General features: G+C 42.1%; 2 protein-coding genes and 1 non-coding gene across 6 annotated transcripts in view; 1 reads left to right on the top strand and 2 right to left on the bottom strand.

The window, feature by feature from the left end:
* The window catches only part of HEBP2 (heme binding protein 2), a 7,077-nt gene extending 4,589 nt beyond the window's left edge, over positions 1 to 2,488 (top strand). Inside the window, exon 4 of the mRNA XM_053664731.1 lies at positions 1,571 to 2,488. Within this exon, the coding sequence (XP_053520706.1) occupies positions 1,571 to 1,769 (199 nt within the window). The 3' untranslated portion in view covers positions 1,770 to 2,488. The remainder of the gene's footprint in view (positions 1 to 1,570) is intronic.
* Positions 2,489 to 11,944: 9,456 nt separating this feature from the next.
* NHSL1 (NHS like 1) lies at positions 11,945 to 135,363 on the bottom strand. 4 transcript variants are annotated; one of them, XM_053664853.1, is made up of 9 exons: positions 133,489 to 135,363; positions 101,849 to 101,896; positions 68,596 to 68,748; positions 48,580 to 48,707; positions 33,046 to 33,238; positions 28,399 to 28,530; positions 19,313 to 22,507; positions 18,679 to 18,805; positions 11,945 to 14,615 (listed from the first exon to the last, which is right to left on the bottom strand). In XM_053664853.1, the coding sequence occupies exons 1-9, from the start codon at positions 133,688 to 133,690 to the stop codon at positions 13,895 to 13,897; spliced, it is 4,899 nt and encodes a 1,632-aa protein (XP_053520828.1). In that variant the 5' UTR covers positions 133,691 to 135,363; the 3' UTR covers positions 11,945 to 13,894. The 4 variants fall into 4 exon arrangements, with proteins under 4 accessions (XP_053520828.1, XP_053520829.1, XP_037004702.2 ...); XM_053664854.1 differs by lacking the exon at positions 101,849 to 101,896; XM_037148807.2 differs by lacking the exons at positions 101,849 to 101,896; positions 133,489 to 135,363 and adding an exon at positions 71,499 to 72,005.
* Positions 135,364 to 193,721: 58,358 nt separating this feature from the next.
* LOC119043652 (U1 spliceosomal RNA) lies at positions 193,722 to 193,883 on the bottom strand. The gene has a single exon (XR_005081465.2). It is a non-coding gene; the product is annotated as a U1 spliceosomal RNA (small nuclear RNA).
* Positions 193,884 to 255,146: the final 61,263 nt, after the last annotated feature.

Raw genomic sequence — 255,146 nt, 5'->3', positions numbered from 1 at the left:
ATAAATTGAGGAGACAAAGTATTTCTTAACATGTAGTTCACAATTGATATCAGTCAACTTGCTGAAAATTACAGAGCTAGTCCTACACTTACTCAACGACAAGACTACATGCCAAGAATGATTCTAGATGCTCGACAGACTGTGGAATACAATAGATGTGGTCTGGTCTGGACCCTTGAGAGCTTATATCTTTATCTGAAGGGTGGGACTGATCCTTCTTGATAATTAAACTTAGGCTAAAGAAGGCACACTGGGAATATTTTTGGTTCTCAGTGTTTCTTATTCTTAACCTTCAAAGTCAAATCTAGCACATTTACATGTCAGCAACTCAGCTAAGTCTGTGCCCTGTTATGATTTAATGTCAGGATATTTTAATTTCTATACTTTAAAATTTATGCTTAAATTTTTATTCTTTTCCCCCACTTTTAATTTAAATCTTTTTAAAAATAGATTTTATTTATTTATTTTTAGAGAGAGTGGAGGGGAGGGAGAAAACATCAGTTGGCTGCCTCAACCCAGGCATGTGCCCTGACCAGGGATTGAAGGAGTAACCTTTGAATTTGCAGGCTGACACCCAACCCACTGAGTACACCAGTCATGGCTGATATGAAACTACTGACTGTCTTTCTTTCCCCATCTCCAGAGCTTCCGTGTATCTCACCAAGCTCTGACCAAGTTACTTTTCTGCTCAACATTTTTTGGAGATACTTAGAGAAGAGTCCCCAAAGGTCGTAGGATGATGCTATACAACGTTCGTCCCTCTGACCCTGACCCCTCCCTGCACTCACTTTGTGCCTCACTGTGAAAATGCGTTGTGTTTTTGGAATTCTGTTCTTTTTCTTAGCCCTCCCCTTTCTCTGCCCAGCAAAACCACCCTCCATCCACACCGGACTGAGGCCACACTCCTGCTTTTGATTTAATCATACCCTGAGCATTCCTAAGCACTTCCATCCTGTCTCTGTTAAATCTCTTCTAGGGTTATAGAGAGAGCTGCCAAGATGTTTGACTCTTGCTTTAGACTGTAAATTCATAGGGTCAAAACTACATTAATTTTCATCCATAAATCAGTGCCTATCCTTTGCTCAAGGAAGGGAAAAAAGAGAAAATGTTTGATAGAAAATTGGAACCCTGGGAGGGAGGCTTTGAAGTAGGTTTCAGTGTGGTCCTCTGACCAGCAGCATTGGCGTTATTGGGAGCTTGTCAGAAATGCAGACTTTCAGGCTCCACCCCAGACTTCCTGAACCTGCGCACAAGCAGGATCCGTAGGCACATTAAAGTCTGAGAAGCACAGAGTTAGAGGACAAGATGGTGTAAATTCTAAATCTACCTGCCAACAGCTGGGCCCTTGGTGTTCTGAGGTCACACGGAGGGAGACTGGGTACCAGAGGAAGGCGGTGCTCGGCTCAGGGCTGAGCGGGTTCAGGGGCGGAGTGGGTTTGGGGGCTGAGCAGGTGGAGCTCTGAAACTGAGCTTTCTCCAGCTTCACTGTGTCAGCTCCAGCTTTTCTTTTCAGACTGACATTGGCGTTGGCACTAATATCATTCATGGCTATTTACATTCTCCTTTGTAGGTCTTTCAATGGATTTTCCAGTGCCCAAAAGAATCAAGAACAACTTTTGACGTTAGCAAGCATTTTGAGGGAAGAAGGAAAAGTTTTCGATGAAAAGGTGTACTACACTGCAGGCTACAACAGCCCTTTCAATTTGCTTGATAGAAATAATGAAGTGTGGTTGATTCAGAAAAATGAGCCATCCCAAGAAAATGAATGAGAAAATGAAGCAAAGTAGCATCCCTAGGGGCTAACCTGTTTAATACAAACAGCAGCACACCTATAAGTAAAACGTAGGCCTAGAATCTTCTCCCCGAGAGTGCTAATATGAATGGAGCTTATTTCCAATGTGCCTTTTTAATGCTTGAAGCTGTATTGAGATACACAGATAAGAGGGGACCATCTTTTGTAAACATGTACGTTGGTCATGACCTTGGTGGTCTTTGGTTCTATGAGGCTCCAGGGGAATGTCAAGTTACTGCCCCTTTTTCCTTGTATCACAATCATGTTGCCTTTTTCTACTTGGGTTTGTGTCAGTTGGGCATTGTCCCCTCCGGATGTTATCAATAAAACACTAGAGGTTTCCCCGTGTGGAACTGCTAGGCTGTCGGGCCTGGAGGGGTGGGGCCAAATGCCTTTAGCAGCCACAGTTACAGCCTGTCGAGTCCTCTTCCCCATCTGCCTGCTGCCCCCACAAAAAGAGCTCTCACGGTACCCAAAAGTGTCAATAATATTTTTTGACAAAGAATAAATTTATATAAGTAGGAAATTCCCATCCTATTTTGATATTCAGTAAAGGTGTGTTTTCCCTGAACATGTATAAAATATAAAAATACATACATTTTTATATTTTAAAAATGTATAAATAAGTGAATTTTTAAGTAATTTCATGTGGTATTTCTGGAGGTTGTATAAAAATGACTGACTAATAAAAGAGCAGGTAGCACAAAATCGAGGAGGTTGAGATTTTCATCTCTGCTGGAAAACGCTCTACCAGAGAAGACGGTCACTTTCTGATACTAGAACCCTGCCGCGGGGACGGGCATCGGCTTTGCTGTGGGCTCCGAGAGGGTGATGGTTGTAGGAGTCGCGGAGAAAAGCAGGTTGGGGCTCAGTCACTTTCCAATGCTTAGAGCTGCCCATGAAGACACTTCTTCCAGTTTCCAGCATTCTGTGGTTGAAGCGGGAGCACGTGATCTCTTAGGTGATCTGAGAATCCCATGAACGAGAAGATGGGGCCAGAGGGTGCTTATGATCCCTTCACCCCAACATCATTTAATAGCTCTTGAAATTAACCTCCCTAACCTGGACCCAATGGACTAACATTCCTATGGTTAATGGTTTCCAAAGTTAACAATTACGGATAGCCTCCCAGGTGTGCCGCCCCAAGGGCTTCACCTGAATTGCCACATTGAGCCCTCAGAACAACTCCCTGTGCCATGCTGAGTCACCTCCGTTTTACCGATGAGGACACTGGGCACAGACACGCTGGGTCACCAGCCCCAGGCGAAGTGAAGGAGAGAGGCTAATTTGAGCCCCAGCAGTCAGACTCTTTGGCCCACGCTGTTCCCCACGACAGCCCCCTGGCAAATGGCTATCCAGAGTGGGCCAGGGCGTCTGGGGCTGTTCTCGAATAGCACAGGCACATAATCAACATGATTATAACCCCAGAAGTACCTTTAGACTGTAATTTTTTATGGAAAACAAGCTAGATTTCTGGTTCTGAAATTATTATGGACATAAATTTTAAAATCCCAGGTAATTATTTCCCAAAATGATCTGCTTGCATTGACTATTCACTGATTCTTCACCTTTCGATGTTTGCCAAAGACAGTGCCTTTCTTTTCTAGCTCATTCACCACCCAGGCTGAAGTACACCCCCAGCTCTCCCGATAACTGTCCAGAGTGCCAGCCTCTCCTGGCAGGAGGTTAATATTTCCAACCTCCTGCGCCATCCTATATCAAATAGGATCTCTTATGCAATAAATCCCACTTTAAGCAAGAAAAGCATATTTCTGATTACCAAGATTTAGCTGGAATCTGAAACGCGCAATAAAAAAAATCAATTGTGTGCTAGTCAAGTGCAGGGTGTCCCTTTCCCCTCCACTCCCATAATTCACAAACTAAAACATTTTTTCGGCTCTGAATTGATCAGCCCAGAGAGTTATTTTTCATGGTAGAGATCAGTTGTTTTTAATTGTGAGGCTGGCACCAATTATAAAATATCCCTTATGTCAACGTTTCTCTTGAGATTTTCCTTCTTTAATCTATAGGATATTCATGCCTAGACTTTTTCTTAGGCTACACCTTCCACCTTCGTTGTTGGTCTAATTCTTGCCCACCCATCAGCCCCTTGCCTGTCCTCTCAAGCTCTCCCTCTCCACAGGCTTCCATCAACTCTGCCTGACCACGTCTGTAAGGCCCCAGTCGCCCCTAGACTCATCTACGGGACAGTAATGCCCCCTCTCCCTTGTGGCGGCTTTCTAGTTTCACTGGAAAGAGTTGTCTAAGGGCTTCCTTGCAGCCCTAGATGTGAGGAGACACCCAAGGACTATGACAGAGGATTCAGGTGTCCCCCACCTCTGTGCTTCCCCACAGGGGCCATCTGTGTGTCAATTTTTCATAAGATCATATGTGTCTGTCTGAAAACAATTCATTTAAACTCAGTGCATTCATATATTTCTTTCTAGTCATTACTTAACTTCCCCCAAATCTCATTTCCCCCCTTAACATTTCACTTGAAATGTCATTTAACTTTAAATTGATTCTTAAATATGTCATTAGGGAGTGCTCTCTGTGTTCCAGGAGCTGGAATGTGGTGGTCAGCAGAAGTGTCTGTCCCTCCTCAGTGACTTTGAACCCATCAAGTCCAAAGTCTTCCACTCTTCTGTTTAGTCCACCTTCCACTGAGGATATGGCAGTGAGCGGGACTGACAAGGCCCTTGTTTCCATGGTGTTTCCACCCTAGAGAGAGTTCAGATGTTGATTCAAGTGAGATGGGGCCATGGGATGGGTGTGGCTGGGTGGAGCATGGTGGAGGTCACATGCAGGGGTCGGGCAGGGCCCCAAGGAGGATTTTGAAAGGTGAGTGCTGAGAGGGAGCCAGCCAGACGAGAGCCTGGGGGACTGGAGCCAGCATCTTGGGCCGAGGTGACCATGTCAGAGGAAAAGGCCATGGTCAGCACCCAGAACAAAAACCTGCATGTACCGCTTGCTGAGCAAGAGAGAACTGTGCTGGCAGAACACTCTCTTCCTGGACAAAGAAAACTGCTGACCTAGTACAGGGTTTAGGAAGCACCGAGTTCAAGGATTAGTGGACTTTTGGAAGCACGTAGGGATAGATTTTGAGCTATAGTTGTGGAGGTTCAGTTACCAGAGTGTGGCTTCTGTGCATTAGTGTGATTTAGGAGGCTAATCATTGATTGTTTCTGGTATTTATTTGTTTTGTGGCCAGAGAATGGTCGTTTCTTTTCTGGGATTTGAAGTTGTGACAGACAAACATACGGAGGTGCACCAGTCACATCCACTTTCAAAAAATGACCCACTGACCCGCTGCAAGGGGCGGGGCTAGCTGGTGTCTCCTGCTACTACTTTTTTCAGGGTCCACAGCAGACTTCAAGATAAGAGCACACTGTTCTCAGGGGGTGCCTATGACGGAGCGAGGCAGTGAGAGCTGACAGCTGTGCTTTTCTTTCTCCTGCCATCTTCTAGCCCAAGACCGAGCAAGGCAGTGGTAGAAGGACCCAGCTATTTCAGCCCAACTCAGAACCCATCTAACAAAGGGTCTTCTCTGGAGCAGACACATTATTAGGTCCACATTGCAGATCTAGTGGGAGAAGCCCAATCCTGCTTTTCCCCTCCCTTTCAGAGGTACACCGTTGCCACATGACCTTCGTGCTTCTGAGCCCACCCCAGCATCAGACCAGAACTGGTGTGGCCGGAGATCACAGGCAGTGAGACCTCATTCTGAGCCTGGGGCACACTCACTGCCTGGCCAGGTAGGAGGCCCCCATCCCTGGTGGGTAGATGGGGCCTAGACGGCTCCTAGCACGATGAGGCCATCTAGTTATTGAAACTTTAGATGAATGGTGTACTGGTGGAGGGCAGTGCACTGCCAGCTGTGATGACAAAACAGGAACCAGATACTGAAGAGGAAAAAAAGGGAGTTCAAGTACTGTTCAAGTTCATGGCTTGGAGCCAGTTTCCAGGCAGCAAAGTGCAGACAGGGCGGTGGGGGAGCCAAACAGGGAGTGGTGGTCTTACTGAGTGAAAGAGACGGAGATCAATGTTCAGGAGGTCCAGGTGGGTAGAATTTGCTGGGCAGAGTAAAGGAGAGGAAAAAGAAACATCACAGTGCGCGTCCTGTAGATCTTCAGCGGGTCCCCTGCTGTCCTTGGCTGAGCCCAGATCCCTGAAGGTGTGAAGAGGAACCACCCAAGCCAAGAGATGAACAATTGGGAAGCAGCAGAACAAGTGATTCACGGATTACATTTGGGACTGGGAGAAGTTTTTGTTCCCACTGGCAAGGGTAGAAATAACTCATAGTGTGTGGGGTACCAGGCAGGTTCCTCTAGAGGGTGTTGCCTCCAAAGTAGTGAGGCTGGACTATCTCTAAACCAAAGGCTTCTCTGGACCTCCCCAGATAAAGGTTAAAAGTAAGTCTTGACCAAACGAATTCCGAGAAACCTGTCTGTGTACCAGAGTAGAGCCCAACACTATTTAGAGAAATATAACAAAATCCAGCAACAAACAACCTAACATTCACAATTCCCAACATTCAATAAAAAGTTACTAGAAAAAAATGTAAAGAAACAAAAATATGACCCATAAAGATGAGGAAAAACCAGTCACTACACACAGAACCAGGTGTGACAATATGAAGGAATTAGCAACTTGGACCATGAGATCTGGCAGCCCCTGTGGTACTGGAAGTGGAAGTGTCGGTGGTGGAAAAGAATGCAGTGTGCATTTTCCGACAAGACTCAGTGGGAGAACCACAATGCAGGTCTCTGAGAGCTTGATGTGAGGCTCTATTAACTGCAGGAGATTATTACATGCTTTTTGAAAAATAGCTTCAGGTACGCTATCAGGCCCTAGCAGAAATGGAGCCATGAGACACCAAGTGATGATATACCTAGAACTGTCCATCCTGGCCAGGGCCATCAAGTCATAAAGGCGGTGGGACCAGCAGCAGTCCATCCTGAGATGGAAACGACACCTCCAGTAGCAATCACAAGCAGGACCAGAGCACAAAAGCAAGCTGCGTGAGCAGGCAGCCCATGCCCCATGGCCTGGTGGTTGCATCCACACCCCATACCCACCCCCTGAGACTGTGCGGAGGACCCGTATGATCAGCTGAAGGAAGATGGAAAAGCTTGGCTTACCCGTGAGGGGGCTTATTCTGTGGGTGCAAGCTGAAACTGGACAGCATCGCCATCACACCCTCACTCAGGAAGACATGGAGAGACAGCTGCAAGCAAAAAACTTCCACCTTCCCACAAAAAGGGAGCAGAATTTTGGGTGAGGGACTGATGATTCAGTTTGTGAGGGTGGGAAGGTAAAATATACAGGGTCCGGCAGAAGTAAGGCCTGCTTGAGTGTGGTTGGTGGGGGAATAATATGGGTGTAATAATTTAGTTTTAATTTGAACATTTCACCTAAAATGTCATATGGGGTGCTAAGTGTAATATTGTTATGTTACAGAATCACACACTTGTGACTTTGTAATAAAAAGGGGCATTATTTGTGCCTGACCCCAGCATATGGAATTTCGGCACCGCCACATGGCCTGGCTGACTGGCCAGGTGTTGGGAACGAACTGAGAAGAGGCAAAGAATGGAGGATTGAGACAAGAAGGTCTTGGGTGAGAGGCCTGTGGACGGATATAGGGGAGCAGACATAGAGCCTGAAAAACCTTGTATCACGTGTTAATGTGCCCCAGAAAGCACCAACCAGCAGGAACACTAAACAACCACGTGGACAAAATGACTTCGCCAGTTGGTGTTAGCCTTTGTGGTCCCCACCCAGGGCTGGTACAGTGTGCACACAAATCTGGCGGCAGTGCGTTGTGCATGGTCCCCCCAAAACATGGACTCCCACTTGCTAAGGCCAACCTACACACTGCTAACTCCAAACGTCCAACCTACAATAGATACTAATGCTGAAACCCTGGTGAGGCTGTAAGAAGACCTAGTAGTCATTTGATACCAAATTGACTATGTTAGGTCCATTCTGTCCTGTCTTGTTGCACAAGGAGAGACATGCAGTTTTTTCTCCTGCTTACTGGGCCTTGACCAGCACCACAGTCTAGAGACAAAATCTGTGACCCGCTGGTGTGGGTTCACTGCATGTATGATCTACACATCATAACATCCAATCAGAAGGAGTTAGCTCACAGCCCTGGGATCCACTGGTCCTCTCACTTTCTGTACCACCTAGAAGCTGCTGGCCCGACAGAGCATTGAAATGACCTGCTTTAGTGCCTCCTTGGAGACAATACTGTGTCAAGATTCAGCGCCCTCTAGTGGACACAGTATACCTACTAAATCAGAGACCCTATATAGTGTTGTGTCCACAATGGGAAGGACACACGGATCTGGGAAACAAGGGGTAGAAGGAGGAGGAACTCCATTTACCATCACTCCCAGTGAACCACTAAGGGATGTAAGACCTTCCACCCCACAACTCTGGGCTCTGCAGAGCCAGTGGCCCTTGTTTTTAGAGGCATACACCCTCTAGGCCACATAGCAAAGTTCCATTGCACTTCAGCCTACTGCTGTCACTTGGGCACTTTGGTCTCCTGGTGTCCAGGGACCAGCAGGCAAGAAGATTCACCATAACATTGGGGATAATCAACCCTGAACTGAGAGAGGGGTGAGCCTGCTGTTACATGATGTGAGGAGTCAGGGGGCCCCCTTGGGGCACCCCTTACCTAACTGTAACTATAAATGGACAAGAGCTGCAACCCCAGTCTGAGAAAGGTTTGTTTTGACCTCCGGAATTTCTGAAGCCCTGGGAATGAGTTTGGTTCACACCATCAGAAAAGCCTCCAAGACCAGCAGAAGCGACAATTTAGGGTAAAAGGTAGTTAGAGTGAGGGAGGGGGATGATGAGTACCAGCTGTGGCCTGGAGCGCATCAGCAAGTGGCAGGAAGGTACCACAGATAGTCCCGCCAAACTGTTCTTTATAAATGTAATCTCAGGGACAGAGGTCCACCAGAACCCTGGAAGCGTTTACAGAGGAAGTGAATCTACATGGTAGAAGGGGTGGCCTGGGACAGGCTCTGAGATGTGCCCCTTAGCTCCCCTTTCAAGTAAAGACTTGCCATCCAGCAAAGGTGGATGCAGTTGCTTCATCGGGGCCCACCTTAGGGTTCAAGACAAGCTCATGCTATTCTTAAGGAAGGAAGGGCTGGTAGCCAATGGTTTCACTAAGCTGTGGAAATTGGAGGGCACATTTTTCTCTGGGTAACCTCTTGACAGAGCCCAAGCAAGGCAGTGGTGAAGGACCCGGCTGCTCCTGTTCAACGCAGGGCTCCTCAATGAGGGGTCCTCCCCCCGGGTCCCAGTCTCACCGGCAGCCTGACAAGCTCAGGACCGCAGTCTGATAGCTCTCCCGCCTCCTCCTCCCCTTCCTCTCAGAGGTGTCACATCCCCACAAAACCTTTGACAGTCCTGTCTGTGTCTACTTCCCGAGATGAAACGGGAGAATACAGGACCTTTTCTGTTTTAAAATAAAGGCTCTGACGCAGGAAGTAGCTTCTATGGAAGGATGGAAAAGAGAATGAGGCCCAGTCTTTTGAGGGAGGGGCCCGGTGGGAGGTCTTAAAGGCTTTGCGAGCCAGTTTAGAATCCCATTCCAAAGGACGCAGTAGGGGAGTGCTAGGAGCCGGTTTTTCAAAGCTTATTTTGGGGGGTGAATTGAGAGTGGTTGGAGGCTCACTGTACAGAGAAGAATGCCAGTTGGGAGGCTTTGGTGACCGTCTGGTCAGACAACAGTTCAGACCTGATGGGAAGTGAAACCGGTGGGACGCGATCGGATCTGTGAAATATTTTGGCGATATCGTTGAAATGACTTGCTTATGGTTTAGGTAAAGGGTAAGAGTGGAGTGTAGATTCTGGGCCGGAGCCACTTATGAGTGGTAAAGCCATTGACTGGTAATACCAAGACTTGGGGAGAAATAGGGTTTAAATATACTAAGATTAAAACACCACTAAAGGCCGGCTCACGGCCGAGGTCAGGGGAGGAGATACTCAGGAGTTACCAGTATCTACCATATTTATTTAATGCTGTAGGATTTGACGGAGTCACCAAGGGAGAGTGCAGCTTGGAAAGAAGGCGAGAGCCCCGCCAAGTCACACCATCCCCCTTCTTCGACACCTCCGTGATTTCCCAGCACTACAAAACCAAACCCGTTTTCAGAACGACATCCCAGGCAGGCCCTCTCCATCCCTGCTCCAGAGATCATTCCAGCCTCACGCCCACTGTGTTTTACTAGAAACTTCTTTTAGCTACTTGGCTTCCTCTAACCACTCTGCCTCTGTGCTGTAGCTCATGCCATTCCCTCCTCCTGGAACAACTTTCTTCGGCCAGCTGCCTGTGCTTGGTGAAACCCTCCTCACTGTAAAGTCTTAGCTCAGGCTCCCCAGAGCCACGGCCTCCCCCATCGACCGGCAGAGGCAGCGCCGTCTTCCTGTGAGAGCTGTACCACGCAGCTGTGGAAGCGGCTCACCCAGGGAGCCGGGAGGACAGCCCCTGGCGGGGCAGTGCCCCGAGGATTCTCCCTGGACTGGGCCCCTTTCTCCTCTGCTTTCCACGCCACGGGGCTTCCAGCCTTCTTGGTGCTTCAAAGGTTACAAGAGCACTGCCCCACCTCCAACCTCCCACATTCTGGGGAGAAAAGGGGGCAGGAAGCCACAGTGGAGCAGGGGCACCCACCGGAGGAAAGCGACTTTCCCGGGCGAGGTCTAGTGTCCAGTTTGGGTGCGTCGCTGGCCTGAACCTGTTCCGGGTGCTCTGCTGGCACAGAAAACACATCGGGTGGGGCCCCAGCCCAGCAGCGTTGGTCTGGAATGTTCTTCCTTTTCCTCTTCTCTGACACTGGTAGGTTTTACTGGGTAAGTCACTGTCTGTGTGTCTTTCCACGAGGTGTGAAGTGCCTTAATGATATCTCATCCCGTATCCCAACCTAGGCCACGAGAAGTATTTAACGAAGAGGGTTTTTTTCATTGCTGATCTAATGACTACGGACTGCTCCTGTCCTGGTTCTGTGAATCAAGGCCGGCCTGTGTGGAAGGCAGTTCAAGCAACCACACACTGAACGAGGCTGCATCACAGTAAGTGAGCCACTTATTCTGGAGAAACAGACCTCAAGAATCAGGACCACGTTTCATTTCAAACCACTCCCCCCCAAAATATCCTAATACCTGCCAAAGGAAATTATCCTGTTGCGCTCATTTCATGACAGAATCTCAGCATATAAATAATTACTCACATTCATTTACTGCACTGAAGGCACATTGAGACAGAACCAGTGAGGCCAGTTCCAAGCTTCGCCTGTCCTCTCAGATGCCCACCAGAGCCGTGTGTGCTGCTGGGGTGAGACAAAGACACAGAAACACCAGCCTTTCCTTCCTTGTCATCGAGACTCTGCAAACATGCATACTCTTCCTCACACCAGAAGCCATGGTTTCAGTCAACATTCTTCAGAAACAGGGCAGAAATCAGACCAAAGCTGAGGCTGCTTCCAATGGAGAGACCAAATGGGCTTGTTTCTCTCCCAACTTCTAGAAAAAAATCAAGTGTAAATCGCTCAGGCCTGGGGCTTCTGTCAGTGACTGCCTAGCACTGCTAGGCTCCGGGTATAAGGACGGGTCACAAATCTGCCCTCACTTAGGTTTTAAATACTGTATGATGTTAACAGTGGCTGGCCCCACCCAGGGGACTAGAGCAACAGAACTAAAGATGCCACGTGGTTCAGGAATGAGTCTACACTCTGGTTTCCCAGTACTCCACCCATGCCTGGGAAAAGTTCCTGCACCTTTCCAAGTGACGTCATTTAAACTATTGGTCAATACTTATTTGTATTTTATTTGGAAGTCTGTAAGGGCATTAGAGTTGTTTTCCCATACGTCCTCTTAGACGGTGCCACCCTCAGCGCCTGTAATGGGCTGGCTCCCCTGGGGGCCCACCTCCCACAGACCTTCTGGCCTCCACCGCTGTGCTTTTTACACCTGGCAACACACTGAACGGTCCTGTGCCAGGAGACCTATCTCATTATTCAACAGTGCACGTACAAACGAAAAGAAATAACACTCAAACATTTACTTTACAATTGTTTTTATTCAAAGCAAATTGAAAAACCTAATATATTTTTTCTTTAAAAATTTTTTTTTAAAAAATAGTTTTATCATTAGTTTTGATGTTCCTTATTTTACCTTCAACATATATAATTTGTACATTATGTTAAAGTTTTCTGACAGCCATGTACATTCTAGTATTTTCTAGGTAGCTATAAGATTTCATATTGAAAAGCCAACACCACTTTTCTAAAATTTAGACGAAAAAATCCTTGTTCCCAATGTAGTAGACAATTGCTCCAAGAAAGTAAAAACGGCCCTTTGCTTTTGGCCAAATGTCAGGTCTGGATTCCTGGTTGCGTGAAAAGAAGGGTTTTGTCTTCTTCAGAGAACAGAAGGAGCCTTAGTTCTTTAGATTTGTTTTTTGTCCTCAAGACGTGCCTGAAATGGGTCTCTGAAGTTTTACTGTACAAACCTTATAGTGATACGGCCTGTGCAGTCCAACTTCTAGGTGAGATTTTCATACCAGAACAGATGGCGACAGGCAGCTGCCTTGTACATAACCCAAGAACCTCGGAACTGCCACCTGAGGTCCTCCCGATGAAGACGACTTGGGTTTTATTCACCAGTAAATCAAGGACATGGCAATTGGGAGGGAGTCGGGGAAGGGGTCGCCAGCATAGGACATAAAAATAAATACTTTACACACTTTTCCCCATGTCTAAAAAGTGGTAACATTCTAACCAAAGAAGATTAGAAGGTAATTACCTAACTTAATTATATTTATAAAAAATATAAAAACGCACAAACCAAATGATGCAAAAAAGTCTTTTTTAATCTAAAAACTCATTTCCCAGGGCTGATTTGTAGTCAAGCCCTGCCAATTTCTACCAGTTTATGAAACTAAAGAGCTATTCTGCATTTTCGTCAAAGTCAGATAATATCCGACAGATTTGATAAACCCTTTCTGAATGAAGACATGATCCTGCAGGCAGTTCAAGGAAAAATAGCCATACCTTTTTCTTTGGTGTAACCAAAAGGATATCCAAAAGTTAGCAAATGTGGACATTTCAAGTGGTAAGAAATTGCCAAATGGAAGTTTAATCTCTGGTATAAAAAAAAAGAAAAAGTTATAAAAGGAAACGCTCCACCCACAGTTCTATAGTGCAAGTTTTCAAATTTAATTCTGAAAAAGAGTTTCATTTACTAAGCAGGAAACAAATCGCAGCAGTGTTCCGCCTTCTCCTCCGCCTTCTCCTCTCCCGCCCCCTCGGAACGCGCACACGTGCAACCCAGGTCTCAGAGGCCCCTCCACTCAAGGAGGACACCCACGTTTCCAAAATTCGGGCTAAAGCTACATGTCTGCGGCTGCACAGCAGCAAGTTCCAGGTCACAGCGTCGCCACATCCACATGTCATTTTTACAAAAAAGAAACAAAGCCTTTTTCCCCGGAAAAAAGTACCTGAACCAGTTAGTCACTCGGCCCTTTCCCAGCCTTCCCGGCTCGCCACGAAAGCACACCGGCGCGTGTGCCCGCGTGTTCTGTGTACTCAGACCAGCAAATCTACCTCCTCTTCTCAGAAGTAATGGTCTCCTTCCTTCTGGAACATACTCATTTCCATAAACAGATGTTTAAAGCCACCACCTCCTAGTCCAGAAGCCTCCATTACTCGACCTAGCTTAACTGTTTTTTTTTCTCTCATATATCTGTTATTTGTGTGTATTTTTTCACAAAAAGTATTCAAAATGCACACACACACACCTGTTCACCGCCCCCCATCCCCCAGCATTTAGGAAAAAAAATCTTCCCCAGGAAGCACTTTCAGAAGTTAATCTCCTACTTGCTCTTAAGCCACAGGGCAAGTGCCAAGTGCGTCCTAAGTAACCCTCACCCATTATTGGCACGGCAGTGGCCGGGCCCATAGCACGAACACGGAGCGGGAGCCTGGGGAAGGCGGTGAAGGGCCCCCTCCCGCCTCCTAGAGCGATGTGTTGTGCACACCCCCCAGCACCTGGGAGACTGTGCGTGTCCCTAACTCTCTTCCCTCAGGGGACCTCCCGCGGTCCCGACGGATGCCTGCCTTCTACACTGGCCGTTCCATCCGCAGGGCCGGAAGCCTGTGCCCGCAGCAAGGTGGTCGGCTCCACGCCGCAGAGCAGGCTGCCCTCGTCCATTTCATCCCCCTCCAGCCCACCCAGCGAACAGCCCCTGGCAGCACCGAGGGCGTGGCGCGCCCTGCTGTCCCCAGGCTCCGAGGCCTCCCCTTCGCCTTCCGAGATGACGGTCATGGGGCTGCTCTGGATGCGGTTCCGCATGCTGTACCTGCTGCTGGCGGCAGAGGGCGGCGTTCGACTGCGGCCGTACCTGGGGCCCGAAAAGGACAGACTCCGAGGCATCAAGCCTTCGTTCTTGGCCCATTCCTCCTGGGCCCTTCTGTTCTTGTTTGGGGAGCAACTGGAAGGGCTGTCAGGAGTGTCTGGAGAAGGCTCCGACCTTGACCTCTGGAATCTAGGGTCTGTGTTCCTAAGCATCTCCGCGGCGGACATGCGGGCACTGGCGTCAGAGCGACTGCCCTTTTTCAGCAGCAGAGCTTTGAAGTTGTCGCTGCTGGTGCTGCTCTTACGGACGCTTCTCTGGATTGATCCCACTTGCTTTGGGGAGGCCAGGCTGGGGGCAGCACTGGTGGGCGTCACTGGTGGGGAGGGAGAGTGGTTTCGGGCGTGGTCATCATCCGAATCTTTGCGGCCAAGGACTTTCCTCTTGGATCTGAGATTTAGTAACATTAAGATAAAGGTTAATTCCCGTGGGCCACTGGATTTCAGCCACAGTCACCCTGCTTATCTTACCACCCACTCAGGTCCCCATGGATTATTTTTACTGTGTGAACCTCTGAACATTCATGCAAAAGCAGGTCATTGGGTTGCCCCGTGTCCCCAGGGCCCACCTGCAATTATTACCCACGGCCACTTTTCTTTAAGTTCTGCCCTGCCCGGATTATTTTGAAACAAATCTCAGATATCATATTAACTTTTCTGGGTAGGACCATCTCTTAAGTTTTTAGTAACTGCCATTTTTATTAACTCTGCGATAGTGGGCGGATCCTGAGTGGACTGCACAGGGCTGGCCCTCCTTCCCTTCTACGTCTCCCCTTCCTTTGGTGCTGGCACTGACAGGCCTGATAGACAAGCCAGAGGCCCTTCTGCTGAGAGGGGCCCCACCCAGGTTCTAGAACAGTTCCACAAGAGTGTGACACAAATCCGGTCTTCCTTGGCTCTTGCTGGGCCGTGGGTCAACTCCCAGCAGTCGCAGTCCCACAGTGCGGAAGACAAAGGTGAGCCCCCCACGCCAGGCCTCGTTCCTGACATGGGAGACCTTCTAGCTGATCATGTAAACGTGAGGGACGTGGCTGAAAGAGGGGGGCCTTCGCGGAAGCGAAATGCTTCCTGGGGGTGTTTCTCGGTCCCAGACTCTGAGAACCTCCCTGTTCTGTGTGGCTGCTGCTGAGCATGAACCAGAGGCAACGAAGCAGATGGGCCGAGTGGCCCCTCGCTGGTCTTCTCATACCGGCCACGCCATGTTCGAGGAACCCCTTGGCGAAGTGCAGGTGGCCTTGCTCTACAAACCCAGGGCATCTGACAACATAAAGCTGTGGCATCTCTCTTTTTCTGCTGTACGATTCTAGAACACGCAGCAGGGAAAGACTGGGAGGATGCTATCTGCATGCACAGCAGAAGTGTCGAGTCTGAGCACTGCCAACTTCGAGCTGAGCGCCCTTGGAGCAGTCTGCATCTCTACCACGGCTTGCATTCCATGCTTGTAAAATGGGGGTGGGGAGATGAGCCTCCCAGGTTTGAGGATTCAGTGTGATAAAGAGCCCCAGGAGCTGCGCCATGTGGACCCAGGTTCCACCCCACTGCTGCGGTGTCCTTGCTCTGTCAGACACAGAGTAGGTGCTGAGTAACCCTTTGAGTGCCATTTAGGAAAATATAATTCCCTCTTCTTGCTACCAGGCCAGGCTTCAGCGCACTTTTTACATGCCTGCACAGCAAGGCGCAGGGAAGGGTGGGCCGTTGATGGCTATCCTGAGCTTGGTGTTCCCAGGGACCTCTCCATGCTGCTGGCCAAAAAGAAGCCACCAAAGCCAAAGACAGAAAGGACAGATCCAATTCAGAGGCTGAAGGGCAGCCAGACCTGATGCAGCAGCAGCCCCTTTGGGAGTACAGAGCCTGGCCTAGGACAGTCTGGTCCCATGGTCCTGCCCAGCTGTCAGTAACTGCGACACTGCAGAGTAGCTAACAAGTGACAGCCAGAAACCAGAGAAATAATAACACTGTCGACTTCTGAGCTGGAAAAGACTCCAGTCGGGTGGGTCTGACCAGAGAAGGAACCTGCGTGGACAGTGAAGTCACACAGCTGAACACGAGAACGAGGACCAAGGGGGCATTTCCCCACTCACGGCACAGGGCCTCACAGTTCATGCAGGCTGCTCATCTTACTTCTGCAGCTCGTTTGTGACATCGTTTCTGTCCGGGTTCTCAATGAGAAGGCATGCTGACGTCACATAGCAAGCCACAGCTCTGCCTGATCAGAGCTACGGCCTTTTATTGTAGATTTAGAATGAGGAGGAGGGGTGGAAATTTATAAAATTATTGTTTCTCAAGAGCAGCTGCCCCTAAAGTGAGAATTAAATCTAAACATTTGAATTCTTTGCATGCATGTCTGTTTGTATGTATGTGCACACCCACACACATGCATCGTGTGTGTGTTTAAAGGAGACGGCCGTAAAAAGGGCTTAAACAGTTAACTCTGGCTTGAAAACTAATTACTTCAATAAATATAAAACTTCACACCTCAACTGGTGTTCTACATTTTCCATCTGGCTTTGATTCTGAAGTGAATTAATTTGCATTATAAAATTTGAAAGCTCTGTTTCAATTTAGATATTCTTTATTTTAAAGTATTAGCTTAGGTACAGAAGGGGATATAAAACAAAGCCCTAGAAATCCTAAACTTCAGGCGGGTTTTTATTATGTCTGCTAATGGTATCAGTGCTAAAATTAACACCCGCACGTGTCCTCGTGCTCTCTCTGCAGCCCGGTCCCGTTCAGCCCGTGCTCCTACAGGGCGCACACAGACAGACGGGCCCATTTCCGCATCTGCTGTAGATGCCATTGTAACGAGGCTCCAGATAGAATTCTCTAGTAGAAGAAACCACAAATTTCTCAGTGCCTTAAGAGGGATGCTAAAATAAACTATAGAAGCGACCTCAGGCACATTTTAGGAAAAGCACATAGTAATTTGGGCCCCAACAGTTGGGTTTCTCGCTGAGACCAAGTGTCCAGAACGCAGGGCGACTGGGCAGCACACCCTCTGTGGCGACTGTCGCGCACGTGTACGTGCCTGCGTGTTTGGCCGTCCAGTGCGTGCCATGCCACGTGGAAGATGGCGAGACTTGAAAGAATTTCCAAACAGTTAAGTACCAATTGCTTTCATTCAATTCGGAAAATATTTATTGAGTGCTTGCCTGTCTACAATGTTTAGACTTAGAAGCAGCTGTATAAACCTGTTGAGATGCCGCTGAAGTTGGTTTCAAAGGATACACAGCATTTTTTGTTTCCCTGTTTGGAGATGTAATTTGATTAAATAGCTACCTGTTCATTCCTAATGAGATCAAGTAAAACAGTCAGGCAATGTTAAAGGGGCAGTGTTTTGCGTCTTTTGGGATATTATACCAATACTAGAGCTAAGAGGTAAGAAATACCATTCTTCACAAACACCTTAACCTGCCAGCTTGGTTTTTTCCTCCCAAGACACATTTGTAGGTTGTGTGAGGAATTCCAGGAGGGGAGAGAGCATGCTTTTCATGTCACGTAATGAACAGTTTTTGTTATATTCCAAAAATTCAGAAAACATTCATGACACAAGGTTATTTACACAATCAAATGATTTTACAGGGTTTTTTGTCTCAGAAGGGGAGAAGGGGAACTTTGATTCAGGGCAATAGAAGACTTTGGAAGCATAAGGACATCTGTAAGAATTATCTGACAATACTGTGCTAAAGACGTCCAGAAGGAAGCGAAGGTTTGTATAGAAAGCACTTTCACACAGTCTGATCAGTTCTCACAATGTCACTGTTGTGAGCATACCAGAAAAATTCACAATCAGAAAAAATGAGACAATAAATGAAATTTTAGCGTTAAATCCTATTCCCTCAAGGTGACCACAAGTAAAAAGTGCATCAGTTCACTGGCAGTTACTCTGAAATTTTTTTACTCTTTGTTGCTGTACACCAATAACCTCTGCGGCCACTAGATGGCACTAGCAGCATACAGTAATAAGCCAATTTAACTCCTTTCGTTCCTGCTTCAAAAAGATTTATTGAAAACACTGAAGTAGCCAAAGAAATTGCACTATAGAACCCTGGTTTTTCTGTAAAGTGATAATACACCTTTCGGAAAAGTCCTCTCCTGTAGAGCTTGTCTGCCGCCACAGATCACAGCATCCTCGCCCTGGACCAGGGCTGCTCTGACTTCAAACCCCCTGTTACAGCATGGACACATGGCATCTCTCCCCAGCCAGAGCGGGGCCAACCAGGAGGCATCGCACGGAGCCTCTGCTCCCCACATCCTCATAAAAATCAGTGGAACAAAGTAAAACAGAAATTGGGAATCAGAGGAAATAAGAATATAGGAACCCTCTAAAACAGATCGATAATCAAGTTCATGAACCCTAACTGGGTACCAAAGAAACCTCAAGAGAGAAAAAAAAATTGAGGAACCACTTGGAAAGGGGGACACATACAGCAGATGAAAACATGAGTTCTAGATACCTGTGAATAGCGGCGAAGAGGTCTTCCGTGGTCCGGGGTCTGCTGGGGGTCATCGCCTCATCACTCCCTTCTTCCTTAAGGACGTCCTCTGAGGAGGAGAGGGCTGAGTCGGTCTCGGGAGCCCCAGCTACGGAGAATTGCAAGCAAGCAAACACACGATTTCACAAGCGACTTGAATTTCAGCCTTTAGCCCAGCTCCCAAGTCCTTGCTGTCATCCTGACAACGTGACACCCACAGGGACAGGTGGTGGGGTCTGTAGTTTGATATTTTATGCAGATGGGGGAGCATGATAGCCAAAGCTCATTCTTTTCTGTTCAGGTCTGGAACTCCTAAGGATGCCCTTAAATTGTGTTCTAACATTTGTCTGCAGGTCTCCAGAAGGGAGGTTATTCATGGCTACTCAACACCCAGCCTGCTGCAGACCCCACCCCCACCCCTCTATTTTCTACCCTCCTATAAGCTCTACCCTTAGATCTAGATTTTAAAAATTTTCACAAAATGCTAAGTTGGTAGCCTAGGAGGCAGCGCAGGAAACCCACAGTCTGCTGGCTTTCCCGTGAACGCGCACCTGCCCTGTTTGCCTCAGCTGCATAGATGGGGTTGTAGGGGAACAAGAGAGCAAGCCAGACTCACGCCCTGGGTCCTGCAGAGTCCGACAGCTCTCCACACTGTCCCCACTGGGCTCAGTGCCTGGCTCCTCCTGCTCGGGGGCTGGCGAGGCGTCAGGCTGCACCATGGGGACATTGGCATCCACTCTGCCTGGGGACGTGGTTCCTGCAGCTCCTCCCTCAAGAACCGAGCTGCCGGATTCGGTCTCATCAGAACCGGCCGCGGCTGCACAACTCTCTCTGGCCTCTCCCTTTGTGGGGCTGGGCGCTGCTTTGCTCACGTTCTCTGCTGGCTCCGCTGTGAATTCTCTCTGCGGAGGTGGCACCACCAGGAACAGTTTGGGCTTCTTGGAAATGGGGGGCGGCTTCCTGCTGGGTGAAGGTCCAGGGGCCATCTGCTGTGGGGAGGGCCCGGGGGCAGCTTTGGCCGCCCTAGGGCTGCCTGGGCTGCAGCCATGCTCTGCCGCTCTGTCCTGGTGACCCTGACTCATGGTCTTGGCGGGAGTCGGCAGCAAGCTTGTTACGGAGGCAGACTGGCTTTCACTCTCCATTTCATTTATGCTATTTCGGGATTTCAGGAGAGCAGATGGCTTTAAATGATACTGGGGCACCACTGGAGTTCGTTTTTCCTGAGACGCTTGTTCATGAAACAGTGCTCCCTCGGTTCCCAAGTTCTTCTTCACCGGCCTCAACTGCACCATCTGCAATGCTTCTGTGGTTATCAGGGGCCCGGGGGGTCTGCTGCCCTGCTTGGTCCCAGGCTGTCTCAAGGCCTCCTGGGAGGAGTCTGGTTGGCTAGACTTTTTGAAAGAAGGCCTAGCATCTTTCATCAGGCTAGGGTCAAGGGGAGGGGCAGGTGGGGGCACCAAGGAGGGTAAAGACTGTGGAGGGGACAGCACAGGGGCATGGCCCAGAGGGGGGCTACAGGCTGTGGGGGGAGGAGAAAAGCATGCGTCAGTAGGACAGAAAGGAATAAGAACTTCTGGTGGTGGAGGGGGGAAAAGGGGAGACTGAGGTAGAGGAGAGCCCTCGGGGGAATCTGCTAAAGGTGGCGGAGGAGGGAGAGAAGGAGACGTGTTGGTAGGAGACGGAAGAGATGGGAGAGGAGGAATGGCAGGGAGAGAGGCTGGCACCGAGTCCAGCTTCTTCACGGTTCCACTTCCTTCCGTGGACGTATTGGAAGAAAGGGATGTGGACGACGAGGAGATGGATACAGAAGACACCAGGGAGGACTTCCTTTCTGGTACCTTGGGCTTGGTCTTTCCCTTCCCATTGGCTGGTGACATTGATTTCAAAAACACAGGCACAGGGGTGAGAGTTGTGGGTGTATTTGACTGGCTAGAATACCCACTGGATGGAGAAGTGACTCGATGTGACTTCTCCGGCGATATGATCTTTGGTTTGACTGAGCCTCCGGGCCCTGGGGGCACGGTGGCCCTGGAGCCCTCTTGGACGTGGCGGACTGGCCCGTTGCCAGCTGGTGCCCCACTGCAGGCGGACCAGCCCCCGCTGGGGTTCCCAGGGTCTTCTTGCAGGCCCGTGCAGTCAATGTAGTAACCCCAAGGGTCCGTGTACTCGGACTTGACACTGCTTGTGTCACTCGGTGACGGGGTGACCCCGCACAGGGAGTAGACGTTGGGCGTGGTGGCAGAAGTCATGCTGCTGCCCGCACTCACTGTGCTCTGGCTGCGGGAGCGGGGCAGCCAGGGCTCCTCCAGGTCACTGCAGGGGCTCTGGGAGGGTGACAGCCCACCCTTGCCTGGGAGGTTCAGCTGCAGCGAGTGCTGGAGTGAGGCAATCAGGCTCTCGTTGAGCACCTGCCCGTTGGTCTGGGCGTTCTTCTTGGGGATCCTGCGCAGGGAGTCCGTCCGAGAGGGCGGCAGCGGAGGCTTCTTTGCTTTCTTCAAAGAGATGTTTCGAGAAAGAGATCTGTCATGGCAATTTGCCCGGTCCCCTTGGTTCTTCTGAGTTCCTCCTTCAAAAACATTGACCACGCTGTGCCTGGGGTTCCCGAAGCCATTGCTGCCGCCGCCCAGACTCCCGGCCCCATGCGCGGCACCACTGTGCACAGACGTGTAGTAGCCATCGTGGTCCTCCGAGTACAGGGACCTGGCGTCGTCTCTGTTGGACGTCTGGTCCAAACTGCAGCTGCTCATGTTACTCACAGGAGTGCAGTCACCCGGAGTGGCCAGGTGAGGCTTCAGCGGGGAGGCCCGCCCACTCCCCGAGGCGCTGTCTTCCCAGGGCTCCGCGCCGCGCCCCCTGCCTCCTGAATAACTGGACTCGCTCTTGCCGTCCACATCCTGGGGCGGTGCTGGGAAGCTCAGGTTCTTCCTACAGTTATAGGCCATGGCTTGGGGCCCATTCTCCTGATTCGCTGGGGTGTTCAGAGAGACTGCAGAATCACAGAGGGACAACGGTGTGGTTCTCCTGGGGGAATGGGGACCCAGGGCCTGTGAAACAATGGCGGAGTGACCTTCATTCCAGTGGCCACTGGGAGACCGCCAGTCATCTGAACCGGAGTGCCTCGGGAGGAGGCGGTCCCTGGATTTCATCTTCGTGTATGACGGGGAGCCGCTCATTTTGCCGTCCAGCTGCCCCGAACTCTGAGCGGTGTGGATAACGATCACCTCCGACGAGGAGGAGAGGGTGGCATTGGGGATGACGCTGGTGGAGCAGGTCCCATGAGGGGACACCACACAGGCTGGGCCTGTCCTGCTTTCACTCTCGAAGTGTCTCAGCTCCTGGGACTTGGGCCTCAAAAGGGTTCCAGTCCTAGAGGCACCTGCTGACCATCCTAGGTTTTCATCTGCTTGGAGGTTAGCCCTCCGGTAGGGGAAAATGCCGTCCAGGCCGTCTGCGAACTGGGGCTCCAGGGACTGCAGGGGGGCCCTGGCGCCGGAGCGCGGGAGGCTGTGGAAGCCGGCGTCGCTGCCGAGGCGGGGGGAGCACACGATGCCTGCAGGATCGCTCAGCACGGACATGTTCCCCGAGGAGCCCGAGAGGTGGCTCATCTGCGCAGCAATGCCTTGGCCCCTCTGGGCCCTGATTCTCCTCATCGAAGGTGGCACCACTCTGACTTCCTCGGTCTGACAGCTGCAGTCCCTGGTTTCGGAGCGCTGCCCGGCAGACCGGTGGCTGTCGAGTCTTCCTAGTGTCGAGTAGTGGTCTGGAGTGTACACTGAGTGACCACCACCATCATCCTGGCCAGTGCCCGAGGCTGGAGATAAAGCAGAAAGAGGCCTGTTACCTAGAAATCAGTACCTTAGTCGATCACCTGTGCCCTTACCTCCTCCTGGCTCTGCTGGGCTTAAAATCAAATCAAAACAAAAAACACTTCTCTATTTGAACTAGTTTTTTTCCTCCTATAGGCACCTAAGTAAGAGTTTAAATAGCTACCTATGGCCCCTAAAGTAAAAACCCTTATTATGAATTTTATGTACTTCTCTTAACTGGTCTTCTAATCCTCCTATAGATTCAGTGCTGTGTATGAAATTCTCAGGCACTCCCTCTGAGATCAGGCCGAGTGCTCTGTGGAAGGTTTACTTTCATGTAACCTCCTTTTGGTAAAGATTTCCAGGTGGCCTGTCACCTACCAGGTGCCTGCAGAGAGAATCTGTCAAGCAGGGACGGTCTTTCCCAAAGACAGATGAATATAAGTAGTTCAATAACAGGGCCACAGAGATATCATTTATGAAGGGTGTTGGTATGACACAGTGCTCATTACATTAATTTCTATGTCAGAAGGAAATCCTAAGAAAAGTGATTTACAGGCCCATCTGTGTCTCAAACATTTCATTATCCATCTCAAGCCATCGTCATCTGTCTGTCAGTGACATTCAAACTTCAACAGCAATCTGTCGTGTTCTGGTAGAGAAAAGCAGCGGGGACTGATCCAGTGAACGTTTTCTCAAATTAGGGTAATCCACTTCTTAGAGCTTTACAGCTGAACCGAGAATACTATGTTTAAAACAGAATGAAGCACAAGGAAAGCCAAACAGTGAAGGCAGTTGGTAAGAAAACACCTTAAGTGTCGACAGCAGCTTTCAAGCTCACCTGAGAAAGAACAGAAGCTTTAAACAAAATCATGACAGCAAGGACCTCCTCGAAATGTACAGAGGAAAAAAACAGTTCATGCGTAGCAATCATCAGGACAAATTAAGTCTTGAAAACTAGTAGTGAAACCACAGCACGAGCGTGGCTGGGCGACCCACCAGCATCCCTGGGCACCTGCCCAGGACCCTGGGGCACTGGTGGGGGGCGGGTTCTAGAGAACTCCCTCCACACCCCACGCAATTCCGGGCTGGATCTAAAGCCTCGTGCTCATCCAAATAGCGAAAATGTTTAGGGTATAAACCGCAAGGAGATGTCACCCTGGGGCGGGGGCCCCCCAGCGAGCCCTTTCCTTCACTGTGCTTGCATCCCTCTCCAACAAAACCTATTTCCTCCCCCTTCCCCTCAGCCAAGGAGCCACTCACTAAAGACACCGCCCCTACACACACATACACACGAATTCTCCCTCAGAGAGAGGGGTGGTAGGCAAAAGCAAGATAGAAGAAAAATCCACTCTGAGGAAGGAAAACACAAGACGTACACATCTTGCCGTTTGGCAGTTTAGAGGGCGGGAGGCTGACTTTGTGGTTGTGTCAGTTTGTACCACTTTGATTCCAAACATTCAAGACGCATCATTCCACTCAACACTGGGTTTTATCTTTTTCTTTCAGAATTGTGGTACTTCTTGCACAGGGCCCATGGTAGATTTCTAACTGTCTCTGAGGGCTGTAAACAATGTCCTGGTTCTTACAGGTAACAATTTTGAATGTGGAACCATCCCGGGCTTCTGAAAATGGGAATATAGCCGTTTTCCCACCATCTACAGACCAGCACAAATTTCTTATTAAAATACCAGTATTTTTTCTAAAGACTTTTTAAAAAATTGGTAATGTTTTATGGTTTTTAAAAAGATTTTATTTATTTATTTGTTTTTAGAGGGGGGAGAAACATCAATGTGTGGTTGCCTCCTGCACGCCCCCTACTGGGGGCCTGGCCCGAAACCCAGGCATGTGCCCTGACGGTGAATTGAAACAGCTGCCCTCTGGTTCACAAGCTGGCGCTCAGTCCACTGAGCCACACCACCCAGGGCTAAAAACCTTTAAAAATGGGGAAACTCATATGTTTAACACAGGGACCACCAAAATTCTATTCCCAAAACAGATCCTCCAATGTTTTCACAGTACAAAAAGTGTCACAATATTACAGATACTATATTGATTAGAATTGAAGAACAAAAACAGACTATAAAAAGAGCACTATATAAACAAATATAAACCACCCAGACGCTGCTAAAAATTTTGATGGTATTTATCTGACTTTAAAATCTAATGTAAAGAAATAATTATACATATATTTCTTTCACAAGGGATTTTCAGTTTTTAAAGAACACATAATCAAAGATAGAAATCGAGCCCTGGCCGAGTGGCTCGGTTGGAGCATCATCCCAAAACTAAAAGGCTGCAGGTTCGATCCCAGGTCAGGGCACATACATACTATATTTTTGGACCATAAGACACACCTAGGTTTTAGAAGAGGAAAATAGGAAAAAAAATTTTTGAAGTAAAAAATGTGGTAAAATATTTAATAACATAAATAACATAATATCTCACCAATGTAAATGTATACAGAACTCAACAGCAGCATTAACAACCATTATTCCTCCCAAATTGGGGGGAGGGTGCATCTTATAGTCCAAAAAATACAGTAGGTTGTGGGTTCAATCCCCAGTCAGAGCACTTACAGGAGGCACTCAATCAATGTTTTTTCTATCTCTCAAATTAATAAATATATCCTCAGGTAAGGATTTTTTAAAAATACGCACAAAAAATAGATAGAAATCTACAAGTTAATTTATTTAAGGTTTATATAGGATTTTCTAAAAGTCTTAACAATACTTGTAACTAATATATTATTGTATATCAATTATAATTAAAAAATAAATTTAAAAAAGTAATTCAGGTCTTTGTACAAACTATCAAAATTATTCAGAAGGGGGTTCCTTTAAATGAGGCTTTTCTGCTTGGGACACACACACACCGAGGAAAGTTCCGGATGCAGCCACATGTAATTACACCAGTGGAATAACCCATCTGAGTCTAAAAAAGGGAACTGCACACTAGGGCAGCAGGGTGTTCAAATAGGTTCCTATGTATGCTAAAGATAACAGGATTAAAAACAAAAATCTTGTCTGACTCATTTCAATGGAGGGAAACAAGTTATCAGCCATCAAATATACTTCGGAAGTAAACAGAAAATATCCTAACCTTGATTTTAAAGTGTTGTATGTTAGCTAGTCTCTCTAGAGTCTACGATTGAGGGGTTTTGAAGTAAAAGCTGCATATAATTAAGCATAATATAACACTAATTCTGGAAACACATCTGGTTAGATTTTTCAAAGCCCAAAGCCCTAGCAATGTGGACAGTGTTAGTGGGCAGGGCGCATCCAGAGAATGTTTTTTCCTTTAGCTAATCATTTCCTCTTTAAAATCTAATTTATTTGACTCAGCCATAAAACCCTATGCTTTGTATCTAGAGAAGACTTCTTTTTGCAGATAATATGACACATTTTTATTTTTGGCCCTCGATTTTCAGGTAGCACAAAGTTTCCAGACTACATAACTTACAAGCACAAAATACTGGGAGAAAAGTCAACCTGAAGTCCTAAAATGAATGAAGGAAAATGATGATCAATTTTTTTCCCCTAAATGTTTCAGTATTTTAATGTTATTTTCCCTTATTCTCTCCAACAATCCTTCCAACTAGTCTATCCATAGAACTAGAGTGGCTATTGAACTGTCCTTTCTTCCCCAGCAGAGCTGGGGCTTTGACGCCGCTGTCTCAGCTGACCTCCAGCTACAACCCACGCCCTGTCACTACACAATGACATCAACTGCCTCACATCTGGCAATGATCACAATGCAGATGATATGGGAAAAGCTCTTTTCTTTCCTCAAGCCTTAGTAGTGGTTCCATGTCACGTGCCAAGGAGAAATAAACATGAGCTTAGGGGCTCAAACACTCATTAAAAAAACATTAAAATTACAGGAGATATGATTTACCAGGCTGGACAGATCATTCCAGAAAAGTCAAGGAGGCAGCTGAGTGATTGGCTCTCTACTGCCTGGCTCTGTGGTAAGTGATAAAAGTTCAGAATTCAGAGGTTCTAGAACTCCTATTATACACATATGTAGATAATTCATGTTGAATACTTATGTGTATCTTTATCAGGCCAAACAATTCTTACACTGTTTGCATAAAGCCATCCCAAACCTACCTATTTTGGTCAGAAAGCCACTTAAAGTGCAGCTTACTTTGAAACATCAACCTTGCTGTCTGACAAAGGGCCTATCTTTAAAGTCACTCCTTTTGATTAAGGCCATCTCCTAAAAGATCAGTTCAAATACAAATGTCACCTGAGTGCCAGAAGAGACTAGCCCATTAAGCATCTATTGAACATACATGTTCATATTAGTTCCTCAAATTAGTCAGCTGTTGCCTAAAGGAGGGGGGGAAAGGGTCTGAAAGAATGGGATCCAGGACTGGCCCACTACAAAAGCAACAGGTGGGGGCATGAACAAAGGACAGGCTTCCCAAATCCTGTGGGTGGAATCTTGCCTGTGTTTGTGATGAGCCCTTCTATTGGGGGATAAGACGAGCACCTGCATGCCATCTGGGTCACTGGAGCTACCTAGAGCAGAAGCAGAGCATTGCTCCTCTGGTCTCACGTCGATACAGTTGAGAAGGCAGAGCATATGCACTGCAGAACTGAATGGCAGTTAGAGAGGAAACGCAAGGTAAAAAAGAGTGAGCAGAGGTGTTGAAAAAACACACATAGGAACGGTGTCTGCAGCACCTGGAAGCTGAAATGTGACCTCAAAGTGCTGTAATAGACTTATCACTATTGCTAGGATAAACTCATTTTAACTAAAAGACTAACAGATAAGTTCAGAAATAAGGATTCTGAGTTTCTAGAGTATAACCTTTAACAGTAAATGAAAGTATAAACATCAGGTGAAAGTAAATACTGTCAAAGAAGTCCATGGGTTAGCTGAAGAGAAAGACACATTTCAAGAAAGGGAGTATTAAGTTTCCTCCAATAATTATAATGGCAGCATTATGTTCACAGTAGTCCCAGACACCAAGTGCTTCACCTGTATTAGTTCATTAAATGCGAAACAGCCCTCCTGTAAACGAGGAAGTGGACTTGGGTGAAGTAACCAGCTGGCGGTCACCCAGAAAGTTAGTGGCAGAGCTAAGATGTGAATCCAAGCTGCCTGGCCCCAGAGCCCGGCTCCTGACCCGGTTTGCTATGCTGCCTCTGCAGACATTGCTGATGGACCCATTAAAACCCAGAGGGAGGGAGTGAGGGCATGAAGAGGAGAATGAAGAGATTATTCACAGTTTATATAAAGATAAGCAGAAACAAATGGGTATGTGAGTAATGAAGCAAACAACCCTTTCTCCTAACCAAAAAAAAAAAAAAAATCTTTTTTTGTTTTCTGTTTTTATCACAGGTTGAAAACTACTAATTCAAAAAGCTCTGAAGTTGTTGCACTGGAAGTACATAAATGCACTATCCAACATAAAGACTATTTTCTATCAGGCTTGTATTTTACTAATTATACCAGACTTTTTGATGGCAAAGGCCATCGATATTGTCAACATAACTAATGAAGTCCATAACCATAACCTGAAGCTCCAGAATAAGTTTTCAGTTTTACGAAAACTTAAAATCTAACTGAAAAGTCAATTTAATTGTGGAAATTCCCCACGGTTCAAAGTACATAGTGATAATGACCTAACTGTGAATTTCTATCGTCCCACTTAGTAGTTTTCACAGAAACTTCTCCTCTTATCTTCTCACCAAAATTTAATGCATCATCTGCTTGGAGTATTAAGATTCACGCCCAGTGCCTCATTCAGAAAGGAAGGTAGGCCTCGGGGGCACCAAATGGCTATCAGAATGTATCGACTGCATAGGCACCACGGATGAGGTTAGCACAGGAATGCTGAACGGCAACGAGGGGCAAAACAGAATACAGTTCTGATGAGCCGTACCTAACTCCTTCTGTATGTTGTCAGGGACTCCTGTAATAGTCTTTCTCCTTCTGACTTTCTTCGGTCGTCTTACCAGAGTGTCTGTGTAAATGAGAGACCGCCGCAGGCTGGCCTGGCGATCGAAATTCTCCCCTAATGTAGAGCAGTAGAACAAGCAAAGCCATGTTATTTTCAAGCAAGCTGACACCATGCACTTTCTTCCAGAAGCTGGTCGTAAAATGATAAGAAGGTATTAATAATGATGTTAGCCAGTCATATGATGATGAATGAATGCTTAAGGGCAAAAAGGGAAGGAAAGCGCATTATCGTCATAAGGCTCTTTTCCAATTTCTGTGTGTGTGTCCTTCCAAAGGAAGCACCTGGATCTCATTTTCAAATGAGCTGGAGTGGAAAATGCAAATTTGCTCATAACACACCAGAAGAGTGATTCTGCATTATTTTAAAAATGAGTCATTTGGAAGCATTTCGAGTAGGTCCTCTGGTCACCAAAATCATTCTTGACATCAGTGTGCGTGTGGGGGGGAGGGGAGGCGATAAATGTCTCTTGGTCATCTGGTCAGCACCAGAGGCCACTGAAATGTCTTGTTCTACAGGATGGAACAAGTGACCAAGAAGTTTTAGATGAAGAGCTTTTTCTTCCGATCAAGGAGGCCAACGATTTGCACAGACAGTGGAAATTGCTGTGGTGTGAGATTAAAGAGCCTTATGATGATAAAGTACTTTCATCACAATGAGACCCGGGAGCATGGCTGCTGTTAAAGCTCAACTGCTTCTTTATTTCATAACCACTTGGAAAAGTTGATCCGGATGCAGGCCCTTCAGGTCAAGCTGCAATCAAGCCCCAAAGGGCAGACCCAGAGGACTTTTTTTCATTCTAGCGTATCAGCTTGTGTGATTGGCATACAATGAAAAAATGCTGAAAAATAAAATATCAGCTTTTGATTGATCTGCTTTAAATTGCTTGCCAGTTTTATTAAAGAGAGTTTTATAGCACTGACCTTGTCAAATGGTTATCTCCTCAAAGAGAAGTTAAAAATACATATATACACACAAATTATATACTTCTGTCATTCTTACGTTGTAAGGAAAGGGAAAAAATCACTCTTTTTAGCAATATTGACACACATTTGAAGTGAGTATTTTGTGAACAATATACTTTCTATTTTAATAGCAATTAGTTGTAAACAGAACCTTACCTAATCAAAACAGGATAAAAGATCTGAATGATCAAAATACATTTCACAAACTTAAATGCTCACAACTTGAAAATGCTTGCAACCTTGTTCCCAATGGAAGAAAACAGACATAATGGAGTGAGACCCTGAACCCCTAATGGCACCCTCCCTGTAATGAAGGGGCCACCACGTGCAATCGTATCATCTGTGCACGGTGTTTGTAGGCAGCAGGCCCCGACTTCAGTGGTCCATGAGTCCCCTGAAGCAGGAGGAAAAAGTCTCCTTGTATCAAGGCACTAAGAGTGAATGAAACATTAATAGATAGCTGCTTTTAGTCTCCAGTTTTGTTTCCTAAACAAAACAAGATAAACCCTTCAAGCTCCAAGGAAATTAAGAAGCAAACTACAAGGAAGGACATCACCATTAAAGGGGCCAAACTTCCCTACTTGCACTGTGACCTAAAAGGACTGTGTCCCCTGGACTTAGTATCCCCTGTGGCATCCAGCTTGATGCCTGACACAAAGCAGCTATTCAGTAAGTGTCTGTGGAATTGAAAGGAATTGAATCCTTCTCTTTCATTGAAAAATGGCATTAGTCAGTCACGGTTACTACTCAGAAATAAATGTAGCTGGCTCAAACATCAACACAAAGCCAGTTTGTAAAAATTGTTTAAGTATGTTTACCCATGCTTGTCTTCCAGGGGGAAGACTTGTTATCCTACATTGCAGACTGTGGAACATACCATATACATGTTTTATTTTAAACATTTTTTTCTCTCTAACATTTTGAACATGTTGAGTCCCCATAGAACTATGACTGAACAGATTAAATTGATTTTCAAACTTGCAGCTCACAGTGCTAATGTTCTATTTCTATGCCAGGTGGGCTGCACTTTGGATGTGAAATAATATATTTGTCGGCACTTTTCTCTCAGCTGAAACTCACTGAAAATCAAACTAGAGGGGCAATGTTTACCCCAATAAATGAGCATGTAACCATTCCCTGCAGGAGCTACATTTTAATCTTAGAAGTCTTCTAGGTTTTAGGAAATGTCATTTAAATAGCAGGAAGCTGTCTAACCTATGTCAATTCAGCCACTAAATGTGAAAATTTTTAATTTAATGCTTTCTTATACCAGAATATTAGATAAACTACTTCCTTTATGAAATATATGTAAACACATCTGTCCAGAAAATGGATCAATAAATATGTAATTAGGTAGTATATTTAATTTCTACATTTCTAAAAATATTAATCACTCAATTAAACATCAATTGCACTTGGATACAACTCATATTGCTCATTTCTTTATTGTCATTCACCTTTCCTGAGTGGCATTTTGAAGGTCTCCTTTTAAACTTTATGTAATTCATGTTCACTTACTCATCAAACAGGAGAGAACTGAAGCTCAAAAAAGGACACTATGTTTTTGACAATGTACTTCATTGCAAATAATTCATTACTCCTAAAATTCTAGTTACTCTGTTTTAAATTTACTAATCTCATAATAATGCATTTAATCCTAATTACATTAAGGATTGTCACGTTTCATATCACAATGTTCTTGTATTATTCCTGAGGCATTTAATCATATATAATTACATTTCTGCTGCATTTGAGCCGTCAATTAATGTAATACATTTTCTTATAGAAAATATGCACCTATGTATTTCATTTAGCAATAAACATTATACTTTGTTTTGAAACATAGCTACTTATAAAAATAATTTTTAAAAAATCAAGATCTAGGTGAACAAGAATCACATTTGAGAGATCAATGATGGTATCCACAAAGGAAATGGATTAAAATGGCGTGACTGTCCTCTCTTAGGGCATAAGCACAATAAATGTGGAAAAATGCACATGGAATTTAAAGTAATCCATGCACTTATTTATTAAACTTCTCTGGAACTCAAAATAGAGTTCTAAATGTAGTTTTTAAATGTTCTGTAAGGTTTTCAAAACTTCTCCAAAAAGTATCAAAATATCATTAGCCCCTTACAAGTTAACCAAGGCCACAGCAAAACGGTGTCTAGCAGCAGTCACCAGCAGCAGCCTCCGAAGCACAGCAAGTGGGCTGTGGGTGCTCTTTTTTTTAAAGACAAGTAGCTTGTCTTTGCTGTTTTATTTTATTATTTAAATTTTATTTAATCTGTGTTGTCTGTTTTTTTCCATGAACACTCGTCCTTACTGGTCACCTGATCTCTTAGGTTCCAGCCCCGTAGGCCAGGCTTTGTACTGACTGATTACCAATGGGGACGATCAATAATCTGTCTCTTTCACACACACAGTCCAGTGGCTGAAGCTGGTAACTTCTAATACATCTGCTCTGCACTGTGTACCTGTCCCAAAGCACAGAGCTGTCCTATTTGCAGGCTACCACAGTGACAAAACAGGAACATTCTGGTATTTTTTGACAGCCCATCTAAGTTTGTGAAATTCTGCCTTTGAGCCTTGTGTACCTCGTCATTTGTCACCTGTAATTAGCACAGGTGATTACAACTTGAGTATGATATTCGGACAAGACTGGGAGTTTATACCTGGCTTCTAATGTTCGTATTCTAAAATTTTATATTAAGGAGAAATGAACTTTTATTTGAATATTGTAGAATTCAAATTATAGAGATCAAAACATAACTTTACCATCCTATTGAGTTTTCTTAAAAATAAATTTTACAGTTATTATTGTTAATTCACTTGATATTCTTATTTCAAGTATTTTTTTTCTTTTTTCACCTGAGAAAATAAGAAGATAAAATCTGTCATTAAGAAATACCACAAAATTGTTATTTTTTTACTTATATAAATATTACTTAAAATAGCCCTTTAGAAAATCTATCATTAAGAGATATCACAAAATTGTTATTTCTTACTTAAAACAGCCCTTTAGAACATAAACATAATTTTTTTCTTTACCAAGATCACATTTAAAAGATGTCCCCATATAATCAAAATATTTTCAAAAAGCAAAATTGAATAAAAAAGCCACACTTTAGCCCTGGCTGGTGTGGTTCAGTCAACTGGGTGCTGACCTGTGAAGCAAAGGGTCACAGGTTCAATTCCCAGTCAGCTCACGTGCTTGGTTGCAGGCCAGCTCCCCAGTGGGGGGTGTGAGAAGCAACCAAATGGTGATGTTCCTCTCCCTCTCTTTCTCCCTCCTTTCCCCTTTCTCTAAAAATAAATAAATAACTCTTAAAAATAAAAGTAAAAAGACACAATTTAAATGAATGGCTGGCCAGACCACTGAGTTCTTTGACATGAACCTTTGGGGACATAATCTTTTAATTTAAAAACAAGAGCCATTTTACACGTACACGCGCATGTATGTTTAGCATTCTCTTCATTAAACCAAGACCAGACGCCAGACCACAGCCATCGCCTCCACTGTGTAAATGAAACCACCACCAGCGCCACCAGCCACGGTCCCTCTCCCTGAGGACATGCTGACCCTTGTCTGCAGAGCAAAGCGTACCGGTCACGTTAATCGGGACCACGTCAGCCTGCACTGCTTGAGCATGCTGGCGCATCTTCTCCTCCGGCGTCGGCAAGGGAAGCGACTTGGCCCAGTTCGTTTGAGTGTTAAGGTCAGGGAAGTCGCTTGAGGTTGGCGGTTTAGGTCTCCTGATGACAACAAGTCTTTCTTCTTCCGACGAAGAGATGGAACACTGCAGGGGAAATAAGGAAGAAAAAACTATAGTGTGTAAACCACCGACAGAAACACTTAAAAATATAATGTTTTAAAATTTAAACTGATTTAAAGCAAGCTCCCCCCACAAAACAAAACAAAAAGCTAATCACATGAGGGACAGAAGCAGTGGTTTGCACAAAAACTGCCCCTCATCCTGGGCATGACCCGTAATATCCATGACTCGCAGAGTCTGAGTCGCTAAGCCAGGACTGCAAAGGTTTTGCTGACCCACAGAATCTTAAGTCCTTCCTGTTAACTGTGGTCAGAAAGCTTGTGGATTTAGTTTAACATCAGAAGCCCAGAGAAACATCATGGCTGTGACCATCAGTTTCCATTTTTATTAAAATTTAGTTTGGCTCAAAATAATTTCTAGCTTCCATCCCATTTCCTTTAGGTCCTGACGTCAAGGAACATTTCAAAAATGACAGAGCTATTGTTGTTCAACTATGTGTGCTCTTCTCAAGCCATTTATACGGGAAAAATCAGTGTGAAATTATTAAATTATAAGCAGCTGACTAAAGCTCTGCTTTGAGCCTTATCAGAATTCCATGAAAACATTTCTAGCAGTGTCTGTTTTGATACAGATTAACATCCTAACTGGGGACCTTCTTTAATACCTTTCCTCCCATAAGATCTTTAAAAATGTAAGCAAGAGAGTTGTTTTAGAAAGCATCTATTTTTAAAAACCCTCATTTGAGGACATGCTTATTGATTTTAAAGGGACAGACTGGAGAGAGAAAGGGAGAGAGAAAGAACAGGTTGCCTCCTGTATACAACCCAATGAGGGGACCAAACCTGCAACCTAGGCCATGTGCCGGGACTGGGATGCTCCAATCAACTGAGCTACACTGGCCGGGGCACGTTCTGGCAATCATCTTACGATTTCATGACAAGGAAGCCCCAGGAACTCAAAAGAAATGCACCGTGCTCAGGAACAACAACAAAAAGGGCTGACTTTTGTTGGGAAATGGCAGCTTACAACTAGAATAAACATGTAAGAACTGTTAATTACATCGAAGGCATTTAAATGAACTACCACCTATGAAACTAGGCATTTAAAAGAGTTTTGCTTAAGAATAAAATATCAAATGACCTTCCCAGGGGAATACCTGTATAACAGGACCCAGGTCAGTTGAACACTCCCCCATACCCCTCAGAGAGGGAAACTGCTGCCCTGACTTCTAACATCATAGCTTCGTCGGCCTGTACTGGAACTTTCTGTATTGGAGGGAACCATACTGCAGGTCTCTATTGTGACTTTCTTCATTGAACATTACATTTGTGTTGATGCCTTTTTGAGTTTAAAGCAAGTTTCTACGAGGACAGCGGTAGGAACCCAAATCTGCAGAAACGCATTATTTAGAAATCTCAAACACAGAGTAACACTGTTACTGCTATTCACTGCTCCTGAGTTAGTCTTTCTGCAATATATTTATTCATTCTGCAAGTACCAGTACTCCACAGGTCTGAAAAAGGCTACACAAAGAAGATGAAAATGATGTAGTGTGAGGGACGGGGTCCTAGAACAAGAATCCAAAGACCAGAGTCTACTCAACTTTATACCTTATAATCAAGTGACCTTGAGGCAGTTCCTAAGTGTTGAAGTCCCTTGCTGTAAAATGGGAGTATCCTGCCTTCCTTATCCCACTGGGGGTCCCTCTTAGAACCTAAGGAGGTGGAAAGGTCTACAACTGGTAAGTGCCACAGACATAAAGGTGGTGGTCATACAAACGCGACTTTACAAAAACAAAATCATGAATTGACAAGTACCCATTTTTCTTTCATTGAAAAGAGGTTATTAATAATAAAGGCATTGCAGGAGTAAAAATATAATAAATTATGTAACTAGACAGCTCAGTCCTTTGGAGTTTATCTTTTTAATATATAAAACATGTAAAATGATACTCTAGTTTCTTTTTTCACCTAAGGAACATATAAAAAGTTTGTAATTAAACTGACATACTCAATTTGAGCATATGTTACTGACATCTTAATTATGATAATAAATTACACCATATCCATTCACATGTGATCTGATACTGGTCATAACTGCTGCAGATCCTTGAAAGGCAAAGGGATTTCTGAGTCAGCTGCAGCAGCTAAGCCAGGCTGACATAAATCGATTATTTCTGCCCCTTATGCGGTTGTGACACTCATGATAGGTTTGATTTATAATATTGTACAAATTCTCTACTTTTACAGTGCAGATGCGCGCACACACACACACACACATGTAAATTAAACCTAATTTCATTTGAGAATTTCACGACAATTTGTGTAAAGGTCACATGTTTGAAGTTGAATCTTAATCCAGTAAATTAAAAGGTCACTCCAATTTCCTGTTATATTCACAAAGAAATATTTTTTCAGGCAATCATTTCAAAGGCCTTAAGAAGCAAATCCTAACCAAAAAGATTTAAACGAAAGAAAAGTACAGCTTCAGCTGGCAGGAGAGTAAACAGCATGGTGACATCCTGCAGAGAGGGCGCCCGTTTGCGCATGGCGTCTGCCGGGGGAGGCGGAGGAGCTCTGTTCTGTGGTCTGCGTGCGTCTCCGAGGTGCTCGTCAGCCCTAGTAACCTAGTTTCCTTTCAGATGTCAGAATCCATAAGTACGACCATGAAACGGTACTTCAGTTAGCCTCGTTGCCATGGGGTGATCACCAGGGACAGCTCCACTATGACAACTGACAAAGATCACGTAGTTTACAAAGTGTTCCCTTCATCTGCAAGAAAATTTCCCAGGCAGGCAGGGCATGGATAAAGTTATAAGTAAAGTGGCATTTATACAGTGCCACTATCTGCTAAAGGAAATTTAAAAACCAGGATGGTATGATTTCCAGTCCGTGCTGGTATTTATGAACACAGCACAAACACAGGAAAAGCCTCCTGCATCCTGGTGGCAGAACACATCGTGGGTACTCTATGAAGATGGACACTGCGACGCTCTGGATCATTACGTCAGCCTCTTTGCTGGTCTCCATGCTTCTGTCCTTGCTGACTACCTCCCTTACTCCTCCCCCTCCCACAGTGCATTTCTCAAAAGAGCAGCCAGAGAGGTCCTTTAAAAATGTAAGTCAGACCATGTTACTCCTCTTCTCAAACCCTCCAACATTTTTCCTGTGACCTACAAAACCCTACATGATCTGCGAACTGGCCCACTGCTAACAATGACCTCATCTCCAACTATTCTGTCCCTTGTTTATTCTACTCCAGCCATACCACCCTCCATGAAGTTCTTTATACCTACCATGCACTCTACTGCCTCAGGGCCTTTGCACTTGCTTCTCTCACCACCTGAAATTCAATTACACAGCCACACAAGTAGAACCTTCTTATTCTTCAGGTGCTTAGCTTAGTCAACAGTCCCCTTCCTGCTGTCTCAGGTCTTCACCCTACCTAAAATTTTAACTTCTTTCCAAGATTTTATATCCCCCATCTCTGCTTTCTATTTTCTCCTTAGTACGTATTACTATCACACATGTTACTATCACGCACATTTTAGTTGTTTATCTTGTTTGTTTCTCCCATGAGAATGTGAGCTCCAGGAGGCTTAAAATCAATTATATAGAGAGCTATTTCAGAATTTTGGCTAAAAAAGGGGTCACCGTGTAGTGATTTCTACATGCCTTTCCCTGGGTGACAGGCTTTAAAGGAACTGGTAGCTCATTTAATTTTCATAGCATTAGCCTTACTTCATACACAAGAAAACAGATTAAAGTAACTTCACTTTTGGAAACTTCACAAGTGGGCAGCTGGAATTAGAATCCAGACCTGACTCCGAAGTCTCTCTGTTAAATAGTGTAAAATCACACCTTGACATATTTGCAATAAATTGGGTTTTATGATCTAAAAAACCTTCATTTATATCTCTAAATAAGAACAAAACCTGCACCTGAAACTAATATAGTCTTGTACTTATACATCAACCGTAATTGAGAAATAAAAAAGAGAGAGAGAGAGAAAAAACCTCTTGAAAACCAGCGAATGCCAGCAGCACTGTGGTGAGGTGGATGGACGCTCTAATCTGGAGGAAAGACCTCAAGGACCAGCATCCTGTCCCTGTCACTCACTAGTGGCTGTAGGTTCTGAGAAACCCAGGCTCCACTTGTTGACAACAAAGTAACTCCAACGGCGTAGTCATGCTTCATGTTCATGGGAACCCTTGTGATAAGGTAGATATTTTTTTTAAACATTCAGTTTAAGGCTTCCTTGTCTTCAGAACTGAACTGCAGTTTTTAAAGTTGTTATTTGGCCAACAGTGTTCATCAATAGCCCATACTCTGCTCCTAGAAGGAACACAGAGTCACAAACGAAACCTAAGGAACCGCAATGCCTTGTGTCGAATTACTTAATTTAGACAGGGAGATCACCTGCTACACCAGTAGTCCCTTTCCGACGTGGACGTCGCAAGACCTGCCTTTCGGAGACTACCAGGTCCTGTCTGAAAAACAAGTCGGCCTCCCACCAGATGGGCAGTGGGGCCCGAGACACAGTCTCTTTGCCAAAGGGCCAAGTGACCAAAAGGTGGGCTTAACTGTGAAATACAGATTAGTTCAGGCTTAAAAAGATCTGCCAAGCTTTCGAAAATTGGAAAATATAATTACAGACAGCTAAATTTAGAATTCGTTTAGCAAGTATTACATAAAGATGGACATGGACCGGATGAAACTACGTAGAGCACGATTTAAGAAGATGCCAACACACATTCTAGTCCTTTCTGCAGGTCACTCGGTAACACAGTCTTTGGTGATTTTTCTCCCAGAAAAACTCAATCTCTTTTGAGTTGACTCTTGGTTTTCAAGATTCTGGAGAGTTTTATTGGGTGTCAAAACTACTGCAGTCTTCCTTACTGCAGCCCAGCTCTTGGTCCATCCAGCACCTCCACGAGGAAGGCTGGGAGGTGGTTTTCATAGCTACATTATTAAGTAACTAATTGTTCCTTCTCTCCTATTTAGTTTATTACTTTATCACAAAACCTAGACCCTTTATCAAGGGCCCTAAACTTTCTTACCATGTATTGAATTAAAATAGTTTGGATCCGAACTATCCCATAGTAAGTGATCTTTTCCTTATGAAAATGTAAGAAACTGATTAGTAATTTCTCATTTTTGATGTGAGTGCAGATGTATTAGAACATAATGGCTATGTAAGAACTCACTACACAACTCATGTTTAAAATACCACCAATAACTACGTCGACCTTCATGCTGCCCCCACTTTCCGCAGGGACCCACATGCCTAAATTAACTGGTAGTTATTCCCCTACTTTTATTACAAGTGTGTATAAATATGCCTAAATTACAGGTTTCCATTTATTTTGACTTTTGTAGAAATGGTGCCATGCTCTTCACAGTGGTACTTACTTACTCATTATGTTTCTAAGACACACTCGCTGTCGTGTGGTCCTGTTAAGTCCTTGGTTTCACTGCGGTGTAGCACACTCCACTCCAACACCACACTTACTCATCCATTCTTTTACTGACGGACAATTTAGGTTGTAAAAGTTTTTTTTTTTTTAATATTATCTAGCTTCCCATAAGAGAGCAGTTCCCCATACTCTGATTGCTGCAGGGAAAACAGGGAGTCAGCTCTGGATTTAAATCCTGGCTCATTTTGGGGTGATGGATGGTTCACTATCTTGATTGTGGTATGGGATGCTGTGTGAAACATATGACGAAAATCATTAAATTATAAAATTTACATATGTGGAGTTTACTTCATGTATATTATACCTGAAGAACAAACACTGTTTTAAAGCAGAGAAAGATCTCAATTGCAGTATTTAAAAGCTGCGTGATACTACTTGTTTAAGTGATACACCCTCTCTAAGACAGTTTCCTCACCTATGATATAAGCACAACCCAGCCTACCCTGCACGGTTGCAAGAAGCATCACATAGATTCACATGCAGCACCGAGCCCAGACTTCGGCTCCTGCACTTTCCCAAGCGCCAGGTGCTTGTCTCCATGAGGGAATATAAAGATCAATAAGACAGGAAAGCTGTCGCCCCATTTAGAAGGGAAGGCAGGCACGAGTGGAGCCTTACTCCATGTAATGGGATGTCTGAGACAAGAAGAAGTGGAACAAGTTATCAGTACTTGAGGCACGCGGTGGCCTGGATGCATAAAGGCCTGGAAGTGACAGGCCCCAGTTTTCTCATCTTTGCCTGCCATCATACAGAGCAGTTTTGACTGTTTCCACTGGTCCTGAAATTACTTAGACCCAGTGACAGAGACTCCATCTAGAGTCATCACAAATGTCTTCTGGACAATCAGCGATGCTATGCCAGGGACTGTGTCTGTGTAACGAAGCCATGAAAAAACAGCATGAAAGAATGAGTACCAGACAAGTCAAAGATGCAATGAAAATGACAACAGCAGGCACAATGAGAAAGAATTTGGATAATCTGGCAATCTCGCTCTTTTATTTAACCAACATGGAGTGATGAAATGAAATGAAATATAAAGTGAGAAGCCCTGTGTCCACATCCTACCCGATGCATTCTAGCCGTGTGATCTTTGGCAAGCAATTTCTTAATTCTGATGTTCAGTTTCCAGATCATTAAAATGATAGTAATAATATCATCTCACTTATTTCATGGGAGTTCTAGTGGAAAATGAGATATAGTTTGTAAAAACATTCCAAAAATACTCTTAAGAGTCCTACTGTTATAGAGTTAGTACTAGTATAACTGCTTGTATGTAGTTCTACATGTACATAACCTATGAAAACACAACATTCAGGAAAATTTTTAGTAGTTGCTAAAACCTCTCAAATTCATTGCTTTAGGCAGGAAATTCTATGGGGGTGGAATAAAAGACTTAAATGATTGGAAGAGAGGCCAAATTTCTCTTAAAAAATAGAAACTGCCCATCAAGTCATCTTCCTTGAAGTCTAGTTTGAAAAACCAAGCATTTTAATGATACTATTCATCATTATTTGAGCTTATACCATGTGCCAGGCACCAGGCTAAGGGCTTTACAAACATTAATTCACTTCAATTCACAACATCCCTCCAAGGAAGGTAATGTAGTCATGCGATTTATTAGCAAAACCAGAATGTCTTTGAGAGTGGAGGGGCGCTATTAATAATTCCACAGGAGAGCAGCTGTAAACCGGGCTGTCCTGAACAAACCAGAACATGTGGTTTCTAGCTCTTTACAGTTGAGGAAACTGAAGCTCTCAGAGGGAAGCGATCTACCCAGGGCCACCGCAGGCAGCGACAGGTGGGCAAGCTGTCCCCAGACTGGTGTTTTCAAGCACTCTGTTATATAAGCCCTCGCCATTTGCAGTTTACTGAGCAAGGCTGCTATCCTTTTGTCTTCTTCAAAGTGTCTTCTTCAAAGTCCTCCTTTGATTTAAATATCTCTAAGCAACGAAGACCAAAACAGAACCCGAGATGCCAGTTCAAAGAAAAACAGAAAACAGGAAAGAAAATTTCGGTTTCTATCAATACCATTAAAGCCAACCATTTTATTGCCATAATCCCAGTCTCATTAGCCTGTTTGGGGTGAATTTACACTAGAGAGTGAGTCTGCTGAGACAATGGGGCCTCTATGAATGCTTCTGTGATTCAGTGAACATATCATCAAATGTAACCTCCCACAATGGCAGCTGGAGAAATGCCCTGTCAACTCGCAGGATGTATTTTGCCATCTATAACTGAACTTCCTTCAAATACCTGAATAACCGCTTTGGTAGTATCTGGTACACAATGAAAACTAAAAGAACAAAAACAAAATGTCAAGACTGGAACAATACTAAAGCAATGACTTGCTCTTTGATTTTGCAGATGAATGAAAAAGTATTTTGTGGATTTCTAAATCCCTTTGCAGACAGCATTTCTCATGAAGCATGTTTAATATCTAGATGATGTACAAAACATATAGTTGGAAATACTTCAAACAATGTTTTTTCTTGTCATACTACATCACCACTCTGGAAGATATGTGTGGGTATCATTAGCAAAATACTTTTCTTCATACCATAAACTTGAGTTTTACCTAGTAAGTGTTTAGCACTTATTGTAGAGTAATTATGCAGAATAAATAACCAGAACAGATAATCCCTGGGTTCTCTGTTCTATTTATATGTCCTTAACCTTTGCCTTATTTGCAACTCTTGTTTTAGGGGAGTGCTTCTATCCTGGGCACATAATAGACACAACATTTGTTGAATGCAAATAATGCTTTTCTCTAACGCCGCTTTTGATATCAGAGCCGTTGTAGCCGGAACGTTCAGCTCCGGTGTCCCTTCTACACAGTCCACTGGTCTCCCCACCATTCACCTCCACCCCCACCCCCGCCCCGACCTAGGAAATACATAGAGAAGGGTAGGGTCTGGCCAATGGAATTTTCTCTTGACTCTGCCTTGTACAGCCCTGTGTTTAAAATGACCCCAAGTTGTGAGGGCAACTATTAAGAACATGGATTGTAGCTAGAGGGCTTAGACCGGACATGGAGACCGTCAACTGCTGGCTGGGAGCCCTTGAGAGTTACTGGATTCCCACCTGACTTCAAGTGTCAACTGGATCACATACTAAATCCCACAAAGATGGAGGTCTAGTTCTGAACTTTATTTATGGTTTTTATTTATTTTTAATTTATTTTACTTTACTTATTGATTTTTAGAGAGAAGAGAAGGAAGAGAGAAAGAGAGGGAGAGGAACATTGATGAGTGGGTGCATCTTGCACACCCCCAGGTGGGGACCAGGCCCACAACCCAGGCATGTGTCCTGACTGGGAATCGAACTGGCGACCTTTTGGTTCGCAGGCCAGCATTCAATCCACTGAGCCACAGAGGCCAGGGCCACTTACGGTTTTTAATGTTAAGTCGACTCATCTGTACATTTGGGTGCCACACTGGAGTAGTTTCTGACTCTGTTTTGGCACCCGGCCACTTGGTGCTCCCTGCTGCTCTGTTATGTCAGGGCTTGCCCAGGCGGGAACCTCAGCTTCTCCAGATGGCTCCCTCCTCCTCCCATCCCCTGATCAACTCCAAACCAGAACAAAACAGCTGCCAGTTTTTATTTGTATTGTGTTAATTTTATAAGCTAACTTGGGCAGAATTGAGAGCTTTTTGATTCTGAGTCCTCTAACCTCAGAGCACATGTTTTTTCAATTTATTCAAATCTTACTTGTGGTTTTCTATAATATTTAAATTTTTTCACATACATCTTGCACTTTCCTTATTAAATTTATGCCTAGTTACTTTGTCAACTATAGATATTTTAAAAACATTTTTCTATTATATCTTCTAACTTGCCTTTGTAGATATGAAAATTATTGATTTTTCTATTGTAATTTTATACCTTACTATATCATTGACTTCCACTATTGATGGTAGTTTTACATTTTTATTTTCCTGGATTCACCATGTACATAAGCTTATCACGTACACAGAATGATAATATAATCTCAATCTTTGCTATTTTTGAACCTCTTATTCTGCAACTTTTCTAACTCTGCCAACTAGCTCTTCCCATAAATATAGTAATAGTAACAGTGAATGTCCCTGTTTTACGCCTCATTCTGATGAGAATGCCCCTTAAAAATTATGTCAGATTTGGTGACAAGAAATAAATTTTGTTAAGTTATGAGGATCTACTTGTTCCTATATGATTGGGTGTTAGTGTCAGGAGAGACTGTTGAAGACTCACAGACACGGAGAACAGACTGAGGGCTGCCGGACAAGAGGGAGGATGGGGACTGGGAGAAAAAGGTGAAGGGACTGAGAAGTACAGACTGACAGTTACAAAACAGTCAAGAGAATGTAAAGAACAACACAGGAAACAGTCAATAATATTGTAATAACTGTGTATGGTGCCAGGTGGGTACTGGAAATATCAAGGGAAACACGGTTTAAAGTATGTGATCGTCTAACCACTATGCTGTAAACCTGAAACTAATATAAAATACTGAATGCAAACTAATTGAAGAAAAAATTGGTACCTTCTGGGCCAAGAAAGAAAAGAATGACTTAAATTGTATCAAATATCTTTTCAATATCTATGGTTTTGATCTGATTTTTCTCCTTAAAAGAATTAACACGGCCAGTGTGGTTGGAGCTTCGCCTGGTAGAAGGAGGGTTGTGGGTTGGATTCCCAGTCGGGCACACGCCCAGGCTGCAGGTTCAATCCCTGGTTGGGGTGTGTATGAGAAGGCAACTGATACATGTTTCTCTCCTTCTCCCCTTCTCTCTCCCTTCCTCTCTCCCAAAAACAGCAATGAAAAAATGTCCTTGGGTGATGATGAAAAAAAATTTAACAGGATCGAAGGTGACTGAATTACTTAAAACTGAACATCCTTTCATTACTGCTGGAATAAATCCAGGTGGATGTGGAGTATTCATCGTGGAATGAGCTGCTAGACTATGTTTCCTAATGTTCCATTTATGACTTCTAATGCCAATATTCATGAGTGAGATTGATCTGTTTTGTGCAGTCTTGTCAAGTTTTGGCATCAGCGTTAAGCTAATTTAATAGAAATCACACCTTTTCCTTCCCCCCCCCCCTGCCCCGCTCCAGGAATTAGGCATTGGATCAACCTACTCTTTAAAAGCTTTAGTAAAATCCCCTCTCTCTACGAAACCATCTGGGGTTGCTATTTTTTTTCAATTTGGCTCAATGTATATTTTTTAATGTTCTACTCCCCCCCCCAGCTTTACTGAGATATAATTGACATACATGTGTAAGTTTAAGGCGCACAGTGTGATGATTTGATACATGTGAACACTGTGAAATGATTAGCACAATAAGGTTAGTTAACACATGCATCGCCTCACATAGTTACCATTTAAAAAATCTATTTGGTATAATTTTTGATAAGATTTCTCCATTTGCTTAAATAGAATTCTAACAGTCTGTTAAAATATTCCCTTGCTAAAAGTTCCAGAGTCAAGTTTGACATGTTATGCAATTTAGAAAATCAGTTTTAACATTATCTGTGTATCTTCATCTAACAAAAGATAATATATTCAGTACTTATTCCTAATCATAAAATCCTCTACTTAAAAAATGTGTTGGTGACTTCCAGTTAGCTGTGCAATAAAAGCTAACTCCTTCCCTTAGACCCACTGTGATCCTACTGGGGCGACCCTTCACCTCGACTGCTGTTAAACGCACTCGGAGAACTCAACAGCCGCGGAGGTGTTCCATCCAGCACCTGCTCCGCCCCCTCGCACTTCCAGCCTGCCACCACCACGCACTCTCAGGGACCTACTGGGACCTTAATCATTATATGTCTGAATGGAGGTTTTAGAATTGGTTCAGTCATGAGTAACCCTACAGAATTTGCTGAAGGTTTGATAAAAAGGAAGGGATCGAGAATGCACCCAAGTTTTTGACTTAAGCATCTGGTAGAATGAAGTTGTGGTGTACTGAGGTGGAGAAAAATATAAAGAAGCAGATATATATACCATTTTTTGAAGAAGGATGCCACGTATTTTGGTTTAAACGACTTTAAGATACCTTTAAGACATTTAAGTAGAGATGGATAGCAAACAGGTAAGTGCATGGGTCTGGGTCAGAGACAGAAATTCAGGAAACTTCAATATGTGGAATTTAAAACCATGAGACTCAATGAAATCATGCAAGGAGTGAGTCTGTTCTAGAGGAGCAGAGGCGCAATGTTACGCTGGTGTCTGAGACTTGGAAGGACAGCCACCAGCAAATGACAGAAAAGCACATGACTACTGGCCAGTGAGGAATGAAGAAGGGGGAAACCCAAAGTGTGTGGTCTCATGAAAGCCAAGTAAAGAAAGAATTTTAAGCAGAAAAGAATAATAAACTATGTCAAACACTGCTGAGAGGGAGTGTAACAAGAGGCCTGAGAATTAACTATTAGGTTTGGCGAGGTAGAGGTGATGGGTGAACTTAACAAGAGTAGTTTCAGTAGCACTCTGGGGATAAAAGTGTGTTAAAGTGTGTTTGAAGGGGGTTCAGAGGAGACTGTGAGGAAAGGCAGTGTTGACAGCAAGTCTAGAGAGTTCTTTGGAGAGGTTCTATTAAAAAAAGGAATTGAAAAATGTGGCAGAATTTGGGGGGATAAAAGGTCAAAGGAGGGTCTCTTCAAGCTGAGGGAAAATACAGCCTGTTTGTATAATGATGGTTAGGATACAACAAAGACAGAAAACTGATTGGGCAAAAGAGACAGAGAGGTAAATTGTAGGTATGAAGTTGTTGAGAGGTTGGCCTTAATCACTCCACTGAAAAAATATTGAGGGCCTACTATGTGCTAGGTCCTCGTCTAGGCACTTGAGATACAACGGGACAGAAAATAAGTGAGGATTGTTCACCCATTGCAGTGGCAGGAAAAGGTGAGTAGACACTGAGACAGATGCAAGCAGTTTAATAGGTTTGTTGTGAAAGAATGACTTCTGATTGTTCCCCCACCCCCACCCAGTGTAATATCTAACACAGTATCTGAGAGGGAAGCAAAGTAGTGGTGTTTGAAGGCTAAGGAAGAAGGTGCAAAACTAATTTGGGAAAGTAGAAGAGTAAATTGACGAGTTAATAGAGTAGGATCCACAGGCAGCAGTTCAGGTTTGAGGTTCAAGATTTATAGTGAAACTAGCTAACATGACCTGGTGTTTTTCTCTAGGCTTGTTTAGTTAGTAAAACTTTCAGGCAGAGCAGGGGGAGAGTTGGATCAAACTGGGGTTGGGATTTCTCCAGGAAAATGGCAGGAGAGAGGGGCCAGCAGAGGCGACTGTGTGTAAAGAAGGGAACGACAAAAGGTGGGCCGTGGAGCATACGCTGGGGGAGAAGAGTGTGGGCATGGAGAGGGTGGAGTCAGTGGGTCTGAATCCTCATGGGGTCAAACGATTTCTGTAATGGGATTCTAGAGGGATCAAGCTGGAAAGATCGATGAAATCATCCTTGACTCAGCTTTTTTTCTCATAACTTGGGAAGTTCTGCAGAACGTACTATTAAAAGAAAGCTAGACTCTCCATGACTGCTTGCTGCCTGGGTCCCAGCCCCTACCATCCATATCCTGCCTGGACTACTGCCATAACCTGTGCACCTGCCTTAGCTTCCACCTTCAACTCTCTACAGTCTCGTCTCCATCCACTGCATTCTAAGGCAGACTAAGTGCATCCAGGGGTAAATCAGATCAAGCCACTTCCATCCCAAGTCCTCTAGGCCCTCCCCATCTCATCCAGGAACAATGAATCTAGTCTTTACTGTGACTGATTAGGTTCCATGGATCTGGCCCTTGGTTATCTATCCCCCAAAGTCATGATCGCCTCTCTTCCCCTTGTTCACCGCCTGCCTCTCAGGTCCCTGGCTGTTCCTCCCACAGGGTAGCCATACTGCTGTCTCCAGGCCTTGGCACTTACTATCTTTCCTTCCAAGAAAACTCTTCCCAGACATACTCATGTGTGGTTTCCTACCCTTCCTTCTGAGGTGTGCCCAGATGGCACCCCCATGGGGTCCTTCCCCAGTGCTCAGTCTAAAAGAGCAGCCTTGTCACTCTCGAACTCTCCTTTTCCTCCGCAACACGCATCACCCCTTGGTGTTACAGTACACTTGTCTGTTTACCATCATTTTTCCTCTGGTGGCAGGGACTTTGTTTTTTCAATTGACGGGTTCTCAGGACTTACAATAACGCTTGGCATACTGGAGATGCTAAATAAATATTTATTGAGTAAATGAATGAATTAACAGCCTGTTCAAAAGATCTCAGAGAGAGATCTTATTCCACTCCCCTCTTTCTAGATAAGGAGATGAATGCCTTGAGGGGCCAAGTGATACAGCCAAAGAAAGCAGCAAGTGGCAAGCTAAGACTCGAAATTTGTCTCCAAACTGCAAAAATGCCGCCACCATCATCTCTCAACACCAGCCCCCCTGCCATTCACACAGCCACTCTTTTGGCCTAGGTTCTCATTGTGTCTTGCCTGTTGCAACAGCCCTATAGCCGCTTGTCTTAAATACCCTGCCCTCTTTCAAACCTCTCTCCATTTCCTGACTGCTCAAGTCAGAAGAATTTCTTTTCCACACGTCATTCTATGACGACTCCTTGTTGGTGCATGCAACACACAGTCCTATCTCAGAGATGGACAGGGTTCGGTTCCAGACCACAAAAATAAAGTGAATGCCACAATAAAAAAAGTCACACAATTTTTTGCTTTCCTAGTACAAATAAAGGTTATGTTTACACTCTATTACAGTCTATGGAGTGTGCAATAGCATTATTTCTATAAAAAACAATGTATTTACCTTAATTTAAAAATACTTTCTGCTAAAAAATGCTAGCCATCATCTGAACCTTCAGTGAGTTGTGATCTTTTTGCTGGTAGAGGGTCTTGCCCTGGTAACATCCAAGACCACTGATAACGAGTCACACAGTAATAATGAGAAAGTTTGCAATATTGCAACCATTGCCAAAATGAGACACAAAGTAAGCAAATGCTGCTGAAAAAAATGGTGCTAACAGATTTGCTTGAGGCAGGGTTGCCACAAACCTTTAATTTAAAAAGTAAAAAGAAAAAAAAGCATATCTGCAAGGCACATAGAAACTTTTTATTCTCGTCAGTTGTCCCTACACAAGAGCTGTAAGTTCCTTGAGGCAACTACAGACATCAATGTTTGCATGTTGCAGAATCCGATACTTAGCGTAATCCTTAAGAAACATTTATTGCACTGACTGCTTTTTCACCTTGGAATGTTCTTCTCCAAGATTTCTGCATGGCTCACCCTTTTAATCCCAATCACCTCTTTGCTCAGGAAGGCCTACCCTCTTCATTTAAAGTTGCAGCCTCCCCTCTGTCTTATTCTGCTTGTTTTTACTACAGAGCAATGTCATTTTCTAATGCTTCTAATAAGGAAGCAAAGATGCTTCTTTATTGCTTAAAAGCAATAAAGTACCTCCTGTATGCTTAAAGAAGCATCATTGCTTCTTTATTCTTGGTGTCTCACCAAACACCTTGAATAGTTCCTGGCATACAGGAGGTGCTTAATGAATACTTGTTTTAAAAATGAATTACACTACTGGGCTTAAAGGAGCTCTGTTGAAGAACACACTGAGGAAGGATAAAGGGACATGCCTGGTCCCACACAATGACCGCTGATGGCTGCCCATCCGGAAGCCTCAGTGTCACATTGCGACATAGTGAATGGTGGTGACGGTCACTTGTGTACCCTTCACCCAGTTCCCCCTGGTGGCAGCATGTTGCACCATCATGGGACACTTGTCAAAACTAAGAAATAAAAAAAACCAAAAATGGGCTTTGTTCTGATTTTGCAAGTTTCCCCAGTTACATCCTTTTTCTGTCCTAGGAGCCAATCCAGGATCCCGTGTTGAGCTGAGAAGCCTTACCTTCTGATCTGCTTCTTCATCCTCATCGTGGTCCTCATTGCAGAGTGGACTAGAGGGGGCGGCGAAGGTGGGTCCCTGGGAGTAGTACTGGGAGCTCCGGCAGCCATCCCGCCGCAGTTTGTCACATTCTGCAGAGGGGACAGGACAGGGGTGGAGAAAGGGCATTAGAAGCCAGAATTTCTTTACTCCTCCTTATTTAACCTTATCTGGTCATATTCCCTAGGCATAGTAAGACTTCAAAATAATAGTAATATTAAAAATGAGAACGATAAAAACGACTAAGCACCCACTACACACCACATGCCATGGTAACACACTTTGAAGGGGTTACCTTCACACCTCCCAGCAACCTTCAGAGTCAAGCTTAGGGTAATGAATTAATTCAGTCTCTCCATAGTGTTGAGCAAGCAAGCAGCAGGCTCACAATCTGAACGCAGGTCTTATTTACTAGAATTTTTCATGCGACAACTGCTTATGTAATTCCACATCAAAACCCACAAGCAATCCTCATGATGCACTTGTCTCCCAGACTCATCAGCTGGAAGCGGCATGAGAAACTCACAGGCGAGTGTGCTCCCATTTTTAGTTCTCAATTTAACTTTGGTGCCAAACAGCCTCTAATCACTGCAGGGAATTTAATACGAAGCCGGTGGCACTCCGAGAGGCCTGCCGGTCCACAGAGGAATACCTGGCACCACCAAGTGGAAGGTAATTAGGGCGCAGGGTGCCCTGGGTCACAGGGCGGCCGGGGCCACTGGCTCTGCAGAGGCTGGGATTGTCTTCAAGGAGGACCCGTTCCGCTGATCACTCTCCTCAGTGTGGGGAGTGCAGCCGACTTCTTAAGGCTTTTTAAAGCTCCAAGAGCTTTCCTTTTACCCAGATGCCATCTTAGAGGTGCATTTGCCGCAAAGTGTTTGCCACAGGGTTCCTTTAAATATCCAGCTTGCTAAAGCAGTGCAAAATACATTTGTTTCTGTAAAAGTTTCCTCTTTGACAGCTTTACAAAACCATGCCTGTAAAGGCACAGAAGTAGGGCATCTTCAGATTCCCTTTCTAACACTGGAACCTATGATTCTTTTTCAAAGAGGAGTTGCTTTTGTGCAGGGATAAAAATTCTCCAACCAAGGAATAAACATCTCTCACTCTCTTTGCTACTACACAGTGGGTCTGGAGAGAAAGCTTCCAACCCAACGCAGCACATCAGATATTTTTTAACAGATTTTTTTAGAAGGGGTTCAGGGGGAAAGAGATGGAAACTTCAATTGGTTGTTCCACCTCTCTCTGCATTCATTGGTTGATTCTTGGATGTGCCCTGACCAGGGATCAAACCCGCAACCTTGGCATATCTGGACAATGCTCTAACCAACTACTGTATTTTGCTGGGTATAATCTACACTTTTGCCCAAACTTCTGAGGAAAAGATAAAGATGTGCATTATACATAGGTGGTACTAATTCCATATGTATATAAATGTTTTTAATTCTTTTATTTATGCTTATGTGTTAAAGGTATAACTCTAGAAAGCAACACTGACACTTGTATGCAAAATAATGCCAGGGAATACAATAATCACTATTGTTTCTAAATACAAATAAATAAATGAGTCCAAAAATTACAACAAAAGATTTTTTTCCTGAAAGTTTGGGGCCAAAACATGGATGTATATTATACAAAGGAGTACCCAGCCAAAGCTGCACATCAGATTTTTAAAAATCCTATGGAAACTGCCATGAGAATCTTCTAGAATGCCACCTGACTTAAAAGCACATACATAAGAAAGACAGCTAAATATTACTACCTCGGTCCCTTATGGGCTAGATGATTTGTGGGCTGGGCTGGCGACCACTCCATATCATGTAAAGTGGAAATTTAAGAAATTCTGAAACTTCCGAAACCTATTTTTTGATGAGGATTTACTCGCACTAACCTAACCCTTTTCAGCGAGAGCTCTTTTCACATTTCCTACCATATTTGACAATTTCTTTAAAAAAATAGTACAAACAGAAACTACACTGTCACTCCACGGAGCTATCGTTACATAAAGCATAATTAGTAGTTTTCAAGTGCTGTTCTGTGTGGCTGTGGGATTCGGTACATTTTTTATTTGATTTCTTTAATTACCTTAAAGCTGGATTTAAAAAAAAATAACAGTCAAGCTCAACAGCTTTACATTTCATTAACTTGTGCTGCTACGTTAACTTTTCTGTGGTCCCGTAAACCTGAAGTCCCCCAAGGATTCGGAGTGAACCCTGTAAAACAGACTAATAAAAACTGTTACCACTCACAGCTACTTACCATGTAATTCAGTATTTTCAAATACTTGCCAAATGAAACAAAGTACTTCTAAAGTAAAGGCCAAGGCCCTTTGAAATGAAGTCTTTATGTTGTTCAAAACAGTATTTCCCCCTCACTAACTGACCCTATAATAAGTGTGTTTGAAACCATACAATTTTGTAATGTTAAGAATCTTCATTATGTATTGGATACCATGTCAGATAATGTTTGGAAAAGTTTCCTCTCCAAGAACCTAAGGCTTCCTGAACTAGATCATCTCTAAAGGTGATATGAGTTTTGATGTTCTTTTTGTTTTAAGATTTTATTTATTTATTTTTAGAGAGGAGAAGGGAAGGAAAAAGAGAGGGAGAGAAACACCAGTGTGTGGTCGTCTCTCATGTGCCTCCCACCAGGACCTGACCCACAGCCCAGGCATGTGCCCTGACTGGGAATCGAGCCAGCAACCCTTTGGTCCATAGTCCAGCGCTCAATCCACTGAGGCACATCAGCGAAGGCGGTTTTGATATTCTTTTTTTTTAATTATTTATTTTTTTTTAGAAACAGGAGAAGGGAGCGAGAAAGAGAGGGAGAGAAACATCAAGAGATATATTGATGACTTGCCTCTTATACACCTTCAACTGGGGGAACTAGCCTGCAACTCAGGCATGTGCCCTGACTGGGAATCGAACCAGCAACCTTTCCATTCGCAGGCCCATACTAAATCCACTGAGTCACACCAGCCAGGGCAATTTTGCTATTCCTGATACATGACTCAAGACATGTTAAATCCTAAAAGACTGAAATATTAGAAAATTACTATTCATATATTAAAAGCATAAAAGTCTTGCAATATTTAGAACTTCTAGTAATAAACGGTGTATCACCATTTGAACCTCACTTAAAAAGAAAATGCCTCTTCTTTCCTCAATGAAGCTTATGTCACAGAAATGTTTAAACAGTAACATAACACAGAGTAGCATATCAAATGAAAGACGACGCCGCATCTCAGATGAAATGAGGAAGTATAAATTTATGGCAGATGACCAATTCTTTTTGACTCTTACAAATATTCTGAAATCTCATCAACTCCTCAATATCCACTGTCGTTTATCTGATTCCAGCTTGAGGGGAATGGAGGAAGTTTTCTCTTGTCAGCTACAAGGGCTCTCAGCTTCTAAACCGTGGCTTTGTTTGTCCCACTGAGTGGACCCTCCGTAGAGCAAGACGGGAGTGCAAGCCATCACGAATAAACAAAGACTTCAGACACCGCACTGAGTAACTAACTGCAAGGCAAAGCAGAGTTTAGAGCCAGGTGAGGCCAGCAACTACAGGCTCGAAACAAGATCCTAAATGTAACAGAAGATCTGTCTTTAACACACGGTCCTCTTGCAACAGAAATTAAGAGTGAAACCCCGCTATTGTTCCCACAGTGCTGCCCGGATAAAGGTGACACTGTTCGTGTGTCCTCTGGTTTCCCCGCCACCAATTTCGTCCTCCTTCCTTACATGTCAAGCTGTTTTCTTTAGCGCAAGAACAATGAACAAACATTTGTTGGCAGACAAAAGTTTTAAATATAGTAGAAAAAAAATAATGCCATAGTACTAGATGGTTATCTAATCATCTTGTGAATTTAATACTGCTTTGGCCTCATGCATTAAAAGTTATTCCTTAAGCTTTCCATATTAATATCTGAGACATGTTAAGAGAGTGTCCTGCAAGAATCTTTAAAGAGTTATTTGCAAAATAATTTTCTCTACTGGAAATTTAGGGTGAATTTCTACTTTCTACGTTTGTTCTTAAAGGTGTTGAATCAGTCACAGTGAGCTAGAATACACAGCAGTTACAAGGAGCTCCAGAATCTCAGTGGCTTAACACAACCGGATGGTCCTTCGCTGCACATCTTCCTCATCCGCGCTGAGCCAGCAGGGGCTCTGCTCCCCACAGTCACTCGGGGAAGGGGACCAGACAGCAGGGCGGTCCACCTGGACATGTGCTTGGACAATGTGCGTCAGAATGTGGTGCATTTCACACCGGTGCTTGAAACTTCGGCCTGTGGTTACTTCCGTTACTATTTCATTACAGAACAAGCCACAGGGCCCTACCTAACTTCAGAGAGGATGAGAAAGGGCAATCCTACCTCATAAGCAAGGGAGAAAATGAGAATATCCAAAAACAGCTCTAATGACTGCCAAACAGAGGGATAACACTGAACCTAAGATTTTCCAGACTCCTGTTACCTTTCTCCCAACACTTACTTAATGTTTATCTCCAACCCCCGAATGAGGTTGAGAGGCTTTTGATGTGAACACTGCAACAGCAATGAAAAGCTCCCCCTCTGCCTTTCAGGAACGGGAGTTGACCTCGGGAGGGATGTTGCATGGAGGAGCGGCTGACTGTCTGGGATCCAGACAGATCTGGCACCACTTACTACCTGTGAGACCACAGGGACAGCGTTTCAACCTCCTGGAAACCCAGGGTCCACCTCTGCAACTCCTTCCGGGGAAGCTTTCGTGAGAGTCACTCAGCAGACGTGTCCAGCACTCAGTGCTCCGCGGGGAGAGGAGAAGGTAGGGCTGCGCCAGAACTGTGCGTGGAACCCTCCCCGCGGCGGCTGCTCACAAATCGGCCTTCGCTGGGAGAACTGACCACGGAAACCACAACTACCTCACACTCTGCCACTTTGAAAAGCCATTACGCAATTGCGCAAGGTTGGCTTGGAGGCACAATTCTTTGCGATACTTCCATTTTACACATCTGCTGGTTCCATCCTTACCAAAACATCACGAGGCTGTATTTTTCTTCCTGTGTATGTGCCATGCATCACACTGAGATTCTCTTATTGTCAGTGGTCTGAAAATTTACTTTTAACTCCCCTCCACCCGAAATACAGCTAAAATATTTTCACTGATGTAACTGCAGAATTTATAGTCATTACTTAATTGGCTTTACCTAACTCGAAGCCTCCTACATAGGGACATTTTACACTGGAAGAGAACTAGCCAGGTGCTTGGTCCATATGTTTATTATATTAATGTACCATAACTGCAAAAGCAAGGAAAAGGCAGGTTCTTTGATCTGAAAGTACATGTCCGGAGCTGAAAGATACATTGAAGTCCTGACCCCTGGGGTCTGCAAATGTGACCTCATTTGGAAACAGGGTCTTCCCGGATGGAATCCTGGGACAGTGAGGCCATGAAGATGGGCCCTACTCCCATGAGGCTGATGTCCTTGAGAAGAGGAAACAGACATGGGGACAACGTGAAGACCCCGCTCCCTAGCTGCTGTCTTCCTTTGCCACTCTGGGCTCTTCTCTTTGAAGAGAGGGTCACTTTCCTCACCCTCTTTGCCAGGGGAGGCTCGGTGGGGGTCACCTATCTGTCTCTGAGGCTTCGACCCCAGGCCACGCCCGGCGCTCAAGTGTGCTAAGCTTTGCCATTATACACAACGTTTCTCTGCACCACCCTCCAAAGCAACAGAGACGCACGGACACGAAGGAAGTGGGCCATGAGAAGATGGCGGTGGGGGCTGGAGTTAGGTCGTCACACACCGAAGAGGGCGCAGGACCATCGGAAGCTGGAAGAGGCGAGGAGAGATTCTCCCCTTGAGGCTGGAGGGGCCTGGGCCTGCCAACACCTTGATTTGGGACTTCTGGCCTCCGAAACTGTGAGACAATAAATTTCTGTTGTGTTAAGCCACCCAGTTTGTGGAATTTTGTCCTGAGCCATAGAGACTAACAAAGTATAAACTCAGAAGATGCTAAGCTGTAGAAAAATTTCATAAGGATCTTTGATTCCCACAGAAATATTTTTAATTATATGGAATATATACAGCTTGATATAAAGCTTGATAGAAGATTGATATATAAAAATCTAATGTATTTTTACATTACATCAATGAACAATTGGAAATTAAAAGTTAAAAGTAATATCATTTACAATAGTATCAAAAATATGAAATACTTAGGGATGTATCTGACAAAGGATATATAAGATTTGTACATTCAAAACCTCAGAACAAAGTTTTAAAAGATCTGAATAAATCAAGAGATAGCCTACGTTCAAGGATCAGAATACATAATACCAGTAACACATCCATTCTATATTTGAGTAGCTGAGCTGAGTCCTAGCACCTTGGGGAAGCAGGTGAACAGGAACACAGTGAGAAACAGAACTGAGATTGTGTCACTTTTCTGGTCAAAGTCGCCAGAAGCTATTCCCCCTCTCCCAGCCTCCTGGCGAACACCAGAGTCCCTTCGGTAACCCATCAGACCCTAACGGATTGGCCCCCCTTTGCCTGTCTAACCACATCTCCTCCTGTTCTCCCCTTCGCTCTGCCCAAACCACACTCCCCTGTCTCTCTCAGATGCCACCACTCCAAGAGGCCTGTGACACCACCACTCCCTAGTCCCTTCCCTGCTCTGTTTTTCTCTCAGCACTTAGGTCCTTCTAACATGTATGCACTTAACTACTTTTTCTGCTTGTTGACTGTGCTCTCTTTAAGGCATAAGCTCTATGGAGACGGGCATTTCTGTCTGTTCCATTCACTGTGTCATCTCCTGTGCCTCTAACAGGACCTGGCAGGGAGCAGACACTTCGCACGTGGTTGTGACTAATGGGTAAGTGTGGGATGGGAAGCATTGCTCCGGAGTCACAACGTGTGAGCAGCTGAGGAAAGAGAAGTGTCTTAGGGGCTAATGACTTCTTGTGACTATGTTCCTGCCTCTCTGGCAGCAGCCGCTACTGTACCTCCTCACTACTTTAGTTTGCAAGTCTTCCCTTAAATACATCCACCGAACCCCTTCACTGTGAGAGGCACAGAAGAGGATCTAAGGGAAAAGTGTGTGATGTGGTTTCTAATACTGAAGAGTTCGGGCAGCATGGAAGGTTGGAGTGGCTAGGGAAGGCTTTTTAGAAGAGAGGATTCGAGGTAAACCTTAAAGGAGGGTGGCATTTTGATTAAGCTGTCTCGAAACAGCAGCGAGGTGGGTTCCCGGCTAGCACAGTGGCGGCCGCAGTGCCCAAGGGCCAGTGGAGCCTGCACTGCCATCACTGTGAGAGCACCTGGGAACTGGTGATGGCAATACACACATCATCATGTATAATTAGTGTGAATTTGAGAATCTATGAGATAATTTCCAGGAGGGATCAAAGGATTTTCTTTTCCATGTTAAAATGCTGTCTACTTTCATTACCCCATATTGAGAGATGAGTCCTTCTCTAATCTGAATTTCAACAGTTAAGTGATGGCTTGGCGCTGCCCGGTAGAAACAAGGTGCCGGCCGATAGAACAAGGTGGAGGGTCGGATCGGCCTGTGGGCCTTGTGTTCGCCGCCTGTGCAATGAGACCTTAAATACCAATATTCCTTAAGGTGAACCTTCACTCAATTATTTCATTTTGTATTAGCATATTTTTGGTTATAAAAATGTAAATGTAGGAAAAAACTATAATAGAACTAAGGTTAATATCTTTTCTTTCTAGGAAAGAGTTCAAGGGCAGTAAAACCCCCAGCTGAATGTATCGATTTGCTCGATAAAGGCTGGTGTTTAATCAGAGACATTGGTAAGTGTGGTACAGAGAGAGGAGCTAGGGCGGCGGGTAGCTTTTCATGGGAAGCACTGTAATTGTCTGCAATTTACCCTCAGGAAAGAACACCAGCTCTGGGGCCAAAACACCTGGATTCTAATTTTGCCTCCACCACTAGGAGCAAGTTTCTTTTTGTGTCTCAGGGTTTTCGTATGTAAAATGTGGATAATCATAATCCCCAATTCTTCGAGTCAAGTCATAGTGAAGAGTAAATAATTTTCTGCACGCAGGTACTTAGAACAGTGGCTTATTTGTGGGGGACCCTCAATCAAAGTTATTGAGGGCTCCCCTCAATATTATTAATATGCAGTAGTCACTGTCATGTCCACAAGAGTCGTTGCCACATCTCATCTTTCCCCACGACACAGGGTAACTTTTCCCAGGACCTCAGAGATTCATCTCTGAGGCTGAAGGATGTGTGTCTGTCTTGTCCGGGGTCGCACAGCTTTCCAGTAGCCACACGGGCATCACTTGATGCCCAATTCTTGTAGCAGTTTCTCTCCACAATGTTCTAACCTCTGGCCATGGGAAAGCACATCTATACTTGTCTATGGATTATGAAACCCAGGTGTCAAGTTTCTTGTAGATCCAGGTTTCCAAACTTCTATCCCAGTTATTTATTCATCAGATTATCAAGAACAGTTGAAGACCAGTTCTATTATATATCTTTATCCAGGATCAGAGGGCTCAGAGCACATAAGACTACAATCGTACATGTTTGGAAGAGAATCAATTCTTGTTCAACAGCTGTATCGGCTATCACACAGCTAAAGAATCTAGTTTAAGCTCTCGAGTAAGCACATGGGAAAAATTTACTGCACTCAAATACTATGCTTCACAAATATTAGAGAACTTATTTTCTTAAGGAAAATCAAACCAAAATGCACTTTAAAATAGAAGAGTTTTTTACCTTCTGATTCATTACTTTACTGAGCTTGGCAGTACTAAAAGAGAAAAAGAAACCATACTGATACTGTAGTTAAGATTCTGCCTTGCTAGTTACACAATGAATTTTCTAAAATTACATCTGTATTTTTCCTATATTCTTCATAACAGTTGAACGTCAATGTACTTAAATTGTCTTTAAGAATCAACAAATCAGAACATAATTAAGAGACTATAAATGGTTAAATGTTTAAGTAACTTAGTTATTTGTAGCATATCAAGTGAGGTGAAAAGCTATGTTAAATCTTAAAGATGCCATGGATTTAATATAGATCTTTTCAGGGAATATTTTTCTAGATAATTTGATAACAATTTTAAATGACAGATTCCAAATAAATATGCCATTAATTGAGTATGACATGAATGATTCATTCTATTCTCCCCCTCTCCCCTTTAGGGTAAGAGTTTATATATAGTTATATAGGAATACTTACAATGACATAAAAGAACATTATTATATATGAAGTATTAAATCCAAATTTATCTCCCAATAAATGCATATTTGAGTCCATAAAACCACTTCTTCATCAATCATCATTTCAATGACACATAATACCCAAAGCACCACAAAACATAAAAGGATGAGGAGAAAATGTATGGCTTTAATGATTAAGCCCAAGTCTCTCTAAAAGTTCTGAAAGTAAATATCTCCTCTCTTAATGATGCATATAAAACAAAATGTTCCAGTTGCTAGAGTATAATTTGCTTAACTGTGGGGAAGAAAAAGAGGGCCAGTCAGGGCCAACTATCACCCAAGTGTCGAGGAAAGGGGTTCCTCCAAGGATAAGGAGTCTCAATTTGCTCAAGAAACCCAGTAACAGCCAGGTAATGAACAGCAGCCATTGAGAGCTCAAACTCTGAAAGTTGATAGCTGCGTGTTCAAATACTCGCTTGTATTGAGCTACCCGTGCTTAACGGATGCATTCCAACCTTCAAGGAGCTTATAGTTCAGATGATGGATAAAGAAGCTCAGGTGACAATTTATGGAGCCGTGGTCCTCCAAATCATACTAGCCATGTCATCAGTGGTGATAAGCAAAACTGGAGAGCAGGGGTTGGGTCCAGCATCAACACAGAATTTAATGGGAGAGGGGCCCCAATCAAGAAATAAGAGGATGAAGGGAGAGCAGGTGGGAGAGGATGCAATAAGGAAGATAATGATTAGTGCTCCACCGGGGTTATGTATCCAAGGAAGTTTACTCTTGGTAGAATTTTAGGAAAACTGATCAAACCCAGCATGGAAAGACAAACTACAGGATAGGCTACTCCCAGAAGATTTCTGTTCAGTAGAACAGATGTCACAGGAAGGCTTCAGTTACAGAGAAACCTCCCAGAAAAGTTTTGGGGAGGAGTAAGGCAGAAAAGTGGAGATGGTGATGGAATGCCACCTTTGACATAAATGAGTTTCTTTGCCAAAAGAGGAAAAAAGAACAAAAAGGAGACTGCCAAATTCACGTGCCCGAAAGTTATTTAACACAATTCCGATGACTTCTCATTCAGTTTACACAGTGCACTTGGCAAAATGAAGTAATTGGGATGGAGAAGGCAGAGTATTAGAGGAAAAAAATACACACTAATTGTGCCATTGGCTCAATAAACAGGAAATGAATTTGCTGACTAATGTCTTAATGCACTGGAAAGAGTTGCCCCCAGGCCCCCATAGCCTGAGACCAGTGACATCAGCATTAAACACTGTACGGCAATCTCATTTTATGTAGAATAGTAAAAAATAGTAATTTTGATTAATAGTCTCCCTCTATGGCTAATTCCTTAATAGAGTGGAATAAAAACCTCTCCCAAAAGTTAAGAATTAAATATTAAAACTTAAGGGGCTGGATAAAACTGTTAGCTTTATTTTTCATTGCAAACGATGGAAAGAATGACTCTTAAAATGTTATTTGCCATGCACTAAACTGAAGTTGAACAGTTCTTCTCTTCACATACACAAATTAATTTAAGGAGACGTGCAGAAGTAAATGGGATTGAAATTAAGCTGAGAGCTGTCCGATGCACTGACGGTGTGCAAGTCCTGGCTGGGCACATCCCAGGGAAGCCAAATTGGAGGTGCTCTCATTTCACTTCTGAATGAAAGAGCCCTATCACTGGCGGTGGTGGAGCATCACCAAGGTTACTCAATATCAAATAGCCTGCAGAGATTCTAAACCAACACTAGAGACTTCAGTTGTACAGTGAATGATAGCAAACCTTATCCACAGTACCTTCAATGTACCATTTTTATGCTGCACTGAGTGAAATATAGAGGCCACTCAAGTTACTCCCTTTATCAGGAATTAAAATAGAATTGCTGAAACAGCAGACTGGCTACAGGCACACACACACACAAAACAAAACAAAAGCCTTTTGTTTAAACAATCCAGAGTGCTTTGTTAAGGCCTGGATCATTTAAATGACTGTCCTTGCTATTCTATCTTTTCTGTGTTGCTTACCATTAGAAAAAGACAAGATGTCTCTTTACCTCCTGTAAAAGCAATGAGTGTCCCTTTTTCCTTTGCTCCTACATCTGACTTCCTCTCATAGGCTATTAACTACCTTTGCAGGGTTACCATGCTCAGTAGTGAGTATTACAAAAAAACTGGTGAGCCATCAAGTCCGACATTCGAAGTTAAACTGCCTGCTGTGTGTGGCATTCCCAATCTGTCAGGGCCTCATTTTTGTCTTTGTTCTTCTCTTTTCTCAATAGAGAATTTAATCCATTATTTCCCTAAGGACATAAATTCCAAAAGAAATCCCTATATTTCTTGTATAAAGTCTCTGAAAGCATTATCATTTGTCTTTGAAAAGCATTATCATTTGTCTTTGAAAAGTCAACCTAATTAAATTCACAAGCACTGAACAAGAGAGCACCAAATGAAGTCATCCTTTTTACCAAAGGTTTAGTAAAATCCAGTGGGGGCCCCATTTCCACCAAGCCTCCAATGCCGCCTAGTGAACAACTTCAACATTCTTTTGCTCCTTCTCAAAAAGTGTTTTCTCGAATTCTCCGTTTAGGAGACAGAAGTTGAAACCCACCCTGTGGGACACTGTGCCCCAGCACCCACTGCCTGACACCTCCTCAGGGAACATCATCCCATTCTCTCTCTATCCAAAATCCTTGCCCCTCTGATGGCTCCCTTTGATTACAACTGTATTGTAATTGGCTCTAGTTTTTTAACCAAGCAATAATATTATCTGTACCCTGCCACCACCTCAAAATACTGTCCCCCTTTTCTTTGTTTGACAGTTTTTGTTTCAGTTCTTAAAAATGATTTGTATTATTTTTCTGCTTATAAAAATAATCATTATCTCATAAAATCTGACTTCTTAAACTGAAAGACTTCCTTGAAACTGCTCCAATGAACAATCCATTCAGGAGCCTTCCTTCAGGCTGTCCCTGTCCACGACACCACGATGTCCTCATTTACTGTCTCTTCCCAGCTCCTTTTGCCAACTTCGTCCCAACCCCCTCAGGTAAAGCTTTCCTGATGCAGCCCCACGCTCCCTCCATCCCTAATCTCACTCCTGCATTTTCACCAGCTGTTCTGTGGCTTCGGCTCCTATCTCTCTCCTAAATTCTGCATGACCTTTCCAGGACCTACACAAACCCAGCAGTACTGACAGTGCCACACACCGGGCTCTGTGTTGGGTCACACAAATGACAAGCAAAGGTCCTGCTCCCAAGGATCTTGCTATCATCACAAGGGGAAATGAACATGAAAATACAATTATGTAACTTGGTATAAGCAGTTTAATGGAGGGGTACAAGGTTCCATGGAAATGTGTGAAAAAGTGTAGAAGCAATGCCACGGTCTGCCCAGGGGAGTCCAGGAAAGCTCTGTGGGGACCCAGGCACCCACAGGCTTCTTAAAGGAGCAACAGGAGTTGGCCGGGAGTGAGCAGCTATGGTTCAGAAGGGAGGAGGAACAGACTGTGATATGCCGTGGAGAGAAAGGGTGGACAGGACAAGCTAGCATTCCAACTGGACCTTATCTTTACACTCAAAGACACGGGGTACAGAACTTGGCTGAAGGGGTTGAGAAGCATGGGGAGAAAGGGGAATTGGCAGATGGAGGTGGGGTCAGATCATAAAGGCTATCAGATGCCGAGGAAGTTATGAAAGAGAGGCTGGTAAAGAATTTTTAACAGAGGAGAGGCATGATCAGACTTAGGTTTTAAGGACAACACCCAGGGACAAGGGTGAGGCTCAGGGATACAACTTCCTCAGCCACACAGTGAGTAACTCATCCACGTATCTTATCTCCCTAGCCCGCTGTAAGCCTCTGGCAGAAAGCAGCAACATCCTCCATCTTTGACTCACCTACAACACCCAGCCCAGCGCCTCACTCGCAGGAACCACTTAAGAATTTTTTATGCAAACACATTTGTCAGAACTGACGCCCAGCAGTAAATTGTATCTTTGTGTCAATAAATGCCACATATAGCACCCTTAAGCAGTTAATAAGCACTGGGGCCAATCGGAAATGTTAGTGCTTAGGCGGAAACTTAGAGATCATAAATTGTTTTCCAAAAGAGGAAGGGAGTACAAAAGTTGGGCATGGTTTCCCAGTAACCCACAGGCAGCCCTGGAATCGCATCCTCGTGACAGGTAGTGACAAAGGGACAAGGTGTCGGTGCTGCGGTTGTTTAGGAAGGATAACACACTGTATTTCCTCACTCATTCAGTGGCTTTTTTAATAACAAACCCCTACCCCAACTCAATTCTAGGCCTACCTTTGTTTAAAATAAAAAATAACTCAAGTTCACCTTCTCCTTTTATAAATCAATTTTATGGAAGGATTCTTCAGGAAGAACACAAGTAATGAACTAGACAAAGAATAAACTCAGCCGTAAGAACTAAGTCATTGGGTGAATTTACTATTTCCAAACCCTCATCTTTCTTTTAGTTACCCCTTCTATAACTGGTGGCCTTCTGTTTTTAATCCATGGATTTACTAATGACCTATTGTAACCCTAATAATAAGCACTAAATGTCATTAAACTGAAACATGGTTATAGATTATTAGTAAGGCATGATGTCTCATGACGAAGCTTCCTTTCTTTATTTCTCTTAAACTTAATTGAATGTTAATGAAATCCAGAGAGAGTAAGCCACCACCTTTAGGCAACCAGGAGCTATTCTGCGTTCCCTAAATTAATTGCCTGAAGAAACTAAATCGGCCTTGGGCCTTTCCATTCCGAGAGTGAGCCCTGTGCCTGTGACCTTTTGGAAAGCTGAGGGCACTGAAGAGGCATCAAAGGGACAGGTCCTCAGGGCCTGAGACCACAACAGGTCAGCATGGGGCGAGGCCAGAACCCTGATGTCATCCCGGCACAGTCATCTATGAACTGCACAGTAGCCATAAACTAATCCGGTAACTCTGATAAGCCTTGTTTACTCACCCTCAAAATGAAAAGGGGATTTACTCATCAGAGGGCCTGGAAAGTCCCTTCCTGCACCACATTGCAGGCACCTTCCAGAGGTGGACAGTGAGTGGGGAGGAAGACACCTTGCTCATGTGGTGGAAATGAGTCTCAGTGTCACCCGTCTGTGGCTGTCCCTGCCATCTGATGATGTGCCTTGTCTTCCTCTATCCCTCTGCCCCCCACACACATCTCTGCGGCATGTGGGGTAGGAGGGGAAGCATCAGCTAAAGCATGACAGCCACTTGGGAAGGAGGGTGGAGACCAATAAAAAATTTCTTCTTTATTCCATTGCACTTCCTCCTTCCCTCCACAAAGTGCTTCCACTTTGAGATACTGTACATAAAAGGTCATTTTATTCCTATGTAAACAGATATTCTGATCTTTATTTTACAGATGAGAAAAGCTCAGATAGTGGAAAGAGCAAACTCAAGAGTAAGCTCAAATCACGTATCCTGGCACAGAACCGAGTCGGGACTTGAAACTACATGTGCCTTTTCCTATGATAGAGTGGACAGCAGGAGGTTGCTGGAGTTTAGGTCACAGTCTGTTTTTTCAAATTTATTTTCCAACTGCAGTTGACACACAATATTGCATTAGTTTCAGGTATACATCACGGTAATCAGATATTGATATACCTTGTGAAGCGATCACCACGGTCACATTCTACTTTCTGACCTGTAATGGTAATGGTTACATAGATGTTTGCTTTATAATTGTTTGTTAAACTGTACCTGCTTTACGTATTTGTCTGTGTTATATGTCCTGTTTTTATAAAGGAACCCAGATGAAGAATTCAGTGTTGTTAGCACAAGGTGGGCCACGCAGTCACTCATCTAGAGTCTGTGTGAAGGGGTGAACAGACGCATCCGTCCAGGACAGAGAGCTCTCGGTCAGCAGCCACAGGCCACACACAGAAAGGCGTCTCCCAGACGGTCCTATGAGAAGTGCCACAGGGCCCCCAAGAGGGGAGCAGCCAAAACCACAGGGCATCCGGGACCCCCAGGGACCCAGGGACCCAGGGAAGGGGTAAGACACCCAAGGCTCCTCACCAAATCCAGAAGACAAGGGAGTTAGCAGGCTGCTTCTTCTTTTTAAATGAATTAACTCATATTTATTAGTAACATTTATTTTGTATCAAGTGTGTTGTGGTGATTATTTTAGTTAATAGCATGTTATCTATCTACACCAGGGGACTAAAATTGACTTTCCAAAAAAAAAAAAAAAAAAGACAGAAGTGAAGAAATGGGAAACGAGGAGGCCTCTCCACAGTGCAGGGCAGAGGCAGGGAGCCTTCGACACAGTCCGCGTGTCAGAAACTGTCGGGGGTCTGGCGATCCTGCCTGGAGATCTTGCCCAGTTTTAAGAAAGGTGTATCGTTCTCTAATGTGGAGCGGGTTGGTGCACACGCGCGCGCGCACACACACACACACTGTTTTTAATCGGTTGGAACAAACAGTCATCTTTTCACACTGTAAAGCCTCAACTCCTGTATCTGCAGATATAATCTATGTAAGGCTCTGACTGTGCCTTACTGCAGGCCAGGCTCAGCACTCCTCCCCCATCTCACACTTTCTGTTCCAGAACCGCAGAGCAGACTGACCTGCTAAAACGGATTTCTTCGGGAAAGGGAGCTGTGACTAAAGAACATTTCTGATACCAGCAACAGATGTTCTGGGAACTAATTCAGGCACCAGTGTACACAGACACTGTAACTAAATTGCCTGTTAAACATACTGAGAAAGAATGTTTATCTCTCTCCCAAGTTGGGCTTTTGTGGGGTGGAGCCTGAGAAAAGAGCATGGCTTTATTTCAGCCTTTAACATGCTCTTAGTTTTCAGACGAGGTCTCTGGGTTGTAAGACATAAAATCTGAACCTCTCACGGAGCCTGGGCATGCCCACCCCGCCCCTCAACTCCCCATTTCCAGCTTAATAAAGCTAAAAGTCACCCAGAGGTTACTCATCATCACAACTTGGATGAAGTTCATGAGGGCTTCAACAACTATGGAGATTAAAAGGATAGAATTCTTCTGGAAATTCAGTAAAAAGCTAAGTGGATTTAGTGGGACCCACTTTCAGAAATTCTCTCCCCATTGCCAGCCGGATGTCCTGCTGAGCCAACACGAAAATACTATTTTTATACCAAGGTACCTCAGGTCGCCCAGTAGCATTGCTTCATTCAACAGTGTTTCACTACAGTGTGTATAAAATACTGTAGACAAGTAACTCTCGTTTCTATCAATTAGCCTGTATTGGCATCATTATATGCCATTATGCTGTAGTTGCAAGTGAGAAGTTACTGTACCTGTTTATCTCTAGTAACAAATCAACAAAACCAAATCATTTGATCTAAGAACATGGCCACCAAATTCTATCAAATTCTCCAGAGACTAGCCAATAATAAGAAATACTAAAGACTTCTGCTCTATTCGAACCAGAAGAGGGGAAAACTTCACATGGAAGACCCCTACTCTGAGTATTTCACATGCCATTTTCAATGCCATGGAAACCCAGTTCCTCTCCCATGGGAGTGGAGGGGCCCCCAATGCCTCATCTCTGCCAGTGGATGGATCTCTCCCTGTGTGGCCAGAGCACCCCACACACAGCCCCAGAACACCGCTATCCACTTCCTTTAGTCCTGACACAAGGCAGCAAGAGCGGCCCCTTAAAGACCCACAGGCTTTAATCATTCATTAGAAAACTCCTGTCATGGTAAAGAGTCGAAGCTCAAATATGTATTAAATTGCATTTATGTCTGTCGCAACTCAAACTTAGTTTTTTAATAACATTTTTGGTAAACGTAGTGCCTTCATCACTCGTTCTACTGACCACTAAGCATTTCTGCATTACTGTAATAAGCACATGTTTACAGTGCTTAGTGATTAGCTGACATTACCCACTTTATCACTTCCCTCCATATTTTATGATCCTCAAGAGGAGAGCTGACCTGCCCATAAAAACGGACACAGCAGTTCATTCAATGAGCATTTAATGACTATGAAAACGCGCCAACCCGTTTAACTGTAAAGAGTATTCCTTTCTTGAAATTAGGGTCAAGGTCTTAGTAAGAACAGAAGGAAGAAAATAGATTTCCCATTGTGAATAACTAGCTACACTTCTACAATAGACTTTTAAGCAAAGAACGTGGAGGTCAAATTAACTTAGACTGATAACCTTACACACCATCGTACCGTAATAATGCCACATATTCTGAAGCTGAGTTTCTTCTTTTTAATCTTCATTGGAAATGAGGCAGTAAGAACCCTTCACTTACCCTCTGTTTCCCTCAGCTGCTAACATGGTGTAGGGAAAATGGAAGGTGAAGTCCTGTACATGTGATGGAAAGTAAATAAATGACGAAAAAAAGAGTTCAGATGCACTTTCTGACTTTATCTTTGCCAACCACTGTTCTCAAAGTTAGTATCTACAATCTCTTAAGGAGTATTTCATTTAAATCCAGACCTTAAAAGTTGAGCTCCAAGAATTTTCCAAAGTTACTAATTTTGGTAATGACAAATCCCTTCAGTGAACTATTTTAGGGCATTAAGGCAATTACTAAAGCACTTATCTTTTCAAAATTAAATCCAAGTAAAGGCAAAATCAATGGTGATCATATTTTATATGGACCTAATGAGTAGTAAAAAAAGAAAATAAAACCAGAAAAATCTACATGCAAATGTTTAATTTTCTGAGGGGTGCAAAGAGAAGCTCTGATCTGGTCCTTGAACACACATAAAGGGCGTAGGGAAGCATGGGTTCCTGGAGAGTGATCAAAACAAGCTGGACCTGAGTATTCAAATGCACACACACCTTTCTGAAAGCGCCCTCTACCAGCCAGGCCAGGCGGTGCAATGCTCTGAGAAATGCTACCAACGGCCCTGCCTTGGGGCTTTGTCCTGGGAATGGTGCCATTTAAAACTCTTACTTGGGGGAGGAAGGTGACCTACGAGTAGAGAAACTCCTTGTCAAAATTTACTAAAGATAATCACTAGGAACTGAAGAGATCTAAAAGACACTGTGGGTGGATTTAGGTGCATTATGTGACCAACAACAGGGAAGCAAAGGTCAAAGTGCAACTCCAAAGCCATACAAAAGAGCCCTACTAATGACATTCTTCTCATTTAAGCTTCCAGTCACTAAGTATCTAGGTTCCTCTGGTTAATGAGAAAGAGACCCAAATAATGTCCTTATTTCTGGACAGTTAAATGTCCAGACTGTAAGATACAAGACAGAGTATAAGACACACGTGAGACACTCTAAGTATCATAAAAGATTCAAGGAACAGAAAAGAGCTTTATGACCTATGGTCTGTACAGTTCTGTTCAGAATACCACATCTATTGTGAGTCCTTTGAGAACTATTATTCCTTCTCTCTCTAAGCAGAAATTATCTGCTTTCTCTAACTCCTATACAGCACTTTTAGCCCATCTTGAGAATTTTTCACATTGTGATTTGCACTGTAAATAAAAGTATAAATTCCTGAGAGCCAAGGCCCTGCCTTTGTATTCTGCACTTCTGCCAGGATAACAGATTTCCAACAAATGGTCAGGAAAGGCAATATAGTACAGCAGTTAAGAATATGAGCTCTGCAGCCTGAGACTGCCCAAGTTCAAGTCCTGGTCCCACCACTAACTTGAGATGGAAGAAGAGTTTCTAATTTCTGCGTCTCCATTTTTTTCATATGTAAAACCACCACAGTAATAGTAAGCAGTAGAATTCTTATGAGGATTAAATGAGACGATTCCTGCCATGGGCTTAGAATGGTGCTTGGCATATAGTTAAGTGTTTAATGAATGTTCACTAGTAATCAGTAGTCGTCGTAACAGCACATTAGTGAATGAATTACTGAATAAATGGCTGATACGCAAGTAAAAACTATCATAAAAATTAGGGGGGGCCTCATGCTGGGTTTTGACAGGATATCTCTCAGATTTAAATCTTTTAAAAATACAGGACACTCAGTTAGAGTAAATTTTAGATAAACCAAAAGTACTCTTTTAGTATAAACATGTCCCAGTATTGTATGGTAGGAGGGAACTGGTAAAGCAGCATCTAGGAGAACAAGAACATTGGTTTGCTGTTTTAAGAAAAAGTCTCTTTGTCTTAAAAGTCACTCCGTTCTCTTTTAAAGAACCTCGTCCCTTCTTTACCTCTTCTAGGAAGCCCTCCTCATCATACATATGTGCCCTTTAACAACAACGATCAGTCGAAGTAAAAACAAGGATCTTTAACTAGAGGGCACCCTCCTGTATTTGCTGCTGACCACAGTGTACCCTGCTCACCAGCTGACAGAGCTACGCTTACTGGGGCCCAGTGGGTGCTGCCCAAGTCCTGATAAATCCGAACAATCTGCAGTTCTTCAAAGTCTTGAAGGCCCCCTCTCCTCCCAACTTGAACTACACAGAACAAACTTGTAGAAAGTTTAGCTTTAACAAATGTGCTTTGAATACTTAACAGTGGTTTCAAAAAGGCAGGGGCCAAATTTCCCACATTAGCAGGGGTTGAATGGGATTAAGTTAGTGCTGGTGGTTTAAACTCACTAAACGGTTCCTAGACTGGTTGGGGTTCTCTGAGGACATACCTGTTTCTACAGAACCAGAGCATATTAGAGTGTTACGGTGTCTCAGAAAGGCCTTCCCAAGCCTTACGGTATTGGTAAGGCTTCTGGTCAAAAAGACACCACATACTCTGTGTTCATTATAAACAAGTGTTCTTTTATAACTGACAATCAGATTTATGCTTTCCATTCTAATGGCCAGTCATCCAGAGCAACAAGCTTGCAGGTCGCCATCTTACCCCTCAGGACTGTTTTGAGGTTGAGCTTGGCTTGGCGGTGCAGGTCCTCCACGCAGGGGGGTCTTGTGCTGGGAAGGAACACGTTCTCCTGCTGGTGCCATGGAGCGGTGTAGTGGACTGTCCATCTGCTCTCCTCATCTAGGTTGGAAACCGCTGTAGAAAGAGACAGAATCAATTCAGCTGTCAGATTAAGTTGCACTACCTCCAAATGGATTACATCGAGGTGGATTCTCGGTGTCTAATGCCTTCCTAGGTAAGGGCCAGCAAGAGGGAAATAGTGCAAATTTTGAGTGAGCTTTAACCTTAGACTCCAGGGCTCCTTCCCACAATGCCTTTAGAGTCTGTCTCTACAGGAACTGGTGAAACTGTCCACCATGTTTTGGTAGAAGTGTTTACTCAGTTAATCGCTTCCTAGCATTTTAGGCCCTCTTTCTACATCAGTGTTAGGAAATGACTGACAAAACCTATAGAGACCTCAAACTCCTACTGAAGTCCACCAGGAAAGGTATCTGTTTTCTATTATAAAATGCCATTGCATCAGTAAATGTCAGATTGTCCAAACAGAAACAAATTTCCTACTGAGAGTTTGAGACCAAATATTTCCTCCCTAAAGCATTATTTTAAAACATCACTGTTATAAACTCAAAGCTAAAAAATTATGCATAAACATTCAAGATAATAATACATTTAAACAGCATATCAGTACAAATCAATTTGTGCTATAAAATTTTCTATTTCTTACTTTCATGAAATACTTTTATACTGAATTTTTTTCCAATTCCAATCTCATTTACTTTCCCAACAAAATCCAGTTCAACTGAGTTTTCCCAGCACAAAAAAATGATGAAATCATTAGGGGGGAGGGAATGATAGGTAATCACAAGAGAATGCGAAATCTCTCCAATCATTTTCCCTTATTCCCTGAAGGGCTTGAGACTTCCTTTCTATTTCACTTTCCCTGACAACACAACCTAAACTGGCGTACCACTGGAGCACCAAATGAATTCATCAACAATTATGCATCTGCCACAGTAAGCCAAGCATAGGACAGACTAGATAAATATAAGGAAAAGACCCCATGCGGAGTCATTTACAGGAGATGACAAGTATAACACCTGCAAAATCAGTAAGTACTAGAATAGGAAGTGAGGGGCGAGGCTTCCCTAACTCTGACCTACACTACAGAGGGCACACTGGGCAAACCCATTTCTACAAATAATGTGTCTCTGCTAGGTAACTAGACCTAGACCATAAAACAGATTCTCAAAATAAAATGGACAAGCATGCGTGAACTAGTGAACTATCTGAACACATTTAAAATCAACACAGTGGACCCCATAGCACAGCTACTAGAACTATTACAAAGATCAAGTGAACTAACATGTACAAAGTCTTAGCTCACAAAATGACTCACATAAAGCTCAGCTGTGGCAGGAGCAGTCAATTGACTCCAGAGGAGCCCTGACCTTAGAACCATCATGGAGGAGGAAGTGGGCCTTTCGCGGCACCCAGGGAACCTGACTCGCAAGTTAGCTCTCACCCCACAAGCCACCTTTTGTACAGCTAGTAAATTCTACGAGCCTTGCCCCCAAATAACTCATTTCATAAATGATCCTGCCTTCTCCACCAATTGCTAAAGGGAAAAATAAACACTGAGAACTAGATGTCAAGTTAAAAATTAAAATGTCCTGTGTGCTTTCTGCTTTGAATGTTTGACAAAGAAGTATGTAAATTAGGCACCTGGTATTTCATGTATCCTCCTGTTGAACAAATGTTTTGCATGGTGCATGTAGCTATCAATCTTCACACACAACATCCACAAAGATCTGACTTAGTCTCACTCACACAACTGCAATTCTTGCCCAGTGCGGAACACACCATATGTCCCCCAAAGAGGAGCCCTAAATAATTACAATGTTTTGTGCTGATGGCCACTTTTTTGAAAAACTGAATTACCATCCTTACTAGCTGAAAAATATTGAAAACTGAAACTCTTCCTATTTGCAATTACAAATCAAATCCAAGTAATGGTATTTGAATCTATGTAATCACAGCATTAGCGCGATTCTAAGCTACCAACTGACTCCTATGAAAGAGCAGTTGTCTCTTCCCTGGTGTAGCTCACTGTCTCTCGAGAGAAGATTCTAATCATTTCATCCACAGGCAGCCTTCTGAGTGAAAGAGCTGCAGAGAGCAATCCCAGGGTGCAGTTCTTTGTTGCTCTCTCCCAAGTGTCTCTTCCCAATGGCTCCTACCCATGCACATTTATCCAGTTTAAATCATTGTTCCCCAAACTAAACTAAAACTAACAAAACAATAACTATGTAAAAGTAAACCACGTATTTGTAAAAATTATACTTTTCCAGGGAATGAAGAAACACCTAGATAAAAGAAATTTAAACCAATGATAAGTACACAATGAAGCCACCACCACAAAAGCTGTGTACTTTACAATGACGGATCAGTCCAGACAGAATATGTCCTCCAGCCATAAAATACAAAACAGAGAGTGCCAGGGCGGTTTAGAGGATCATCTCCATTGAAAATATGTGACACAGTGCACAGACGTTCCCCGCACAGTAAGTCAAAGAATCAAAACACCATACATCAGGGTGGACGTAAAGTAAATACAAGGCTCCCCCTCCCATTTCTTCAAAGGGCTTTTTTTGAGAAGCACAAAAGGAGTAAATTCACCTGAAATCTGAACCATAAATAAACAAGACATGCTGAGATCACATAATTCTGCCCTCAAGTTACAAAAGTCGGACGTATTTGAACAACCTGGTGGAGAATGGAGTTTAACTTGTGTTAATTATGCTGTTTCACACTCTCATCCTGGCACTCAAAAGGATGAACTAGCACATAAACACACACACACAGTGGGGAGAAAAGAAACTACTTACTTTTCTTCTTAAAAAGTTTAATTAAAGACTTGAGCTTTGCATTAATGAAGACCACCATTTCCAGGATGCCTACACAGGGTTTAGAAATTTAAATCACATTCAAAGCTCAGTCCAGCAGGCAGGTGGCAAGCTGCATCCTTCTGCTCCAGATTCTAACTTCTTCTCTGTTCTCCAATCATTAGACATCTGCCCAGGCTGATGTAACTTGGAGGTTGAGCTTATTGTCAGGCAGTTACAAACCATTAACAGTCCTTGAACCTGAAAATCTCCCACTGAAACCTAATCTTTAAGGCCCAGAGCCGCCGGTGACAACGTGTGCAGAAAGAGAAAGCCAATCGCTGTTCTTATTTGCATGATAGCCACCTCAGTCTTTCTGCCTCGGGCTCATTTGTTCAGTTTTCTCTCCAACAGATCAGAAGTGTCTCCGCTCTGCAGTCCACAAACTACAGCAGGTTTCCTCTGTGGAGGTCAAGGTGAAGCAAATGTGCTCCCCATTTTCAGTAGGTCACGATGAACGTCCAGATCTTTTTCCTGGAGCCGACAAGTCTTAGAGCAAGTCTGTGTTGATTCTTCAACTCTCCAGTTAATTCAGGCATTGGAACTGATTTAGGGGGAAAAGGAGCCCAACTTTTGTTTCCCTGACCACGCCCCCAGGCTCTGCCTCCCGCACCAAAGGAGCATTTACAAGCAGTAAAACTTTACAATAGAATCTCCACAGAGCTGTAAGTGATGACTTGGTTGCATTTTCGTGCAAATGAGTACACCCAGACTTCTCACCCAGTTTTTTTCTTTAGCCGGTGATTGAGAATCAGCATTGTAATTGCTCCAAAGTTTGATCTTATTTGCACCTAGCTGTTGCAACTCTCTCCCCCAAGCAGAACCCCCCAACTTACCCACTCCAAAGGAGAAATTAGATAAAGCATCCTAATCATTTAAATTGGTATTTTAAATTTAATTATCATCTAAGCACCTGGCTAAATAAATCACACACACACACACACACACACCCTCCCTCCCTGATGAGGATGAAGAGGAGTAATTTCAAACATTATTTGGGTTCCTCTTTAATGTGAGTATAATACTGTACTGGTTCTTTTGTCCATTAGTAGTTACCCTCAGAGAACTGAGGGAACACAAACAGACAGAAGAATCAGAAATGGGTATAAGCAGGCACTAGAAAAATATATTCTTGGGTAAAGGAACAGGAACAAAAAGGAAAAAGGATACAGATCAGGAAATGTTACAAAAACAAAGGAAAATAATGCTCCTCACTTCTTCCCCCAATTCTACTTTACAGCAAAACAGTTTCTGAAACACGTTAGACAACCTCTTATTTCATAGCTTTGGGCCAGACTTATAACTGAATGGAAAAATGTAATAATCCACTAACTCAAAACGTTTCGTTTATAACAAAAGCTCTTAGTCAAAGAATAAAATTTATATAAGGGGCTCCCTCTAGGGAAAGTTTTGGAATGATTCCTCCTCTCCCCTTAATCTTAAATTTTGAATAACAAAAGCAAAGCAAACAAAAAACCCCCACATATTATCATATTACCATACATATTATTACAGATTTCCAATTTGTATTCTTTCATTCTATACGTAGCTTTACTTAAAAGTAATCAGATGGTCAGATGGCAAATAAGAAACCGAGACTACGAGTTAAATTATATAGCTGCTTAAATTAGTGAGCAAAGTTCCCCTTAGGAAAACAAATTTATAAGCAACAGTGACCTCACTCTGCTTCCAGAGCTGCCCCCAACCCTCACCGCGCTGGAGGCAGCAGCGTGTTCTGGACAGAAGCACTCCTGCTCACATCCACAGGCTTCATGTCCCCACCAGGCACACTTGCAACTGAAAACGGCATGTAGCTTGTTTTTTTTATTATATATTTTTTCCATCACCATTTAGTCCCCTTATACCCTCTCCCCGTCCAGCAATTCCCATGCTATTGTCCATGTCCATGAGTCCTTTTTCCTTTTTCCTCAACCCCTGTACCTCCATAACTGCCTCCCCACAGTTAGCAGTAGTTTTTCACGTGGGTAACAATGGCATCTGAACACTGACTCAGTCATGAAAAAGGTAAATGCTGAGCACGTACTAAGTGCCACTCATCTGGGACACATCAGAGAGGTAGGTCCCTGTCCTCATGTAGCTTACATTATTTGACCAAAGACTACATTACGTGGTATATTGGTAAGTGCAATGGACAAAAGAAAAAAGTTGAACAGGATGAAAGGAGTTCTGGGGACGAGCAGGTGGCCAGGCTGCAGTGTTAAATAGGCGCCAGGTAGACCTCCCTGAAAAGGCGAGGTTTGGGTAAAAAGTTTAAGGAGCGATGGAAGCAGAACACAGATCTATTCACTGGGTAGTGAGGCTTTTCTGGTCCACCAGGACTAGTGGGAGAAGCGTTCTTAGAAGATGAACAGCAGTCGTAGGCACGCACGGAGCACTCTCCCTTCCCACTCCACACTAAGCTTGACATTCAGGGGCCACAGTTCTATAAAGATAACACGGCTATGTGGCTAAGCACCGGTCGGCAGTGAGCCTAGGGGTCACAAGCAGGCTTCCGTCCCTGCATCCCAGGCTCTTCGTCCTCCGGGCATTATTCCAGCTCCCTCAGTCCAGATCTTCAGGCAGCAACCAAATACATTAGGATTTGGGTTGTGTTACATACTAGGCTGTGTTTTCAAAGAGCTTATTAATCATAAAAATTTCCCCAATAATTTTATCATCTCTTCCTGTCTTGCATACAAGCACGAGAACAGGGAAGTGCTTTTATCTTATAATTTGCATTGCCTTGATGTCCTGGTTTAGTGAAGAGCCACATTTTTATGGAAATGCCTAGTAATTTTTAATTGCTCAATTTATACTTTCGGCAGAAAACATTTACATCCACGGTGCTTCCTATTCCAATGCTAGCCTTGGAACAGCAGGCACAGTTAAGTTCTAATGTCACACGCGTGGAGACACGACGGCTCAGCACGGGAGTGCACGGCCGGCCCCGGAGCCGCCTGCCCGCGTGCCCTCTCCATTCCTTGGCTTTCTCATCTGTAAAATGGAGGTAAATGACAGTGTTTATACTAGAAGGTTATTAGGCAAACTGAAGTTATCATTGCTAAAGTCAACAGAACTGCACCTGGTATGTGGTAGGCACATACAAGTATTTATGAGATGAATGAAGTCTTAAGAGACAGCTAAGTGGCCCTCGGCTTCATAAAGGGTCAGCTGTGCTTTACCAGACAGAAGGCCATCAAACAGACCTCAGCTGTCCTTCGACTTGTCTCCCAGTCACACTGCCAGCTCCACCAAGGGCAGCTCCAAACCTGCCACTTCGCCGTTCATGCTCAGATGTTTCAACAGCGTTGTTTCAACAGCCTAAAATTCTCTCTCTAATGATTATCAAAAAACAAAACAAAAAAACCCTCAGTGGTCACCAGTAAACTAACTAGTACCGGTGGTCTCTTCCCTCTCCTCCTCTTCTATCTTTTCATTCGCACACTGTGGATGACCCAGGGCTCGGGCTCTTCCTTCTCTCCCCCGAAACACACGCCAGTGGCCCTGGAACGGCGTGGTTTAAGCCCCACAGGGCTGCGTATTTACGCAGGTTTTTTATGATAAGTACTGTTTAAATGTATTTTCTCTTCCCTTTCCTTTTCTTACTAATGTTTTCTTTTCTCTAGGTTACTTTGTTGGAAGAATACAGCATATACTATATAGAACATAAAAATCTGTGTTTATCAACTGTTTGTGTTACTGGTAAGGCTTCTGGTCAACAGGCTCTTGGTAGGTAGTTAACTTTTGGGGGGGTCAAAAGTGGATTTTTGACTGCCCAGGGCTCAGTACCCCTATGCCCAGGTCAACTGTAGTTCCTTTCCTACATTTCATTGCTCCTTCTCTGGATTCTGACAAACTATTAACAACTTAAAAGAGTCGGTCCTTAAAACTGTGTCCTATGCTATTTACTTATTACCCCTTGAAACCTCAATGCCTTTGCTGCTGTAAGTCAGGAGTCTGCAAATCACAGCCCTTGGGCCCAACCCAGCTGGTCTACCCGTAAATGCTGAGGTCACAGATTAAAGGAGAAGAACATTTCATTACTCAGATGTTGTGTGAAATCCAGGCTTCAGTGTCCAACAGTGCAGTTGTAATGCGGGGCTGTGCACCCGCTTGTTTGTCTAAGGTCTAGGGCAGCTCTCGGAATGCAACAGAGAGCTGAGACGGTCTGGCCTTTAAAGCGAGAAACAGTGACTATCTGGACAGGCAATTTTTCTAACAGTGTGCCACAAGAATTTTTAAAACATGCAATACCTGACTATTTAGTCGGGGCACTGATCTCTTTTCCCTGAGACTATCAATTGAAAAACGACAACAGCTAACACAACAATAGCCGCCTGGTGTAAATGAATTCAAAATTATACCTGTTTTTTGTCAGATAGGCAAAAGCTGTATTTTTGGTGTGCGGCAACATGTTAGCAATTAGTGCATGTGTGCCATGAGATAAACAAGGCCGAAAATTGCTGATCGGGGCCTTTACAGGAAAAGACTGCTGCTCCGTGAATGACACTTCTGCCGTTCGACTCCCCTGCTCAACCCTCCCTTTCCCCTACTGCCTTTCATGGTCTGTCGCTCCGTTCCACATTGCCAGGCTCTACTCATATTCACATGATCTCAAACTGTATGTCCAGTTTAAACCCATCCGCCTCCCCTCAAACCCTACCTGCTTATCAAGAACGTCCTCATTTCTATTAAGGGTGATAGTCAATTTCTCAGTGAACCAGACAGGTACGTTTACTCTCCAGTTCAAAACTGGAAAACTGGGATCTCCAGCTAAGATGAGAACTGGGTGTCCTGCCCTCCCTTTCATGAGCGCCAAGTATTGAAAAGATATCTTTAGTTAGCACATGCAGGGTAGTATATCTTACACAAAAGCCCTTTTAAAACACACAGGTACCATAATAAAAATATTTAAAGTAAGTCATATTTCTCTAAATATTACAAAGAAAAATATGCTCTGGTCCAGGATTTTGAAATTCTATTACCACTACTACTGTATAAATATTGGCATCTTTATTCAAAAAGTTCCAACATTTTGACTTAATCTTTCCCTAAATCTTATTTCTAACCAAATTCTATTTTTTTCTTCTAGGAATCAGCTGGTTATTTCTACAGTTATCTGATAACTTGCCAGGAGTAAGTATATAATATACCAGGAAAGAGGCATAGGAATATTTTGCAAAGTCATACATATTAAAAAAAGTTGGACTGAACTATGCATTTATGTTCAACCATTCAGCAACTTTACATTGAGCATTTATTAGCTGGCTTGTGTTAGGCATCTGGGTTAAAAGTAAATCCAACCCAATCTCTGACCTTGGGAAGGTTCCACAGTCCAGTGGGGATGACACACCCCAACGGACAAATACAATAAAATAATGAACAAGCATAGGAAGAGAGATAAGACCAGGCTCTGAAAGGGGAGGATGACAAAGGCCACGCACCTCATTTAGAAAGCAAACAGCTGTTAGAGAGCAGAAGAGAAGAGGGGGCTCAGGTAAAGCGTGGTTGCAGGACACACAGAAGTGGAAGCCTGCAGAATCTCCTGGGGAAGCTCACAGGGAGTGGGTGGTGTGGGGAAAGGGTGGCGCTGGAGGTAGAGAGAGAAGCAGGGGCCAGACCCTGGAGGCCCGCTTGATGAGGGGGTGGATTTTAGTTGGTGAGCTAGGGAGTCACCAAAGGAGGTTAAGAAGGAAAGCTGTAGGGCCAGTGTGGTATTTAAAAACAAAAATCAAAAAACAGTGCTGGCTTGCTATGCATGTGCATTTGAATGGCTTGACTAGGGCTAGGGAGAGAAACTGGGGAATGGGCCCAGCAATCCATACTACCAGTGAGGAGGTCAAAACCAATTCTCATTTAGGGTTATTTTTTACAACTCCTTTGGTCTTATCAGCCTGCATTGAACAGTCTGCAGTTCAGGAGTCATTATATACCTAAAGTATTACCGTCTAAAAAGTAAAACCCCACCAACTTATAAATGACTGTTACCATTCAGGGTTCATCTATTATATAAACTTAAAATATATTCGGTGTTGTTATTATTAGAAACAAAAGATTAATGTTTAGACCTAAAACCTTTGTAAGAGCAAAGCTGTCTAGGGCTGCCAGGACTCCTGGATGAGGGTTCCATCCTCCTGTGACCTTCCCCATGATCCTGGTCTTCCTAGGTGCATTAAATGCAGCTAGGGTATTAAAATTTTTTATTTTGAGTCCCAAAATCTTCACAAACTTTGCTAAACAGTGTTTACTAAAAAGGAACATTTCCAAATACTGTACACAGATTTATAAGCAGAAAGAAAGCATATAATATATATAGACATTTGACCTACACAAAATCAAACCCTTGCTCAACTGAAAATGGAATATATAATCAATAAAGGTGATGTGGTCTTCTAAGTTGGAAGAGGAGGAAAGGAAAATAACAATCAGACATAATGGAGTTCTTTTCTGGTCCCTATGATAATTTTAAGCACTTTTCAAAGGACTTTTAATCCAAACTTATCTATAAATAGTATTTAACATCTGAAATAGAAGGTTGTATGTGGCTAAGTTAATTTACGTATACTCATTTTTATGCATGGTTAAAATATTTGAAATATAATTTTTAATTCCACAATTACCCATTGTTTCTTGTGCTTTTCAGGCTCACTGGGGCTTTGGGAAACAACATAGCACAAAGTATCCAATACAAGCCCCTGGCCATATGAAAGACACACACTTAGCAGTAAGTAGAAATGTCTAAAAATTAACTAGCAATTTAATCTACTTAATAAAAACTTGTAATAATGCTTCAGTAATAGATAAACTTATAATTTAGGCTTATCCTCTGCTTATTAAGGACCAAAATCTTTCTATAACTAACTTTCAGAGGAAAAGTTTATGTTTCATATTTTTTAAACATTTTCACATTGAGAGCAATGATATATAGTCTATAATAGCTATCAAAATAACAACCATTATTGAAGCTACAAAGCAAATCAATAATATAAGCAGATGAATTAATATAATCCATAAGTGTGTAAATAAGAGAGTAAATTTTTACAACAGGGATGCCAGATAAAATACAGGATGCCAAAATAAAGCTGAACTTCAGATAAAATTTCATGATTAAGAAAATTTTTAAAAATCTATAGTCGCCCTGGCCAGTGGTTGAGGGCCGGCCTGCGAATCAAAGGGTTGCCAGTTGGATTCCTGGTCTAGGCACATGCTCAGGGTTGCAGACCAGGTCCCCAGTAGGGGGTGTGTGAGAAGGAACCACACATTGATGTTTCCCTCCCTTCCCACCTCTAGAAATAAATAAATAAAATCTTTTTTTAATTAAAAAAAAAACTACAGTAAAATTAATTTGTTAATACAATTGTAATTTACGGTATTAAAAAACAGCCTTAACAATTTGATATAACATATGAAAAATATATACTTCATATTACTCAAGGCAAATGGAATTGACTATAGGTTATTGCTGTTTGGCATTTAATTGATTAGAAACAAACCAAAAGATGAGTTGGTCACTTATGACTAAAGAATCAATCTCATTTTTCACATCAGACATTTTTCTAGCAAATTACTACAATTCATCTCTCAGCTAAAATCCTAAGCATTTAAAACTTCTTCTTCTCTTTGATTTACTTCCTAGTTAGCTGGAAAGGAATGAATATAAAAGGAATGAACATTAGAGCGACAGCTAAGTGGAAGGACCAGCCTGCCCTTCCCTAACCCAACAGACAAAACCAGGACAATCAGTATAATGAGCCCCTGATATGATGGAATACCAAGTATAAATATCACCTACGGTAAATTCAAGTTAAATGTTCTTGAGACGTTAAAATTTTCTAGTTTATGGAGAATTCAAGAGGTAGAGAGGGAAAAAACAAAAACAACCAGTCAAACTAAAAGTGAAACATTTTGCTGGTCTGCCCTCTGCAATAAGTCTAATAATAATAATAATAATAATAATAGAAATGTGCCAAATTAAAAGAGATTTACAGATGCACAATTGTGGATAGGATCCTCGTTGTGAATAAACCAGATAGAAAGAAAAGCCTTTTGTAGACAAGTGGAAAAATCTGAATGCATAGGTGTCACCTCACTCTTTTTACAACTGCATCATGAAGTTCGAAATCACACACAGGGTTTTAATGAATGAAAACATGTCTGTCAACACATGCTCAAGAAGAATTACTTGCACTGTCCCATGAATCATGTTATTTCACAAAAGTTCATTGAAAATCACCAGTAGTTCTAGAAGTTCATCGGTATAATGGTCTTTCTTTTTCTTCTGAATTAATATTTAATGATGAATCATATGGCCTATTGAAAACAAGTGATATGGAAGTCGCTCTCTTCAACATCTAGTGGGGGAGTGGGGGTAGAAAGGGAAGCCTTAAGAGATGATCATGCGCATCAATTCTTCAGAAGAAACTCGATCTGACACCCACTCTGCCAGTTAATTCTGATGCTAGGAAACACCCGTAACTCTGCATGTGTTGACGCTAAAGGCTTCTGCTGTGGATCCTAGTTAATAATTTATTCGAAAACCATTGCTACCATCTGCTCTGGTCAATTTCAAAACGTCTGCTATCGCCATAGTGGGTCAAGTCACAATATTCGTGTGACCCGTGTTGGACGAATGAAAGGTGAGGCAGTCAGAAAACATGCTGTGAAAAAGAGAAACCCCAGCCAAAAGTGCAAACACAATGGAGGCCTGCTGACGCAGCGTTCCACCCTGCCTCCAGGTTTGGAGGGATGCACTGTCCCAAATGCAGGGACACCCCAGAAGACTCTCCAGAGATAATGGACACGAGGTGGGCCAGACAGGGGAGAGCTCTGTGAAAGTGTGCCCCAAGGTTGGACATAATGGTGCGTAGGGATACAGTAAGGACAAGTTGGAAAGGGGAGATTTCACAGGTTCCTAAAAGTTAGAGCTGAAAAAGAGTAGTAAGGAGTGCCAAATCCACTCCTTTTATTTTACAAAATAAAGTGACATGCAAATAGATCACAGAGTTCCCCAACATCTGAGCTAATTTATTCTGTGCTGAAGTTTTTAATACACAATGCTACCTCTGCCTTCACTGTGAAAGGGTTGGTGGGGTGAGGGTTCCAACTGCCCACACTCATTCCTGCCTCCAAGCCTTTGCACTTGATCCCTGACAGCCACTTGGCACGCCTCTACTCGTTTTTCAAGTGGTAAGTCAAACGTTAAACTTCCTTTAGCAGCATTCCTTGACAGAGATGCAGTAACCCCCCCTTTTTTTTAATTCCCGAAAGTACATGTCATTTTTACTGCAAGGACAACTTCCTCAAAAGTGAACTATATCAGCTTTGCAGAAAGAGAATGAATTTCATTAACTGTCAGCCTCTTACACTTGAACTTGTTACTCTTCATAGTATGTTGTAGAGCCCTACTCCATCTACCTAAGTAGTACTGATTCATCTACTCCATTCCATTTAGCCTTTATTAGGTATATAAAAGCTCACTTCAGGAGAGAAATAAGGTATATGAGTAGAGCTACATATCAATTAGTTCAGTTGTAAAGTTAACCCACTTTACCTTTCCCAATTCAATTGGTATTCAAAACACATTTTCTGAATGCATGTTAAGAATCTAGCACATCGTGCAGAAGAGAATAACGTTCAATCACTTGAAAAATATATTTTCTGTGCCATTTAAATTTAACACAATCATATCCTTTTACAATAAAAATAATTTAAAGGGAAATGAAACTTAAAATTTGAAAAAAAAATTAATGCAACCTGTCTTCTAAAATCTTCAGGGAAGAAGAAAAAAAAATCTCACTGTAAAATGAAAAGCCAAAGTATAATGTGATGATCTTAGAAATCTAATTTAAGAGTCTTGTGATTAGCTAAAGTGCTTTATATTCTGGGCTCTCTTGTACTTTTTAAATTGGACAATATTAAAAACCTGCTTGATTGATTGTGTTACAAAACCTACATGGAATCCATACTTGAGGAGAATTTTTTACTTAGGGAAAAAAAAAGGAGAGCAAAGGATACTTCCTAATCTAGATGACCAGGGGAAAACTGAGAAAATAAAGTAGAAGGGCGCCACCTACAGGAAGCTGCCGCTGGACGCTCAAAGAAACACTGGCTTGGTAGAATGATTCCTGCTGAGGTCTTCAGACAGAAGGGCATGGAAGAAAGGGCTCTGGTTTAACACACTGCCATTCATGGTCTTGCCTCAAAAGAATGTCCTCATCTTGCTCCACCAAAGAAAGGCTCTATAACCTCTGTGCCCTCTTTGAGCCACAATTTACATAAAGTTGCTCTCATACCTTCAGAAAAATGTATAAATATTCATACACTACCTAGTATCTGCAACCAAGCTCAGATTAAGGAAGTACCCCCTAAATTATAAAAATATTTTGAACCAATAAGAAGGCAGCTACATGTATCTGAATACGCTAAAAAAGAGAGAGAGAGGTTCCCATCAACTTACAACCAAAAGGTAAAATCTTTCAATAAAGGAATCCAAAGGAAAGTGTTTTTCATTTGGACAGAAGATGATTCTGAAACTACTCTGTCCATAAATATGAAAAATACTTTAAGTGACAGAAGGGAAATCAGATGTATTATCACCTAAGTTCTCTCCAAATAATAATCCATGAGTATAAGGATTTGAAGAAAAGGATCATTTGAGCTAATTATTTTGTAAGCTACAGAACAAGCTCATGAACTGTTTAGCTGCTTCTTTTCTCTTTCCTGTGATGTCTTATATTGTTTCACATATGGCTAACACAAACGCTAGTTAATAAGCTGGTGTGAGCCCTTGCTTTTGTCAAGAGGCCAGCTGGTTCTCATGCAAAATGATAATGAGAGAAATTAAGACAGACTGCTTTGGTTTGCTGATGCACTGACAGCAACACTCCTAGTTAAATGTCTCCAAATGTATTTGGTTTTCTAGGAATGGTAAAGATTGATGTAGGCAAGGATCATATTTATTTGATTAGTGCTATTTTTTTTATTGCACATTGCCTTAAATGGCTGAATAAACAGCAGCCACGTTCTCCAGAGGACCCTAGCAGAGAACCCTACCTCCTCATCAGGAGGAGGGCTGCACAGGCTTTGTCATCCTGCTGGAGGTGCCACAGCAGGAGCCTGGGAAGGTCAGCCTGGCCCAAAACGATGTTCAGAATTAGTCCAGAGAGGACGCAACTTCCTTTAAACTCAGGCCATTGGAGACTTCTGAAATTAATAAAACCTTCCTGTAAACTCAGTCTCATATTCTTTCACCAATTTTTCTTCTTCAATTCAGAAAGATAAGGGGATTTTTAACTAGTAAACAAGTAACAAGAACAAGCAACAAGAACAAAAACATCAATTACTGTATGGAGACATACTGTGCACTATCGCTCAATTCCAGAAACCCAGTATTTCTAGAGCAAGGATGTCACAGTGTGGACTTCTGAACTGACAGGGCAGAAGTGGTACTAAGGGCAACACAACCAGGGCACAGCTGGCAGGGAAGGCAGGCATGGTAATCGCAGAGCCCATAATTAGGCTCACAGATTCGGAGAAAAATCAAACGGTAATCAAAACAACAATGCCAATCCTAGGTAATGGCTGGCCACTGAGTAAAGCTGATATGCTTAGCTCCTCCCCATCTGCATCATGGGGGTTTGAAGCAGAACAAAGAAATAATAATGGAATTCTTCACATCTTAGCGAAAAATAAAATAAAATTGAGATCAGCCGTACTCTTCACATACCTGACAATATTTTTAACATTCAGCCAAAAAACATGAAGCTTGGAATTGTAAAGACAGGTGTGGATATTTCATTATTTGTTAAATTTTGGTTTTCACTAAAGGAAAAAGGAAAAAGGAAAAAGGGGGAAGGGGGAAGAATTCAGTAGAGGAATTTTACTGACAGTGAAGACATAGGCAATCAATGCTTTCCTGACACAGAATAAAAAGAAAAGTAAAATATTTGAGGACAAAAAGAAAACCAAGAGGTTCCTACAGAATCAAATAATTTTTTCAAAACTCTCAAATTTTACAAGACTTAAGATAGTCAGCTAGATCCATTTTTAGCTCCTTATCTGAAACACTGATCTCTTCCTGAGTGGCACTCCATATACTCTTTACAGATAAAACAAGTTCACACGAAGCTGCTGCAATCAATGTTCATTAGCAAACTGAAGTATACATTGAGGCTATTAAGAGCAGTCCTAAAAGATTTACATTTTTCCATACTTCTTATGTTCATGCACAATCAGCTTTAATCTGACTAGAACTTAATTATTACAACTGTTTTCTAAAGAGAAATACTCACCAACTGCATCCCACCAGAGAGAGGAATCAGCCACAGAGTCCAGACAATATATTACATTCATTTCAGAATAACTCCAAGAGCATCAATGGAGAGCTCATTTCAGCCCATGCTGAAGGAGGGGAAAACTCCCTTCCTCATTCAGTAACCTCACTCTTCCTCTTGTCAATACTCATGACTGCCCATCAACAGCAAAGACTAACTCTATATTCTGAACTTTCTAGCTTCACTTAAATTGTGTTTAACACCAACACCCTCTTTCCCCCAAACAGCCTCTTCTCTCTGCAGCTGCTGAATGCCACAAACAGCTTCTTGTATAATTTGACTTAAAATGCACCCCCAACTAGACATGTTGAATGGCAATGTGAATGCTTCATTCAGAGAGAAGTAAAATGTGTAGCATGTCCTAAAACTACCACAGTGGCAAAGAGCATCATTTGGAAGCCCTAGGGTGGAGAAGTGCTTTCTGCAGTGGCCTGTAAATTCTTCTCAGGTCCATGCGAATGGCGACAGGCCGGTCTCAGAAGATTCCCACTGTGATCAAAGCAGGGTCAGCTAACTCCCCTCGGCCTACCCTGTCTACAGGGCATGCCCCTAAAGGCACCTCCACTCTCCACAAGAAATTTATTTTCTTCCTGCTTTCCCAATACAATGTATGCATCCACAATCTATTAGTGTTCTACCATCGACTATCCACTCTTAGGTTAATTTAAATGTCTTTTTGGAATTGTTTGGCTTCATGCTTTGTGTCTTTTACACATGACTAGCCCCCCCTCGATATTTTTGTAAGTACCTGAAGGACCAGAGTCAAATCCCTGCATTGACTTTGCACAGTGCCAACCTTGGGGCCACAGATACAGCGGGGACATCGTGTAACAGTGACAGGCACTTTCAGAGAAAAGTGATTAGCACCCACCTTTATGAAATGGATGAGGGAGGGAAAGACCAGAGAATTTAAAAGCATTTATCTTATGATGACACAATTGTCTAATCTCAACGAAAATTTTCCTTAGGACACACAAATACTAAACAAAAATTTCCACACAGATAATGGCTATTTCAATCTCACGAATGCAAGTCATTTTTTGAAAAGCTTCCCTGTATGTTGAAATTGAGTTTATTTTCTTGAATATAAGTGTATTGCCAATCAAATGATTACGGGAGCTGGTGGACAACGGGGGAAGTACCAGCTGGAGGAAAAAACCTTTGGTTATTACATTAAGGGGGGGGACAGGAGAAGCTGCAGACCGCTCCCCACCTGCTCCCTTCCCAGCACTGCCCCGTCTTCAGGCCTCCTGGCCCCTCCTACTTCTCTCATTGAAACCTGCACTTTTCCTCCGCAGGCTACCACTTGTGTTTGTGTAGCTATTTGTTTAGTGTTTATCTCCCACTAGAAACACAATGTGGACCACAGCACTGAGGCCTTGGCTCACTGGATCCACAGGGTCTAGGGGCTAAGCACCAGATCGGATACTCAGTAAGCATGCAATTAATATTATTAAAAGGATGAGTTACAGGAAGAAAAGAAACAGTTTAAACAAAATGAGCGCTACAGAAATTAGCTTTGTTCAATGGTATTAAAAACTAAGTCATGTTAAAGCATTACAGTACTGGCAGAGAGCTTTTAACCACAGAAAAAAGTTCATTCAAAAAAATCACTTCCAGCCTTGACTTGCTGGTGAAAGACACTACTCACCAAGTACTACTCTAGGCACTGAAGATGCTGAGTCGAAGACAACCTTCTCTTGGAAACCCTTCCCTGACCTTTTCATCTTCCATGCCCTCTCCAGCTGAGTGTGCTATCCACTCCTTGTGGCTCATCCACCCCATAATTGTGTTTATCTGTTTCCCCTACTAGGACCTTCACTCCTCTAGGACAGGAACCCAGCCTTCATTGGCTTTGGAATCGCCAGTAAGCTTTGGAATCGCCTGTAAGCTTGCTGGTTGAATGACAAAATGAATAAATAAATAATCTACTCTTGCTTGTAAGGAATGCCATTGGATGGAAGAAGACAGATACAATCAACTGATGATAAAACACATTTTAAAATAGAGGGTACTCTCTAATGGGGGCTGGAAGGAAATATCAGAGAAAACATGAAGAAGGAGGTGACATGTGAGCTGGACCCTAACGGGTGAAAAAGCCTTTGCTGGATGGAGAAGGATATGAAACACATTCCAACTAGATAAAAGAGCAAGAGCAATGGCATAAAAAAGAGAATGAGTCCTCTGTGTGCTGCGAATACTGGGTCACATGTGTAACAGACGATTCATGTTGCCTCTCACAGCCCCAGTCAAACAGCCTTGTAGAGTGAACCGCGTGCAGGTGGCTCTTAGCTAGAAACCACATTTCCCAGACTCCCTTACCCCTGGGCTTTCTGATTTGCAAGTTGGTGCACCTGGTGAACTTGGCCAAGGACTTGAGTCCACACTCTGCTGCTGTGTCTAAGTGATGAGGTATTTCAGTAGAAGTGGCAACTGAAGTCTGTGTCCAGGCCCTGCTCTTGTGGGGTGAGATGCAGGGTAGGTGGCTGTCATTTTGCTGGTACGGTACACATCTGAAGCAGTGTGGTCTTGGAGTCAAAAACCAGGAGGCAGCCTGCTGACCGAAACATTGATAACAGCTCCTTTCATGAGCTAGTCCTGAGGGGCTGCTGTGTGAGTCATTCCTGGGAGTTCAGTTTGACCTATCTCCCAAGCTTTCCCGAAGATCTTGTAAGTCCCACACACCCTGTGTTAAACCCCCTTCTGCTTAGATCACTGCCTGCAGCTGAACCTGCCTGAGACCATCCGCTGTCCCAACAGGGTGACAGCGTGGGGTGTACAGGGCTGGTGCTGGGAGATGGGAGTCAGTCAGGACTGGTTGTGAGGAACCTTGCCTATCAAGTCCAAAGGGTGAGACCTCACTCAGTTACCAGTGATTAAACACCAAAAGTAGGCAACTTCTACAAATCCGAGGTAAACTAATGTTGAAAGAAGGAATGAAGACAGTTTGTCCTTACATGAACAATTACTCCCATGCCTAACCTCCTTCTCTCTTTACACGCTTCGTCTGTGTCAGGTAAGACAGCAGCTGTCCAGGGGATAGGGTGCAGTCAGTCACCTGCCAACTCAGGTTAGCCTCTAGTCTCACCAGTTGTTTAATTTCATGTTGTTGGGCAATTCTGAGCGAATATTTTAGCTCCCAATTATTTCCTACTTTGACAGACTGATTTTTCTTCTAAGACTGGGGTCTGCATGAACTGTGTGGCCATGATCAAAGCCCACACATGAAAAAACAACATGTTCTCTGTATTTATTTTTCAAAAGCTGACTCTCCCCCAATCTTTATTACATATGATTCTGAAGTAGTACATAAATTTTGATAAAGAACACACAAGAACATCTAACCACCGTGCATTAATCAGTGAACCTCAGGTAACTGAAACAAGTCGACCAATGCCTTATTAAAGCAGTTGTGAAAACAATACCAGAACACTTAGATGCAAACAACAGGATCTACTCATTATATTATTGGGCAAAGAGGATTTATTAAGGAGCTTCCATAATCTTCAGGAGTTGCCAGAGTATTTTCACAATCCACAAAGCCAAGCTGTCACAGTGAAACGTTGCTGTTGCTGCCACCTGTTGGTCACCACTGATCTTGTGCAAGTCTGGATGCCAAGTGTCTAAAGGAGCCAATGACAGATAAGCAAGAGGCTGGTGCTACAGGGCTTAGCAGTAGGTCCAAACAACCTATGAGCTACTGCCTAACATTCCTCAGGTTTGGAATCCAAATTCAACAAGTAGGTTTGGGCAACAGAGCCTAGGTCACGTACTTGAACTCTAGCTGCAAGGGAGTCTGAGAAGTGAAGGCATTAGCTTAGCTAAGAGGAAGTCAGGCCAGACAGGGAGTAGGTGGGAGTTTAGTAAGCCAATGACAGAACTTGCTGCAGGATTCGCAGCCAAGTTCTTCAGGAAGAACAATCACTAATATGGTCCAAAATCAACTGGGATTTGTATAGCATCTTATCTTTTTTGATTCAAATCCAGAAATACATCTGAACTTCTTGAATTAGAAGCTGAGAAAGAGAATTATTTTATTCAAATTGCATCACTGGGCCACAGGAACTCACCAAGTAATATTCAACACTGTCACCTACTAAGTGTTTCAACTCAACACAGTCCAGGAGTGGCTTCCTTCCATGGACGGGGATCCCCTTCTTGAGAACTCAAAAATTTATAGCAAGTTTTTAAAAAAGACACGCTCAAATTCACATAAGAAAAATAATGGCAGTAAAAGTAAGGTTCACAGGAATGATTTTCAGGAAACCAGAATACTCCAACCTGACTTAAAAATTAGAATAACACATTCGGTAAGTTTACTTTTCCAATTATTTTATGTAACTAGAATTGGGGAAAAAAAAACTAGAAGAGTTTATGTCTGACCTTAATTCTCTATTATATAATATGTTCTCATGAAGAAGACAGTGAATAATCTAGGCAATGCCATAGTAACTCTAATACTTAAACATTCCAAAATGCCACTGAGGAATGAAACATCCCACAGGTAAGCATCTATTGAGAAAATACAATTTTTCTCAGCACAACTGCACAAACAAGCCTTCTCTGAATAAGGCAGGAAAAGAATGCTTTACTATGAATATATTATGCTCAGAGTATCTCTTCAAAGTATAATTTGTAGTAATAGTTCAATAAAAACTGAACCTTCAAAAATTCTATTCTGCTAATTTTTCTTTGATAAAGCAAAGGCCTTTAAAAAGCTTTATCAAGAAACAAATGCAATCAAATGGAATTTCTATGTATCTCATTACTTAAAAATATTTATTTCTTCATAAACATCCAGATATCGTAATAAAAGCATGAATATTAATGTTCCTAGCCAGTTAAAAAAACAGAGAGCTATCCTTTTGGGTAAAGAAAGTAATTTGCTGCCATCTCTATACGTAAATAATTTAATTTTACAAGGTAAATATGACATTTATACAAGATTCTTTCCTATTGTCCATGATAAATAAACCCTATCAGAAGATCAGCAGGGGTACAGGAGAAAACTTCTTAAGCAGTCTTTGAAAACAAGCACAGTGTCTCTAGGCTGTAATCTGGTGCTAGTTTTTCCTTGTGCATCAGAAAGGAGACGCCTCCACATACAGTTAGGGGCCCCTGGCAGCAAAGTTGGGTAAGAGATCTGGATACTTCCACTGGCCTACTTCCTATGCCCTCCATTTCAGGATTCAGAGAGTGCTGGTTTGCAATTCTGTGCTTCAAATTTATACTACTGAGATGGTCTATCCTTAAAAAAGATCCATGTCAGAGCTACCTCTGTCTATGACACAGCCTGAGTGAAGAGTTGGCCATTTCCACCTTGAGTTCAACTTCTTGAAATAAATACATGAGCTTCAACCAGATCTCTCTGAACACTGTGTAAAGACCAGACTGTGTATGAGCAGACAGGAAGTAGGAAGCTATTATCATGAACTTGCACGGTAGTGCACTTGCACTTGAAGTGATGGGTGCTTGAACTAGTGTGGAAAAAGAGAAATAGGAAGATTTTGGATATATTTTGGAGACAGAACAGAAGATTAAATGTGAGATGAAAAGAAAGGGAGGAATCAGAGATAACTCTAGTTTTTTTTCCATCGGGTGCCTGGATGGATGCTGGTGACGCCATCTATTGAGGTGGGAAACCCTGGAGGAGGAGTGGTTGGAGGGGAAAAAACCAGGACTTGTTACATGGGGGCCATCTGTTGGGTGTGCAAAAGAAAATTGTACAAGGGTGGTTGCAGGTGAGTCTGCAGCTCAAAGGAGGGGCCAGAGCTGGAGATTAAATACAACTTGGAAATAAGCATATTGAAAGTTCAAAGCCACTGCATGAGAGCATTTAGAGAAAGAAGGCAGGTAGAGAAGAGAATAGAGGAATAAAGCTTAAGGCTCTGGGTTAGGAAGACAAAGAGCAACTGAGGAAACATTGCTGAGGAAACACTGAGTTGGCCAGAAAGTTGATTTAGTTTTTCTGAAAAGACAACTAAGGCTCAAGCGGTGCTTAGTTATCATTAACTTCATTCAGAACAATTTTGTTAGACTGTATTGTCACAGCTGTCATTATCAGTGTGCATTTAAAAAAAAACATCAAAATTGGTGAATTTTTGTGTAGCCATTTTAATATTGAAGATGTAAGAAAATATGTAACATTTTCAGCATATTATGCTTTATTATTTCATGAAAGGTAAAACCACAACTGAAACACAAAAATAAGATCTGTGCAGTGTACAGAGAAGATGCTGTGACTGATCGAATGTGTCAAAAGAGGTTGCGAAGTTTCATGCTGGAGAGTTCTTGCTGGACAATGCTCCATGGTCAGGCAGACCAGTTGAAATTGATAGCAATCAAATCAAGACATTAATTGAGAGCCATCAACATTATACCATGCAGGAGATAGCTGGCATACTCAAAATATCCAAATCAATAAGGTGAATGGTGAAAATGAAAAATGTATCTCTTTTTATATGACTTTATGGCCAACCCAATATCTGGGGGTGGGGAATAGTGTTCAACTCCATGGAATAGGCTTGTAAATTAAAGGAGGAGAAGACAGAAGCTGTTATTGTCCCTGAGGAGAACACACGACTTGGTGGAGGATGGCAGGAGGATGGGAAACCCGACTCAGAGATGAAAAAGTGAAGAGGAGGAGGGCAGGCGGGGAGATGGGACAGAGACCACCTGCTTGACTAACACGTTTTACCCTAAAGATAAACAGAAAAATGGGTGGGCACTGAAGGATATGTGAGGTCAAGAAAGTAATTTCAAAAACTGAAATAAGTCATTATAACTTCCTTTTTCAAAAAAATGTTTGGTTCAAGCCCTCTTAATTTGTTTCTGAGTGCACAGGTTACTGAAAAGCCTTTTTTTTGGATTCACATTACAAAACAAGATTCAACAATCTGGGTTAATGAATAACAATAATCTTCAGGCAGAAAGGCTGGGAATTGTTTCCTAAATTAATGAGTTTCATTAATCAAAAAAAGCCCCCACCCTATCTTCACCCTTTCATAATCTCTCTGTACAACTGTCACAATCATCATCTTCCCACCAATGCACAATGACTAGATACGGATTCCAGAACATTCCTGAGAAGAATCACTCATTTGGGCGCACCAAAGACAGGCCCACAGAGTCTGCAGAGCACCCAGCATTTTTTTTATATTTATGAAGGAAAAAAAATCAAGGGGGGGGGGGTAGGAGAGGCAATGGATTAATGAGAACGGTTCAAGATTTTAAAAAAGGCTAGAACAAATAGCTCCAGGAATAGGAGACAGTGGACTGAGACAGGGGAATTCTTCACTGTTGCTGATATGGAGTCGTCATGACTAGGAAGTCCTGGAAGAGATAACTAACTGAGACTATGAAGACTTCTCTAAGGATTTAAAACAGGAAGCCCAAATCGTGTCTATGCTGTAGGTCCAGCCTGGTGCCAAATGGCAAGACTGCTTTGCATTTTATAAGCACAGAACCATCTTTATGGAAATAAAATAAAAATAATAACTAGCGGTCATAGTGTTTACTGTGAACTGAGCATTTCATGTCCACTATCTTATTTAACTCACATCACAGCCCTGAGGTGTTTGAGCTGTTCTTATACCCATTTTTCCCATTGAGGAAATGGGATCAAGATGAATCTAAGTAATTTTCAAAGGCTATATTAGCTTCCAAGTGGTAAAGTGTGAATTCAAACCCTGTCTAGGATGTGGGAGGCTCCTTCCTAACTACCCAGCATTCCATAGGACCTCTGGGAACAGCTGTGGTGGGACTGAGCACCTAGTGAAGCAGACAGAGAGCTCAGCCTCATATACACTCATAGGAAGCAAGAGAACTAAAAGCTAAGATTAAGTCTGGATTTTTGGTACCCAAAAAGTACACCTTTTATTGGGTACAGAAAAGTGCACAAATTATAAGTGTGCAGTTCAGTGAAATGCGAGCACCCATATAACCAGTAGCCAGATCAAGATACGGATGGTTACTGGCTCCCAGAAACCCCCACGTACCCCGACACAACCACCAGACATTAGTCTTGCCTGGTTTTTAGTTTTATGACTGGAATCCCACTCTGCTGCATTTGGCTTATTTCACTCCACATGATGTTTGTGAGGGTGTCTATGTGGTTGTATGTAGCAGCAGTATTTGTTTACTATTGCCGTATGGTAATATAATTACTCACCCATTGCATTTTTAATGTACATTCATTTTTTTCCCTAATTTGAGGCCTTTCTGAAGAGTGCAGGAACAAATAGTCTCATCCACGCCATTTGGTGCACAGATTTATACCTTCAATTGGGTATCTTCCTAGCTGAGGAACTTGCTGGTTCTCAAGGCCTGTGTGGATTTAGCTTTAGTAGATACATCAAGCAGTTTTCCAAAGAGAAAAGACTAGCAGAATGACTGAAAGGTTTTCTCCTACAGCGAATGGGCATTCAGGTAAAAACAGAATTTTAAAATACTGAAGGATATATCAAAAAATTATCACAAAAACAAGAAACACAGTTTATTTCTTCAATAATAAGAAATACACTAAAAAGTTAGTCGTTGTCTTGGAAAATCATCTGAATAACAGGAGTCAGGCTTGTCAAACTTCGTGGACTGAGAACTAAAGAGAAAATGGATTGAAAGGGTCTGGAAAGGCTCAGTGCACACAGTAGGTAACCGGGCAGGCTACAAACCAAAGTGGAGGCAGAGGAGCCGCCAGTCGCACCTGCTATTGCTAGTCCTCACCTTGCCGTGCGAGACCCGCAACCGCAACCGTAGTGTCTCTGGGGCTCTGCTTTTCCCACTGGTAACGACAGACTCGCACCCGTCCAGCTCTAAGTTCTGTTTTGCGTACAGAATTATGTGACGGAGATAAAAGAATGCTGCTGGGCTTTCAAAACAGCAAGAATTCAGTCCTAGTCACTTATATTTAATGCACCCAAACTGAGAAGATAGAAGACCACAGCCATACTTTTGCTACAACACAAAAAATAAGTAAAAATGGAGGTTTGCTGGGCTGCTGGGTGAGGGAAGGCAGGGGAGCTCTAAGGGCAACTGGTGTCGGAGAATATTGTGGGACATGATCCAAAAATAGTTGGCCAAAATGATTCCAAGATTAAAAATAAAATTTAAAATGTTCTCCTGGGTTCACAATAATAAAACACCCTGTTTGGCTGTGCACAGCCCCCAGCTGACTTTCTTCTGCTGTGTGCCCTTCCCACCCTCCCTGTTAGCCAGGACACCTGTAATGTGTGAAACACGTTCCAGTGAGGGCGTCTTTTTCCTATGTGTATTATGTTTCTCAATAACTATGTTCCTCTAACTATAGTTTTCTTGAGTCAGAGCTTGATCTTTATTCTTTTCTTGCTTAAAAATAAAAATACGTAAGTTTACTAATTTTCCTCTTCATGCAGTTTTGGCTACATCCCATCAGTTTTGAAACTTAACTTTCTCTGTGTTATTATTTTCCAAAGAGTCTGCTTTTGTATGATTTCCTTCTATTTTTTTTTTTTTGCTGCAATACTAATTAATTAAGTTTAAAATCAACTGACACATGGTCTTAAGTTGAATAAAACCCATAAAGTCTGTCATGCTTGGTACATATTTGAAAAATTTTCAGAATCTATCCTGTTCTTTGCACCTGGATATGCTTTAAAAAGGGAACACATCCTGTCACATGGGTAACATTGGCTTGTCTTTGCTTTGCCGTATCGAGACATAAAGGCAAACCAAGCCAGCTGTATAAGCAGCCCACAAATCATGTCATTTCTCTTCATCCTCACCGACATCTGAGGCCAAGCCAGTGCAGTGAGGCTGCCCTGAATTTTGTACAGATAACGATTTCTTTTGTAAACATGTATTTTGGAAATTGAAATTAAGTGTGCAGAAAAAAAATTAGGGGACCCCAAAGACCATATAGAACTTAAGAGGATTATTCTGATTTTGCACACAAAAAGCACTCTGAGATACTGCCACAGAAAAGGCAAAATAGAAGTTCCTTTCCTTTCTTTAAATCTTAATCTGAAGTGACAAAAGAGTAATAAGGCTTATCAGGCTTGTGACACCATGGACACAAATCCCCTCACTTACATACATGAACAGCAGCTGAACTTACTGTTTGGGGAGAACTGGCAGGTCAGAGGAGTGCAGGACCAGCAGTGGGCAGGCACGGGGTGCTTCCTCACACGTGGAAGGGTGGACGGAGTGGGCACCCACAACAGCCCTTCCCCCCCACTCAGGGAACTGGAATCCAAAGTGAGAAGACCCTCTTGGATGCTGCCTTATGACAAATGCCCTTCAGAGGTACAGAGCCTAAGGAGCATTTAACACATGCCAATGACAGCGAGAAACCTGGCAGTTCACAGTTATCAGGTCTAGCCAGGTTCCAGTCCAGATTTACACTCATTATCCCACTGAAAGTTCATGAAAATCTTGTAATTAGAGATGACAGAACTGAGACCCAGGGAAGGTAAGTGACTTGCCCCATATCACAGAGTTGCACCAGTCAGCAGACCAAGTCATCAGTGATTTGAAAGCCCCATACAAGAGCTGTGAACTGGAAGCCAAACCTCCCTTCTTATTTATTCCTCTTCTATCCCTCCTCTGAGGTACATGGACCGTTTTCCGATTCATATTTTGTAATTTACTGGGAACCAACTGGTAAAGAGCATATGTAAGAAGCAGATGATAAGATTATGAAGAAAAAACAAGTTATTTGGCATAATTTAAGGCTTTTAAGTAAATATAACTTCAGATGATTACATGATAAGCTTAAAATATCAAGATTTTGTTTCTTGTATTACTTGAAAAATAGTCTTAATACTCAGAGAAGTGGAATAATAGAGACGTAAAGTGGTAAAACATAAAGAGCCAGTTTCTGTTCAGAAGGAAGAGATGAGAACACATCTTTTAGCAGGAAAAAACCAACAAAGCAGAGCTGAATGAACAATTGTGCCAGGTGTTAGAAGGAAGAAAGGAAGGGACAGTGAAGATTCAGCAGCCACCCTGGCCATCAAACACCATGGTAGGTTTGCTCATCCTAAGTAAATGTTTCTTCTGAGAAAATAAATATGCTGAAACAAAGAAAAGAGATTGGCTATGAAAAAAAAAAGCAAGAAAATGTAAACAATACCTGGATGATGAAATGAGTGTACAGTGGATCAAATAAAACTCTCATTTCCAAAATAAAGATTATATCTCAAATTCATTACACATATAAAATAACCAAAGCAAGCCAAAAAAAAAAAAGCATCAGGTTTTTAAATTTTCATGGCAGTGGTGATGGTGCACCAAGTCAGTAGCCTGTCTAATTTTCATTCTTTGTCTAGTCACTCAAAAAGTTACCTATAAGCTTGTTACTTTGTGTGTTGAGAAAAAAATAATGTTGTAATTCATGATTTGTCCTCCAAAAAGATGTCGGCAATAGTCAATTTCCACAAAGGTAAGTGATTAAGTATGTTACCAACTCCATTAATTTCTGACTCTGCTATTATCAATCACCTTATGCAGACACAACTGATACTAAGTCAACTGTTTTAATATTTAATATGGCCAAATTCACCACATTGACAAAGCACAGCTCTGACTTTAGTCCTTGTCCTGTACATCACAACTAAAATAAATTACTTTAAAACTACAATGAGTACAGTACTTCTTAAATGAAACCAACAGCAAATCCTCCTTTCATTAACAAAAGATTAGTGTATTTCAAGCATTTGCGGTTTGAGGAGGCCTTTGACAAAGAGAATGGCTCTCACAAAGGTAACATTAGAAAAACAGTGCTAAAAAGAAGTCAGCACCTCAAATGTCCTGCTTTTACACAACACTTGGAAAAACCAAGAATGAGCCTTTGATATTCTACTACCAAAAACGATCTTCATTTCTCCAATTTATTATTGTTAATATTTCCTGAACAAAGTCAGCATATAAGAATGAAAGATCCCTTGGTTGATTTTTCCACTGGAGCCCCAAGAAGTCTGAGACACACTCAGAGGCATGCCTTAGGTCAACTATGACGTTCCAGAGGTCAGGGAAAGATCATGGACCTGCCAGAAATAAAGACCTCTTACAGTTGCTGGAAAGGGCACTCAACCTGAGTGTTTGTCAGACACAGTGCATCCAATATTAAGGTACTGGAAACTAAGTCTTCCTAAGAAAAAGGTTCCCAAACCCAAAGATTCCTGTATTCCAATTCCATTTTTTCATTTTGTTGTGTTGGTGCAATAGCTTTCTGCTGCTTCTGTAACAAATTACCATGAAGTAAGAAACTTAAAACAGTGCCCATTTATCACCTCACAGTTCATTGGGCCCCCAGGCCAGCCAGCAGCTTTGGCTGGGTTCTCTGCTTAGGGTCTTGCAGGCCTCAGTCAAGGTGTTGGCTGGCCTGAGCTCTTATCCAGAGGCAAAATTTGCTTCCACAATTACTCAGATTTTTGACAGAACTCCGTTCCTCCTTAGTTTCCTAGTGGCTCCCTCCACCTTTAAGAGGCAGTGATGAATCCTTCTCACACTTAGAATCTCTCCAACTTCCCCTTTGCCATCTGCTAGGAGAAAGCTTAGCTCTTAAAGACCTGTGTAATCACATTAAACCTACCTGGGTAAGCCAGGCTAATCCCGTTATTACAGTCACTGGGAAGTAACCTTAAGTACATACCTCTGCAAAGCCCTATAGTGTAACATATTGACAGGTGCGGTGATGGGCTGAAAGTCACAGGAGCCAAAATTTTGACTATCATAGTTGGTAGAATGGAGACGTTATTTTCCACTATTTGGATTCCTCAGTTCAGCAAACACCATTATTCCTCAAAATGATAAAAATTCCTCAAAAAGACCATTTTGGCTTGATAATCATGAAATAATCATTGAATTGTTTGCCTGTGCTTTTCTTGAGTGGATTGTTTTTTTCTGGTGTGCACCACCATTCCAGGCAATAAATACTACAGCCCTCGTCCTGAATACCTGGCTTTGGTTGACAATATCCACGTCATTTACTCCTATAGAATGTTGTGGCACTGCATCCCAAAGTTTCCCAGATAAAATTGAATTATCATAGGATTTCTTGGCATAGTTACTTTTTCCAAGGCAAATAATGTTACTTGAAATTCATTGTGCATTTCAACTATTTAGAAATTTCTTGGTGATAATAGCTGGCATGAGTCAAAGAATTTCCAGGTGTGAACAGTTTTTAAAACTTTATGCAAGGGAAGGGTAACACTGAATACTTTTTCTTTTGTCTCCAAAACTAAGCTGAGTGATACACCTGAATGTGTCCTCATATTTTTTCAAATATTAATGAAAAATTCAACCAACGTTTATGTGATTCGTGGCAGCATAAGGAAGAACACACACTGCCTGCTTTCTAGGTTCTTAGTGCCTAGTGCAAGAGAAAACAGACAGCTGTGTGGCCCTGTGAGGGGCACAGAGGAGGGGTGTGACACCAGCTTTTAAATATCTGGAAGCCCTCCATTGGTATGGAGGGCTTCCAAAAGGAGGGAACATCCGAATCGAGTCATGTTGGTCAAATCTAAATGTTTGGTAGAAGAGAAGAGAAACAAATATTCAGTCTAAGCTGAGGGTCCTGGCACATGCAAAGAAGGGCAAACAGCAGTGAATGCACATGGGGAAGAGGCTGGTGAAAACAGGGGATGAAGAGGAAGATAGGGAGGCATGCTTTCAAGAAGGGCTCCTCTGTGTTATGTTAAAGGGGTTAACTCCATCCTAAAGGTAAAGGGATGGTGGGGGCTGAGGGTGCGGAATGAAGAGTGTTAACCTGGGAAGAAACACGATGAGGTCGGTTACTCACATTCTGGATAGAGTTTGGAGAAGGGATTAGAGAGCAATTAGCCCAGATTCAGGGAGTTAGGAGGCTGATGAGCCAATAAAAGTATAAAATGCTACTAGTCCCCATATCAAGGCAGTGCTGGCCTGGAGGATGGAGAGGAAAGACAGGTTGCTAAACTTGTTAAAGAGGTGGAATTGACAGGAAGTGTAAAAGAATGGGAGAGACGGCAGCAGAGAGGATCGACAGCTTCCTGCCACATTCGGGGCACCTTACCTCATTGATTCCCACAAAAATCACGACATCTAGTAGGCAGGGCAGTCTCTTATATTTATTAGATGGGGAAATGGCTCAGAGTGGTCCAGGGGCTTCCTCCAACTTAGTAAATGATAGACCCAGGAGCGGAAACTCTCTCTGATTCCTAGGTGCAGGGCCTTTCTGCTTCTCATGCAGAAATTTCACTCACAGTTAACCACGTCATGAAGATTTCAGGCTCATCACCCTGAATGTGCATTTTAGTAAGAACTCAACTGGGCACTAAATGATGGGCCCATCATTTGCATTTTTTGAGTTGAAAAGACAACCTATAGGTCAAAGTGCCTATAACTTTTAATAACTATAACAGTTCAGAGAGATAAAGGAGACAGAATAAAGTCCCTAGTGTTGCTAAGCATGCAATCACTCACCAGGTATTAATAGAGCACCTCCAGGCATACTCTGACATAAGGTCCTGAATAATGACCAGTTTGTTCCCTAGGGCCTACTATGGACAGAAGAACATAGTGACCACATTGAAAGCATATTTAAAGAGAAAATGGGGAACAAGAGTTGCAATGGAAATAGAATGAAATGAATACAGGAGAACCTTAGAAAATAATCCATTGGATCTGAAATTTTAGAACCCGGGATGGGAGGATCAAATGGAATAAAATTTCTAAAAAAATAAAAAAAACCCTCACATGTTTAAATAATGGTTTGCTAGGAGAAAATAATCCCATATTTCTATAGATAATCTTATCAATTTTATTATTATTATATTTTTGTCTGTGCTCAATTGCCCATTCATCAGACTATGCATTGGAGGGTATGTGTGTATGTGTGTGTGTGTTTAATTGAAAACCCAAGAGGGGAAAAAAGTGCATAAAGAGTGTGTTTCTCCTGGGTGAGTAAATCCTCAGTCCTTTAGTCAAGAGAAATAAAACTACTCCAGCCAGGTGCTGAGAGGAGCCAATGGGTACCTGGCCATCCCCCTGGTGGTGACCTGCCACTTCAGAGACTAAGAAGGTACCTGAGAAGTGCATGTCCCTCCTGTCACCACTAAGCCTAGATTAGCTTGTTCTGAATGTTTGGAGTTCTGAAAGCACATCCACCTTCCTCTCCTTTTCGATCAACCTCCCCCTCTCACAAGGCATTAAGGATTGAAGTTGTTGCATTACATTTTTCTATCTGGTTGTTATAGAAAATAGAACTTCAAAAGTTAAAAATCTCTCTTGTTCTGCTTACTGCCTGCATATTTTCACTCCCATTGAAAGTAAAAAACTACTTTTATATTTTAAGCTATCCTCAAAAAAGTCTATTTATTTTCACAGAGACGGATAGCTAAAGTCATTTTCACCTGAACTAGGCTAAATATTACATTTCAGTCCCTCAATCCACAAATATTAAAGAATTCCTTCTTGGTGGCATCAATGAGCCATGCCCTCAAGGACCTTAGAATCTAGAACTCATCACTACCACACACAACAGGAGGTACGTGGAGAACATTCGAGTCCCACTCACTGAGGGGTGAGGGTGGGGTCAGGTCCTGCCATCCATTTGATTAATTCCATGAAAGAAAACGTTGGGGTACTATGAAAAAGTAAAATATCCTGCACTTTTCAGGGGAGAACTGTTTGCTATTCCTCATAACACAGCAAAGCTCAGCAAAATCTATGTATGCATAAGAATAAAAACTGAGCTGCTTATTAAACATGTAAGTTAGCTTTCTAATTTGAATAGGCTCCCTACTGTTTTGCCCTATCATAAAAGCCATGGGAATCAATTTCCTAAAATTCCGACAGAAACTCTCTTATCAAAATTATTTAATAAAGACTAAAGGTACAGCACAGTAGCTAGTTAAGTATGCAGATTGCTACCTTTAATGGCAAAATGACATAGGATAGGACGGTCTTCATTCCCACGGCACAAAAGATAGAGGAGTCTCATTAAAGACCATACCTTCTATGCGCATTGAATGAGAACACGGCTCATGTGGGACTGGAGTTTCACAGGGAAGCCTTTTACTTTCTGCCAGACCCAAGGATTTGACAAAGCTCTGAGTTCTGTGGCATAGACAACAATCCCTTCTCCTCTGTGGTTTAGCTTTGGCCTGTGAAAGGCACCCCCAAATAAAAGATACATTGCCAAGACTTGAGATATTACTCTGAGTAAAATAAAGTTTTGAGCAAAATTGGGGCATGATCTCCCTTGTGTTTGTACAGGTTCACTCTGGCTGCTGGGCTGAAAGCCGCTATGCAAGTAAACTATGAGAGCAGTGCAGGTAAGACCCAGGCAAGAAGGCGGCAGGGGCGGTGGTTAGAGGGAGTCATATCCTGGGGAAGATTTAAAAAATGAGTTGATAGAATTTTTTAACACATTGAAAAGGGGTTGTTGTGAGAGGAAAATGAGTCATATCACTGCAAGATTTTTGGTCCAAGCAACTGGAAAGATGGGTTTGCCACCTCCTGGAATGAGGAAGACCGCAGTGAGACAGGACATGGGGCGAAGGAGTTATGAAATGCTCATAAACTCTGTTAGACATCCAGTTGGAAATGTGGAGTAGGCAGCTGGACATTTATATTTAAACTTTAGGGGAAAGGTCTCTGTTGGAGAGAGAAATTCAAGAATTATCAGTACATCACAAAAATTAGATTCAGCTAAGGACTCTTGATACCGAGGAGAATTTTCTTAGCATGAGACCGACAATTCTCAGCGTTGGTGAGGGAAGCGCTGCTTTGGCAGAGAGGAGCCTGTTCTCTCACCTCCCTCCAGGACCATCCACACAGTCTGCCCTAACTGTAGACCTCACACAGAGCGGGGACAGAGACAGGTAGCTGCTCCTCACCTGCAGAGCATGAAGGTCACTTTCCCATGGTGAAATGAGGGAAAGGGGAATAAAGAAAAGCTGGTCAAACACAGTCCAAAGCAGGTGTCTGGGAGAGCCCTTTGGTATGTCGGGTGTCCAGGGAATCTCATGTATTTTGGGGGCTCCTCTTTTCCCCTCCATTTTGCAGATACGTTATCTTTTGCAGATAACACCAACAATGGATCTATTCATCAATCTCATGAAGGTAAGAGAGGGGTGAGGGGCAACTAAGGCAAAACTCATTTTTGGCCAAATTTATCATGAGCCAAAAAGCATATAAATAAAGAGTTAGAATATTTGCCTTACCAACACTAATATCCTGTGGGAAGCAAAAAAGGCACCAGATGCTTAAGCTTTTTAGATGTTCTAAGTGGGTGACTAAAAAGAAGCAGTCTCTACAGAAAGAGTCTTGTAAACCCAAGCCTAAAAGTGAAGGTAAATATCAAACTAATGTTTCATATTTAAATCATGCTTATAGCTATGAAAAAAATCACTCATCTGCATTTAAGTCCTTCCAGCATTTATAGACTCTGTATTTTTGGAGATGAACATACAACATCATCTTCTGAGCGTACCACTTTTTTAAAAGCTTCCATTGTAATTTACCTACAATTCAGTTGGACAGCTCAACTCACCAGCCAGTTCTCTCTGAAGTGACAAATGGGCTGCCAGTTACTGACAGAAGAAGGAATGTAGCTGAGACAGGACAGAGAAGAAAAGAGCCCAGTGATTCAAGGAGAGCTCAGTACCAGTTTCTCAGCAATCAACTTAAAATAAGGACTTTTCCACATCTGTAAGGATAAAACTGCCCATTTATCCATTCCTAGATAGGGGTAGATTTCGTGAAAATAAAACAATTTTATAAAAGGCACCATGTGTGAAGTCCAAATCTTGTTTTAAATTTCTATCCAGCATTTGTTCTGCCAGGAACATTTCCAAAAAGGACCGTTTTTGCCGCAATTGCTGTGGCAACAAACACTTCCGCTGGAGCAGGCGGAACCTGTCAGGGTTCTCTCACTGGCTCCCAGGGCTTTCAAACTGTCTGTGTGGCTGCAATGCTCACGTGCAGGTCTACGTGACTTACCGCACCTTCCATTCACCCGGGTGTGGTCATCCAACTGGGATAAATATGCTGCGGTGAAAAAAACAAGAAGTCTATCTACCTTTCTCACTGTATAGTCACACCATAGTTACAAATTATGGTCCACACTAATCTTTACTTTCACAAGCCTGAGGTAAGTCAAATTAGTAACTTTACGAAGCACCTAGGTCAAACTGAGTTAGTATTACACAGACACAGAGAACAGACTGAGGCGTACCAGAGGGGAGAGGAGGGGGAACGGGTGACAAAGGGGAAGGGATTGAGAAGTACAGGTTTGTAGCAACACAACAGTCACAGAGATGAAAAGTACAGCATAGGGAATATGGTCAATAATATTGTAATAACTGTGTGTGGGGCAGGCGGGCCCTGGAAACATCAGAGGGACCACTTTGTAAAGTAGATGCTTGTCTAACCACTATGCCGCGCTCCTGAAACTAATACCAAAAAATAATTAATGTAAACTGTAACTGAAAAATACAATTTAATAAAGAACTACATAGCATGACTACATACTTGTAGGAAAATGCCAGGAAGCTTACAAAAGTTGATAAAATGCTCAGTTATTTTATCAGGTAGATTTTCTTCTCACCCCTAAGGAAGTCTTTACTCAAGTTTATATGAACAGACAGAGTTGCATTTTACTAAATCTTCTTCACTTCACTAACCTGTCAATTATTTTTGTTGTTGGGGGTCATGATTAGTAGAGAAACCTTTAAAAAGTCTTTGGCTTTGCTTTATTCTCAAACTGGATCTTGGGGAAGGAGAACCCCACAGAAGTGGACACAAGTGGCCGGGAAAGCAGCGGAGGTCCTGGGAGCACAAGGGCCCCAGGCCCCAGGGGAAGGGCAGGGGCAGCAGCCCGGGGATGTGTCCCTAGGGTCAGGACCGGACCTGGAACATGGTAGGTGTCCACCAATACCTGGCGAATTAATACTTGCATGCAAAATTTGCCCAAAACATTTTGGTCAGATTTCATGAACTTCCGAAGTATTTGGTAATATCAACAAATTTTGCATGAGTCTAGACGTATAAATTCAGGATAATATTGGCCTTTTCTTTGCATAAACGTGGGTATTCTCTTACAGCAACACTTTTCCAGGAAAAAAAGACTAGAGCGCCCTTTGCCCTCTTAAAACCAGGAAATGATATGGATAAAGCAAAACCCCCAATCTGCAGGAGACAGCTAAGGGAGGACAGATGGAATACCCGGGGGGGGCCAGGTGTGCCAACCTGCTTCATTTTCTTTTGCCACCTCATCTCATCTCAAAGCCTTTTCTGAGGCCCCTTTTTTATTCACCAAGGAACCTCTTCTGTCTGAAAACAGAAAAGTCACTCCTCTTAACTTCTGGTGTGAATCAGTTTCCCCTGAGGATCTTCCAGCAACTCTGGAATCTCCTGGGCTCCTGCCAGCCTCTCCCAGGAAACTGCCCTAAACTGAAACCTGAAAGCCCTCTGCCCCCCTGTCCTAAGAACACCCCTCAGACGGCATGGTCCACCCTCCCCTCATCCCTGCTCTGAACAGCAGCTCCCTCGGGAGAGCGGAAGCATCTGTCCCAACCTTCCCTCTGAAAGTTTCAGTGACAACGAACCTTGCACAGTTTCACCCAGTGAAATAAAACAATAAAGAACACATATGTCCTCTTCTGGTCCTCGAAAGAGAGACTTTTCTCCTTAGCTGTCAGATGCTGTCTTGCAAAATTTCTCAAGAACAAACATAATATAGAATACGACCTTTGAAAAACATTCTCCACTTAAACAGAAATTCACTTAAATCACATTTCAACCCATGGTTCCTATAGCTCACTTGATGCTACTTACACCTTTTTGTTACACAACATTCAGAAGAGAGGATGGCTATGAGTGCTCACATTTCTCTTATGATGCACCCAGCCCCCCAACAAATTAAACCCAAGTTCAAGTTAGCATGGTTATCTGTCTCAATGGTTCTCAGTATTAGCCACATTTTGATAATAACAATAAAAATTCTAAACCCAATCTAAGTTAACAAAACCTGATAAATGCCATGTAATTAGCAGATGAAGGATGAATCCTGTCAACATCAGACCAAATAGTTTGTCATTATATTGCCTGTCAAATTAAATCTTCTGATTTCAAACTCAAGCGCTATGTATGCTTTTATAAAATAATTGACTTTTTTTTTTTAATTTAAGACTATTCGTCTCCCTACCCAGAGTCCCTATACAAAATCTTGCCAAGCTGTTTAGTCATGCAAAAACAGTTAATTGCTTCAAGCCCCTGGGGTGGTTTTCAGCAGTATTTTCTTCTGAGATTTCAAAGAGAAAGATACATACCGGAGCACACCTTTGTGCCTGGTTGACGGTGGTGACAGGACGTCCTGAGTGGTGAGCTGCCTCGATCACCCTGATCCATCTGCCTTTGCCTATTAACCACCACGTTTACTGACGCGTGTGCAGACTACTGATCACACCTTTGTAACTAGAGGGAGTTCAATCCGGTTTAGGTATAACACAGCTCCCCCAACGGGCAACCAGTGGGTAGGAAGGAGAAGGAAAGAAAAAAACTAAAAAAGGGAGACACGAAAATCAGCAAATCAAAGGAAGCAAAAATGGGTAAAATATAGGACAGGATATATGAAAATGAAGAATTTAACTGAACCTTTTGCCAGTGCTTTGGTAATTCATTTGATTCAGACCCGCCAAATAACCCAGGGCACTACCCTTGCATGGAGCATGCTCCAGAAACAAGCAGACCTCCAGCTCCGTGCGCTTCAGGCAGCTGGGCTCTGCTAACTGCTCTTTCGTTCCTTAAGGATAGCATCTCCTAGTGTATATTAAATCATCTATTCAACAAGGTGATCTGGCTTTTACTGCAACATATTTAAAAGCAAGCTTTTGATTAGCGGTGGAAGAAAGAAAGGGAACTAGAAGGCATGACAAAGTTTTCAAGGGAAAGACAAAGGAAATAAAGGGCTAGCTTTGTTTGGTTTATTAAATTTCAAGGGCTTTGCCTGCCAGTTTGAAAAATGCATGATATCACCAGTGTGTTTATTAAAAGTGCTACTTTAAATTGCAGATTGAGCAAGTCTGAATTCCCCTTGGTAGCGGTAAGTTATTGACTAACAATTGTATGCAATTTTTAAATGAAAGGAGGGGAAAGAAATAGGGAAGTCTTGCAGGACTGCAGTTCTAAAGGCTGCTGCTAGTTTAAGTAAAACTCAAAATCTAAACGTATAGTAGTAAAATGTCCAGATTTACACAAATGCAACATTTTCAGGGTCACTTGCATTTTAGTTGTTAAAGTCTTTTCAAATGATGTGCAGATCAAAGACGAAAATAGCATAAATTTTGCTCAGTGCTTACTTGACAGTTTATTACTGGATTTAAGAAGGGGTGGGGAACCTGCCAGAGCAAATGGTTGCTTGCTAGCTAACTTGAAAAATGCACTTGTTTCAGCACAGAAATAACAAATCTGTTTCTGATTCCAGACATTATTTTCCAAATGCTGCCAAGAAAAGAATCTAAGGAATTCTTTTACATACACAACATACACGAGACAACTGGAAAGAGGCCTGTGACGGGCTCCAGGGTTCACAAAGAGGAAGGAGAGTTGAGTTTTTTAGTATGAACTCCCCTCTTGGGAGCAGAAGCACATGCCTGAGATAGTTCTGGGCTGTAATCTCAAACATAACTCTGCTATTATTAGACAACCTAAAGGCTTTCCTTTAACTCTGTAGCTTGTGAAACAGAAAAGGATGGAGACAGGACCCTACCATGCTGAGCATGCAGGCAGCTGGGCTACACCCGCTCCACACAATTCATCACTTTTCCAATCCATGAAACTACATTTCTAGATCTTGGACAACACACAAAGAGGGAAAGGGCAAGACTCTAGCCCAACACCAAGGCCAGGTTTAAATCTCAGGGGTCAATGCTGTCCAGGTAAAATCCAATATTAAATTCAGAAACTTAAGGTCCATGATAATCATAAAACATGCTACAATTATTCTTAGAACATAAAAGAATTTATTCATTAATCCTTTTGTAAGAGCAATGATTTTAAACTCAACTACACAGAGGTATTCTGTTTTATAATTTTTTAACTATGTCATGATCAAGCAATGACTCAAAAGGATGTAATTTAGCATGTGTCACTTCTGTTTTATTAATAAGGGGAAAACTGAGCAATAGAATCTACTTTGAAGAGAAGGATCACAGGAGAATTCTGAAAGACTGAGTCATCCAGTAGACTGAGCTATCTAATGCAACTGTTTAAATTTTTGGCTCACACTGAGTTGACCGCAGTGAACTGAATTCAATTTTGTTTTTGTTTTCCCCTTCTCAGCAGGATAAGAGTTCATGAGGGAAACTGGATTGTTTATAGGAAATAAAAAGGCAACAATTTCCCCCTGCCTGGATAGCTCAGTTGGTTAGAGCATCGTTCTGATATGCTACAATTGCAGGTTTGTCCCCAGTCAGAGCACATGCAAGAATCAACCAATGAACGCATAAATGGGTGGAACAACAAATTGATGACTCTCTCTCTTTCTCAAATCAATATAAAAAATTGGTGGTGGGAGGGGGTAAGCCAACATTTTCTATTTTTGCATGACTGACCATAGTGAGTGTATTTTCAACCCTGTACCTACACATATAAACTTGGCTTACACTTGTATTGCCATAAGTTTCAAATGCATCATCAAAGCGGCTATGTGAATAGTCAGTCTTACAGCTGCCCATTAAATACACCTGCTATTCTACTACTTCAGTCAGTGAGTTTACATATGACCCATTCCAGTGAGGCAAAGTGTTCCCTCCAAATCCATGTCCACCAGGAACCCCAGAATGTGACTTTATTTGGAAATACAGTCTTTGCAGATGTAATCACTTAACATGAGATCATACACTAGATTAGGGTGGGCCCTAAATCCAATGCTGTCCTTATAAGCAAACCAATGACACCCAACGGAGAGACACGCAGGGAAGAAAGCCATGTAAAGACAAAGCCAGAGATGTTGCCACAAGCCAAGAAACATCTGAGGCCACAAAAACTGGAAGAGCAAGGACAGCTTCTCCTCTAAAGACCTCAGAGGGAGCACGACCTGTCCAACACCGTGATTTTGGACTTCAGCCTCTAGAACTATGAAAGAAGAAATTACTGTGTTAAGCTACTCACTTTGTGGCAATTTGTTACAGCAGCTCTGGGAAACTAATACAGGTTTATCTGTTCACCAGTGCCAGCGGGCCAATGCTTTGCTTACTAGTCTACAAGATTACTAATGCAAATGAGGTTAAATGTTTCAGAATTTTTATAGCTGTTTGACACTGTGGTGATACCCCACAGCACATAATTTTATGTCTTACAATATATCTGTCTGTGCTGGATTAGAAACGAAAAGAAGAAAAGTCTTTAGTTGGACATGAACTACAAAGATAATTAGTATTTATGGCGACGAACTGATATACTGCAATTAAGAAATTCACATTCTGAATTGTCTCAAAGAAACTTAAATAGGTTCCATGCAGCTTTAGTGGCAAAAACATTTCATTCTCATCTTTTGAACAACGTAATCCATGAATGGTATGCGATATAGGCTTGGCAGTTTGCCGTTAAACATATTATTTGATGAGCCAGGAACCCACTTCCCAGACCATGTTGGAATACTGAGTACGCAGTGAAGGAACACACCGTGGCTCTGTTGACCACAGGGGCCTTGGCAGGACTTGAGAGAACATCTTCCCAGAGACCGGAGCGCGGACGCTGCTCAAACGAAATGAACTTGGGTGGAGTGGGCGTCTCTGGGCCACTTCCATGACCACAGTAGAGAGTGACGGTAACTATATGAGCTACTACTGACAAGAATGACAAAGATGACATCTCTCTTACAAGAAGGCATTTCTTTTTCTAGCACCAAACCAACCAAAAGCTGCGGAGACATTGCTTCAGAAAAAATTGCCTACACGGAGAAAAGAAAACCCTGCGTCCATGTGGGAGGCTTCCTGGAGTGTGTTCTTTGAACAGTTAAAAGAAATAACAGGAACATGATTCAAGCCAAAGGTAGGGCAACCATGTTTCCTTTAAAGTCCGTGCAAATCCCAAGCACAGACCCCAGAGCTCCTAGAACCCCAGCCGGCCACAGAAAACAGGCCAGGTAGTAAAGCCTCAAAACACCTCCCAGAGGGGAGCGGAGCGCAAACACGGTAAGGACACAAGGAGCCGTACAGCCCTTGCTGTACCTCATTCGCCGTTACTTATCGTGGGGCTTGCCTCATAGGCAGCACAAAGGGCAACCTAAAAATCACTACTGTAAATCAAGAGGCTATAAATCACAGGAAAAGAGCAAAATGTCAACTGTTTGTCCTGGCCGCTGGGAGATCAGAAGTGGGCTTTAAAAGGGATTGTGGATCCCCGATTAAAACACACACTTCAGCATAAAAGCGCTCAGTTGTCATCACATGCCATTCACTTGACTTTCTGAAATGTCCTAAGTTACCACGGAAACTAAGAGTCCATGAAATTGATAGACTCTTTAATAAAGTGAAATTGCTGTTATGGGAATGGGTGGAGACAAATATGTTGAAGCTGCAAAAGTCATACCCTGCAACTACTCCACACCTGCATTCAATTAAAAACCCTAAACCTCCAGCTATCCTTAGATCACAGTGATTTGCACCACACTGTGGAGACCGCACTAGGTTAGCACGCACCCCATCCAACAGCACTGGACCTTGGCTCATCGAGCTACCTTCTTCTGTGAGGCAACAACTTTTTTAAGAAACAGCAACATGAGAGCTCACCACTCATTTCATCTAAAATTAATTTTTGGAAATATTCAAGTCATTTCAGCCTCATGTGTTCCTTAGAATCCACTACATCCTAGATGATCTCTTCAGTAGAAATTAATTGAATTCTTAGGGAGGAAAAGATGGGATGTTCTTTTTTGTTCTTGCCCTCTCATTTCATCAGAGCTGAGCCAACTGTATAAACAAATATGTGGAGTTCAGCACGCTATTCAAGTCTTAGGCGGAGTCTAAGGTGTCAAACCAGGGCTGACACTGCAAAGGTTAAGACCAGAGACTCTGTCTAGTCCTCATGAACAGACTGAGGACAAAGAAGCAATCAACAAAGCAAGCCAGGACCACTTTTTTCCCCAAAATTGAAAAGCTGTCAAGAATTTCACATCAGCAGAATGACATACACTGAAAGAAATGAACAAAATAATCTATTTCAGTTCCAAGGAAATTCATTTTAACTCCCTCATTCCAGCAATCTCACAAACACACTCTCAAATGCCTAAATTAATTACATTATGACAAAAGTTGGAAGAAAAACCGAGTTGAAGAAAAAATAACTGCCTAAAACGAAAAAAGACTCCACGTGGAAATTACTACGTGTATTCATATATTCACCACCTTCGAGTACTTGAGAAGTACTATAACCCATACACACCTAGAACAGGAACTGTGTCCATAGCAAAACTGATTTCATCCCTCAGTTCACACATTAAAGCTTATAGCAAGAGAACGGTTCCTCCTGGTCCTTCCCATGAGCAACCCATCACACAATAACTTCTCTAACAGGACTCACACTACCGCTGCACACTATTCCTACTTTTATTAAGTTCCCTTTAACTCTAAACTTTTAACTACTTTTGCCTATGACAAAACACAGAGGGAACACATCCAAAGGGAGAACTATCCTTTCCATCAAAAAGAAAATTCCATCTCCCCAGCAGGAGGTCTTTCTTCCTGTTTGCAACAAAAAAAGAACAATGACTTTTTCACTTTCATACTTGACAAAACTCCCTCAAACTTTGATTTTAATAGAACTAGCCATGTGATTTAGACTCTGATGCAAAATGGCCATTTTTTGTCACTAGAACTTCACCACCCAAGCGGACCCAAAGCCCCCTCACCTTTCAGACAGAACATGCTGAAGCAGGCCCATGGAGGGGCTGGTGCTCTGCCGCCGACGCAGCCCGTAGTGCTAGGCACAGCTGTCTCCCAGCCCACCTCCCCGGCGCGCACTGCCAGAGAGCGGGGCAGCCGGCCAGGCCTGCGATTACAGGAAGCCACTGCCCAATCCCAGCTTTCGGGGCTGAGCTGCTGACACCTCCCTATCTCTCACGGGGTGTTTCACACCACAGGATCAGCCAGGATCAGCTTGGAAAGTGAGGGGCGCAGGGGTGAGCCGTCACTGTTCACAGAGTCCTGTGGAGAACAGTGCAAGGGCAAGTCCATTTGTCTGTCTAGCTATCAGCATTTTCCACTGCAGCAGATGGAACAGCTCATGTGATCAACAACACTCACACCCACACCCACACCCACAAAATCACTGGATTCAGTTGAACTGTTTGCTATTAATTATGACTATTCTTTGACTTCATTATTCCTTTGCTACTCACATTGTAACTTTTTTCCTTGGTTATGGGACAACTCTCATACTGGCACATAACTAGCACTAAACATCAAGAGACTAAACTCTGCGCACAGCTGTCTGGGGCTCCATAAGTGGGTGAATGTGTGCGAAGTGCTCATAGCAATGCGGACACAGAGTAAGCGTTGACAATCGTTACTATTATTACTACTGTTACTGAACTTGAGCATTAGGATAAAAATGTGAAGCATGTTAACCTTACTTCTATGGCCCTGCCAGTTTTCAGATGAGGGAACAAAAATACACATCCTTCAGTTGGCACTAGAGCGCGTGAATTTCTCACTCTACTGCAGCCACAAGCAGATCATGACATTTCTCCTCCTCCCCTGGAAAGCTAAATTCACTCTGGCAAGTTAAGGGCTACTTTACTTATAAACTCTTTAACAAGGTTAAAAAGCAAAAAAAGAAAATTTTTTGCAGATTTGAAGAGAAAGAGTCTCCAATTGTGGCCACAGGAGCACCCTGCTCGGAAGTGCAGTCGGACAGCGAATGGCCCCACAGCCCTGGGCCTCTGGAGTCTCCTGGTCACAGGAAGTGGCCATTGTTCCCAGGGCCCCTTGCTGTGAGCAGATCTTCCTTTTGACTCCACAGGATGCAGGAAACTGACTCACAGAACCCATCTATCTGTCTGTCTGTGTCCTGGGGGGCTGGCTGCAGCCCTTGCCACATAGTATGGATGTTCTTTCTCTGTGTTTGGATTTCAACATACAGTGCAGCAGACCCTCGCTGGTGTCTGCTCCTCATCTCCCAGTTTCCCCAGCAGTGCTCTGTACATTTCTTATCACGAGAAAATCATTGTCCTACTTGCTGTGATCACAAAGAAATACCAGAGACCTCTAGCCAGCAGGTCACTGAGATGAAAAAAAAAACCAACAAAACACCTTATGTGTGGAATGAATATAAGTGATACTAACTCTTAGAAAAGAACTGGAAGGAAACTTATAGCTCATCTCATTTGGTAGACTGGTTCAGAGATGAGACAATTTGCCCAACCAGCGAGTGGCTGCATCAAGACCAAAGATGAACTCAGCCTTTTCCATCTCCCCACGTGACCCTTCCGCGGACGGCTGGAGTCATACCTTGTGCATTCCTGTCTTGGGTGGTCTTCCATGCAATGTTATGAACTGCAAAGGTATTCCTGAAAGTATTCTTATGCATTAAGTATAACTTTTGAAATTGTACACACAGAGAGAAACTTCAACTTGGAAAGTTAAGATTTCTGAACACAGGTTAGTACGCAAGGTTTGGTGGTTGTATGCTTCTCTCTGTTTACTCACAGTTGAACCTTTTCATGTAGAGACAACTTTAGATGCTGGAGAGAACACCGAGCTGGGAAGTGAAGAGAAAGTGACTGCAGCTGTATCCGTAGAATTACGTAGCTGGCCTCACGACCTGTAAATGTGGGAACTGAGTATGGGGGCTAAATGAACTCTCAGACTCTTTCCCTCCAGCTGACTCCATTAACTTTTTGCTTTGACACATATAGATGTACATATTAATGATATATATAACCATTTTGTTAGGTGCATTATTATATCAGGAAAAAAGACAATCCTTGCCTTCTCACAGCTTAGTGCAAGAGGTAGGTGGGTGAATATACAATGTAATAACATATAATAGAAAGCACAAAATTAATTATGATCAACAATAGCTTTTTGCCTGTTACCACCTAATTAAGCTGCTCTTCCTAACTAGGGGAACATCTGTAATTTAATATAATAGGTTGTATAGTTCCCCCCAAATCCATGTCTACCCCAAACCTCAGGATGTGACCTTATTCGGCAACAGGGTCTTTGCAGATGCACTTAAGGCAGATCAAAGTGAGGTGGCCCTGGATCAGGGGAGTGGTCAGGAAAATGAGATGTCCTTACACAAGACAGAAAAGGACACAGAGAGAGAAGGCCGTGTGGAGATGGACACGAAGACTACATGCAGTTCTGTGGCTGCAAAGTGAGGAACCCCTGGGTCCATGGGAAGCAGCGAGAGGCCAGGAAGGGTTCTCCCCCAGGGCCTTGGGAGCGAGCATAGCCCTGCCGACACCTTGATTCAGACTTCCGGCCTCCTGAACTGTGGGAGAGTAATGTGTTGTTGTTTAAGCTGCCCCAGTTGTGGGAATTTGTTACAGCAGCCCAAGGAAACTAATACATTTAGCAAGGTAACAATTATAGGAAAGGGAGCATGATTTTTTTCTTTTTAAACCAACTTCAAATCAGGCTTAAAACCTGTATTTTCCCTACTGCTATACTTACTCTGGCTAAATTTTCAATGGGAAAAAAAATCTTCCCAGAACACTCATTAAAAAAAAACACATATCATCTTCTAGTAAGTTAGTGAAACTATATAGGTATCACCATCTGAAAGGTTCACAGCATTAAACTCAGGCAATTAGAAATAGAATAGGTTTTTACTAATATCAAATATAAGATTATCATTTTTTAAAATCCCTCATTTGTACTATCAAACAAGTGTGAAGAAATAAACCCTGAAAAAGGCACACTATAATAAATTTTTTCAAACTAGAAAAAAATTATCCATTAAAATTATTATTATCTGCCACCATTGATCATTGCTACTGAGTTTGAAAAACAACAAAAAAAACCTAGGAAGCCTGGGAGCACGCCCAGGATGATGAACGCTCCCAGAACACACACCCCCATGGACAGGACCAAGGTCCTGTCTTTGCCAACCATGACCTTAGAGCAGCAACCACTTTCTCCCTTGTAGGATTACAACACCCAGCACCATGTGAAAACTGAACTTATTATCTCAGCCAGAGGGAGTGGTAGCCACACAACTAGCCAGAAGTTTTTAGACACTAAGTCCTCCAAACCACCCCAGTGCTGTGTGAGACTTACGTACTGAGAAATTTGGGGGGGGGGGGGGGGTTCAATAAAATTGTGGGAATGTGGGTAAATTAGGAATTAATTTGCATAATGCATAGAATTAGTGAGTCTAGGGAGCTCAAAAGTCTACTTTGTTCCTGGCAAACCACAAAAGAAAACTACACAAAGAAAATACGAAAACTATAGTTTCTCTGCACACATCCTGATTCTTACCACCAAAGTAAGGCAAAGATGGAAAGACCCTTCTCCATATCAGGCAAGAATATGTTTCACATTAAGGAGGAAAGTATTCCACCAGGCACGGCCTCCTTGCAAAGTCAGAGGAGACTGAAGGCATATTCCCAATCACCACTTTCCATTTTCCCTGTACTGACTGCAGGAGACTGACGGTGCCAAACCCCCACCCTCCCGATACTTTTAGGACTAGAAGGACCAAGTTAAGCCAGTTCCCCAGAAAAGAAGCCACCTTGGTGGTGGCCAGGGCTGAATTGCACCTGTGACTTTCATGCCTGACACCATCTGAACACCTTACCCAAGTTTTGGAATACTTCAGTTTTCTAAACTGTTATAGAAAACCTGTTTTCAACAATATTCTGAATTTCTCAGGAAAGAGCGTGACTGTCTGGGTTTTCCTATTTATATTTTTATTACTACAGAAAAAGAAGAAATAAAGTTCAGCACTATAACTTCACATCGGCTAATTACACGTTCTCCCTGGCTGCTTTAAAACCAACCGGTCCTGGTTCTAGTGCCCCCCTCTGGCCACCGAGTAGACAGCATTAGTTCATCACAGGAAAATCTGGAATCCAGGCCTTTGTTCTAGACACCTCTCCCTCCTGTCATCATTTGCCCCTGTATCCTGATTGATTTTTCTGCACTCTGAGCCCAAGGGCTGCCTTCATCCTCTTCACAGTTACTTCAGTTGTAAATGTCTGAGTCCTGGCTTGTTAAAAGGACAGTTTATTTTGTGCTGCACACAAGCCAACTGTGGAGCTCCCAAGCAACTGGCAAATATTTCACTGCGATTCTTCACTGGCTCCTGGCTCCAGGCAGCCTCATTCATATCACTGTATTTCCTCCCAGAATCAGGGGAGCTCTGCCCTAACTGGCCACTTTGGAATATGCTCGCCTGAGCCTTCCATTTTAGTTTTTCCCTTTACAGCCAAGTCTGGACTTCTTGACATCACATCCAAGAAAGCAACCCTAGTGTGGCCCCTTATCACAAAATCGCCCCTAATCTCATCCACAGCACCCTCGTTCTCCCACTGCCTAAATGAGTTGATTTTTCTTTTTAAAGAGCCTTTGAGCCACCCTGGCTCCAGTTCTCAGGGAATATAACGATGACTGTCCAAGGCTACCTCAGCTTAGATCATCTCCCAGACTCTTCCAGCTCCCACAGCTGGGCCTTGACTTCACTGCTGTCCTCTGGGCTCCAGCGCTGCTCCCACAGGCAGGTCTGCAGCCTTGCTCCATTCAGCCCGCCCTGATGTAGCTTCAGGAGGTAGTGCCTGTGGCTGAGAGGCTCCTGTCAGCCACAATACTCCTTTATACATTTGTAGTTGTTAATTTTTTTCTTCCCAAGGCTGACTGACCTCTTAATCTATCTTCATACATTCTATAGCTTTTCCAAAAAAAAACCCTCCAATTGCTACATTCTCTCCCTTAAGAAAAAAAAAATCATGTTTCCAACTTATGTAAAAACACAAGGTCAGAATAAATCCCCAAATCCCCATCGAGCAATAAAGGCCTTTCTGGATTTGGACTCAGCTCCTTTCCCAACATTTTCTGGCCACATCCCCTGTTAAGTGGCCCCACCAGGAGGCTCTGTGCCATATTCCTTCCATATGGTCTCATACCTCCACTGTCCTTGATGAGGCTCTTATTTCCTTGTCAGGAATGCAGCCTCCGCCCCATAGGCCGGTCTTTTGTTGTTTTTGTTTTTCTTACTTCTCTTAAGCCTCCTTTGACCTTGCTCCCCCCCCCCCACAGAATCGTTCTTTCCTTGCCCTATGTCACCATGGCACTTTATAGATGCAACGATCACTGTCACAATTCTGTCTGCCTGCCTACAGTGGGAGTTCTGCAAAGAAGGGACTTGCTCATTCAATGCCCTGCAGGGTGCCTGGAACATAACAGATGACAACATTCTCAGCATGAACCAGAATTATTATCACTTTAATATTTCATCCAAAGGCAAATAGTTAAAAGAATATGCATAAAACCTGGATGAGATATCTATCCAATAGCATAATGACTCCTATGGAAAGTCATAAAAATTTCTAACATATTACTTACAATTAAATAGATACTAGTTTTTCCTACATAAAACGATACTGAAACTCATTATTAGATTATAGTTACTGACAATTAATAGTTAAACTTATGATGGAATGTTTACAAATCATAATTTCTATAAATATTAATAGTCTATCACAATATATACAAATATTGAATTATTATGCTGTTTTTCTGAAACTAATATAATGTTACGTGTCAATTATTTCTCAATAAATGCATTATTAAAACAATTAATACTCTAGCCCTCGCTGGTGTGGCTCAGTGGATTGAGTGCCGGCCTGTGACCCAAAGGGTCACCGGTTCAATTCCCAGTCAGGGCACAGAGAAAGAAGAAATAAAGGGTTGTGGGCCAGGTCCCCAGTGGGGGGTGTTTGAGAGGGAACCACATATTGATGTTTCTCTCCCTCTCTTTCTCCCTCCCTTCCCTACTCTCTAAAGATAAATAAATAAAATCTTAAAAAAAAACAACTGTCTAAAGGGGCACCATTTTCAAACCCACAAACATCGGTACCATTCTCTCTCATGGCAAGTTAGCCACAGCAAACACGGAAAGTAGTTTTCCTAAGGAGGAAGAAAGACTTTTTCTGGAAGCATCCATCTAATGATGTTGACACCAGTGAGTCCAGCTGGAGGGAGAATACCAAAGATGTCATAGTAATGACCCTAAATCCCCTCTGGTGGTTTTGTTTTTCCCTTATAAAACTGCTAGAGTCTGTATTTAATTCTCCCAAAGCTCTGCCACTGTCTGTAGGCCTACTTAATACACAGGGTCCGGCACAAATAACACCCCCTTTTTATTATAAAATCTTTTACAAAATCATAAGCATGTAATTCTGTAACATAACATCATTACTCTCAAGGACACCATATAACATTTTAGGTGAAATGTTCGAATTGAAACTATGAATTACTACACCCATGGTATTATCCTACCAACCACACTCAGGAAGACCCAGTGTGTGTGTATGTATGTGTATATATATTTATATAATATCTTTTGGAAAAGTCAAGGTTAAAACACATCAAAATAACCTCATTTCCATTACTATTTTAACAACATTGAGTTTTTCTACTCTTGGAATGATATATATATATATATATATAGATATATAGATATATATACACACACACACACACATACACACACACATACACATTTATTTGGGTCTTGTATAATTTCCTTTTGTAATATCTTGTAGTTGCCACATTGTTCATTACTGAACAAAATGAACAATGTTTATTGCTAAGTATGTTTTTCCTGTGTGAATGGAGTTATCCAAATTTCATTTTCTAAGTATCTGTTGTTAATATAGAGAAATTCAATTGATTTTTATACACTGATCTCATATCCTGCACCCCTACTTTTTAGGGGGACTTATCTTCAATATACGCCATCACATTGTCTATGGATAAAGTTTTACATCTTAAAAAAAAAAACACCTCCTATCCTTTTATGCTGTATCTTTCATCCATGTGTTCCTTGAGGAACAGACTCCTAATATACCAGATCGACAGCAATCCTCTCCAACAGAAAAAAGGCAACTAAACTAAAGAGGTCATTTGTATCATTTTCTCCTAAACATCTGAATAATCTAAGGAACTTCAACACTAACCAACCTTCAGCTATAGAAACAGGTACAACTGTTCTACCCACCAAATCCCCCTCCTAAACCATTCTGAAGAGAAGTCGGTCTACAGGTCAGAATTATCCAAGATCATGAACCGGCCAACCAGGAGCAATACAAATTGTCCCACAATTTACTTGGTAACGAAACATAAGCTCATAACCAGAGAGAGTAACTGAACTATAATTACTTTGAATCATCAAGCTAAAAGATAGGGTAAAAGGAAGACATACGAGAAGTGCCCAAGCTGATGATTGTTTATTATTCTATTATTTCACTTACATTACATTTACACATTTAAAATATGTTATGCTTAAGCCAACTCTATATTTGAAAAATACAAAGCTCTGTAAAGACCTAGAGAATTTCCACAAAAAGGTAGTTTATTTCTGATATCACCACATTCTCCAACTTTTGACCCACTTCAACCTTGGTGACAATGCGAAAAGGAAGGAGCCGATCATTTCCCTTTCAACTGCCAAGGCTTCTTTCTGAGCAGCCAGGCAGTTTGAAGCTTCCCAGGCACACGAGTTATTTCAGGACCCGTAGGATTTACAACAATAATGGTTTGAGGAAACCACAGCACTTAGGCTCATTCGGTCTTTTTCCCTGTTCTTAGCAGTTTAAAAATAAGCAAGAAAATGATTCTTCAATTTGGCAGACCAATTTCAGGGAGGCGTCTTGCCACGGCGCATGCTAATCACAGAGTTGCACGGGCCGCAGGGAACAGCGCTCTCCACCCTAACAGCTCTTTTCTGATCCTCTGCTTTGATGCCAAACAGATCTGAGCCTGTTCCTTTTTCCTTTTTGTTTCACCTCTTCCTGTCTTCCACCTTCCTTCCCTTTCCCCCTCACCCTCTCTCCTCTCTCTCACACATACACACCCTTACTTCACATCAATTAAGTTCTAATAAAAGTCTACAATTCTGTTGATGGTAATGGTTGGCTTTTTTGTTCAATTTTTATTTAATGCATCTATGCAAATTCAGATATTATTGTCCATAAATCTACAGCCCCTCAAAAGAAAAAAAATGCTACATGTCAAAAACAGAACACTAAGTTTAAACCTCGAAAATGCACTTACTGCTTTTGAGGCAGGTGCGCTTTTGAGAGCTCTGTTAAGTTATTCTACTGTCTCTAAGGGCTTCAGTTCCTACAAAAGAAAGGCTGCAGCTTGGGGCCCTTGGGATTTTCTGTTTGTTTTGGGGGGTTTCTTTTTTTTCCCTTCAATTCTTTGACAGTGGAATGAATTTTGCTTTGTGAGTGGAATCAAAGTGACGCCAGAGAGCCCATTTTCAGGGCTGATGTCCCTCTTTGCCTTTGCTCTCATTAGTAAGTTGCTTGTCCTGGGTGCATCTATTGAGAAAACGTCTGTGTGACACAAAGTGAATGAAAAGCTTCCCAAACCTGCTCTGAAAGGTCAGCAAAGGAATCTGTCACTTGACCATCACAGGGCAGTCAGGAATGTCCAAATTAAAGGAGCAAATAAAAATGAACACAATCTCAACACCAGATAAGAGAGGAGAAAGGAACGTCAGGGCACAGTCTAACTGGGCCACCGTGGGCTGGGAGGCCTTAGGCAGGTTAACTCACCTCCCTGGACCTCCGCTTCCCACCTGTCACACAGGGCATCAGACAGGGCTCTGTCTGAGGTTCCCTCCAGCCCTAACAAGTCAGCCTTGTTCTGTTGAGGAAACTCGACTTGGGTCCCTTTATAGCTCCCATTTAGGGAAAATATCCAAGTATTTACTCAAGTGCTCTCTAAGGGCACCAAGAGAGAAAAATATGTGGTCATTGTATTCAACAAGCTCTCTCTCTACATAACTGCTAAAGTTGGTGTCTCTGATGAGGAATACACAAAACAGAATTCTTTGAAATGTGCTTCATCTGAAGAGAAAGGCATCTTTACAACTGTCATTCCTGTGATTTTACATCCAAAACAGAAAGTAAACATTTGGTATCAAAAGCTTTTGATACCAGGACTGAGCATCTTTTATCAATTCTCTCATGTTTGGAGAAGGAGAGAAAGGGTAACAGTGCTTTTCGAAATTGTTGCTTTTCTTTGAGCCTCATTTCTTGAGTCACATAAAAAAATATTTGTGAAAGAGAGCAAGATGGCCACTATGGGGGTGGGGAGGCCACTGGAGCAAAAAGGAGAAAGGGCTCATGGAAAAGGACAATAATGTGGGGATAGGGGCGGGGGGGGGATAAGGGGGCTAAATGGGAATGGAAAATACAGTAAGAAAAAATTTTAAATATTTTTAATGTCGACTTTCAATTTATTCAAATTGCATGCAAACATTTTTGCAGCTCTCTTATGTGTAAATCAAAGTATTCACTGAGCAACTACTATAAGCCTAGGATACAAATGGGGACTGCGGCATTTCAGCACAGACTATTAAAAGATCGTGCTAATTCTGAATTTTGAGATAACAGTGGCTGATTAAAAAAATTGCCCCCCAAAAAGCAGAAAGTCCAATTGGCTTTTTCAGTCACATTTTATATAATTCCAATTTGTGTCAATGAGGATGGAAAGTCACTTAAAGTATCTGGCCCAAAATATTTAGTGTGTAGAATTGGTTTCAGATAATATAAATTATTCAGAGAAATATGCCTTGTCTTCACAATTTTTTGACTTTTCTATAAGCAGATAATGTGAAGGAAATATGAAGATATGAGGAGGCAATTTCACCCACATGAAAAACAAGAAAATATATTTGGTATCCAAATATCAGATGGAGAGAAGGAGGGAGAAGAGAGTGAGAACGGAACAAGTTATTAGAGAACGTGCTCGGTGAGACCAAACCTTGAAAGCTATCTATGCTTCATCAGTGAAACAATGCAGTAGTCCTGCTTGGAAACCCCAAGTGTTACAAGTGTTAAAAGTTAAGATTTACAAAAAGAACTGGGATGCCCAAATATAGTCACAATTCTATAACATTAATGCTAACATGTCCTTTGTTTAACTGTACAACAGAGAAAAGCCAACAGTGGATTAAAAAAAAAACAACACACCTGCACAGTGCAGTATCATCCCACTTACCGAGAGACCACTTTTCTGACAAACCAGCCATTGAAAATACGGCCAATAAGTCACAGTGGCCTCTGACCAGATGGCATCGCTCCCAGGGCTCAGGGTCTCCATCTAATCTTCCCATCAACACTGTGGTCACAAATGGGGTGGCCCAGGGCTTCCACACAAGCTAACAAATTAGAAACACCAAACCAGAGCGTGGTGGGCACTAGAGGAGGCACGCAGTTACCCAGGTGAAAAGAAAAAGCTCCCACCCTGCCGAACCCACAAGCAGAAGAACCGTGGAGACCCGCTCCGTACCGAAGCGGAGAGCCTTACGAACCTCGGCAGCCACCAGGCCATCGCTAGGTGAACACAAGGTTCAATGACTGTTTGTGGTGACACCATGGCAACAAGACAAGATTTAGCTGTGCTCGGAGGACTGAGCAGAGATGCTGCAGTGTCTTACAGAGAGTGTGGGACTCAGTTCCAAAAAGTGCATTCAAATCCAATCTGTACTGTTACTATCGATACGGCTTTAGGCAAGTCACTTAACCTCTCTGAGACTGCTTTCTCACCATAAAATAAGGTAAGGCCACCTGTCCTGCCCATCTCACAGGACTGTCATAACAATGACATGAGACCATGCATGTGTGACTACAGGCTAAAGCAAGAACGTAAAGAAAGATCTGCAAGCAAGACTCTATCTGCAGAGTATACTTTAGAAAGGTTTTTGTAAATAGAAAAAAATTTGAAATTTTCAAAATTTTTGAAAGATGAACAAGGCAAGCTTCTATTATATGGGAAATGCAATAAAAGGCATATTCCTCTACCATTTTCTATAAACTAATATGATCACAATTTAGAAAAGTATCCCTGACCAATCACCATGTTTTCAAATAACTTTTTGTTTAAAAAGCAACAACATACACACAGCTTTTCTTCCAGTTCAGACCGGATCTGTGATATACACAGGCTGGAGTCCAACGACGTGAAAGCCAAGTTAAACGGACTGAACTTCTCGACTAATGCTTCTCCTTTGGGGAATAAACAGTAGATTAGTAAGCAAAATGACAGAGAAACCTCCAGAATTAGGCAGACACTCAACAGACAGTGCTATCCATTCACAAGCTCTCACTCGGGCCGGTCAGCAGGTGCAAGCTGTCCTCCCGAGTGCATTAGCGAGGCGGGCACCACTGTGCTCCAGCAGGGAGCGAGGTGCGCGCTGCAAACAGCTCAGTCCCGCTGCTGGTTTCCTGGCATCCCCTCTAGCCATGGCCAAGGTCCTGGGCTAGGAGTGCAGGGAGAAACCGGGATGAGGACTGACACGGTGAATGAGCGCTTAGGCACTCGGTGTCCTTCGTTCTCAGACCAGATGACCTCAGACGCACCACTAATCCGCACTGCCTCTCAAGATATTCCTGGTGTGTGAGACCTTCCCGCTGCACTGCTGCGACAGGGGACTATCCACAGAGAGGCCCTCAGTTTTGTACCTTCTGACACCGTGAAGGAGCCGTCTGGTACCGAGCATAGTAAAACGCTACCGAAGGAAGTGAAGTCTACGGAAAGCACCATTTTGCCCACTGAGGCTGTGACCTACCAGGTTTTACCTGTAAAACCACTTTGGGTCAGAACTGACCTTTTCTATCTAATAAAATTAAAAAGGAGAAAAAATTAAGAGTATCACATGTACACGTTCAGTAAAGGGAAGTATTTTCACAAAGCTTTTGTTTTGTGTTATACACAGCAGGTCCTCAAATGACCTCGTTTCACTCAATGTCATTTCATTACAATGTTGATGAGGAGAAAAAAAAAATCCAAACCAGGACCGCTGTGTGTGAAGTTCGCACGTTCTCCCCGGTCCTCCCCGTATCTGTGCGGGTTTTCTCTTGCACCCCAGTTTCCTCCCACACCCCACCGCTGTGCAGCTCCTGCAGTGAGCTGGACGGAGTGCCAGCCTTATCCCGGTCTGAGTGAGGGAGTGTGTGTGTGAGAGAGAGAGAAAAAACAACTTATGAATGGGCTTTTCTTAGAGAAAGATAAATATATATGAAACCCAAATCTGAGGACGCAAGGGGGCGTCCCGCCTGGGCTGAGCTGCTGAGACTCCCTCCAACCACCACGACCCTGTCCTGGATCAGCGGGTTAGAAAATCATTCTCTTCCTTGTTTTTATCCATACTTCTTACATGTATGTAGCGCTCACATGTCAATGCTTAATATTAGAAGAGTTTGGGGTCTTTATTAAAAGTTCAGTGATATATTTTTATAAACAGAAATACGGCATCAGTACTGAACTCTTGTTTATAGCAATTAGCCTCTGGTAAAATCAGTCCTCTTATACATCATTTTGCTTAAAGTCACAGTTTCTGAGAATCTATTAATGATGTAAAATGATATGTATGTGTATATATAAGTGTGTGTGCATTGTGTGTAGGGACAAATGTGGTATATTTATTAATCTGGACCCAAGCAACTTTTCAAAGTCACTGACTTAAACAAACCAAATACAATTAAACTTCTTGCACACTGTAAAACCCAAAACATTCACACCATCAATTTGCTCCAAGAAATTCTTTCTCCCATTCCAAACAAGCATTTGTTGTAGAGAAACCTATCTCAACTTCCTCATAAACTAAAGAAAAATTTACTAATGGGATTTTTGTTCAATCTTCATTAGAGTTGAAACATAATCTCTGAAAGTCAGTTACATAATCTTTCCCCAGCCACGGTGACATAAGCATCCAGATGACTGCATCAGCTCACACACACCCCAGTGGAGGACGGACTCAAGGCCTGAGGACCCACAGGGATGTTGCAGAAGAGACACCCAACCTCTCCAGCTTTCTAAAGCGTCCACAGCCCACAAGAACAGCATGAATGCAACCAAGTGTCTCAACAGAACGACAAGCAGGCGTTCATACTTAAGGACAAAAAATCAGGCTTGGAAAATTAGCAAGGGGAAAAAAGTAGTTAAAAGATCTTTTACAGTAGGGAGAGAGTGTGTTGATTAACTCTGCAGCAAAATTAACTTAAAGTAACAATCAAAGTTCTTTTTCCAGGAAGTCAAAGCACTCTATGTACTTTCTATGGGCAAAAAATTATGTAAATAAATAACTACCAGTCAAGATAACCACAGCAACCATGCCAAGTGCCAGCCACAACCACCCACGAAGAGAAATTCACAAATGTCTTTTGTGTGCTTTGTAAAAGAATCTCAAACCAATCCAGACTTAAGCAATACACACCTGTTCAGGTAAGAATTCTGGTTTATCTCCAAATGTAATCCTGAAACACCAGATACCCAGTTTCTACTTTAGCTGAGGCGTTTAGAATTACAAAGTGAAACAGAACCTTCGGGAATAGTGGCAAGGGAACTGTACCAACAATAAATATGTTTATTCTCACTCTCTCTTTTAAATTTTACTCAAGAGACAAAAATCAAGTGATACGCAGTGCATTAAAATCTCAACTGCTTGTGGCTTTCACTTATAAATGGGCTTTTCTTGGAGAAAGATAAATATATATGGAACCCAGATCTGACAAGTTATTCGTGCCACTAAAATTATTGGAACCAGTTAATAAACTAGTTTTTATCCTTACCCCATGCCTTTTCCAACCATGTACAGAAACTTTATTTAGCTATTTCTTAAAAACAAACAGACCTAAATTATTACAAGTGCACCATTAGTTGTACAAGCAGCGTATTCAGAAGCTTGCCTCTCAGGAGACCACCATAACTTTACTGAGTTAGGAGCCAGAATCCGAACACTGTTAGCGAAGGGAAGGCAGACTGGAGAGGCGCGGAGACTCATGATCTCTTCTCCCCTTAGGACTTACCCCCTCCTCTTCCTCCAGTTGATTGCCGCCTTCATCCATTATCTTCCATTCATTGCTGCCTGTAACATAGCGTTTTTCTAAAACAGGAGGCCATGAAAATGGCAGGGTGGTCACCCTCCAATCCACCGCCCTTAATGAGCGCCCCCTCTAGGGAAGGGTCTCTGTGCTGGGTCACTCCTAGTTCAAGCCATTTTTATCTCACATCAGAGAGAGGCTTGCTCCTCCCGGTGGCTTTCTCAAGGTGTGGCTTTTTATGAAGTCTACTGACCATTAGGGGCTCACAGAACACAAGAACCCGCAACATGCGCCCAGATCCTGGGAACGAATGTAGTAAATGGAGTTACCAGCAAGGGGAGCGACAGCCGGGACCCCAGCTAACAAGCCCCGCCCCTGGGGAGACAGCTGCAGGCCACTGCTCAGCTAGACAAGCACTCGCCATGTATCCTATGTGTTTAAATAGTCTCGATTATGAGGCTTCCAGCAGAGTGATGGGTTCTAGCAAAAACTAGGTAAGTGGCTGTTGGTTTAATTTCTCTGATGACTAGTCCTCCATAAATGGCAGAGCACACCCTGCGATGCTGAGTTTAAAGGCACAGAGAAGAGGTTCTGAAAGGGCTGAAGAGGGGCAGGTGGCAGAGACATCAATGCTGCCAGGGTGTGGCTCCCCCAGCCTCATACCACGCATCTCGTGAATACACAATACATATGTTGATCGTACAAAAGTTCTCCAGTCGCGTTAAGACAGCGATCACCATAAATATCATCTTTAATTAGGGAGATTAGAAATGCCAGGTGAAGGCTACTCACATTGCATAAAGCTAGAAAAAATATAATTATATCTTTGAAAGTTAAGATGCTGTTGCTACAGGAATAAGTACTTATCGAAACCTGTTACTTCCCTTAATAAAGACAGTTTAACGTGAAAATGTGTTATGAAAATTTCATAACTGCTTTTCCAGGTGCCTAGGTAATCGCTTCGCCCAGCCCTTGGTCTCTTTTCCACAACCACGGCCCAGCAGGGTCCTGGTCCCTGACGCTCCAACTCGTTCAGCTGCACCCAGAGCAACCTTCCTCAACGTCGCCTCGGCGCATTCACGCAGCAAATACAAGTGCGAGACACTGGGATGACACAAGCTACATGTCAAAAAACTGAAGTGAGGTGTGACATGAAGCACGTCCCCACACAGCCGCATGGCCGAACATCTGCCCTTGAACCAGAAGTTGCTGAGCCCAAGACCCTAAAATGCCCAAAGTGCTTTCAATGTCGCCATCTCTTCCTGGAGCATGACACTGGCTTCCCTGTCTCACCCCACCTCAGTGTCCCTGCCCAGTTTGTAGTTCTCCCTGATGATCTAGCTCTTCCTTGCTCATCACACCAACTACTGTTTTTACTGAATAATGGTGGTACCCAGACAGTATGTGTTAAATGAGTTAATTCATGTCATGTGTCATTAAGAGTGTCTAGCCATGGCAAGTGCTCGTTAAGTGTTAGCTACTGTTAATGCTCATGGGTGCATTGACCGGCTTAGACATGACTTTCCGTTTATTCTAATCATTTCAAGACTTCACATAAAAAAGTGAAGTGGAAACTATGTAAAGGAAGTGATAGCTTCCACTTGGGTTGCCTGAATGCACTTACTTCTACACTGAAAATTCTACAGAATAGTATATTCTGTATTACAATAAAGACATCGCTCACTCCACTGATTACTGATCGTGAAGAGACTGCCATCCCACAGACAGTTCCATCAAAAATAACATACAATGTGTAGGCTGACAGAGTATCTATAAAACACGTATGCATTTATTCAATAAATAAACTGTACCTTCTACCCACATGTGTGACGAATAGGTATTATCCCATTTAACAAATTTAAAACTAGACCTGTTCCAGGTCACACAATTAACAAGTGACAGAAGCACAACTTCCAGATTTCCTGGCCCAGTGCTCTTTGTGGCTTTCATTCTCTCTTTCAACTAAAATTTGCTGGATATCTACTATGCTGCAGGCTAGGTCAATATCAGGTATCAAAGCATACAAAGAATCTCTCCTGTCTTAGATGTGAAATTCAACTTTGAGGAGATGGGCAGTACCAAAAGTAAATACATACTGTGTACAGTACATGAAGTATATACCACCACATACATATTTAGATAGCACCGTGCTTTGGAGAAAAATAGAGATGGGACAGGAAGTCAGGCTGAGGGTGAGATGTGACCATTTTAAATAGGGTCACTGAGATGGCTTTTGAGCAAAGGTCTGAAAGAAGGGAGACAGGGAGGGAGCATGTGCACAGCTGGGATTCTAGGTGGAGGGAAGGTCAAGGGGCCAGGCATATTCTAGAAGCAGCGAAGAGACTGAGAGGACAGTGAGAAGAAAGCAAAGGTGATAAGGTGAGGGAAGCAATGGGGCGACAGAGGCAGCTCAGGTAGGGCCTTACACGTCGTAGTAAAGACTGCGGTATTTAAACTGTCTGAAAAGGAAAGCCAGTGAAGGGTTTTAGGCAATGAAGTTACACAACAGGGCTTACGTTTGATGTTTTACTGATGTTTTATGTTTACTGTTTTACGGGATGACTGAGGCTCCTGTGTTGAGTTTAGCCTGATGTGCAGTAGGCCTGGGGTGGGGGTGGGGAAGGGTGGAGCGGGGCACAGGATAAAGCCGGGAAGCTGGTTAAGAGGAGACTGCAGTAGCACTGAGCTGCCTCTCCGCATCAGGCCTAGCATCACCCACCCCATCCTTATCTCTGTTCACTTAGCTTTACTAGTGGTCGAAACAGTCACAGTCAAATATTTCTACAAAGTCCTTGCTGCATGCACAGTTTAAGTGGAGCAACAGGAAATAACACACGGCCACCAAAATTATGTGCCTGCCCTGGCTGCTGTGGCTCAGTTGGTTGGAGCGTCAATTCCCAGTCAGGGCACACACCTAGGTTGTGGGTTTGTCCCCCGTCGGGGCAAGTATGAGAAGGCAACCAATTGATGTTTCTCTCTCTCCCCCTCCCTTCTGCTCTCTCTAAAAGCAATGAAAAAAAAATGTCCTTGGGTGAGGATAAAAAAAAATTATGTGCCCACTGAACTCTCTTTTGCTACACTCAAAAAAGTTCAGACTTTTGCTACACTCAAAAAAGTTCAGAGTGAGGAGCACTGGTAAGATTACATTCATCAGTGTAACTGACAGCGTAAGCACATGGCACTACCTAGAACCCACAGGCTTTTAGCAAATTCAGAGAGTATTTGTTTGGGCCACTGGCCTGTGCAAACAGCACCATTAAACAGTGTCCCGGATGAGTTGTGTTCACCCAGTCAGCAACCATTTACTGAGCACTTAGCCTGGGGGATAAAAAAGATAAATAAGACTTGGTCTCTATCCTAGAAGAGGTCACAGTCTAGCTAAAGACACAGACAAGTAAACAAGTAAGTATAATCCAGTGTATGATAAAAGCAATTACTGAGGTATGTAGAAGGTAGAGAAATAACACAGCGCAGGGAGTAACCAGCTCAGCCCTTAGGGGTTAGGGATGACTTCAGAGCTTTGCAGGGAGTCCAGAAGGTTAAACAGGAAGCCAGCAGGCGGAGGAGGGGACTGGAGTATCCTGTCACAGGGAATGCGAAAGGCAGGGGATGGGAAATGGAAAGTTCTGGAGTTGTGAAAGAGCAATGGGTCTGTTTGTTATTTCTAGAGTTAAAAAGGAGAGGGGATAGGAGTCTGATGGGGCAGGGTTTCATGCTATGTGATAAGGGCTTCATTCTGTAGGCAACAGGGCCCCCCAGAAGAGTGACCCAATTACAGGATTTGTATTTTAGGAAGACGTCTCTGACTGCAGTGCAGACTCAAGGATGGCTCCAAGAAGGACAAGAGGGAAGATAACAAGAAAGAGAGAAGAGTATCTGGAGAGAAGAATCTGAGGAGGGCCTGAACTACAGTTCCATGGACAAGCCTGTGCAGACACAACAGTCCTTGTGCAGATGAAACTGACAAAACTAAAGTTAAGTGAAGTATTTCACAGAAAATATTGTAGTTGATGCCCTGGCTGGTGTGGCTCAGTGGGTTGGGTACCATCCAGCAAACAAAGGTGGCTGGTTTGATTCCCAGTCAGGGCTCATGTCTGGGGGTTCAGGCCAGGCTACGGTTGGGGGCATGCAAGAGGTGACCAATGGATGTTTCTCTCCCTGTCTTTCTCCCAACATTCCCCTCTCTCTAAAAATAAATAAAATTTTTAAAGAAAATATTGCACTTTAAAAAACTTTAATTTGATAGAAAATATTATAGTCAAACCAAAAACCCTTGAAATTACATGTTAGTGTAACATATGAAACAGCTTGCAAGAGATTTATGAAAATCAATACTAATGAATATACAGGGATTTAAAAAATATTTTTAAATAGAACAATTTCAAAAATGTTTCCCACACCCAGCACGGACACTGCCATAGAAAAGAGCACAGGTGCCTCACGTCTAAAACTAAGCTCTGACATAAGTTACTTCTTTTACCACTCTATGACATTTTAGTAATCTATGTCTAATTCTCAAAATAAACCCACAAACTTTTAAAATAAGTAAAAGTATTACATGAAACATCATTTGAACAGAACTTCAATTTAATAACAAATGAAATCAATCTTTGCAACGAAACCAGGCAGTGAGATAAGAGATTCCCAACTTCAACAGAGAAAACACTCAGAGGTCAGAAGAGCCCTCTCGATGAGCCAGGTGAACCACTGCGCGCCCCTCCCTCCCTCACTGCAGGTCTCTTTCGGAGTGTCGGCTGTGTGTGTGTGTGTGGGGGGGGAGGGAAGAATGCAGGAGAACATTACCTTCACTGCATGAGAATACTCTTTTTTACCTCTTCTATGAAGACACTGGGATGAACTCCATGTAGCTATTTTTCCAACGTACATAGTAATTCTCAAAATAAATATTACTTATTTCTCTACTTTTACTCTCAAATTTGGTGTGCTGCCTTGACATGATTTACCAATATTTGTTAGGTTTCTTTAATGCTGGGAACAAAGTGTTCTTAATCTCCATAATTTTAAAGACTTTTGTGGTAAAAAGAAATCCCAGCTATTTACAAAGGAGCAGGATGCTGACCTTGCTGTGTGGGGTCTTCCACGCCATTTTTCTCCATTGTAATATCTGAAGTCATTGCCAATCTAATTATGCACATGGATCCTGTTTTCTGCAACAATTTTATTTAGGAGGACATTGGAATGAAGTTACTTTAAACATAACCAAATCCCACCTTCAGTAGTTGATTATCTCATGTATGGATTATCCATTACCCTTGATCCCTATTAAGGCCATTCTGGCTGTTTCTGTAGTCTGTGGGAAGGGAAGGAACTGAAATTCAAATGACTCAAATTTGGTAATGTGATAAACATATATGACAAAGTCCAGAAGAAGAGAGTGAAAGCACTGTTTAAACTGAGGCTTTGCATGTCAATTACCCTCTCTATCTGCTGACCTGTCAATACTGCCACCATCAATCACGCCTCCGCCCAGCTGAACACAGGGCTGAGAACACAACAGAACATGCTCTGTGCAATGGGAGGATGCTCCATTATTATTCCACCTCTTCTGGTTTTAGTTAACAAGAGAGGGGAAGTGAGAAAGATAGGGGGAGCACAGAATAAATACTATTAGTCACCAGTTTCCCTCGAAAACCTCCCTCAATGTTAAAACAGAGCAGGAGCTCCTTAAATATTGTTTAAACCAATGCGAACAGCCAAAAGACCATGCAAAACATGAAAATGCTCCAGCTGGTCTATCTTTATCTCAACCTGCTCATCTTAAGCCATTCATTTTTGCTGTTCTCCTCAATTATCCTGCATTTTTCTTTAATTCCCCCTTAAATGTCTTCTCCATTACAGTATGGACTCATTTATTTCAGAGTCTCTATGCTCTATTTCTGTGTGTCCCACACATAATTCTCAGGACTCTGCTCTCACAACTTCACATGGAAAGCTGCCATTGTCTCATCTACAACTGACCTCTGCTTTTTTACTACACAGGCACCTAACAAAATAGCTCATGATTCTCCAAATGTAATACCCAAGAGGACACATACTCACACCTTTGATTTTTATGGCTAATTAAGTCAAAACACCATTTGCTATTATAGTGGGTCATGTCACACTAACAATGGAAGAACTGATCATTGCCGTTTACCCAATTCGTTTTTACCTTCTTGAGCACAAATGTCAATGGAAGAGAGTTCTGAAACTTGCCATGTGCTGGAATGAAAGCAAGTATTTGCTTGTAATTGCTTGGATGTATCAGTATGTATCTCCTAGTATTTTGCTGGGTATAACGCACACCCACATTTTCAGTGCTACCCAAGTATAATGCACACCCTTAGTACTACCCATGTGTAATACGCATCCTTACTTTTCCCTCGAAAATTTGGGCAAAAAGTATGCATTATTTATGGCAAAATATGGTACTTTTGAAGCTCAGGAAAACTAGTATAATTGGCCCTGGCTGATAAAGCTCAGTGGACTGAGCACAGGCCTGTGAAGCAAAGGGTTGCTGGTTCAATTCCCACTCAGGGCACATGCCTAGGTTGTAGACCAGGTCCCCGGTGGGGGACACACCAGAGGCAACCACACATTGATGTTTCTCTCCCACTCTTTCTCCTTCCCTTCCCCTCTCTCTAAAAATAAATAAATATTTTTTAAAAAGAAAAAAAGTAGTATAATTGGAAAGATGCATATGAGTAGCATGCTAGTCTTATAAGAAGTTTCTCCAAAGTAGTCTTGAGAACTGTAATTTTATCTTTAGCTTCTTGAGTACAAGTGACACGTTAAACTGTAAAGCTATAGGTGTGTGTACTGATAACTATTCATAAGGGTAATCCACTGAACACTTTATGTTGAGGTTTCTAATGAGCAATCCAGCATGGAGAGTCACTATAAAAAGAACTTCTTTGGTTTTGACAAAACTTGGCAGAACCGTTTCATAAAATGACTGTAAATCTTACACAACATACCACCCACACTGAGAGCAGAGATTCCGTGGGCTAATTGTGCAAAGCAATGTGACCTGGACCCAGTGGGAGAGAGCAGGCAAGCGCTCTGGCCTTGCAGCAGCTGCTGGACAGGAAGGGGGGGGGGAAAGAACCCATTGCTGCAGGGGTGGGAGAGGGGGGGTGGGGGACACAACACATGGACAGACCAACTGCTGCAGGGAGGTTGACTCGTTAAGCTACACTGTCCTTCCTCTAGCTGTCACTGCTTGATGGCAGTGTATGGGGGGAGGGTAGGAGGGAAAGCAGGTTTTCAGAAACCTATGTGAATCGAACAATGTTCCTATGAGGCACAGGGGTGGCAAGTAGGCAGAAAGGAAAGTGGATTCAGATGCACGTGGTCTGTGCAGATACAAAAGAAAGAAAGGATACTACACATCAGATTGATGTGTCTTCAATGCACATTTATTTGCAACCAAACGCTAATATGGCCATTGGGCATTCTGAGTCCTGGCTGCTAGTCCTTGATAGAGTTTTAGCTCATTTGATGCTAAGACAAAACTCCAATCCTGCATAATGTCTCTGAAAGATTTTTCCTCTTTTGATCTGCAAGTATAAACAAATGTCATTTCTGTATTTCTCCAAAGGAAAGAATTATGTGGAATAAAGATCAACTGTTATAACATTCCTCTGAGGTGATATGTCAAAGTTGGAAGTCAATTTTCTTTTGGTAGACAAACAGGAAAATAGAATATAGTATCATGAATGTTGATCTATAGGCAGTTTGTAAACAGTTTCCCCCAAATCCATACGTCAAAAATGATAATATGATCTGCCCAGTAATTTCTAAGAACCTCATAAATTTCCACACTGTATTATGCTCCAATTTCTCCTCATGAGGCTGCTGTGTCTGTCCCCTGTTACACCAAGGGAGAAAAGGAACAATCTTTTGTATTATTGCATAAACAAGTCCTCCCTTCCCTTTACAAGTCACCCCTGTTCTTTACAATGACTTCTTTATTTTTCACAAGTCGAGTGTACAATATTTGTTTCGTTTCCCAACTAAAATGAACACATGCAAATTCACAGTCTCTGCCCCCATTAATGTTAACTGAGATAAAGCATCTATGATAGAAATCCCAAAGCCACATACTAATGTATTCAATCTTAAACAAACCCTTGACAGCAGCTGATTTAAAACAAAACAAGTAATAGAAAAAAAAAACACCTTTGGCAATGTCCAAAGGAATCAAAACTATACCCTCTTGCAACCACAGCACTACTGTATCCGCCCTGCAAACATGTTTGCTTCAAACAGTGTAACCCACCCATTTACCAAAACCACAACTTATGCCTGATTTAGAAAAGTCAAGTTCATGGACTTACTAAACTACACAACTCCAGATGGAAGGCACAAATGTCTTGTCTACGCCTGGCAATTACACAGCATCTGAACTGAGAACCCGTACTTTTAGGCTCAGGACCAGTGGCCCACGGTTGACCACCTCCTTGACACGATACACAACTGTCATCTTCAAAGAACATTAACTAGTTGCCCTTGTACCACAGTTGAGCAGACAAGAACAAATGACTTAGCACACATGGTCCAGGAAGAAGGGAAGGGCTTGAGTCTCAGTCCACGGAGTATAATTACTGTACATATTTAACTCGGCTTATTCTCTCATATTCCAGCAGTTTTGTTTTCCCAAAGAAGGGAAACAGCAGGTCCCTGGAAGATTCCAGCGCGGTTTCTTTAGGCAAGGGAAAAACATGATGAACACAGAAAACACGATCACGCGGAATGTCTGGACTAGGTTCCTTTGTGATACTTAAATAGCGCCCCCCTACTGGGCTTTGCCACAGCACTGAATGCTGAAACCATTTTAGAGTTTAACAATCCAGCCTATGGCAAACATTCTAAGAGGAAGAACTCCAATTCTACATACAAAATAGGGGTGTGTTAAGAAATACTAAAACATTTCCCTCTCTCCCACCAGGAGAGATATTTTTCTTCACTTGGAGGAAGGCAAAACATGCTAAACTTGAAAAAAGAGACCAACGTTGGTCTGAAAAGGAACTTGAAAGAAATCCAAAAACTCCTTTTGGCCAAACCCTTCCTACGTGTGTTAATCTTCCTTGCTGCCAGCCCAACGCCTGTTTAATTTAAGCACCCATCTAATTCATCAGTCTTCTATGAAGAGATGCAAGGGGACTGTCCATGACTGCCAAAGTTTTCTCAGTGCACTGTTTCAAAAAACAGCTCCGTGTCCTAACCTCAAATGGTTTTAAGGGCAGAATATTCGTGGTTTACCACTGAACTTTTCACCAGTAACAGGAGTGTGCAGATCTGGGGGGGGGGGGGGGTAGGGGGGGCAGAGTGTGCTGAGGACGAATAAGAGCTACTTTAACCTTCTCCGAGGACACAACCTCAAGCTGAATCTAGTTGGAAGAGCCCTTTTATTTTAGATATATAAACATATGGATGACAGTGAATCCCAATACAAAAACAACCAAAAACTCCTAATGAGGCCAAAGATCGCAAGGGAAAATCAGTGCTAAAAACAAAGAATTCTACATGGCAAACTTCTAAAAATGCTTAAATTCAAAAAGAGTCAAGTCACCTTTTCTGGGCTGGGTTCTGTAAATCCAGTTTTCATCATCCACTTCCACCTGCCGCCCACAAACCGAGAGCTCTCCGTCACTGCGAAACAGCCTCTTTGTCTGCCTGGACAAGGAGGAGAAATTTATCCAACTTACGGCACGTGAGAGAGAACCCGAATTTGACTTGAGTCTGAAGGAACCTGAAGAGCCTTCCTTTTTCATCTTCTTTCACATCAAAATCCACTACAGACAAAGGACAGCCCAGCAAACAAAAAGCTTGTGTTTTTAAATTGGTCCAGGTCCTTCTAACGAGCCTGCTCCTTCCCACTTATTCAGACAATGTTGAGAGTCAGGCACAGCTTAATGCACCCAATTTCAAAGAAAAGAAAAATGAGGGGTTAAAAAAACAATAAAAATTTTTTTTTTTACTCCAGCGACACTGTGGTACTTGGTTTCTAGATCAGGGGTAGCCACGGCCCTCCCCCAAATAAAATAAAAATAAATAAAAGTGCAATTTTAAAAATCAAGCAGGGTGTTCCTTTCAGGAACACTTGTCAGGACTTTGCGAAGAACAGAGCCAAGGCACTCCGACTCTCTGGTGTGCACCTCGCATCCCAACCTGTAATCCTACTCCTCTCCCAGGCATCTTTCCCTGCAAGGGCGGAGAGCCAGCCGTCTGTGGCAGACAGAAGGAACTCCTCAGCCTGGATAAAGAGATGCGGCGTCAACGCAGGTGCCCAGTTTCGAGTTCACCCAAACAGGTGACTTAGGAGAAATCAGAGTTCAGCTCACTTGCTGCGGCAGCCCAGCGCGGAACCCTAAACCGCCTACTTGCCCTCTTTCCCTCTTTCCCAGCTGGGAGCCGCTCGGGATCCACAGGACTCCACAAACAATAAATCGGGCTGCGTGGCTATTGCTTGGATTACAGAGCCAGCACTCCCTGTGAAAGATGATAGGCTTTCCGGGGACTGAAGGCGCCTCATTGGAGACGGAAAACCCCGCCTCTGCACAGCCAATACTTCAGTGGCAGCTCAAACTTCTGAACTCCAGCAAACCTACTGAAATGCAAGTCTGCACAGACTACAGACTTCGGGATAAAAACAACCTGACTGTTATCAGACCACGCTTCTGAAAGTGGGATTCTGAGAAGGGGTTTTCAAAGGATATATAGTGATAGGTGCATCCAGCCTTCCTAGGCGGATTTAGGAAAGTCACGATCTAAGGAAACATGCTTCCAAATCTGAAGCAGTCTTACTTCACTCCGAGCTTTCAGCAAAGGTGGAACACGGCCATTCTTGCACCTGTTACGGCCTCTCCCATCTTCCACCAGCAGCCAGGGTAGGGCTGACAGTCCCTTAGGCTTGCCCCCTGGCAGGTCTCACCCCCGAGTCATTCCTCTCCACCTCTTAACAGACCATCTTATCAGAGAGAACCATCATCTGAGAGCCGGGCTAGTAGCAATTAGCTACAGGCTCTGTCCCCAGACTCCTGTGTAAACCCTTAATCTTGACATTCAAAATATCTACAGCCACAGGCTGGGCCACATCTGGGTGCAGCATTTCATCCATGGCCAACAAAATTTCATGGCTTGAGGAATGTTAAAAGTCCCTGCAACTTTCCATCATAGACACTTGAATTAGCATCCTCCCTGCAAAATGTTCTTCTGGCCCTAGCAGGGTAGCTCAGTTGGTTAGAGCATTGTCCCACAATACCAAGTTGCAGGTTCAATCCCCAGGCAGGGCACATACAAGAATCAACCAATGAAAGCATAAATAAGGGGAACAACAAATCCATGTCTGTCTCTCCCCCAAATCACTAACTACATTTTTTAAATGTTATTCAGAGTAAGGCTAATAAGCAACAAGTAGACAAACTGGGTCTATCTCACTTTTCTTAACTCAGAATTGAGCAAATATACTAAAACAAATTGCAATTAAAAAGAAACTTTGATATAAAATCACGAACGCAGGATTTTGCGTCATACATCTAGAATTCATTGAGCTTTTATAAGAAAAGGGCTCTACAAGCTGACCAGGGTTGGAGCACTTGTAGAAAAACACAGAGCTGCTGCAAAGTGCTCCCGGGATGGACAGCACCCACCAGCACAGGAACCACGACAGAGGACAGGCACCAGGACGGAAGTGAGAGGCCACAAAACAGTCCAGGTGGCGCAGATAGGGATCCGGTTAAAAGCTAAAAGGGCCCTCAAGAGATGATGTTGTGTAAACCCCTCAATTTACAGATGAGGAAATTCGGGCTCAGAGAAAGTGTGTGACATGCCCGATGTCACATCTCGGAGGAGTCAGTAATGGAACCAAGTCACGTCAGACACCACTGGGTCAAAAGTTTCGCCACTTGCCAGCAATGCTGCCTATATCACCAAACACTCTGGACCTGCTCCAGCTATTAAACTGGGATGATCTCTCTACTTCGATCACTATTATAAGGGCAAAAACAGTATAAATTATATACAGCACCAGTGGCTAACATCAAAGTTCAAGCATCCAATGTTCTTTCTGAGCCAAAGACATATTTGAGAATCAAAACATAAAATGCAAAGAAGGACCGTCATACCAGGAAATACTCCTCTCCAATGCTGCGCACCACTTCAGAGGTTATGGCACCCTGGCGTCCATGTTTACGTTCGGTAAGGATGTAAAACCAGACCCCACGGACTCCAAACCAGAAACACTGCTGTCTCCCCCTTGAGTCTCCATGCTGCAGCTCCATTTTTAACTTAGAAACATCTAAGCTGAAATAAACCTTGTGCTGTTCTTTGCACACAGTAAGTGCTGCGGAATGCTCTTCCCAGCTCAGACACATCGAAGTACACTCACGATCACATACAATGGCAGAGATGAACTGGCGTCATTAGTGACCGATGTGCTTTCCTCTGGTACCTCCTGTTCCTACACACATCTGGGAAAGAGCTGAAGGACAGGCCAGAAAAAGATGCTGTCAATTCAGGGACTAGGCTCCTGACTCTCTCTCAAAGTAGGTACACACTGATGCTGGGCTTCTGAAAAACTTCCTGGATTTCCCATCATTCATTCACAAGACCCCTGGATGCATCTGCACAATAACCACTTCTCCATCTACTAACTCTCCCACGTTTCTGTTATACCAGGCCATGATTATTAATACCTTCGCTTATATAAAAGAAGGTCAGATAAATCAACCACTGTTCCAACGGGACCGAGTTCCTGCGTGACCAGACAGACTACAGGGGTTTAAATCAGCTTTAGAGGAAACGGAGATTTTAACTACCCATGTTAGAGCATATTCCAATTAGTTTAGAAAATCATTAAGTGGGCTTCACGAAAAGCTATTACATTCATTCAAACTATATTTATTTGGCAACTAGAATGAACCACACATTTTAATTATCTGGACTGCCAACCTGGGAGGCCCTCCCAGCAGCCAGGTCACAGCTAACTTGTGCTGTGCGTTTCGTGTATTTCGTTACAGCTTATGTTCACAACAGCACTGCAGTGGAAAATCCTCATTTTTAGAATAAAATCTGTTTTTTTCAAATAGCTTCAGCTGTAATCTTCGATGTAATGCAACATCTGAATTTAACCATGCTTCCCGTGGAAATCTACCCTACAGTGCATTTTCCCCAGACCTTCTGAACAGGCCGCCAGAGCAGATTTTACCCTTGTCCCTCACTGTGCAGTGCCTTCCCTCGCCCCTCTCACTGTCAGGCCGTCAAACCGGAACTTCTACTGTTACCTTACGGGCCAGAAACCGCTCCCTTCCTACCCTCTGCCACGTGGGAGCTTCGGGCACTGGGGAATCAGACAAATAACCTTGCGTACGTGACATGTTCAGTGGGAGCCGAGAGGGCTTACAGAATGAAAGGCACAGCTTTAGCAGCCAAGCTCGTTGCAGCTGCCTCCTGGCCGGCACCCCTGTCCTTTCCTTGCGGGATGAAGCCCAAGGGCTGAAATGGCTGCAGGATCTATACACCAGGTTATGATTAAGTTATTAGCACTTGAGGGTGGTGAGAAGCCTACGCATCCTATAGGATAAGAAATGGACCCATATTATTTCAGGAATGATTTAAGTAACATGTTAAAGAAAAGTTAACACTAAGAACTGGGAGGCACCAGAACGTATTACTAAGGGAAGTTCTAGAATCACCTTCTTTGGGAATTACTGAGTCAAATACCCATTAATGAAAAGATTTACTTATGCTTCTACTAAGAGTCAAAGGGATAGATTGAATTCATTTGGAGGGTCTTTGCCAAAAGACACAATATTTCATGTTTTGATATATACCCATCCTTAAAAAAGGAGTTTAGCTGAAATGGAAGTTTTAGATTTAATAAAAACTGTTAAACATGACAGGACAGAGGACCAGACAAACCCTTCAGCCCACTCAGGCACGTAATTGGCCCACCTGCCATCTGTGTAAAATGCCAGCCAAGAGTGGGAACCAATTTCAAGTGCCATCAGTTTTTTGGCCTCAAAGGCCACAAATGAACACTGCGGCTTTTAATTTCCATGCGTGCCTTTTCTGCCCGGACCCTCCCCTTCAGATCTGGAAGGGAGAATAGGAGAAGCAAGGCCCTGAAGTTAGAAACCAACGAAGAACAGTGCTATATATACACTTCGGAACTGCTGCGGCTGGCCGGCATGCCTGGGAGTGGGGCCCACAGACAGAACGCTTATGAACAGAGACAAACGTGGAAAAAGATTTTAAAAAACCATGTAACTACTATATATGGTTAGAGGAGAGTCCCTCTAAATTGCGTCCTGTCCTAAGGCGGCCCTGCCTGGGCCGCAGCAGTGAAGTGTGCACCCTATCAGGTTACGCTGTGAATCACCCAGACGACTCACAGGGACCTTCAGCTTCTAGGACAGGGAGCAGTAGGTTTTCCACCAACTGTCATCTCTTATAAATAATTTAGGAGTAGATTTAAATGGAAATCCTCTGAGATAATTTATACTCACTAATAATGAAAGCTTATCTCAACATCCAGAAGTAAACAGTTTGAGCCAGGCATTTAAAACTAAAAAAGAGAAAAAGAAAAAGAAAAAAATATCTTTACCCTCAGGGCCACCACGAGCCAACTCCCACAGTACACTAAATCCTACTTCCTCATTCACCACCTGCCCCCCCAGGGGGTTAAACAACTGACTGAATCAAGATAGACCCAGCCTGTCACCTATTCAGAGCAGGGCCTGTTTGCGGCACCCCCCACCACCACCTACCACTGCTTCAATATTCAAAAGAATGGAAACGTGCCTCTGCACTGAGCTTCAGTGCGAAGAGCCAGAGGAGGTCCCTTTCAATGGCATTCATAATGGTGTTTCCCTAAATGGAAAGATGAAGTACAAACACCTGTATTTACCGAGGATCCAAGCAGCATTCCCACCTTGCAGTGTTTCACATTTGAAAAGACTCCCTAACAGACCTGACCCTCAAAGCCCTAGCCACATTGTCCCCGTGGGATCACCTGATATGGGAGCAATATGGCAGCACACTGCTGCCTGCAGTCCCCTGGGGCGGGCACACTGGGAGGGAGAGAGGCTGCCCCAGCACAGAGGCCATCACAGACAGAGGCCTTGGACTGTCCGAGACTCGGGGAGTAGTTAACAATCAAGCATCTAAACTCTGTCCCAACCTTTAATGAAAAGGTCCCCAGAAAGGGGTTTAGTTGAGAAGGTCCCCTACAACTGAGCAATGATTTTGAGATTCTTCTGATATAAGAAGACCAAAATGAACTTACTCTCAAATTAAAATTCCAAATTAAAAAAATAAAAGCTATCACTTGGAATTGAAAGGAAGATAAAGTATTTCCCAGACAAGGTAAAACTAAAGGGGTTTATCATCACCAAGCCCTTATTATATGAAATGCTGAGAATTATATAAGAAAAAGATCAAAACTATGAACATTAAAGGGGCAATAAATTCATAACTACCAATAATTGAATCCAAATAACAAACTAAGCAAACAAGCAGAACAGAAACAGAATCATAGATATGCAGGTCACATGGAGGGTTATCAGCTGGGAGAGGGAAGGAGCAAAATGGGGGGAAGGTGCAGGGAGTAAGAAGCACAAATTGGTAGGCATAGAATAGACAGGGGGATGTTAAGAACAGTATAGGAAATGGAGAAGCCAAAAAACTTCCATGCATGAGCCACGGACATGAACTAATGGTGGGGATTGCTGGAGGGAATAGGGATGCTGGGTGGAGGGGGGCAAAGAGGAAAAAATTGGGACAAATGTTATGGACTAATCCATATATTAATTTATTTATTTTTAAAAATTTTTTAGAGAGAGGGGAAGGGAAGGAGAAAGAGAGGGAGAGAAACATCAATGTGTGGTTGCCTCTCACATGGCCTCCACTGAGGACCAGGCTGCAACCCAGGCATATGCCCTGACTGGGAATCAAACCGTGACCCTTTGGGTTGCAGCTCACACTCAATCCACTGAGCTACACCAGCCAGGGCCATATAATATATTTAAAATAAAATAAACCTATTGGTGCCTCTCCTACAGCCTCTCCAGTGATCCTTAAAATCACTTTTTTTGTACTTACTCAACCAGTCCTTTGTGGACTTTGTTATGCACATAAATCCCAGGAGATCTTATTAAAATGCAGAGTCCAAGTCAGGTCTGTGGGAGGTCCTGGGATTCTGAATCCTCTGAGAGCCCGGTGACGCCAGTCCACTGGCCACCTTTGAGTCAGCACAGCACTGGACTGTAATGCTCCCCAAGGTCAGGGATCTCATCTTGTCACCTTCAAGTCCCTAACAGTACCTACCACACAATCAGCAGTGAGCAAATGTTGGCTGAAAAAGTTATCTTTCTTTTGATCTTAACATTTTTGTGGAAAAGGAGACACTTAGACTTTTATAGCAATCATTTCTTTATTGCTAAATTCCAAAAGGGAAAAGTAAAATTTGTAAACTAAAAAAAACGTATATGAAGTCTGAATTAAAAACCTAATCATAAAATCCCATTATTCATAGACTTGTACTGCTTTACTTTAGAAAGAGAAGAAAGAGGGTTGTTAACTGCTAAGCTGTATGTTGTTGTTGTTGTTTTTAATTTGTTAGGCCATCCTACACTGCTTCCATCCCCAAAACTCCGAATCCAACGATCCAGCTCAGATCCTAGGGCAACCAACAGTGGAGCGAACTCAGAAAGTGGCCCACATTCTACCTGGTCACCCACACAGGCAGGCCGGGACCTCCTGGGTTCCACCGTGTGAATTTAGTTGTTCTGTGGCAATGGAAAATATTTCTTACATCAGTTGTCCCTGGTACATGTTTAAGACAAAAATTCTTTTAGTCAACCTTAAGTGACCTTCCTAAGGGTTTATACTATATAGCTCTCTTTAAAACTATACTCACTATGGCTCTGTAGATCACGCTGAATATTTGTTTTTCAACAGACATTGTATCAATTCAACTAACCTTTGTTGCACCACCAATCCATGCTAAACACGTGTTAAATATTACTAATACCCTCAAAGAAGCACAAATTGGTAGTTACCAAATAGTCACAGGGAAATAAGTAAAGCACAGAAAAATATAATCACTAATATTGTGATAACTGTGTATGGTGCCAGTCGGGGGGCTGGAAATGCCTACAGGAATACTATGTAAAGTATATAATTGTCTAACCACTAAGCTGTACACCTGAAACCAATACATAATTTTTTTAAAATGCTGATACCTGCAGTGATTCCAGAGAACGAGACAAATCGTGCAAGTAAAGATATGAATAAACAGCCCTGGCCAATGTAGCTCAGTTGGTTGGGCATCCCACAAAGCAAAAGGCTGTAGGTTCAATTCCTGGTCAGGGCACGTGGCTGGGTTGGGGTTTGGTCCCCAGTTGGCAGTACATGCAAGAGGCAACTGATTGATGTTTCTCTCTCACACTGATGTTTCTCTTCCTCTTTTTTCCCCTCCCTTCCCCTCTTTCTAGAATCAAGAAAAAAAATATTTTTTTAAAGAAATGAGTAAAGAGAATTGGGCATAAAGTACTTAAAATGCATTTATTGGTGGTACCCAGTAGCCAAATTCAAGTATGTTCTCACATAAGGAAAGACAGATGATAGATGACAGACAGATAGAATCACTTCAATTCCCCCCAACCATCCCCAGAGGTGGGACAGTGCCCAGACACAGGAATGGGTATGTATTTATTGATCCAGGCAATCAGCCAGGCAGGCTGATACTAAAGCACAAAAGACAGGACCCTGTCTATGAGGAGCTTAAATTTCATTGTAGGAAACAGATATGCACTGAGCTATTTCTAAGGAAGTGCAAAAAGGGAAAGAAGAGCATCAAGTAGGGACCTTCGGCCAAGCCTCTGAGGTTCTGGAGGGTTCTTCAATGAGAGAAAACTCTTGAGGTGATTTTCTTAGAGTTCTGGGGGATCTGGCCAATCAGTGGTGTCTTGGTGAACCAGTTCCCTGGGGTGGGGGTCAGGGTGAGGGAGGCCATGATTCTGTAGTATTTCCACGGCGCAAAGACTCCCTGCTGAGACCAAACTGCAAGCTAGCAACAATTTCACAAGCAGCCTGCTAAAATCCTCAAATTTTAAGAATTGGCTCTCAGCACGTGTACACACTGGCTCCAGTATACCACTAAACGGGCCAACATGACAATTTGGTAAAAACAGTGACCTGGGAAAAAGTGATAGGTCCGTAATCACTAACTTTGTTCAGTATTAGTAATGGGGGTTAGGAGGCACCTGCAAATGTTAGGGATAAAGGGTATAGAGATGTGACTAAGGGTCTCTAGATGGACGATTATTCTGGGCGGACCCTAAATGCATGTTATAAATGTCCTTTGTTAAGCGAGAGGCAGAGGAAGGTTTCAGACAGAAGAGGAAAAGTCGGTGTGGTCAGAGGGGGCAGACTAGAGTGATGCGGCCACAAGCCAAGGAACGTCAGCAGCCATCAGAGGCTGACAGACGCAAAGAATGGGATCTTCCCTGGAGTTTTGGGGGAATGCAGTCCTGACAGCCCCTTGATTTCAGACTTCTGGCCTCCCCAGATCTGTGAGAAGATAAATTTTCAATGTTTTAGGCCCCCAAGTTTGTGGTTGTTCTCTACAATATCACAGCAAATTAATTCAGGGGGACCCTCAGGGGAGTTTGCAATCTGCTATACCTTTAAGCATTTCTGTTCATTTTGTAAGAATTTTTCTGAGATTTTTTTGGTAATCTTAACATTCTTCCATATTTCTAACTTCTTTTCAGGCATTATTCTGTGTTGTTCATGAAAGCAAAAGTTGGAAAAACTTTTGGCCTAATCAATGATTAATTGGAGCTGCCTAAACTGCCTACAATTGATAACATTGAAATATTTGACCAAAAAAAGAAGAAAAAACCTAGTAAGGATCTGGAAGTACATATACCAAGTATGAGCTGTTGACACTCAATTGGTGACTCACTGTGTGACCTATGCTATTACTTTTTGAACCGGTCTCTGTCATTAGCATGCCTTGCTTTCGTAATAAGAAAAAAGTTTCAAAAGGTTGTAAGGTACATGGGGTGGGATTAAGTGGTAGGGAGAAAAAGCAGACAAATGTAATTGAACAACAATAAAATAATTTTTTTATATTTTTATTTATTTATCTTTGGAAGGAGAGAGGGAGAGAAACATCAATGTATGGTTGTCTTTCGTGCGTCCCCTGCTGGGAACTGGCCTGCAGGGAACTGGTCTGCAACCCAGGTATGTGCCCTGACTGGGAATCGAACTGCGATTGTCTGGTTCGCAGGCCCGTGCTCAATCCACTGAGCTACACCAGCCAGGGCTAAAATAATTTTTTAAGTAAAAAAAAAGATTAGAAGGTTTATGATTCTGCTTTGTGAAAATCCAATTCTAGCCCATGTCTGCTTTGGTTGTTTGTGAAAAAAAAAAAAAATTTTTTTTTTTAATTTGGAAAATACTTTCAGCTCTCTTTCTCTCCCCCCCTCATCTGTGAAATTTATTAACAGTTTCAGATTTAAACAAAATCAATAGGAAGTTACAGATTACCCGTACACCTCTGTCCCCACACACAAAAATATTTTTAGTTTTGTGTGAGGCGGGTCATGATGTGATAAAAAGTGCTACTTCATTTTTTCTTTTTGCCAAAACAGCATTAATTTGAAAAAAAATTTTAATTATTGAGGAGCATATGTAGATAAATGCAGTAAGTAAACTTTAGTTATTTCAAAATATTCTATCTCCTCAAGCTCAAAGTATCCCTTTTCCCATGGGGCACCACTGAGTGAAAATTAATGAGAAATTTAAGTATAAAAACAAGTGAGGGAAGACAACTGAAAGTTTCGGAAACCAGTGACCACACAGTCATAATGCCCAGCCTGCTTCTAGGCACGCTGTCCAGCCAGACCTCGGCCGCCACCTCGGCTGCTTGGTGAGAGTCAGAGGAAGAAAGCACAGACCTCCCCGACAGTCTCTCACCTCCACCACAACTCTGGGACGTATGTATTACCCTCCATACTTTGCAGATGCAAACGCTGAGGATAAGGTGATCAAAGCACTTTTCTAAGGACCCCAAGTTATAAAGTAACACAGCTGAGATTAGAACAAAGGTCTGTCCAACTCCCCAAACTTGTCTGTGGTGACAGTCACAGACTTTGGGTTTGTGGCCTGGGCAACTGCAACCCCTTGGGAAATGGGCCACCTTGCTTTCGGCTGCACCCCCATCAGAGCTGCCCTCCACATGCCAGCTCACTGCACACTCCAAGTTCCTCAGCCCTAGACTCCACCTGCCCGAAACACTCTCATCTTCTTAACTGTTCATTGCCCTTCAGAACCACCAGGAGCTGTTTAGTTCAAATAAGCAAATGTTTACTGGAAACCCTATCATTTAACTATTGCTGTATAACAAGCCAGCCCAAAATTCAGTGGCTTAAAACAAGTCTGTGGGTGGTCTGGAGGTCAGCCAATCGAGGCTGGACCTGGCTCAGGGTTGCTCTGTTCTAAGGCAACTGTCCCACCCTGCCCCAAGCTGAAGAACTTCCCAGGACAGGGAACTTTCTTAAACTGGGGACAGTCCTGGGCACACCAGGGTGATTTCTAGGTGCTTCTCCTTCCCCATACCCCCAGCACCAGCAGGCCAATTCAAGCTTATCTTCCTCGTGGCAATGGCGTAAAGGAGCAAAGCTCACCTGGACAGCTTCTTCTGCATTACAGCTACTAATGTTCCATTGGCCAAAGCAAGTCAGGTGGTCACACCCAACATGAATCGGGCAGGGTAATACCTTCATCAAAGACCTCCAGGACTTCGTTAGACCTCAGGAATTAGACTGTGTTGTCTGCCCCGACTCGTGTTCCCATGGTGCCCTGAACAGGGAAATGCTGCCCTGACCATATAGCCCTTGGAGCCATGCATGTGCCATTGAAGACTGTTAACTGCCCAAGGGGAGAAACTGAGGCATCTATCACAGTGTGCACGGTACCTGGCACACAGTAAGGACTAAAGCAATGCTTGGCAAACTGAACCAGTCAACCAGTCATAATCAGTTCCCCCGTTAAACATACTCTAGTTTCTTCACTGAGCTTTCTTTGATCTTCTCCCACAGAAAATGCTGGATTCTATGCAGGGGTCAGCAACCATTTTGGAAAGAGCCAGAAAGTAAATCCTTGAGGCTTTGCCAGCTCTATGGTCTCTCATCCAACACTCAGTCTGCCACTGTGGCCTAGAAGCACCCAGACAACATGCAAACAAATCGGGGTGGCTGGATTGCAGTAAAACTTCACTCACAAAACCAGGCGGTAGGCTGACTGTATGTGGTCGGTAGAGCAGTTCGCTGGGCCTGGACCAGGAAGAGTAAACACGGTGTGCAGAGCTGGTGGACTGCACAGGCAGTTCAAACTAGTCCTTCCCAAAACACGTCCTGCAGGTCACCTGTACAGATCACCTTGGAACGGGGTGGGGGAGGGCTTGGGAACAATGCTCATTCCGGAATCCTATTTAGTACACAACTCTGGTGAGAAACCTGGAAATCCGCATTTAAACAAGCTTTCAGATGAGTCTTAGTACAGTAAGGTTTGAAAATCACTAGTTTCACCATTATACTACAATTTCAAGTAAATATGCAGAGCTCCTATCTCTACTCATAATTTCACAAAAAATGCAAACATTATACACCAAGTATCTATGTAACACCAAATGAATAATGATAGACTGGGATAACTGAAAATATGATCAGTGGATATTGCAAGCAGAGTATAAAAATTATTTTGTTTTTTATTTTGGCCTTTGTTTTTCCATAGTATGTATCCTAAGCCTATGCCAAAGTTTTTAGTCATTTAATGTCTGATTTTCATTTATAATTATTTTAAACATATGGAAGAGAAATCATCACATCTGAGAGTTAGCTTTTGGCTATATTTGCTTCATTTTTTAAAAAATAAATTGTTACAGATAAACCTCCCTTCAGTCCCAGTCTCCCATTTGGGAAGACTCCTTATTTGGGAATTTGTCGCACATCCCCCACAGACCAGCGTGCTTATCAACAAGGCACAGCACTGCGCTGTGTGTTTACACATGGTCCCGAAGGGCTGATGGCCTAGCGCTGCCCAAAAGGACGATGGGCTGGGCCCAGTGGAGGTGCACCAGTACCTTGATTCTCACCCATGGGGGGACGGCCAACTAACCTCCCACAAAAGATTCTTAGTTGGTAAGTCATGCAAAGACCGGGTTTCAGTTTTTTGTTCGGCACTGGTCTATGTAAGGTATGCCCCATTCCCCCAATTAAGAACCACGAATCTTTGAGAATATTTACATTTTGTTTATAGCTAAAGCTAAGTGCTAGTTCCATATTTCAATCAATTATACTTAAAAAAACAAAAACAAAGAAGCCTGTCATTTTCCCAATTCCGTGTTTTAAAAGTGCTTCGAAGAGCATCAGCAGGCACAAAGCATGAACTCAGCCTCCTGAGGAGGTTCCTGTGCACGGGTGTCAATGGAGACCGGGCAGGTCTGAAAGCCCAGAACTCCACCCAAGGACCAGAAACAGACACCACCTTCCGGTCACACAGTAGGGACTTGGGAAGACCAGGTCCTATTACATGCTGATTGCTTGTTTACGGTCCAGAAGCTTGGGCCCGAAGGAGACCTTGGAGATGACCCGTCCTGCACTTTCGTTCTGCAGACAGGGAAACAAAGCAGGAGACGCTGGCTGTGTGCTACTCCTGCTGCTGGCTCCTCGGCTACAGGAGCCCCAGGTCAGTACGTTGCCCCTGTGTAGCCTAACAGGTACTCCTACAGTTTTTAGAAATGTCAGGTCTAGGTCATTAGCAAAATCAGGACCCAGAGTCACACACAGTATGAAATAATGATGATGATGTGTGGCAACCACACTGAAACTCAAGGGACCCTAAGAGAAGCAAAGCCATTTCCCACAATCACACATTTTCTCTGGAGTCTGAATCGCACCCGTCCTCACTGCTGCCTGGAACCACCAGCATCGTTTGTCCACAGGATGGACACGAGGAACATAAAAAACAGCCTTTGAGAGATTAACACAGCAAACATCTCTCAAAACATGTCGTTATCAACCTTTTCACACTTGGGCTGGAAAAAAAGCCCCAGGCAGGAGAAAATTAACTTTGTTAGATTTGCAATGTTAAGTGTAAAAGGTTTAACTTAGAGCAGAGGGCTCTGTCAGAAGTAAGAGCTTTGCCTCGCCTATGCTCCGTTGACCCTTGTGTGTGAAATCCTGTCTCAGACACAGGGCCATTCTCAAACACGCAGTTTTGCCTGCAGTTGACCAGCAGGTGGCAGAACAGAACAATCCATCCTCCGGGGAATCACCAGGAGTACTTACATTCAAACACTGGCCAAGACTGGGTGAGGATCCTGAAAGGTACCTTATAAAATAAAAACAGTCAAGTATCCACTCCCTAAAATAGCCTACAGGGTAAAATCCAGAAGTTCCAGTAAGGGTGACAAGCTAAAATTCTTAGTCCTTCTGTATTGCAGAGGGTACTGTCCAGCTTGTTCCCAAACTTGCCTGATCAGTGACATGATCTGGGGTGCTTATTAAATAGATACAGAGACCAGCACCTCGCACCAGATGTACATAATGTCTCAGACAAAGGAACAGGAAATCAGTCACCTGGGACACTTGTCAGACAAGATTAGGGCCCAGTGGCTGTGCATTAATTACCTGGAGGGCACAGGTTCTACCACCTAATGTGTGGTATGAGGTGGGTACTGGTGTTACCTGCCCACAGGTGACGAACCACTTCCCAAGCCTTGGTTACGTAAGCAACCAGGAGCTGAACATCACTAATTAACCTCTTCCTGATGAGTATAGAGTAGGTCCCCACAATGCCCAGAAAGACTTCCCATCACCTGGGGGGCCCTCAAGGTGCCCCAACCAACACCAGACCCTCCTTTTCTCCTCAAAACCCCATTTCTCCCATCTTCCCCTTCCTGGTTCACTCCTGCCTCCCAATCACTGTCTGCAACATGAAAGAACAGGCTCCTTTTGCATTTTCAATCTCTTTTTCTAGACATGGTGTTCCTCTTCCTCTGATCCCCTCAACTTCGAACACAATGCCTCCTGCCAGTCACTCTGCTCTTCAGCACAAATTCTGTCTGGAGTTTGGACAGTCCTGGCTCAGCACTAACCCCCTTGGTCCCTGCAACCTGGTGTTCACTCTCATCTTCTTGTTCCACCCTAACCACCTGCTAAACGGAGAAAATGGCCTGCAACACAGTGAGTGTCCACCCCTACTGGGTCCCGATTTTCCCCACATATTTCTGTTCTCACCTTTTACATCATCCTGGCTATTCCACACCTTCAGAGTGTCCTTTAAGCCTTACTCCCCACCTTCATATTCAAACTCAACAGTAACCTCCCTTGGACAAACCCAAGAACAGTCAAGACGCCTCTCTTCCCCCATGAAAGCTCCAGCAGCTGCCGGCCTCCAAGTGACCCCTCTCTGTGCCTCATCCTGGCTGCATGCCCTGCCTCAGCATCGCCCACCACGAACTGACCTGTTGCCCTGCTCACCAGCCACCACTGCAAATCAAACCCAGGCCTCTTGGCCTTCAGTTCCAGCCCCCACAGGGGAAGCCAACCAAATATATTTCCTTATATATTTACTCCCTCTGCCCTGAAACCTTGCACCGCGCCATGAGGCTGGTCATAGAGAAGGCATAGAGAAGGTCATACCCAGTTTGCCTTGGGTAACTCGGGAAGGCCAGGCACCCAGATTACCCCTTCTCCTGCACACCTATGATGAGGAATTCTTTGAGAAGGAAAATTTTGACTCTGGGTATTTACTAAATATTCACTTAATAGATAATGTAGTAAGGTTTTTATCGTTCCCTACCACCACCACCAAAAAATAACGTGCTGACAAAAGAGAGAGAGGGGGGAAAGCACAAATATTTGAGTCAGGCGGAGCTGGGTTCCAATCTTGATTCCAACACATTTACTGACAATTTGATCTTGGACAAGCCACTCTGAACCACGGAGAGAAGGCCTACACACATAAAACAAGAATAGCAATACTGCCACCTAGTGGGCTTAGGGGTCAAGCATGTAGCACTGCAGGAGGCTCTCAAAGCACGGAAATCATTCTTGTCAAACTTGTTTTCTTACTTGAGAATTTGTAACACCTCATAGTTAGAAAAAGGACTAGATAAAAGGCTATTGCTGCCAGTTTTTCAAGGAGGGAAAAAAACACTGGTAGTAAATCTTACACTAGCTCATGATGCAGAAAAAAATGGATAAAATTATAGACACTTTTCATATATGATTTAACTTTGAAAGTTACCATTTGAAAATATTTTTGTTTCTTTCTACAATTATTTCATGACAATTAATGTGTTTCTATAGCCATAATAAAACAAGTTAATCATGATCCACAAGAAAATTGGCACCCCGCCCTGTTCCCCAAAACATAAAACTAAATAAGCCACATTATCACTTAAAAAAAACACAGAGGTAGTTTCTGATAGGCAGATCACGGACACTTCAAGGTACCTGTCAATCCAGCCAGTGTGAAAGAAGGTCACCGAATGAAAATACCAGGACACGAGATTATTCTTATACAATAAAAAGCTAAAAATTATTTTAATGCTAAAACTAAAATTGTTTTGTGCAAAAACTAAAAATCAGAAGATTATCCAGTATGCAGGTTGCTGAGCTCAAGAAAAAATGTCTGGGGAAGTGTCAGTAGGGTGATCTCAATATTTTCTTTAAAAATAGTAGAGCATATCAAACAGGGTACCTAGGAGTTATTTTACAGCTTTTGAAAAGAAATCCAGATACAGAGCAAAACTTTTACCTGCAGACAATAATGAACCTTTCCCCAGCAGTAACTACGTATGCATCATTCTATACACCAAATGGCTCAGCCATACATCAGTTCCCCACGGCTTTAAATATCAAAGTTTGCTTGTTTCCCCATTTTCTGTTATGGATTCCCCTAGCCAACTGTCACAGCAGTTCACTTCAAATTTTAAAAACAAAGGTTCCTTTCATGGATCCTTGATAAATCCCATCTGAAGGCCATTAAGCCATACACACCCACTTCCACACAAACCAGAAAATTAGAATTCAAAGACTCATTTAATCTTCAAGCTGGAAGTTATCCGGCCAACAGATAACTCACACCTCCCATTACGCACGGACGTTTGGTGATGAGACCACCATCCCTGAGGTGGTCGGTGGCACCCTGGGGACTAGAACCCTGGGTACCAGGCCTGCATCCGGACTCCGCCTCCTCCGCCACACTGCAGGGCTGGCTCTGAAGTCAGTGAGGCCCCTGATACTCCTCAGGTTCATCAGTGAGTCATGTTTCCGTTTCCTCGCACTGTTCCAAGTCGTCTTTGGTAGCACAGAGTTCATTCATTCACAACACTGCTAACACTCACACACGGTACTGGCACACTTAGAAACTACGACTTAACACGCCGCCTTCAAATCGTCGAAGCCAGTGGCTAACTAAATCTAAAAATAAAAAGAAATCTCACCCTTAGCACTTAAAATACTTCCTTTCAACCTACTGTAAAACAACGGCCCATTTAGGAGATGAAAAGTGAGTCATTTCTTTCATCCAGCAGACAGGCTCCCCAGGCACAAACTCATGCGCATTATACTTCATGGGGCCTTTTAAATATTTACTTGTTAGCAGTATTCTTCCTCTCGGGTCAAAGATTATAGTACTTAGCAACACAAAGAAAGCAGAGGGATGTAGTTATGAATTAGTAAACCGCTTTGCCAAGCCTTCCATTTGTTAATTCAGTCCAACTTCAAAGAGGATTTTAAAAGGAGGTTCAGCTGTCAGAAATTAACCCTAAGAAAATTACTGAATCAAAAACTGACTTGGCCAGTCTTTCCCAAAATGGTCTTAAGGGGAGGGGGGAAAAAACAGCTCAGTTGTAGGTATGGGAGTAAAAAGCCTCTTCCTATGCAAATAAGCTTGTTTAACTCAAACAAAGTTTTTAAAAGGTTTTTTGTTTTGTTAACCACAGGACTTTCCCAGCCTTTGATATGCTAATGAGGTTGTAAATTTCCAAGGATGGAAATTTCAGTGTATTTGATCACATTTACTTTCTGGAAGGGGGTTGGGAATAAACATGAGCAACACACTGTGTGGGGCCAGCAGCTTCCAAGCAACTGAGCGGAGGACGACGCTTTTCTGAAAGCACCCTGCACTTTCCTTCAGCAGCAGCGAACGGTTAGTCTCCCATTCGCAATGGTTTCAGAATAAGGAGGAAGTCTCTCTCTATTAAGTCAAATGGGAATTGGGAAAAGAAGTCTAAACAGAGCTAAAGCCCTGAAAATTTAATTTCTTGTAGCCAGCAGCACTGCCAATCCCCCTGGGCTCCTGAGACCGCTGCCTGGCTCTAAGCAAAAACAGTCCCTGTACCTGTTTCTCCAGAATGACTCAGAGTAGCTCTGTTTTCCCCCTGAACTCTTTAATCTACATGCTCTAGTCTGTTTCAATGGCTTTTAACCATGGCTGTACATCAGAATCACCTAGGGAGCGATTAACTCTACAGATGTTGGGCCCCGTGCCAGACCGACAGAACCCAACACGATTCCCAAGGAGCAGCCGCCAGAGCCCCAAAAAAGTGCTCTGCTCCCGAGGAAGATGAGGTCAATAGACAAGTAATTGATTGTACACGTCCTGTAAATCGGACACGTGGACGTTAATAAGATCAGGGCTACAGGGCAAGATTTCCGTGAGTCCCCAAGTTTACAGGCAGATAGGTAGCATTTGCAGGTAGCCTTTTTTTCCTTTTCATAGGCCATTTTTACAAAGAAATAAAAATGCATCATTTTGGGAGAAATACAGTGCTTAGAACAGAATATTCCACAAAACTCATTCAAGGTCAGATGGCTGGGACTAGGTGCCCACTGGTTCGCACAGGAGCTAAGTCTTAGTGCCCCCACATAGCCCACCCACAGACCCTCATTTGGGACTCAACATTTCGTTACATGTCTTGACCCAGTGGAGGTCACCTGAGAAAGCCAAAACCAGAAATGCCCACTGTGTTACAGGGCAGAGGCCTCTGCAGTAGGGAGTGGGGACGTCCCATAAGTAGGTCCATCACACATGTGAGATAAAAAGTGATTTTTGAAAACCAGTTCTCACCCTAAGTTATATTTATTCAACCTATCTTATACACACAGGCCTTCAGCAGAGCATGTCAGAATAGGGGAGAAGGAAGAAGAGAGTTAAAATTGAAGACATCTTTTTTTTCATGTTTTCAAGAGCCAACGGTACTATAATAGGAAACCCTGGAATAGATTATGAAAAGAATCTCTCCCTCTTTCTTTTCTGAATTTCTTTAATCAGCAGAAAAGGTGCCCATGCACATTAAGGGGGTAAGAAGAGTCCAGCATGAAGAGAGAGCTGAGAAATGGGCAGGCAAGAGAAAGCAGCGCAGGGGCAGCCAGGGTCCCGGCCTGCCTGCACCGGCCTCTGCTCACGCTCATGCTCCAGGACCTGTGTGACTGACACACGGGGTCCCCACAGGGTCCACCTTTCTGCTCCTTATTGACAGCACGGTGGCGTTTCTGGGTCTCTTTCCTTTCCCATAGTGCCTTCTTCCCAAAAGAGGGAGGGGGGAAAGGTCATATACTTCTCTTTGAAAGCTTAAACCAAAAATATTCAAACAAAAGTACCTCTTCCTTTGCAGCTCTAATGAAAGCAAGTAGAAAGTCATTTCTCTGGCAAAAGCCTGGAAGTCTTCAGAAACTCAAAGGTCCATCTGATGAAGGCCAAAGTACAGGACTGAGGAAGCAGAACTGACACAGTCTGAGCAGTGGAGAAAGCGGGGATAAACTGCTGACGCTCTGGGCACTGGCTGTAAAATGAAGAGGTTAAATGGCCACCCCTGACGTTCCCGCGGCCCCAAGTCAAGGCTTCCCTGACAGGCCAGCACCCACTCTGCTTCGCTTCCAACAAACAATGCGGCATCTCCACTTTTGTTAAACTATCATGGGAAGCCTCCAGGGTCATGTGGAAATCATTTTTTAAATGAAAGCTTTTTCATCAACTAATGAAAAGCAGTAATAAATCTAAAAATAGACTAAAAGGATTATGTGGACAAGTAGAAACAGGATTTTGATGGACTAAATGGATTGCTGAATTATCATGACATATTTAAAAGCCAGTGAAGAAACTGAACAGTATTTTATGTGTTGAAATGCTCATGATTATAAGGGAGGGATATACGATTTGGCAAAATATCTAACGTTCTTGAAAGAACCTGCACCACAAAAGGGCATCCCAGAGCCTGCTGCAATTAATGTAATTAATTAATGCAATTACTTAGCAGAGCTGCTCCTCAGGGTCCCAGATTCAAGGTGGCAGGGGAAGAGGAGGTTCTGAAAGCTTCAATGAGATGACCCTTTAAAACAGCTTCTAAGGGAAGCAGCAGCAAATCATTCCTACCTTGCAGGAGTTAAGCTCAAAAATAAAAAATAAAAAACCCTCAAGGACAGTTTCCAGTGTGCAGGAGCCCCCCCCCCTCCCGTAATATGCACTTCTAGATGGCCCTATGTCAATGACATTTCCTTTCTGTGTTGGTATTTTAATGTCAACATTACCCTCCTAGCTGCCATTAGCAACTGAACATTAGGGAGATCCAGAAATGAACAGGATGATCCATTAAAGTCAGTCCAAGAAGCTGGACAAACCAAGTCTGCTGTGAAACTGTTCAGAAGACCAAAGGCATCCATAAGTTAAAAAGCAATTAAGTAATTAAGTATGTGTACTTCCCTGTATGCATGTTATCTTTCAATTAAAAATTTAAAAGAAATCAAAGATATATAATATTGTTCACTTATGTAACACACGGTACATCATTGTATCAATTTGACAAAGTTACACTTAAATATAAAGTTATCTGCTAGGTTTCCCAATAGGTCATCTTGGGTCACAAATAAAACAATGAAGAGAAATGCAGATTTGTAACCAAAAGCCAAGGGATAATAGACAACATTTCTAATAATGTGAAAATCTACTATAAACTTTAGAGTCCCTATTTCTTTGTTTTCCAACTCCAGATACAGAAACAAAATAGTGTGTATTTTATTGAGCTAGGGAATCACTGATCACTAAAATCCTCTAATGAGGGCCCTCTCTCCATTTTTCTAACCCTTCAGCGTAGCTGCTTGCCTGCCCTGCTCTTCCGAACCTTGCTGGTGACTCCTAATGGCCAGCACTGGGAGAAACCATCTAAAGATCATCTGTCTTCTTAAGTTCTACTTTTAAAAATCCCTGGACGTGGACCCTTTCTCCGCAGTGCTCACAGATCCAGATTTGTCTGAACAGACTGAAAGGATGGCAGTTTTTCCTTGTGGTAGGGTGGGGGAACCACAGGATTCCACCCGCGCTAAAGCCTGCCTCTCTTCCTTCCAGGATGACAGCATCCTCACACCCTAAGCACTATAATGAAGATGAAATTACAGTGAATGACCTTCTGCACATTTCTTTTTAATTCAGGTCACATTCGTGTTTTCATGTACCCAATTGCGAAAGGTGCAGGAGTCAAAGTTCAGAGCTCACAGTCCTGCTTTCCTGTCAGATCCTGTTGGATCAGCAGTAGCTTGCCTACTCTGCGTGTTCACGTTTATCCAGCTGTAAAACTAGGACCAGATTTGTTTACCCCTCAACACAGGGACACGCTATAACCTAATAAAACATTCTGAGCCACCTAATTGTTCTGAATTCTGTCATACCGTTTTTGAGACAAATTCTACACAGTATGGTGTTTTATGATAACCTCTACTGTATGAAAGAGATTTTGGAACTCTTTAAAGTTGTTTTTTTTTCTTTTATAATAAATGCAGAAATAGTGGTGCTAATGAAATTACAATTGGCTTATCTAACCAAGTGTGTAACCTGGATACCCTAGAAACCTCCAGTTTCCTGTCGAGTGCTTGAGATACCTTGAGAGTATCAAATGACAGAGGTTCGGTTTGGTCCAATCTGATCTCAAGGCAGGACTCAGGTTGGGTCAGGTTAGTGGTACCTGTAGAAGAAACCAGAAAGTAACTTTCCAATGTCACCTACATGTCATTCCTATTGATTGGTTCTGAAAGAATTCAGGATAAAATACTCTGCATACTCAGATGAAACTACAGTAAATTTTAAATGAAGCAATACAGAGCTGTTTTGATGTTCTCTTGCTGCCTTCTTCCAACTTGAATTAGCAAAGCCTAGTGCAAAAAGTTAACAGTGCTTACCTGCACTATAAAGGGTCATTAAACTCTAGGTGGCTCAGTGATAAAATCCTGAGAACTTTTTTCCAAAATGGTTTCAAAATTTTATTTTAATTGAAAGGGAATATTGTTAAGCAAAATTAACTGGAATTCCTGCTTTCTTGGGCTCAAATCGTTTGTTTCTTACTCATTACAGTAAATATAAATGGAAAAATAATTTTTGGTGCCTTTAAAAATCCAGAATTTTAATTAAAATTTTCTTATCTTAATGGTTTTACTAAACACAGAATTCAGACACTTAGAGCTTAATATCTTCATTACAATTTATATATTTGGCAAGTATGATGATCAAAAACTTTAATTTGTGAGAGGGAAGATTATGTTTTATGATAACCCTAAACTCCAATATTTTTTAATGTTTTTAGAAAATTCATCCCCCACACAAAAAATGGCAATTTAATTCTGTAACCTGGTATGGCTGCATGTACCACACTGTATATCACAATACAATTTTCTTTGGAAAAAGCTGCCTCCATTTTTAAATCATTTGTTAACCACCTGAGAGTTTTAGCATGATAATTAGGAAGACATTAAATTCAACAGAAAACAAAGGATTCTATTCCAACATTGTGTCTTTATTCACCTTTCAAGAGATTACGCATACAGGACAGAATTCCAATGACCTGGAAAGAGGTGACTATAAACTCTGGTTTCTTTATACACTTAAACCATTTCTCCTGGAACTTGGGTCTAAAGCAAACCTCACCAGGACTGTTAGGCATCTTTTCATCATATTCTTTCACCTGATCTTAACTCCTCCCTTCTAACATAGCAACCACATCCACTGTTTAAAAATATGTTACATCCTCTCGCTTTATGTATGCCAGCTAAACCAACACCTGGGTCGTTAAGGAAATGCAAAACATTCTTTGTAGTCTGTTGGAAAACTCTGTAACCTTTTGTCATGCATTCAGCTCCCTCCCTGGACACATGTTGCTATTGCTCAAGTGCACCTGCCATGCGGGAAAACACAGTGAGGAACACTGTTCTTTAAGAAATTGCCCTTTGATACACAGAAACTGATGACTAATACTGACCACAGAGCTGTTCTTAAATCAGGCAAGAGCACAATAAAAACTCTGGAATTCACTTATTTTAACAACAGAAACAAAACTGAGTTTCAAAAGAAGGAAATGTATATTCTTTACCTTTTTCATAAGATCTATTAGATCACAAACCCTTAAAGTGCAATAAATGTGTCATTATTCCTTCGACTATGACATAGCAACATGCGTATACTGAAACATAACTGAGAATTGAACTGAATTTTTTTCAAAATGTAAAGATAAAGCATCAGATTTAGTTTTTAAAAACTTGTTATTTAAAAGTCATTATCAATTGACAAGAAGGTACGAAGAACCGTACGGGGAGACCCATGCACCCTTCACCCAGCTTCTCCCAATACCAGCATTGCACATCACTACAGCACAGTATCAAAACCAGGAAACTGTAACTCAGTATATGGGGCTATTGTGTGTGTGCAGTTCTGTGCAATTTCACCACGTGTCACTTCGTAGAGCCACCGCCAGAATCAACATTTCGCCTCCGTAAGACCTTTATAGCCACAACCACCCCATCCCTAACCCAACAACCACTAATCTGTTCCCCAACTCTCTAATTATGTTATTTCATGAATATTATTTTCTTCACTCAGCCATTTCTTTGAGGTTCATCCAAAGGTTCATTACTGTTTTATGTATCAAAAATTCATCTTGTTTTATTACTGAGTATTATTCCATGGTATGGATATGCCATCGTTTGTTCAACCACTGAAGGATATATGGATAGCTTACCATTTTTGGCTAGTACAAATAAAGCTGCTATTAACAACTGTATACAAGTTTTCATCTCTATGGAATATATGTGTAAGAGTGCAACTGTTGAGTCATCTGGCAACTCCATTTTTAGTTTTAAATGGAAGTGCCAAACTATTTTCCAGAGTGGCGATACTGGCAATATAGGAGAGATCCAGTTTCTTCACACCCACACTAGGATTTGGTTTGATTTTTTATTTTGGCTACTCTGAGTGGCATGTAGTGGGATCTCATTATGGTTTTAATTTGCATTTCCCTAATAGCTAACAACATTGGACACCTTTTCATATGTCTATTTGGCTTCTGTATATCCTCCTTTAGTGAAGTGTCTGTGCATATCATTACCTGGTCCTAGGTCCTGAGGCTTTCCTCCTGTGTCTTTATCCCAGGAGTTTTAGAGTTTGATGTTTTACATTTAGTCCATGATGCATCTTGAGCTAATTTTTGTATAAGGTGTAAGGTTTAGATCCTGGTTCTGTTTTTCCTACAGATGGCCAGTTACTCTAGCATCATTTACTGAAAAGACTCTCTTCTGATTTCAACTGCTTTTCTCCTTTGTCAGAAACTAAGCATATTCGGTGTATCCACCCTTGACTTCTCTATCCTGTTCCACCGATCAACTGTCCACCCATTTCCAGTACCACAACGTCTTGAATACTGGGGTTATATTGGCCCCAATGTCAGGAAGAGTGATTATTCCCACATTTTATTTTTATTTTTCACAGCTGTTTTGGCTATTTTATGGCCTTTCCCTTTTCATATGAATTTTGGAATGTGTCCTTTCTATAAAAAATGTGCTGAGACTTTGATAGAAATTATGTTAAACCTAAGATCAATTTGGAGAATTGACATCTTTACTACAGTGAATCTTCCAATCCATTGACATGGTATGTCTCGAGTCACAGTATGTTTCATGGTAGGTATTTGGATCTTCTTTGATTTCTTTCATCAGTGTTTTATAATTTTTATTACACAGATCCCAAACATGTTTATATTTATTATTTCATTTTTTTCAGAGCAAATAAGGGCATTGCATTTAAAATTTCAGCTTCCATAGAAATGCAAATGATTTCTGCATGTTGATTGAATTATTTTAAAATATTTACTCAATCTACTCTTAGATTTTTTCCAACATTTGGAGCACTGATCATTTCCCATGAATAATGTAGCAAAGAGAATCCACTTGAACTGAGTAGGGTATGCTCTTTGTTCCTTTCATCATCAGTATGCATAAGTGTTCAGAATTCACCCTCATCATCAGATTCGTTAAGAATCCATGCATTCAAGACACTATTGTGCTGTGAAAAATTAAAGCAGAATTCCTTTCTAGACAGTGCACATCATCATGGTAAAGCATGTGAAGCACAGAGAAATCCCCCCCAAAATACAAAGAAACTGCCAACATGAACAAAAATTAACTCAGCTCACAGTGTTATTTGCTGGCCTTTATTTCCTTTTATGAAAAGAGGGAAGATGCCTTCCACTCTCAAAATTAGTTTTTTAAGCAAGTGGCCAAAATGTAATGATTAGTTTTAAGCTTTTGAAATGAAATGCTTTGCTGAAAGAAGAACAATAATTTATAGGGGAAACCATTTGAGGACTTTGAGCATTTTAAAAACGAAACAGCACTCAGTGCTCTGACCCCCAGGATGCGGTCACCAGTGTTTAGATGACACGTGGCAGGGCCTGCACAGCAGACACAGTGCTTATGTGAGAAGGACTCTTCCCAGAGAGTCACTGGACACCTGAGGGCCAGACCCCACATGAGGGGCTGAGGAAGAAGTGTGAATGGGCGTGGTGCCCCTACCCTGGGGCAAGGCGGGGGGGGGGGGACAGTCTGAAGATGGAGGTCAACTTAACAGTCATCGTTACAAATTCTTACAGGTATAATCACATGTACTTTAGTCCAAAATCTCATTTTCTCACTTTGAATCTGAGTCTATGAACACCTCCCCCCTTTAAAATGGAAACATGGCATTCATACTAAATGCTACCAAGGAACATAGCAAAAGTTGGCTGAGGGGTAAAGCAGTTCAATACAAATTCCAGATTGAGTTTAATTTTTCTTTGAGAGAAAACTGCACGACTGTACCAACCACATGTAGAAGAGAGAACAAGTAAAATATGTTGTGAATTTTAAGCTGTACCCGGGACTAATTTGGAAGACCACACAGATTCTGAAGAGCAGAGATATGTAGGCAAGTTAGCCACTTAGAACAGAGGGCGATAAAAAGCTGTTCTGGGCCAACAGTGTTCAGGATCAGGCATCAAACACAAGCTCCCTGAGAAGGACTGTCTAAGTTTCTTTATCAGGGTATAAGCTTTGCTAAATGAGTTGACCACCCCAACATCATAGTTATGCTGATCGACTCAACAGCACTAAATAGTTTAGTTTAGTAAAGTCAAACTTTGTCTAAGACTCTGACGCCTTCCCCGTTCTGTCAACTACAGAGAAATATAGAAAGGTTTGCTAGAAATCTTACACAGTTCCCCAAAGATGACTGAGCAGGATGCTAACTGCCTCCAGGATGTCCCTATACATCGAAATTTCTTTTCAAAATGCACACAAGAGAAACAATGATCCAAGGCAGCAGCCCTTAATTTTTGAAAATCTGATGAACACTAAGGACATGTTTCACAGAAAGCACGTGCACACAAATGTTACCCACGAAACCCATGGACCTCCGCTGAAGAACCCCAGCTCTACAGCATGGGGGCAAATGGGATGCAAGTGGGGGTGGGGCGCTCTTCCTGGCTAAGCCCTTGAAGAAGGGCCCATCTCTGTTATTCCACACCAAGAATAAGGCCTGACGCTGAGAACTCAATAAAGAACTGGTGAATGAATGAACTATGAGCATGTTGTTTGCACTATGATTTAGTCATGGCAAACTGCTCCAAAGTAGTAAAAATACCTGATTTTCTTAATATTAACTTCACTGACACCTCCACTCTACCTTTTTTCACTTTTTATTTTAAAATAATTATCGACCCACAAGAACTTGCAAAAACAGTACAGAGATCAGAGTACCCATCATCCAGCTTCCCCATGGTGAGGTCTTGCAAAACTACAGCACATTATCAGAAGCGGGAAGCTGATGGGCACAGGACAGTTCATGAGACCACAGACCTAACTTAGATGTTACCATTTTTTTGCACGTGGTCATCTAATAACCTTTGTATAAACAAAAATATGAACACTCATATTCTCACTTCAAAAGACTTTTCCAGAATTAAAATACTGCAGTGACCAAAAACAGAACAGATTTTTATCAGCCCAAAGTACGTGGCAAGGAAACACTGAGCAGGGAAAAAAAGACAAAGGTGTTAGTTCCCTTGGCACCATTCCAGCAACACTCACCCCGAGTCACCACTTGGACTTTATTACTTGATTGGAAGGGTATTTCTAAGACCTTAGGCACAACCACAAAGCAAATTTCCATCATGTAACCAAAATGACTACTTACAGAGAGTGAGCCCCACACCACCTCCTCTGATAGAGGCAAGTTCGTGCACTGTGGGGGGCCTGTCCACACAGTACTCTCTCCACTGAAGGAAGCTGCTTGAAGCTGGGAGGGAAAGGGCCGGGACTCCATACTGCCACCCAGGAGGCCAGAAGTGCATTCATGTAGGAAGTGCATGAGTTCTAGAGCCAGAAACTGGCTCCAGAAACTGGCACTGGTTATGCCATACCTTTCAGTTCCTAACTGCATATTTATTTTTAAGCAATTCACTTAACTTCTCTGAACTCAAAGAGAAGTATCATTGTTCTGCTTCTTAAACAGAGATCTGGCAAGCTCAAAATTAGTAATACAGCTGAAGGGGGTCCACAAAGCAGCAAAGAGCTTCAGGAATGCAAGTCCCTACGGACTTTCTCACAGTCCTCCGTTCCCACCCCCCCATCCAGCCTACAAATCGCAACCTACACATGCAGGTTCCTCCGTGTTCTCCTCCCCCCGCTTGGAAAAGAAAACAGTCTGTACCTTCTTTCCTTTCCCTCCCAATTTCCCCTCCTGCAACTGAAACACTTCATTCCCCACAGAGAAGGCACTGTTACCACCGCCTCATTCCCATTTGCTAAGACTGTGATTAATTGATGTTATCAATCATCATCACAGAATTTCAAAACGGCAAAATGATACTTGCCACCACAATGTCCATCACAATAGATGTTTTTAAATGTCTACTCATTTAAATGTCTACCCATCACAATGGATGTTTTAAATGTCTACTCAAATGCCTACAGTCACCTACTCATTCCGCATATTGACCTGGTCACTTCAGGTCCACTCTATAGGCCGGAACAAATCCTCCATGATCAGTGCCCCATCTTCTTCACAGTCTCTGGCCACCAGCTGCCTAGCATCCTGTCCCCAGTGCCTGTACTCCCTGTCATGAGTCATGCTGTTTATTGCCCCTCTGTGTTCTGTGCATCTTCATCTGGCTGACTTGTGTCACTTCCATAACGTCTGAGACAGGGCCTCCTCACAGACCTGGTGCCCCAGAGTCGGATAAAATACTCTGCAGTGCTTCCCTGCACCTGCACATGGGCCCGTAATGCTCCACACTGTTTAGGAATTAGTTCCTCTTCTTTAAGTCTCTCTCCCGTCTCATAGAGAACAGCAGTACCTTATTTAACTTTGTACCTCCAGAAACCAGCCCCACCCCTACACTTGGTAAGTGCTCAAGCAATACATTCATCTGTTCACTGAATGCAAGCCACAGCATTAATTAAAGTTATGAACAGAGATAAATCTGCCATAGTCTCTCCTTTAAGTTTTTGACATTATAGCAGTGAACATCACTTCTAAATACACCCTCACCTGATACAACCAACCAAAAGTAAAAGAAAGTGTTCACATAAATCAGCCCTGAAACAGATCAGAAGGTAAAAATACCTCATCTAAGCAAAAAAAAGAGAAAAAGAAATCTTACAGCAATGATTTTCAACATACATATCATTACACCTTAAAATTGTGCAAGTTCCCCTGAGAATGAGTTGGAAGTAAGACAGAATCGAGTCAGGGTTAAAATGTTGATGCTCTAGGTTTTCCCTCTGTATACGAAAGCTTGGGGAACTCAAGAAAACCAAGTTGCTTTGCACAGCACAGAAGCAGTGGCGATGCCTCGTAAACGTGAGGACGGTCAGTAGTCCCACCCACAGAGTGCAGTTCCCTTACACCTCCCTCCCTCCCGCATGGCTCTCAAGTTAAACGCTGAGGTCTGTTTCCGAAGGACAGCTACTTCAAGGGACACACTCAGCATACCCAAATGGATGCTTTGTGATGTCTTTAAACTCATATGTGCTATAAAATAAAAAGTTCCACAATCTAGACTCTAGCAGTCTAAGTGACTACTAAAGAAGGCAGCACGGCAGTCCCCCTTATCCCTGGGGGGTAAGTTCTGAGGCCCACAGTGGACAGTACCAAACCCTCCATATGCTATGTACCTTCCTATATACACATACATTTCACTTCAAGGAAGTGCTCTACAGCTTCTCTGGTGTATGCGAATCGCCAGCTTCACTGTTGTTGTGCTTGGGGCCATTATGGGGTAAAATAAGGGAGCCTTGAACACAAGCACTGAGATACAGTCGATCTAAAAACTAAGAGGGCTACTAAGTGACTAATGGGCGGAAACGTCTACAATGTGCCCTGGACGACAGGATGAGTCACCTCCCAGAGAGGACAGAGTGGGAGAGCAAGTCCAGCACAGAGTTTCAGAGCAGCGCGTAACTGCACACTCATAGACTGTGTTCTGGAAGTTCCCATTTAATATTTTTGGACTGTGGTTGACCCCAGGTAACTGCAACCACAGAAAGGGAGACTGGATAATGGGGGACTACTGTATGCATCTTGGGACCTCGGAGGTGCAACTCCCTTTGAGGTCCTCCCGGCAATGCTGTGGTGCTACCCGAGCATCCTAACCGAAGAGCTGCCTCCTCCCCAGCTCCTGACACTGACCTTCAACCCTGCCAGCCTCATGCACTATCCAGCCACAGGGCAAAGCAGCTGCTCAGCAGGGAAGTCCATTCTGCAACAGTGAGCCTCAACAAAAGAATTCTGGACCAAGGTACTGCTTTGTCCAAGCACATCTTTCAGTTCGCATGAGCGAAAGTCATATTAAATGAAGGCTTTCAGTTCGTTTGAAAGGTGCTAACATAGAAATACTCTGAATAGCATGTTTTTCATACCAAGTAATTTCTGAGATAAAGGAAGTCAGTTTTCAACAGCAAACAGTCTCAAGATTTTTAAGTCTTAGCACTAATAATCCAAACACAAAACTATGTACACATATGCAACAGAATTTGGTCTTTAAAACGAGGCTCATTTTCAGATTTCATATGTGTAAATCAACTTAAACTGATAAAAGAGCAGAATTAGAAGTTTTATGTAAGTGTCAAGGCAACATGTACCCAAGACTCCTATCTGACCTTCTCTATCAAAGAGGCTAATAACGTGATGGGTCTGTAGGACAAACTCATTTCCTGAGTCTATTAGATTTGATAAAACTTGTTATCTATACTGAAAGCTTTATTTCTAATAATTTTTCTAATTTCAGTTAACTTTCTTTAAAGAAAATTCCTGGTCTAGGCCCTGGCTGGTGTAGTTCAATGGACTGAGTGCAGACTGAGAACCAAAGGGTCGGTCGCCAGTTCAATTCCCAGTCAGGGCACATACCAGGGATGCAGGCCAGGTCCCCAGTAGGGGCCACATGAGAGGCAACCACACATTGATATTTCCTTCCCTCTCTTTCTCCATTCCTGCCCTGCTCTCTAAAAATAAATAAAATCTTTAAAAAAAAGAAAAAGAAAATTCCTGGTCCATTACTATGAACTAGAGACTGCAGTTACTATTTGAAACAGAACAATTTGGCAAAAAATAAAGCAGAGGGGTCTCCTTTAACAGCCACTATCAACAAAACCCAATAACGTATAAGACAAATAACTATGTTAGTTACATCATAATATACAAATACATTGTGTAGAAGATTGAGACTATCAGTGCCTTCCAGGGGATTAGCAAAAAACCTTAAACACATGAAAGACATTTACATGACAGAAACATTTCACTCATCCCCACAATATTGTACATCTGCTCTGTCTGTGACCATTAAATGCCAGGCATGTAAAAACAGTGTTTTCAGAACACCTATGAGCCTGTGAAACTGCAAATTTATATGCCTATATGTACTCTTCTATAGGGAAATAAAGCTTATTCAGAGAGTGCACAATCCCAAAAAGATGAAAAATTGCTGATCCAGACAATACATGCTGGTGAGTTCCCAACGAATATGTTACTTCCAAACCAAGTGACCAAGATAGGCAGCCGAAGTGGATTTTCTGCCCGCCTCAAAGGGGCAGAGTTTCACTGGCCAATGCTAATAGAAATGGTGCACTTCTGGATGGTGGGTGGGTAAGCGGGGGCCAACACTGGCAGTGCATCCATGCCAGGAAGGACCTAGGACACAGCAGAGACCACTCAGGACCGCTGGAAATACACAAGGGTTACACACAATCCAAGAGTCAGACCGCCTGAGCTCAAGTCCCACTACTGCCATTGACCTCATGAACTTGACCAAGTTCCTTCACTTCATTTTCCTCTGTAAAAAGGTGATCCTGATATCACCCACCTCACAAGTTGTTATGAAGGTGATGAGTATAAAGTGCTACGCACAGTACCTGGCACACAGAGATGCACAGTAATCACCACCATCCTCGCCAACACTGTGATTGCTATCCAGCGCCGCACCGCTTGCAGGAGTGTCCCCTGAAAGGGAGAGACGTGCCCAAGTGCAAGATGCACCTTAGGCTCCTGGCATCGTCCTCCCTTATATCTGACCTGAGGATTGACCCAGACACTCACAGCTTGGACAAAAGAGACAAGTGGGCTGTCTGTCCCCACAGGATTCTACTACCATCTCCTCCCAGAGAGCCCAAAACAAGGCTTCAAGCCAACCAAGATTTGAGAATAACAAAGAGTTCGGCCTGGAGCTGTATGAGTTAGGCATTCAGTAGCAAATACTAGAAACACAACTTAAAGACATAAGCAAAGAGGGACGTGTCCAGAGAGAAACAGCTCATAGATGACATCGTGCCAAGTCTTTCCACTTTCCACTTTCCTCTGTTTCATCCTCTCCTCAGAGTTCCAGCCCAAGACCCACAATGGGTTCTGGTTGGTCCAATGAACCTCAGATGCTAATTCTGCCCTAGGCCTGGGGTAAGTGCCTTCACTTATAGCACCGCTGCAAAGCAGCACACACTGCGGTAGGATAGGAAGTCTCCCAAAAGAAAATACATTAACAAAAAGTGCTGGGAAAGGTGCAAAAGCACATAGCCACCAAAGGAACACATAACTAGGTTCGTGCCTTAAAGAAACCCAGTAATAGTGTCATTATATTCCCATTTGTTTAAATGTATGTTAGAACTCTACTGGCTACAAATGGAAAAAAAAATCCCAACTCAAAATGGCTCAAACTGAAAAATAATTTGTTATGTGACCAGTGCCAAGACTGCACGAGGAGATGAATCATGACTGGTGTAATAAGCCAGTCCTGAAAACCGTGTTCCCCTGTACGTGATATCTGACTTCCCAGCTGGCCTGGGGGTAGAGGCGCCGCGGACCCAGTGCTGGCGGAGAGAGGAGACAGGCCGGCCTCGGAGAGGCTTCTCTCTAGAGCTGAGACCAGAAGTGAAGGCTTAAGGAGAAGTCAGCACATGGACGCAGCCTTCGCCTCAATGACATCACTGAGAAGCTGAGCCAAGATCCACGAGAAAAAGAAAACCCCAGCTGAAGCCGCTTCAGCTGAAGTTCCGCTCCCTGCAGCTGAGAGCACGCCTACCTGGTCTGGCAGATCTCGGACGAAATATCTTTCCCTGTTGCCTCATCGCGTTGTTCGATCGGCAGACAGCGGCTCTTCCCAGAGGATGACGCCCGCCGTATTGGGGGCACAGTCAGAATCGATGCATGAGAGGGAGAGTTCTTCTCTCCCTGTGTCTTTTTTAAAAGAGGAAAGAAAGCCTTCTCAGAAGTCCTTCAACAAGGGTCTTGCCTTATCCTGTGGGCTAGAACTGCATCATGTGCTTGCAATTAGCTCAAGTGGCAAGGAAGAGAATTTCAATGAGTTACTCCTGAATCGGGGTCACTTTTCTGAAGAATAAAAAGAAAAAAAGAGGTTGTGGTAATAAGAAAAGTAGAGAGAGGACAGATGCTTGGTGGCCACAGACAATGCCAAGTGCACATAAAAATCAACAGGTAGTATCTCACTACGTAAAAGAGATCACTAAAATAAAGAGTGACACCATTCCCCAGGGTACTTCTGCTGCTTCAGTGAATAAGAGTGATTTCATATTTACCATCATTTCAAATGCAAACCATTATTAAACACACAAGTACTAAATGGAGCCACAGAACATATGTCATAAAATAAAAATGTACATAAAAGCTAAACTTTAAAGGCTGCCTAAAAACATAGAAAAATGTGTAATAAAATATGTTAAAACTACCACATACTGCTGGGAGTGACATTAGTACAGCCACTTTAGAAGGTGCTTTGGAAGGAGCTATTAAAATTTTAAATGTGCACACTCTATGTCTCAAATATGACTTCTCACCATCTATCCTGCTGAAACACTCGCCCATGTGCAGAAAGACATATCAAACAGTTGCATCACAGTCGGTCATACCCCCAAAACAAAGCCCAAAAGAAAAACACTGGCTGCCATCTAAATGCCCAACAGCAAGGGAATGAGTGAAACTATGCTATATCTAAAATACAGAAAACCATATAGCAATAAAAAAGAGATACAAGTATAAAGGTGCTGCTTTGTAATGATCTTCAAGACACACTGTTCTAATCAAACTTATGAGATTAGAAATTAATTCTTTAAATCACTAAAAAGAAGTGATAATTAGGCCTGGCTGGTGTGGCTCAGTGGATTGAGTGCTGGCCTGCAAACCAAACAATCTCTGGTTTGATTCCCAGTCAGGGCACATGCCTGGGTTGCAGGCCAGGTCCCCAGTAGGAGGTGTGTGAGAGGCAACCACACATTGAAGTTTCTCTCCCTCTTTCTCCCTCCCTTTCCCCCTATTTAATAATAAATAAAATCTTTAAAAAAAAGAAGTGGTAATTATGTGATGTGATAGAGGTGCTAATTATTACTACAGTGTCTATGATATTACAATATACAAAAATGTATCAAATTAACATGTTGTGTACCTCAAATTTACATGTTATATGTCAAATATATTTCAATTTAAAAAGATGTGTTATTCTGATAAAAGCAGAAAGTTGTGTGATGTATACTGTAGTACTATGTGCAGTTTTAAGGATGACTTCCATGGGTAAATATAAATGCATAGTAAAAAACAGTGAAGACACTGTTTACTTCTGAGTAGGGGACCAGGAGGGGGTTGGGAAGTCAAGGAGAACTGTGATGTATCATAATGTTTGAATGATTTATTGTGTGTTCCCATATACCAAAAAATATGTATTTTTCATTGAATTGACATACTAGTCTTTCGATCATCTTCCTTTCTATCTACTCTGACACAGAAGCATTTACCTTCCACTTATGGACTTTAAATATATCTTCCCTGTACTACATGAGCTGGTTTGCAGAATTTAAATAGTACTAAACAAATTAAACACACACTTTTTAAAAAATTGACTTCCCTTGCTGATCCACTGGCCACTTGACTGAGAAAATAAAATCTCTTATTTTAAAGGAGAGGGCACTGGAGAGGCCACTTTTAGTTCTGGCCGGACTACAAAGCATGTTGATGCCTTCTTATGAGCCGTCCTTAACTGTGTTTGCATTGGCTCTCTATTGAGAGCTAATGGAGTTAGAAGTAGATTCAAAGGGAATCCGTAGACAACACACCGAAACACCTTGTTTTTTAATGAAAAGTTTACTGGTTCTGGAGGGGAAGTGAGAGCGGCTGCAGACAGGTAAGGAAAGCTGTTGAAATGTCGGCTGGTACGTCGCTTTGAACAAAATGCGGGCTGAAATATTGGCTGTTAATAATAAAACGGCCTTTTTATTAACAAAGCCCAAGCCTAAGTTTGACATCGCTGTTCCCAGGGCTGAGACATCTTTTATTATTTCTGACTGGGGTGGCGCTTTACATGGTGACACCGGCGGCTGGCCCTGCCTTGTTATCAGACCTCGAACTGCTGTGTGCAGCAAGCACAGCTCTCCGGAGACAGCCCCCACAGGTGGGCAACTCCACCCCGGTTCCAACAGCATGAGCCAGGTTTCCCCTGCTGACAAATTCAGGCAAAGGCTCTTTCTCCACCTCCCCAACGCTTAGCATGGGAATGGAACGCTGACAAAACAGGAAGTACGTAGGCCTAGCATGGGAGGGGGAAAGAGCAGCACAAGCAGAGGTGGGCACTGAAAAATTCCCCAAGGGCCCGCTGCCGCCCTCTCCCCACCCCTTGTGAAGGACAGCTGCCCTGCATCCTGGCTTCAGTGCTGGCGGGGCCACCGTCTCCAGGTGAGCCCTCGAAGCAGCCTGGAACTGGTGGGTAACAGAAGAAAGGGAAAATGTCAGAGAAGGACATGAAGTCCCCGGAGAAGCAATGGGGAAGGGAGGTGGGGAAGGCAGGCGCAGGGCACGGACAGCAGGAAGAAGATGTGGGGTGGGGCAGTGCTGGAAAGGGTGCTGCTGCATCACTCAGCAAGGTCTGCATGTTTCCCCAGTTCGCAGGCGGGATCCTGACACCCTCTTCCCCAGTTCCTCTCCCTGGGGACAGCCACACTCGAGGACGTTTTCTTGAGTGCCGTGGCAGACACTGCCAGTTCGCCTGCCCAGTATCCGCATCCTACTTCTTCCTGCCTACCAGCAGTAACCTGGATGTTGTTGGGGATAATAATGTGCCCAATTTAAAAAGCTTCATTTCCTTTCCTCCCATCTGGATAAGGCCACACGATATAATTTTGGCCGAGAGGACTGAAGGGGAACCTGTGGGTGAGGCTTCTGGGAAATCTTTTAATAAGATGAGGCAACTGAGCTAGTGCTCACCTTTTGCCCTTTGCTTTTCCTCTTCTTCCTGCTTGGAACCTAAGGAAGGCGCTGGCGATGAAGCAGCCATTTTATGACTGTGAGGTGACAATGACACACACTACTGACAGCAGAGTGGAAATCCTGGAGTCTGAGGACGGCCTCACAAAACCACCAGAGCAGCTCTGAACCTCTCATTGCAGGAGAAAAGATAAACATACACATGTGTCAATCACCATTGTTGGGGTCTGTTACTTGCAGCTGCATGATGACTAAATGAAACAAGTGCTTGCTAATATTTAGCCGTCCTGGTTCTGACATGAGTCACTCACTGAATCCTCTCAAATATCCTCTCAAATACCAGATGAAGTGGCTACTATCCATCCACATCCCCATTTCTAGCTGAGGCAACTGAGACACAGTTAATTTAAACAGTATCCCCTAATCACAAACGTAGAAAATGGCCAAGCTGCGATCAAGTTCGGAAGGAATAGCTCTGGGAAAACAGAGAAAGCAGAGCCCTCTGCAGATGTCAGCCTGCTGAGCTGCAGAGCCCCACCGGCTACTGCGGGGTGTGGCCGGGCCAGGGACATCCGCCAACACTCTCTGGCCACTCGGGAGGACAGCCCTCCAGCCCGTGCCCTCCTGGCAGCAACCTGACAAAACCATGCTGCCGCCTGGTTCGAGGTCCTCTCCCGGATGTTGAATGTCACCCTCTGGTCCCTTCTTGTCAATGGAGCTATTTTGTTGATAAAAATGATGTTTCTGTTCATAAACATTCCCAATCACCTTTAGCTATGAAAAGACATTCAAGTTATATATGAATGGAGGTAGCCAGTTTAAGAAAACTTTCTGATATAGCAATTATTGAAGCAACCGAGCCAGGTTCTTAAAATGATAATAAAATTTAAAAAAACTTAAGTAATAAGAGGAGGAGGAGACAATATATAAATTCAATTTAAGTCCACCAACTTGAAGTGCAATGCCCGTGCTTACACCGATACCTACAACTCCTGGCCATGTCTCTACCAACATGGAGGCAGACTTAGTACTCTCTTTCAAAATATCTGCTCTAATCAAATTTGGCAAAGTCCCAGAAATAATAAATCTAAAGTCTGATTTGCTATTTTTTGAAGAACAAATAAATAATCAAACCCATGCAGAGGTTTTGTTTATCGCTGTTGTTTCTGAAACACACGCCGAGGAAACACGGGCCCCACACGTCACAGCACAGCTGTTGTTACTCCTGTACAGTTGCTGCCTCGGGTTCCAACACTGCAAGTGTGACTCCATAAACAGTAGACACTTAGTTCCAATTCCACCTTTCTTGAACACCGACGTACTTGTCAATGAGGATACTCTATAGAGTAGCAAAACTTACGGTAGGGGCATTCCAGGCCAGTTCTTGATATGACAACTTCTCTGGTGAGAAAGGTTGGGGTAAAAGGGAGGGACAGAGGGAAGGAATAAGGGAAGAAGAGGCCGAGAACCCAGGAGAGAGGGGAAAGTTAACTCAGTGTCCCTTCCCACCCCAAGTAATTGGGTCAATGTTGAGCAAGTGCACAGGTGCCACTGCAAGTCTGGACAAACCGGACCAAAGGCCCACTTGACAGGAACCTGAACCCGAGGGGAGGGGCCTAGAACAGGTCTTGCTAGAATTTTGGAACCAGTCTCCATTTCCCCCTCCTCCCACCAATACTATTAGTAATAGGGGAGTAAACTCTCTAGGAAAACAGTCTAGTCAGCTAGAACCAGGTCAAAGAAACACAATGAATTTAAGTCACATAAGTCACCGTTCTTAGGGCTGACCCAGTCTGGAGGGCAGTGGTACTTCCCTCCACCATCCATCACACCAAAAGTGGAAAGGAAGTGATCCTTCAAGCTCTCGGGGAGGGTCTGTGCAGGACCTAGAGGCACAAGCCCTGCTTCTCTGCGGTGCAACAGGCAGGCAGAACTGACCTAAATGCAGCACGGCTCTTCACGAGGTTACCATCTGTTTGGGAAGATAAATTACCTCGCTCCCATAAAACAAGAAGCAAATCAAGGGAGACCATAATTAAATGCAAAAGTGGGAAGAAGTCAAATACTACAGTAACTCAGGGGAGAGGAGGAAAGCTAGGGGCTCTAAGGAAGGCACAGTCACCTGGTGATGGTGAGACTTAACTACAATGGAAAATGTTGCCCAATCAGAGCAGGAAAGGAGATCTTTTCAGGCAGTGGGAAGGAGCACAGGCAACGGGGACGTGAAGTAAAGTTCATGTCCTGGCTTCCTACAAGAACCTCACAGGAAACAAGACAAAGTGCAAACCCCACCCTGATGAAATCCATTCACTTCCCAGATTCACTGGAAAGGTTAAGCAGCCAACTGCTTCTCCCATCTTTCTCTCCCTTTCTCCCTCCCCCATCCTCCTGCCCCAACAAGCCACCCTTCTCCACTGAAAGACCTCAAGTTCACCTTTCCCTCACCACCCATCCATTAATCTATTCATTCCTCCCTCCCTTCACTATCTGTTAATAGAAAAAACACTGTTTTCCAGCACAGGGATTTGCCTGTTGAGAACAATTAAGAAGAGCAAGTTATGCTGGTGAAATGGAGAAAGAGTAAAAAACAATAAAAAAATGTTTTTAAGATACAAGGCAGCTGTCAGCTAAGCTTGACAGAGCTTCCAAGTATGTCAGGAACTGTACAGAACCGCAGGTGTCGCCTTCACGTCCCCCCGGAGGACAGACAGGTGAGTGCTATGGAGAGGTATACCCCCGCCTCCGCATCAGATCTCAGCCCAGCCCCGTGCTGTTCAAACTGCCCGGTGCCTGGTGGAGCGAGTGCAGTGAACTGCAGCCAGTGAACTGCAGCCAGTGACAGCTTCACGCTCACATCTGCACTGTCACTGCCGCCCAAGTTTGGACTCTGACCACCAAACACTCCTAGTAAAGCTTTGTGCCCAACTCTCAGGTTTTGACTTAAACTCTGTAAGTACACAGAGGCAGAGCAAAGGAGAAGTTCCAACAATAGAAAACACCCATTCGCAAGTTCATTAACTAGGGGCATATAGATACTTTCAGACGGATGTGGTTTTGTATGCCATTATTGAATAAGCATTAATTTATAGAAACTTAAAACAGAAACTTCTTCTTCTCGGGAAAAGCTACGCAAGCATTCTTGGTAACAGCAGAGGAGGAACACCTGTTAGATCAGTATTTCCTAGTCAAGGGCATACAGCAGCCACCCAGAGCGGTTCTGCTAAGAGTGACATGCCCGGGCCCACCCCCAGGTTCTGATTCACTAGGGTGAGAGTGATGTTCAGACACGTACATTTTGAAAAAGTTCCTTCGACTGGTTCGAACACATAGGTAAAACCTTTATTTCAAACTATGCTCTTGAATGACTCATAACACTTTGGGTAATCTGTAGGACCTTCATCAGTAGTTGTCTTCAAGTCCTGTCCAATTTAAAAGAGGAAACATGCCCTGGCTGGTGTAGCTCAGTGGATTGAGTGCCAGCCTGAGAACCAAAAGGTCACACGTTTGATTCCCAGTCAGGGCACATTCCTGGGCTGCAACCCAGGTTCCCCAGTTGGAGGTGTGAGAGAGGCAACCACGCATTGATATTTCTCTCCCTCCCTTCCCCACTCTCTGAAGAGTAAATAAATAAAATTTTAAAAATAAATAAAAGAGGGAACACTTTTCAAATAATAAACATACCAAACTAAGAGTAAAGCATTGCTTGAACCTCGTTTCTGACTCGCAATTTGGATCACTGCAGAAAAACCACTCACCTGTTTAATATGCCTTAAAAGGTACAGGACATTAAACAACAAGACATGACATCATTTTAATAGCACACTTAACTATACAGCTGTATTGAGCAAAAAGGAAAAAGGACACATGGGTAACAGTGTGGTGACTGCTGAGGAGGGGTGGGGGGTGTAAGGACACTAAATGGTAATAGAAAAAGTGCAATGAAAATTAAATGAAAAACAACACATTTAACTATAATATTCGGAAGAAGAAGATATAAAGAGAACTGAAGAAACACTATTATGATAGGGATACTTTCCTTCTTTCTTCTGCTTCTACAGAGTTTATGCTCTTCTAAGACACTTTCTTAGGAAAGAAATAATGACCTGCCCAGGGTGATCTGCCAACAAGGAGGCGCCACTCCAGTTACATGCAAATGAACCAGAAGGCCTATCTGACACCTGGCTGTGTGTTAAGTCTACCTTTTAATGCTTGATATTAACCATACATTTATACAATACCACACGCCAATTTCATCTCAAAGCTGGAGGACATTTTTTAAATACATTACAAAAATACATATAAATCATCACCTAAGAAGCCAGTGTCCATGGGCTCTGACCCTCTCGATTTCTGGAATCCCCTGCCTTAGACCCTGGGCCTGGGTCACCCTGCAGCTGCCTCAAGAGCCCCTCCCACTTCCTCTGCATTGTCCAGGTCTATGAGTGAGAAAGGAGGATACAGATTATTTTTTTAAAAATGAAATGAAAACTATGTAGATGCCAAATGGGCCACCAAAATTTTCCCAAGGTAAGTATATATTTACAGAGAAAAGAACATAAAGATGTGATTATTAAAAGCTAACTGAATTAGAAGTACAACAAAAATCACTGACTCCAGCAGTCATGGAAGGGACTGATTGGCTGTTACTTTTAGTATCCATCACCCCCACCTAATTGAAGGACTTTCCAAAGACATTCACAATATATGCTGAAGTGAAAAGGCAAGCTCAGGCAGTGGATACATACTATGTTCTCCATGCAGTTTTTTGAAAGGAGGGGACAGTCATGTGGAAACTTGGGATCCATAAAGCTGTGCATTTAGTTAGATATCCATCCCCCTTTCTCTAGGGAAGGAATCCACAGTTTTTCAATAAGACACTCGTCAGTAATTGTACTTGAATCCAGAAAGAGGTCCACTATTCCAAATGTTTAAGAGCTACTCCTCCAGAAAGAAACTAAAGGTATAAATGATCTGACAAAGTCAAAACCACATCCCTCTTCAAGGAATTAATTGATTTGAAAGTGTACTAGTGCAATGTACACAGATGAATGATACCAATGCAAGACAAATTCAAGGACCAAGAAAACCACAGAGACTGGGAAGGTGTGAGACACTGAACAATGTGAACCAAAATCGCACAAATATTTTTTTTAATTTCTAAGAAGTGAATGGGACTAGTAGATAAATTATTAAGATGCAATCTTCAAGTTAAAGCTACCTAAACAAACAAAACCCACTGGCCGAATTTTTAAACTGTATTTAAAAAGACAAAAAAACCCCCACAACACGAGCTATGCCTTAGTACCTGCCAAGGAAGAAGATGAGATAACATTTAAGGTGCAAAGGAAAGAATCCTTCAGATTTAAGCGAAAAGAAAAAAGAGCTTGAGAGAAAATCTGAACAAAGGAAATTATCACCACAGGCCCAGAACTGAGGCAAACCCCCGGTTCCTTTGAAGATAGAAGACAGTGTTTTCATGACCTAAATGATCTGAAACAATTCATCAACAAGCCCAACATCTGAGGTCACATTGAAAGCAATAGAGTAGAGAGAGTTAATGAAAGACACTCCTGCCCCCAACAAAGAACTGAATGTTAGCCAAATGTTGTATTTACTAATAATATCAGTAGACTTTTCAGAAGAGCTACAACCAAACTTCACAAAGGAGTCATCATTGTAATAATAGAATATGAATTACTCAAAGAGCTAAGCTCTATATCAGTTCCAGAAAAGAGATCAAGATGCTGGTTGCTAATATGAAATAAGAATTAATTTAAACAATTTGACTATGAATGCCAATGGGACAAGTGGAAATTTAAGCATTTCTTTTCTGTTTTTCTTTGTTTTGTTCTGTTTATAATGTTATTCTAAAAGCATGCTGAAACACAAACACCTAAGATTAGAACAAATACACTTTTGAATTGTGAGGGGAGTAGATTCTAGAACCAAAAAACATGTATTAGTATTTGCCAACACCATTCCAGCAATCACAGCCTCCTTCAGCTGGGCATTCATGACAAGGCTGAGTGAGAAGTGCCTCACTCAGGGTGAGAGACAGCTGCAGAGAGTGGGGACCTCGTAAGGGCCCTCCCCTTCAAGGCCCTGGGAGTCAGCCTCCAATTCTCGAACACCATCTGATGTGCTAGGGACCTAGGGCAGAAGTCGACAGCAGAGACAGGAGAGTGAAGGATGATTCCAACTTGTTCCACACACAAGCCAATGGCTGCGGGGCACAGACAGGCTGGGGGGGGGGGGCTGCCACTATAGGAGCAGCTCTTCTGGACTGGCCCAAGGAGCTAGTTTTGGGGTGAGAAGGGAGCAGTGAGAAGGAGGGATGGACAGATGAGGCCACAGCGACACCAGGAGGAGTGCCCACCCCCACCCCAGCTTTGTCCTAAAGACACTGCTGATATATGAACATCAGAGTCAAGACATCTGAAGGGGACTGAATCTTGCTTGAATCAAGAGCTTGCTGAGAAGGTTTAACTACACTACAAATGGTATGCAAATCAAATATATTAAAAATTCAGAACTACATATATATTGCAGCATAATAAGCACGTATCCTCATCTTCCAATTTAGTTCCATGGAAAACAAAATTTTCAAGTCCATTCCAGAAGGATTCAGCAGCACAAGAGTGGTGGAGGAGAGCACAGATGCCTCCATCACATCTGGTACCTTATCCTATGAACTGTCTCAAATGTAGAGGAAAATACCGAGAGAAAGAAGTCCCTGTTTTTAAAAAGTACTATTAAATTTTTTCATGTAACTGATCCCCCCCCCCATGCATGACGACTAAGGGTGAGGTGATACGCTGAGACGTACCCTGTGTATACAAAAACCAGAGCACAGGAATACCATCGCTTCTCGCAGCAAGGCCAGGCTCTGGACTCACTCCAGCAGAGTCAGCCCTGTGTCTGCTGGGTCCTTCTCCCACAAGGCATGTGACTCAGGAAACATGTGCAGCCTCTTGAATGCCTCAGCTTCTTCCTTTGCAAACTGATAATCACACCACCCAACTGGCCGGAGATCCTATGAAGACTGAATGAGATAAGGCGTGTAAAAGTGACACCACCATGGGAAGTGTGTGCTCAAAACACAGTTATCTATTAGAGAATCAAACAAAGAATCTCAAAGTGTTTTAAAGCATCTATTTTTACATGTTCTGGTCTATCAGAAAATAAATAAATGTACAAATGAAAAGCTAGCAGCGATATAAACCAAAGGGGAAGGGCCGGGATGATGTGGTCACAAAGAACTACAAGAATAAGACTTGAAAGGCCCTGGACAGTACAGGATAGTTCATGGAGACAGTGAAATTAGCCCTGAATAATTAAACTGCTTCATAGCGATAAATGAACAAAGCAAGAGAATACACTCCATTTCATTGTAACCAAACCACTTATAAAAACTGACCATGTACTAAGGAAAAATGTGGCCCACATTGGCAATTATTATAACAAAGCTTTTCTTAAATGAGTTTTGAATAATGTTCAAATATATGCAAACTAAGAGCAAAATATCTTAAAGACTGAACCTGGGAAAAAGTAAGAATATAATAAAATACTTTTTAGTAGATAACAACAAAATGTATGAAAAAGTGCTAAGCAGTACTAATAAGAGTTTATTGCTCTAAGGCTAAGTGATTATACTGGTAATAAAATTAAGAGGAAAAAGAAAAGTACAATAAAGCAAGCCTCTTGATGAACTTAGGAAAGGAACAAAGTAACAAATCTTTCAAATAAAACGAGAAAATGCAAGCTCAGTGAAGAAACAAACAGCAAGAAAAATAATGCAATGCCACTGACAACCCCAAACAGTAGATGATTCTTCAGAAAATTAACAATCAATGAATAGATCTTTTCAAACCAAGAATGAACAAAATAAAACTTAAAAGAAATAGAAGAAAACTATAACTAAAGATATGTGAATTGAAAATACATTATTGAATTTGTTAAATGCAAAGAAAATCTATATTAAAAATAATAAATGTTAAAATTTTTTTAAAAATCCATTTCCCAAGAAAAATTTCAACTCAAAAAACCTGACAATCTTTAAAAAACAAATCACCCCTATGATGTTTATAGTTTTAATTGCAAATAGTCAGTTCTAGTATTATACCAGTACACTTTTTAAAATCCCATTCTACACTTAATTAATATAACCACTTCACCTTTCAAATAAATTATTATAAAGTATAAAGCTGAAATGTTAATTTGAGAGAAAATAATACTTTGATGCCAAATATTAGAAGAAAAATTATGATCCATATTTAATTTTTTCTTAGAACTAGAAACTCCACATGACTTTTACAAACAAATAATAATCATGCCCTGGCTAGTGCAGCTCAGTGAATTGAGTGCCCGCCTGCAAACCAAAGGGTCACCGGTTCGATTCTCTATCAGGGCACATGTCTGGGTTTTGGGCCAGGTCCCCACTTGGGGGCATGTGAGAGGCAGCCATACACTAATATCTCTCCTTATCTTTCTCCCTCCCTTCCCCTCTCTCGAAAAATAAATAAAATCTGAAAATATTAACAGGAGAGATTCCATACCATACAGCATCAGCCACTCAGACTCTAAACCTGGTGGAGGAAAACACTGATGCAGTGAACCGAATGTCTGTCTGAAGGTGCTAGTGCCACATGTTTAAAACCCGGAATCAACCTGCAGCCTCCGAGAGAAGTGCTAGACACCATAAAACACACACACACACAGCAAGGTGAGGACGCCAAGTGCCGCCACTCCTAGTTAACAGAAACTGCTGCCTTCAAACTTTGTAGAGAAAAGGGAGAACTCCGTGGTGTTGCTTACTTTGCGGGGTTGTTCAGAGGACACAGTGAATTAATGCAAGACTAGCTCATCACCACGCCTGGCAGCAGACAGGATGTTTGCGCCAACTCTGGCAAGCCCTTGGACGGATTTCTCATTAGGACCAAATTTCTGAAATCTCGGTACCTGCCTCTCCTACTTTGGATTCCAGGTTTTCCTAAAGGTCTGCCAGATGAGTGTGAATGAACGACCAGAATAGCCTGGCGTTTCTTTTTCAGAGCTCACGTCTTTTCCACCCTTCCGTCTGCAACTTCTCATGCTGTACGTAAGTAACTGCTCTGTGTCCCTTCAGGTTGGGATCACTTACAACATTACTGAGAGAAGAATTTTTCTTTCTGTCCCCGTATTTTTGGAGAAGACAGTGCTATGGGCACTGTGGGAGCTCAGAAGCATTTGGTGAATGAGTGTTGCTTCCTCATCTCACCTTCATAGGAAAGTACTGTTGAGGGTGGTTCCCTCGCCTTCGGCACCCGAGCCACTTCCCATCCCTTCCCCGCAGATGCACAGGTGCAGCCACCATCCGCTGGTAGCATCAGGGTCGGGCAGGAGGCCATTTCCAGTCTGCTTTTCACTGATCGAATGATCCCTGGCGCTGAGGTGTCCAAATTATCCCATCGGACTTCTTAGCCAACAAATCAGTGTTGGTCTGAGACAGAGACATCTGAAGCAACCATCTAGTCCTGCTTATGGGTCCACTGAATTTAATGTAAACACTTGACTCGAGGTTGAGAGAAGCAACTCGTTTAGGTGGGATGTTAGTGCAGGAATCTCTTCCCTCTTAAGGCTAAATTCACAAACAGCTACAGTCATTTTCTCACAACTGACTTGGTGATAGGGTAGACTCTGACATACCAGACACACCTGTGAAGGAAAGGCTTTAACTAAGTGTTAAAAATAAAAACACCTTTCCAGGCCCCTTGGGATTGAGGGCACATTAAAAAGGGAAACCAGGTCCTCTTCTGTAACAAGCTGTTCTCCAGGGTTTCAGCATCAGCTTCTCTTCTCTGTGACCCCACAGGAAAGGAACCTCTTGAGTCAAACAGTCCTCTTTCCCCCCTGCACTTGGCAACCTGGTAGGACAAGGGGCAGCCAGACAGTGCACGCCTTCCAATCTCCAAACGTCTCTCTCCATCCCAGAGCCTGTGTGTGTGCGTGTGCGTGTGCGTGTGCGTGTGTGTGTGTGTGTGAGTGAGAGAGAGAGAACCAGCAATCGGTGGAGTGTCCCTATTCCTGGCTCTATCTCCTACTCTCCAGTCTTGGCAATTTAAGTCTGTGTAATAAATATTCCTTCTCTGTCCCTGCGGAGCTATTTGGGCTTTTCCTAGCCCTTTTAGTACATTTTCCCAAATTTCCTCTCTAGATATGTGCCTTGCTTGCCCTTAAAATGACAAGTAAGCTAGAATGTTTCCTGAGAGAAAAAAATCCACAAAGACCAACGATATTCTTATACAATAATGATATAGCAGGGGGGAGGGGAGGGAATGACTTTAAAAATTACCACCCAGCAATCATATCCAATTAATCTTTTATTTTTCTTAATCATTGCCAAAGGACATGCTTATTGATTTTAGGGAAAGAGAAGAGGGGGCAGAGAGAAAAGGAAAAATATCAATATGAGAGAAACATTGATTGGTTGCCTCCCCTAAGCACCCTGATAGGATCAAACCCACAACCTAGGTATGTGCCCTGACCGAGAATTGAACCCACAACCTTTTGATGTACAGGATAACACTCCAACCAACTGAACCACTTGGCCAGGGCTCAAATTAATCCTCTAAACAAACTCAACATTTGGTCAAAGATTGACAGGTTTGAGAAGAAAGCATCAGACACATCAGTATAAAGCCCCACCACTTCCAACCGTCCCACACCAGCCTCTGAGAGGCACTGGCGGAACTGTTAAGGATAAATACGGTTATCTTCCATGGCAGCAGCTTCCGACACAAGTACTCGATACTGAAATCATTTTAAGGGGCACTACGGCCCATACCTGTAGGAATGCTCTCCTCATAATGACTGAAGAAAGCTAGGTTCCGTTGGGGGAGGTGACAGTTCCCAACTCCCCTTACCCACCCTGCCCGGAAACTAACAGAAACTACCGTTGTGCTGGACAACTGAACTATAAAGGAGGGAGCAGGTCTTCATCCCCAATTATTTCAAAAAAAGTCAATCCCACTATGACTCAAAAGTACCATACTTATTTGTTGTCCCCAAATTTTTACATCATTATTGCATTAAATTTAAGAGAAGCAATTGCCAGATTTTTTTTAAGGGCACACATTTAGTTGTAGAGGGAATTGTTACAATAGCATTAGTGGTAACAGTATTCCCTTCTAACCTGATACAAAGTATCAACCTTTAAAAGCAAACAGGTAGAATTGGATTTTCATGAAAGCAGACTTCACAAAAAGTAGTATACTTTGGAGAAATAATGACTATACTCTTTAATTATGTACTTTTCAGATTTCATTCAACAGGACACACTTTCTCCTGAAAACAAATAAACCAAAATCTCTATGAAAAGATTCTACACTGAAAAACTTGATAAATGATGTATGTTGATTATTCTTTTCAAAGCTGTCTTTGAAAGAAATAATTATACCTTTGGATGAATAGCTAAATGTGTTTTTTCAATATGCTGGAAGGGAAACAAGTCACTCTGAGGTTACACACTTTCCATTTTTACAATCAATTTCATCGCAACCACATTGCTGACAGCAATTTTTAAACAATTTAACATCTGTCAATCTGTATAAGTACTCTTGAGCTAAGAAATGTGTTCTGCTTATCTTAATCTGATTCATAATTTTTTTTCAACACACAAAGCATACTTACTGTAAAGGAGGCCGAAAAAAGTTAAGTCCCAATCGAATCTGCATCAAAAGGAAAAGAGGAAAAAAAACTTTCTTTTTAAATCACTTGAAAGCCTTAAGCCATTCAACTTACTGGAGAAAAGGGAACTCGGTCACACTATTCCTGGGGCCATTTGCATCCCCCTCAGAAAGCACTGCTCAGGCCTTACACTGCTCCGACTTCCAGCCCTTTGCTGCCTTCTCAGTCACTAGGGATCAAGCTGAATATCAATGAGTAAAAGCAGCCGGAACATAGGAAGCTTGGCCAAGAATACGAGGACAGACAAGAAAAGAGCTCACTATTTTTAAGAAAACATCCTTTAAGAGTTCTGGGCTCCCAGAAGTCAGGCCAAAACAGAGAGAAACTGCCCTTGAATGAGGATAAATAAGTTTGAGTCTTGCCCGCAGGGGATGGTAAAAGACTTTTCTTCTTCTTTTGGACCATCTGTTTTAATAAAGTTAAATCTGGGTTACGGCCGATTCCTACTCAATCAGATTTGTCTGCAGAGGAGATACAACAAAATCCATAGTGTTAGTTATCAGGAACTTGGAGAAAATTTATTATTTTTTTAATGGACATCTGGAAACTGTCAAATTACTCCTTCTCTCCACTGACTCCTGGGAGCAGTTAAGGATATTTCCTGAAAATATCTTCAGGATAAAACACATTATATAAAAACTTGAGAGTCTGGCGTAAGTATATTTTGTTCACCACAAAATAAGTAATTGCCATATAATAACTTTGACTCGTCAGCTGTTTAAAACACTAATGTAAACAACCTTCTTATACACAATTTTTGCATTTTATACATTTTGAAGAAACCTGGCTTTTTGTCCAGAATGCTCTGTTTTGTCATAAATATCTGACAGAGCGCCATCAGCATGTCAAAGTTCTCAGCAGTAAGACTCAATGTATGTACCACACAGACCATAAACTCATGGAGAACTGTAAGCAGCCCTACCTTTGACATTTCCTGCTATCACGCAAATTGGTAGAGTATCCGTATTTGTAACCATCCTCCCTTCTTCCAGTCTGCAGCTCCTACTGTCCATACCAAGTGTCTATTATTGTCTTAACTGGTCTTATTATCTATATTAACTAGCTATTAGTTGTTTGCTTCTTTACTACTTAATGGCATCTTGAGTGCTCATCTAGTCCACACTTCCCATTACATAGGTAAGAAAATTCGGAGGCCCAGAAGCTCCCTCACATTTCAAAGTGGCATAACTAATAACTGAGAACAACTTTTAGACTAGAGGATAGCATATAGAATCACTGAACTACAGAATTACTCTGTAACTTTTTAGTACTCCTTAATATTTTCATAGCACCTATCAAAATACCTGGTATATGGTAGGCATGTTCAAAATGTTTATCGGTTGATAACACCAAAACCACCTTCAGGCTTAAGTACATTTAAGCTCATGGGATGACACAGGTATCATCAGACTAAACTCTCCGAGTCACACCGTCAGCTATGCCGACATCAGTGGGCAATGTTTCTAACTGATGAGTCATATTTCCAAAATACCGCAGACCTGGTCAAACCCAGAAATGAAAAGCGAAAGGGAAATAAAACAGTTCTCCCCACTGTCCCAAACCCAATCTCAGCTGATGGCCATTCCTGTCCCTCTTATTTGAAAGAAAACAGTGGCAGTCAGAGGAGAGGGGAGCGCCTTCTGCTTCTCATCGGCCACCCAAACCATGCATCACCCATCACCGCCTTCCCTGCGCCCTTAAAAGAGTGTCCCTTACTAGCTGCCAAATGCCTCTATCCAAAAAGAGATAATCCCACTCTCCCGGCTCCCATCTCCACAGGGAAGGTGGGCCACCCACCACCTCCTACTTTCCTCCCACATTATAAACCTCTATAAACATTTCATGCTGCTTCCATATAAAATGTTTTTAAATGAAATTACAACTACGCTCCTGGATTAAGTTGTAACTCACCACCTTCTCACCTCCAAACATACCTCAGCTTATTACAATCTGGCCTTTACTCCTTTCCTTCCAAATAACCACCTTCGAAAAGACTCACAGTATCTTCCAGCTGCCAAATCCAGGTGTCTGTCTGTTACACCTGGCAATGCCTTCTCTGGGGCTTTCCACTCCACTGACCCCTCTCTCCCTACTGAAACCCCGCCCATGGCTAGATGAACACTGGTCTACTCTTCCGGTAGATGTTCTCAGTCTGCTTTTGGAGATCCATTTCCTCTGACTGTCCCTAAAAGTAGCTTTCCCAGGGCCCACATTCTGCCTTTTTCTGGTGTTTTATCCGCTGTCAGCAAGGAATGTTGCTCCCTGAGTGCTTCCAAATCAAAATCCTAGCTCAGATGTTCTGACTACTGGCTACCAACACATTCAAATAGATATTCACAAAGTTTCTTCAAGAAATGATTTTGTGTTTCTATCAAAATAACACTGGTTCCCTGAGTAAGCTGCACTCTGATGCCTCTGTGAGCTGTCTTTTCCTGAGACCCCATGACCTTGACATGTAAGTATTTCACACTACAAGCATTCTAACCCCTTCTCACTCATCCACCTACCACCACAGAGAATTTTTTAAAGACACTTTAACCGGCCTTTCTTGAAGGCAGAAATAGCCAAATAACTTAGTTCTTGTTAACAAGACACAGAAGTCTTCTGGGAGGGCCATGGGCGAGGGCCTTTGGGAAAAAGAAAAACATTGCTTAGAAGATAAAAGGAGAAAACAAATGATAGAGAAGTTCCCTCTGGCTGCCTGGCCTCCACTCCTCCCCCCAAATTCCTGCCCTTACACACTCCTGTGAAGATGTAAGGCCTGAAGCTGCAGGGGCTCTAGAATTGATGCCTCCTGAGCTGCTCCGAACAAAAAGCTAATATGAGCTAATATCCCTAATCATACCATTGACAAAAGACATATCCAGAGTATAAAGAACTCCTACCACTCATAATAAAAAGCCATCAGCCCAATTCAAATGGGCATAAAACTTGAACAGATCTTCCCTTAAAGGAGAAATACAAATGGCCGATGCAAAAATGTTTAAGAAAATAAAAGAAGGGGTACAGCAGCATTTTAGAAAATTTAGTCTGGCAGCGATGAAGAGGGTAGAACAGAAGGAGGGGAGGCAGTAATTAGAGGGGAAATGGACCAGGAGACCAAGCACAAGGAGGTAAGGGTTGCGGGTCACAGGAAAAATGATGATAAAAAGGGAACTCAAGAGTTCAAAGAAGACACTATAATTAAAGGGCAGTCATTCTCAAAGTATTGTACTCTCAGATTCCTTTAAATATTGGATCTGCTTCATAAATGTGCACTGTGCGCATCAAACACTGAAGTGGTTATTTTCAGAAGGCTGAAGGACTGAGTAGAAATAGGTAAGCTTAAAATTGTAGGTAGAAGACATCTCCAGGATGAAAACAAATCAATCGAAAACACAAGCCAGTCAGATGATCTTTTTAAAAATGAACGGCAGCTCCCTTTTACTGAGGGCTCACTCTGTAGGCAGTACTATGCTGGCATTCTGCAGACACCATCTTTATTCCTCACAGTTCTGAAAACGTAGATAATCGCTCTATTTCTCAAATGGGGAAACTGAGTGTTACTGACTTAAGTAACTAACCTGAGTCAGGGCACATCTCTAAAACCAGCAGCGTCAATATTCAAACCCGCCCTCATTTACGTATCTTTAAAAACTGCATGTGTTGCATAGGAGGGAGGCACACCTGTGTTGGCACCTGGGAAACACCTGGCACACAGTCTGCCCTAAATAAACACATGTCAGTCATCAAAATGATAGTATAACTACATACCATTTTAACAGATTCAGAGAATTTACACTTTCAACTAGTGACAAAACCTACTTTTCAAGTTTATATGTATTAGTCATTTAAGAGAGGAAATCACAGAACAAGACAGCAAAAATTCCCTAAAACCACTTTCATATTATAATATTCAATAAAAACCAATTCCTCCTAAAGTGTCAGGCAGTCAGTTTAAAAATCCATCTATATTGAAAAGCTGAAAAACATGTATCACAAATAAAACAGTATTTTCAAAAAGGAAACACAAGTATTGTCATGTTATTTTAAACTCCGATTTTAATTTGGAGAAGCAGAGACTAAGATAAGGAAACAGGTGATAAGAGATAAAACAGATTACTTTTCTAATTGAAAATTAAAATTAATATTTGTAGAATACCTACAGATTTAAGGAATTTTACACACTCCAACTCCTTTTGATCTAATTATCTGATTTATCTGGTCTCTAGTATTGCCTGCGAAGTCAACAGATTTGAACTCTCAACATCTGAAAGGACTCTGAGGCCTGCTCAGGTCTCCTGGACGGCAGTCACCTGTCACTGAGGCCCTGTATGGTTTATGCAGGCCCTCGAAACCATAAAGGACAAAAGAAATGCTTCAAGGTCACATCTTACTAGGTGGTTCTATTCTAGTGATTTCTCTTTTTGGTGTTATGATTTGGTAATAAGGTAATAGGGATACACAATGATCATCCAATAGAGTTCACAAACATCAGAATGATTTAGCAGCAGTCTGGCCCAAGTTTAGCCATCAAAGCATTCCTCAGAGGCAGCAGGCAGCCTGGGACCTGGAGGGACGCTGCTCTGACCCTTCCCTGCCCCTCTCCCTCCTTCAGCCAGGAACATCTTCCTGATACTTCCAAACATCTTCCTGATACTTCCTCACCTCCTCCAGCTTTGCCCAAAAGTCACCTTCTTAATGAAGCCTGCATGGTCTACTTAAAATGATAACCCACTTTCTCACCTTTGATTTCCATTACCCTCTTTTATTGTTTCCACCCTATAACCTACTATATTCAATACCTACTTTTGGTATTACTTTTATTGTTTGTGTGTTCCCTATGCTGCAAGGCAAACTTTCCCAAAGCAAGGATTTGGGCCTCTTTTTGTTCCCTGAGGTACCTCAAGAAGCTCAGTGGTGTCTAGCATAAAATAAGTGTTCGCTCTAAATAACAGGTGCCCCCCTTTCCAAAGTTCGAGTGATGCCACTTCACTTTTCCAGAAGACCTACACCTGTTCCTGCTTTTGCTAACCGAAAGAAATCCAACCAGGATTTTCACTTTTGCAAAAACAGCTTTTAGGGTGTGCTTTGCAGGGACCCATTATATCAGCAGAGGCACCTCCAGTAGCGAGACTGTCTTTTTTAGGCTTATGTGGTATTTGGTATGATTTCCCAGGTTACTTGGTAGGTACCTGGAAATGCTCAACTTTTTCATACAAATTAATGGTAATAGCTTCTTTCTGCCACTCTGGCTTGTGACACAAATTTCATAGGAATGCATAAAGTAGACTGTGTTATAATCTGAGAAAAAGATAAACCTACATCCAAGATTTCTTTGTATCTTTTCAGATGAGGGGAAAATTTAAACACGAGCAGTTACCACGGAATCTTTTACTTTTCACACATCTATAGGGACACAAAAGCCCTTCCACTGCATCTCTCACTCAAGCATCTCCCAACTCAGTAGCTGCCGGAACATCTAAACATTCTTAGCATACCCCATAAATCCCCTGTTACACAAGTTTTCAATAGGGAATTAAAGAAAATCAACTATAGCAATATTTTAAGCTAACTCCAAACAAACTGTTGTAAGAATCAGAAATAAGATATTGAAAAGATTCAGCATACTATAGATGGTTGGATTAAAAATTAGTATCAATACTTCATATAATTGGGGTAGGAAAATAATTGGTGACTATCCGTTGAGGAAGATGTTAGAAAACATGACTCCTTCAGCATAATCAGACAATCTGGGAACTGTTGACATTCTAGATAATCAGCAACGCCTCGTAAAATAATAATGTTGATTAAGAGCTAAAATCATTAATTCCAAAATTAATCTGAATGTGGACTCATAAATACAAGGATGTGTCCCAGATTCTGGGCTTTATAGTCTTGAGCAAGTAAGACATGATTCTGCCCTTGTGATGCTCAAAGTTGTATAAGAAAACGTTCATGTTTCTCTATAAAATTACTTTTACACAAACACACAGATTAAATCCCCAAAGGGAGGGAACACTAGTGTATTTATGGGCAAACTGAGCCCATTAAGAACTCTCATCCAAACAGAGCATTCTACTGCCTGAAAGAAACAGTTTCCGAGACAGAAGCGTATGTTAATGTGATTGTGGATCTCCTTGTGTCAAAACAGTGACCCTCAGTTTTACAAAATGCCAGTGATGAAAGAATAAAATCTTGGCTCATCATCTGCATCCACTAGGGAGCAGCATTCAAGTGTCAGCCTCTCCTTTCTGTACTAATCACTCAAGCATAGTGAGTCACCCAAGGACCAGCTTTGGTTACCAAAATGAACTATTTTGTTCAGTAGTTTCCTGTCCCAGGGGCAAAAATACAAAACAAAAAATGGAGCAATGTACAGCACAAAATATTCAACTCGAGGCGGCATGCCAAGAAAGCAGCAGAAAGTTTTATTCTTGAGCCAAAGGCTTCTTGGTTTCTTTTAAAAATTTAAATCGTGACAATTATCTTGATGTTTCTTGATGAATCAGATCCGTCCACAGAACAAAAGTTTGCTCGGGAGTTTTGTGTACTTTAAGGAATAGTTATTTCCTAAGCTTATTCACTTTTTTAAGAAAGCAGCTTACAGACGGATTTCGAAACTAGTGTGCTGGAGTGAAAACATTTGTAATCAGTCAACCTACGGAGGCATTTAGCTTGGAACGTCATTGAAAAAGGAAAAAAGAACATTCTGGGAAGAAAAGGAACTGAAAAACTCATCTCATCAAAAATTAATATCTTTATTTTCTTATATACATTTCTCTTCCAATGTTGGGGTCTAAAATGCTGCCAGAATTTTAAGTCATTACTACTTTATGAAATTGTGATAGAAAATCTCTTCAATGGCTACACTTCATTTCTTTCCCTCTCAATATAACTACATTGGGAGATAGTACATAATACACTGATAAATCAATTTTAATATCTGATTAGCAATAACTTATATTTTACTCTTCCAGCACATACGAGGAGGGACATCCCCCAAAGTCGGAATTATCTTCTGAGAGGGCCCCTTGTAGTACAGGGTTCCGCCACTAGGTGAGTGTTCTAGGAGCCCATCTGTATCAGTGCACCAGTTAGTGCTGCTGTGAGAGCCCGAATTTGGTTTCCGTGAACTTTTTTGAAGACTCAGTGCTTTGCCCATTTCATGATGCGTGATTTACCAGCATATCTGCCCACACCTCACTGAGTGTTCAGCAGTTTTTGACCAAAAACAGCTCGACCCCCACGCCCCACCCTTCCTATTTACTTGATCATCCCCCCAGCAACTTTTTTTTTGTTTCCCCCAATGAAAGAAGTCCTCAAAAAGAAATGTTTTGCAGATGTGGAAGAGGGGAAAAAAATCAGCAAAAGCACTAAAAGGCATCAAAATCAACAAATCCAAAAACTGTTTTGAGCAGTGGAAAAAATGTCTCAACAGGTGTATTGCACCATGTGGAGAGTACTTTGAAGGTGACTTAGGTTTGAACATGTAAGAATACATAATTCTTAACAAATAAACTCTGGGGTTTTTTGGGTCCCCCTTGTAAATACAAATTATTGCTAAGTAGCTATTAAAATGTATTTGTCAATGTACATTATTACTCTGGTGGTGGTTTCATTTATCATGTATAACAAACCACCCGAAAACTTAATGGCTTCAAAAACAAGTGTTTTATTTGCTCACAATTCTGCAATCTAGGCGAGGCTCAGCTGGTGAGCTAGCTCACACTCTCTCTCTCTCTGTTCTCTGCATTTCTTAAGGCTTAAGCCTAGAACTTACAGAGCGTCACTTCTGCTGATTCTGTCAGTTAAACTCTCAGACCCAACCTACATTCAGAAGGAGGGGCCTACCCAATCAATGGTGCAAATGTTGGGTGGAGCAGTTTACGGGGCTCCTCAGTGTAACAGACCACAAGGGCATTTTATATTCTATCTTCCAAACTTACTCTGTATTTCTTTGGGTAGTGCCAAGGAACTGGCAAGAATAAAAAGAGTTTTCAGGTAAAACATTTCAAACAGATAACAGACTGGGGTAATAGTGGGGTAGAAGGGAAGGGGAAAATCCTTACTGGTAAGATGAATATAATGAACCACAAAATAACAAAACTAAACAGATTTGATGTAAAAAAAAATATGTACCTAAATATATTGGTTTTTTAAATTGTTACATTGTTTATTGGTAAAATTAAGAAGCAGTTACACGGAAGCTTAGCCATTATTTATCACATACCATATAGGTAATCCTCAAGCAGCTGAACAAGGAGAATGATACACCAGGTTATTACAGTAAAGTATATACATACACCCTCTTTGGTCATTAGAATGACTGTCAGGCTACCAGGCAGAATTAGTGGGGAGAAAATAGCAAGCAGCGGCTTAACCTTACATCCAGAACTCACTGACCACTGCTCTGGGAGGTGTGGGTTATGCAAACTTCTTCTAGATCCTCGCTGGGAAAAGTAGAGAATATCCTTACTCCATACACCATTTCTATTTAGTAGCTGTACTTCTTCAAGTCAGTGAAGCTATTCTGAAACTTGATACCCTAGAGATCATCCATGAATTATACCTATATAGATCATATTTTCTTCTGTAAGGCCCATGGAAGAAACCATGTAATTCTATTTCTGAAAGGCTTTGTGTGGGTCTTGCTTAATTAATTAGAACAAGTTAGATTTGTAACACAGTTGTTTTAATTGTCTCATAGTTTGATAACATGCCATAAAACTCATCTGTGAATCCTGAACAACACAGGCCAAACAAGTTACTGCAATATCTAATGTTTTTAATCCATATTTATTAAAATTGACTTTTAGTGACATTGCTTTGGTTTGCTTTTGTTTTTTTCTAAGTGTTGACTAGTCCTTTTATTTTCATCAATCGTTTAAATTTGGAGAGGGCATATATTAGAAAAAGAAGAGGAAAAGTAAAAAGGTTGTTGAGGAACACAAAGAATTTCATTCAAAGGAACGCACAAAATATGTCTTCCTCAATTTAACACATGGAGCACTGAGTGTTACACCATTAGCTTTCCTCTTTACTTCTGAGCATGTACTAGTAACTCTTTCTGCAATATGCCAGATTCTTTCATGGAGCCAATTGGCTGAATTAGCACTGACATCATTTTAAGCTATGACTCAGGGTTACACAACAGAAAGGCTGAAGTAGGAACAGTGAAGCTCCAGCGCTCCCTCAGAAGCCATCTAAACGGTGCCTTCTCTTTCCTGAGGCTGCAGCTTCTTTAGACCAAATGTGAATGGAAAAGAGTGTTTTTCAAGGAGGAAGAAGAGTAATAACATGTATGTAGAGAATAACTATAAATAAATCTGAAAGATCACGGCTTACATAACTAAGTTCCATAAGACACTGCACAAAATTATCGGTCATTATATTCACCACGGGCAGAGAGCTCAAAGTACTTGCATCGGCATACTTTTTATGTGGATAGGAGATGTTGATCCAAAATCACAACACATTATCCGATAACCTGGTGCCACTGAGCAGACACTGAGATGAAGAAATGCATGCCCTGTCTCCAGAATGCCATCTCATAGAATTAAGATTGAATAGAGAATATATAAAATTAAACTTTGCAGGGGGGAGAAGTGTCGGGAGGGATAGTTTTCCCTGAGTTTAAAGTAACACAATAAGTATACTCAATGTCAACGCTTCCTCTCTATACTTCATATTAACAATATAAAATATTTGTACCCAATAATGTTCTGTGGCGCTTGACAGTCTTTAAAAACCTTGCACTTCTATGTTTGGTCTATGACAGGGGTGTCAAACTCATTTTCACTGGGGGCCAGCCACATCAGCCTCGTGGTTGCCTTCAAAGGGCCAAACGTGCCCTATCTGGTATAGCTCAGTGGATTCAGCGCAGGCCTTTGAACCAGAGGATCATGGTTTGATTCCCAGTCAGGGCACATGCCTGGGTTGCAGGCCAGTTCCCAGCAGGGGACATAAGAGAGGCAACCATACACTGATATTTCTCTCCTCTCTCCTTCCTTTCCCCTATAAAGATAAATAAATAAAAATAATAAAAACTAAGGGCCGAATGTAATTTTAGGACTATATAAATGTAACTACTTAACAGTTAAGCAAGAGCTCGGCCCTGCCGCCAGGTAGAAAGAAGGTTCCGGGCCGGATAAAACAGGTGGAGGGCAGGACTGGGCCCTCAGGCCTTGTGTTTGCCACCTGTGGTCTATGAAATAATACTTACTATTTAGTGTTTATGTTTACCAAAACATATATCAGTAATACCTTATAAAATTTTAAAGATATTAACTTATGGTCACATCACAGAACTTTAAAAGCACAAATTTTCCAACATTATTATTTACAAATCCAGAAGATTACAAGTTTCCATTCATATGTTACGAAGATGCAATTATTAAATAAGAATACCTGAAGTAAGAAAATTAGAATTGCTTGAGGTAAAACAAATGCGGGAAGCATACAGTACAATACAAATTAGCTGGGATAATCATTACTGTTACTCTCTATGAGATGGAAAATACCCGACTATAAGAGGGAAGAAATACAAAAGTGTGGGCAGAATTTCTAACAGAAAGGCCATTGTTTACACATAAGTTCCACACTCTAGAAATATGAACACCTGCCAGGTGATTAAACACACCCACATGCAGAGTGTTCCACAGCTTTTCTTTTTAATTACCATCATTTATTATAATCACCAACAGGTAATTTTCTAAGCAATGTGAGATCAGCGCTGGAACTGAGGGGAGTTAAGTCGTTGCAACAAAGTCAAGCCACGACTCTGGGATGATTGGTTGTATCTGTGCAACCTGCCCGAAGAGCGAGTCATGATTTCCTCCACATCCTCCTGCCTGCACAGCAACACGGCTACTGCAGAGTCAAGTGCGGGGACTGCACTGGGGCCCAGATAAATTACATTGCTCGGTGAAATTATGTTTGGTGGGGTGTAACACCATTTCTTCACCCTGCACCCAAGCCAAATGGGCTTTCCACACCCATTACATCTCCAAGTCCAATTAGATGACATCTGTCTTGAAGCATGTCAGCCCCTCTAAAAGCCCTAGTATTTAACCTTTTGCAAAATATTGGTACTCTGAGAAATTTATCTTATTTTAATCCCACAACCAAGTATGAAACTGCTGCCTCAGTTAGGACAGAAATAAACTATGCTTTGAATGAAATTTTAAAGCTAAGATTATCCATACCAATGATCCTCTCAATGCAAAGAGGTATATTTTATACCACAATGCACCACTCAGACATTCTACACATATATACATACACACATATCCATAAACACATATTCCAAACACATAAAAATGAATGTGAAATAAGTCACAAACTATGTCTTTCCTTTAACAATATGAGACACTCACTCCGTTTTTTCTATTCTATTTCTTTATGCTCTGACGATCCCTAATTTGGTTTCACCAGCCCCCTAACTGGGCAGCAACCAAAGTTCAGAAAACACAGCTCCTTCTGTATAAATACCAATTCCTAGTTCTTTATAAGAAAGTCCCTCCTGCCAATCAGTGTTGGTATGACGCTCCCTCCAGATGAGACTAAACAGACACTCTAAAGAGCAACTGACGTGGAAATAGGTCTGTTTCCGGAACATGCATGAAACAGGCAGCAGAACACCCAGAGCAGAGGAGCAATGACGACACAGCTCTCAAAGCGAATGAGTCCCTTATCGCTATACTGAAAGTGCTTTATAACAGGCCTTTTTGGACAGGAAAATGGAAATTTAAACAAGACTTTATTTTTTCTTATTATGTAGGCAGCATTTTTTTGCCTGATAATATCTGGTGTTGAAACGGATGTGGGAAAATGTGTGCAATGTTATTAGGACTGTAATTTGTACAGCCTGTTTGGAGAGGGATCTGGGAGCATGTAACTAAATATTAAAGGTACATGCCCTTTAACCCTGAAATTCTTCTAATAATTTATACTAGGCTTTTCCAAATGAGAGAGATGTCTAAAGAGACTGACCACCAATGAGTAAATATGTATTTATAGTACAACCACATTGTTTAGAAGTTATATAAAGAAATGTTGAAGCGACAAGGTATCTCCACATCGCTGTTTCTTGGCGGGATACTGTTGGCATTTTGGGCAGGAGGCTTCTTCATAAAACCCCCTGCGGTTTTACAAACACTCCCCCGGACAAAAAAGAAAAAAGACCTAGTAAGATATGCTTAATGCTGAAACTATAAGTGATCAAAATAGCCTTTCTCAAATATTTTCTTTTTTCTGACCAAAGCACCATGAAAGAAGGACCTTTGGAAAAACAGTATTTAAGCACCCATGGTTCCTGTTTACCAAACTATAAAAGAAGAAAGAATTTTCACTCATGGTAATTTCTGATTGTTGTATGAATTTAATGTCAATATACCTCAATATATGAAGTATCAGGCAAAAATAAAAACAACCAACCAACAAACAAATAAACACATCTTTTGGAGTTCTATATTTCCTGCTGAAAAGTTTCATTCATGCTCCATTACAAGAGCATTTATAATTATCCCTTTTTCTTTTACAGGACCCTTGACAAAACTTATCAATACAACAAGCTACCTATTTAACCTGATGAAATGAGCATCAGTGGGCAAGTCCATAACGAATGCCAGGTCATTGCACTGTTTTATCTGGAGCAGTAATTAAAGAGCATTTACTAACCACTACCAGAAAAAAGTAAAATAAAAATACTCCCTGGGGTAGCGTGGTAGCATCCTTGACTGAGAAAACCACTGCTCCCTGTCTGCTGTGAAGAAAACAATCAAGAAAAGATGTTACGGGGGGGAAAAGGTGAGCTGCCGCACAAATACACGTGGTATGCCTGTAATTATGAGGAAATAAATCAACCACGCTCGGGTGTGTGTGCTCACCAATGCAGTGAACTTGGAGACATGTGAAGAGAGATTTACAAGTCTGGTTCTGTGAGCTCTGACACTGTTTGATTGTTTTCTCCTCAGGGGAGAGCACGAGCACAGTCCCCACAACCACAGATCACGCAGTCGAGTTTCCCACGTGTGCGAAAATCACAGGGGTCAGCATAGCCGGAGTGCAATGGATAAGCCTCGCCCTGGGAAAACCACCTTTGGGATCATGGGATCTCTCCTGCCAGGTAAGCATGCTGTTTGATTTTTTTTTAATTCTTTCGGTACTAGTGGTTAAATTTTACTAGGTTAACAATATTTTATTTGGGGAAACTAAAATCTGTAATATATTCACAAACCGTAAGTGGTTATTTTGAGAACTGTCATCGAGTAGTGCCTATTCAAAGAGCCATAAATCACAGAAAGAAAGAGAATAAGGGGGACAGACATGTTTCTAATGACTTGTTTGAGTCATAAAAGTTCTTTTCCTTCCTTATAAAAGTGATAAACTCTTTCTTTAATACATTCATTAACATGCATAAAAAGAATTTAAAATGTGGAAATTAAATAGCAATGCTACCTATGGTTTGAGCCCCAACTGGTTCCCTCTTTCCGTAGTGCACGTAAAATTATTACCTCTCCCCTCCAAGTCCAGCTTGTACCACACGCTCGCCTGTGTTCTAGTCAGCTGGTCTACCTGCCTGCCCCACCGAACAGAAGGCAGGTCATAGGCCAGGGCCCATCCACTATCACTCTCCACCCTCCCTCTAAAAGCTGCTGTTCAGTAAGTGGCTATCAAATGATGTTTTGTTTTTGACAATCTGTGAAACAAATACCTAACTTGGCACACATTTTAACTAGTGTATAGGACGAGATGAGTCGGAGGAAAAAAAATGGACCATATTCAATAGTACTAGTTAAAAACAATTATGAAATTACAATTGGTCCTTCTAAACACACTGAATACTAAGGATTTTTACATTTTTAATATAACTTTGAAACTATTACAAAAATTGTGCAAAGCCACATGAAGTAGTACCATTTTGTGTGAGCAGTTATTTCAAAAGGATTATACCCCAATAAAATCAGCAGAATAGCAGCAGCATCCTGTGGTACATGGTGTATTGGCAACGCGGTGCCCAGTGCCCCTCCTAACACAACACCAGTTACTTCCAAGGGCAGCCATGTGCCCAGGCAAATACACAGGCACCCTTGCAGCCAGTGCTGGGCACACACAGTGTTCACCAAACTTCACTAAAAAAAAAACCCTCCCCTCGTTCCTCTTCTTTCTGCTGTGAGTAAGTCCTAGAGATGCAACAGCCAACTGGAGACTATTTAAAAAGGAACCTCTATAACAAAGAGCACCCCCACTAAGAAAACAGGAGGAGCCTGGTGCTTAAACACATTGCTGAGTAGCTGCATGACCCCGGACTTCCAACCTGTATGACCTGCTACTTGAGAAAAATAAATGTCTGTTTACCCCAGTGCAGGGGTTTTCCGTCACAGATGAAAGCTTTCCTAGTGGTATGTTATCTACGGTGGGGGAGGGGGAGAATTACCACCACACTCAGCATTGAATCCTGCTGATGAGACTGCAAGAGAACCTAGGATAATATGGGGGCACAGAAGACCTGGAATAAGAACATGTATAAACAAGAAGGGAAGACGAAACAGTTAACCAGCACTGATGATACATATAAAGTACACCTGTGATCACCTTCTACCATTCACCCCCAAATAAAATCAAAACTCCGTTCCCAGACTTGTACACACCAAGGCTTCCCACTTTATGACAACCTCTTTTGGAAATGAACGCTTTTTAGATTACATCAGTAGTACCACATCCTAATTAGCCACCTAAGAAAACATTTTTCAGAAACCTGAGGCATGTTCTCAACATCATAAATTATTCTAAAAAGATATCTGTGAAGAAAACTTTAGATTTCCATACACACCATGTTTTTGTTACCCATTTCCACATTTTATCAGCTGCAATAACTGATTCTAATTTTATAGCAGATTTCGGCCTGCGTTACTGTATCTTTAACCTGCATGCCTCATCCTCTACCCCATGGCCTATTTCCTTCTCCCTCTCCCACTCCCTCGCTCCCAGTCACACACATGTTGCAACTCACAGTCGATGTCCTTCTACTGTTTGGGCTGCATTTCCATGCTGACCATGCTCATGAGTAATTAGTCAATCTCACCCACTAACGAGCTGCTCTGAGACAGCTGCATGATTTATTTCCATTACTATGGAAAGAACAGGAAGGTACCTAAATCAAGGTACATGAAAACTCAGTGCAGGTTTTGTTCTGTTGGAAACCAGAGTTTACACAATTGTGTTTATTGGGTTTATCATTTACACACATGTGGTATCTACAGTCTGGTAAAGTGAGCCGCACTGCACCAAGACCGGACTGGAACCCATACTCAACACTCACACGGACTGACAAAGGGAAAAAGAACGAGAAGTAGCATGCGCCTAACATGCTTGAGATACTTACCATGTAATTCTTAAATTTTATCTTATTAAAATTACTCTCATATGTCTCCTGACTGCATGGCAGCTGTGAAAAAGAATTTCTATTTCTCTACCACCAAAAAAAGCCAAAATACCCCTGGGCATCTCCTACCAAATTATGCATCTGGATTTAAGAGAATGATGTCCTAACACCTAATAATTGATTCACTGAGGGTTTCAGAGCACAGGAATTATAAAATAAAACCAGTAGTGAAAATATTTCATGACATTTTGACTTATTATGTTAATTAAGTATAATCTAAAGTCAGGCAACTAACATAAAGTAATAATTATGAGAGCAAGAACTATTCCCCCCCACACACCCTTTCTAAAATACATAACTTGTACAAGGTCCTTCCTTCACAGAATACCTCCCATCCCTCTTATTCCTTTGCTGATTCAGATACTACATCTTTTGTAAAAACAAACAAACAAACAAACAAACAAAACCGCACAACTGAAGACCCCGGAGCCCCAGGGAACTGAACGGAGCAGTTAGTCGGACCAGCAGCAGGAACCGCGCCCACAGAGTTCCCTGCCCAGCAGCACAGCCAGGATCGGTCAGTTCCATGTGTTTAAATCACTTGTTCGTTTTCCACACTTCCTCTACCTCTTAGTGAGGCTGCACTGAAACAGCTAAGGTGTCAGTGATCTACACTGTGAAAGTCAGAGCACGAAACATTCAGGTTAACGTGTGTCTTCGTACTTCCATGTGAATATTCAAGGAATCAAACTCACAAACTTGATTACACTAAAATGTTTCTATAAAAATACTCCTCCGGTGAACTCTGAGAAATACATACAACTGTGACCAAAGACACAGAAAGCTGGACTTACTCATTCCCACACGCCCCTCAATTTTCAAGTGCCATGGGGAACCACTTCAAACTTATCCATACATTTTCAAACTTCCACTAATAGTTTAGTGGAATTCAATCAAAAATTAAAATGGCTAAATGTGAAAATTTACATTTCATTTCTCATATTACAGATTTACCTTTTCTTCCATTAGTTAGCAGTAATAAACAGAAATGAACGAGGACTGAGCCCATGAAACCATGTCTTCGTTTCCAGGCTAGAAATCTGAAGTGTCTAGAATGTCCCTGAACTAAATGGAGAATGAAATCTAGGTTTAAAAAAAGTCTTAAATAATTTAAACAAGGAAACAAATTTACTCCTAGAATAAACCTGTGTTCCAATGAAATAATCTGAGAATGATAATCCTATTTGTTAAATAAATTTAGTTTTATGAACAAACAAACAAAAAAAACAGGAATAAGTACCATAGCTTTCACTGATTCCTTTCTGTTCTGAAAGATTTCTGGATTATCTTTAAGTAACATTACAAGTATAGTTTAACTGGAATCTATACGAGAAAGATTCAGTTTGAGGCTATAATATTACTCTTTTAACAGTTCAGGTATGAATTAAAACGTGATAATCCCGGTCCTTGAGAAAGCATTCTTTGTAACTGGTAGTTACATCATTTGTCATATTTGGAAATGTATGACAATGTACCTGATTGCCCAGGGGTTGGGGCTGGAGTGAGTCTTCTGCCCTTATATAATATATATACCAGGGATCCTTTAAAGAAGAGTCAGTCACCTGACCTGCCTCCTCCCATCTTCTCATTTCAAACAAACAAGTGAGTCACACATGAATGCTGCAAGACTGGCTACTCATATTTTGGATGCTTGAACATTTTGTTCAAACAAGCATGGATATATGATGACTATGAATGTATCCTGGTAGAATCACTAATAGGCTTAACAGGTTGAGCAAGATCTTATGTAGAATATTCAAGATTTAAGAAAAAGCAAGTTGGCCTAGAAGAAAAAAAGAAAAATCAGTCACATATTTGTACGTGTTTTACGAATGCATTTCACAGCACTCTCTACACTGCTGGCATTAATGTATATTTGTAAAACATTTCTGGAGGACACTTAGGTAACACGTAGCAAAAACTTCTTTATAAATAAAGTTAGCTACCTGTGACCCAGAGATTCTACTTCTAACAATTATTCTCAGGAAACAATAGCCAAATAGGTTTACTGAGCCTATATTTAAAACAGCAAAAAGGAAAAAAGATATTAAATGTCCAATAATAAGGGGATTAAGTAATATATATTTCCCTATAATGGAATACTCTGCAGGTATTAAAAATATTACCTACTCTGCAGGTAATGAGTAACTGCAAAAGATGCCATGACATGTTTACTTGAAAAAAGAATGTAACAAAATATATATGATGTGCCCAGGCTGGTGTGGCTCAGTGGATTGAGGGCTGGCCTGTGAACCAAAGGGCGCTGGTTCAATTCCCAGTTAAGGCACATGCCTGGGTTTCCAGCCATGTTCCCAGTATGGAGTGCGTGAGAGGCAACCACACACTGATGTTTCTCTCCCTCTCTTTCCCCCTCCCTTTCCCTCTCTCTGAAAATAAATAAATAAAATCTTCCTAAAAAATAAAAAAAACATATGATATGCTATCATTGTTTATGTCTGAGCATATTAAAAATTCTAGGTAGATCTACACAAAAAATGTTCAGATAACTGTGGGTAATAAGGTTACACTAATTTCTTTTTCCTTCTTGATGCCTCTGGGTTTCCTTGAAAACTTCTCCATGAGGTATTTTAAAGTACAGCTTTATCTGGCTGTGACTGGCAAAGTTACATGTGAATAAATATTGCACTAATTTAAAAACAAACACTGATTAGATAATGGTCCACTGTGGTGTCTTAATCACCAAAATACATTTCACACCTGCCAACCAAGGAAAGACCATCATCCAGAAGAAGAAGCTGCCGACCTCTCCTGGCATTTTTGGGTCACACTTCCCGTTTTAGTACTTCTTTCAGCTCCTTCCTCGTGTCAGGGAAGAGCAGAACTTTCGCTCAACAGACTCACGGTGATAAACTCTTCCATGCTAACCAGGTGGGTTACCTAAGCTACACGAGCTAGTAGGAGCAAGTCTCAGGTTGCAAGAAGCTCACGGAGTCCTCTGGCAAAACGGGCACACGCGCCAACAATTATGGTAATATAAAGGCACAGGCAAGTTACATACAGAGTACTTACTAAGCAAGAGTAGAATCAGATTACTGTCTGAAAAGACAATTGTCTGTCAAAAGACTCAAAGAATCTGCATAGAGCTAAGTCCTAAAGAATAAGCTCAGTAAACAGAAAATGCAATTTGATCCCAGTTAAGCTGAAATCTGTATTACTCAGGGTTCTGCAGAGAAATAGAACCAATAGGATGTGTGTGGAGGGGTGGGGGTTGTCTATCCATCGAGAGAGACATTTATTTTAAGGAACTGGCTCATGCAGTGGGGGGTCCGGCAAGTCCCATACGTGCAGGCTGGCAGGCTGGAGACCCAGGGAAGAGGTAATGGTGCAGCTCAAATGCAAAGGCAGTAGAAATGCAGAATTTCTGCTTCCTCACCTCAGTTTTTCCTATCTTAACTTCATCTGGTAGAATGAGACCTTCCAACCACATTACAGGGCATAACCAGCTTTACTCAAAGTTTACTGATCTAAATGTTAATCATATCTTTAAAAAAAAAAAAAAACAACTTCATAGCAACATCCAGACTGGTTTTGACCAATCATCTGGCACCACAGCCCAGCCAAGCTGTCACATAAAATCAACCATCATAAAAGCCAAGTCAGAAAAGTAGAGTAAGAGACAGATGCAGTAAGATTAGGAGCTTTCTTCAGTTTTACATCTTCAATTCATTTTTGTCTACTTTCCATCTTCGCTTTTTCTCACACAAATTCCGTGTTTATCTCTATAAGTCCTGGTGTCTACTGACCTTCCTGTTAGAGGAGGAGGACTTTCAGAAATCCTGGCCTCTGAGCCACACCATACCACAGATCAACTTAACTTTCTAAGACTCACAGTCTAGTGCTTTGTAATTTTTACTTCTATGGCTTCAATTATCACCTCCACTCTGCAATATTCTGCTGAATATCTGGCAGCTTAAACCCTGCAAATCCAAAAGCTAACAAAACTGCCAACAAAACCATTTCCTCTTTCCCGGCTTTACAATGGGCTGTAGCCACCATCTTCATTCTCCAGGTCATCTACTCTCCAAACGAGTTCAGCACCCTAGGCTGGTGCCTGTCCTTTGCACCTTACCACTGGTGACTAACACAGCTCCTGGCACAGCATGCTATGCAAAAAGATGATGAATGAATGAATAAATGTTGTTCCCAGTGAACTGTCAATTGTGGTAAATTCTACTCCAAACGTTACCCTTTCTTTTTCTACTATTATTACACAAATACAAGTCAGATCATTTTAACCATATCCTTATTTTTCAACTCCCGTCTCAGTTTTCTATTTCATCCTATACTTCACTACTACCAACCTTCTTAATTAGAGCTATAACCCTATCGCCCCTCTATTCAAACACCTTTAATATCTCATTGCCCACTGAATTCAGCACCAGGCTTTTTTACTCAGTGACCAGGTCGTTCCCAATTAAGCCTCAGGCTCTCTTTGCAGGTATTCGCACTACTGTATTCAGACATGTATTTAACATACCCTATGTCTACCTGGGGATGAAATGATCAACACCAGCTCTCAAACACACTTGGTCTGCATGGATGCAATGGTAAAGAATGAACACAACATAATGTATAGATGCTAAGACCCGGGTAGGTATGAGGTGACCTCGAGAATGCAGGAGGCGCTGGGGCATCAGGGACATGTTCACTGCATAGCTCAAATGCCACTTCCTAAGAAGACGCAGCAGATTCAGCCAGTATGACAAACTGTAGGGAAGAGTTTGGCAGGGAGGAGTCACTGAGGAATCAAAATACATCTCTTTCACTAAAGGTTCAGAAAAACCATCTATTAGAACTAAACACAATTCTAAAGCCATATATACTATAATTGTCTGATTAGAAAATAAAAAGTTGATATATCTAGATGAGAGATTTTCAACCTTTTCCATCTCACTGCACATACAAATGAATTACTGATATGCTGTGGCACACCAAAAAATAATTTTTTGCTGATCTGACAAAAAAATAGGTCTGTTTTTGATCCATTCACACCAGATAGCTATTGTTGCATTAGCTGTTCTCTCTTTTTTTAATTTGACAATCTCAGAGAAAAGAGGTCAGTGCCCTTGACTAAATTAGTCAGGTATTGCACATTTAAAAATTCTTGCAGCACGCTGAAAATCGCTAGACCAATATCAGCTCTCAAATTAATGATCTTGAATTACTTATTCCAGGCATAAGTCGGGACACTCTCACTCTATGCTAAAATTAGAATACCTAAGGAGTTTGAGCACACACTTTATCACTAGATGTTTGCCACACAACTTTGGCAAAAACCAAACCCATGCTCTTCAAATGAGAGCTTTACAGCAATGCCAGTACTTTACAGATCTTTACAGATATTGCCAGTACTGCGACACGGTGAGGCGGGCACCAGTAAAAACTGAAAAACAACCCAAATGTCTATCAGTGGAGGAGGATTAAACAATGTGTTGGGGGTCATGAGGACAGACGCAAACATGTTGACTATTTGAAGAAAGAGTGGGGCTGGCGAGCGTGCGGAACAAAATGCTGTGGCGCTGGACTCTTTGAAGGAGCATTTAATCAAACAGCTAATGTGTGATTTAAAGTCCAAAATCTAAACACGCTAACACATTCCAGGTCCGATTTATTTTTAATCCAACAATGTTTCTAGCACTATCAGCCGCACTGGATTAAACACATACTCTCTCAACATGACTATTAGGAAAAGAATGCTTTCACTGAAATGTATAGAATAATATTTTTATCAGCTTTTTTTAATGTCAAATTATGTCTACTTGCCACCATTAGGGTTCCAGACTGTGTCCCATGGGAAAATGTGGGGGCCGCATTACTACTGCTGTCAACATCCCTTTAATATGGCAATTCCTCGACAAAGTGCAGCCCCAGTCAGAGCTCAATATGCAGGAACAGGCAAGCAGAGTCCTGCCTCTGAACTTAATTAACAGCACAAGCACACCAAGAGAAAACAAGGTAGAATTTTAGAAATGCCTGTTCCTGGGTTGTTTCAGTGTTTCAAATCCAATACCACTTTGCAGCATCAGTGTTTTACTTGAAGGCTTTTTCTAAGGCAGTAAAAGGCATATTCGGCCATATAACAATGTCTTTACTGAACTTAAAGAATATTTCTTTCTACAATAGGTCAATAGGAAGTAAAAGAAAGGAAAGAAACCAAAAAAAACAAGGAAGTAACATTTGGCATTGTTAAAAACAGCTTGAAATACCAGAAAATTTCAATACCTCTATCTTCTAGTCTACATCAAAATTTTGGATTTTCATGTTATGTCAATCTGAGAAATGCAAAAACCATTCAAGTGAATGTATATAAAAATTAAAGAGGCTAGCATGATCATCACTCAACACTACATAATTTCTCTTAGGAAGGACCGAATGAAAATGCATATACTTGAGACATTATTCTGAAGAACAGGAAGAAAAGGCAGATAAAATGTCGATGTTTGGTCAACCACAATGTTTTCAGTTCTTGTCTAGAGTTTCATTCACTCACCAAATCCCAAGTAAGCGAAAACGCAGAACAGCTAACAGAACAAATCTCAGACCCTTTAACTGCCTGCTCAAAGGATGTGTACCTTCATTCCATTCATTATCTTCTCCACTTCCACATCCTTACCATTACTCATTAACATTAACTTAGAAAGGAAAATATCAGATGAGGAATTGATAACTGGCAAGCACCCGTAATCTTCAAATCCTTCTGTCACACACCATCTGCCAGTAGTAGTTACAGCTGTGAAACAGGACTCTGGAGAAGGTTCCTTACTTACATAACTCTGCAGTCTTAACACTGAATATTGGACTGTTCCTCTGAAGTCGGAAAACAAAAATTCTGTTTCCTTTGTTACAGACTGTGTGATAAACTTAGGGTCGCTCTGAAAGAACTCAGCAAATGGACATGTATATGCCAGATATTAAACTAGCAAGGGTAGTCTCTAAGCAGGACACCAAGGAAAAAAATAACTCCCTTTTCTCACCCAAAATGGAGAAATGTCAGCTGCATTCAGGAACCAAAGTCATGCTACAGAATGAAATCACCAGAAATCCAGTTCCTACCCTAGCCATCCATGCTATACGACATCAGATCATGCTATCAGAGTTCATACCGAGCAGCTGCTCAGGAATTTAAAAACAAACACAGCACCTATTTGGGGGGGGGGCAGAATTCCTCATTCACCTATGCTTCACATGAGAAAACAGAAGCCTAGAGAGGGGACATAATTTGCCCAAGTGTCACAGTGTCAAACACTAGAATGTAAAATCTTCAAAATTCCAACTCTTCTCTGTGTCACCCGTTGTCGCGACACTTGGATCTCTGTCTGCATACTGCTGACTGTGTGCATGTGAAGAATCGTGAGAAACACAGGCAGCACCCATTCTGGAGGAGTCGGTATTTTAACTGGACCTCAGAGATATATAACATGAAGCACAAACCATTTTCTAAGTATCATTATTTCAGTAGTAAAGAAAGACATCTGGAAATAAAAGGGATTTTGAACTCAGTCCAGAAATGCAGGTACCATTTCAGATTCAGAGACTACAAAGGGTAGCTCCCTCCAGGAGCGAACGTAACCTCGAGGGTCACTGAAACCTTCAAGAACACGTTCAGCACAGACACCACCCTTGGGACCCTGACCAAACAGAGCAGCTATCAGTGTTAAACTGACAGTGTAAATTACTGATCCAGTTGTTTATCAACTCTAAATATTGCCATAAAGAAAAAGTATAGGGGCAAAAATGAGAAAGTCATATGCAGAGAACTGTTACAAACTAGCCTAGCTAGGGGGGAAAACGGTTAATGCCAAAGAAAGGTAGGAGAGAAACTTTGACGCTTACTAATACAAATTTTTAAAAAGTGAGATCTTTGTAAGACGTCCAGCTCATAAAACTGTTACATTCAAGATTTACCTCATTTGATCCTCACCCAAGGCTGGAATCCGGATACCACGACCCTCCCGTGTGGCAGAGGAAGAAACCAGGACTCACAGACTGGGTTTGGGTTCCTGGCACAGAGCTTCCAGGACCCTCGGAACTTCCTCTGAGAGAGGGGGGAGGAGTATCCTTTGTTATCCGCAGCAAGCCCCTTTCAACCGTATCTGAATTTACGTTAATGAGGTGACTCAGGGAGATGGCTGGTTACCAGAGGAACCAACCACACCATCTGAGGTCTGGAACTTTCAGCCCCACCCTACCCCGCCCTCTGGGGAAGACAGAGGGACTAGCAATTGAGTTCAATCACCAACTGCCAATGATTTAATCAACTGTGCCAAGGTACGAGACCTCCATTAAAAACAGTAGATGAGGGGGTTCAGAGAGATTCTGGTTGATGGCCGCGTCCATGGGAGGGTGGCGCACCCCAGCTCCACAGAGACGGAAGCTCCTGTGCTCAGGACTATTCTGGACCTGGCCACATGTACCTCTTCATCAGGCTGCTCACCTGTATCCTTTATTATGTCCTTTCCAATAGACTAATATAAGTCAAGTAAGCATTTCCCTGAATTCTGTGAGCTTATAGCAAATTATCAAACATGAGGAGGGAGCTGTAAGAACCCCCAATTTATAGCCGGTGGTCAGAAATACAGGCGATTACCTGGGACCTGAAGTAGAGAGGCGGCCTTGTAAGACTAAGCCCCTAACCTGTGGGGTCTTCACTAGCTCCGGGGAGTTAGTGTCTGAATTGCCTAATGGGAGGGAAAACTCCTGCATTTGGTGTCAGAAATGTGGCTGGTATCCAAGTCTTGGTGGTGACATGGCAAAACTGCAGGAAAAAATAAAGAAAGAAACAGGGTTTTTCCCCCACTTCTATCAGCCCTCAGTGGAGTCTCTGCTTCACCCAAAAGACATCATTCAACCCTGAGAGAAAAAAATGAGAGAACCTGAAGACCCAGTGTCCATCTCTCCTCCAGGAAGCAGACCAGATGCTCCAAATAAGGCAGGGATGTCAAACTCATTTTCCATAATTTTAGGACTGTGTAAATGTAACTGCTCCTTAACTGTTAAAGAGCTGAAGTTACATTAGGCCCTTTGAAGGCAACCATGAGGCTGATGTGGACCCTGGTGAAAATGAATATGACAGCCCTGAAATAAGGTTATCTCATTTAGGAACAGACTGAGGCTCACTAGGACAGGCTGTTAATCCAGCTGCTGTCCACTCTGCTACTTTTACGATCTTTCCAGGAACACAGTGGCCCTACCTGACTACAGAATAAGAGATGCTTTGTTCAGGAAGGAATTCTTCACTGGTTGGAAATATAATGGAAGAAGCAAGGGACATGGAAAAGTCAAAGCTGACCCTACGTTCTGGTCTGAGGGCTAGAAGGATAGTGTTCTCCCCAACAGAATAGGGAAGGTGGAGAAAGCAGGCAGGAAAAGTGTTCTGTTGGAGAAGACAGGAAAATAAGTGTCCAGGGGCTCTAGGTAAAGGGGATAAATTGAACACAAGCACCAAATCTAGAACTCTCGCAAAGTCCCAGAGAAACAAAGGAATTGTTTTTAAGAAGATGGAGAGAATGGGAGAAGAAAAAAACAAGAAAAATTTTAGAAGCTGGAATAGGAAAATAATTAGCGGTATCTGACTGGATATTTGAGAAACCAATTGTAATCCAGTCTGGAGGAAAGCTAAGGACCTAAACAATTTACACTGCAGCATTCTCAAAGTGCGGGCTGGTGCCCAAAAGCACTTCTGGAGCAGAGATGAACTGATTTTCCTGGAAAGAGGGAACAGCTCCAATAACAGTTGGTTGAAAACTGCCTAAGCGATCTACATCCCCCAAATCCACTCTCCTAAGCACCACGACAATCCCTCGCCTGCCCAGCAGAGGACTGGAGGTTAGTTCTCAGAAGAGGTTAGAACAGGACTTCTGGTTTGGGAACACAAGGCACAGTTGAAAACCTACCAAAAGCAGAGGTGTTAACTAAACAAACGCATTCTAAATGCTAGACCCCAGCCTTCTTTCCAGTCCCTGAAAAGCTGATAGCCAGGATTGACCCTCCAACTAAGTGATTAAAAGAGTTTTCTCCAGAAGATCTGACCAGCCTCAGATGATGGCCCACCCACTTGACAAGCTCAGTCCAAACACTCAGATCTTCCCACTCAGCCTTTTTGTTCCTCCACGTGAAAAACAGTAGACAAAAACTACCAGACACCTCAAAAAAAAAATCACTAAAACAGAAACCAAAACAGGAAAAACCACTTGGAAGAAACACTATTCAAGGTGAAGAAAACCTAAAAAAACTCACTGATATTCTCAAAGAGATGAGAGGAGACAGGATGTCAATGAAGTAATAGCAGGCCATTACATAAAAAGCCGTCGGAGTAACAAGAAAGCTCTTGGAAACGAAATGAAAAGCTCCATAGAAGGATGGGAAGAAAAAGTATGAGAGATACGTAACAGGTGCAACCTGACCAAAAATTATGGCTCAAACAGAAGAACAAAATCAAAGCCCCGGAGCCAATACTTTTAAGCGACCAAGAGATAGCCAACCTATCAGATGCACAGTTCAAAACACTGATGATCAGGATGCTCACAGAAATAGTTGATTTTGGTGGCAAATTAGATGAAGAAATGAAGGCTACACTAAGTGAAATGAAGGAAAATGCACAGGGAACCAATAGTGATGGAAAGAAAGCTGGGACTCAAATCAATGGAGTGGACCAGAAGGAAGAAACAACCAAACAGAAAAGATGAAAGAAACAAGAATTCAAAAAAAATGAGGAGAGGCTTAGGAACCTTCAGGACATCTTTAAACGTTCCAACATCTGAACTACAGGGGTACCAGAAGGGGAAGAGGAAGAGCAACAAGTGGAAAACTTATTTGAACAAATAATAAAGGAGAACTTTCCCAATATGGCAAAGGAAATAGACTTCCAGGAAGTCCAGGAAGCTCAGAGAGTCCCAAAGAAGGTAGACCCAAGAAGGAACACACCAAGGCACATCATAACTACATTACCCAAGATTAAAATGAAGAAGAGAATTCTAGAAGCAGCAAGAAATAAGGGGACAGTCACCTACCCATCAGAAAGGAGTTTCCATCAGACTGTCAGCTGATTTGTCAAAAGAGACCTCACAAGGCAAGAAGGGGCTGGAAAGAAGTATTTCAAGTCATGAAAGGCAAGGACATACATCCAAGATTGCTCTATCCAACAAAGCTTTCATTTAGAATGGAAGGGCAGGTAAAGTGCTTCTCAGATAAGGTCAAGTTCAAGGAGTTCATCATCACCAAGCCCTTATTATATAAAATGTTAAATGGACTTATTTAAGAAAAAGAAGATAAAAAACATGAACAGTGAAAGCACAGCAAACTGACAGTTATTAAGAACCACACCTAAAACAAAGGCAAACTAAGTGGACACCTAAAACAGGAGCGGAGCCACAGAAAAGGAGATCACATGGAGGGTTAGCAACAGGGGAGTGGGAAGAGAAGATGTGGTGGGGGGGGGAGAAGGTACAGAGAATAAGTAGGGGGAGAATAGATGGTGGGGAGAAAATGGATGGGGGAAGGCAAGAGTAGTGTGGGAAATATAAAAGCTAAAGAACTTATAACACATGGTCATGAACTAAAGGGGGGAAATGTGGGTGGGAAGAGGTGTGCAGGGTGGAGGGGAATGAAGGGGGAAAAATGGGACAACTGTAATGGCATAATCAATAAAATATATTATTTTTAAAAGCTACTGTAATCAAATATTAAAGCAAAAAAAGTATGAGAAATATCTCAGAAAGTAATACAAGACAATGACATGAAAAAGCACAGAGGAAACATAAAGTTAAAGATTAGTGCAGAAGATCTAACATCTGAAATTATAAAGAAGAGAAAACTAAGGAGGGAAAATTAAGAATTATTTCAAAAACTTTTTTTCAGAACTAAAGCAAAGAGTTTCTACCTTCAAAAAGCTCATCAAGTACCCAACAATATTAATTAAAACACACATATATACCAAATGATATCATTCAAGTTTTCAAATTTCAGAACACCAGGATCAAACAGCTGACCCTAATACCAGCCCAGAGGCTGAGCTCCACCCAAACGGTGCCAACAAGAAGGCATTAGAGGAGACAAACACCAGCAGACAGGAAAACGCTAAAATGATAATAAAGGAGATCACATGCTAGCCACAGGGGGTGGAAATAATACAGATTAGATTAGAGCAGAAAGCTCCGGGAGAATCCTGTTCTAAAAAGACGACATTGATAAAATTCTTAAGATAAAAAGAAGGTACTAACTGGGCAGAGTTGGAGGATGAGATAATGGCCCATAAAACATACATAATGTCAGGGAAAACAAAAGGTGTGTAGTAAAGAGAAAGTAGTCACAGCTGGCTCTCCTCTGAACTGGTACCCCATCACGTTGTCACCGGGAATGTGCGGTGGGAAGGGTGTGTGTGTGGTAGGGGTGGATGGAGGGGAGGAGAGAGAGCAAAGGCCTCAACTTGAGAAGTTAAATAATAGATAATACTTTAAAACTTAAAAAAAAAAAAAAACATGAGTAAAAAAACCAGCATGATGTTTTTAGAGAGATGAAAGAAAATTTCTTGAAAAATCAGCTCAAATGTTTAAATGACTCCCTGTGTCCAAAGGTTTTTGACATGAGCCAATCCCCAGTGCTCATTTCCAAGGCCATGAAGCCAGCTCATCATGCAGAAAAATGCACACAGATGAAATGAATCACCATAAATCCTCTACAGACATTAAAGAAAAGTCAAAGCAAGTAGTTTGACAGCTCCCTAGCAGTTACATCTTGGAATGCTAAGGACAATACATGACCTTTCAATGTGTTGCAATGACCATTAGCCAATAAAGAATTTTATCACTGCCTCCTCCTTAATTTTCCTTCCCCTTTACAGCTTTTCCTTTGACCACCCATCACTCAACAATAACACTTAACATATTTACTATCTCTAACCAAGAAAAATAAAAACCATGGTATACATATATATTTTTTTAAAGATTTTATTTTATTTTTAAACAGAGGTGAAGGGAGAGAGAAAGAGAGGGATAGAAACATCAATGTGTGGTTGCTTCTCATGTGCTCCCCATGGGGGACCTGGACTGCAACCCAGGCATGTGCCCTGACTGGGAATTGAACTGGTGACCCTTTGGCTCGCAGGCCAGTGCACAATCCACTGAGCTACACCAGCCAGGGCAAAACAATGGCATATTAAAAGAATACCTCAACTTGGTCTAGATCCACAGTACCACCTGAGAGGTGATAGTTTCTAATATGAAACTATCTGTTTCTAATATGAAATGGGGTACAAGATAGATCTAACAAAAGGGACATAATAGGTCATTCAAAACACATTTTCCAATCCATTCTGAGATACTCACCATAGCTCGACTTAAAGTACTACATTATGACTCAAAACCTGAAATATATTCCTTTCAAAGGCTTAGTATAGTATAAATATTTCTAGAGTATTTTTATTACCTCTTCTCCATTAGCCCAAATAATCAAGAAAAAAATAACCAAACATACCATTTTGATTGGAATTTCACTGTAAATACTATGTATTTCCTAATTAATTACGCTAAATGTTAAATTGTGGCCATTCATATGTTTTCAGTGAGGAAGCTTCAGAAATTTGCAAGTAATTTCCCAGGGGAGGAAATATTTAACTAAAAAAAAGAACAACACTATTGTTATTTGGTCTTACTCCATTAATATAAATAGACATTTATGTCACTAAGATTTAAGTGACTAGAACAGTTTCCCAGACTCGGCATTTTTTACCTCTTCTTCTCATTTTTTTTTCCCTCTTACAGCTACAAAGAAAGCTGTCAAGATCCATTGCTGGTTACAGAGATAGGGAAGCCCAGTTCCATATAACACAATTATTGCACAATTCTAAAACCTCTTCATTGAATTTTTTTTAAAGTTCAAGTTAAAAAACAGAAGTTCATTTTCACTTTGGAAATCAAAGTTGAAAGAAAAATGTGACCTCCTAGAATTTAATTCCTTCCAAGGAACTCCCTCAAGAACATAGATTGTTAAGACATGGCCACTTGGGGAAAACATTTTCAAGTCATGTTTGACGTGCGAAGCTACATGGGACTTGACAGGAATAACTTTTAACAAGCTCAAGTCTGTCTTTTCTTTGCATGTTTAACACAATTTAAAAACATGTACTTGACCAAAAGCTTGTTGGATTCTATAAAACAATTCAGATCCTTTTTACAGAGAATACACAGGGGAAGTGAAAGGATCTTTAATGTTTTGCATATTGTTTTTTTTAAACCCACAATCTTTGAACAAAAATCAAATGTAAGTGGATGTCCATATAAAACAGAGGTAACTAAAAGCTATATATATGTATATATGTGTATATATATATATACATATATATATATATCCTTTTAAAACTGATAAAACTGCTGACCTTCATCCATTTAAACTCTCCTAGAAAAAAAATTAAAAGAGGCACTACTAAGAGGCACCGTAAGCAGCCCTCGACTTACGACAGATAAAAGTGCTCTACACATAGTTGCAAACTGCCTGACATGAACCCACAGGCACTGGTGGCTCACCTTCCCATGAGCTCTCACCTGGAATGCATATGCACAGCCAAGATTCTGATAAGTGCAGGGCCCAAAGAGCTTCATCTCATTCACCCTGGACACTCTCCTATGCCCTGTTTCCAAAGCTTTCTGTTTTTAAAACATTTTTGTTGATTATGCTATTACAGTTGTCCCAATTTTTATCCCTTTGCACCCCTCTGCCTGGTACTACCCTTCTTTCCAGCTACCTACCCCACCCCACTTAGTTCATGTCCATGTGTAGTACGTATAAGTTCTTTGGCTTCTCCATTTCCTAGACTAAACTACTCTTAACATCTCTCTATTTTTGTACCTACATATTATGACTCTTAATCCCTGCACCTTTTCCCTCATTGTCCCCTTTCCCCCTCCCAGCTGATAACCCTCCAAATGATCTCCATATCTATGATTCCATTCCTGTTCTGGTTATTTGCTTAGTTTGTTTTTTTTTAGATTCAGTTATTGATAGTTGTGAATTTATTGTTACTTTTACTATTCATAGTTTTGATCTTCTTTTTTTTTAAGTAAGTCCCTTTAACATTTCATGTAATAATGCCTTAGTGATGATGAACTCCTTTAGCTTTCCCTTGTCTGAGAAGCACTTTATCTGCCCTTCCACTGTAAATGATAGCTTTGCTGGGTAGAGTAATCTAGGCTGTAGGTCCTTGCTTTTCATCACTTTGAATACTTCTTGCCAGTCCCTTCTTGCCTACAAAGTTCTTTTGAGAAATAAGCAGAGAGCCCATATGGCAACACCTTTGTAGGTAACTCTCTGCCTTTTCTGGCTGCTTTTAAGATTCTTTCTTTATCCATATCCTTTAGCATTTTAACTATGATGTGCCAGTGTGCTCCTCTTTGGATCCAACATGTTTGGGACTCTCTGTGCTCCCTGGACTTGTATGTCTATTTCCTTCACCAAATTAGGGAAGTTTTCTTTCATTATCTTTTCAAATAAGTTTTCGATTTCTTGCTCTTCCTCTTCTCCTTCTGGTATCCTTATGATTTAGATATTGGTATGTTTGGGAAATGTCCCAGAAGGGCCCTTTATACCATCCTCATTTTTTATTCTTTTTTCTTCTTGTTGTTATGGTTGAATGTTTATTTCTTCCTTATCTTCCAAATCAGTAATTTGAATTCCAACTTCCTCCCATCCACTGATGGTTCCCTATAGATTTTTCTTTACTTCACTTAGTGTAACTTTTTATTTCTTCATGTTGTTGCCATACTCAATGAGTTCTTTGAGCATCCTTATAACCGGTGTTTTGAACTCTGCAATAGGCTGGTTAGCTACATTTTGTTTAGTTCTTTTTCTGGGGTATTATTCTGTTCTTTCATTTGGGCCATTTTTTTTTCTCTCCTCAATTGGGCACTCTCCCAGTGTTTGTTTCTGGGTGCTAGGTTGAGCTGCTTTGACTTCCTTAGAAGCAAGGCCTGTTTTAGAAAATATACCTGTAAATTGTGTGAGGCAGCACCTTAAGTAATCACCAGGGCCGGACAACCCATTTCACCGCTTTGTGGCTCTGTGTTGGGGGCGGACTCAGAGTGGGGACAATGTTGTTGCCTGGCTTCTGGAGGTTTGCCCGGCACTTGCTACCTTTCCAGTCACTTCACTCACTTCCCATATATGACTGGTGCCCTTCCAGCTGTTGCCCTAGTGGTGAATCCCAGAGTGGGTGAGTTTGCCTAAGTTCTAAGTTTGTGCAGGCCCTTTAAATGGAGTCTTCTAAAGATCTGGCAACTTATTCCACTTCCCCAACCCTCTCTGGTGTTTTCAGCCAGAAGTTATGGGGATTTACCGTCCCCAGAGCTGGAAACCTGGGCTGTATGGTCTGGCCCGGGGCCGGAATTGCTCACTCCCAAGGTATCCCTCACAATTTTTATCCACCATACATGAACGTGGGAACTTCCATTTGGCTGCCATCACCGGCTCTCCACTCATTCCCATGACTACATTCCTCCTACCCATCTGGATGAATGTGGTTTCTTTAAATCCTTAGTTGTCAGACTTCGATACAGCTCACTTTTCTGATGGTTCTGGGTGTTACTTGTTTTGTAATTCTTTCAATGGTTGTGGGAGGAGGAGAAGCATGCCTACCTATGACTCCATCTTGGACCAGAAGTCCAAAGTTTTCTACTCACACGTCCAGCTATAATGAAGCCAGATCACACAGTAGGGGTTGAGAGGACAGAAAAATGTGATCTTGTACCCTGGCTGTCATGTATCAGCCATTTTCCTACAAAAAATTCTTGTATGATGATTAGGCCCTGTGGCCCTGTAGGTCTGGGGATCTCTATTTCAGGCTGGACAGGCTTTGAGGGGCTACCCTGCACCTGGCCAGGCTTTAGAAACATGGTTTAAGAGAGAAAATGCATTATAAATTCAAAATAACTTACCAATTATTATAACTTGACAGGTTTCTAAATTAGAGATTCCATGTGTGATTAAAGCAACTCACTGGAACTCAACAAGCCAAAATCCCTGACTTGATTTTATCCTATCTCAATTTAAAAAGAGGAAAATGGCATCAAAACAAACTCGTATCAGAGATGTCATCAAAACACTGCTTTTAGAGAACACGCTGATTAAAGTTAATCCAATATTCTAGGCCTTCATAACCAAATTAGCATGACATTCAAAACAATGACCTGAAGTCCATACTAAACCCAATTATCAAACCCAACTATCAGCTGGGTTTGATAGCTAGCTGGGATTATCAGCTATCTAGAAATTAAATTAACCAGAACACAAGTATACTCATTAGAAAATTTTACAGTATTAGAGTCCAATAAAATGATTAAGTCCAATCCTTTATTCCAAGGTCTTAATGCCATTTACATTTCGATTTTAAAATGTACTCAGAAAAAAAGTAGAAATTGGTTTTTTTTAGTAGAAAGAACCATTCTAAAGTATCTATTAGCTAATACTTACTGTTCATTATGGGCCAGCCACTGTTCTATATATCTCATTTATCTGCACAACAACTGTAAGTTCAGTGCGTACTTCACAGAAGAGAAAACTTAAGCACAAAAAAGTTATGTAATTTATTCAAGGTCACACAACTAATAAATCTTGCCTTTTAACCACTATGCTTTACTGCCTTTTATTGCCTACTTCAATTATCTTTGACTTCTCCAAATTACAGTGAATTATAGTATACTAACTGCTACTTTATGGGTAGATTACATAAATAAGAAAGTAATCAATTGAAAAGCTGAATTATACTAGGTAAAGAAAAATAGGATTCTTATACCAACAACAGAGCACAAACCACTCAGTACGTTCACGCTTGTACATGTTTCTCATATTTATTTAAACGTGTACGCCCCATCCATGAGTAAAGTTTCCCCTGTCTGCTTCGAGTTTTCCTAGTTACATTTTGTAGGAGGCGCTCACTAAAATATCAAAATAGGGGTCTTATGTAATCAGTGTTTAGAAGAAATAACTCTCTCCTCATATTTTGTTTAGAATGTACGTCCCTACCCTGTGATTGTGGTGAGTCACCTCCGTGCTCTCTGGATGCTGTTTAAAGTAAGTCCCTGGGGAAAAGGGAAATCAGAGAGGCTGCTCTTAGCCCTGAGGACGACAAACAATCCAGGGGCCAGGTTACCAATCTCCAACTAGTGAAGGCCCACAAGCAAGTGTGTCTCTAAAGCACAAATTGGCAGAGACTCAGAAACTCTTACGGCCAGATTCTCATTGTTGTACGGTAATGAAGCATTGGTTCATAAACCTGTATTGTCCTGGACAAGAGGCAGAAGCTTTTTAAAGAACCCTCTGGGAATTTCCTTTTGGCAGCCCCAGCCACCAACAAGCAGAACACAGGTTACAGGTCTCTCAGCAGAGGCACTCCTCTGGCCCCAGGCCAGCTGATACTGCAGACAGTGGTTCTCAACTTCAGTGTCAGAATCATTTGGAGGGTTCTTAACGTGAAGACCACTGAGTTCACCTCCACTGATTCTGATTTAGTAGGGCAGAGGTGGGACCAAGACTTTTCAGGGCTAGCAAGTTCCCAGGAGATGCTGATGCTGCTGGCCCAGGTATTCCACTTTGAGAACTGCTGATTTAAGTTAAAGTTATGGGTCACAACCGTCTTGACTGCTGCTGCTGGCCAGCACCAGTAGTCAAAGGCATTGCCCATCAATAAAGGTAAAAATGTACTAGAGAGAAGACGACCAGCCAGCTCGGCTCCTCACTGCTTCTCATCCTACACCCCTTATAAAGTATTGATAAACTAAGCAATGTCCTGGGGGTATACACTTGGGATAGCATTGTACACTGCCACAGTATTTAAATACCACAGGCTCAGAGGAAGAAGGGAAAGGAAAAAAGAAAAAGCCCCCTAATGCATCAAATAAAAATAAGCCAGAAATTCAATGTGGTCCTTTATCACCTATCTTCTGACACTGATCTGAGTGTCTGGCAAAGGAAAAGAGGCCAGAATGATGGGAACCACAAACAAAAAGACTTTGTACTCAGAGACTAGAGCACCTTTCATCAGTGCAGCTCAAAGGACCAGACAAACATTATTAATTCTCTACAGATTCACAACAGCATGGTCATGTAGGCTGCTAATTCACCACCATAGGCTATGCCACTGGGTTGGTGGCACATGATTTAAAATAATCAGAATATTGCCCTGGCTGGTGTAGCTCAGTTAATTGAGCACGGGCCTGTGAACCATGCGATCGAGCTTCGATTCCCAGTCAGGACACATGCCTGGGTTGCAGGCCAGTTCCCAATGGGGGACACATGAGAGGCAACCACACATTGATGTTTCTCTCCCTCTCTTTCTCCTTCCTTTCCCCTCTCTCTGAAAATAAATAAGTAATTAAAAAAATAAAATAAAATAACCAGAATAAAATGGGAAATGCCTAGCCAAATTCAGAAAATGTTCTATCTTAAAATGAACTTAAAAGTTCACAAAAAAAAGAATTACAGTTGCAAATAAAGTGCTTAAACACAGAATGCACCTATACCACATTTTGCTCTCCCACTTTTACTTTACTGTTGTGTGACTCTACCTCTCTGTGCCATCAGTTAAAATCGGTAAAAACAGGGTGGTAGTATGTCTCTTGTACAGTTTTTATGAGGATTAAATGAAACTGACACATAGTAACTATCCAATAAATGTTAGCTATAAGTATCCCATAAATGTTAATGTAAATTATTATTAAGATTATTATGGAGCAGACCTTGCCATCTGCAAACAGTATGTTTAGATTACGTAGAAGGTGCTGCTGGCACTCAGAGACACTGCTGGCACTCAGATACCCCACTCCACACCTCCACCTCCTGCACTGTTACGACGAACGAGTGTGCCCAGTCTCCCAATTTTCCTGTAGACCATATAGTTTTCACTTAAACCAGCCAATATTTAAAACAAAAGGAATAAACTTTATCTTCATCCTTCCACAAGAACCACAGCTACAGAAACAGAGAGCTGGCAGACCTTTGTTTGTGAAATCTTGCTGAGCTCAGTCCAAACAGACCCCATATGTTGCCAAGAGCAGGTACCTGCCAACATGAGAAATCTTGAGATAGCAGTCTGATTGCCATTTTGGTGAAGAGGGGAGGGAAAGGTTTATTTGCTTTTAAAGTGAAAAACAGAAATAGAAATTCAGAGAAAAAAAGGCAACATAATTTATTAGTATAACAGCACTGCACAACTACAGACTAAATAAGGAAGGAAGGAGACAACTAACTACCTTTTGACTCAATGATCTGTTTGTTGTAAAGTCACAGAGAACTGCCCTTGTGGGAAAACAATCTTAGATATAAAATACAATTGATTTTTTTCAGAAGATGAGAATAACACTAAAGACGTAGCAATCTACTAGACTGAGAGAACTCCCACACCTTCTCCGAGACCACCTTCCGAGTGCAACTGAGAGATTCACAAATAACTACACAGAGAAGGAAGCCTAGGAAGCACCAGAATAACAAACTTCTGTCCACATGACAAGTCTTGTCAACTCACAGGCTCCTGAAAACACTCAAAGAACTTTGCTTGGGAGCCAGAGCAAAATAAGAGCTTGTCAGACAGATACACCCAATGCCTCTGAATGTCTATGACCTGGGGGGAAATCTCACAATATGAACTAAGTTTAAAAAAAAATCAAGACATAAAACTAAATACAGAGAAGGATATACCACATTCCATTAAAAACATTATTACTATATTTACAGTACATACATACATACTGCCATACCTACCAATAGATTAACTGGGGTAGGGGGCGGGGGGAAGAAATGCACACTCCCTATGTCCTGATACTTTATCTTTTCTTCACAAGTTCAAACATTATGATGAATATACATTAATTTTACAATCAGAACAATTTTATAACATGCTTTATAAGGCTGAAAACATTTTTCTTTTTCTTGTTTTAATCCTTACCTGAGGATCTATCCCTCCACTGATTTTATAGAGAGGAAGTGTGTGTGTGTGTGTGTGTGGAGAGAGAGAGAGAGAGAGAAACACCTGCGTGAGAAACGATGATGACCTGCCTTCTGTACATGACCAGCCATCGAACCCACAACCCGGGTATGTGCCCTGACCAGGCACTGAACCGGCCACCTTTTGGTGTACAGAACAATGTTCCAACCAAGATAGCCACCCAGCCAGGACAAGGCGGAAAGCTTTTTAATGTACTTTTATTTACACAAAACTTACACTGTAGGGTGTGTAATTCAATGAGTACATTTGTGAGTCTACATTCATAAATAATGCTTTCATTAGTCATTTCTACACTAATTTAGTACCAATTTTAGTCTTAGGCAAGGTAACAACCAGGGAAAAAAAACTCAAATGACTAGGGCTACTTCATTCAGGTATCTGCCAGTGGCACGGCACGAGCACCGCTGCCTGGTATTGGTGGTTACAGCCAACCCAGTGAAATTAAAATGCCAAGCTGATCTCATGGTCAAATCCAGGTACTTAGCTAGTGAAGTCACTATCTCAGAGTAAAACACTCCGCACTAAAATTCAAAGTCACCCTTAAATCAGTAACAGCCCCTGCCCGAATCAAGGAGTAATTCACATTTAGCTTGCAGGATATCCAGATAAGACACAGAAAATGCCAGCTTTTATATAAACAACTTACACTGTGTTGCTAGAGATATTTAATAGAAATACCCCTCCATTTTCATTTTTTAATACAGAAAAGGCTTAATGATACCTTCGGTGGCTCCGATTTAAAATACAGCCAAATCACCCTGACAGGAGTGGCTCAGTTGTTTGAGTGTCATCCTGCAAACCGAGAGGTCACCGGTTCCATTCCCAGTCAGGGCACAGGTGTGGGTTGCGGGTTTGGTCCCCAGTCCGGGCCCGTCTGAGACACAACCAATCAATGTTTCTCTCGCACATGGGATGTTTCTCTCCCTCTCTTCCACCCTCCCTTCCCCTCTCTCTAAAAATAAATAAATGAAATCTAAAATAAATAAATTAAATATTGCTAAATCAAAGCATTGGCAATAAAAAATTTAAGAAAATATGTAATTAACAATCTACTTCAGTCTTAATTAATTTTCTTTTTTTCCAAATCCATTATGTTCTCAGGCAAAAAAAAACTTTAACTGGGATTTGGCAAATAGGAAAGAAATTAGCTAAAAAAAAAACACAGAAAAATAATAAAAATAAAAATATAATCACTTTGGATAATATATACAAATAAAGAAGAGAAAAGAATATATACAAATAAAGAAGAGAAAAGAATAATCAGAAACTGGGTGTACAGCCCTGGCTGGTATGGCTCAGCAGATTGAGCACAGGCCTGTGAAGCAAAGGTCGCCGGTTCGATTCCGTCAGGGCACATGCCAGGGATTGCAGGCCAGGTCCCCAGTAGGGGACACACGAGAGGCAACCACACATTGACATTTCTCTCCCCTTTTTCTCCTTCTCTTCTCCTCTAAAAATAAATAAATAAAATATTTTTTAAAAAACTGGGTGTATAACAAGTTGGAGGGTAAATAACATAAATTAATATTTTTATGTTTGCATGCAGAAATTCCGGAAGGATAAGGAGAAACTGATAGAAGTGGTTGTTCTGGGGGAAGTGGAGGACGACGCGTATAGGGAACAGAAGCAGAAATGAAATGAGACTTCTCTGCACAGCTCTTTGGGTTTTTGGCAATGCGAATGCACTGCCCGTCCAACAGAGTACCTGGAAGTGTATGCCATCATGGCCTGGGCTCCATCACAGCTAGGAGGTCACAGCCCAGGCCGTGCAGCCAGGCTGCCTGGAGCCCTCTGAGACGCCCCCAGCCAGCTGATGAGTGCGACTGTCACACCCTGAGAGGTGCAGGGCAGGGCCCTGGCCTAGACGTGGGCAGGGCAGCCAGGCCATCAGCAGGGAGGCTGCAGGGCACCTCGACAGCACTTTCAGATGCCAACATAATCAGGCACAACTGGATTGTGCATAGATAGCACAGCCCCTGCTTAAGTCCATTTTCTCTGCTACACATCAGACATCTAACACTGTCAGACAGAAAGCCCCCATTATGTATCACCGCACGCTATTGAAATTTAGATCAACCAAGTATCACACTGTCTTCTCTATATTACAGATAACACCTTTACCAGCCTTTCATCAGAAGTTGGGGGCGGGGTGGGGGTGGGGTGGGCAGGGGAAAGCGTAATAGAGGATTTCCCTACAGGAACAACCTGAAACTGCTGTCTGTCCTCCCAAAGCAAGACGCTGCCTCTCTACAGGAGGAAAGTTTCTTGTGAAACAAATCAGGACAATTAGTGAAAATAAAGCAATATTAACAGAAGGAAATTTCCACCATCCCACAGAGGGGAAAAGAATCTTATTCCAGAAATGATTATATTTTTTTAAATCTAATTTTCAGATGAAATGTGCTCTAAACATTTAAAATCAGTATTTCACGTGTGGAACTACCATTGTCCCACAAACTTACAGGAAGTTCTCAAAACTTAGCTTCTAAAAATCCAATTTAAAGTGGCAATTTGGAATTCAGAAGATTTTTCTCCTAAAATTGTTATAAATGATGATTCCTTCTATTATGTATTTATTTATATGTTTAATCATTCACACAAAACTGTAAAGGACCTGAAGGAAGGAAGGGCTCAGCACTAGCAGAAGGGCCCAAAATACACTTCATGGATGAAGATCGTGCCAACCGCGATGCACAAGATGCCTCACGCACAACACAGACTGGTGCTTCCAAACCTCGGTTTATCAGAGTCACCGGAGGGCACCTGTTAGCTTGGCTGCCTGTGGCCTCACCCCAGACCTGCTGACTCAGAATCTCCAGAATCTCTGGCAATCTGTTTTTAAACAAGCCCCCAGTGCATCTGATGACTCAGAAACTGTGGGAAACACAGATGAATGAATAGTGTGAACAATTGCCAAGTTCCAAGATGCCCAGGATGCCCAAGGAAAGCTGAGGTTGAAGCTGAGCTCAGTTCTGAGGGTGGCCAGGAAATCAGACAGGAGAGGGGTTAAGGCTCTGATAGTCCCCTGGAAAAGTGAGGCCAAAGGGAAACTAGCAAGTTAAGTGGGAGCTGGCCTGGGCCTGCAGTTCCCACAACAGGAGGAAATGGAGGCCCAAAGGGCTCTGAGAAAGAGGACATCTACATAAAGACCACGGGAGAAGGGCCCATCCCCCACAAGCCAAACCCCTGTGAGGCAGAAAGAACCACCCTTCACACATTCCTGTCAGGAATGACATATACTTTGTGGGTAAACTTTAGAACCCCTGGCAGAACTGGCCAGTTTTCAAATCAGTAGTATTTTTAAGTGTAGGTCTGGTACAAGCTCTCCTCCATGCTTGGTCAGCTTTCATCTTCCAGGCTTCAGCTGAGCAGCGTTACACAGACTGGGCCATCTGTGGCAATATATGGACATCAATGTACACACAGATGTTAACTCAGCCTTCTGTCATCTAAACAACAGTAAATGTTAAGTGTATGATAGTTATGAGCCAGGCACTATGCTAAGTACTTCAGATGTATGTCTCAAATTCCTTGGCCATCTGCTAGTAGTTTGAAAGGTTTCAAAACAAAAAGAGAAGAAAAAGGGAAAAACACCAAAAGACTTAAGGTTTTTTTCCCCTCATATATATATATGACAGGCTTGTGCCGTATCTTCTTGGCATTGGTTCGCCTCGTGTGAATACAGAACGTCATAATTTGAAGAGACAGTACCAGAGGGTGGTCAGCAGATAAGCCTGCCTGGGTTCGCATCCCACCTGTATGGCTTACAAGCTGTGAATGTGAGCGAACAAATTCTTAGTTGCATCATCTGTCAAACAAAAAATAATAACAGTACCCGCTTCACAGAGCTGTTGCACATTATAAAGTACCTGTCTTATAGCAAATGCTCATTAGCTGTCTGTATTGTGAGGCACTACAAAGTCACCAAAAATACAGCCCAATATCAGAAATTGCGATGTGCTGCTGCCCAGATATTGATATCGGTGATGTCACCTGTCTTTCTAAGTGATACTAAATGCTTTCACAGACGTGTCATTTAATCCACAAGGAAAGTTACTAAGGCTGGGACTTCCAGGGCCTTTTCTTAGAAGAGTCTTCACTCAAAAACAGAAGCTCCATCTCTTTTGCTACATTTGTCTCAAGCGCTGCTATCAAATGTAACACGTGAAAGCGAGATAGCCATCAGCACCACGCTGTTGATTTTGAACTTCAAAGCCTGCAGAATTAATTCATTCCAGGACATGAACCAATTTGAGGAGAAATTGAATTAAATAATTAAATCAACTACTAGGTGTCTACTCTGGTGCAAATCATTTTACTTTGTTTAAAACTTGATTTTAAAAATATATTAAAATGATAGGCAAGAAAACACTGTGCTGTTTTTCTGATTCTGAATTTTCTTCCAAAATATTAAGAATCCCAAATATCTTTCTCATCATTTTTTTTTAATTTGCTAGTCTCAATCCTAAAACAATACACACAGGTGAAATTTTAATATTGACTTTCCTCTAATGTAAAGGAAAATGAGACTACTGCTAGATAAGTTATTTCAATCTAAATGTAGGTAGCATTATACACCAGGTAATAATAGTTTCTACACTCAAGAGCCAATGAGCAAATTGATGTTTTAGTTTAAACACTACATCTCGTAATTTAAAAATAAAAAGTTAACTCTCAATATTTAGACATCTGACATATGGCACTGAATTTAAACAATTCTTTTTTCATAATGATGTTCACACTGTTTAAAGATGATGAGGAAGCTGTGAGTGGACTGTGAGCAGGATATACACAAATCCAAAACAAATACCTGCCTGATCCGTTTAGAAAGTGACTAACCCCTCTAGACACGTGGATCCATGCACTCCGTGCCGGTAAAATGTGAGTTGAAAGAGGCCAGAGTCATGAAGAGTTTATTTCAGACACAAAGATTTTTTGTAATCCCTAATTATAGGAATCAAAGAGAGATTATTGATCAAAGTCATATATACAAGGTGACCTGAGCTACTGCTGTTATCAAAGAATAACCCCTCATTAGCATTATAAAATGCCAAAATTAAAAAGGCCAATAAAGGAGAATTTAGTCAAAGCCTTTATTTTGCTGATAAGGAAACAACTGATGAATAAACTGCTGGAAATCTGCATTAGAAAATGGCAGGTGTGAAGCCAGACTCAAGGCTCCCCATTCTGAAGCCAATGCAGGAAAAGAACACAGTGGCTATGGTGGCTGCACTTGTCACATGGATTGGACGCTGTGGCTTAGCAGGGCTTTACAAGGATCTGGGAATCCATAACTTTCACGCGAGTCCCAAGCGATTCTTAAGGTCAGGCAAGTTTGGGAAACACCACTCCATCTCATGGGGCCTCCCTAACCGGAAACGCGGTGCTCAGCTGTCAGTGTCTGACTACAGTTAGGGGCCTTCCAGGGATCAGACAAGGGTGGAGATCATACCGAAACACCAACATCCTCCCTCCTATGTGGCATGTTTCAATGAAAGCAAGTCTTGTGCCAATTTCAGCAGAAATACAAACATTTATCAGCAGGGAGGCACAACCTGTTCTGGAAGTGTAGTGAAGCCTCCACTCTGTCTCCGAAATGCTGACAAGCACCTCACATAATAGGTTCATTCTGAGGAAGAGGCAAATATATTCTGACATCAGGACCAGGCAAGGGACAGCCCCTCATGAGGTCCAACAGTGCAGCCTGAGCGCACTACCCAGAAGGTGTTCAGGCTGGGGTGTCTGCCTTGTTTATGCAGAGAGTGGCCACGCAATCCGACTGCCAACCAGCTGTCTTGAACGCTACCGATCTCACCTATAAAAACTGTTCCCATTCTCCCAAGGCCATCACGTACAGGTATACAGGCTGAAAACCTTTCAACTCTACAGGAGCACCATTCACACTCACTAACGTGTGAGTGGGGGGGAAATCTTTCACTTTTCTGGCACTTAAAAAAAAAAAAGCCAGCAAGTCATCTTTTCTCCTATTCTCTTTCAACAATTACATTTCATACTCACCCACAAAGTACTTTTAAGATGAAGTAGAAAGAGTTCTGGCCTAGAAATCAGAAAACTCAGTATTTGTCTTATGTATGCCTCTTCCTCGGTCCCAAAGTTCCATTTCTGTCTGTAAAATGGACACAACACAGCCTGGCCTCACTATCATACAAGGTTGTTGAGTCAAATAATGAATATAAAAAATATTTTTTCAATCATAAAAGCACAACATAGAATAGTATTTTATTAATTATAAAAAAGAACAACTCACACAGGGCTGAAAAATCAAACAATGCTATTCCTATGTCTATTGATTTCAACATAGGAAAGTCTGTTTTGATTGTTTACAGAGCCAAGATGTAACTATCTACATTTCTGGCTACTGTCACTACTTTCAATGAGAACTTACTGTGTCAACAAAATAAATAAAGTTTGACTTTTATAAAAAGGAGCAGAGTAGCAATTAAGCACAAAAACTTTAAAAGGTAGAAAGCTTATTTTTTCATTTGTATTTAAAGTGACTGTCTCACTCACTTAGATTTTCAGCAGTCAGTACAGTAATCCCTCCCCCAAATTTTTTTTAAAGATTGTATTTATTTACTTTTAGAGAGAAGGGAAGAGAGGAGGAGAAACATCAGTGTGTGGTTGCCTTTCGAGTGCCTCCTACTGGGGACCTGGCCAGCAACCCAGGTATGTGCCCTGACTGGGAATCAAACCACCGACGCTTTGGTTCATAGGTCGGCACTCAGTCCACTGAGCTACACTAGCCAGGGCTCTCTCAAACATTTTTGTAGTCATTCTTCCTGACACTGAACACTAAGAAATTACATATTACTTCAGTTCAAGTATCTATGGAACTAGCCCATTTTGGGCACTGTTGTGAGCTTTGGAAACACAAAGACACAGCCATGGTGGACCCCAAAGCGAATACACAATGTCAGTCCACACGGGTAAATGTGATGGAGGTGCCTCCGTGGTGCCCCAGCTGGGGGCCGTGGGAGGGAGCCCTCCTTCCAACGGGGGTTCAGGGAAAGCAATGAGGAAGGCTTTAAGTAGGAGAAAAACAGGAATGTGCATTCTCCCCAACTGAGGACAAAAAAAACCCAAAAAACTATTTTGAATGACTTTCTACCCATGAGATTTTGAGGAATGGCAAACTTGATGAAATACTTCTTACAATAATGAGGCCCACAGGACTAAATGCTGTTTCTATCTTGCAAAGGTAAAGTCCATAGGTTTTTAAAATAGCTCCACTCGCACCCTTTATTACTCACAGAAACCTACCAAGCAGTCAAATATGCAGTCTCCTGCTGCACTCCGGCTTCTGGAAGCTGCTCCGTTTTGTTACTTGCTCCTTAGGAGACTTAGTAAAAAGTTCACCTGACAAGAAGGGGCGAAGTGAACAGTCACAGTTATCCTTGGGACTGTTTACTAAATGCATTTGAACTTTGTTTCCCGTTTCCACACCATCCTAAAGGCAAGGGGTGGAAGCAGTGGAATGGCAGGTCAGCCAGTCTCACCACGTCCTAACCTGGAGCACATCACCGCAGCTCCCTCAGACTCAATTTCCTCTCTAAGAGCACGTGAAATACACACCTGAGACTAACACCAAGTAACAGTGAACGTGAACTGTAATTGAAAACTAAAAATTTTAAAAAGGAGTTCATGCAATAGATGGTCTTTAAAGACAATTCCAAATCTAAAAATCTCCCCGTCCATTCTAACGAAGAAGTATGTTATTCTGAAGTCCTGCCTAAAAAGGTACCAAAATGACTTCAAAATGTAGCTTTTACAGGAACAGGGTTTGGTGCATCTTCTAAAAAGAACCCTAACAGAAGCTAAATGAAATGAACACATATGCGTTTCACTGCTTTTTAGCATATACAAAGGCGTGTGAAAGTGAAAAACCACAAAAACTAGGTCTTTATAGTCCAACTTTCTTCTCTGTACATGTACTTCTACTCTCAGACATAATTACATTCAATAAAAGCCTTCCTCAATCTCCCTCAATCATAAAAAAGAAGAAATGATGACCCAGCCAGGTTTTGTGGTAAAAAAATCAAAGCCACTTAAGATTCAAAAGATTTTAAAACTTGTGAAAAGTTTTCAAAAGAGTTATTGCAGTCCCTTAGGACAACCTTAACTAATTTAGGGAATTTGGGGGATTTTTGGCTATGGGTGCACATGTACACAAAGAAAGAAAAGCGATATGTTTAAATGTAAAACAACCCTGGCAAAAGAAAGAGTTCGTGACCTTCAGGGAGTTTCTTCTTGTTTCTTAATTCCCACAATAGATCAGTTTACCTAGTAGATCTGCCTCATCGCCTCATACCTCCAGGGTGAAATTCTCCGTCAACCCCCCACACACACACTCTGTACACAGAAAAAGCACAGCAGCAAGTAGTGATTACCGAGATGACCGCGCCGTTCCACTAGGACAGCGTATCCTGATGCATGAGATCATTATTCACATTAAGCGGATATATTCTGTTCATGTCCAACAACTTGATGAAACCACTTTGATTTTTTTCCCCCTCTTTGACTTTCTCTTTTCGGGGGGGGGGGGAGAGGCGGACAGGGAGACTCCCCCTAGTTGGGAACTGTCCACAACTTACAAGGAAGTGTTGACAGCACAATCAGAGAGATGAGCTGTAAAATGTAAAACCATCAAGTGGTAACTTCACAACTGGAAGAAAGATGTGTTCCAGTAAGCAATCTCACTGATACTAAAGTACTGGAAACTTGAACTCTCCCAGCTGTAAGTTAGTTAAAGCAGAGATAAGTTTTTCTAGCAGGGGAAAACATGGAAAACCAGCTATTCGAGATTGCATATGAAGTGGTGCTAAGAGAGACAGTATTTCATTTAGAGCTGCTGAAATCTTCAAGTGTTTTACACCACCACCTCCACCTCCCTTCCTATGCTGCAATCCATCAACCAGCTTCAATTCACTCTTTACGCTTCAGATCATGATCAAGTCCACGTATTACAAAGGGGAGAAAACACACGAGCATCGTACTGAAAGTTTCTCTGTTTGGGGCCAGCAGGAAATTCCAGTTACTTCATTCACTGGAGCTAGTTAAGCTGCTGAAATGGGTGCTTGGAGAGATCACTGCGTTGGAACTTAGACTTGATTTTCGGGGTTGGAGGAGGTCAGACAAAGATGAATGGGATGCAGTCTGAGCTCAAGGTCAAGGACCTCTGAGTCACAAAGAGCTTGTAGGTCAGGAAGATAAGAGACAAAAATTAGCACCAAAAAAGAAAAGCCTAAACTAAAAGTCTGCATACTTTTGTTGGTACGTAAGAATACCGGTATCTGGTGGGCAAAGACGGGGGACAAGCAGCCCCAACACTAGATGAGATCCCAGGAGATTTTTACATACTCCTGAAGTCTTCTGAACTGTAAGCATTATATATCAATATCTTCATTGTGCCCTGACTTCTGGAACAGTCTACCCTCCGCTCAGCCTTTACCCAGGACCTTGGCTCCTCTTCTGTCTACAGAGCCCCAGGGTCTCCTGTCAGTCTCCCACACAGAGAGAAGCGCTGGACAGTGGGACCGGAACAGCCCAATTCTTCCCCTCCGTCCCACTCCATCAAGAACCTCCCGGAACCGAAAGTCGGAGAGCGCTACACGTGCCGGCCATCTGCACTGCCACCTGTACGACCACCTTGTCTCGGGTCAGGCCGTCTCCACCGGAAAGCCCGACACTCGCGGGGCTCCAGGGCTTCGCAGCGCAGCCCAGAGGAGGCCTGGGGCCGCCAGGGGGCGGGAGGGAGCTGCTCGGCGGGCGCCTCCCCGCCTCGTTCCCCTCCCCCGACCCGCGGGTCACTCACGGATTTTCACTCGGCGGTGGTCGAGGCGCGCGGCGGCTGCGTGCAGGGCGTCGAGGCGGCAGTGCACGGTGTCGAGGCGGCGGGCCAGCGCGGCCGCCTGGCCTTCGAGCTCGCCGAAGATGTCCCCGGCGCAGCGAGACAGGTCGGCGAGCTGCGCCAGCAGGCAGACCAAGGCGTGCGAGCTGACCTGCTCCAACGAGCGGAAAAGCGGCGCGCCCGCGGCCCCGGCCGCCTCGGGCCGGCGCAGCCGCGCGGGCTCCAGGGTCCTCTGGTGGAAGGGCATGGCCCGGGGCGGGCGGCTCGGGCTCGGGGCGCCACGGGCCGCCAGGGGCCGGCAATGCCCTCAAGACGCCCCCCGTCGGCGCGGGGCGCGGGTCCGCATCCAACACAAAGAAAAGTCCGGGCAGCGGCGGGGCGCCGAGGGGAATCCTGGTGGCGGCCGCCCGCTGGGAAAAGCGAAGTGGTCGGGAAGGACGGACCGACGGACGCGGGCAGGGAGGCAGAGGAGCCAGCGGAGCCAGCGGCAGCCAGGAGAGCCGCGGGAAAGAGCTCCGGGCGGTCCGTGCAGCGGCCACCCGGCGGCGTCCTCCCACCCGCGGGGGCGCTCGGGCCGCGCGGCGAGAGGAAGTCCCCGGAGCAGCTCCCGGGCGCGGGGCGCGGCGGCGAGGGGAGACGTGAGTCCCGCCGAAGTTTGCAGGGAGGCAGGAAAGAGCCGGCGGCTCCTTCCCTCCCTCCGGATTGGAGAGGGAGGAGGAAGCGGGGGAAGTGCCGCCGACACCGGGCGCGAGGGAGGGGAGGCGAAAGAAAGAAAAGGGGGAGGAGAAAAGGGCCGGCCCGAGGAACCACCTGCGGCTCCCGCGGCTGCCGCGCCCAGCGCCCGGGGGAGGCGACGGCCCCGCGCCTCAGCGCACCCTGCCAGGGTGGGCACGGCCGCTCTGTCCGGGGGCTCCCACGTCGCCGCCCCGCTCCCCTCCAAAGCCCCACCGGCCGTTGGGCCGAGTCCTCACTGGTCCCCCAGGCCCGCCGCGAGGAGGGGTGGGGCGCCGCGGAGGCGCCGGGACGGCCTCGGCGAGCTCCGCTGGCTGCTCACCTGCGCTGCCAGCCGCGGGGGCCCGAGAAACTGGAGCGGCGCGCCCCGCCCCACGGGAAACGCTCGGGGGCCTCCGTGGGTCTACCTGATCTCCCAGTCCCACTCTGGAGGGCGTCCAACGCTTCTGGTCGCTTCAGCGGACCCAAAAGAGGGCATTAAATCCTCCAGTAGCTAACTAAGGCTTCTGTAGCTGACTAGGAGTCCTCCCAATCAGAAAAACCTCTCCGGGGATTGGGGAGAGGAGCGAGGGGACCCAAGAGGACCCCCATTAACAAACTGGCTCCACCTCCCTCCAACTGGAAAGGCCCCAGCTGAAATGTGCCGAATGTGGGTTTCTGCCCCTCACGCCTGGCAGCGGGATGAGGGGTGGAACTCTGACCTAGAGCCCCGAAGCTGGTGCCTGGAAGGTGGTTCCGCTAAATGCTGTTGAGGGCATGCTCATGGGACACGCCACTAACTCACACCTTCTGCTTAGAAGTATCTGAGGAGACTGAGACCAATATCCCGAAGCTGAAGTCCCACTGGCCTTATCTCTGTTTGCTCAGAATAGGAATCTGCTCTTGTTTGGTTTCTGCCCCCCAAGTGAACGAACTGCTGCACCGCTGGATTGCAGTTTGGGAATAGAGTGCCCGGAGCTGTGCTACTTGCACTGCAGAGTGGATTCCCTCAAGAGAAATGCAAGACAAACAGGCCTGAGGGAGAGAAAGCATCTCCACCCAACATCTGGTAGAGAGAAATGTTTTTTGGTCTTCCCTCTACTGTGCAGCCAGTCGTTTTCCCAAATATGGGCGACTTTGGTCTCCTGATCACCCTGACTGCCTTCAGGGTCATTAGGAGACACAAAAGAACTGCTGCTGTCAATGAAAGGAGTGTGGGGAATATATGTAGCACCGTATAAATAGCAGGTGCAGCCTGAAAGCGTGCTGTTCACTGCCTGGAAGTATGTGCAAAGCTGGCTGGGTCTGCCCCTCCCAGTCTGGTGGACCACATAAAGCAATCTTTAATTCATATACCATACAATTCACCTATTTAAAGGGTACATTTCATTGGTTGTTCGTATATTCACAGTGTTATGTAAATATTACCATAATCAGTTTTAGAACATTTCAATCACACTGTCTACCCCCCCCAAAATTTTTTCTTTAGTACTCACTTTTGTTCGTTTATTTTTGTGTATTTGTTTGTTTCAACGTATCTGCCTCTTCTGGCCATTTCATATCAAGGAAATCATACAATATGTACCCTTCTGTATCTGCCTTCTTTCACTTAGCATGAGGTCCATCCATGTTACACCAGATATCCATACTTTAATCCCTTTTTATGGCTGAATAATATTCCGTTGTATGGATATACCACATTTTGTTTATCCATCCATCCGTCGATGGATATTTTTTAAAGATTTTATTTATTTATTTTTAGAGAGAGGGGGAGGGAGTAAGGAAGAAACAGCGGTGTGAGAAACATCAATTGGCTGCCTCTCACACGCAACCTGACCCAGGACAGAACCTGCACCCCAGGCATGTTCCCTGATTAGAAACTGAACCAGTGACCTTTCGCCATGCAGGATGACATCCATCAGGCCCACTGAGGGACATTTGAGTTTCCACGTTTTGACTATTATGAATACTGCTGCTGTGAACATTCTTGTTCAAATTTATGTGGACATGTTTTCATTTCTTGAGTATACACCTAGGAGCATTGCTGCATTATAACTATGGTTAACTTTTGGGGGGAACTGCCAGACTTTTCCAAAGCAGCTGCACCATTTTACATTCCTACCTGCAACATATGGGGGGGGGGCTCCAGTTTCACCATATCCTCACCAGTACTTCTTGTTACCTGTCTTTTTAACTACAGCTATCCTAATGGTTGTACAGTGGTATTCCACTGTGGTTCTGACTTACCTTTCCCTGATAGCAATGATTTTGAGCATTTTTTCATGTGCTTATTGCCTGTCTGTTTTTCTTCTTTGGAATATGATTGCATACATTTGGAGAAATATCTTCAGAATTTATGCCCATTTTTTAAATTCAATTACTGTCTTTTATTATTAAGTTGCAACAGGTCTTTATATATTGTACATAGGTATCCTTTATCATGTATAACATTTACTTACTAATTGCTTCAACAGCATTGTTCTTCATTCATTCTTTTCTTCCCCTGAGACTGTCTTCTTGATCTGAAAAGAAATATGGTTTAATCATATAAACTAATACAGTATAAAGGAAGCAAGGACTTTTTATAAATTTGTAATCTTGGGGCACAGTGAATAGAGTTTTTTGATAAAATAATTTCACTGCTCCAGAAGCTGAACCCAAACTCTATAGGTAACCAGAACGTTGAATAAACTGGATTCATGGTATGTACCTATAAAAGCAACTTAATTTTTGTTAGCCACTCTCTTTCAGAACCTGTGCAATGAGGTTATTCTTCCTCTTCTACTGAATGGCAACTCAAACACTCCCATAACTACTTTGTTCTCTCTCAGGTAATAGAAAACCCTGCTGTTGCTTTAAGAGATAAGATGTGCTCTCGATTCAGTACAGATGCTCCTTGCCTTACCATGGGTTTACATCCTGATAAGCCCATCCTAAGGTGAAAATATCGTAAGTCAAAAATGCATTTAATACTGCACTGTAGAGTGTCTGTAGCTTACCCTCCTGATTACGTGGGTTACTGGGAGCCGTGGCTTACTCTCAGCATTATGAGAGAATATCCTACAGCATATTGCTTGCCCGGGTCAAAGTTAGAAGTATGGTTTCTATTGAACGTGTATTGCTTTTGAATCATTGTAAAGTCGGGAAATTACAAGTAGGGAACAGTCCATAATTAAGACCCTGCCTGCTTCCCCCAGCAGGGACCCTCTGTGGTTAGAAGTCAGGGCAAAGGGCTTTGTCCTGCTCCATCTCACCCTCCCCCACCAGGCTGCTAGCTGCGGTTTGGGGGAAGGAGTGGAGATGGCAGCAATGTGTGCACTAGACTGGTGCTCTGACAAAGTGGCATCACTTTCCCTGGGCCAGGGGATGTTTGAAGCTGACTCATTCAAACACAAACACTTTGGTGTCCCTTACTGGGAATGTCTGCCCATACTTCCAAGACACAAGCAATGAATTCTCTCTCTAACTGCTTATACTACTTCAGTCTAGGTTTTCCTTTGGCCCACTCCATACAGACTCTCACTGTTGGGGTCCTGTCAACAATGTAGGTAAGGCCTTTTAAGCAGAATCCCTTTTAAAGTGATCCAGGGCCAACTATCCAACTGGAGACTTCACATATGCTCTCTGAAGTCCAGATACCTTTTAAAAGCTTGTGGTTGAAAGGCAGAACAGCCTTGGCTGGTGCAGCTCAGTTGGTTAGAGCTTTGTCCTGTAACCAAAGGTTGCAGGTTTGATTCCCAGTCAGGGCACATACCTAGATCACAAGTTCCCTGATCCTGGAGCATGTAATCCTCCTGTGTACAGGAGGCAACCAACCAGTGCTTCTCTCTTGCATTGATGTTTTTCTCTCTTCCTCTCTCTCTAAAAGAACCAATGAAAAAAATGTCCTTGGGTAAGTAATTTTTTTTTAAAAGGAAAAAAAGAAAGGCAGAACAATTCCCTCTTGGGCATAGGCCTCTACTCTGTGGCCACAACTCCATATGTTGCAATCCCTTCCTCGTGTGAGAGTCCAGCCCTGCCCCTCACTGTCAGCCAGGAGCCTACACCAGGCTCTCTGAGTGGTTCTGGGGAGGAAGCACTTCTCACTGGACTTGGTGTTGATGCCGGTGCCCCAGCCCACTTTGGGGGATGAGGGCAGGACTCCCATTCCTATCTAAAAATCCTCTCCCCAAAACCTTCCTCACTGGCCCCCTGAGTCTTCTGTGCCCTCTGTACGAGTGAGCATCTAAGCACTCTTCAGTCATTTGAAATTTCCACACCATAGTTACTCTTTATCACAACTCACTTCGATACCTGATATATGTCATTTCTTGGTACATCAGTTGCAACTTCCCGCCTAGCATCCTGCAAAATAATATACAAAACAGGACCAAACATTATATCAACTTAATACCAAGAACTTAATGCTACCTACTAAGTTAAGGGAAGTGGGATAAGAAACTAGCTTGGGAGGAAAAAAGGTTTAGTGTGACACCCAGTTAGAAGCATCTTGGGGGCTGGGGAAGATCTGGAGTGGAATTCAGCTAAGGACTGGAAGCCACTGATCTGATACTTAAAGCCACAAGAACAGAACAGCTAATAGGCGAGTATAAGGATGGATGAGCAGAGAGCTAAGAACCTAGTGAGGAGAAGCCCCCAGCCAGGGGGCAAAAGGAGGAAAAAGGAGCATTGAAGGAAACAGAGGAGGAAATGAGTGGTCACTTTCATCAATCTCAAGGTTAGAGAGGCTTAAGATAGAATCAGTAGAGGCAGAGAAAAGTATGCAGGGAAGGGGTTACAGGCAACCTAGAGAAAGCTACCATTTGAAGAAGCTCAAAAAGTAACTAGATGAAGCAATATTATAAAAAATGTATTTTAGCTCAAGATAGTGCTTGAAAACCGGTTATGGCTGAAACTGCCAACCCTATTATAGGGCCCATCCTTCCCTTCTACTGACAGAACTCAACTTGTTAACCAGTATGGCTAGCCTCTTGAAATAAATTCATCTACCCCATTCTGTTATGACAGTGATGAGTCAAGTGTGACCCAGTTCCAAGCCAATGAAATTATACGGGGAAGCAGGAGGTTTCTGAGACATGTTCGCCTCCCTTGGTCAGAGGAGGAAAGGAGGAGAGAGGCTCTCTCATTCCCATCGCTCCAGTTGGACCCTGCCTCCTGCCTTTGGATGCACTCAGTGAGGATGGGATGTCTGAAGCTGCATCAGGATCTTGAGACCAAGAAGGGCAGACTAGGAGATTCAAACACCATGCAATTGATGAACTTATGCCTTAAAATGACTCCATGTACTTAAGGTGTAAATCCCACAGTCTGGAGACCCAGGAACATTAGCATCACTGGGAAGCTTGTGAGAAATGCAGAATCTCAGTCTCCACTATCTCCCCAATGGATTCACATATTCTCATTTGAGAAACACTAGTTTAAGTTCCTATTGATTGGGCTTTTCTATTACTTAGTTAAGTATATAGGAAGTGTGTGTATATACATGAAAAATTAACAGATGATCAAGGGATTGAAGATTCTGGAGGGAAATAAATGAAAATGGAAGGAAGAGACCAAGAATACAAGTGAAGTTACCTAGTGGCCTAGGTCTCAGGAAGAAGAAAACAGAAGAATCATCTGTTTGAAGTGGATATAAGGAAGAGGAAATGGTGGGGAGTTTCTCCGTGATTCAACAAGTGGTGAATAAAAGAATGACTGAATGAGGCTCAAGTAAGCCAGACAGCTTGGGTAAGGAGGGGGCTAGAGGTCTATGGATCTCACTTTTCCTGTTCTCTAAAAGCCCCAGAACGCAGATAGTGGATGGTTGCAAATTAACACAGAGGAAACTTTTGGGGTGGGGAGGATGGACCAAGGTCATGATTAAGATTGTTGTTTAAAGGCTGACTATGAAATATGAGTTGGCAAGGAAGCAGTGGACAAAAGTGAGTCAGTGGCCTGGGTTCAGTAGGAGAATGGCAACCCCACGGTCCTGGGAAAGCCCAAAAGAACATCTAGTGGCTGTAGAGGATAAAAGAGAAAATAGGCAAGAATGTGGAGCATTAGAGAAGGGGGCACCGGATTGGAAATGTCAGATATAGAACAATGACTCACAGTTATTTGAACTGAGAACAAGAACTGTTCTTAACGAGAAAGGAAAGCAAACTGCATTAACTGGCCAGGAGATGTATAGTTGATATATTCTTGATAATTATCCAAAAGGTAAAAGACAATCTTTGGTAGTCCTTGGCTTACAGATGAAAGCATCATTCCAATCTGTCTCTACTGTCCTATAACAGAGGACATTCTTTTCTTATATCAGGAAGCTCTGGGGGAAAAAAAATTTCTAGCATTATCTTCAGAGCTTGCTTATATTCCCTGCAGTGAATGTCTGAATTGACCAATTCTTTTTGATCTTGAAGACCTAAGCAAGGTATGGGCAGGGAAATTTTTTCTTTCCTCATTATGGGGAAGTTATTAAGTTTAGGCTCCTTGATTTCCTCTTTTTTTCCCTTCATTTTCAACCACTAGTTAAACCTAATGCATGTATATAACACTCTTTGAGAAAGTTAATTATGTAAATACAAGCAAGGTATAATTTCCTTACTTATTAAGTCTCTAGGAGAAAAATCTACAGTACAGGAAAAAATGCTTTCAGATACATATAATCCTTTGTTTCTATTTTTCCCACATCTCTTAAAAGGGCTACTTGTAATTATGGCTATTTCTTTTGAAAAATGCAACATGTTACAATTTTTCATTGTTGTACCATGATTCAATAAATAAACTTGATAAGAAAACACTGTCAATAACAGAATAATTCATCATCTTGTGCAGGTAATTGATTATTTGTAATACTGTCCACCCCCAAGGGGCAAAACCAAAGTGATTTTTCATTAATTTGGGAAACTGGAGTGTTCTTGGAAATTTCCACAATAATATATCTTAGTCAGGGGTGAACTTACCGTGAAGATAATGAAGCTGACGTCTCAGGGACCTTACCAATGGATTCATAGGGCCATGTATTTTTGTAAAGTTTGCAAAAGTCAATTGTTTGATTTTTTTTTCTCAAAGAGGATCTCCCAAACTGCATAAGCTTCATGTTGCATAGAACCTGGATCTGTGACTCATCTCAATGAAAAGCAATTTGGTAGTTTATTTTTCTCCAAAATACCATTGTAACTACAGCAAGACTGTGCTCTTCTATAAGATACCATTTTAATTGCTAAGACTGGGGAAGAATGTGTGCTTATGTGAATCATTTATAAAGGCTAATTTTAAAGTAATATGGAAATATAATTTGGAAAAAATGGCATTTTAATATTCAAATAAGTACAACTCTGATGTCAGTTATTATCTTTTCACTTCTATTCATAATATAATCATAATTCATTTCCTAATAAACTAGGAGAACTTAGCAATAAGTCAACATTTAATTAAGACTTCACAGACATAACCAGATTTTTAAGAATCTGTGCCCATAAAGAATCAAAATAATATCCTCCTCCAGCATTTTGCCTTCTAGACAATGTACATTTAAAAAAAACTTACAGCTATAAAAAAAATTACTTATCCATTATGACCTATTGGTAAGGAGACTACAGTTTTATCAGATCAGAACATTTACAAAATATGAGTACCTTTCATCAAAGAACACTCTTCCTGAAGTTTAAACCCAGCAATTGTAACTCTAAATGATGCTTACTAATCTTGGCTTCCAGGAAGTTAAAGAGAAAGGTAATTCATAAGACAGCTTGGTACCCAAACCACCTAGATTTTTGTGGTGCGTAGTCAGTACCTCAAATTATGCTGAGAAACAAACGGTCTGCCAAAAGGAACTGGAGAGTACAATTCTGAACAAGTTATCATTTTATTCCTGTAGCTTCTGCCGCTCAGCTGTCAAGTGGCTGGACTGCATGACCTGCCTCTTCCAGTGGCCCCCCAGAGTGTTGAGAAAACCAGCCTGAAGCCCACAAAGAGCACCTAACATAATACACATGAAGCTGTCATGGTGTTTTACCCACAATAGGTGCTCAGCCCTAAATATCTGTTGGTAATGCTCCATAAAGATTATGGCAAGCCAGTATGACTACCTATTGCTCAGATGACCTTGCCCACCATCCTCACCTGGCTCAATTTCTGTGCCCCTCCCACAAACTTACTTATACATGAATTGTGGTACAGATTCCATAATCAGTATAAAAGGTTCAGTGGTATGTTTTGCAGCTTGAGATTGAAGAGACTAGGTCAAGGATGAGTGTCAACTTCAGGGTACTGAGAAAGAGGAGACAGCTGAAAACATCCCACTGTCCTGGTATGGGAGTTACAATAGTGACTTCCTGCTTTAAAAGTGACTAACATTTTCCAGGTTCACACCACATGCTGGGCATTATGCCAAGGCCTGTACATGAATTATTTCATTTAAATATCTATAAACAGGACCATGAAGAAGGTTTTATTATCACTGCCAGACAGGTAAGAAAACAGATTCAGGGAGATGGTGTACCAGCAAAAGAGCCAATAAGGAGGGGAGAGACTGGATTTAAATTCAGCCTGTCTGACCAAGAGCTTAGATTTGGAAACATTATGCCAATGTTTTCCAAACTTTAAAACAGAATCTCTGGCAAATAAGCTTTTATTTGGTGCACAGATGCTTCATTAAATAGTGAGAAAGTCACTTTTTTTTTTTGAAGGTCTTTCAATCCTTCCTTTCTTATCAAAGAAAAAGGCTCAGTTTGCTACTGAATTGTCAACACCTCTCTAACCCTGGCTCCTCTCCTTGTGCAAACTACAGTAAGACCAAGCTCAGGCTCAGCCTGTTGCAGGCAGTGGGATCTAGCAGGAATTCACCCATATTTTCATGGTATTTAGTTTGACATACTCATGTTAATAGAACATAGGTTTTTCATTATGTAGTAAAACAGGATTTCTTTTTTCAGTATAAATACTAAAGAGTGCAAATACTAAAGAGTGAGAAAATCATTAAGTAAAGGTGATGATCAGCTTTATTACTAGGAAATCATCCCTCCATATATCAAACACTAATGTAGGCGTTGTGTGAAGATATTTTGTAGATGTGACTGAAGTCCACAATCACTTGATTTCAAAATAGAGAGATTATCCTGGATTATCTGCGGGGGCCCAGTGTAATCACAAGGGTCCTTACCAGGAAAAAGGAAGGCAAGAGAGTCAGAGAAGGAGATGTGAGGACAGAAGCAGAGGTCAGAGTGATATAGCCACAAGCCAAGGAATGTGGGCAGCCTCTACGAGGAGAAAAGGGTGGGGAAATGGAATTACTCCTAGAGCCTCCCAAAGAGATGCAGACCTGTGGTCACTTTGAAATTGACTTTGGACTTCCAAATTCTAGCACTGTATGAAAATAAATTGATGCTGTTTTAAGTTACTAAGTTTGTAGCACTTTGTTTTAGTAGCTACAGGACACTAAAATCTTCATCTATGATGTTTGGTAGGTCACAAATGACAGGGTAATCCAGATGGCACTAAATTACGCCTGCCCAGAAACCCCAGGGTCAGACTACTTATTAAACAAATTAAATAGCACTCTTCTCCCTACATTGTGGAATATGTTAGCTTATACCTGTTAAAATGTTGATGGTGCATAGTAGGTGCTCTGTGCACATCTAGGGAGTGAATGGATAACAAAGGATGAGTTAATGAGGAAGAAAGAAATGTTTTCCTATGAACATGCTTTAGGATTTGCTAGCCCCTGCAAGGCCTGTGTCTGCCTGGTTTGCATGGCCACTTGCCTCAGTAAGAAAGGTACAAAGGTTGCCTGGGTCACCATTAGGAAGCAGTCTTAGGGCTGAAGGTTTGTTGCTTCTAAATGAAACACTCTGCGGATATGGACTTCCAGTCTTTCTAACACTCTGCTCTTTTGGTGGTTGCGAATTTCTTACCATCTTTAGGTCCAACCACCCAGTGGCTATTACCCTTTAATATAACATTTGTCTAGAAACTGCTCTCATCCTTGACTTATGACTTCTCGTTTAACTTAAAACTTTTTTATCATAATCTCTGTTTCATTACCTAGTTGCTGGTTTCATTCTCATGTGCATCTTCATCATTATTTGAACCTTTTGACATTGCTCAAGTACCATCTCAGGTATCCATTTCCAATCAAGCTACTAGGCCCTTTTTCTGGACTTGAAATTCAAAACCTAAGGTTTTTTTTTTCATTTTTTCATATAGTTTTTAAAGTAATATATGCAAATTTTTAAATTACATAGTAGAAAAATTATTGCACTCATCTTGAACTCTGGGTCCCTTCTCCAGAGGCAGGTGTGTCTGTGTGTGTGTGTGTCAGAGAAAAAGAGAAGGGGGGAAAGAGAGAGGAGAGAGAGAATTATTCTTTTAGATCCCATACAAGGCTATATCTGTATTGTATTATTGCTACTTTGCTTTTTTTTAAACATAAAATATAATAGTAATAATAATACCTCTTAGGTTGTTGTAAGGATTAATAAATTAATCTTTAGTTAGTCTCTGAGCACTAAATGAGGGTTTGTTGAATATGTACATTGACCTTTAAAATGAAATACCTAAGACTCTAAAAGATGTTCTTTAAAATCAAAGAACCCACACACTCATTAATTTCTATTCATCTTCTCTTTATATAATACTTAACAAACATATTTTATACTACTCTAACGAATATAAACTTGTGATTTCGGTCACTTTTAAAAATTATTTATGCAAAACTTGATGATAATTTAGTCTGTAGACATGTAGCTTTATATATTCTAAAATACATGTAAGTCATCGTTTGTGTAATCTTTTCCCTGATGTTGAGCATTTGTGTTACTTCCAACCTTTTGCCATAATATGTCACACCACTAAAATAAAAGAACTTGGAATGGGGAGGGATCTTAGGAGTCACATTTCCTTAATGCAGCTATATCCTATGGCATTCCATCTGGCCCAGCTTCTGCTGAACATCTACAGAAACTCACCGCTTCATAGAACAGCCCAGTCCATTCTTCCACTTCGACTGCTCCGTCACAGAGTCCTGCATCCTTTACCACCATCTCGCCCTTGTCCACAGCAATTCCAACTTGCCCTGCATTTCCAGTCAGGCTTCCTTCTCACTCACGCTGTCCCTGACCCACTAGCACCCCTATCCCAGCAACAAAATAGACTTTGAAAATAAAATTGCCATTTTTAATGGAACATCTTTTTAAAAGTTTTATAATGTGCTCAGTTTTTATGCTTTTTTATTTTTATAAAATGTTTTAAAATTATATTTGCTAGTTGAGCAAATGTAAAACAAGGTGATATATTTACTTCTGTTGGATAACGTGGGTGAACTGGATACAAATGTTGCTCAGTATATATTTTCAAATAACTTTCATTTATTAAATTAGTCCTGGGTGACCTGATTGGCAAAATAATCACTTTCCTTAAGCAAGCTATAGGAACCCTTTCGACTGAATTTCTGACACAAAGTCCGGTTAACAAGCTCCAGCTGCCGCTAAACAAAGCTCCACGGAGACCTGGGAGGTGTCAGCTGATGGCTGGGAGGAGCACAAACCAGATTACATAATTACTACCACATATCAGAAAGTTGTGAAGACTAGTTATGTTCTTCTGTTTTCCTGACGTTCCTCAGACAAGAACTTTTCACCTGAGGAATTGCAAAAAAGAGTTTAAATGAATAGTGAAATAGCAATTCAACAATTCCAAATTTGAAGAAATAGCAATTCAACAATTCCAAATTTGGAATGGAGAAAAGTTGAAAACTCTTTCGGAAAGGTTCCAGGATCTAAAAGGAAAATGTTAACTTGGAGCCATCTAGGTACAATTGTTATGCCATGGTGTTTGGGAGCTGGAATCATTGAACGACATGAGACCCCATGAACACCAGGAACTGGCCTCGTACCAAGAAATAGAGCCTGGTCCATTGTAGGCTCTAAAACAAACAAAATAACTCCAATTTAAAAAAGTAAGACACTATTGTGCTGAAAAAATGCAAATAGAAACATGAGCCCTGGCTGGTGTAGCTCAGTGGACTGAGCATGGGCCTGTGAACCAGAGGGTTGCCAGTTCAATTCTCAGTCAGGGTGCATGCCTGAGTTGTGGGCCGGTACCCAGTAGGGGGTGTGCGGTCAGAGGCAACCACTGTTGTTTCTCTCCCTCACTTTCTCCTTCCCTTCCCCCCTCTCTAAAAACACTAAATAAACAAAATCTAAAAAAAAGAAAGAAAGAAAGAAAGAAAAAGAAACATAGACAAGTATACACTCCACATTCAGGCCCATAATAAATTATAAAATAATCCTGGTTGGCAAAATTATCATTATCACTAAGTGAGCTATACAATCTCTTCAGACTTAATTTTAAAAAACTAAATTAGACTAAATCATTTTAACTACAAACTCCATATGTTATTGGGACATAAAAATGCTGAAAGAGCCCCAGAAGGCGTGGCTCAGTGGACTGAGCACTGGCCTGAGAACCAAAGGGTCGTTGGTTCGATTCCCAGTCAGGGCACAGGCCTGGTTTGCAGACCAGGTCCCCAGGGGGGCACATAAGAGACAACCACACATTAATGTTTCTCTCCCTCTCTTTCTTCTTCCCTTCTCTCCTGAAAAATAAAAATGCTGAAAGAATTCATCACCAGCACACCCACACTTTAACAAATATTGAGGAAGTCATTCAGGCAGAAGAAAAAATGATACCATGTAGAGATGGGGACCTAACTAAACAAAGAAATAGAGTAGCTATGTGGGTTTTTATGTAATTTTCTCTCACTATTGAAATACTTTTAAATAATAATTGAATGTTTAAACAAATAATAATATGCTATAGACATGCTATAGCCATGTTATATGCTATAGACATGTTATGCTATAACATGTATAGTTAAATTTTAAAAAATAACAAATATATAAGTAAATGTACCACATTAAAAATTTGTTAAATAAAATAAAATATACGACACCAATAGTATAAAGACTAGAAGGGGAAAAGTGAAAGTATACTATAACTTAAAATTAAAAAATGTAAAGTGATCTCCATTTCACATGGAGGGTTAGCAACAGGGGAGTGGAAGGAGGAGAAGGGGGGAGAAGGTACAGAGAATAAGTAGCATGAATGGTAGGTAGAAAATAGACTGGGAGGGCAAGAATAGTATGAGAAATGTAGAAACCAAAGAACTTATGACACATGGACATGAACTAAAGGGGGGAATGTAGGTGGGAGGGGGTGTGCAAGGTGGAGGGGAATGCAGGGGAGGAAATGGGACAACTGTAACAGCATAATCAATAAAATATATATTTTTAAATGTAAAATGATATAATATCACTTGGGGATAGACTGTGATGAGTTAAAAAATGTATACTGTAACCACAAAGGTAACAAAGCAAAGAGTTATAGCTAATAAGTCAATAATGGGGATAAAATGGAATCATAGAAATACTCGTACTGTAAAATGGCAGAGAAAGAGAGAGAACAAAACAAATGAAACAAATGGAAAATAAATAGCAAGATGACAGACTTAAATCAAGCATGTCAATAATCTTAAACATAAATAATTGAAACATCCCATAAATAGGTAGAAATTGTCAGGTTAGATTTAAAAAGAAACAAAGCAGAACCAACCCTATGCTTTCTATAAGAAAATACTTTAAATATTACTAGGAAGAAGAAGGAAGTAATTTTATCATGATAAACAGGTCAGCTCATCAAGAGGACGGGTCATCATAAGTGTTTGTGCTCTTAATAATAGAGCTTCAAAATATACAGAGCAAATACCAATAGAACTGCAGGGAGAAAAGGAAAAATCCACTGTTACAGTTAGACATTTCCATATTCCTCTCTCGACAACTGAGAATACAAGTAGACAGAAAAATCAATAAAGGTATAGAATAAATGAGCAGCACTATCAATTTGACCTAACTGACTTTTATAGAATATTTCACCCAATACCAGCAGAAAACATAATTTCTCAATTGACATGGAGCATTTAGTGAAATAGACCATATTCTTGGCCACAAAATATGTCAATAAATTTAAAAGGGTTCAAGTCACACAGAGTACATTTTCTGACCACAACAGAATTTAATTAGGAATCAGTAATAGAGATTTCTGGAAAATCCTCAAATAATCAGAAACAAAATAACATACTTTTAATACCCCCCAAGTCAAAGAAGAAATCAAAGGAGAAATTGGAAAATATTTTTAACTGATTGACAATTAAAACACAATTAAGTGGGAAATTTATAGCACTAAATAGCTATCGTAGAAAAAAAGGTATCAAATCAATGATCCAGCTTCCACCTTAAGGAATTAGAAGGAGAAAAGCACATCAAAACCTACTAGAGTAAGCAGAAAAAAGCAAATGATTAAGATTATAGAGAAAATTTTTAAATAGAAAGCATAGAAACACTACAGAAAAATCAATGAAATTAAATTCAAAACTCAATTGTATTTTTTAAAATATTTTATTTATTTATTTTTAGGGAGAAGGGAAGGGAAGGAGAAAGAGTGGGACAGAAATATCAATGTGTGGTTGCTTCTCATGTGTCCCCCACTGGGGACCTGGCCTACAACCCAGGCATGTGCCCTGACCTGGAATGGAACCAGAGACCCTTTGCTTCACAGGCTCGTGCTCAACCCACTGAGCTACACCAGCCAGGGCTGTATTTCTATATTATTAGGAATGAACAATTGGATGCTGATTTTTTAAAAATATATAATAGCATCAAAAGCATATAAAACATTTTGGGATAAATCTGACAAAATACATGCAAGTCCTCCACACTAAAAACTACAAAACACAGCTGAGAGAAGCTACAGAAGACCTATATGAATGAAGAGATACCTTGTCAGGGGTCCACACACTCCATATTGCTAAAATGCCAATTCTCCCCAGACTGATACATAAACTTAATGCAGTACCAATCAAAATCCCAGTGGGTGATACATGCTAGAACAGAGATAAACCCTGAACACATTATGCCAAGTGAAAGAAGATAGACTTTAAACAGAATGTCCATAAAAGGCAAATCTATAGAAACAAACTTTTCTATAGAAAGGTGGCAGGAGGGTAATGGGAAGTCATTGCTGGGGAATACAAGGTTTCTTTTTGGTGTGATGAAAAAATCTGGAATTCAAAGAGCGGTGGTTGCGCAACATTGTGAATATACTAAACAAACACTTAAGTTATACCCTTTGGAATGTCTAAAATGGTGAATTTTATCTCAATTTTTTAAAATTTACCTGAAAAAAATGCCAGCAGGTGTTTTTTTAGTAATTGACACATTGATTTTTAAATCCATATGGATGCAAAAGACCTGACGCAGCCAAAAACAACTTTGTAAAAGCAGAACAAAACTGGAGGGCCAACTGTATCTGATTTCAATGCTTACTACAATGGTACATCATTCATGACCATGTGGTCATGAAGTAAAAAAAAGAACAGTCAATGGAACAGAATAGAGTGGAGAAATACAGCAACACATAAATGTACAGCTGATTTTCAACAAAAGTGCAAAGGCAATTTAGTGGAGAAAGTATTATCTCTCAACAAATGGTGCTGGAATAATTAGATATCTATGGGTATATAGAAAAATAATAACAAGCCTCCATACATATGTTGCATCATATACAAAAATTAACCCCAAATTGATCATTGACCTAAATGTAAAAACTAAAACCACAAACCTTCTAGAAGATAACATAAGATAACATGTTTGTGACCTTTAGTTAAGCCAAGATTTCTTAGCTACAACACAATTCATAGAAGAAAAATATTAATAAGATGTACTTAAACAAAATTTAAAACTTCTGCTCTTTGGAGGATTTGTTGAGAGAACAACAACAAAAAAAGCCATGGATCGGGAGAAAATATTTGCAAGGCATCTGTCTAATAAAAGACTTGTGTCCGGACACAAAGACCTCGCAAAGAGAGTTGTCCTGCAGCAAGTGAGTGAAACGGAGAAGCCAACCAGCTGAGTCCTGAAGGGTTCTGCCCTCAAGGGCTGGCCGTCCTAGTCCGGCGCCTTCCCCATAGTTTGGCTACCTGAGCCTATAAGTGAGCCTTTCTGTCTAAGCTAATTCAATTAAGTTTCCTATTACTTCCAACCAAATATATGTCTTTAATATGAGTCCTTTAGAGGAATGAAAGTATCAGAGGGAGAAACCAAAAGAGGAAATGTATAATGATTTTCTGTAAGAGTAACTGTTGAGAAACAAAACATTTGGTGTGATCACAAGGAACTAGCGGTATAAGATCACGTAGTTGGCTGTAAATTCATTTTTTACTATCTATTCAAATTGTAAAGCACACATATTTCAACTGAAGAAATTGACTGCTCGATATCTATCCTAGAGAAATACTGGCACATTGGCACAAGGAGAATGTATACGAATATTTAATGTGGCTTTGTTGTACTAACGAACAAATACAAACACCTGAAAAATCCATCGGAGGGTGGTGAGCCACCTCGGACTGACTTTGTGGAATGCCCAGCAGCAGTCTGAAACGACAGGATGGGTGCCTTTGTACCAACACGAAAGAGAGCTCTAAAACAAGTTGTGATGTGAAATAAGCAAGTCACTTTCATTCATCAGCATGTTGAAGTTTTTAAAAATAAAACACAACACAAACCTCTATATTTCTACATGTGAGCACACATGTAAGCAAAACCATAGAAAAGAACTGCAAGGTTCCACTTCCAATTGATAATTGAGTTCACTTCTAGGGAGGGAACAGGAACTGGGTGGGGGTGAAAGGAGGCTTTTTTCACTTTGCCTGCTTTGCTTGCAGTTTTTACACATAAATAAACTCACTAGAACTTTAACTAAAACAAATGAAAGAGTGTGAAGAATTTTTACTAAGTATGAACGTGTACTAGTTATTATGTAATAAAATAAGTAAGGTGCTTGCCAAATGGAAATGGATAAATGTACATAATTTTGGAGTCAATATATGAGGGGCCTATACATATACTTACAATAATAAAATGACTAAGTAGTTCTAAGAGGGAGACCTTTTTAAAAGGTTGATTAGGATAGAAGGAACATAATGTTTTGCATTTATGAACACAATGTCTGACTTTCTGATGGATTGTTTTTAAGAAGTTCATCTATAAGTTTCTTGTTGAAAACTCAGTGCATTTTCCCAGGGAAAAAATGTTGAAACTTTCTAGTTATGTCAAAAATTTGTTGTATCAGTTTTCTTTGATAGGAAGCACAAGAAATACTCTAGAAATTAGGCCAAAAGATGCTTGAGGATGCAGGGAGACATGAAATTTCAGCCCCCAGGAACAAGTACCAAGGTGGCTCTTGGATCTAGGATACTGATGGACAGCTGAACCATCAGTCGGTCTTCCCTGCAGGTCACAGACTTGAATCATATGATACAAGGACAGAAAAGTATTGGCAAGCCCTGGGGTCTTTCCTTCCCTGCCTCCTAGATACTTGACACTGTCTGTTTGGGTCCTAAGAATTTTGAAGTTTTGAAGACTTTTGAGGTGCACATTCCAGCTGTGCTATTTATTAACAATGTGACTTTGAGCAAGTTGCTTAATCACAACTACCTTCATCTGTAAACACGGGGATAAAACTGTATCTCCCAGAGGATTTTAAGAGGACTAAGTTACATAATACACCTAAAATTTCTGGCACAGAGTATGTATTCCATTAACATTGGTTGTTGTTTATTTCCTATTCATAAACAGAAATATATACAAATGTTAAGTATTTGTCATAGTGAATGTATGAAGGGATCTTCTCTTGTTTTAGAAAGTTCCTCTGAGAGCATTTAATTCTAACTGTAAAAAAAATATTTTTAAAGCTCTGAGTTGCAATAATCTGATTACTATAATTATAGTAAAATCTGTTACTCAGATTAGATATTTCAATAATCAATAATGCTTAGCTGTCTTTAGTAGAGTTTAAGAATTTTAGCCATGTAAATTAGCAAAATTTTTGCCTCCAAGGGAAGTCATTACGGTTTTTAATTGGAGCTGTGTTAGTTCAATAGACTCAAGTGAATCTCAAAAGTGTGTATCTTATTGTTTGGTACTTTTTTCACATATTCATTATTCATGATGGTTCTGTCTTGGTCTTGAACAAATAAACACCAAAATATTTAAAAACACTGAACTGTCCTTCCTGGCAAGAAAGACATTCCCAATGACTAAAACCCAAAAGGTCACAAGATGTTTCCCTTCATTATATCACTGGATCTTAGATATGCTGCTCTCAAAACACAAGCTGCAAATAAGCAGCTATTTACAGACAAGACAGCCCAAATCTATCATTTTAAAGAGGAAATAAGTGGTGAGGACATTGCATTCTTAAACTAGAACTTCTGATCTGAAAACTTTTTGTTTGTCGAAAACAATTCTACAGGACAAGGAATCAGTCAGTGGTGGCAGATGTTGTAGACTGGCTCCCTCACCACGCATCTCACCACCTTTGCCACCTGCCTCCTCTACTAGGAGGCAACCTGGAAAGTGAGATATTTGCCTCCCTGGACTCGTGGGACAGGAGTGGGGTGGCCGTGTGATCCAGTTCTGGGCAAAAACAGTGTCAACAGAAGTCTTAGCTTGAGGCTGCCAGAAAAGCTTTTTTAAAAGATCTAGCTGGCAGCTTCTTTGACACTTCGCCCTTCCTTTTTCCTCTGTCTTACCACTTGTAACTCTAACCTGATGCCTGAAGTGAAACTATCTCTCAACCACGAGAAGGAAAGCCACGGAAGGCATGGCTAAACCACCATCCCAGTTCTGGAAGCTTGTCCCCAGATACACTGCTGCTTAAAGCAAATAAACCCCTTACTTATGCCTCTCTTTCTTGGATTTTCAGTTGCTTGAAGACAAACACACAACTTATAAAATTAATACACCAGGAAGAACAGATTGCTCCCTGACATGAGTAATTTATTTTTCCAGAGACTACAAACCACCTAAGAAAAGGTGTTTTATCAAATTGCACTACAAATGCCTGAGAAATTTGATTTATATAATGTGTAATATGGATTTTGCTTTTCTGTGCTTATTACCAGAATCAACTTTATGAAAAAAGTAAACATTTTTGAAGTTTTATTTTCATAGAGAATGAATATATAATTTAAAGAATATCAATGAGATTCTGACTTGCAGATATATAATAGAGACAGTCTCCTCAGTTCCCTTTTCCTAAAGAAGTTACAAACATTCATTACTAACTTGAGATATCACAAAGAAAAACATAATGTTTTTCATCCTGGATGGGGTGGGTGGGGTAGATGTAAGTAAATACAGCAACTCTCAAAACCAAATACAGTCATGGACACTCAGCCACTCCCTTCCCCAATCCCCTACCCATAAGCTGATGTGAATCTTAGAGATGTGTCTTGGTTATTTCTAATTTTTATAATCGATATGACATAACTGGACATTAAACTGAAGAAAAATTCCTACTGTCTAGATTAGGCCAATCTACCCAAAAGGAAAGAGACTCATTCCTGAGCCACAGGCAAGGCCAAGCTGCCTGAGCGGGCACCGTGTCTGCTCGCAGGCTGTACCCTCGAAGATCTCTTTGGCGCTTCTAGTTCCGAGTTCTCACCTTCCTGGGATCAAGTTAGCGGTCAGTCACCACACATACGACTTAGGGCCTACTGTGTTAATTGGCTTTCTCAGGGGCTACCTTGGGGGTAAAAATGGAGAAAAGAAAGGCCTTGTAAGTCCACCGTCGCCCCCACGGCAGCACATTTGAGCCAGCGCCACTCTGCTTTGGGGACTTCTACTAAACGAGCTTTGGAGGAAGTTTTCATTTGTAGCAAGTGCATATTACTTTTTAAAAAAGCAATCGCTGAATTAAGATATATCCTAGTGTCATTTATAAATGTAAATATACTACTTGGGAGAGGTAACATTAATTCACCCACCTCCCCACGCACACTGAAAGTGAGCCGAGTTAGTAAATCAGAGCAGTGAGACAGGCTGGGACTGTTCACCTGACTCTCAGGCTATTAATTTGTCAGCCGCGTTAAATAAACATTAGTGCATCCATGAATTTATACTCACATTCTAACAAGTGTTTAATTAATCAGTCACTTAATAGTTTCATCAGCGTCAGCAAGTTAATTTCTCTAGTCTGTCATAATGGAGCTACCTCTCACCAGGTATTTGGTCCCATGAACTTGTGTGAAGCACCTAGAAGCACAGAACCCTCTGGTCCCAGCTACGCTGAGCACTGAACACCACCAAGTTAGCCTGTGCAATCTGATGTTTTTCCAAATTGTGAATTTAGCTCTGTTGAAGCCTTCTGAATCTCTCTCTGAACTCTTACTGCTACTCTTGAAACAACTATAGTGCAATATTTTTTTATTCCCAAATCTGATCCCTGAGCCACTTTTTTTATTGCTATACATACTGCCTCAGCTCTCTAGAGACAGGACAGAGCTCTTTCAAGGGAAACGCTCATTTGTTATTCCTATGGCCAGAGTTTCTGCTTGATCTTTATCTCCTACTCTGGGAGTTGGGCTAGACAACATAGAAACCACAAGTATGTCTCCCCGTTAGGCACCAAGCAGAGCCAGGACCTCTTTTCTCATAAACTCAGGGATCTGAGGGTGAAGTCATGGAGCAAGAAGAAAGTTTTGCAGGAGAGAGAGCCAATGACTCAGCATAGGAGGAAGAGTATGTTGATGCCTTTGGTTTTTCCAGGATGGTGGCTCCACTGTGTTCCTCACATCTTTGATGTGTCCTTTTATGCTGGCCAGAGGACAGTGTCAGATTTGGGTCAGGTGGGGGATGGAGGGGGGCAGGCAGTGGAGGGCCTGTGGTTAACACTGGCTTTCGAGACCTACTATAGTCTCAAGTCCCTCAGAAGCAGAGACCCTGGTCATCCTTCCCTCCTATGGGGTCTTATAACACTATTCGATCTGTAACTCTCACTTGACAGCTTTTATTTTTACGTAACTTTTCACCTTAGGTAGATGATAAATTCTTCGAGAACAGAGTGGACAGGTAAAAAGCAACAAGCACTTGCTAAATGTTTATAACTGATCAGCAGGAGGAGGAGTCTTTTATTTGGGATTAGTATTTGATGAAGAGATAACTCCTGCCTAATTTGGAAGGAATTCGGATGCCTTCTTATAAATTAAACGTGAACATCAGAATCACCTTTCATCCAGAAGGATGTTGTCCTTGAACCTCACCAGGAGATAATGCGCTTTCTTTTACTCAATTTATAATCCCTCACTGGAAGCATCATTACAATATAACCATCCCACAATACAGGTATAGTCATTTATTTTTACATTTATATACATTTTTTATTTTCTTCTGTGGCCATAAAAATAATTACAGAAACTTGCAAAACTTATAATCCATATCTATCAAAAAACAAGCAAATTATAATTATGTAAAACAGAATGGCAGCTAAAGGGCTTTCCTCTGAAAAACCCAGATTTTCTGTGTAATAACTGAGACGTCAGACCTGCCTCAGTCAGCATGGGACCAGAATCGTTATCCATCATTCATTACATTATGACACTGTGTGACTTTATAAGCCTTGATGATACAGCACAGCAGCCTTACTAAAGGGATCACTAGCAAATGATTGGAAACATGAGTATTCCGTTTGTACTTCACAGACTTTTGTATTATTTGGATATCTTTTAACCAGATAAATATATCAACTCAGCTTGACTGGAGTTCCTTTACTTCTTTGTTACCAGATACTATCAAGTATTTTTCATGCCTAAGAATTGTTCATTTTTGAAGTTGAGTGATAAGTACATGTGGTTTCATTACACTAATCTCTCTGACTTTATGGATTATTTGACATTATGATTAAAAGTTTTTTAAACAAGGTATCATTTAGGTAATTTAAATTATGCTGTTATAGGAAAATAAGTTTCCTGTAGCCTATACAAATTTATAACTTTATAGTATATAAATTATTCATCATAATTCCTTACTTTCAGAATTTGTAATTTATATGAAATGTTTCCTTTCACATGCTCACATGAAAGGAAAAATCAATAATCCAATAATAAAAAATAAACTCCAAATAAAGCTGTTTACTAAAAAAAAAAGGAGGAGGAGGATGAGAAATGTCACAGAATAATGTCTGGAGCATTTACCAGACTAGAAACATGGGTTAGAAGCATGAGAAAAACAAGATACCACCAGAAAAGGAAGTGGATTTAGGGCTAGAAATAAGGTCAGCGCTGCAGACTCTGCGGGAGCAACCACAGGAGGAAGGAGAAATTCCAGCCAGGAAGAGTCTATGTGTCAACTCAGGGCCAAGACTGGGAAGCATCTAGTGGATAGATCCACATCTGAACCATTCTTAGTGGCCTCTTATGTGGCATTGGGGGATACCCACTGTAGGACTTTGGACAACTGTGATTTGTCTATTGCAACACATATGTACATGGTTATTGTTTGTTTGCCTCTAAATAAAACTTGGTTTGACTGCACTGCAATTATTGAACTTGAAAGTGTAGTTCATGCCAGTTTACTATATTATCAAATGAACGGTTTTCTTGGGTTTTGGCTCGTGCCAAAGAACAAGATTTTGGAGTCAAAAGACAGTCATGAAATTTTTTAACCTACTTGCTGAAATGAGAATGTTTTTCATCTCAACAAGTCTTTGTTTCTAGCACCTTACCACACATATAGTGGACACTATATGAATATTAGTTTCCTTCCCTTCTTTATGCCAGAAGCATATCTGGCAAGACGATTATAACTTTAGACATTAGTGCATGTTTAAACTATAATAAATGTTTCCTGTAAGAAAGCAAAAGAAATTGCCTGAATTTTCAGAATCACTAAAAAAGACCCAAGAAGGCATTTAGTTGCTTTAGTCCTTTTCTCCTAAGTGGATAACCTATTATAAAAAGCAATGTCTTTCAATTAAGTTCTTTTTGCTTTATGATCTAGTCAATTTCCATAAAATCAACCCCAGAAATTCATTTAATTCCTTCTAAGGAGGAAATAATCTTTCAGATAGCACTTACTCTTCTTACTACCTTTCTCATGCATTATATCTACATCATACAAAAATTTTAAATATTTTTAAAGTAATTTTAAATGTTGTTTTCACTGGCTGATATTTATACATGGAAAATTATTAGACTTTTCCTATATTGATAATATTTCTAACTATCTATTCAGATGTTCTTCTAAGGACTCTTAACACATTAGAAGGCCATGTAAATAAATAATTAAAAAAATGAACCTGATAAAAAGTCAACCAACAATTTGTATTAGTCCTAAAAAGAGCAAATGCATACTTATCACTTGTCTATGTTTCACATTATAAAAAACACTTTTTTGATGTAACAAACACTAATGAAGTTGGGGGACACCAATTATATACGCAAAATTATATTAAAAAAGAAAATGTCTATGAAGGTATAAGTTACTATCTGTGGATCAGTAATAACCATTAGTGAATAAGAAAACAATGTACTTCAATGAACAAGTACTCATTAAGCTCATACCATTAGCCCAGCACTGTGCTACACCCTGTAAGTCTGGCAGTGAATGAGTCCCCAGTGAGGAGTGCCCAACCCATGGTGTAGGGTGGCTGTGAAGGCAGCCCAACACAAAATTGCAAATTTACTTAAAACCTTTTCTGCTTATCAGTTTTCATTAGTGTTTGTGTGTTTAATGTGTGGCCCAAGTCAACTCTTCTTCCAGCATGGCCCAGAGATGCCAAAAGGTTGGACAACCCTGCATCTCTTACTAGTTACTTTTTATACTTAAATATACATTGAATAATAGAATCATTTACATTTTTTCTTACTACCTTAAAGCACAAAATTAAAGCTAAGTATATTTAAAAATATTTTACCAAAAAAATAAATAAATCAACAAAGAAGCCAGAAGGCTGAGCCAAAATGGAAACTCAGCTGCAACAGCTACTGAATTTATGGCCATTAAGCTATCTGGAAACTATTCTCTTCCTTTAAAATTCAAACTAGCTATAGAAAGCCCTTGCACTCCCACAGGGCACATTAGCAACAGAAATTGAGATCAGAGGATTGAAGGAGCAGAGGCAGAGTTCATACAAAGTAAAGCCATATGTACTAGATGGGATTAGTCACAACTCTTCCCTCCATCCCCCAGCCGTGTAAACCTTCAGACACTAGAGTAGATGGCTGTATTCCCCCATTCTATTGATGCTGCACTACATGACTTATTCTAGTCACTGGAATATCAGTGAACATGGCATGCACAAAAGAAATGTCCTTGTATTCTTTGGCTCAGTCCTTAGCACTCCCATGGTTGCTAGAAAGAGAACAATACACCAGCTAGCTCCTCTTCCTGCAGTCTGGGCCCCAGGGTAAGATATACAGGCAGTCCTGCGCTAGACTGAAAGCCAAGAGCCAAACCAAGCTGCCTGCAGCCTGAAGCAGAGCTGCCCTGCTAACCTGCAGACCTGTGAGCAAGAATATAGATGCTTCGTGTTATAAACCACAGTGTTTTTGAAGTTTCTTTGCTAGATTTTTGGAGCAATAGCTGATTAATTCATCATTCCTGGTTAAAATAAGCAGTATATGTACAGATTATCATTCTCTAACTAAAAAACAGTATGAACACATTTTATGCAATTACAGACAAAGAGACTTAAAAAATGGTACAATTAGTTTAAAATTCCGTAATAGAAGTAACAGACCACACCGTTGAGTGGAATTATGGGACATAGGTGGGAGTCAGTGGAAGATGCAGAGACAGGGCCAAAAAATGAATAATACAGGTCTAGACATCATAGGCTTGCCCAACTACTGAGAATTGGCACGTCCCGATGTTCAACTGACACAAATTCACTTAAGCTGAATTCACTTCCTGTTAAAAGTACAAAGTTTCTTTTTAATTAATAATTGAAACATATTTTCACAGATCAAAGGCTTTAGCCTAAGTAATTTTATAAAATGAGACTTAAATTTGGTATCAATATAATTTGAAAGAAAAGCACAGTGATGTTCTTTGTTTTAGCAACTAAGGACAGCACAGAGACAGACTTATGTAAATGTTTGTATCAGTGGAAGGCTGAATGTTGTCATAGCAAGCTCTGTGGATGAAGGTTTTGTCATCGGTCAGAGAAAAGTGATGAAGCATAGCACACAGCACATGTGTGGGACACAGCAGCATGCCGAACTGAAAACCACCCATGTTAGCCAATGCCACAGTCAAAAAGGGAAGGAATTTAATTTCAGGAAAACACAACAAAACAAACAAACAAAAACATTGCTGATTTGAACTCTGCTTGTTTAGCAGTTATAATGGCATCTAATTTTAAATTTGTTTTTGTTTTATAGTTGTGTGTGACCCCTAAATGTTAGGGGTCATGGGTTTTGCCTTAGTTAGTATCCTGTTGGGACTGAGAACCCAAATTCAAACTAACTGAAATAGGAAAGAAAATGCATGTGTTCATGCAACTCGGAATGGCCTTGGGGCTGTTAAGTGCCATGAGTGGTTTGATCCAGTAGCTCCAAAAATGTAATCAAAATTCAGTTTCTTAAGTTTCTTGGCTCAGCCTTCTGCTGTGTCAGCTTCATTCTTAAGATTCATGTGGCAGCCTCTGGAATCTCCAGGCTCACATCTTCCTGACTGTGAAAAGTGCCTGTGGAAAGACAGAACATGGACCCCATATCCACTCAGACTGAACCAATCTCTGTCCCGAGGCCACATGCTCCTGCAGCACAAGGGCACAAGCGGAAGCGTACAGACTGATGGTTCCCAATGAGAGATGGGTGGGGATGCTTCTGCAAGTGAAATCAGGATCCTATCAGCAAAACAGAGGTGACTTTGGGTGGACAAGGAGCATCAAGAATCTTGTATAGCAGCGGTCTGCAAACTAGGGCTCATAGGCCAAACACGTTCCACTGCCTGTATTTATACAGCCCATTAGCAAAGAATGTTTTTTTACATTTTTAAGCAGTTGAGGGGAGAGAATCAAATGAAGAACATTTCATGTCAACATTATACAAAATTCAAATTTCAGTGTCCCCAAATAAAATCTGAGGAACAGCCACATGCATTTGTTTATACGCTTATACACTGTCTGTAGAGTGTTCACACTACAGTGGTCACAGCAAAGAACAAATGACCCAGAAACCCTGAAATATTTGCTATCTGACACTTTAAGAAAAACTTTGCCAACCTCTGCTCTATAAGTTTATATCTACAGATTTATTTTAGTGCATTTAAGATAGTACTACTGGTAAATGATTTCAGTCAAGTCCAAGGATCTTCAGCAGTGTTTGTCTGCAGTAGGTCACACTCTGATTCTAGAACTGCAGTTTCATCTATAGGATACTGAATAGCACAGATGGAACACCAAACAGGATTTCAGTTACACGGAGGAAAAATGGATATTGCTCATAAAAGGAAGCTTCTGATAATGACAAGCACATTTTGAAATGTCTCTGTGACATAACCCAGATGTTCATCCACTGGACATAGGCAGTGCTATGTGGGACAACTGAGTGATATCAGGTGAGACGGTCTCTCAGGTACTTGGTTTTTTCAAAGAAAATCAGCATGTCCGCAGCCCTACTTGATGATCCATTTCTAAGCTCCCACCCAGGAGTGGTCAGTCTATAGCCCAACCAATAGCTTATGAACATTAAAATCTCTCAGAGATAAGTTAGGGCATTAGTTTCCTATACAGTAGTTCCCCTTCTCCACAAAGGGTACATTCTAAGACCTCCAGTAGATGCCTAAAACTAGGTACAGTATTGAACCCTACATACACTATGTGTTTTCCCATACATATACACATTTTCACTAAAAGTAAGCCGTTTATGGCTTCTCTTTGGCATATAGGAACTGCCAGCATCACTACTCTTGTGCTTTGGGGCCATGAAGTAAAATAAAGGTGACTTGAACACAAGCATGGGACACAATGAGAGTCAATCTGATAACTAAGTGACTACCAGGAAGGGAAAATCCACAACGTGGACATGCTGGACAAAGGGATGACTCACGTCCCAGGAGGGACGGAGTGGAACAGCACCAGATTTTATGATGCTACTCAGAATGGTGCGCAACTTAAAACTTATGAATTGTTCATTTCTAAAATTTTCTATTTAATATTTTTGGATTGTGATTGACAGCGGACAACTGAAGCTACTACTGTAGTTGCCATAACAAATTACTAGAAAATGAATGACTTAAAACAACAGAAATTTATTCCCTCATAGTTCTGGAGATCAGAAGTCTGGAGTCAAGGTATTGGCAGGGTTGGTTCCTCCTTGAAGCTGTGAGGGAGAGTCTGTCCCCTGCCTGGCTCCTAACTTCTGCTGGCTGACAACCCTCGGCATTCCTTGGCTTGTGGCTGTCCCCTAATCTGTGCATCCACCCTCACATGGCCTTTTCCTCTCTGTGTCTCTATAGCTCCTCCTCCTTTTTTTTTTGGTCTCTT

The sequence above is a fragment of the Artibeus jamaicensis genome, unplaced genomic scaffold (genome assembly GCF_021234435.1).
Source record: "Artibeus jamaicensis isolate MK-2021 breed Jamaican fruit bat unplaced genomic scaffold, CSHL_Jam_final contig_387, whole genome shotgun sequence".
In the NCBI taxonomy this organism is placed as follows: Eukaryota; Metazoa; Chordata; class Mammalia; order Chiroptera; family Phyllostomidae; genus Artibeus; species Artibeus jamaicensis.
Note: the sequence above shows the minus strand (reverse complement) of the source record. Positions and strands in the feature narration are given on the sequence as shown.

Excerpts from the sequence above, each read along its gene's own strand:
- NHSL1 (XM_053664853.1), bottom strand. The coding sequence starts at position 133,690 with ATGAAAAAGGAAGGCTCTTCAGGTTCCTTCAGACTCAAGTCAAATTCG. Across the intron at positions 28,531-33,045 it reads GGTCCCGATTAACGTGACCG|GGGAGAATTTCGATCGCCAG; the intron begins GTACGCTTTGCT and ends GCTCTACATTAG. Across the intron at positions 14,616-18,678 it reads CTCTTCGCCGCTATTCACAG|ATCCAAGAGGAAAGTCCTTG; the intron begins GTATCTAGAACT and ends ACTAAATCTCAG.